The sequence below is a fragment of the Somniosus microcephalus genome, chromosome 24, assembly GCF_052327205.1.
Source record: "Somniosus microcephalus isolate GS21.2 chromosome 24, FLI_Smic_1.0, whole genome shotgun sequence".
In the NCBI taxonomy this organism is placed as follows: domain Eukaryota; kingdom Metazoa; phylum Chordata; class Chondrichthyes; order Squaliformes; family Somniosidae; genus Somniosus; species Somniosus microcephalus.
The window spans coordinates 11970291-12214083 of NC_141010.1; the positions used below are offsets into that span (position 1 = coordinate 11970291).

The 243793-nt window shown below is 46.7% G+C and overlaps 5 protein-coding genes and 1 non-coding gene across 6 annotated transcripts in view; 1 reads left to right on the top strand and 5 right to left on the bottom strand.

Moving 5' to 3' along the window:
* The window catches only part of LOC147101062 (interferon alpha-F-like), a 3250-nt gene extending 1123 nt beyond the window's left edge, over window positions 1–2127 (bottom strand). The window contains exons 1-4 of the mRNA XM_085966704.1: window positions 1996–2127; window positions 1732–1821; window positions 204–443; window positions 1–100 (exon numbers count right to left, since the gene is read on the bottom strand). The exon at window positions 1–100 is cut by the window's left edge and continues 1123 nt beyond it. Coding sequence (XP_085822830.1) covers window positions 1–100; window positions 204–443; window positions 1732–1821; window positions 1996–2127 — 562 coding nt within the window. The remainder of the gene's footprint in view (window positions 101–203; window positions 444–1731; window positions 1822–1995) is intronic.
* A 7716-nt stretch (window positions 2128–9843) lies between these two features.
* On the bottom strand, window positions 9844–12023 carry LOC147101063 (interferon alpha-F-like). The gene is made up of 4 exons (XM_085966706.1): window positions 11892–12023; window positions 11628–11717; window positions 10100–10339; window positions 9844–9996 (listed from the first exon to the last, which is right to left on the bottom strand). Exons 1-4 carry the CDS (start codon window positions 12021–12023, stop codon window positions 9895–9897), a joined length of 564 nt encoding a protein of 187 aa, XP_085822832.1. The 3' UTR covers window positions 9844–9894.
* Window positions 12024–19394: 7371 nt separating this feature from the next.
* LOC147101064 (interferon alpha-F-like) lies at window positions 19395–21885 on the bottom strand. The gene is made up of 4 exons (XM_085966707.1): window positions 21754–21885; window positions 21490–21579; window positions 19998–20237; window positions 19395–19894 (listed from the first exon to the last, which is right to left on the bottom strand). Exons 1-4 carry the CDS (start codon window positions 21883–21885, stop codon window positions 19793–19795), a joined length of 564 nt encoding a protein of 187 aa, XP_085822833.1. The 3' UTR covers window positions 19395–19792.
* A 45408-nt stretch (window positions 21886–67293) lies between these two features.
* On the bottom strand, window positions 67294–209525 carry LOC147101065 (leucine-rich repeat-containing protein 37A3-like). Its single transcript, XM_085966218.1, has 14 exons — window positions 208787–209525; window positions 188462–188533; window positions 184148–184219; window positions 183017–183088; window positions 181199–181279; window positions 180101–180172; window positions 153362–153436; window positions 153152–153267; window positions 134645–136353; window positions 86277–86381; window positions 75314–75387; window positions 75128–75188; window positions 71146–71303; window positions 67294–68196 (listed from the first exon to the last, which is right to left on the bottom strand). Exons 1-14 carry the CDS (start codon window positions 209071–209073, stop codon window positions 68169–68171), a joined length of 2982 nt encoding a protein of 993 aa, XP_085822344.1. The 5' UTR covers window positions 209074–209525; the 3' UTR covers window positions 67294–68168.
* trnac-gca (transfer RNA cysteine (anticodon GCA)) lies at window positions 141233–141304 on the top strand. The gene has a single exon. It is a non-coding gene; the product is annotated as a tRNA-Cys (tRNA).
* Window positions 209526–219147: 9622 nt separating the features above from the next.
* Window positions 219148–242967, bottom strand: rdm1 (RAD52 motif containing 1). The gene is given in 10 exon segments (XM_085966219.1): window positions 219148–220628; window positions 220890–220975; window positions 222521–222619; window positions 229050–229218; window positions 232137–232268; window positions 237928–237984; window positions 237987–238058; window positions 238061–238111; window positions 242798–242868; window positions 242871–242967. Coding segments are annotated over 10 exon segments (888 nt in total). The 5' UTR covers window positions 242920–242967; the 3' UTR covers window positions 219148–220526.
* Between the last annotated feature and the right edge of the window lie 826 nt (window positions 242968–243793).

Sequence of the window (243793 nt, forward strand, 5' to 3'; positions counted from 1 at the left end):
AGTTTTTTCTTCTTCTGATTTGTGCCGTTATGAAAAGGATCTGTTGTAATCGGGCCCTAGTTTCAGCGCGGATTATTTCCCAGGCGCAGTCACTGAATCTCTGAGAAAGAGAAATATTCAGGAAAATCCATTAGAAAATGAACAGGTTTGAATTGGGTAAACGAAAACGGTCAGTAATCTCAGTAAAATATCAATTTTCCCACCTTCTGTTTGAGAAACTTTCTCAGTTTCCTAAAGTATTTGTGAATTGAGGCGTTTCTCCTCGGCCTGGACTCTGAGCCTGGTTTCCTGACACATTCTTCCAGCTCCTCGAGCTGCCGATCCAGGAGAAGACGGAAGTTTTCCACCTTGTCCCGGGGCCATGTGACTGAGCCCAGGTTCATGCTGTCGATCTTGGTGAGGTGACGCAGTGTTTGATGGACAATCTGGATCCTGTCCTGGGTCTGTGCACAATACACACAAGGACGTTAGAGGGGACCTGTTCCTTTTTAGGTTTCGAGTAGTTATGGAAAAGGACAAGCATCAATCACAAGTGAATATAGTCAACTGGTGTATTGGAATCTAAGATTTGCAGGTGAAACAGTAAATTTGCAATGGAAAGCCTTCAAAGAGGAAATCGTTTGGTGCAGTCTAGACACATCCGCACCAGGGGGAAAGGAAGGGCATGCAAAGCTATCTCTCCCCGGATCACTGAAGATGGAGATTTCAATGAAACAGCAAAAGGAGGCTTATGATAAACGTTAAGCTTATAATACAGTAGAGAACCAAGCTGAATGCAGAAGGTGCGAACTGAAAAAGGAAATGAGACGCAAAGAGAATGTATGAGAATAGATTAGTGGGTGATATTAAAGGGCTCCCAAATGTGTTTTAGAAGCATTAAAAAATTGTGGCTTTCCAAAGGGAATTGGTTAAGTACCTGAAAAAAAATGGCATGGCTCCGGGGAAAGGGCGGGGAGTGGGACTGGCTGAAGTGCTCTTGCAGAGAGCCGGCACGGGCTCGACGGGCCGAATGGCCTCCTTATGTGCTGTAACCATTCTATGATTCTATGAAATAGTAAAAGGATATTCAAAGGATGGGTGGGATCATCTAGGAACCAGAATGGAAGATTAGAGGGGCTTCAATGAATAGAGGGTGCGAGATGATTAGAGGGAGTTAGATAGTTAAAGGGAGTGAGATAATAGGTGAGATAGAGAGAGAGAGCTAGTTAGAGAGAGTGAGCTAGTTACAGAGAGTGAGCTAGTTAGAGAGAGTGAGCTAGTTAGAGAGTGAGCTAGTTACAGAGAGTGAGCTAGTTGGAGAGAGTGAGCTAGTTACAGAGAGTGAGCTAGTTAGAGAGAGTGAGCTAGTTAGAGAGTGAGCTAGTTACAGAGAGTGAGCTAGTTACAGAGAGTGAGCTAGTTGGAGAGAGTGAGCTAGTTACAGAGAGTGAGCTAGTTAGAGAGAGTGAGCTAGTTAGAGAGTGAGCTAGTTACAGAGAGTGAGCTAGTTAGAGAGAGTGAGCTAGTTAGAGAGTGAGCTAGTTAGAGAGAGTGAGCTAGTTAGAGAGAGTGAGCTAGTTAGAGAGAGTGACATGGAGTGAGTGAATGGCTCTTCTGGCACTTTCACCTCAATGGGCGGCTAACACTGGATTTAAATTTCCTGATTAAAATTCTGATCCGTGTGTTTATCTTACTCATGCTTTCTATAAAACTTTTGCTTGAATAAAGTGAAATAAAATAGAGTTCACTCACCTGTAATCCCTCTGAAAGTTTCACCAGATTCAAGGACTTGGTTTTCAGCGAGAGCCTCTCTCTTACACACTGTCGGGGAAAGGGGCCGCCCTGAGAGGAGAAGGCAATCAGTGTTACAATCAGTTCCCTTGAAATACTGGAGAATCGCTGCCTATTAATTGCGTAAAATTACAAACACATCAAACATTTTCTCCTGATATAACTTTCCACAACAAGCACAGAGTATATGGTTCGGATCCGGCTCTGAATGCAGGTTAAACTCACCATTTCATTCAGTTTGCTCAGAGTCTCTGTGTTGAGAACTTGCTGTAACTGCAGCTTCTCACAGCCCAGACTCAGGGTCCCGGGCAACAAGACCAACACAATCCAACATCTCCAAACACTCGCCAAAGCCATGCTGGACCGAGCCAAGGCAAAGCACCGATCTGAAGGATAAGAAACCGAGCGGATTCGAGTTCAGCTCAGAAAACGGTTCTTGTTCACTGAATGAAACTCTGGAAGTCGAAATGCAGCCGCTTGTGATCCCGGAGCGACCAGTTGTGTTGTCGAGTGTGGGTGTGCGGCTGGACACTGTGGGAGCTGTCACTTTAGGAGGAGGGACTGGCGATGTGGGCCATTACAATCCAAAAGTGAAATCGGGCTGCAGGAGTGTTGGAAGAGCTGCAGGAGAGCAATAGTTTGTGCGGTTCCTTTCTGAGGTAAGGAATTCAAAAGCTGGAGATTCCTGAACCAGCGACTGGAAAATCCCCGAGAGAAGGTCCTAACCATAGATTCATTGAAACAGAGAATGGTTACAGCGCAGAAACAGGCCACTCGGCCCGTCGAGCCCGCGTCAGCTCAATGTCCCGTACATTTGTATCAATACTATCAATATGGATTTTGAAAATCTTTATTGGTTTCTCCAACATGTATGGACTCGCATCACGGGGGCACTAAGGGGGCAGATGGGTAGATTGATTGATGGTGGACTCTAATACCCCTTTCCCCTCTCAGCTCACATTCCCCCACTTTCCTTGGTGTCTCCTTGTCCTTCTTCCCTCAGTTTCTGATCCCCACCCTTCAGTTTATAATTTCCCCTCTCCACAGTGTCTGGTTCGCATTCTCCCCTCACACACTATTCGCGGATTCAGAGTCTGATCCCACCTCCCACCAGGGTCTGGTTCCCTCTCTCCCCTCAGTAGCTCATATGTTCTCCGCTCGCTGTTTGATTTCTGTCTACCCTCAAGATCTGATTCCGCACTTCCCTCACCATCACATTCTGCCTTTTCCCACAGTATTGCTTCCCCTCTGCCCTCAGACTCTCATTTCCCCTTTAATATCAGGGCACATCTCTCCTCAGGGGCTGATACCCCTCTCCCCTGTACCTGATTCCCCCTCTCTCCACAAGGTCTCATCTCCCCCTCCACTCAAAGTCTGATTCCCCCTCCACTCAAAGTCTGATTCCTCGACCCCTCACTCGTCGATATCTGGTTCCCTCTCTTTCCTCAGTTTCCAGGGTCTTGTTCTCATTCTCTCTCAGTCCTGATTCTCTCCTCAATATTAGAGCACCCCTTCTCCAAGGTGTCTGGTTTCAATTCTTCCCCAGGGTCTGATCCCACATCCCCCCAGGGACAGACCCCACCTGCCCCCAGGGTCTGACCCCACCAACCCCAGGGTTTGATCTCACCTCCCCCCAGGGTCTGATCCCACCTCCCCAGGGTCTAATCCCACCTCCCCAGGGCCTGATCCCACCTCCCCCAGGGTCTGATCCCACCAACCCCAGGGTCTGATCCCACCTCCCCAGGGCCTGATCCCACCTCCCCTCAGGGTCTGATCCCACCAACCCCAGGGTCTGATCCCACCTCCCCCAAGGTCTGACCCCACATCCCCCCAGGGTCTGACCCCACATTCCCACAGGGTCTGACCCCACATCCCTCCAGGGTCTGATCCCACCTCCCCCCAGGGTCTGATCCCACCTGCCCCCAGGGTCTGATCCCACCTTCCCCCAGGGACAGACCCCACCTCCCCCAGGGTCTGATCCCACCTCCCCCAGGGTCTGATCCCACCTCCCCCAGGGTCTGTGTCACCTCCCCTCAATTTCATATTATCCTTCTCCCCAGTTTTTCATTTCCTCTCCCCCTCAGTGTCTGAATTCCCCTCTTCACTCAGTTTTATGATTCCTCTTGCCCCTCCGTGTCTCATTCCCCATCCCCTCAGTATCTGATTCCAGTTCGTCCTCAAATTTGATTCCCCCTCGCCTTAGGGTCTGAATCCCTCTCTCCCTGAGGCTTTGATTCCTTTCTCTCCCTCGGAGTCTGATACCCGCTCGCCTCAGTATAAGATTACCCCTTTCTTCAGTCTCTCATTTCCTTTCTCCGCTTAGAGCCAGATTCTCCTCTCGCTCAGAATAGTTTCTTTCGCCACGCACTGCCTGATCCCAGCTCTCCCCTCAGCATCAGATTCTTCTTCTCCCCTCAGTATTGATTTCCCACTCTAGTCAGCCCCTGATTCCGCCTATCCCCTGTACCTGATTCTCTCTGTCCCATCAGGGATGAATTACCCCTCTAGGGTTCAGAGAACTTTTGCTGTTACACAGTCTCAGGGAATGATACCAAGAGTTACAGAAGAGAGTCACGCTAACAATTAATACCGTCAAATCAATACTGATCGACCAGTGACTATTAATTGCACAAGTAATATACAACTTCAAACTATTTCTCCAGACATGAGTTATCACAACAAACAGACCATGCGCATTTCGAACCGACTCGGGATGCAGGTTAAACTCACCATTTCATTCAGTTTGCTGAGAGTCTCTGTGTTGAGAGCTTGCTGTAACTGCAGCCTCTCACAGCCCAGACTCAGGGTCCCGGGCAACAAGACCAAAACAATCCAACATCTCCAAACACTCGCCAAAGCCATGCTGGACCGAGCCGGGGTAAAGCACCGATCTGAAAATTGGGAAACCGATCGGATCCGAGTTCAGCCCAGAAAACGGTTCTTGTTCACCGAATGAAACTCTGGAAGTGGAAATGCAGCCGCTTGTGATCCGGGAGCGACCGCCTGTGTTGCCGAGTGATGTGGGTGTGCGGCTCGACACTGTGGGAGCTCTCACTGCCATGGTGCCGGCTTTAAAGTGGGGCATTACATTCGAAAAGTGAAATCGGGCCGCAGGAGTTTTGGCACAGCCGCTGGAGACCAATGATTTGTGCGGTTTCTTTCTGGGGTAAGGAATGGAAAAGCTGGAGATTCCTGAACCAGCGAGTGGGAAATCTCCGACAGAAGATCCCAACCAGCGCCCGGTTCCAGCTCCGTGTTGTGTGGACTCGGATCACCGGGGCACTGAGCTGGTGTAGAGGGAGGCTCTGTATTGGGGGAGTGTGGACATTGCAGAGACCCCGCCTCACAGCCCAGGGGCACCGCTTCATGCCGACTGACTCCGCTCGGATTCACCTGTCGGAGACTCTGCTTCTTAAGGTTGTCGTTTCCGGGTTATTTTCTGGAGTCATTTTCAGACATTGTTTTTAAAGAATATTTAATCCGTTTCGACTCTGAGTCCGAAGGGGATCCCGCTGCCTTTTCTTTCATCGTTTCTTTCTCGACCCTCTCCCGGGAAAGTGTCCGTGTCAGTTTCTCTGTGGAAATGAACCTTGTGTCAATTTCACCGAAAGCGAAAGTGTCTCAGGGAAAGTGACGAGTTTTGTCATTTCCGAAAGTGCGGAGTGATTGTAAACAGAACGGGTCAGACTGAGAGGGCTGAGGGGGAGCTGGGAAAAGGTTTGGGATCTCCGGGATAGCCCCGGTTACACAGGGAATGTCGCAAAATCACTCTCAGCTGCAACTGATCACCTCTCATTTTTCTAAACTCCAGAGAGTATAGGCCCATTCTACACAATCTCTCATCATAGGACAACCCTCTCATCCCAGGAATCAATCTAGTGAACCTTCATTGCACCGCCTCCAAGGCAAGTATATCCTTCCTTAGATAAGGAGACCAAAACTGTGCCCAGTACTCCAGGTGTGGTCTCACCAAGGCCCTGTACAATTGTAGCAAGACTTCCTTACTCTTATACTCTGACCCCCTTACAATAAAGGCCAACATGCCATTTCCCTTCCTTATTGCTTGCTGTACCTGCATGCGAGCTTTCTGTGTTTCTTCCCCAAGGACACCCAAATCTCTCTGAACACCAACACTTGAAAGTTTCTCACCATTTAAAAAATATTCTGTTTTTCTATTCTTTATACCAAAGTGAATAACCTCACATTTCCGTACATTATACTCTGTCTGCCACCTTACTTCCCACTCACTTAGTCTATCTATATCCCTTTGAAGATTCTTTGTGTTCTCCTCACAGCTTACTGTCCCACCTAGCTTTGTATCATCAGCAAACTTGGATGCATTACACTTGGTCCCTTCATCTGGGTCATTAATATAGATTGTAAATAGCTGAGGCCCCAACACTGACACTTGCGGCACACCAATATTTACAGCCTGCCAACCTGAAAAAGATTTGTTTATCCCTACTCTCTGTTTTCTGTCCGTTAACCAATCCTCTATCCATGCTACTATATTACCCCAGCAGTTAGACAACATAAAGGGAAATAGCAAGGAATCTTATCAGCACATTAATCTACAATATATAATAATCTTACATTCGTGCACAAATCCTTCTGCATAACTTGACTTCCCGATTTCACCTTTTTGTCACACATTTGTTGTAGCGCTTCCGTGTTGTAGGACTTCATGAGGAGGGCAAATTGGTCAATTTATCCCCATTTTTGCCTCCTTTGCCTCCGCTACCATCCCACTACCAAAACTGTGGCAGTTTTAAGAAGCATTTTTTTCTCGAGTTTCGGCTCAAACTCATTTGCAAATCGTCCAAAGCAGAACCTGCCATGAACCAACGCAATCGGGCAACGTTTGAAAATGTATTTTTTTTAAAACTGCCTTAAAACTATTCATTGATATGTTGAAGAGCGGTAACTGGGCGCAGTTTGATTAATACAGCTGAAAATGGGGTTATCACGATAAATAAACATTTTGAATCACAGTGTCAATCCAGCACCTGTGAGGAACATGGTTTTAAATAATTGAAAATTACTTTTATATAATATACAGAAACATTCGTTCGTTATATAGGGGTACAGTAGTCAGCTCCTTATTAAATTAAAACAAAATTATATTGAAAAGTTTTTAATATGTGCTGATTAGTGTCCTTGTGCCAAAAAGAATCAGTTCAATTTTTGGAGCCTCCTTGAAAGTCAGCAAACGAGTGCAATAAGCAGAAAATCCCGATGGTGATTAATTCGACCTGGGGACCAGGCCAGTTTTGTGGGCGGGGCCAGCTACCACCGCGATGTTTTTTTAAGTGGCGCAAAAAATAGCAGCAACTCGATTTGCGCTGGGCGTAATTTCCACTTAAAATTCCGTGACTTTTTCTGCAGGTTTCGTCGATTTAAGGTGAATTGCACTGAAAAAACCAGCACAACCGAGCGGCAACTCCAGTTTACTGTTGCCAATTATAAATTCCTATGTCGATATTTATTATGGGTCTTGTTTACGTGAACTTGACAGTCTGGTTGCAGAAACTAGCCACGTAGTTCAAATGAAAAGAGGTAGGGATTGTGATGCGAGTAAGTGGGTGGGACAAAGAGGAATGAATAGTGGGAAGATGAAATAGTAGGGAATGCAAAGGGGGCAAATGTGGGGATAAACTGACCCATGTGCCCTCCCCGTGAAAGATCATGGGAAGATGGAATCATATTTTAGGCCACAAACCTTCCTTCCTGAGAGTGTACTTGAGTTTGAATAAGTGGTAAAGATCCTTAATCTGTGACATGCCTCAGTTAGAAAGAGAGACTTGCATTTATATATCGCCTTTCACAACCACCGGACATCCCGAAGTGTTTACAGCCAATGAAGTACTTTTAAAGTGTAGCCACTGGTGTACTGTAGGAAACTCGGCACACAAATTGCGCAGAGCAAGCTCCCACAAACAGCAATGTGATAATGACCAGATAATCCGCTTTTGAGTGATGTTGATTGAGGGATAATTATTGGTCAGGACACCGGGGATAACTCCCGTGCGCTTCTTCGAAATAGCACCATGGGATCTTTTACATCCACCTGAGAAAGCAAATAGGCCCTTGGTTTAACATTTCATCAGAAAGACTGCACCTCTGACAGTGCAGCACTCCTTCATTCAGCCTGGATGTTGTGCTCGAGTCATTGGAGTGGGACTTGAACCACACAATCTCCTGACTCACAGGCAAGAGTGTTTACCACTGAGACACAGTTACTGAAGAAGGTGAAAATGGAAACTCAGGGGAATGTAGAATAAAACTATGGAGATAAATATACAGAAGCAAGGATGAAGGGAGTAACAAGGGAGCAAAGGGGAAGGGAGGATAAAAAAAGAAAGTGCGACTGAATGTAGGAAGTAGAAAATTCACCAGGTCCAGTTCATATGCAGTGCAAGGAAGTGAGAAATAGGGTAAATGAGAGAAAGAAGAAACCATCACATTCCACTCAACTTTGAAAACAAGTATCATGGCAAAGGATTGAAGGGTGGGAAAAATTATAACCCTTTTAGTCTTACCTCAGCTGTGGGTAAACATATGGACTCCATAGTATGGGATGAAATTAGTGAACAGTTGGAAAAATATGGGCTCATTAGGGGCAGTCACCATGAATCTGTAAAGAACACATTGTGCTTGAATAATTCTACTGAATTTTTCAGGAAGCTCACATACATAGCTAAAGGAATGCAGTCAGTGTTAAGTATACAGCTTTTCAGAAGGTGCAGGATAAAATGCCATATAAGAGATTTTCAGTCCCACTCTCCACTCATTCCGCTCCCCTAGAATATCGAGCCAATTGGGTTCAAAATGAATTCACAGTTTTGACAGGCGAGGAAATATCAGACAGTGGAGAATCGAGCGGTGAGGGTGTACCAGTCACAGGCAGCAGATAGAGGAATCCAGAGCATTTACAGTGAGTATGGAAAACTGACAGATGTAAATGAGAAATAAATATTACTCCAATAAAAATGTAATATTGCAAACAATTTATTTACACCAACATGTTCTCAATCAGTACAAAAAGTGTAGACAAACAATGTCTATTCCCCAAATCTTAGTAAATATCAATAAATTAACAGTGCTTTCTGAACTTATTTACACATTGCATAAAACTGTAACTTTTCATTACATGAAGACGTCACAATGATAAATATCAATACATTAGGAATACACGGGACGAGTTGGAGTGTTGGCCGCTGGGAGAGCAGAAATGTAAAGGTCAGTGCAGGTCAGGGATCAGGTCATGGGTCATTGTTCCGCAACCCTACCATTGAGAGCCAATCAGTGCCATGAAAGCTAGTGACAGAGCCGAGTATTGGCCGGGCATTCCCAGTGCAGGGAGTTGTCACTGGAAGTTCAGCAACTGGAATAAGGAGCCTCATAAAGTTAATTAAATGGAAATAAAAGAGTTAATTTGGGAATGGGGTTTGGACCCACAACCTACTGACTTAGAGTATTACCTCTGAGCCAAGCTGACAACAGTGTAAAATTAGCAATACGTTACATTTACTTATAAAATATATATATTTTTAATTCGGGGTCTTTAAAATAGCTCATCGTTCGCAGTCTGTATTAAACATGTCATTGAGAAATCTTCTGTTCCTTCTCATTTTTGACTTTACACGTTGTGAAAAATCTGCAACATTTTATTGTGTCAAGCAATAAACTTGACTCAATCCTGATGAGATGAGGAGGAAATGGTAGCGCCAGCCGGGTGGGGCAGCCCAGAGAGCTGACACTGGGAAAGCAGCGAGTGGAATAAGGTGTCCCACTGAGAGAACCTGAGATGAAACTTTTCATTGTCGCAGCTGCCAGTCCCTGAAGGAAGGGACAGAGGCAGGATTTTCCTCAGACTCGCCCCAGTCAAAGCTCTAACATTTCATCACAGGCAACTGTCACAGCAATAACTATCAATAAATTAAAATAAATGATCAAACACGGATCAATATCAAAACATTCCTTGTTCTCCATCAGTCACCTTGCACCCAATCGCGATATTACAATACAATATAATATATTAAAATATAATTAAAAAAAAAATGCGGTCTTTTAAATAAATATTCTTTGATCCCAGTCTGTACGAAATATGCCTTTGGAAAGTCTTCAGTTTTTTCTTCTTCTGATTTGTGCCGTTATGAAAAGGATCTGTTGTAATCGGGCCCTAGTTTCAGCGCGGATTATTTCCCAGGCGCAGTCACTGAATCTCTGAGAAAGAGAAATATTCAGGAAAATCCATTAGAAAATGAACAGGTTTGAATTGGGTAAACGAAAACGGTCAGTAATCTCAGTAAAATATCAATTTTCCCACCTTCTGTTTGAGAAACTTTCTCAGTTTCCTAAAGTATTTGTGAATTGAGGCGTTTCTCCTCGGCCTGGACTCTGAGCCTGGTTTCCTGACACATTCTTCCAGCTCCTCGAGCTGCCGATCCAGGAGAAGACGGAAGTTTTCCACCTTGTCCCGGGGCCATGTGACTGAGCCCAGGTTCATGCTGTAGATCTTGGTGAGGTGACGCAGTGTTTGATGGACAATCTGGATCCTGTCCTGGGTCTGTGCACAATACACACAAGGACGTTAGAGGGGACCTGTTCCTTTTTAGGTTTCGAGTAGTTATGGAAAAGGACAAGCATCAATCACAAGTGAATATAGTCAACTGGTGTATTGGAATCTAAGATTTGCAGGTGAAACAGTAAATTTGCAATGGAAAGCCTTCAAAGAGGAAATCGTTTGGTGCAGTCTAGACACATCCGCACCAGGGGGAAAGGAAGGGCATGCAAAGCTATCTCTCCCCGGATCACTGAAGATGGAGATTTCAATGAAACAGCAAAAGGAGGCTTATGATAAACGTTAAGCTTATAATACAGTAGAGAACCAAGCTGAATGCAGAAGGTGCGAACTGAAAAAGGAAATGAGACGCAAAGAGAATGTATGAGAATAGATTAGTGGGTGATATTAAAGGGCTCCCAAATGTGTTTTAGAAGCATTAAAAAATTGTGGCTTTCCAAAGGGAATTGGTTAAGTACCTGAAAAAAAATGGCATGGCTCCGGGGAAAGGGCGGGGAGTGGGACTGGCTGAAGTGCTCTTGCAGAGAGCCGGCACGGGCTCGACGGGCCGAATGGCCTCCTTATGTGCTGTAACCATTCTATGATTCTATGAAATAGTAAAAGGATATTCAAAGGATGGGTGGGATCATCTAGGAACCAGAATGGAAGATTAGAGGGGCTTCAATGAATAGAGGGTGCGAGATGATTAGAGGGAGTTAGATAGTTAAAGGGAGTGAGATAATAGGTGAGATAGAGAGAGAGAGCTAGTTAGAGAGAGTGAGCTAGTTACAGAGAGTGAGCTAGTTAGAGAGAGTGAGCTAGTTAGAGAGTGAGCTAGTTACAGAGAGTGAGCTAGTTGGAGAGAGTGAGCTAGTTACAGAGAGTGAGCTAGTTAGAGAGAGTGAGCTAGTTAGAGAGTGAGCTAGTTACAGAGAGTGAGCTAGTTACAGAGAGTGAGCTAGTTGGAGAGAGTGAGCTAGTTACAGAGAGTGAGCTAGTTAGAGAGAGTGAGCTAGTTAGAGAGTGAGCTAGTTACAGAGAGTGAGCTAGTTAGAGAGAGTGAGCTAGTTAGAGAGTGAGCTAGTTAGAGAGAGTGAGCTAGTTAGAGAGAGTGAGCTAGTTAGAGAGAGTGACATGGAGTGAGTGAATGGCTCTTCTGGCACTTTCACCTCAATGGGCGGCTAACACTGGATTTAAATTTCCTGATTAAAATTCTGATCCGTGTGTTTATCTTACTCATGCTTTCTATAAAACTTTTGCTTGAATAAAGTGAAATAAAATAGAGTTCACTCACCTGTAATCCCTCTGAAAGTTTCACCAGATTCAAGGACTTGGTTTTCAGCGAGAGCCTCTCTCTTACACACTGTCGGGGAAAGGGGCCGCCCTGAGAGGAGAAGGCAATCAGTGTTACAATCAGTTCCCTTGAAATACTGGAGAATCGCTGCCTATTAATTGCGTAAAATTACAAACACATCAAACATTTTCTCCTGATATAACTTTCCACAACAAGCACAGAGTATATGGTTCGGATCCGGCTCTGAATGCAGGTTAAACTCACCATTTCATTCAGTTTGCTCAGAGTCTCTGTGTTGAGAACTTGCTGTAACTGCAGCTTCTCACAGCCCAGACTCAGGGTCCCGGGCAACAAGACCAACACAATCCAACATCTCCAAACACTCGCCAAAGCCATGCTGGACCGAGCCAAGGCAAAGCACCGATCTGAAGGATAAGAAACCGAGCGGATTCGAGTTCAGCTCAGAAAACGGTTCTTGTTCACTGAATGAAACTCTGGAAGTCGAAATGCAGCCGCTTGTGATCCCGGAGCGACCAGTTGTGTTGTCGAGTGTGGGTGTGCGGCTGGACACTGTGGGAGCTGTCACTTTAGGAGGAGGGACTGGCGATGTGGGCCATTACAATCCAAAAGTGAAATCGGGCTGCAGGAGTGTTGGAAGAGCTGCAGGAGAGCAATAGTTTGTGCGGTTCCTTTCTGAGGTAAGGAATTCAAAAGCTGGAGATTCCTGAACCAGCGACTGGAAAATCCCCGAGAGAAGGTCCTAACCATAGATTCATTGAAACAGAGAATGGTTACAGCGCAGAAACAGGCCACTCGGCCCGTCGAGCCCGCGTCAGCTCAATGTCCCGTACATTTGTATCAATACTATCAATATGGATTTTGAAAATCTTTATTGGTTTCTCCAACATGTATGGACTCGCATCACGGGGGCACTAAGGGGGCAGACGGGTAGATTGATTGATGGTGGACTCTAATACCCCTTTCCCCTCTCAGCTCACATTCCCCCACTTTCCTCGGTGTCTCCTTGTCCTTCTTCCCTCAGTTTCTGATCCCCACCCTTCAGTTTATAATTTCCCCTCTCCACAGTGTCTGGTTCGCATTCTCCCCTCACACACTATTCGCGGATTCAGAGTCTGATCCCACCTCCCACCAGGGTCTGGTTCCCTCTCTCCCCTCAGTAGCTCATATGTTCTCCGCTCGCTGTTTGATTTCTGTCTACCCTCAAGATCTGATTCCGCACTTCCCTCACCATCACATTCTGCCTTTTCCCACAGTATTGCTTCCCCTCTGCCCTCAGACTCTCATTTCCCCTTTAATATCAGGGCACATCTCTCCTCAGGGGCTGATACCCCTCTCCCCTGTACCTGATTCCCCCTCTCTCCACAAGGTCTCATCTCCCCCTCCACTCAAAGTCTGATTCCCCCTCCACTCAAAGTCTGATTCCTCGACCCCTCACTCGTCGATATCTGGTTCCCTCTCTTTCCTCAGTTTCCAGGGTCTTGTTCTCATTCTCTCTCAGTCCTGATTCTCTCCTCAATATTAGAGCACCCCTTCTCCAAGGTGTCTGGTTTCAATTCTTCCCCAGGGTCTGATCCCATATCCCCCCAGGGACAGACCCCACCTGCCCCCAGGGTCTGACCCCACCAACCCCAGGGTTTGATCTCACCTCCCCCCAGGGTCTGATCCCACCTCCCCAGGGTCTAATCCCACCTCCCCAGGGCCTGATCCCACCTCCCCCAGGGTCTGATCCCACCAACCCCAGGGTCTGATCCCACCTCCCCAGGGCCTGATCCCACCTCCCCTCAGGGTCTGATCCCACCAACCCCAGGGTCTGATCCCACCTCCCCCAAGGTCTGACCCCACATCCCCCCAGGGTCTGACCCCACATTCCCACAGGGTCTGACCCCACATCCCTCCAGGGTCTGATCCCACCTCCCCCCAGGGTCTGATCCCACCTGCCCCCAGGGTCTGATCCCACCTTCCCCCAGGGACAGACCCCACCTCCCCCAGGGTCTGATCCCACCTCCCCCAGGGTCTGATCCCACCTCCCCCAGGGTCTGTGTCACCTCCCCTCAATTTCATATTATCCTTCTCCCCAGTTTTTCATTTCCTCTCCCCCTCAGTGTCTGAATTCCCCTCTTCACTCAGTTTTATGATTCCTCTTGCCCCTCCGTGTCTCATTCCCCATCCCCTCAGTATCTGATTCCAGTTCGTCCTCAAATTTGATTCCCCCTCGCCTTAGGGTCTGAATCCCTCTCTCCCTGAGGCTTTGATTCCTTTCTCTCCCTCGGAGTCTGATACCCGCTCGCCTCAGTATAAGATTACCCCTTTCTTCAGTCTCTCATTTCCTTTCTCCGCTTAGAGCCAGATTCTCCTCTCGCTCAGAATAGTTTCTTTCGCCACGCACTGCCTGATCCCAGCTCTCCCCTCAGCATCAGATTCTTCTTCTCCCCTCAGTATTGATTTCCCACTCTAGTCAGCCCCTGATTCCGCCTATCCCCTGTACCTGATTCTCTCTGTCCCATCAGGGATGAATTACCCCTCTAGGGTTCAGAGAACTTTTGCTGTTACACAGTCTCAGGGAATGATACCAAGAGTTACAGAAGAGAGTCACGCTAACAATTAATACCGTCAAATCAATACTGATCGACCAGTGACTATTAATTGCACAAGTAATATACAACTTCAAACTATTTCTCCAGACATGAGTTATCACAACAAACAGACCATGCGCATTTCGAACCGACTCGGGATGCAGGTTAAACTCACCATTTCATTCAGTTTGCTGAGAGTCTCTGTGTTGAGAGCTTGCTGTAACTGCAGCCTCTCACAGCCCAGACTCAGGGTCCCGGGCAACAAGACCAAAACAATCCAACATCTCCAAACACTCGCCAAAGCCATGCTGGACCGAGCCGGGGTAAAGCACCGATCTGAAAATTGGGAAACCGATCGGATCCGAGTTCAGCCCAGAAAACGGTTCTTGTTCACCGAATGAAACTCTGGAAGTGGAAATGCAGCCGCTTGTGATCCGGGAGCGACCGCCTGTGTTGCCGAGTGATGTGGGTGTGCGGCTCGACACTGTGGGAGCTCTCACTGCCATGGTGCCGGCTTTAAAGTGGGGCATTACATTCGAAAAGTGAAATCGGGCCGCAGGAGTTTTGGCACAGCCGCTGGAGACCAATGATTTGTGCGGTTTCTTTCTGGGGTAAGGAATGGAAAAGCTGGAGATTCCTGAACCAGCGAGTGGGAAATCTCCGACAGAAGATCCCAACCAGCGCCCGGTTCCAGCTCCGTGTTGTGTGGACTCGGATCACCGGGGCACTGAGCTGGTGTAGAGGGAGGCTCTGTATTGGGGGAGTGTGGACATTGCAGAGACCCCGCCTCACAGCCCAGGGGCACCGCTTCATGCCGACTGACTCCGCTCGGATTCACCTGTCGGAGACTCTGCTTCTTAAGGTTGTCGTTTCCGGGTTATTTTCTGGAGTCATTTTCAGACATTGTTTTTAAAGAATATTTAATCCGTTTCGACTCTGAGTCCGAAGGGGATCCCGCTGCCTTTTCTTTCATCGTTTCTTTCTCGACCCTCTCCCGGGAAAGTGTCCGTGTCAGTTTCTCTGTGGAAATGAACCTTGTGTCAATTTCACCGAAAGCGAAAGTGTCTCAGGGAAAGTGACGAGTTTTGTCATTTCCGAAAGTGCGGAGTGATTGTAAACAGAACGGGTCAGACTGAGAGGGCTGAGGGGGAGCTGGGAAAAGGTTTGGGATCTCCGGGATAGCCCCGGTTACACAGGGAATGTCGCAAAATCACTCTCAGCTGCAACTGATCACCTCTCATTTTTCTAAACTCCAGAGAGTATAGGCCCATTCTACACAATCTCTCATCATAGGACAACCCTCTCATCCCAGGAATCAATCTAGTGAACCTTCATTGCACCGCCTCCAAGGCAAGTATATCCTTCCTTAGATAAGGAGACCAAAACTGTGCCCAGTACTCCAGGTGTGGTCTCACCAAGGCCCTGTACAATTGTAGCAAGACTTCCTTACTCTTATACTCTGACCCCCTTACAATAAAGGCCAACATGCCATTTCCCTTCCTTATTGCTTGCTGTACCTGCATGCGAGCTTTCTGTGTTTCTTCCCCAAGGACACCCAAATCTCTCTGAACACCAACACTTGAAAGTTTCTCACCATTTAAAAAATATTCTGTTTTTCTATTCTTTATACCAAAGTGAATAACCTCACATTTCCGTACATTATACTCTGTCTGCCACCTTACTTCCCACTCACTTAGTCTATCTATATCCCTTTGAAGATTCTTTGTGTTCTCCTCACAGCTTACTGTCCCACCTAGCTTTGTATCATCAGCAAACTTGGATGCATTACACTTGGTCCCTTCATCTGGGTCATTAATATAGATTGTAAATAGCTGAGGCCCCAACACTGACACTTGCGGCACACCAATATTTACAGCCTGCCAACCTGAAAAAGATTTGTTTATCCCTACTCTCTGTTTTCTGTCCGTTAACCAATCCTCTATCCATGCTACTATATTACCCCAGCAGTTAGACAACATAAAGGGAAATAGCAAGGAATCTTATCAGCACATTAATCTACAATATATAATAATCTTACATTCGTGCACAAATCCTTCTGCATAACTTGACTTCCCGATTTCACCTTTTTGTCACACATTTGTTGTAGCGCTTCCGTGTTGTAGGACTTCATGAGGAGGGCAAATTGGTCAATTTATCCCCATTTTTGCCTCCTTTGCCTCCGCTACCATCCCACTACCAAAACTGTGGCAGTTTTAAGAAGCATTTTTTTCTCGAGTTTCGGCTCAAACTCATTTGCAAATCGTCCAAAGCAGAACCTGCCATGAACCAACGCAATCGGGCAACGTTTGAAAATGTATTTTTTTTTAAACTGCCTTAAAACTATTCATTGATATGTTGAAGAGCGGTAACTGGGCGCAGTTTGATTAATACAGCTGAAAATGGGGTTATCACGATAAATAAACATTTTGAATCACAGTGTCAATCCAGCACCTGTGAGGAACATGGTTTTAAATAATTGAAAATTACTTTTATATAATATACAGAAACATTCGTTCGTTATATAGGGGTACAGTAGTCAGCTCCTTATTAAATTAAAACAAAATTATATTGAAAAGTTTTTAATATGTGCTGATTAGTGTCCTTGTGCCAAAAAGAATCAGTTCAATTTTTGGAGCCTCCTTGAAAGTCAGCAAACGAGTGCAATAAGCAGAAAATCCCGATGGTGATTAATTCGACCTGGGGACCAGGCCAGTTTTGTGGGCGGGGCCAGCTACCACCGCGATGTTTTTTTAAGTGGCGCAAAAAATAGCAGCAACTCGATTTGCGCTGGGCGTAATTTCCACTTAAAATTCCGTGACTTTTTCTGCAGGTTTCGTCGATTTAAGGTGAATTGCACTGAAAAAACCAGCACAACCGAGCGGCAACTCCAGTTTACTGTTGCCAATTATAAATTCCTATGTCGATATTTATTATGGGTCTTGTTTACGTGAACTTGACAGTCTGGTTGCAGAAACTAGCCACGTAGTTCAAATGAAAAGAGGTAGGGATTGTGATGCGAGTAAGTGGGTGGGACAAAGAGGAATGAATAGTGGGAAGATGAAATAGTAGGGAATGCAAAGGGGGCAAATGTGGGGATAAACTGACCCATGTGCCCTCCCCGTGAAAGATCATGGGAAGATGGAATCATATTTTAGGCCACAAACCTTCCTTCCTGAGAGTGTACTTGAGTTTGAATAAGTGGTAAAGATCCTTAATCTGTGACATGCCTCAGTTAGAAAGAGAGACTTGCATTTATATATCGCCTTTCACAACCACCGGACATCCCGAAGTGTTTACAGCCAATGAAGTACTTTTAAAGTGTAGCCACTGGTGTACTGTAGGAAACTCGGCACACAAATTGCGCAGAGCAAGCTCCCACAAACAGCAATGTGATAATGACCAGATAATCCGCTTTTGAGTGATGTTGATTGAGGGATAATTATTGGTCAGGACACCGGGGATAACTCCCGTGCGCTTCTTCGAAATAGCACCATGGGATCTTTTACATCCACCTGAGAAAGCAAATAGGCCCTTGGTTTAACATTTCATCAGAAAGACTGCACCTCTGACAGTGCAGCACTCCTTCATTCAGCCTGGATGTTGTGCTCGAGTCATTGGAGTGGGACTTGAACCACACAATCTCCTGACTCACAGGCAAGAGTGTTTACCACTGAGACACAGTTACTGAAGAAGGTGAAAATGGAAACTCAGGGGAATGTAGAATAAAACTATGGAGATAAATATACAGAAGCAAGGATGAAGGGAGTAACAAGGGAGCAAAGGGGAAGGGAGGATAAAAAAAGAAAGTGCGACTGAATGTAGGAAGTAGAAAATTCACCAGGTCCAGTTCATATGCAGTGCAAGGAAGTGAGAAATAGGGTAAATGAGAGAAAGAAGAAACCATCACATTCCACTCAACTTTGAAAACAAGTATCATGGCAAAGGATTGAAGGGTGGGAAAAATTATAACCCTTTTAGTCTTACCTCAGCTGTGGGTAAACATATGGACTCCATAGTATGGGATGAAATTAGTGAACAGTTGGAAAAATATGGGCTCATTAGGGGCAGTCACCATGAATCTGTAAAGAACACATTGTGCTTGAATAATTCTACTGAATTTTTCAGGAAGCTCACATACATAGCTAAAGGAATGCAGTCAGTGTTAAGTATACAGCTTTTCAGAAGGTGCAGGATAAAATGCCATATAAGAGATTTTCAGTCCCACTCTCCACTCATTCCGCTCCCCTAGAATATCGAGCCAATTGGGTTCAAAATGAATTCACAGTTTTGACAGGCGAGGAAATATCAGACAGTGGAGAATCGAGCGGTGAGGGTGTACCAGTCACAGGCAGCAGATAGAGGAATCCAGAGCATTTACAGTGAGTATGGAAAACTGACAGATGTAAATGAGAAATAAATATTACTCCAATAAAAATGTAATATTGCAAACAATTTATTTACACCAACATGTTCTCAATCAGTACAAAAAGTGTAGACAAACAATGTCTATTCCCCAAATCTTAGTAAATATCAATAAATTAACAGTGCTTTCTGAACTTATTTACACATTGCATAAAACTGTAACTTTTCATTACATGAAGACGTCACAATTATAAATATCAATACATTAGGAATACACGGGACGAGTTGGAGTGTTGGCCGCTGGGAGAGCAGAAATGTAAAGGTCAGTGCAGGTCAGGGATCAGGTCATGGGTCATTGTTCCGCAACCCTACCATTGAGAGCCAATCAGTGCCATGAAAGCTAGTGACAGAGCCGAGTATTGGCCGGGCATTCCCAGTGCAGGGAGTTGTCACTGGAAGTTCAGCAACTGGAATAAGGAGCCTCATAAAGTTAATTAAATGGAAATAAAAGAGTTAATTTGGGAATGGGGTTTGGACCCACAACCTACTGACTTAGAGTATTACCTCTGAGCCAAGCTGACAACAGTGTAAAATTAGCAATACGTTACATTTACTTATAAAATATATATATTTTTAATTCGGGGTCTTTAAAATAGCTCATCGTTCGCAGTCTGTATTAAACATGTCATTGAGAAATCTTCTGTTCCTTCTCATTTTTGATTTTACACGTTGTGAAAAATCTGCAATATTTTATTGTGTCAAGCAATAAACTTGACTCAATCCTGATGAGATGAGGAGGAAATGGTAGCGCCAGCCGGGTGGGGCAGCCCAGAGAGCTGACACTGGGAAAGCAGCGAGTGGAATAAGGTGTCCCACTGAGAGAACCTGAGATGAAACTTTTCATTGTCGCAGCTGCCAGTCCCTGAAGGAAGGGACAGAGGCAGGATTTTCCTCAGACTCGCCCCAGTCAAAGCTCTAACATTTCATCACAGGCAACTGTCACAGCAATAACTATCAATAAATTAAAATAAATGATCAAACACGGATCAATATCAAAACATTCCTTGTTCTCCATCAGTCACCTTGCACCCAATCGCGATATTACAATACAATATAATATATTAAAATATAATTTAAAAAAAAAAATGCGGTCTTTTAAATAAATATTCTTTGATCCCAGTCTGTACGAAATATGCCTTTGGAAAGTCTTCAGTTTTTTCTTCTTCTGATTTGTGCCGTTATGAAAAGGATCTGTTGTAATCGGGCCCTAGTTTCAGCGCGGATTATTTCCCAGGCGCAGTCACTGAATCTCTGAGAAAGAGAAATATTCAGGAAAATCCATTAGAAAATGAACAGGTTTGAATTGGGTAAACGAAAACGGTCAGTAATCTCAGTAAAATATCAATTTTCCCACCTTCTGTTTGAGAAACTTTCTCAGTTTCCTAAAGTATTTGTGAATTGAGGCGTTTCTCCTCGGCCTGGACTCTGAGCCTGGTTTCCTGACACATTCTTCCAGCTCCTCGAGCTGCCGATCCAGGAGAAGACGGAAGTTTTCCACCTTGTCCCGGGGCCATGTGACTGAGCCCAGGTTCATGCTGTAGATCTTGGTGAGGTGACGCAGTGTTTGATGGACAATCTGGATCCTGTCCTGGGTCTGTGCACAATACACACAAGGACGTTAGAGGGGACCTGTTCCTTTTTAGGTTTCGAGTAGTTATGGAAAAGGACAAGCATCAATCACAAGTGAATATAGTCAACTGGTGTATTGGAATCTAAGATTTGCAGGTGAAACAGTAAATTTGCAATGGAAAGCCTTCAAAGAGGAAATCGTTTGGTGCAGTCTAGACACATCCGCACCAGGGGGAAAGGAAGGGCATGCAAAGCTATCTCTCCCCGGATCACTGAAGATGGAGATTTCAATGAAACAGCAAAAGGAGGCTTATGATAAACGTTAAGCTTATAATACAGTAGAGAACCAAGCTGAATGCAGAAGGTGCGAACTGAAAAAGGAAATGAGACGCAAAGAGAATGTATGAGAATAGATTAGTGGGTGATATTAAAGGGCTCCCAAATGTGTTTTAGAAGCATTAAAAAATTGTGGCTTTCCAAAGGGAATTGGTTAAGTACCTGAAAAAAAATGGCATGGCTCCGGGGAAAGGGCGGGGAGTGGGACTGGCTGAAGTGCTCTTGCAGAGAGCCGGCACGGGCTCGACGGGCCGAATGGCCTCCTTATGTGCTGTAACCATTCTATGATTCTATGAAATAGTAAAAGGATATTCAAAGGATGGGTGGGATCATCTAGGAACCAGAATGGAAGATTAGAGGGGCTTCAATGAATAGAGGGTGCGAGATGATTAGAGGGAGTTAGATAGTTAAAGGGAGTGAGATAATAGGTGAGATAGAGAGAGAGAGCTAGTTAGAGAGAGTGAGCTAGTTACAGAGAGTGAGCTAGTTAGAGAGTGAGCTAGTTACAGAGAGTGAGCTAGTTGGAGAGAGTGAGCTAGTTACAGAGAGTGAGCTAGTTAGAGAGAGTGAGCTAGTTAGAGAGTGAGCTAGTTACAGAGAGTGAGCTAGTTACAGAGAGTGAGCTAGTTGGAGAGAGTGAGCTAGTTACAGAGAGTGAGCTAGTTAGAGAGAGTGAGCTAGTTAGAGAGTGAGCTAGTTACAGAGAGTGAGCTAGTTAGAGAGAGTGAGCTAGTTAGAGAGTGAGCTAGTTAGAGAGAGTGAGCTAGTTAGAGAGAGTGACATGGAGTGAGTGAATGGCTCTCCTGGCACTTTCACCTCAATGGGCGGCTAACACTGGATTTAAATTTCCTGATTAAAATTCTGATCCGCGTGTTTATCTTACTCATGCTTTCTATAAAACTTTTGCTTGAATAAAGTGAAATAAAATAGAGTTCACTCACCTGTAATCCCTCTGAAAGTTTCACCAGATTCAAGGACTTGGTTTTCAGCGAGAGCCTCTCTCTTACACACTGTCGGGGAAAGGGGCCGCCCTGAGAGGAGAAGGCAATCGGTGTTACAATCAGTTCCCTTGAAATACTGGAGAATCGCTGCCTATTAATTGCGTAAAATTACAAACACATCAAACATTTTCTCCTGATATAACTTTCCACAACAAGCACAGAGTATATGGTTCGGATCCGGCTCTGAATGCAGGTTAAACTCACCATTTCATTCAGTTTGCTCAGAGTCTCTGTGTTGAGAACTTGCTGTAACTGCAGCTTCTCACAGCCCAGACTCAGGGTCCCGGGCAACAAGACCAACACAATCCAACATCTCCAAACACTCGCCAAAGCCATGCTGGACCGAGCCAGGGCAAAGCACCGATCTGAAGGATCAGAAACCGAGCGGATTCGAGTTCAGCTCAGAAAACGGTTCTTGTTCACTGAATGAAACTCTGGAAGTCGAAATGCAGCCGCTTGTGATCCCGGAGCGACCAGTTGTGTTGTCGAGTGTGGGTGTGCGGCTGGACACTGTGGGAGCTGTCACTTTAGGAGGAGGGACTGGCGATGTGGGCCATTACAATCCAAAAGTGAAATCGGGCTGCAGGAGTGTTGGAAGAGCTGCAGGAGAGCAATAGTTTGTGCGGTTCCTTTCTGAGGTAAGGAATTCAAAAGCTGGAGATTCCTGAACCAGCGACTGGAAAATCCCCGAGAGAAGGTCCTAACCATAGATTCATTGAAACAGAGAATGGTTACAGCGCAGAAACAGGCCACTCGGCCCGTCGAGCCCGCGTCAGCTCAATGTCCCGTACATTTGTATCAATATTATCAATATGGATTTTGAAAATCTTTATTGGTTTCTCCAACATGTATGGACTCGCATCACGGGGGCACTAAGGGGGCAGACGGGTAGATTGATTGATGGTGGACTCTAATACCCCTTTCCCCTCTCAGCTCACATTCCCCCACTTTCCTCGGTGTCTCCTTGTCCTTCTTCCCTCAGTTTCTGATCCCCACCCTTCAGTTTATAATTTCCCCTCTCCACAGTGTCTGGTTCGCATTCTCCCCTCACACACTATTCGCGGATTCAGAGTCTGATCCCACCTCCCACCAGGGTCTGGTTCCCTCTCTCCCCTCAGTAGCTCATATGTTCTCCGCTCGCTGTTTGATTTCTGTCTACCCTCAAGATCTGATTCCGCACTTCCCTCACCATCACATTCTGCCTTTTCCCACAGTATTGCTTCCCCTCTGCCCTCAGACTCTCATTTCCCCTTTAATATCAGGGCACATCTCTCCTCAGGGGCTGATACCCCTCTCCCCTGTACCTGATTCCCCCTCTCTCCACAAGGTCTCATCTCCCCCTCCACTCAAAGTCTGATTCCCCCTCCACTCAAAGTCTGATTCCTCGACCCCTCACTCGTCGATATCTGGTTCCCTCTCTTTCCTCAGTTTCCAGGGTCTTGTTCTCATTCTCTCTCAGTCCTGATTCTCTCCTCAATATTAGAGCACCCCTTCTCCAAGGTGTCTGGTTTCAATTCTTTCCCAGGGTCTGATCCCACATCCCCCCAGGGACAGACCCCACCTGCCCCCAGGGTCTGACCCCACCAACCCCAGGGTTTGATCTCACCTCCCCCCAGGGTCTGATCCCACCTCCCCAGGGTCTAATCCCACCTCCCCAGGGCCTGATCCCACCTCCCCCAGGGTCTGATCCCACCAACCCCAGGGTCTGATCCCACCTCCCCAGGGCCTGATCCCACCTCCCCTCAGGGTCTGATCCCACCAACCCCAGGGTCTGATCCCACCTCCCCCAAGGTCTGACCCCACATCCCCCCAGGGTCTGACCCCACATTCCCACAGGGTCTGATCCCACCTCCCCCCAGGGTCTGATCCCACCTTCCCCCAGGGTCTGATCCCACCTCCCCCAAGGTCTGACCCCACATCCCTCCAGGGTCTGATCCCACCTCCCCCCAGGGTCTGATCCCACCTGCCCCCAGGGTCTGATCCCACCTTCCCCCAGGGACAGACCCCACCTGCCCCCAGGGTCTGATCCCACCAACCCCAGGGACAGACCCCACCTCCCCCAGGGTCTGATCCCACCTCCCCCAGGGTCTGATCCCACCTCCCCCAGGGTCTGTGTCACCTCCCCTCAATTTCATATTATCCTTCTCCCCAGTTTTTCATTTCCTCTCCCCCCCAGTGTCTGAATTCCCCTCTTCACTCAGTTTTATGATTCCTCTTGCCCCTCCGTGTCTCATTCCCCATCCCCTCAGTATCTGATTCCAGTTCGTCCTCAAATTTGATTCCCCCTCGCCTTAGGGTCTGAATCCCTCTCTCCCTGAGGCCTTGATTCCTTTCTCTCCCTCGGAGTCTGATACCCGCTCCCCTCAGTATAAGATTACCCCTTTCTTCAGTGTCTCATTTCCTTTCTCCGCTTAGAACCAGATTCTCCTCTCGCTCAGAATAGTTTCTTTCGCCACGCACTGCCTGATCCCAGCTCTCCCCTCAGCATCAGATTCTTCTTCTCCCCTCAGTATTGATTTCCCACTCTAGTCAGCCCCTGATTCCGCCTATCCCCTGTACCTGATTCTCTCTGTCCCATCAGGGATGAATTACCCCTCTAGGGTTCAGAGAACTTTTGCTGTTACACAGTCTCAGGGAATGATACCAAGAGTTACAGAAGAGAGTCACGCTAACAATTAATACCGTCAAATCAATACTGATCGACCAGTGACTATTAATTGCACAAGTAATATACAACTTCAAACTATTTCTCCAGACATGAGTTATCACAACAAACAGACCATGCGCATTTCGAACCGACTCGGGATGCAGGTTAAACTCACCATTTCATTCAGTTTGCTGAGAGTCTCTGTGTTGAGAGCTTGCTGTAACTGCAGCCTCTCACAGCCCAGACTCAGGGTCCCGGGCAACAAGACCAAAACAATCCAACATCTCCAAACACTCGCCAAAGCCATGCTGGACCGAGCCGGGGTAAAGCACCGATCTGAAAATTGGGAAACCGATCGGATCCGAGTTCAGCCCAGAAAACGGTTCTTGTTCACCGAATGAAACTCTGGAAGTGGAAATGCAGCCGCTTGTGATCCGGGAGCGACCGCCTGTGTTGCCGAGTGATGTGGGTGTGCGGCTCGACACTGTGGGAGCTCTCACTGCCATGGTGCCGGCTTTAAGGTGGGGCATTACATTCGAAAAGTGAAATCGGGCCGCAGGAGTTTTGGAAGAGCTGTAGGAGAGCAATAGTTTGTCCGGTTTCTTTCTGAGGTAAGGAATCGAAAAGCGGGAGATTCCTGAACCAGCGGCTGGATAATCCCCGTTAGAAGATCCCAACCAGCGCCCGGTTTCAGCTTCGTGTTGTGTGGGCTCGGATCACCGGGGCACTGAGCTGGTGTAGAGGGAGGCTCTGTATTGGGGGAGTGTGGACATTGCAGAGACCCCGCCTCACAGCCCAGGGGCACCGCTTGATGCCGACTGACTCCGCTCGGATTCTCCTGCTCTTTCAGCAGAAGCAGTTTGCCATTTCTCGCTTGATTTCCCTGGCACGTCATGACACGTGGATCGAGGATGATTTTAGTAAAGAATACTGCCCGACTCTGAGCCCATTTTTGCTTAGTTATATCTTCTTCATTATCTGTCATTGATGCTGCTTTTCCGGGTCGGCCGTATCACTGTCAGGGCTGTCTCGCCCACCCCCAGGGAAAGTGTCCCTGTCAGTCTCAGAGTGAATGTGATCATTTGTGTCAAAGTGAAAATGACTCTGGTTCCTGTGACCACGGAGGGAAAGTGACGCGACATTCCTTTCCCTGTTCAGAGTAAAGTGAACAGAACGGCTGTCGCTGCTCAGCGAGTGAAGGTGAGCTGGGAAAAAAAGACGGGATAATTGGGTTCTCCCTCGGGATGTCACTCAGAGCATGTCCCCCAAATTACCCTTAGATATAAGAGTTCTTGCTCAGGCCAACATCCCCAGCATCGAAGCTTTGACCAGCTCGATCAGCTCTGATGGACGGGACACATCGTCCGCATGCCCGATACAGACTCCCAAAACAAGCGTTCTACTCGGAGCTCCCGCACGGCAAGAGAGCCCCAGGTGAGCAGAGGAAAGCTTCAAGGACACCCTCAAAGCCTCCTTGAAAAAGTGCAACATCCCCACCGACACCTGGGAATCCCTGGTCCAAGACCGCACAAAGTGGAGGAGAAGCATCCAAAGGCGCCGAACACCTCGAGTCTCTTTGTTGGGAGCAAGCAGAAGCCAAGCGCAGGCAGCGCAAGGAGCGCACGTCAACCCAAGCACCCCACCCTCCCGCCCCTTCAACCACCGTCTGCCCCACCTGTGACAGAGTCACCTGAGAACTCATTTTTAATGTGGAAGTAAGTCATCCTCAGTTCCGAGGGACTGCCTAAGAAGAAGATATAACTAAGCAAAGAGGGTGGGCATCAACATTCAGCGGTCCAACAACATCAACTTATATTTATATTGAGTCTTTAACATAATAAAACGTCTTAAGGCGCTTCACAGGAGTGGTCACTGGAGTTTAGAAGATTGAGAGGGGATCTCATCGAAACCTATAAAATTCTGTCAGGCCTGGACAGACTAGATGCAGAAAGGATGTTTCTGATGGCCGGGGAGTCCAGAACCAGGGGTCATAGTCTAAGGATAAGGAGTAAGCCATTTAGGACTGAAATGAGGAGGAATTTCTTCACCCAGAGAGTGGTGAACCTGTGGAATTCTCTGCCACAGAGGGCGGTGGAGGCCAGTTCATTAAATATATTCAAGAAAGAGTTGGATATATTTCTTGAGGCTAAAGGGATCAAGGGATATGGGGAGAAGGCAGGGACAGGGTACTGAATTTGGATGATCAGCCATGATCTCATTGAATGGCAGAGCAGGCTCGAAGGGCCGAATGGCCTACTCCTGCTCCTATCTTCTATGTTTCTATGTTTCTATGTTATATGTATAAAAAAAATTGACACCGCTCCATATAAGGAGATGTTTGGACAGATGACTAAAAGCTTGGTCAAAGAGGTAGGTTTTAAGGAGCGCCTTAAAGGAAGAAAGAGAGATAGAGAGGCAGAGAGGTTTAGAGAAGGTATTCCAGAGCTTAGGGCCCAGGCAACTGAAGGCCACCAATGGTGGAGCGATTATAATCAGGGCTGTTCAAAAGGCCAGAATAGGCAGAGAGTAGAGGTCTAGAGGGGTTATAGGGCTAGAGGAGATTACAGAGTCAAGGAGGGGCGAGGCCATGGAGGGATTTGAAATCAAGGATGAGAATTTTAAAATCGAGATGTTGTTTAGCTGGGAGCCAATGTAGGTCAGCGAGCACAGGGGTGATGGGTGAACAGGACTTGTTTTGGATGACCTCAAGATTATGGAGGGTAGAGCTAGGGAGGCCGGCCAGGAGTGCGTTTGAACAGTTAAGTCTAGAGGTGATAAAGGCATGGCTGAGGGTTTTGGCAGCAGATAAATTGAGGTAAGGGCCTTATTATTCAATGGATAATACAGCAACAATGAAGTTTGGAAAGAAACAGAGGGGCCATAAAAGAGAAGAAAACAATGAGAATGGCGATCAACATAAAGGAAATGTTATGATATGGTGTGAGCTGCCTATAGTTACTGAGACAGTGAAGTCCTGATATGTGTAAAGGATTGGGGAGGGGGAGTTTCAGTCACTCATTTCCACACAGGGAAAAGCTGGAGGGAAAGCCTGGAAAATACAAGTGAGAGAGATTCATACTGGGCCATTTTGACACATCTTCCAGTGCTCAATCACACTGTAGTCAGAGAGGTAGGCCTGGAATTAGGTTATTATTATTTTCGGTCCCTGCCACAAACTCCGTTCCCTAGCCAGTGACTCCATCCCTCTCCCTAACACCTGTCTGAGGCTGAACCACACCGTTCACAACCTTGGTGTCATATTTGACCCTGAAATGAGCTTCCGACCATATATCCACAGCATAACATAGACCGCCTACTTCCACCTCCGTAACATCGCCCATCTCCGCCCTTGCCTCAGCTCATCCGCTGCTGAAACCCTCATCCATACCTTTGTTACCTCTAGACTTGATTATTCCAATGCACTCCTGCCTGGCCTCCCACATTTCACCCTACGTAAACTTGAGGTCATCCAAAACTCGGCTGCCTGTGTCCTAACTCGCACCAAGTCCCGTTCGCCCATCACCCCTGTGCACATTGACCTACATTGGCTCCCGGTTAAGCAGCATCTCAATTTCAAAATTCTCATCCTTGTTTTCAAATCCCTCCCTGGCCTCGCCCCTCCCTATCTCTGTAATCTTCTCCAGCCCCACAACCCCCCCCGAGATATCTGCACTCCTCTAATTCTGCCCTCTTGTGGATCCCTGATTATAATCGCTCAACCTTTGGTGGCCGTGCCTTCTGTTGCCTCGGCCCTAAGCTCTGGAATTTCCTGCCTAAACCTCTCCGCCTCGCTACCTCTCTCTCCTCCTTTAAGACGCTGCTTAAAACCTACCTCTTTGACCAAGCTTTTGGTCACCTGCCCAAATTTCTCCTTATGTGGATCGGTGTCAAATCTTTTGTTTTATAATACTCCTGTGAAGTGATTTGGGGCGTTTTACTAGGTTTAAGGCGCTATATAAATACAAGTTGTTGTTGTTGTTATTTGGGAATTCTTTGAGTCAGAAGTATGTGACTTGAGGGAAACCAAGTGGACAGCAGAAAAAATAAATAACTTTAAAATATTGAAATGATTTTTAAAAAACCTTCAAAAATTTAATTCATCCTGTCCAAATGGTAGCAACAATGGGCTTGTATTGTAAAGCAGAACGTTTCAGTGGTTCTCTACAGAGCTAAATTATAAACGTCAAACAGCTATTCTAAATATATATATAATATAAATTTACAATAAATGAAAAAAGACTTGCAAAAGCACCTTTCACAAACACTGGACGTCCCAAAGTGCTTTACAGCTAATGAGATACTTTTGTAGTGGAGTCACTGTTGTAATGTAGGAAACGCGGCAGTCAATTTGCGCACAGCAAGCTCCCACAAACAGCAATGTGATAATGACCAGATAATGGCTCGGATTTTATGGGGCATATGACCGCATACGGTCATAAGTGTCCCGCAAGGTCCGGGTTTCCACATGCACTGCGCATACGCGAAAACCCGGAACTTGCGATCTGTTAAGTTTCAGCTCGAAAGATTAGCCGCATGTGCAGGAAATGGACATTCGCTGGCGGTGAGTTGGGCTATTTGCCCCACTACTGCCCAGCAAATGTCCATGAAACTCTTATGCCTGGCAAAAGCAGGCATAAGGCCTTCTTTTACCAGCATAAGGGTTTCAATAAATATTAAATAAAAATTTAAAAAAATAATTTAAACATTCAAAAACGTTTAAAATTAGTTTAGGTTATTTTTGGCTCCTTTAAACATGTTTAAATTTATTTTTCAAAAAATGAAATTTTAATTTTAATTGTTTAACTAAATTTGTACTTTAATTAATTTTAAACATGTGATGATTTATTTTTATTTAGGTTGTGTGAAAGTGTTTTTTATGTCATTTCTATTATGCTTATGGGGATTCTGTACATAAATGGAATCCCCATAAGCATAAAGGGGAATCCCCCTTTTTGATCGGTTGGGCCTGCCCACGTGAACCCAGGGACGCTTGCGAACCGCCTGCTCCCCTGGGATAGGTGAGCCTTTACACAGGCAGACGCCTGCAGGCCTAGGGCTGCAAGAGCCCGAAGATTCAGAGGCACCAGTTAGGTGCAATCTTTTCTTGCGGATTCGGGGCGTTCGCCTGCAGGAAGCCCCTGACCGCAATTTCAGGTCCAATATATTTTAGTGATATAGATTGAGGGATAAATATTGACAAGGATACCAGGGATAACTTCCCTGCTCTTCTCAAAACTGTGTTATAGGATCTTTTACACGCAGACGGGCCGGGCCCTTGGTTTAATGTTTCATCCAAAAGATGGCACCTCTGACAGTGCAGCACTCCCTCAGCACTACACTGGAGAGGCAGCCTAGATTTTGTGCTCAAGTCTCTGGAGTGGGACTTAGAACCCACAACCTTTTGAGTCAGAGGCAAGGGTGCTACCAACTGAGCCACAGCTGACGCATGACACTAGCTGTCTGATGTTTACGATAAAATGGTAGATTAGTGTTTCTATATTGTAACAAGTTGAAACAGGCCTAGGACCCAGTGATCAGTTAGGCATGCAGACTAGAGCTTAAAACAAGTGAGGTTTATTCCCCCATGGTAGTTGTGTCTTTAAGTGCAGCGATGAATAAGACAGTAACAGGGATCACGTTCCAGCCTACATTTTTCTCACTCTCAATTCCTTCCTCTCCAAACTCCTCCCCTCAACCGAACTATTTCCCTGTCTTTTATCCTTCCAGGCCGGGAGTCATTTCTGGTTAAAGGCAATTAAGGTTAACAATTTCTTAAAGCTGTACTGCCTTGCCTTGGTCATTCTGACATTTTATATAACTTCTTAAAATTGTACAGCTATCACGATTGCAGAGCTCTCAAAAGTCCATGGCTCACATATTGTCCCTCTCTCACTCTGTTGCATGTACCCCGCTACCAGCAAAGAGCCAGGGTCTCGAGTGATTTCTGTTGTAAGGCCTGGCATTTGGGAAAAGGCATCCACAATCCCATTGGCTGACATGGTTCCATGCTCAACTGTAAAGGAGAGACAAAAACCAGCGGATAATCTGGGCATTTATTTTCTTTATTCATCTGCATCACTTAAGGGAGTCATGATGCTTTACCAGGCGAAAGGTTCTCCTTAATAAATAGTACTTTAGTGTCTCCACCACCCATTTGATCGCTAAACACTCCTTCTCAACTATAGCATAGTTGGTGTTCTCGAGGTAGCAGCTTTCTACTCAGGTACAGTACGGGGTGCTCGGCCCCTTCAATTACCTGGGATGGTTCTGCCCCTAACCCCACATCCGACTCATCCGTCTAGAGGATGAATCATAGAAATGTACGGCACAGGAGAGACCATTCGGCCCATCGTGTCTGCGCCGGCCAAAAAAGAGCTATCCAGCCTAATCCCACCTTCCAGCTCGTGGTCCGTAGCCTTGTAGGTTACGGCACTTCAAGTGCATATCCAAGTACTTTTTAAATGCGATGAGAGTTTTTGCCTCTACCACCCTTTCAGACAATGAGTTCCAGATCTCCACCACCCTCTGGGTGAAAAATGTTATCCTCAACTCCCCTCTAATCCTTCTTTCAATTACTTTAAATCTATACCCTCTGGTTATTACCTTTCTGCTAAGGGAAATAGGTCCTTTCTATCCACCCTATCGAGCCCCCTCATAATTTTTTACATTTCAATTAAGTCTCCCCTCAACCTCCTCTGTTCCAAAGAAAACAACCCCAGCCTATCCAATCTTTCCTCATAGCTAAAATTCTCCAGTCCTGGCAACATCCTCGTAAATCTCCTCTGTACCCTCTCTAGTGCAATCACATCCTTCCTGTAACGTGGTGACCAGTACTCTAGCTGTGGCCTAACTAGTGTTTTATACAGTTCAAGCATAACCTCCCTGCTCTTATATTCTATGCCTTGGCTAATAAAGGCAAGTATCCCGTATGCCTTCTTAACCACCTGTCCTGCTACTTTCAGGGATCTGTGAACTCCCAGGAGAAAACCAGAATGATCAGTACTGAGCATAAGGCATCCTGGAGGTCCCCAAATACTGTTTTCCCTCCAGGGGTCCATTGTACCATGTTTAGCTCCTGAGATTTGACTGGATCGATCAAAGGGGCCACCCTGGTGGCAAAGTCTGGGATAAATGGTTGCTCATATTCGAAAAGGCCCAGAAAAGTTTTTACTTGTTTTTATGTCACGGGTCTGGGCCATTTCCTAAAGCTTCTACTTTGTCAAGTTGGGGCTTAACTAGTCCGCCCCCAACTACACACCCCAAGTACCGCGCCTCCGACAACCCCAAATGGTCATTCCCTGGGGTTGGCCGTCAAACCTGCCTTTCTTAAGCTATCCAGCACTGCTTCTAATTTTTGTTGACGGGCCTCCCAGTCGCTGCTGTAGATTACAGTATCATCTAGCTATGCAGTGGTGTACTGTGCATGAGGCCGCAAAATCCAATCCATTAACCGCTGAAAGGTGGCAGGAGCCCCGTGCAGCCCATCGCTCGGTACTGGTATAGATTCCAGGTGTTACAAAGTCTGGTCTTTCTTTGTCAGAATCCGTTAACGGTATCTGCCAATACGCTTTGGTAAGGTCCAAGGTTGTCAAGAAGTTGGCATTTCCCAGAGGTTCAATTAGCTTGTCCACCTTAGGCATGGGGTAAGCATCCAACATTGGCTGTGGTGTTTAATTTTCTAAAATCGTTACAGTATCTCCATGGCCCATCGGGTTTTGGTACTATCGAGTTTGACCATTCACTGTGAGACTATTCTATTACCCCAGCTCTAGAATTGTCCTGACCTCTTGGGAGACATCCTGGCCTAGAAATTGGGTTTTGGCTTAGCCAGGGCTTTAGCGCCGGAAGTTAGTGCCGGCGCTAAGTCCCCCTGCGCGCGCCAAAAATTCAGTAGCGCCGCGCCCAAACGGCTGCCGGCGCTACTGAAGGGTCTTAGCGCCTGGAAAAGGGCGCTAACTGCCGTTTAGCGCCGCAATTCCGGCGCTGCGGCACCCGATGCGGTGCGGCAGGCTGGGGAAGTGCAGGCCTCCTCCTTCCGTTAAGGAGGAGCTGCCTGCACCCGGCCGCGGCCCGCGCAAATCTGTTTAAAAATGAGCCCGGCACCTCGGACAAGTGCCGGGCTTGCATCTGTTCCGGGGGGGGGGGGAGAAGTCCGGGGAGGGAGCTGCGGGCAGGCGGCTGGCGGGAAAGCGGCCGGCCGCCACGGGGCCTTTAATGCGCCGGCGCAAACACATGTTGGACTCTGTTGCCAGAGTCTTAGTTGCGGCTGCCACGGGCGAGGCGGCCGCAACTGAATTTCGGCGCTGGGGCCCGTCGGCATGGCAACCGGGACGCTGCGCACACCGATGACGTCATCGGTGCCGGCGCAGCGCTACCGGTGCAACGCCGCTTTAGGGCCCCAGGGAATTTTTCAACTGGCCATAACTCTGGTGCTAGTCCCTCTAGCGCCTCAAAAGCGGCGCTAAGGCTAGTGAATTTCTAGGCCCCTGTCTCTTTGCCTCGGGGATCCGGTACAATTCCATCGCGACTGTTATAAGAACATAAGAATATAAGAATTAGGAGCAGGAGTCGGCCATACAGCCCCTCGAGCCTGCTCCACCATTAAATAAGATCATGGCTGATCTTTGACCTCAACTCCACTTTCCCGTCCAATCCCCATATTCCTTAGGGGAAAAATTCGGTGTTGCACCTTTTGGGGCGCTAAAGTCGCCCGGGCACTAAAATTAGTGCCCCTTCACCTGAAATTCAGTTGTAGCACCCCAAGCAGGAGGCAGGGCATTACTGGAAGTGCTCCACCTCCTTCTTGGAGTGCTACAACTGAATATCGTGGCACTACGTGCAACAGCACCAAGCGCATCGGCACATAGTGGCGCATCATTGCAGGTCTCCTCCCCTAGCGCTGCGCGCACCGGGGCCCTGCTAGACCACCGGGGAGCGGGATGCCGTGAAAACAGCCCGGCACTCAAGGTGCTAGCAGTTGGCCAAAAAAATGGGCACCTGTCCTTTAACTTGCGCTGCCGCGGCTGCAAAAATGCCACCCTGACCCTGTCGCACATATCATCTGGCGATAGGTCAGGGGGCGCAACCCAATTTTACAGCCAGGACGCGAGCAGGGCGCTGCGCACGGCAATGACATCATCGCCTGCGGCGCAGTGCCATGGGGCGCTACCGGCTACCACCGCCACTAACCTTCCGCTGAATTTCACGGGAGGCATTAGAGGCACCGCGCCCGGGCGCTAGGAAATTTGCGCCCCATTAGCGCCCCTAGGGCCTTGAATATACTCTACAATTCAACATCCACTGCCGTTTGGGGTAGAGAATTCCAAAGATTCACAACCCTTAGAGTGAAGAAATTCCTCCTCCTCTCAGTCTTAAATGGCCGGCCCCTTATCCTGAGACAAGCCCCCTAGTTCTAGACTCTCCAGCCAGGGGAAACAACCTCTCCGCATCTACCCTGTTATCACCAGAGGCGTTACGATATCAGGTTTAATAACATGAGTTTTCCTGGGTCATGGGGTAAAAACATCCCTGTGACTTTTGACTAATGTTAGCAGTTTTAGACACTGCTGTGCCGTCAGTTCCTCGGCCAGGTGAATTTCCCTGATTTCTCGGACCTTGGTTTCCAAAGGAGGCTCCGGCTCAAATATAATGGTCTCCTGATCTCTCCTTGGCTTTAGCAGATTAATATGATAGATCTGCTCCTTCCGTCTTCTCCCAGGCTGACTAACATTGTAGTTTACGGGCCCTGCTTGCTCCACAATCCCATATGGGCCCTGCCATTGAGCCACTAGCTTGCTCCTGGGTGTGGGAACCAGAAGCAAAACTCGGTCACCCTGACAGAACTGCCTCACCCTGGCCTGCTTATTGTAGTAGACCCATTGCTGTAATAAAGAATCTTGTTCGTCTGCTCTTGTGCCAACGTGGCTTGCATGAATGCTCTCAGCACTCCCTCAATGATGCTGGGTCTTGGCCTTCTTCAGAGAGCCAAAATCCCAGTTCTGACACCATGGGCTCGATTTTCAATGGGCCATGGATGTGGGATTGGAGGCGTGCGGAGGGGTTAAAATCCCCAAATCAGGGGTCCTGACCCCATCCCGTACCCAACCCGCCTCCATGCCAGTTTCAAAGGAGGCAGGTACCCGCCCCACACTGGGACCCGCCTCCCCGAGGCGGCAAGGGATTAGTGCCAATTTAGTTTTTAGTCTAATCCCTATTTTTGATGCTAAAGTGTGGGATTCCCGACGGCTCCAAACCACGGCAAGTTTGCGAGGCGGGCCATCGGGTTGAAGGACTTGGAGGGGTCGAGATGCCGGTGTTCAGGTGACTGATGTGTATATGAGTGCAAAGGTAAGTATGTTTGGTGTGTCTAAAGTGTTTAAAGAAGTTTAAATTACCTTTTCTTACCTTTTCAGCCTTCCTTCCTTTAGGTCCCGGGAGTCCGTCATCTCACCGGCTCAGAAAACAGAATGGCTGCGAACTGTCAAAAGTGACAGCCTTCAGCTTTCTGTGCAGGAGAGATTTCTAACTGAGTCTGTGGAGAAGGACTCATGTTAGAAATAAGACTGTCAGTGTTTGACAGCTTCAAACAGCTGTGAAACGCTGATATTTCATCTGTCAAAACCTCTTGACAGATGAAATTTCAGTCTGTGACGTCACCTGTTGCCAGGTGGCCCTTAATTGGCCTGCTAAGCCCGCTGGGCGGGCTCAACAAGGTCAATCAAGTTAAAATCGCGTGGATTGGCCGCATCTCGGTGGAGGTGGGACTACAACCCCGAAAGTTGTAGTCCCGCCTCCTACCTGACTCCTGAATGAAAATCCAGCCCCACATGTAACAAGCTGAAGCAGGCCCAGAACCCAGTGGTCAATTAGAAACGCAGCTTAAAATATTCTGTGCCATCTAGAGAACCTGGCTATTACCACAAAGATCTTAAAATAAGTGACGTTTATTCACCCACAGCAGTTGTGTCTTTAAGAGCAGCGATGAGCTGGGAGTGCAGGATTAGTAAACTTATCCTTTATTTTATGAAGCCATTCTACCATTTGGAACTATGCTTCCCATATCGTATCCCATACCAATTCCTGGTCACCCATCACTCCTGTCCTTGCTGACCTACATTGGCTCCCTGTTCTCCAACACATACAATTTAAGATTTGCTTCCAGATGTTGAAATCCCTTCCTGGCCTAACTCCTCTGTACCCTCCCCTTTGCCCCGGCACCACCCCCCCCACCACCCCCTGCCCCGAGCTCTCCATTCCTCTTGTCACTGGCCTCTTACGCATATCCCTCCCTTCACCCCACTACTGCCAGTCGTTTCATCAGGCATCTTGATCCCATGTTCATGAATTCCACCCCCACCCCCATAAACCCTTCTGCGTCTCCACCTACCTCTCCTCCTGATATCCTTCTTAAAACCCACTTCGTCACCCCGATTTTTCTTTGGCTTGCCATCCTTTTTTGTTTGATTACACCTCTGTGAAACACCTTGGGAAATTTCCCTACCTTCTCTAAAGGTGCTACATCAATATAATTTGTTGTTGTTTATTGGTCTTCTTTATACAGGAAACTCTCGATTTATCAGCACCTAAATAACCGGAAATCTCTGTTAACCAGCAAAATTCAGGAGTAGGTTCAGATAAGCTTTACTTCATATTAGTGGCAGTTCCTGGATCTGTGGCTGTGTAACATGGGGCTCCTACACTTGTTGCTAAGCAACAGGGATGCTTGGTCTGTGGCCGGAGTTCCTGCACATGTACAGGAAGCCTGGATTTGTTGCTGTGTACGGAGCTCTCGTACCTTTTAACTATACCTCTCTGTAATCCGGACTTTTTGATAAACCGGCACCATGCCGGTCCCGTCGGTGCCGGATAATAAAGAGTTTCCTGTACTCCCAATCGTCTACTGTGCTTCGTGGTGATAGCCAGGTTCCCCAGATGGTACAGAATATTTTTATGGGATACGGAATAAAAAGGTTACGGGCTAGAAATTGCGATACGCGCACAGCAGCCCCAAGCACTCTAAGAGCGTGCAGGGCTGATCAATCGCGGGCTGGAAAAAAATCAAAATACAGCATGATTAAATTCTGGCCTACCTGACCACCGCTGCCTTTAATTAACGCTCCCCAAGCGGCCGGCCGAGGTGACAATGTCTCCTGCAGCTGTCGTTGTTGACGCCCGGTGATGCTGCAGGGGGGCGGAAGCGAATTCTACTTCCAGGGCGATAACGGGGACGCTGCGCACCAGATGACGTCGCGATTTCCGGGGCGCAGGAGATCAAGGCGGTAATTTTAGTGCCAGCGCTAACCTGCCATGGAAGTTCGCGGACGTCGGTAATTTCACCGCGTCCAGTCGGTAAGCCCTTGGCGCCCCATTATCACCCCCCGGAAGCGCTAACGGGAGGTGCAAAGGAGGCCAATTTCTCCCCCCACATATTTAGTACCTTTTATACAGAATTTGACTTCATTCTACTAGAATGCAGATTAAGAATAGCTTTCACTGACTGATGTGTCTGCCTTCAGTTCTGATTGCTCTCACTATATTGCGCTTTTGCACGCACTCAGAGCCTCTGGTGGTGGATTGATTGATATGATACAGGATAGGAGGAGGCCATTTGGCCCATCGTGCCTGTGCCGGCCCTTTGAAACAGCTATCCAATTACTCCCACTCACCTGCTCTTTGCCCATAGCCCTGCATTTTTTCCTTTTCAAGCAGGGGTAGAGTAGCATAGTGGCTATGTTACTGGGCTAGTAATTCAGGGGCCTTGACTAATAATCTGACAGATGTGTAGTTCATAATCCCACCAGAGCAGTTTGGGAATTTAAATTCAGTTAATTGAGTAAATCCGGAATAAAAAGCTAGTATCAGTAATAGTGACCACGAAACTACCGGATTGTTGTAAAATCCCAACTAGTTCACTAATGTCCTTTAGGGAAGGGAATCTGCCGTCCATACCCGGTCTGACCTATATGTGACTCCAGACCCACAGCAATGTGGTTGACTCTTAACTGCCCCTCTGAAATGGCCTTGCAAGCAAAAAAGAAGTGCTAAGATGAACTGCAGTGGTTGAAGAAGGTGACTCATTTTCTCAAGGTTAATTAAGGATGGGCAATAAATCACACATCCTGCAAATGAATAAATTAAAACAAAATATATCTAATTCCCTTTTAAAAATAACTATTGAATCTGCTTCCATTCGGGCAGCGCACTGCAGATCATAACAGCTCACTCATCTGGTTCTTTTGCCAATTATTTTAAGTCTGTGTCCGCCGGTTACAGAAAAATTCACTTTGTATATCTAGCTGCGCACTGTCATATCTAATGCTGCATTCACACTGTCGGAGTAGGACTGAGAACAAATCACTCTGGGTTTGAAGAGTCATGTTGTACTGGCTCCACCAGAACCAGATGCCTGGGTGTAAACGGCAGTGAAGACTATGGGCATTATTCCATCATGACACATGCATGACGATGTCACAATGCTTGTGAAATGTCCCCGCAATTAAAATTTTTCTATTAAATCCAGCAGCGAAAAAGATTTTTGATTGAAGTGCTATTTTTTAAAAAAAACCTTGCCGTGTTGACAAAACTCCGACCAAGCCCTTGCTCCACTTAGAGCTTTGGATTCTAAACCACAGAGGACCACATTTACACGGCAGTCTGGGATCTGCAGTTCAGGTGTGAACCACCTAATCTGCTGCCCCGTCCCCCCTCCCCCTCACCTCCCCCCAGCTCCAGTGCAACTTGCTCGGAGGTTCTTGACCACAGTCTCTGCTAATACACCAACTGCAACATCAGGCTAATCACTGTTAAGGTTTAAAGTGTATTGTAAAAAGAAAAGAAAGACTTGCATTTCTATTGCGTCTTTCACGCCCACCGGACGTCTCAAAGCGCTTTACAGCCAATGAAGTACTTTTTGAAGTGTAGTGACTGTTGTAATGTAGGAAACACAGCAGCCAATTTGTGCATAGCAAGGTCCCACAAACAGCAATGTGATGATGACCAGATAATCTGTTTTTGTTATGTTGGTTGAGGAATAAATATTGGCCAGGACACCGGGGCTAACTCCCCGCTTTTCTTCAAAATAGTGCCATGGGATCTTTTACATCCACCTGAGAGAACAGACAGGGTTTAACATCTCATCCACAAGAGGGCACCTCCAACAGTGCAGCACTCCCTCAGTGCTGTACTGGAGTGTCAGTCTAGCTTCATGTGCTCAAATCCCTGGAGCAGGACTTGAACCCCCAACCTTTGGACTATCAGAAGGCAAGTGTGCGACCCGCTGAGCCACAGCTGACACTTGACACTGAAAGTTGTGTCCTTGCAACTATTTACTGGTGTTTAATTTTGCTCCTGCTTCTGAAAATATATTTCAATAAAAAGATAATAGATTTCCTCAAATATAAATTTGTATTAAAGAACCATTCCATGTATATATACTAAATTTGTCATTCATTGTATAAAGCACTTTGAAGCATTTTCATAATGTGAGGAAGTGGTATACAAAAGCAAATATTTATTTTTGATCTGATCACTTTTCTAAGCTGCAAGTATGAAATAATTCTCGTGCTTGATATGCTTTTATTCAGTGATAAGTTCCACAATCTTGCAGAAATCCTTACATGTTATCACTTATTGTACATTATAGTATAAAATTGGTAAAAGTATAAGATAATAAAGGCTCTTGTTAATCTTTGAATTGTGATATCAAAATCCAGCAATCAGTTCAATGTCTGACTCCTCTGGGAGCTGGGCATTCTCAATCAGCTCTGCTCTGTCACTTTTACTGCCAGAGGTGGGTTTTCCCTTAGTGACTGCAATAAATCGAGGGCTAGATTTTCAGTGTAGACAGTTTTGGGGCGCTAACCTTAGCGCCCGCCCGAAGTTAGCGCCCGCCCCAAAGTAGCGCCCCGTTGCCGAAAATTCAGTGGCTTCGCCCTAAGAGGTTGGTGGAGCGCTAAAAGAGGTGTTCCACTACTATCTTTAGGCGCTAAGCCGGCGGTGCAGAGCGCTGCGCCCGAGCTCGGGCGCAGCGCACGGCAGACACTCTGGTGCCAGTGAGCTCTTAAAGGGGAAGGGTGCATGTGTTTTTTTCAAAGGCAGAGTCTGGGGGGGAAAAGACGAGGAGGAGGAGGAGGAGGAGGAGGAGGAGGAGGAGGAAAACATAAATACACCGTTCACAACAACACACTGGATCCTTCCACACAACACATGCAGACTGCCTTTTATAGTGAAGGAGGACTGCCCTTTAATTTGCGCTCCCCAGGGTGTGTTGCGTTCCATTTTACAAACGCTCTGGACGCCAGCCGCACAATGGGGCGGTCCGACTGAAGTTTGGATTCGGGGCGGCCAAAGGGCGTTGCACGAGGATGTGACGTCATTTTCTGCGCGCGCATCCGGGCGGCCGCTAAACTTTGCGCCGGCGCTAACGGGCAACTTAATTTGGGGCGGGGCGCAAACTGCGCTGCGCCCGGGCGCTACACGCATAGCGCCCGAAAATCACTTCTCTTAAGGCGCTAACTGCTGGCGCAAGCAACTGAAAATCTAGCCCTTAAAATCTCCCCCTCCCTGACCATAAAGAAAGTCCAATTGATAGAATTTGAGCAGAATTTGATTGGCATCAGTCTGTGCTGTGTTGTTCAAACCCTGAAGTGCCATACAGAATCATAGAATCATACAGCACAAAAGCAGGCCATTCTGCCCATTGTGCCTGTGCCAGCCCTTGAATAGAGCTCTCCAATTAATCCTACTCCCCACTCCCCAGCTCTTTCCCCATAGCCCTGCAAATTCTTTCCCCTTCGAGTGTGTATCCAATTCCCTTTCGAAAGTTAGCATTGAATCTACTTCCAGTGCATTCCAGATCATAGCAACTCGCTGTGTCAAAACAATTCTCCTCATATCCCCTCTTGTTCTTTTGCCAATTACCTTAATTCTGTGTACTGTGGTCACTGACCCTCCTGCCAGTGTTTCTCCATATTTACTGTATCAAACCCCTCATCATTTTGAACACCTCTATTAAATCTTCCCTTAACCTTCTCTGCTGTAAGGAGAACAATCCCAGTTTCTCTCGTCTCTCCACATAAGCGAAGTTCCTCAACCCTCGTACCACTCTAGTGAATCTTCTCTGCACCCTCTCTGAGCCCTTGAAGTCCTTCCTAAAGTGCGGTGCCTAGAACTGGACACAACACTCCAGCTGCGGCCTAACCAGTGATTTATAAAGGTTTGGCAGAACTTTTTTGCTTTTGTACTCGATGCCTTTATTTACAAAGCCAAGGATCCCGCATACCTTTTTTTTTAACACATTATCAACTTGTCCTGCCACCTTCAAAGATTTGTGTACGTACACCCCCAGGTCTCGCTCTTCCTACATCCCCTTTAAAATTGCATCACTTAATTTATACTGCCTCTCCCCATTCTTCCTTCCAAAATGCATCACTTCACATGTCTCTCATTAAATTTCATCTGCCATGTGTCTGCCTACCTTATCAGTCTGTCTCTGTCCTCTGGAAGTCTGCTGCTATCCTCCTCACTGTTTACTACGTTTTGGAGTTTTGTGTCATCTGCAAACTTTGAAATTCTGCCCTGTATACCCAAGTCCAGGTCATTAATATATATCAAAAAGAGCAGTGGTCCCTGATATACCTACCAATTCATCCAATGAAAAGCGACGAGTTAAGAAAGTAACTATAGGTTTTTATTGGCTAAATAACAGAGCCCAGCCTCGTGGGTGATCGGATCCAACAAGGAGGAATACCAGCCAGTCGACCACCTTTATACCTGGGCAGGTAGGTGGAGCCATGGGCGGAGTCAGCAGTGTTCAGCACAGGTATAACAGCGTGACAAGAGGCGACCTCGTATAGTGATACAACAGTGTGAACAGTGATAACGATATAACAGTGATAACTATAGTGTAACGATAGTGAACGACAAAAGTGGTTTACCACATTCACCCCTTGTTTAGATTTGAGTCCGGCGGGGTGAAGTGTACTACCAGTTCTGGTAAGTCAGTCTGTCTGGAGGCCTCGTAAGCCTTTCTGATCGTCGCAGCGGCGGTGTTGCATTCTCCGGTGTTGATGCTGGTGTCTGCGTGGTCGGCGAAGGCTCGTGGGGTTCCGGCGTGCCGTCTACCTGAGCTGGAATTGGGGGGGGGTGGGGGGGGGTAAAGGTGGTGTCTCCGGAATGCCCGAGGGTGCGAGGTCCCGTAAGGAGACTGTGTCCTCCCGCCCGTCTGGGTAAGCCACATAGGCGTACTGGGGGTTGGCGTGCAGGAGGTTCACCTTCTCGACCAGGGGGTCCGTTTTATGGGCCCTCACGTGCTTTCGCAGCAGGACGGGCCCCGGGGAGGTCAGCCAGGTTGGTAGTGTGGATCCCGTAGTCGACTTCCTGGGGAAAACAAACATTCGTTCATGGGGGGTGGCGTTAATGGCGGTGCAGAGTAGTGACCGGATGGAATGCAGCGCTGCCGGGAGGACTTCCTGCCAGCGGGAGGTTGGGAGGCCCTTAGACTTTAAGGCTAAGAGGACGGCCTTCCATACCGTCGCGTTCTCTCTTTCCACCTGGCCGTTCCCTCGGGGGTTGTAGCTGGTGGTCCTGCTTGCAGCAATACCTCTCGCTAGTAGGAACTGACAGAGTTCCTCGCTCATGAAGGAGGAGCCCCGGTCACTATGTATATAGTTTGGGAACCCGAACAAGGCGAAGAGGTCGTTCAGGCATTTAATGACCGTGGTACTGGTCATGTCTGGGCAGGGGAAGGCAAAGGGGAAACGGGAGTACTCATCAACGATGTTGAGGAAGTACACATTACGGTCAGAGGACGGGAGGGGCCCCTTAAAGTCGATGCTCAGGCGCTCGAAGGGGCGGGTGGCCTTGATCAGGCTTGCTCTGTCCGGCCTAAAGAAGTGCGGTTTGCACTCGGCACAGGTCTGGCAGTTCCTGGTCATGGTCCTGACCTCCTCGGTGGAGTATGGCAGGTTGCGGGCCTTAATGAAGTGGTAAAGTCTGGTGACCCCGGGGTGGCAGAGGTCGTTGTGGAGGGTCTGAAGTCTATCACTTTGCGCGCTGGCGCATGTAATTCGTGACAGAGCATCAGGGGGATCGTTCAGCTTACCTGGCCGGTACAAGATATCATAATCATAGGTGGATAGTTCGATTCTCCACCTCAAAATCTTGTCATTCTTGATTTTGCCCCTCAGCTTGCTATTAAACATAAAAGCGACCGAACGCTGGTCGGTGAGGAGGGTAAATCGTTTGCCTGCCAGGTAATGCCTCCAGTGTCGTACCGCCTCCACAATCGCTTGGGCCTCCTTCTCGACCGACGAGTGTCGGATCTCAGGGCCCTGTAGGGTCCTTGAGAAGAAGGCCACTGGTCTCCCCTCCTGGTTAAGGGTAGCGGCTAGGGCGAAGTCGGATGCATCGCTCTCCACTTGGAAGGGGATGGACTCGTCCACTGCGTGCATTGTGGCCTTGGCGATGTCTCCCTTAATGAGGGAGAAGGCTGCGCACGCTTCCTCCGTAAGGGGGAAGGATGTGGACTTCATGAGGGGTCTGGCTTTGTCTGCATAATTGGGCACCCATTGGGCATAGTAGGCGAAGAGCCCCAGGGTTCTCTTTAGAGGCTTTGAACAGTGGGGGAGGGGTAGCTCCATGAGGGGACGCATTCTTTCGGGGTCGGGGCCGATGACTCCGTTCTCTACTACACAGCCGAGGATGGCAAGGCGCGAGGTGTTAAACACACATTTCTCCTTATTGTAGGTGAGGTTCAGCCGTTGGGCTGTACGGAGGAATCTCTCCAGATTAACGTCATGGTCCTGCCGGTCGCGGCCGCAGATGGTGACGTTATCTAGGTAGGGGAACATGGCGTGCAGCCCGTTCTGGTCAACCATCCGGTCCATCTCCCTTTGGAAGACCGAAACCCCGTTGGTGACGCCGAAGGGAACCCTAAGGAAGTGGTAGAGGCGGCCATTCGCCTCGAGGGCGGTATACTGGCGGTCCTCAGGGCGGATAGGGAGTTGGTGGTAGGCCGACTTAAGGTCGATGGTAGAGAACACTCGGTATTGTGCGATCTGATTGACCATATCAGATATGCGGGGAAGGGGGTATGCATCCAGCTGGGTGTACCTGTTTATGGTCTGGCTGTAGTCGATGACCAGGCGGTTCTTATTGCCCGTCTTAACTACCACGACCTGGGCATGCCAGGGGCTGGTGCTCCCTTCGATGATGCCCTCCTTCAGGAGACGCTGCACCTCAGAGCTAATGAAAGCTCTGTCCCCGGCGCTGTACCGCCTGCTCTTGGTTGCGACGGGTTTGCAGTCGTGGGTGAGGTTAGCGAACAGGGAAGGTGGCGGGACCTTGAGGGTGGATAGGCCGCAGGTGTTACGCGGTGGGTGGTTTAAAATCTGTTGGTTGTCGACTGTGAGTGGGGGGAGGGGTCCGCCGTATGCTAGCGTGACGCTTTGGAGGTGGGATTGGAAGTCTAGCCCTAGTAGGACGGCGGCGCATAGCTGGGGGAGGACGAGGAGTTTAAAATTTTTATACTCCGTACCCTTAACCGATAGGGTCACAACACAGTAGCCGCTGATGTCTGTGGCGTGGGATCTCGATGCCATCGAGATCCGGTTGCACGTTGGCAGGACAGGGAGGGAGTAGTGGCTCACCGTGTCTGGGTGGATGAAACTCTCTGTGCTTCCGCTGTCGAACAGGCAGGTCGTGGCGTGGCCGTTTACTTTGATGTCCATCATTGACTTGGACAGGTGATGCGGGCGGGTTTGGTCCAGTGAGACGGAGGCTAGTGTATAGCTGAGCGAGTTGCTGTAGTCTGCGGGTGAGGCGGTAGTCGGGTCTAGAGGCACGGTAGCGGTCGAGCGTGGTGGGTAAAATGGCGTCTCCCACGAGGTTGGACAAAATGGCGGAGAAGATGGCTGCCCCTGTAACTCACATGAGGCACTGCTGGTGTTGGTTGCCTGTATCAAAGATGGCCGCCCCCATGACTCACATGTGGGGATGCTGGCCTCTGTTGCCTTGAAGGAAGATGGCCGCCCTCACAGCTCGCATGAGGCACTGCTGGCCTCTGATGATCCACCTCTGCAGGCCTTAGCGAAGTGACCTTTCTTCATGCAGTTTGAGCAGGTAGAGTTCCTGGCTGGGCAGCGCGACCTCGGGTGTTTCGCCTGGCCGCAGAAGAAGCAGCTGGCGGCCCGATCGCGGGGGTCCGATGTCGGAGCCGGTACCGGGGGTGGCGGTCTCGATCGGGTCCGGGACGCTGACGCTGAGGTAGGTCCCAGGGGGGTTGCTGTGGGGGGTATCGCGGTCGGGGTCGGTCCCAAGTCCCAGGGTCGCGAGTTACAGTACCTTGAGTATGCCTCGAGGTCCCGATGGGCCACCTCTAGAGAGAGAGCGAGGGCTGCAGCTTTGTCCAGGTCGAGGTCCCTTGCTTCCAGTAGTCTTTGCCGTGAGTAGTCGGACCGCAGGCCTTTCACGAAGGCATCGCGGACATTGTCTTCAGTATTTTCTGCCGCCGTTACCGCTTTAAAGTTACAGTCTCTGCCGAGTGCTTGTAGCACCCGTAAAAATTCCTCCACGGGCTCTCCTGGCTGTTGCGGGCGGGATCTTAGGAGGTGTCTGGCATACATGGAATTTACCGGGGTTTGGTACTGTCTTTTCAGCCGGTTGATGGCGTCCTCGTATGTTTTAAGGTCCCGGATGAGTGCGAATACTTTAGGGCTCACTTGGGCATTCAGAACTCTTAGCATGGATTTCTGAGGCACGCCGGATTCTCCCAGGTAGGCTTTGAAGCAGCTCAGCCAGTGTTCGAAGTCGAGGGCTGAGTTTGCTGCCTGTGGGTTTAGGTCCAGGTACGGTGGTCTGAGGGCTCGCAGCCAGGCCGGCTGCTGTGGCTGTTGTAGCTGGGCGTCTGGCTGGTCGCTTGGCTGGTCGTTTGGCTGGTCGTTTGACTGCTCAAGTGTCGACATTTTAAAATTTAGCCAATAAAATTGATATACCTATCAATTCATCCAATGAAAAGCGACGAGTTAAGAAAGTAACTATAGGTTTTTATTGGCTAAATAACAGAGCCCACCCTCGTGGGTGATCGGATCCAACAAGGAGGAATACCAGCCAGTTGACCACCTTTATACCTGGGCAGGTAGGTGGAGCCATGGGCGGAGTCAGCAGTGTTCAGCCCAGGTATAACAGCGTGACAAGAGGCGACCTCGTATAGTGATACAACAGTGTGAACAGTGATAACGATATAACAGTGATAACTATAGTGTAACGATAGTGAACGACAAAAGTGGTTTACCACAGTCCCAACACTGACCCCTGAGGAACACCACTGTATATCCCTCCAGTCTGAAAAACAACCATTCACCAGTGCTCTCTGCTTTCTGTCCCTTAGCTAATTTTGTATCTACACTGCCACTGCCTCTTTTATCCCATGGGCTTCAATTTTGCGATTATGCGGTATTTTATCAACACCTTTTGAAAATCCATATACACATGAACCGCATAACCCTCATCAACCCTCTTCATCAAAGAATTCAATTGAGTTTGTCAGACACAAATTGCCTTTAAATAATCCGTGCTGGCTGTCATGTTTTTCCAAGTGACAATAAATGTTGTACTGGATTATTGTCTCTAAAAGCTTCCTCACCATAGATGTTAGGCTAACTATACAGTGTCTAAACAGCATGCAGTATCTTGTGCTTCACAACACCCACACACTCCTGAAATCTGACTTCAGTGATTTCAGGGACACTCAAATAGGGGAGTTGGTTCAGTGATGGATGCAGTTAGTAATTTAATACATGCTGTCTTTGGTTCACCCAGTATTTCAATACATTCTAATAGCTGTAGTCTGGTTCAAATAATTAACGGTACTGATTTGATTGTGAGAGCACTCTACTTCAGAGTTCTAACAGTACTTCTTTGGAGCATGGCTGATAAATACCTGTAGCAAAGTTGTAATTAAAGCGCAAAATATTTTTGTACAGAGTATTGCAATGGTTTGCCACAGCCTCAGTGTTCAAGGTTGCTATCCAATGTCTCTCATCAGGTTTAGGGTTTCAGGGTATGATCACTGCATTCTCTCATTTAAGAAGCTGTTAAAACTGTCATATGCCTTTATCACTTTCATTTGCAAAATGTAATAAACAGACCATTTCATTGATTTTTTTTTTACACTTCAGGATCATGAGAACAGCCAAGTGATATGTTTGATATCATGGTTAATCAATATGATGCGCTATGCAATTTATTTTTGTTTACTAATGGATCTCCGAGGCTCACACATTTATATTGAGCCAGTATCAGCTTGGCTCAGTTGGTAGTACTCTTGCCTCTGAGTCAGAAGCTTATGCATTCAAGTCCCACTGCAGGATATGACTACACTCTAGACTGAAACTTCAGTGCAGCACTGAGGGAATGCTGCGACTGCGACCATGTGCATTACACTTCCTTGTCCTCCTCAACCTATCTGCAATATATGGTTAACCACCCTGTCCTTCTTCAGTGGCTCTCTCCTGTCAACCAGGTTTGTGGGGCTGCCCTTGCAAGGTTCTATTTCTGCCTATCTGAACCTCTCCGGTAATGGCTTCCCTTTTTGGCACAGTCACCTCTAGAGTCCTCCCAGAGTCAGCTTTCACATGTATGCAAACGACAGCCGGTTTTATCTCTATCCACCACTCCTCTCTACATCCCTGCCACCCCCCCCCACCGCCAACCGCCACCCCGCCACCCCTCGCCACTCCCCATACCCCTGTGCTGCTGGAACGCTTGGCTGACATCAAGTCTTGGGGGTGAGTCACAAATTCCACCAGCTCAACGTCACAAAAACCAAAGTAATAGTTTTCGGCTCCCATTACAAACTCTATTCCCTTTCCATTGGCCCCATCACCCTTCCTGGCTGAGCCAGAGCATTTATAACCTCAGGTTCATGTTCAATCTTGAACTGAGCTTTAAACAGTATGTCCTACCCATCACCAAGAACAATGACTTCCACCTTTGTAATATTACCTGTCTCTGATTCTATCTCATCCCCTTTGCCACTGAAACTATTATAACTCCAGACGCAACTACTCTTTGCTCTCCTTACTGGCCGTCCATAAACTCCACCTTCCATAAACTTCAACTTGTCCAAAACTCTGCTGCCCGTATCCTGTCTTGCATAATGTCCTGTGAAGGAATGAGCCATAAAACTGATTCAGAGAAATACATAATTCTATGAAATAATTTTGGCCTTATTAAAACATGACAAACTGGGATTGGAAATCTAGAAACCGAATGATGGAAAAGCTGTGATAGCATTCGGGCTGTAGAGATAAGATAAGTTGTTGACACTGAATCAATAACCTGATTGAAACAGAAGGTTACAGGCTCCTGACAGACTGACCTTTGGGAACAAGACAATAGTTCACCCTGGTTAAAGTGTTCTAATTTACACTTTGTATTTCTTAAGGCTAAAGGGATCGAGGGATATGGGGAGAAAGCAGGGACAGGGTACTGAATTTGGATGATCAGCCATGACCGCATTAAATGGCGGAGCAGGCTCGAGGGGCCGAATGGCCTACTCCTGCTCCTATCTTCTATGTTTCTATGTTTCTATGTAAAGAAGCACATAAAAGTAACAAACATCTGCCTTCATAAAAATGACATCAAGTAAAAAACACACCTGCTGTTACACCGTTTTTTATGGTAAACTTAGAACACCTAGAGATGAGACATGATTCTGTAATGCTACCAGCTGAGGTGACTGTAAGAATTGCAGGGGTCAGCAGAAAAATGACTAGAGATAATTAGCTTACATCAGCAGAAAACCATAAAGGCAATACCACTGGAAAAGGGTATAAATATTGAAATCTCAAATGGGATAGTAGACTCGCTGTAAAGGGGCAAAGCGATTCTCGGCTTCAGAGGCAGGATCTGTAAGTCTACAACTCTTTGTACCTTGGGGATCAAAGGTACTGTATTTGATTTTGGTGGATATCCTGAATAAAACTAAGAACTGTAAAACTGTAGCGAAGTTAAAATTTGAGAGTAAGGATCTCTGATAATAGAATTGTAAGCTTTCTCTTTTTGGAACTGTTAATGCTGCGATTGACTCACCAACTGTAAATTACATGTCGGTTCTTTAATAAATCTATATATTTTTAGAAATGTCTCACATAATACTTCTGTATCAAATTCGCAAACTCAATTTCTGTACACTCTTTGGTGAGTAGTTGCAGAATTCTGGGGGAGTTTTCCAGACCCTCATAATATCTGGAATGTTACAGTCTAGCTAAACTTATTAAAAGTGCTATCTGGAGGACGGTAACATTTTCAGGTTGTTCCTTTCCTTTAGGGAGAGATAGTCTGGACCTTTAGACCCAATTAAGCATCTTTAGGATTCGGCTACCTCAAACTTTAGTTGAAAGTGAATGTCTGAGAAATACGCCTGATCTGGGGTAGCCCTAAAGGGGCTAGGACTAGTAATTATCCCTTCAGTCCCACTTGCCCATCACATCCATTTTAACTTGCCTACACTGTCTTCCAGTTCTGCTGTACAGAAGGGTCATGGGACTGAAGTGGCTGTCACCTCATGTCAGCTTGCTGCTGGGAATCTTGGTGTTGCCTCTCATGTTCCATTGGCGTGGTGCTCTGAGGGGGATGGCTGGAGGCCTGGCATGTGCTGCTGTCCTGAGAGAGGGTAGCATCAGGCAGATGGACACCAGCTTTCCTGCATCTGTGGCCCCAATGTCCAGCAGTATGGCTGGTCTAATGACAGCTATCAGATCCTGAAAGCCCTGAGATACAGTGTTCACCATTATTTGGAAGCCATGATTCAAGCTACACTCCATTCTGTCCCATATTACCTTCAGCGCTGCAGTCTGTGCTTCCATGGGGGTGGAGGCACAAACTGCTCTCTGGCCACTTCTTAGCTGGGGATCTGCGGCAGATTCCAATAAACCTGCCAGTCGCTCCATTGTTGCCTGCAAGGAAGGTAAAATTTCTGGGTTGTTGCCGCAAATGATTGTTGTAGACTCAAGAGGTGCTGCACACCCTTGGAGATTGGCCTCAGAGCCTGCATGTAGGTATACTCTTCCTCAAACATCCTCTTTTCAGGCACGCACCCATGAGTTCTGGGTCCCATGACTCTGAAACCCTTGGCAGTTTCTTCTCAGCCTCCACTGGGTTGATGGCACTTCTTCACCCACACCCAATTCTTCCGGGTACCTTGTGCTCTGTGAAGCACCTAATGCAACATAAAGGAAAGAAAGTCTTACATTTATATAGCACCTTTCACAACCTCAGCACGTCCCAAAGCACTTTACAGCCAGTAGTGTAGTCACTGTTGTAGGAAACATGACAGCCAATTTGCGCACAGCAAGGTCCCATAAACAGAAATGTGATAATGACTAGATAGTCTGTTTTAGTGATGTTGATTGAGGGATAAATATTGGCCAGGACATGAGGATAATTCCCCTGCTCTTCAAAATGGTGCCATGAGATCTTTCACATCCACCTAAGGGAGCAGGTGGAGCCTCAGTTTAATATCTCAACCAAAAGATGGCACCTACCAACAGTGCAGCTGGAGTGTCAACCTAGATTTTTGTGCTCAAATCTCTGGAGTGGGACTTGAACCTACAACCTTCTGACGCAGAGGCAAGAGTGCTACCAAGTGGGACACATACCCTCACCAACACGATCTAATTCCCCAGTGAAAGAACCTGAGCCATTGCTGAGGTGGATCTGCAGGAAAGGAGGTTAGAAGCTATGACTGGGTGACCATTACACCCTTAGGATTAAGGATGCAGAGAAAAGGGGCAGAAGGTTTTGTCTGTATTGTGCTTCACCAAGATGCCAGTGTGAGAGTGTAGGTGCTCAGTCAATAATCTGGTGCTTGCCTGATGCTGCCGACCTTACCATCTCCCACAGCAAGAGCCCAATGAGTTCCCTCTTGAAGGGGATGAGGGGATTAAAGGTGCAGATGCCCCCTCCAGTCGCCTTGCATTGTATGCCAAGTTTGCCCTGCTAGAAGATTGAGTAAATGAGGGCAAGGCCAGCATTTGAGGAGTGTATGCCAAGTGGCTTGGAAGAGGTGAAGTAGGAGATGTGGGGCTAACTGTTAAAGTGGTAGAGGGGGTTTTAGGGTTGTGCATGCAAGTGATTCATCCTTTTCCAAGTGGGAACTCACTCGGTTCTTGCCATGGAAGATGGAGTGGTTGGTGGCATCTAGCAAGCGCCAGGTCATTGACTGTGTCACTGTGTGGCCATATTGCAGGATACCAAGTTAGAGCGGCCATAAAGTGCATTGTGAAGGGCTTGTTGTGCAATTGTTGCTTTAAGAGGGTGAAGGGTATTCTCATGCCCAAAATGGGAAAGGAAGAACAGGACAGAGATTCCAGTATGTTACCTTGCAAGCCATAGTGACGTTTTTGACATTGTTGCAGCACTGCTCTGAAGTCCTGGGGTTGAGAAAGTTGGCATTCAGTGTGAGTGCCACCTCTCTCCTGGTGGCATGAGTTACATTCTAGTAGGCTAGGTGCAAGTTTGTGTGTTCCTCTTCTGTGTGTTCCTCTCCTGCCCTCTGGACCCAGATAGTGCTTCAGTAGTAATTATTCTGTACAAGTATATAAACAATTGCTAAGACATGCAGTGAACTTATTTGAGAGTGAATTGAAAGGGCCAAAGCAATGCTCCTCTCTTACCCGGTTGCCCCTCAGTCTGCTGCTGAAGGGTTAAAAGAAAGAAAGACTCGCATTTCTATAGCGCCTTTCACGACCACTGGCCATCTCAAAGCACTTTACAGCCAATGAAGTACTTTTGAAGTGGAGTCACTGTTGTAATGTGGGAAACGTGGCAGCCAACTTGTGCACAGCAAGCTCCCACAAACAGCAATGTGATAATGACCAGATCATCTGTTTTTTTTAATGTTGGTTGAGGGATAAATATCGGCCCAGGACACCGGGGGTAACTCCCTCGCTCTTCTTCGAAATAGTGCCACGGGATCTTTTACGTCCACCTGAGAGAGCAGTTCTGGCTGAACAGTGTCACTTTAAAGATGGCGGAGCAGTTTCCATGTAGTTCAACTGCTTAAAGCCATTTTACGCAGGTTTTAGGCTAATAGCTGCATCAACAGATTGTGTTCAATAAATGAACAGATCCAGGAAGCCCATGTGCAACTCCCTCTACTGGTGGGTGCAAACATTTTAATCTGGAGTCATGTCAGGATTCTGCCTGTTTGGAACCTGATTTGCAACTAGCAACCTGAGGCCCGTAGCTCCAGTGTAAATGCTGCCTTAGCAGATATAAAACCAGCAATACTGAATTATGCTGCAGACTCCATATTGTTCTCTGCTCAGCTGCATTCACTGGCACCCAAATAATGGTTAACTTTAATGCCAGCAGACAGCAGCGGAGGAGTATTTTAAAAATTCATTCACGGGATGCGGGCAAGGCCAGCATTTATTGCCCTTCCCTAGTTGCCCTTGAGAAGATGGTGGTGAGCTGCCTTCTTGAACCGCTGCAGTCCATGTGGTGAAGGTACTCCCACAGTGCTGTTAGGGAGGGAGTTCCAGGATTTTGACCCAGCGACGATGAAGGAACGGCCGATATATTTCCAAGTCAGGATGGTGTGTGACTTGGAGGGGAACTTGGAGGTGGTGGTGTCCCCATGTGCCTGCTGCCCTTGTCCTTCTAGTTGGTAGAGGTCGTGGGTTTGGGAGGTGCTGCCGAAGAAGCTTTGGCGAGTTGCTGCAGTGCATCTTGTAGATGGTACACACTGCAGCCACGGTACGCCGATGGTGCAGGGAGTGAATGTTTAAGGTGGTTGATGGGGTGCCAATCAAGCGGGCTGCTTTGTCCTGGATGATGGCGAGCATCTTGAGTGTTGTTGGAGCTGCTCTGTGGAGAGTTTTCCATCACGCTCCTGACTTGTGCCTGTAGCTGGTGGAAAGGCTTTGGGGAGTCAGGAAGTGAGACACTCGCCCCGAATACCTAGCCTCTGACCTGCTCTTACAGCCACAGCATTTATGTGGCTGGTTCAGTTAAATTTCTGGTAAATGGTAACCCCCCCCCCAGAATGTTGATGGTGGAGGATTCAGCAATGATGATGCCATTGAATGTCAAGGGGAGGTGGTTAGACTCTCTCTTGTTGGAGATGGTCATTGCCTGGCACTTGTGTGGCGCAAACTTTACTAGCCACTTATCAGCCTGAGCTTGAATGTTAGAATATAAGAACATAAGAAATAGGAGCAGGAGTAGGCCAGTCAGCCCTTCGAGCCTGCTCCACCATTCAATAAGCTCATGGCTGATCTTCTACCTCAACTCCACCTTCCTGCACTATCCCCATATCCCTTGATTCCCTTGATATCCCAAAATCTATCGATCTCTGACTTGAATATAGTCAATGACTCAGCATCCACAGCTCTCTGGGGTAGAGAATTCCAAAGCTTCACAACCCCTTGAATGAAGAAATTTCCCACTCCAGAGACTTGAGCACAAAATCTAGGCTGACACTCCAGAAAGCGCTGCACTGTCCGAGGTGCCATCTTACTGATGTGATGTTAACCCGAGACCCTGTCAGCCCTCTCAGGTGGATGCAAAAGCCCTCAGCGGAAAAACTCCTCTGCACTCCTTTGAAATAGGGAGCACTCTTTCAAAGGAGTGCAGGGGAATTTTTCCGGTGTCCTGACCAAAAATGATCCCTCAACAGGTGAACACAAAAGATCCTATGACACTATTTTGAAGAGCAGGGGAGTAATCCTGGGTGTCCTGAGGCCAATATTTATCCCTCAATCCACGTCACTAAAACAGATTATCTGGTCATTATCACATCACTGCTTGTGGGAGTTTGCTGTGTGCAAATTGGCAGCAGCATTTCTTACATTACAACAGTGATTACATTTCAAAAAGTACTTCATTGGCTGTAAAGTGCCTTGGGACGTCCTGACGTTGTGAATGATGCTATATAAAGGAAAGTCTTTCTTTCCTTTTATTGGGTTGATGCAGGGTGATACTGGCAAGGCTACATTTATTGTGCTTCTTCGTTACACTGTGAAGCTGATGGTTTGCCGTCTTCTTGAACTGCTGCATTCCTTGTGATGATGATGTTGTTCCTGCAATGGCGTTAGGTTGAGAATTCCAGGATGCTCGCCCAGCGATGAATGTTTGGGGGCAGGTGGAAGTCCAGCCCCTGCTGGAACTCTGCCTAGAAGAGGAGAATTCCCCCCATGGTGTCAAAACATCGATACCACCTCAATTACATGGGCTCAGTCAAAATTGAGCAGGAACTGCTGCCGTCCACAAGAAAGGACGCCAGAAATCAGGCAGCCACAGGAATGGGTGGGGACCCAGCAGAAAACTTCCCTGTCCCATTTCCCACTCCACCTCACCCAAAAATCCAGGGTCTTGAGAAAATGTGTGCAGAAAATCCCAGCTTTTGTATTTGCCGTGTATCTTGTATCGACCTTCCATATGATGACTGTCATGTACATCTGGTCATTTTTCTTCATCCCCGTTTGGTAGGTCGCCTTGTCTCCTCTGCAATTGGTCATTTGCTAATTTTGTTATTTACCAATCATATTCTGCAAGCATTTCCCAATTTTAGCTTTCTCCCCCATTACATTTCACCTAAAAACTATACATAATCACATCTTACTCTAAAAATTACCCAGTCATGTGCCAGCAAAAAAAATTCTCTGAGTTTTCCAGCCACCCCACTACATACTCTAAAGTAAAGTTTATTATACAATGTAACATGCAAAGATCACAAACTTACTTATACATTTGGCACCAATTTCCTTCCACAAACTGATGTACTTTTCTGGGTCTCTGCTTATCCTGGACTCGGGTAAATCCTCATCTCCATATTTCGTGATCCCTATCCCGCCAGCTAACTTGCCATCTTCAGAGGCCTGAGGTAATAACCCAGTGTAAAATTCCATGCACAGGAGTCCATTTCCAAATTCTACAGCCCTGACATTCCAACGGTTTGGTAGGGTCCTTAAACCCCTCTCTCCTGCCCCCTCCATCCTCACTTTTAAAGCCAAGTGTGCAGACCTTATAGATTTCTTAGTCACCAAATTAGAGAACATCTGTCTGGTTGCCTCAGCTGCTTTTCCACCTTCACATTGCCTACCATCCCAAAACTCACCCCAGACCCCTCAACCTCCATCTCTCTTTAATTTCTTTCCCATTTCCCACTATGTCCTCTCCAAGCTCTCCTCATGAGATCCACCTCTCACTTCCTTGACCTCATTCCCACTAAACTGCTGACAATTCAAGTTTCTTTTTGTGGCTCCCATGCTAGTGGTCACTGTAAATGGCTCCCTCTCCTCAGGCACTGTACCCTCTCTTACAAAACCACTGTCATAACCCTCCTAGAAAAACTCCCACAGCTCCTTTGCCCTTGCAAATTATGACCCTATCTCCAATTTCCTTTTCCCCTCCAAAGTTCTTGAACATATTCTCTCCCTCCATCTCTGTGCATGTCTCTCCTGAAACTTCCTGTTAGAATTCCTCCAATCAGGTTTCCACTCCTCTCATGGCACCAAAACAGCCCCAACCAGTATCATGAATGGCATTCTTTGTGTCTGTGACCATGGTGCATTATCCCTCTTTGATCTCTCTGCGGCCTTTGAGAAACCATCCTCCTCCAACCTCAATACAGCTTGGTGGGACTGCCTTCACTTCGTTCTACTTTTACTTAACTGATCATTCCAAACGCATCCTTACCAATGGTTTCTCTTCCCACCACTACTTCGTCACCTTAGGAGTCTCCCAAGATTCCATCTTCATAAACCTCTGCTGCTTGTGTATTATCCTATAGCAAGTCCTGCTTCCTCCTCACCCTGTCTTTGCTGACCTACATTGGCTCCCAGTCTGTCAGTGCCTCAGGTTTAAAATTCTCAGCCTTGTGTTTAAATTCCTCCATGGCCCCTCCCTCTCTCTTTAATCTATTCCAACACAACTCAACTTCAGTCTTTCATTATCCTCTTGCCTCACGTTTGCTTGGTTTCTTATCTCGTGAGAATGGCCTTGCAATTAAATCCAAGTAGACCTCCTCTTATTCCCACCTGAGACCTCAATTTGGTCTGACATCAATTAGTGAGCCCAGTGAACCCTTTCGCTGAACCTCTTGGTACCTGAGACATGAAACCTCTCTGAAAAGTGCACCGATGACAGCTTTCGGGTATGGGTTGTTAACCTCCCTCCCTGATTTGGCATTCTGAATATGTCCAAGCTTCGTGCCCTAGGCGCCTTCCCATTTTTACTTAGGCCAGGAAATTGTCATTCCTCACAGTGACTTTGCCTCACAATTCCGAGAAATGTGATCTAAATGAAGTGTTTAAGATGATCAAAAGGAGTTTATCAGGTAGAGAGAAACTGTTTCCTCTGGTTGGGGGTATTATGCCCGTGTATAATTGAGACACGGACAGCAGGAGTTGATTATAACAAGTCTTTACTGAATGGAGACAATTGGGAAACTGAAACTACAGAAGGTTGCTAGTGCCTTTTATACAGGGGTGGTCACTGCCGGTACTGCAGTCTGAGACCAGTTATTCCCTTAAAGGTACATACACAACAATTCCTCCCCTTTTAGATAAACAGTACATAACATTCATTTAACAACTAAATAATAACTAATTACAATTACAATTACGGTTGCTAGATACATTGGTTGAGGTTAAGCAATTATAAGTTCAGTCTTTGAGGAGGCTTCCTGGTTCTGTCTGGATAATGCCTATTTGGGGTATCAGGTTCTTCTGGTGAGGTTGAGTCGGGATCAATGTCGCTGTTTGGTTCGTCTGCTTCCAATATTATCGATTCTGCGGTAGATGCAATTGGTACTTCGGTTTCATCGCCAGGTGTATCAGATCGTGGTGTGGAGTTGACGTTTTCCAGTGACTCTAGAATCTGGTCAGCATGGCGTCTTACAATGCTCTCTCCAATGTCCACGGTATACATGAGAGGTCCTTGCCGTGTACAGATCGTTCCTGGCTGCCATTTCTCTGTGCGGTAGTCCCGGGCCAAAACTGGTGGACCTATCTTAAAACTCCTGGTCGGCCTTTCATTCATATTCTGAAACTGCCTGTTCTCCACATCTCTTCGGACGTTTGGCTTAACCAAATCCAAGCGGCATCGTAGTCTTCGATTGAAGAACATCATGGCTGGAGTTTGGTTGGTAACCACATGTGTCGCATTCCGGTAGGCAAACAAGAAGTTATCCACCTTATGTTGTAGGGGTATATCTTCATTACTCATTGCCTTGATAGCCTTCTTGAATGTTTGAACAAACCTCTCGGCCAATCCATTAGTGGCTGGATGATATGGGGCGGATGTGTAATGCTTAACACCATTGTTCTTTAAGAACCTCCGGAACTCTTCAGACACAAACTGTGGTCCATTGTCAGAGCAAATCTGTTCAGGCAGCCCATTCCTGGCGAATATGGTTCGTAAGACCGTGATAGTTTTTCCTGTGGTGGTTGAGGACATTTTTATTACCTCTGGCCACTTTGAATGTGCATCCACCGCAATTAAAAACATCGAGTCCATAAAGGGACCAGCAAAATCAATGTGCACCCTTTGCCATGGAGATGAGGGCCACTCCCATGGATGTAGAGGAGCTTGTCGTGGGGCGTTTTGGACCTTCTGGCATCCTGTACAGCTCTTGGTCATCTCTTCGATTTCTCTATCGATTCCCGGCCACCACACAAACGCTCTGGCTAAGTTCTTCATTTTTACCCCACCCAGATGACCCTCATGAAGCTCATTGAGCACTCTATCCATCAATTTGGGTGGAATTACTACTCTGGATCCACACATCAAGGTCCCTCTGCACACTGACAGCTGTTCTCTTCTCGGTGAGAATGCTGGCAGCAGTGGTTCGCCATGTACTGGCCATCCCTTCACCGTCAAATCATAGACCCAGGAGAGTGTCGGGTCATTTCGTGTTTCCTTTTCTATGTTTGCATTCGTCACAGGGAGACATTCGACTATAGTTGAGTGGGCTAACTCCACTGGATCCACTGCCAGTTCTTCTTCCACCGTCGGTAACGGTAGGTGCGACAATCCATCAGCATTCCCATGCTGTTTAGTTCCCTTGTACTCGATGTCATATTGGTGTGCCCCTAGGAAAAGGGACCACCTCTGCAGCCGTTGTGCCGTCATTATCGGTACGCCCTTCTGAGGGTTGAAAATGGAGACGAGAGATTGATGATCAGTTAGTAGAGTAAATTTCTGACCATGCAGGTAGTGATTGAACTTCTTCACCCCCCACACCAGGCTGAAGGCCTCTCTGTCAATCGGAGCATAGTTACGCTCGGCTGAAGTTAACGAGCGTGACGCAAAAGCTATCGGCCTCTCTGAACCATCAAGGAATTTATGTGACAGTACCGCCCCAATGCCGTAGGGAGACGCATCACACGCCAGTCTTATCGGTAGTGATGGGTTGTAGTGAGCCAATACTTCTCTTGAAGTGATTAGGTCCTTACTCTTCTGAAAGGCCCGCTTACATTCATCACTCCATTTCCATGCTACTCCCGTTCGTAGTAGGGCATTCAGTGGATGCAGAATTGTGGACAAATTCGGCAAAAACTTATGGTAGTAATTCACCAATCCGAGGAATGACCTCAGTTGCGACACATTTTCAGGCGCCGGAGCCATAACTACCGCTTCAATTTTGTCAGGGGACTTATGCAACCCCTCTTCATCAATCACGTGGCCACAATACGATATCTGTTTCTTAAAAAACTCGCACTTGGGGCGATTGGCTCGTAGCCCATGTTCACGTAGTCTAGTGAGCACCTGCTCTAGGTTGGCAAGGTGTTCACTGTCATCTTCACCTGTCACTAGGATGTCGTCTAAGTAACACTGAGTCCCCGGAATCCCTTGCAGGACTTGTTCCATCACTCTTTGCCATATCGCCGGAGCTGATGCTACTCCGAAGACCAGTCGATTATACTGGTAAAGACCTTTGTGAGTGTTTATCGTGAGATACTTCCTAGAGGATTCTTCAACCTCCATCTACAAATATGCTTGTGCTAGGTCAATTTTTGTAAAACGCTTCCCTCCAGATAGTGAGGCGAAGATATCTTCTATCCTTGGAAGAGGATATTGTACTGTGTGAAGGATTGGGTTCACCGTCACCTTGAAGTCCCCACAGATGCGAACCTTCCTTGGCTCCTCAGACTTATTGTTTAACGTTTTCTTCATAACAGGAACGATGGGTGTCGCCCACTCGCTCCAGTCTACCTTAGATAACACGCCTGCATTCTCCAGATTCTGCAGCTCTGCCTCGACGGCTGGGCGAATTGCATATGGTACCGGTCTTGCTTTGAAAAACTTGGGAATTGCATTCTCCTTTATTTTTATGGAGGCGGTTACGCCTTTAAGAGTGCCCAGTTCTTGTTGAAATACCTCTTTGGCGTCAGCTAAGATTGTTGACAATCGTCCAGGAGTGACGTCGTCATCCTTTTTACCAGCCACCGTCAGTGTCTGAATGGAGTGCCAGTCTAAACTTATCTTTCTGATCCATTCACGTCCCAATAACGGTGGTCCACCATCTTGCAGAATGTAGAGATACAATTTCCGTATTTTCTTGCCGTTGTATTCGACAGGCACCCTTATTTTTCCTCTGGGGTATACTTTTTGCCCCGTATATGTCCTCAAGACAATGGATGTCTCCCTCAAGGGTATGTGTGAGAATAGCTGCTCGTAGTCTCGTCGATTCATGAAGGTTAGAGCTGATCCTGTATCCAATTCCATTTTGACTTGGGACCCTGCTATCATGAGGGTGACCCAAATGGTTCGGTGATCCTCTTTTGCGATTACGTTGTGAAGTTTGAGACAGCTTAGTCTCTTGTTCCCGGATTCACTATCGCTCATCTGGTCTTCGGAACTACTGTCCGTCATCTTTTGTACTTTCCTGTACGGTTCCTTAGTAGCCTTTTTGTTGTCGTTGGTCTTCTTCCCAGACCTGCAAACTCATGCAATGTGTCCCATCTTTCTGCATTGCCTGCATATTTTGTCCTTGGACCAGCAGTCCTTCTGGTCATGGTTTATTCTGCCGCAGCGATAACATTTTGCAAATCCCCATGTCATTTCGTGGGTGCCGTATTCCTGTGGCTTTTGTTGTATTTCCGCAGCTCCTCTGGCTGCTGCTTCGTACGATACTGCCACGCTGAAAGCCTTATCTAGCATCAGCTCTTTCTCGGAGAGTAACTTCTTCTGGGTTCCTTCACTCAGGAGTTCACAGACAAATTTGTCCTGTAGGGTATCTGCCAGTCCTGCTCCGAACTGGCAGTGCTTTGATAGCTTGCGTAGTTCCATAAGGTACTCAGCATTGCTCTCATGTTTATGCTGAGTTCTCCTGTGGAATTTAAATCTTTCTGCTATCAGCAGCGGTGCAGGGTTTAGGTGTTCCTGTAGGATAGCAACAATTTCATTAAAACTCTTCGCCTTCGGTTTGGCTGGAGTAATCAGGTCCCGCAATAGGCCGTACGTTCTTGCGCCCATTAAGTTTAGCAGTACCGATGCCTTTTTTTCATCGGCTATTTCGTTTGCCTCGCAATATACCTCGACTCTTTCCACATACGTGGTCCAGTCTTCTATTGCATTATCAAAGGCAGTGATATAGCCAGTCTTCGGCATCTTGGAAATCTAAAATGGTGCCTCCCGCGTTTTGCCTTCTTCCCCGATTTAACAAAATGGCGCCTCCCGCGCTTTGCCTTCTTCCCCGTTGGATTAAGATGGCGCCTCCCGCGCTTTGCCTTCTTCCCCGCTGTTGCTAGCATTGCTTTCTGCAGTTTCTGTAGTAACCTGCAGCTCCTCGCGGCTTTCTGTGCGTTTAATATTTTTTATTTTTTTATTTTATTGTTTTACCGTCGTGGAACAACCCTGTGGGACTCTTGCCTCCCTCTCCTCGGGTCTGTACGCTGCCCGGCTTCGTAGCAGTGTGCTCCACCCTCTCTCTCTCTCCTCTTCCCGACAACGCTGCTCGGCCCCGTTGCAAGCCACCCGCTCGAGTTCTAGACCGCCGCAGCCCAGGAAGGATCAGTGTACTACCTGCCACCAGCCCGATTAGCTGAAGCACCATCGACAGGAACCAAGCCCCGCTCTCGACAGCCTCTCCTGCAAATCTTCAACTCCGCTGACTCAAAGGCGGATGCCCACGGTCGACGCCCGTTTCTACTGTTTCTTTCTTCTTTCTGGCCTTGACCTCTGCTCACTTCGCTTCAGGGATGGATCCCATGAGGTGGTGCAGACTGTAGGTAAGTTCGTATCTGCTCGTCGCCAATATTATGTCCGTGTATAATTGAGACACGGACAGCAGGAGTTGATTATAACAAGTCTTTACTGAATGGAGACAATTGGGAAACTGAAACTACAGAAGGTTGCTAGTGCCTTTTATACAGGGGCGGTCACTGCCGGTACTGCAGTCTGAGACCAGTTATTCCCTTAAAGGTACATACACAACAGGGGGAGTCCAGAACAAGGGTGAATTAAAATTAAAATTAGAGCTAGGCTGTTCAGGGGTGATATCAGCAAGCATTTCTTCAACTTTCTCTCCCAAAAAGCTGTTGAGGCTGGGGGTCAATTGAAAATTTCAAAATTGAGATCGATAGGTTTTTGTTCGGCAAGGGCATTAAGGGTTACGGAACCAAGGCAGGTAGATGGAGTTAAGATTCAGATCAGCTATGATCTAATTGAATGGCAGAATAAGTTCGAGGGGCTGAATGGCCTCCTCCTGTCCCTATGTTCTGACTGCTTATAGAGCTTAGCAATTTTACATTGATCACACTTAACTTTTTATCTTGTCTCTACATGTTTCAACATGTTGTGTAGGCTGACCACTAAGTTGTGGATAGCTTTGTGGCCAAGCACCACACTCCCATCCACCTGTTGCTTCAGGCCCCGCAGCCATCTAGTTAACTTACGAACATCCAAATTAGGAGCAGGAGTAGGCCACTCGGCCCTTCAAGCCTGCTCCGCCATTCAATAAGATCATGGCTGATCCGATTACTCCACATTCCCACCTACCCCCTGATAACTTTTCACCCCCTTGCTTACCAAGAACCTATCCACCTCAGTCTTAAAAATATTCAAAGACTCTGCTTCCACCGCCCTCTGAGGAAGAGAATTGCAAAGACTCACGACCCTCTGTGAGAAAAAAATTCTCCTCATCTCTGTCTTAAATGGGCGACCCCTTATTTTTAAACAGTGACCCCTAGTTTTAGATTCTCCCACTGTTTACAGAAAATGAGCTTTCTGGGTAAAACCAAACTGAGTATGTCACTTGTATATTGAACGAGATCGAGGGAGTCACATGGGGAAGTGTCCAACATCGTAAAATTATAAAACATCTAAATGGAGGGTGTGTGTTCCTAATGTGATTTCACAGCAAAAGAACCATGACCTCCAGGATCTGGGAAGAATACTTCCGTAGAAGAAAGATGAATGCGATATTATTCATGATTGCGTTGGTGTGGAATTCTTTTGTCTGATATTGTAAAAAGGCATCATCTGTGGGTTAACACCTTTGTGGACTTTATTACTAATATCGGTTTCAACATGGTTTCAACCCCAAAGACTCTTTGTACTAATATCTAAGGACTATCTGAGCATAACATGACTGCATATAGTATAAATAAAACAAAGGCCCTGAAAATCTGCAGGGTCTGATGGCGCACCCCATGTGTAAATTGGCTGGGTGTACAGTGAAGCAGGCTCAGGCTGCCAGTGTCTTCCCTCTGTCCAACCTAACCATGCCCCCAGTTGTTGCAGGGGAGGATGGCCTGGGAATGAAGGCATCCCTTTGCCAGGAATTTCCTCAGCTCTGGCCTCCCTTCCATCAAGCATCTTGTTCCACCTGCACTCAAGAGTGGTGTATGTGGGGCTCACTTGAGGGTCCCGGCCTTGGTCCTGACCTCGACCCCTCAAAATAATCGGCAGGATGTAGAACGAGTCCCCCTGAAGAGGGGGCGGCAATTAGCCCTTAAAAATTATTTAATATGCCGGTGGTGCTGGCAGCTGGACTCGTGGCTGTTCAGCGTCGCTTTCCTGTACCCCCTTTACTGACGAATGTCCATAGCGACACAGGAGCTTGCTAGTGATAGTCTAATTAGGTAACCTCCTGCCCCCCACTGTAGCACTTAAGCTAGTGCCTCTGAGTCAGAAGATTGTGGGTGCAAGTCCCACTCCAGAGACTTGAGCACAAAAGTCTAGACTGACACTCCAGTGCAGTACTGAGGGAGTGCTACACTGTCAGAGGTGCTGGGCTAGATTTTCAGTCGCTTGCGCCAGCAGTTAGCGCCTTAAGAGAAGTGATTTTCGGGCGCTATGCGTGTAGCGCCTGGGCGCAGCGCAGTTTGCGCCCCGCCCCAAATTAAGTTGCCCGTTAGCACCGGCGCAAAGTTTAGTGCCCGCCCGGATGCGCGCGCAGAAAATGACGTCACATCCTCGTGCAACGCCCTTTGTGCGCCCCGATTCCAAACTTCAGTCGGACCGCCCCATTGTGCGGCTGGCGGCCGGAGCATTTGGAAAAAGGAACGCAACACAACCAGCGCGGGCCCCGGGGGGCGCAAATTAAAGGGGACGTACTCTCCAGTATAAAGGCCAGCCTTTTTTCAGAAAACACTCTTGTGCAACGCATTTCTGGAGACACAAGGAGGATAGCTAACTGGTTTCAAGCAGCAAGAGCCAGGTATTTTTGGACTCAGGCCAGAGCGCTGCAAGTGGCCTCTGGAAATTAGCGTGTTTGCCAGGATTTGATGGGGGTTGCATGGGGTGCCAACGCGGAGCTGCAGCTCCATGTCCGTAGGGCTCGCAGACGCATTGTGAGAGGGGCAGCCCTGGCTAGAGGCAGAGGGGGCTACAGGCGTCGGCCACGTAGGCCTTACCCAGTCAGGCTATACCGCCAGCAGCGCTCCTACCTAAACATGAGTGCCGCGCGATGTGTTAAAAGGCTCCGATTCCGAAAGGAGGTGGTTGCAGAGATCCGCCACCTGCTTCGCCGAGATCTGCGGCCAAAGCTCAGGTGCAGGACGTCTCTGTCGGTGGAAGTGAAGGTGACGGTGGCATTGAACTTCTATGCCACCGGCTCCTTCCAATACGCTGCTGGGGACATAGCAAACATCTCCCAGTACAGCGCGCATCGCTGCATCCGCCAGGTGACCGAAGCACTGTTCAGAAGGAGAAGCCAATTCATCTCCTTCCCCATGGCCCTGGAGAGCCAGCATCAGCGCGCATTGGGATTTTCCAGACTCGGGGAATTCCCCTTGGTGCAGGGCGCCATTGACTGTACGCATGTGGCTTTGCGGGCCCCTCTGGAGCATGGCGAGCAGTATCGCAACAGGAAGGGCTACCATTCTCTGAATGTGCAGCTGGTCTGTGACCACAAGCAGCGCATCATGGCAGTCAATGCCAGCTTCCCAGGCAGCAGCCACGATGCCTTTATCCTGCGGCAGAGTACTGTGCATGACATGTTCCAGGCACAGCCTCCCCCAAGAGGATGGCTACTCGGGGACAAAGGCTATCCTTTGTGCACCTGGCTCATGACCCCGCTCTGCGCGCCCAGGACCGCTGCTGAAGAGGCCTACAACGAGAGCCATCAAATCACCCACAACATCATCGAGCTAACTATTGGGGTCCTCAAGCAGCGGTTCCGCTGCCTTGATCGCTCCGGAGGAGCTCTCCAGTATTCGCCGGACCGGGTCTCCCAATTTGTGGTGGTTTGCTGCATGCTACACAACCTGGCTATCCGCAGGACTCAGGCACTGCCACCTGACGTTGGACCAGCACCTCAGGAGGAGCAGGAGGTGCATGAGGAGGAGGAGGAGGAGGAGCAGGAGTACGTTCCCAGGAGGGAGCGACCAGGGCCAAGGGCCGCACGACGCCACCTTATTACACGGTACTTCTAAGCCCCCTGTCAGGGAATGGCCAGGGGCCATGAGGGAAGGTGAATGCAGCCGCTCCGCAAGCCCTCAGCCGGCGAAGCCAACAAACACTAAGAAGAACAACCATGGAGACTGCATGAATAAAGATAATTTTTTATTAGACAAAAATGAAAAGCCCTTCCCACATGAATCCCCAAAAACAATAAACGGGCCCCACAAAAAGCCCAACAAACGACTCACTCCCACAAACTGGGGAGGAGTCACTCCACCTTTCTTCAAACCGGGCCTCAACGTCGGCCTAACGCAAAAAATAAGCCCTCCAACAACACAACCATGGGCAAAATAAAGATGGCCACCGCCATATAAAAGGAAAGCTGCCCACACCCTCTACTGAGTGGCCCGCGAGGGTGAGACCTTGCCCAGCCTTTTGCCTCCCCTGCCCGGCCTGCTGCTCCTTCGCAAGCTCTGCCCAGTGGCTGCTGCGAGGCTGGGGGAAGGTGCCTGAGGCTCAGATGCCCTTCCGCCAGATGCCGCTGGGGGGCGGCCTACACGGCGTTTGGGCCTCGAGGGGCCGTCTGCTGAGTGGCGCACCTGAGCCTGGCCACCATCAGCTGCAGCCGCTTGCCCTTGACGCCCCAGTGGGGGAATGGCGGCGACGGATGGCGCAATGTGGGCCAGCTGGCGTCTGGGATGCGCTGGCTGGTGCTGTGGCGCGGTGGCACTCGGCCGGGCCCGCACTGCAGGATCCGCAACAATCAGCCGAGGGGCGGCTTGCTGGGATGGTCCAGCGCGGCGGCTGCCCTGGCGATGCCTGCCTGAGACAGCGCGTGTGGCAGCAGTGAGTGCCCCTGTGGTCCTGGTGTGCGCGCGCATCACAGCCGCCAGGGTCTTGACGGCATCAGTCAGCATGCGGCCACTCGCGGCAGTTGCTGCCCCGAACTCGCGCACACTGGTCGCCAGCGACTCGATGGCCTCAGGCATGCGCCCCACCATGCTCATGAGCTCCGTGTGGCGCCGGTCCGAATCCTCGGCCATCTTATCCAGCTTCCGCACCTCCTCTGAGGTGAAGGTGTCCGGACTGGAGTCGCGACTCTCCCGCTGGGGAGGTGGGGGCCGAACTAGGGGACCCTTGCCGCGTTGGTGGCGGTGAGTGTGCCGAACAGCAGCACTCCCCTCTGATCCTTCCCCCCTTTGGGGGGAAGGCCGCGGGCCATGCGCACGGCTCCTGGGTGGCTGGACGCCACTGGTCCCAGAAGCTGCATTGCCCTGCGACAGTTCCTCCAGGCACTCGTCCAGTGAGGAGGTGTCAAGCATTTCCTCCTCTCCTGCGGGACGTGACTGTTCCCCCGAAGGTCCGGCTTGCTCCTCCTCCTCCTCCTCGTCGGAGGTGCTGTCACTGGCAGCTTCAGGGTCCTGGTCGTCACCAGCTGAAAGCAGGAATGCACAAGAGTAGCTTCAGAGTGAGGAGACGGCGTCAGCGAGGGAGTTAGGACTGGTGGCATTCAGCGCATTGGTGGGACAGTGGCAAAGGAGGTAGCTCGGATGGGCCAGTGCGACGCGAGAGGGCCAAAAGGCGAGGTCCTTACCATTGCCGGGCAGTGGAGGGTCGGATACTCCGCACGCTGTGGGGACAATCACATGGGCTCCCATGAGCACACACATGCGCTCCTCCAGCCGAGTGAGCTTCTGCAGCTTGGCGCGGCCACCCCTGGCACGCGCCTGGCGATTAAACGCTACTTTAGCCTGCAAGAGAAAGGACGGGCTGTAAGTGCGCAGTGAAGCCCTGATGTAATGTGCACTGCCTCCCATGGTGGAATAGCGTGGACAGAGTGAAGCCCTGATGTAGTGTGCACTGCCTCCCATGGTGGAATAGCGTGGACAGAGTGAAGCCCTGATGTAGTGTGCACTGCCTCCCATGGTGGAATAGCGTGGACAGAGTGAAGCCCTGATGTACTGTGCACTGCCTCCCATGGTGGAATAGCTTGGACAAAGTGTAGAGTGCCGAATGGCCATGTGATGCTCATGACTGTCCTAATGCTGCTGGCTGAGGGCTGGCCAATAGGACTTTCAGCTCCCTTTGCCCATCATGTCAGGTGTACATGCAAGAATGAGGAGGAGACTGGAAAGGCTACTCACCTTCACAATCCTGGTCAGATCGTTGTATTTTTTACGACATTGTTTGTGGGTCCTGGGGGCATCGCCGGTGAACGTCACCCTCTGGGCGATCTACTTCCAGGCTTTGGTGTAGTCGTGGTGGGTTGGCTTCCTCCCACTCTCTGGGAACAAGATCTTGCACCTCACCTCCAGAGCTGTGACCATTATGTCCAGATCACCCTCTGAGAAGCGCAGGGCACGCTGACGGGCCTTCTCTGGCGTTGCCATGACTCCCTGGGGCTGAGCAGCAGTGTTGAGGCCTCTTTGCAAGGCTGCAGTGTGCAGGGCGTGGCAGCAGACCAATTCGTCCCTTCCCCCTTTAAGAGCTGGTCGGCGCCACGGGGTCTGCTGTCAGTCCAAAAATGACCGCACCCGCGCTGCGCCCCGCCTGGGCGCTATCCCTCTGGACCGCCGGCTTAGCGCCTAAAGATTGGAGTGGAACGCCTCTTTTAGCGCTCCACCAATCTCTTAGGGCGAAGCCACTGAATTTCCGGCAACGGGGCGCTACTTTGGGGCGGGCGCTAACTTCGGATGGGCGCTAAGGTTAGCGCCCCAAAACTGTCTATACTGAAAATCTAGCCCGCTGTCTTTCAGATGAGATGTTAAATTGAGGCCCTGTCTGCTCTCTCAGGTGAACATAAAAGGTCCCATGGGACTATTTTGAAGAAGAGCAGGGGAGTTCTCCCCAGTGTCCTGCGGCCAATATTTATCCCTCAATCAACATAACAAAAACAGACTATCTGGTCATTATCACATTGCTGTTTGTGGGAGCTTGCAAATTGGCTGCCACGTTTCCTACAACAGTGACTACACTACTGGCTGTAAAGTGCTTTGGGACGTGCTGAGGTTGTGAAAGGTGCTATATAAATGTAAGTCTTTCTTTCCTTTATGTTGCATCAGGTGATTGACAGAGCACAAAGTACCCGGAAGAATTGGGTGTGGGTGAAGAAGTGCCATCAACCCAGTGGAGGCTGAGAAGAAACTGCCAAGGGTTTCAGAGTCATAAGCTGTCGGAACAGTTCAGAGGGTTTCCAGGGCCAACATTTAGCAACAATCTAAGAAATTAGCCAACTACTGCACTGTAATTTGGACCCAGTGCATGTTTATTATACTCTTTAATTGAAATAATACACATAACTGGTTACAGAGTCATCTTGTGGAAGAAAATAGATTCACCTTTGTCTAATTGATGACATTGAGTAATAGTCTTCAGTAACTGATGTTTTGTGGCCAATAGACCAGAATATATGACTGGTGGCATAGACAGGCTACTGCCTTCAAAAAATGAATGAGAATAGCTCCATTTTTGAAATAAATTCAGCTCAAGGATATAACACAACATACATTGACCACAGTTTGAGCTGTACATAGCAATCTATTACTCCTACACTTGTAGATGTGCAGTGGCCTCAACCTTTGGGTGTGGTACACTGTAACTCACTCTTTCAGGTCAGAAGTTTACTACTGCAACACTTAACTGCAGTCAATATTTACATACATTTTTACACAAATTATTAAATAATGGTGAAGTTATATTTGAGAGATTTTTTTCATGAAACATACTGTCTTAAAGGCTGTAATAGACAACGTTTAGCAGTGGCTGTATAAAGTGAATGCAGCTGTGCGTGGCTTGTTATTTTACTGTGTATTATCAGGCAGTAGTATTTTTATATTTCATACATATTTTAAGTCTTTTATTTTTTTAAAGCTGAAACTGTAAGAACTGTTATTCACCAGTGATATACAGTAGACATTTCTGCAGGTTGGTTACATCGCAATAACAGTTTCAATTCTTGCATATAAAGTACAAAGTATATTTGTATTATAAAACTATTAATTGACAAGTGTTAGCACATTATTTTATTAAAAAAAAGGAATTCTTCTCAAACAAAGTATCTGGCTCTTTGAAAGATGCTCCCTGTGAAGCGAATGTGTTGCTTTTTCTAAAGGGGTCCTTACGGAGTCCTGGTGCCAGAGGGTCCACTACAATAAAGCAAACTTCTAGTTAAACGAAGGACTCCTGCATCAACAAAAGCACTTTAATATCACCTCCTAGTAAATAGAGAACTAATAGAGAAATATAAAATACAAGTATTTTCAGTCCCATTTATCCCCTATTCTTCCTTCTTTTTTTTTCTTGCCAGCTTGGCTCTCAGCTAGGAGTCCAAGGCCTAGAAATTGGCCTGAGGCGCCCAAGCGGTGCAAAGTTCGCCTGGGCGCTTGAATTTGCGCCGCGATCGCCGCAGTAGCGATCGCCGCAAATTCAGTTGAAGTGCCCCTAGAGGGAGACGGGGCGCGGCTCGAGGCGCTCCGCGTCCCTCTTAGGGTGCTGAAAGTGAACTTCGCAGCACGCTGCGGCACGGCACGCTGCGGTACTGCAGGCCTTCCTCCCAATGTTAAGGGGCAGGGGCCTGCAACAGCGCGAGCCCCGATTGCGAGTGCCGGCAAAAGAGTCCGGCACCAAGGAGAAGTGCCGGGCTCTCGGGAAACAGCTGGCACTGCCGCAGGGGGGGGGACCAAGAGGCCGGGGACAGAGGTGCTGGCAGGCGGCCGCCGAAAAAGCGGCCGCCCCGCACCTCCACCTTAACTTGTGCCTCTGCCGGCACAGTAAGGCCCCGTGAACCGGGCGCGGGTAGCGAACAGCGCAACTGCGGCGTTCGCTACCAAATATCGCGAACGGGGCGTGAATGGGGCGCTGCGCACACCGATGACGTCATCGGTGGCGGCGCAGCGCAAATGTCTAACGCCACCATTAGCACCCCTGCTGAATATCGCGGGAGGCGCAGCCAGTGGCGCTACAGCCACTGACTGCCTCTTTAGGCGCTAAGAGGTGGCGCTACTCACCCAATTTTTCCCCCCAAGGGTTGTAGGTTCAAGCCCCACTATGGACTCGAGCATGTGACCTGCGTAGGTTGCTACTTTACTGCAGTTTGTGTTCAGTTGTGGCTCAGTTGGTAGCACACTTGCCTTTGAGTCAGAAGGTTGTCAGTTCAAAGTCCCACTCTAGGAACTTGAGTACATAAAACTAGGGTGACACTCCAGTGCAGTACTGAGGGAATGCTGCACTGGAGGTGCAGTCTTTTGGATGAGATGTTAAACCAAGGCCCCGTCTGCTCTCTCAGGTGGATGTAAAAGATCCCATGGCGCTATTTCGAAGAAGAGTAGGGGAGTTATCCCTGGTGTCCTGGCCAATGTTTATCCCTCAACCAACATAACCAAAAACACCAGATTATCTGGTCATTATCACATTGCTGTTCGTGGGAGGTTGCTGTGCGCAAATTGGCTGCCGCGTTTCCCACATTACAACAGTGACTACACTTCAATAGTACTTCATTGGCTGTAAAGCACTTTGAGATGTCTGGTGGCCGTGAAAGACGCTATATAAATGCAAGTCTTTTGTTCCTTCTTTTTGAAGGAATGTAGCATTTTTGGAAGTACTGCATTTTGGATATGACATCAAACCAAGGCCAGGTCTGCCTTCTCATTCTCAGGTGGGTGTAAAATTCCATGGCACTACTTGGAGAGCAAGGAGTTCCTCGTGTGCCCTGGCCAACATTTCCCCCTTGACCAGCGCTACAGATTAAGCGCTTGTTGTAGGTGGGATTTTGCTTAATGAAAATTGCTGGCATGTTTGTCTATGTAACAACAATGGCTATTCAGAAGTAATAACATTGCCTGCAAAGCACTTTGGATTGTTCTGAGGCTATCACAAAGCCAATTGGTCCAGAGGGGTAGTTCTGTGATCAAAGGGAGCACGCTCCCAGTTAACAGCAAGGAATTGTGGAATTACTCCTGAGGTATTTTCTTACCAAGGGGCCCAATACTGCAGATATGAAAAAATGCAAAATGTACTCTATTCCTTAGATGGATCAATGGCACGCGAGAGAAAAAGGCCTTTTTTGACTAACGTAAAAAATAAAGATTTATTTTTAGGATGGAGGCGGGACTTCATTTTACCTGCATGTAAACAATGGACACTTTTTTGAATCTGTGTCATGTACAGAATCAAAGAAATTTACGGCACAGAAGGAGGCCATTCGGCCCATCATGTCTGTGCTGACCGTAAAAGAGCTCTCCAGCCTAATCCCACTTTCCAGCTCTTGGTCCGTAGCTCTGTAGGTTACGACACTTCAAGTGCATACCCGAGTACTTTTTAAATGTGACGAGGGTTTCTGCTTCCACCACCCTTTCAGGCAGTGAGTTCCAGACCCCCACCACCCTCTGGGTGAAAACATTTCTCCTCAACTCCCCTCTAATCCTCCTACCTATTGCTTTAAATCTGTGCCCCCGGGTTATTGACCTCACTGCTATGGGAAATAGATCCTTCCTCATCCACTCTATCTAGGCCCCTATTGTTTTACGATTCTGCTCTACTGTGTATTTCTCCCACTCTCTGCTCAAGTATTGGTGATAAAGTCTTCAGTCGTAATGGGGTCGATTCTGAATTTGCCGTCTAAGCATGAAACTGGCGTTGCGGATCTCAACTGTCCACTCTGGCATTTGCCTGCATTTCATTTCCATTAAAAGGAATGGAAATGATAATTAGGTGGTTTCTATAAGAGGCAGCTGATCCGTATCACCAGTATGCCAAGGTGGCAAGGTGAAAATCTACACCAATATCCCTGCACTCCAGAATTCCCTCCATAAACCCACGTGCCTTTTAACCTCAGTAGCCACATCTTCGTTCACCTCCCATAAAATGTCTCTCAACTCCTGCTTGGTGTCTGGATTCTCCCCTTGTATTGTACAAACTTCTGCTGTTCCCCTTGGTTTATTACATCGTTTGAGCCCTTTGATTACATTTCAGTCTTATAATCATTCCCTGGTAGTAAGTACACTAAACATAATGTTAGAAATAGTAATGTAGGGTTAAATTAACATTTTTGACATCAGCTGTTGACAGATTTACGCTGTCTGCAAGATTTAGTTTACCTCATATTAGCTCTGCTAAATACTTCTTCCTCATCTGAGGATTCTTTGTAATGTGACCCATGACCCATTGATTTCTTACGAACTGAATCCAGTGGCTGGTACAAATCTTGAAGCCAAAGCGGCTTTGGAAGGTCCACGTCATCTTCTAACAGGGGTGTCTGATAACAAATGTAGTAATTTCAGTTCAGTTAGATAAAAGTGAATAACTGACAAAAAATTTAAATAGTATCTTTCTCGGGCAATATTTTGCTCTGTTTACTAATTTTATTGAAAAAGTTGATGCAAAGTTCATTTTTATTCATTCACGGAATGTGGCTGTCGCTGGCAAGGCCGGCATTTTCTGCCCATCCCTAATTGCCCCTCAGACGGTGGTGGTGAGCCGCCTTCTTGAACCGCTGCAGTCCGTGTGGTGAAGGTACTCCCACAGTGCTGTTAGGGAGGGAGTTCCAGGATTTTGACCCAGCAATTATGAAGGAATGACGATATATTTCCAAGTCAGGATGGTGTGTGACTTGGAGGGGAACTTGCAGGTGGTGGTGTTCCCATGCACCTGCTGCCCTTGTCCTTCTAGGTGGTAGAGGTCACGGGTTTGGGAGGTGCTGCCGAAGAAGCCTTGGCGAGTTGCTGCAGTGCATCTTGTAGATGGTACACACTGCAGCCATGGTGCACTGGCGGTGGAGGGAGCGAATGTTTAAGGTGATGGATGGGGTGCCAATCAAGCGGGTTGCTTTGTCCTGGATGGTGTTGAGCTTCTTGAGTGTTGTTGGAGCTGCACTCATCCAGGCAAGTGGCGAGTATTCCATCACATTCCTGACTTGTGCTTTCACAGAATCACAGAATCTACAGTGCAGATAGAGGCTATTTCAGCCCATCGAGCCTGCACCGACACATATCCCACCCTATTCCCGTAACCCCACGTATTTAATCCCCTAACACTAAGGGTCAATTTATCATAGCCAAATCAACCTAACCTGCACATCTTTGGACTGTGGGAGGAAACCGGAGCACCCGGAGGAAACCCACGCAGACACAGGGAGAATGTGCAAACTCCACACAGTCGCCCGAGGCCAGATTTGAACCCGGGTCCCTGGCGCTGTGAGGCAACAGTGCTAACCACTATGCCACCGTGCCACCGTGCTTTGTAGATGGTGGAAAGGCTTTGGGGAGTCAGGAGGCAAGACACTCGCCGCAGAATACCTAGCCTCTGACCTGCTCTTGTAGTCAAAGTATTTATGTGGCTGATTCAATTAAGTTTCTGGTCAATGGTGACCCCTAGGATGTTGATGGAGGGGATTTGATGAGGGTAATGCCATTGAATGTCAAGGGGAGGTGGTTAGATGAGATCTTGTTGGAGATGGTGATTGCCTGGCATTTGTGTGGCGCAAATGTTGCTTGCCACTTATCAGCCCAAGCCTGAATGTTGTCTAGGTCTTGCTGAATGTGTGCACGGATTACTTCATTTTCTGAGGAATTGCGAATGGAACTGAACACTGTGCAATCATCAGTGAACATCCTCACTTCTGATCTTATGATTGAGGGAAGGTCATTGATGAAACAGCTGAATATGATTGGGCCGAGGACACTGCCCTGAGGAACTCCTGCATCGATGCCATGGGGCTGAGATGATGACCTCCAATAACCACAACCATCTTTCTTTGTGCTCGGTATGACTCCAGCCAGTGGAGAGTTTCCCCCTGATTCCCATTGTCTTCTATTTTACTAGGGCTCCTTGATGCCACACTTGCACAAATGCTGCCTTGATGCCAAGGGCAGTCACTCTCACCTCACCTCTGGAATTCAGCAATTTTGACCATTTTTGTTCCAAGGCTGTAATGAGGTCTGGAGCCAAGTGGTCCTGGAGGAATCCAAACAGTATCGTTGAGCAGGTTTTTGGTGAGTAAGTGCCACTTGATAGCACTGTCGATGACACCTTCCATCGCTTTGCTGATGATTGAGAGTAGACTGATGGGGCAATAATTGGCCAGATTGGATATGGCCTGCTTTTTGTGGACAGGGCATACCTGGGCAATTTTCCATTTTGTCGGGTTGATGCCAGTGCTGTCGCTGTACTGGAACATCTTGGCTAGATACGTGGTTAGTTCTGGAGCACAAGTCTTCAGCACGATAGCCGGGATATTGTCGTGGCCCATATCCTTTGCTGTATCCAGTGAGCTCAGCCGTTTCTTGATATCACATGGAGTGAATCGAATTGGCTGACGACTGGCTTCTGTGATGGTGGGGACCTCAGGAGGAGGCCGAGATGGATCATCCACTTGGCACTTCTGGCTAAAAATGGTTGCAAACGCTTGTCTTTTGCACTCGCATGCTGGGCTTCGCCATCCTTGAGGATGGGGATGTTCATGGAGCCTCCTCCTCCTGTTAGGTGTTTAACTGTCCACCACCATTTACGACTGGATGTGGCAGAACTGCAGAGCTTTGATCTGATCCGTTGGTTGTGGCATCGGTTAGTTCTGTCTATAATATGCTGATTCCGTTGTTTAGCATGCATGTAGTCCTGTGTTGCAGCTTCCCCATGATGGCACCTCATTTTTAGGTACGCCTGGTGCTGCTCCTGGCATGCTTTTCTACACTCATCATTGAACTAGGGTTGGTCCCCTGGCTTGATGGTAATGGTAGAGTGAGGGATATGCCGGGCCATGAGGTTACAGATTGTGGTGGAATACAATTCTGCTGCTGCTGCTGATGGCCCACAGCGCCTCATGGATGCCCAGTTTTGAGCTGCTAGATCTGTTCTGAATCTATCCCATTTAGCACAGTTGTAGATGCATTGATGTCATGGGGCTGAGATGATGGCCTCCAATAACCACAACTGATGGAGGGTGTCCTCAGTGTGAAAACGGGACTTCGTCTCCACAATGACTGTGCGGTGATCACTGCTACCAATGCTGTCATGGACAGATGCATCTGTGACAGGTGTATTGGTGAGGACGAGGTCAAGTAGGTTTTTCCACTCGTGTTGGTTCTCTCAACACCTGCCGCAGGCCCAGTCTGGCAGCTATGCCCTTCAGGGCTCTGCCAGCATTGGTGCTACCGAGCCCACTCTTGGTGATGGACATTGAAGTCCCCCACCCAGAGTACATTCTGTGCCCTTGCTACCCTCAATGCTTCTTCCAAGTGGTGTTCAACATGGAGGAGTACTGATTCATCAGCTGATGGGAGGGCGGGAGGTGGTAATCAGCAGGAGGTTTCCTTGCCCATGTTTGACCTCAAGCCATGAGACTTCGCGTGATTCGGAGTTAACATTGAGGACTCCCAGGGCCACTGCCTTCCGACTGTGTACCACTGTGCTGCCACCTCTGGTGGGTCTGTTCTGCCAATGGGACAGTCTGGCAGACAGTTGGCTGAAAGGTCTGTGAGTATATGTCAGGTTGTTGCTTGACCAGTCTGTGGGATACCCCTCCTAATTTTGGCGCAAGTCCCTAGATGTTAGACTTTGTAGGGTCGACTGGGCTGACTTTGCCTTTGTCGTGTCCAAATCCGTTGCCTTGGTTGAAGCCGGGAGGTCCATCTGGTTTTATTCTTTTCATAGCAGTTTGATACAACTGGGTGGCTTGCTAGGCCATTTCAGAGGGGCAGTTAAGAGTCAACCACATGGCTGTGGGTCTGGAGTCACATATAGGCCGGAGCGGGTAAGGACGGCAGCTCTCCTTCCCTAAAGGACATTAGTGAACCCGATGGGTTTTTACAACAATCCATGGTCACCGTTACTGATACTAGCTTTTTATTCCAGATTTAATTAATTAACTGAATTTAAATACCCCCAGCTGCCGTGGTGGGATTTAGAACTGACGTCTCCGGATCATTAGTCAAGGCCTCTGGATTACTAGTCCAGCAACATAGCCACTATGCTACCGTACCCCGTAAGTTAAAGCAAGGAGCACTGCTTCATGCATGTATTTTCCCACTAAGGTTAGTGAATGGAAGAAAAAAATAAGTGCCTTTCTTTCAATTGAGATGTTACCTTTTGTGCATCTTTTGATGAACTCTTCCCAGTTATTCGATCTGTAACTTTCTTCAGAGGGCTGTGTGCACAAAACACACAGAACTGTTGACATTTCTATGGGTTTGTTTTACATAAAAAGACATGGGTTGTAAGAGCTAGAATGGAACATTACATTTCAAAGCTTATTGCAAACGGAATGTTTACCTCTTAGATTGCTTTTTAAAACCAGCATCTCCCGCAGCATAAGGCGTCTTTGATTCCGACCTTTGAGAGCAAATCTATTATCAAAAATGAAAAAGTTAAAAGAGATTTTTTTCCCACAAATCAATGAACTGTTCTTAATATGCTCAGGATATATGATCAAAAAAACAGCATACAGCAGCGGTTTTAAAACAAAATGATATAAAAAGCAGTAATCTAATGCAGAACTGAAAAAGAATGATCCACTTTTGCATTCCATCACATGCCGGGATTGCATATTGGAATATTAGGAGTGGGGGATTAACTTAACTGAAGATGGGCGGCCTACATAATAGGCACAACACCCTTTGTGCCCAGTATTATGATGTGTGCTCCCGCCATGCGCTGCGCAGCACCAGTAGTGCAAAAATGTAAAACTTGCCCATTTGTATTTGTCTACGTTGCAGGATAACAATCGTTCATTTTTGCTACTGTGTATTTTCTCATTTTTAGTCTGATTTATATTATACCAATCACTTTCCTCTAAAGTTAGTTTAAAATCACACAAATGAGTGTGGTGTTTTTATTTTTTTTTATTGACATTTTTCAGTCGTGATAAATGACGATTCAGCTTCCAGCTGCGCCATTGGTTGCTGGGAAACCAGGTGCCAAGTCTTACTCCGACTTGTCTGGCTCAATCACTTGTTGATTCCACCTGTCTACCCTCCATTCCTGCTCCCTGGCCCGTCCTCCAATGTTGGGCATATCTTTTGCTTCCAGGTCTGGCACGAGGGTTGCCAACTCTGGCTGGATGCATTCCTGGAAGTTTCATTACCATGGCATCCCGCTTCCCACTGCCCAGCCACCATGCTCCCGCGATTGGTCGCCCAACATGTCCACCCTCATGGGACACTATCTTCCCACACCAATTGGAAAGTGAACAGACTCTTCATGACTCAATTGTATGATTCTTGCCTGTCAAACAGCATTTTTTTCCCCCCCAACTCCTACATTTTTATAACCAATAAAAAGTGTTCAAAGAAAATGAGAAAAAAACACCATTTTTTTTAATGCTCCTATGATTTTTCTCCCGGGTGTTGCTCACAGCAGTGTCCTGGAGATTAATCCTCAATTCCTGGAGACTCCAGGACAATCCTGGAGGGTTGGCAAACCTATCTGGCAAACAGCTCTGCTCCTGGGCCTAACCTTCAACAAATTATCCTGGTCTTGCATATTGGCCCACTGCCCTAATCTTTTTTCTTGCTCTCTGTTATAAATCTCATCATTCATCAAGAAACTACTCGTGAAATAACGCTGGACGGCCAGCTGGCGGCGCCGTCCAAGGAGTATAAATACTCGGGCGTCGGCCCCAGCTTGCCTGGGACATTTTGTAAGACAAGGAGCTAGTGAAATACAACTAGACCTCCATGTTCTGAAACAAGTTGATTAAAGCCTTGCTTTATACTCAAACCAAGTGCGTAGTGAGTTTTATTACATCACTCTCCTTGCCCTGTGTTCCACTCCCAGCCACTTCTAAGGAATTGGCCTGTACTTCACTGCTGGGTGGGTGTACTCTGCTTCCTCGGGCCAGGCGTTTGCTCACGGCTACTGTTGTGCTCTCACTCTTTACAGGGCTAGGGCTTGCCCTGTGCCCATGAATGCAGCCAGACACTAGCCGCCCCAAATGTTTTCTTTTTATTAGTTCATGGGATGTGGGCATCGCTGGCAAGGCCAACATTTATTGCCCATCCCCAGTTGCCCTTGAGAAGGTGGCGGTGAGCTGCTTTCTTGAACCGCTGCAGTCCGTGTGGTGAAGGTACTCCCACAGTGCTGTTAGGGAGGGAGTTCCAGGATTTTGACCCAGCGACGATGAAGGAACGGTGATATACTTCCAAGTCAGGATGGTGTGTGACTTGGAGGGGAACTTGGAGGTGGTGGTGTTCCCCTGCACCTGCTGCCTTTGTCCTTCTAGGTGATAGAGGTCACAGGTTTGGGAGGTGCTGCCAAAGAAGCCTTGGCGAATTGCTGCAGTGCATCTTGTAGATGGTACACACTGCAGCCACGGTGCACCGGTGGTGGAGGGAGTGAATGTTTAAGGTGGTGGATGGGGTGCCAATCAAGTGGGCTGCTTGATCTTGGATGGTGTCGAGCTTCTTGAGTGTTGTTGGAGCTGCACTCATCCAGGCAAGTGGAGAGTATTCCATCACACTCCTGACTTGTGCCTTGTAGATGGCGGAAAGGCTTTGGGGAGTCAGGAGGTGAGACACTCGCCACAGAATACCTAGCCTCTGACCTGCTCTTGTTGCTACCGTATTAATGTGGCTGGTCCAGTTAAGTTCCTGGTCAATGGTGACCCCCCAGGATGTTGATGATGGGGGATTCAGTGATGGTAATGCCGTTGAATGTCAAGGGGCGATAGTTAGCTTGGCTAGAGGCGCGGCCCATCACAGCCATATCCTCACGATATTCTACCGCTGAACTTGCCTTCCACTTCTGCTCCTGGGCCTGTTCTTGGTTCCTTGGCCTAGACCTATCTAAACCTCACAGCACTGTAAGCCCCTCCCCCGGGTCTGCGGCCTGCCCTATGATCTTTATCGCTTCACTCTTGTGCTTTGTTGCCCCATCACCATTTCCTCAAAGCTATTATGTGCACTATTTATCTTATTGCCAAAAATGTTTGCAAACATTTAGGACCACAGTGATTCAGCAACCATGCAAAATATAATGGCCTAGAAATGTGGACGTGCCTATTTTTGGGCCTGAGATTGGGCCTGGGGCCTTGTTTTCATGAAGTGGGTGAGCTGTAGAGAGTAAGAGGCGCATCGCTTGCCGAAGTGTTGGTGAAGAGCATGCTGTTGTGACGCTAGCAGGTAAGTGAGGAAGCGATCGCTGGCTGGGTGGAGCCCGAATTTCTAGGCCAATATATTGTGACAGTGTTAAAGCATTATAGATAACCTAAGCCCAATAGTAACAATGTTCCATTGCTCTCGTGATGAGAACCCACGGTAGAAGACATCAGTACATCACACAAAGAAGTTTGTGCGTCACAAGGAGCACACCAGCCCATCACACAGGAAGGCCAAATGCATAGGATTGCCAACTCTGGATGTTTTCCGGGAGGTTTCATTACATAACTTCCTGCCTCCAACCTCCTCGCCCCAAGTCTTGGAGATTTCAAGACAACCCTGGAGTGTTGGTGGCAACCCTCCCAGTACATGATATGAAGAGACTGGTTCCTTCCAACCAGACAAAATTGGGTTCAGAGCAGTTTGCTCAACACCTACAGAGGAAACAAGCACAAGCCCAGAAATATGGATCATCGAAGCTTACAATGAGTTTGAGGGGAGAGCACAGATGAGACACAGAGCACAGGTGCAGGAGGAAGCGTTGGTCAGCAGCATGGGTCGACTAGGCCTGTATTCACGAGAGTTTAGAAGAATGAGAGGGGATCTCATTGAAACGTATAAAATTCTGACAGGGCTAAACAGACTGGATACAGGGAGGATGTTTCCCCTGGTTGGGGGGTCTAGAACGAGGGGTCACAGTCTCAGGATACGGGGTAGGACATTTAGGACTGAGATGAGGAGAAATTTCTTCACTCAGAGGGTGGTGAACCTGTGGAATTCTCTACCACAGAAGGCCGTGGAGGCCAAGTCACTGAATATATTTAAGAAGGAGATAGATAGATTTCTAGACACAAAAGACATCAAGGGGTATGGGGAGAGAGCGGGAATATGGTATTGAGATAGAGGATCAGCCATGATCATATTGAATGGCGGAGCAGGCTCGAAGGGCCGAATGGCCTACTCCTACTCCTATTTTTCTATGTTTCTAAAATGGTTGGGCTGGTACTAGGGAGAAGGTCATCGTGGCCTCTGGTCTGGCTGAGTTGCTTTCAAATGGAGGATATTATATAAGCATGAAAGCATTGGCCAGTCACTGCAATCATGCACTGTAAGCTGGTGTAGATAAATTGGGTCGTGCACGATCCAGGTTTCTGCAGTCATGAGCAACGTGGTCCACATAGCATGCTGCGACTGACCACTTGGCAATTGCTATGGAGATCTGAGTAGTGCAAATAGAAGGCACAGTAGATCATCCCTGATAAATGCTCCCATTGATCCTGTTGAGGCATATATCTAGAGACTTGAGCACATAATCTAGGTTGACATTCCCAGTGCAGTACTGAGGGAGTGCTGCACTATCGGAGGTGCCGTCTTTTGGATGAGAAGTTAAACTGAGGCCCCATCTGCCCTCTCAGGTGGACATAAGAGACCTCGTGGCACTATTTCGAAGAAGAGCAGGGGTGTTTTCCCAGATGTCCTGGACAATATTTATCCCTCAACCAACACCTAACAAAGCAGATTATCTTGCTGTTTGTGGGAGCTTGCTGTGTGCAAATTGGCTGCCACATTTCCTACATGACAACAGTGACTACACGTCAAAAGTGCTCCATTGGTTGTAGTGCGCTTTGGGATGTCCTGAGATTGTGAGAGGCGCGATATAAGTGTAAGTCTTTTTTTTTCATTTTACATTCTATAATGTGATAATGGCAACTTCAGTGTGCTTGGAGCCAGAACCCAGACAAACTTGACTGAGAATTCTTGGGCTCCCATTTCAATACAAAGATCTGTGCTCATCCAGATCAGTGGCCTATGTGTGGACTCATCCTCCAGCAAGATTACATGTGGAGTAGCGCAGGAACAGGTGGCTGGCTCTGAAATCAATGCTGGTTTCTGCATACGTGACAAGAAACTTCCAGTAGGTACATTGCAGGGCAGTCTTGGCACAGGTGAAGGGTCTCTGGACCACTAGCACAAGGAGTTAAATAGGCAGTCACAATCTCAAGGCCATCTCAGGCCATTCAGTGTAGCCTTCAATTACGGGTTCACTTAGAAGCTAATGATTAAAAGAACAGTACAGTAGTACATGAAGCACTAGGGGTCAGTGTGACAGCACAGCACACGTTGATCATGCTTACATGCCGTTGCACAAGTAAATACAGAACACTTCAGATGTACATTGAAATCCGGCCTTTTAATTGCCTCATCTGAAATGCATGCACCAGTGTTAGGTACACAACCAAAGCATATGCAAGTGAAAGGGGTAAACTACCGAGACACAGCAAGCAGTAGATCCAAGATATCAATCAGTTCTGCTAATCAGTTCCTGCTTCATGTGTGGTGCTCATTATGTAACAAAATCTTCGATGAACTCTCAATTGCCAGTCTCCCTTTCTTCAATAACTACTGTTACTGGGGTTCTTGCACCTCCTCTTCTTCCAAGATTTCTGGCTACTCTTCAGCCATTTCCATAATAAGGGTTCTGTCCAGCGCAATATTCTGCAGCTTGCAGCATTCCACAATAATGTTCAAAACCCTCCTTGAGGTAAATTGCAAACCTCTCTTAGTGGTTTGAAGTGTTGCTTCAGTAAACCAGATGTTTGGAATATGAGACTTCTGCCATGTGCATGTGCCTTGCTCTGTTATATTATTGGGCATATAGCTTTCATGAGTCATGGTTGCAGCATCTAGCTATACTCTCTAAGCAGTCAACCTTCCAACTTTCTTTCCTCTTGGAAAACTTGAAGCCTACATGAATGCCTGAGGATGTCAGAGCCCTGTGCACTCCCAGGGAATGGCGCATTTGTGCGCTTGGTTTTTGTGTGACAGTTGCAGACTATTTGTGCAAAGAGCTGAAGCACTTCCTGTAAATGTTGGGCTGAGCTTTGTGTGCAGGTGCTTAAAGAGCTACATGCATACCATCGATGATGCCCTGTATCATCCTGGACATGCCTCCTGGATCTCCTGCTGTAGAAGTTGAGGGCTAGGGTGGCTTGCAATGCTACAGATATTGCAGTGCAGATTTGATTAAATTAGATTGCATACCTTGTTGTTAATTGCCTCCCTATTCAGCAAAAGTCTCCTCAGGTAAAGCTTCTTTGTAACATGCAGCTATCCCACTCTTGTACTACACAGATTCTCTGGGATACCAGCCGATACTGTGAGTGAGCATCTTATGTCGTCTGATCTGTGTGGCTGCTTTCTTCTGCTCCTGTTACTCCTCCTCCTGCTCATCTATCAATATGGCACTGCTTGTTGCAACCATTCTGTCGATCAGAGAGAACAAGGCCTCTTTGTGCAGTTTTGTGACTGCAATTCTTTTTGCCTTGCCTTGCACTCTGTAGACTCTCTCCATGACTTTAACACCAGTCTTTATCAGGTGTGATATTTACAGTTATCAGAAGTCACAAGCTATGCAGTTTTACACAAGGTACCCTCAGAAGTCTTTTAGTCAAGGTTTAACAAACTAAAATCAGCTATACATGTTGCATTAACGTTCATAACAACTGGTAATGCAAGGGAAGCGGTTTTTTGAGGAGAGATGGAAACCATTAGCTCAAACATCAAAAAATACTCAGCAATAACCCTCGGTTTGTGCGGACAACAACTATAATGCATGGAAGACTTTTTAATCCCTTAGTCCAAAGTATTGTTTCATGCTGAGATCAAAAGCTGTAAATTTGCACGGGACCTCATATTTCATGGAATTATCTCATTTATATCACTGATTTATATTCATGAATGAAGAAGCCCTAACAAAATGGCTACTCGCCCCCCTCTTGCCATTGCTGCACTTCCTTGTGAACCAGTTTTTAGTTTGTCCAGCTACTCTGCACTTTTTGTTTGAGGTGTATTGAAAATCAAAATAAGGAACACAGCCAATTAAAAAAAAACATTTTGTGCACTTTTTTGATTATAAATTGGATATTGAAACGTATAAGATTCTGAGGGGGCTTGACAGGGTAGATGCAGGGAGGATGTTTCCCCTCGTGGGGGAATCTAGAACTAGGGGGCATAGTTTCAGAATAAGGGGTCACACATTTAAAACGGAAATGAGGAGGAATTTCTTCTCTCAGGGGGTCGTGAATCTTTGGAATTCTCTCCCCCAGAGAGCTGTGGAGGCTGGGTCATTGAATATATTCAAGGTGGAGATAGACAGGTTTTTGAAATATAGGGGAGTCAAGGGTTATGGGGAGCGGGCAGGGAAATGGAGTTGAGGCCAAGATCAGATCAGCCATGATCTTATTGAATGGCGGAGCAAGTTCGAGGGGCTGAATGGCTGACGCCTGCTCCTATTTCTTATGTTAGCAGCGGCTGCAGTACTACTGGTAGGTTAAGAAGGAACTGCTGTATGTGAGGATGACGAGTATGGGTGGGCAAGTTTTTGGTATGATGGGGATTCAGCAGGGCAGTTAGTTGGCAATTAATACTGTTTGGACTCTGCATACCTTTCAACTGGCCCATGGACAAGGTCGCCACTTGCTAATGGTTATGGAGCAAGAACAGCCATTTTCTGTGGGAGCAAAGTGTTCAAAGGAGAGGGCCATTGCTCAGTGAGAAGCAGGATCTGTGTGTACTAGCAGAACTGGAGCAGGACCAGTATTTTCTGTATAATGGGAGTAGCAGGCAATGAGGTTAGCGCCCAGTGCTGCAGAGGGCAGTTCAATCATCATTCGACATCGGATTTTACAGAAATGGGTGCAAACAGATGGAATGCCTTTATTTATAAAGGGGGAAAAAGTCTTACCCAAAAATGTCATTAGCAGCAAGTAAAGTGCTGATTGAAACCTGGTGACTATTTTGGATAAAGTGAAGCTAACTTTAGTTGTTGCTGATAATGGTCAGGTTTGATAATGCTAAAACTTTTTGAGATGTCAAGAGCTGTTTAACGAGATTCTTTTGTGTGGCGTTAAGTGAAACCTGTTGCATATGTTTTAATTTAAAAAGTTTTCAAGATTTGAACTGCTGTCCTCCTGTCTCAAATTGATGTAATTCGAGTTCTCCTCGGAAAAGAGACAACTAGGGTGAACTTCCACAGGGCGTGCCACTCAAGTATTTTACGCTTACGATGATGGGGCTTGTTTAGCCTGCCCTGCGAGGTTCCCGGCCAATTAAAAGGAAGTGGGTCTGATGATGTCATTTGATGACGCGTCATCAGCCGGTTTCCTTAAAGGGGCCATGTCCAAATTGACTTTGACAGTTCTGCTGTCAGTGTTCTGCAGCATTGAGGTGCTGCAAACACTGACGAGCACTGCACAAAGGTGCACGGCTGCACCCAGGCTCTCCCATGCTTATGGAGAGAGTCACAGCACGCAGGGAGGTTCTCTTCCCTTCCAATGGGCGGAACACATCTCCCCAGGACACCAACGCAGCCTGGTTGCACATTGCACAGGAGGGATTCTGGGAACCAAGGTGAGATTTTTTTCAAGGGTACCGATGCTGATGGAATAGATGGCAGGTGTTGTCAATGTTGAGATAGGTTGTTCCAAGGAGGTGACAGTGGATAGAGAGATTACTCCAAACACTTCAAAAGTGCATAAAGCTCAAAGGTGGGTTCCAAATACTGAAGGCTGAAGCTTCTGAGATTGGAAAGTGACCAGCTGTAAAATGGTTGCTTTTATACCACTTTTGCAGCTGTCACCTAATGAAAGAAATGGAGAGTTGTTCAGAACCTGACCTACTTACCTGACATGATCCCCAAGCGACGGGAACCTCGTGGAAAACTTGGGAAAATGCTTTGTACCTGGTAAAATGGTGATTAAATTGCTTTAAACACCCTCTTAACTAGCACAATTGCATGACCTGCCGCTTGGTGCCGTGTCTGCCAAGCGCAGGCAGAACCGGCACTAGGGAAACTCACAAGGAGGCGTGTTTAGAGCAGGACACCGCCCTGCTGTCAATCGTTTGGCTTTTGGCAGCGGACCCGTCTCCGAACCCGACCTCTGAGCGCCAGCAAAATTCAGCCCGCCGTGTGGGATTGGAGTCACGTGTCAGCCCTTCACTGATGTACGAACATCTGTGAACCAGTTGCATTCTTACAATAGTCCAACAGCTTCCATGGTCATTGCTTTCCTGGTGCCAGCCCACAGATAACCATATTTATTGAATTTAATCTCACAATTTGCCATAGTGGGATCTGAACTCACCCCTGGCTTTTTAGTACTAAAACCACTGCTGTACAGTACCTTATGATTTCTGTGTTCAGCTCAACTTAGGTGTGTAAATCTGTGTATTACTACCCTCCAACATGTGAAATCAAATGATATGTTGTGAATTCAGAGTTATTATATTTGTGCACAAATAGAAATCAGAGGGGTGATTTCATAATCAAGCGCTCCCAGTGGGGAGTGTCATTCACAGGAAGTATAGCCCGGGAAGTAGTGGTGGTGACGGTCCTCACAAAATTGACTTTTATCAGGTCTACAGCAGTCATGCTAAGACTTTATACTGTACTGATCAGATCACACCTGAGAGTATAATTTGTGAATTCATACTCCCAGCCAGGAAGTCACACTGCAGCTCTGATTCTCTGGCTCATGCTCCCTGCGAGTGTTTGGCTCCCAGCTGTGAGTGCAGGGTCATCAAATTACCCCTCTGAAGTATTGAGTTCAGTTTTGTTTACTACATTATATATTGGAGGTATATGTACTGGTGGGTGCAAATATGAGCAACCAGGATGATCCCATGCGTAAAGGGATAAGCTTTGAGGAAAGATTACAAAACTCAAGCTCTGAATGAAGAAAGTTATGATGGGGGGTGGGTGTCTATCAAGATGTTTAAAATATTAAATGGTATAGAGAAGGTAAACCCAGATATTATTTCCTGGATCTGAAGACTTGAGCTTTAAGTTAGTGAAAAGTAAATTTAAAATAGATATTAGGATTTTTGGAATAATCGGCCAGGCAAGGAATAAAAATAAGGATTTTAGGGGTGTTCAAAATGCAGCTGGCTACTAGGTTAGGTGAGTTAGGATACTAGAGGAGGAGCTTGATGGGCTTTAAGGGCTTCTGTCATCCTTAACTGGAGCGCTTCAGCTATGAAGAGGGACTGGACAGGCTGGGGTTGTTTTCCTTGGAGCAGAGAAGGCTGAGGGGGGACCTGATTGAGGTATACAAAATTATGAGGGGCATAGATAGGGTGGATAGAAAGGAACTTTTCCCCTTAGTAGAGGGGTCAATAACAAGGGGGCATAGATTCAAGGTAAGGGGCAGGAGGTTTAGAGGGGATTTGAGGAAAAACTTTTTCACCCAGAGGGTGGTTGGAATCTGGAACTCACTGCCTGAAAGGGTGGTAGAGGCAGGAACCCTCACAACATTCAAGAAGCATTTGGATGAGCACTTGAAGTGCCATAGCATACAAGGCTACAGACCAAGTGCTGGAAAATGGGATTAGATTAGACAGGGCCTGATGGCCGGCGCGGGCGCGATGGGCCGAAGGGCCTCTTTCTGTGCTGTATAACTCTATGACTCTATGACTATGGTCTTGTGTTCTTGATCTTGTTGAGGTTGCCTTTAGTTATTTGAGACTGCAGATGCCTTTTTTTAAGGATTGTGAGGAATTTGCCTTCTGTTTGTCTCATAAAATGGGATATAAATTCAGTCTCATTAACCTGCTCCTCAAAATTCTCATTGACACCTACCTGAGGTGAACAACAGATTATTGTTTTCTGGTGCGCAATTTGTCACTTAAAACAAAAACACATAATGAACAGTCACCCAGCTGCTGCCATGTCTAAATTGGCTTATGCTTACTAGGTTTTTATTAATTTTTACCAGATGGCTAATGTTTACCAATGCCACTCAAAATAATCCCTCCAAATAGTGATACTGGAAATGCCAACCAACTCTGTGTAGGCAGGGACAAGCATTTGACAATTTAAGGGTAAACATACTGAGACTCCACTCCCCTTGCAGAATCTTGCTTGGATCAGGCACAGGGGGCAGTGCACCCAATTTGCGGTGCTACCCATTTTCTGGTCATTAATTTTAATGACTAGAAAATTGGGAGCACTATGAATTGGGTTGCTGATCACCGTGCCCGATTCTTCGATCTGCATTCCCGTTCAGTGAGGCTCTGCACCAGCATTATAGGTATTCCTTTCAAACACAAATGAGGATGTCAAAATAGTAAGGAGCAGAACCTACCTCTATTAGACAAACCACTGCAATAATAATCATCACTACAACAGTAACTGCGATAGCCAGCAGAAGCTTGTGCCCATACTCCACTGCAGATAAACTCACCACCTTCTACAACAGAAACAGAATTTAGTTATGGCATGAATAAAAAAAGTTTAGCTTGCAAAAGAGACATCATGACATTATGGAAAAGGATAAAGGTATTTGAGAGTGTTAGTATGTAGACAAAGGCACAAACAAATTAGAGTTTACAGCATTGCAATAATCATCATCATTTGCTTCAATGAGCCTTCGTTGGTTCCTCTCAAAAGCGGAAGCCTCGAGTAAAATGCAGTTCTGCTCTCCTCCCCTTTGAGGTTCCTCCGGCGACCATTTTAACCCAAATTGACAGCCAGAGCTTTTCTTCTCCACATGGATGACCCTCAGTAGCTCAAAAACGGGCTAATAGCCTCCGAATGTTGATAGAAAAAATAATGGTCTTACCAGCAATTTCTTACCTTCCCCTTTAAATATTCATTGTTACAAAAAGAAAATAAACTTTTCAGGTTGAAAAAGTTAATTGTGTAATTACTCATTCATGCTTTTTTAAAAAAAAAACTATTTTACATTGATTGACGTTTTCTACAACAATCTTACACAGTAGCTAGCAGTAAGGGCAGCAACAGGTTTAAAGTAAACTTTTCTGCACTCCCCGAACTTGGTTGCTTCGATCAGTCTGGGTCACAAATAGTAAATTACTCATCTTTAGGTGGGGTAATCATTATTTTCAAATGAAGGATTAATTTTTGCAAGGCCGTGGAGCTCCAGCAGAACTTGCAGACAGCAGGCCAGGTTTGGAAAATCGGGGTCTCGGACCTCACAAACCTGATTTGTGGAGTTCCTGATTTTTGCACAAATGGACTTACCTGTATAACAATAGTGACTATACTTCAAAAGTAATCTATTGGTGAAGAGCTCTAGGAGGACCTGATAAGGTGCTATATAAATGCAAGATCTTGCTTCTTTCCGCAGATTATATAGAAATTGCTACCATGGAGTCTCCCCTTGTTATCCACATTCCTGATGGATAAGAACTATGGGACGCGACAGCTTGGCTCAGTTCAAAGCACTCTGAACTCTGAGGGTTTGAGTTTGGCATCACAGCTTGTGAGCATGATATTGGCTGTCATTCCAATGCAGTACTGAAGGATGGCGCATTATTAATGGTCTGCCCTTTGGATAAGACATTAAACCAAAGTCCAATCTGCCCGGTAAAAATCCCATAACATTATCCGAAGAATTCTCCCAGTGTCCTGGCCTACAACGCTCCCTCAACCAGTAGCACCTGAACAGACTGATTTGCCATTTTTAATCATTTATAGTAGATGTATGTGGGATATCAGCCAGATAGAATGGTTGCCAAACTTGTCTACTAACAACAATTAATACACAGATTTCAAGGCAATTCACTGTGTAAAGTGCTTTGAAATGTTTCAATGTGGGCGAATCTATATTAATATAAGTATTATTTATTTAATCACAGAATCACAGAAATCACAGAAACCCCACAGTGCAGATAGAGGCCATTTCGGCCCATCGAGCCTACACCAACACATATCCCACCCTATCCCCGTAACCCCACGTATTTAATCCCCCTAACACTAAGGGTCAATTTATCATAGCCAATCAACCTAACCCGCACATCTTTGGACTGTGGGAGGAAACCGGAGCACCCGGAGGAAACCCACGAAAACACGGGGAGAATATCCATGACTTCTCAAAATAATCAAGTGAAATTCTAAAACAATCTAACGTAACAAACTACACCACTCAATCATGACGAACTGCATTCCACAGATGCCACTTTCATTGACATGACAGAATTAAAATGTCCCAGAGAGTATTTGACAATTTATGCCCATACTTGTTCTGTAAACTTTAATCTTATTCTTAATCATATGTCAATCCAGCTCTTTTTGAAAGGAGTCCAGCTCTGAGGTTAGGTGGTTTTTATACTACATTTGCATGAATCAATTTTTTTTATCTTGGGTTTGTTGGCAGTTGGGTTCCTTTTCAATTTCTCAGGCAAATGTTACTGCAGAACATTCCTTCGGCACTGTCCTAGAGCAGAGCTGAAGAACTGTCTGAGGATATCAGATGGGACTGCTGCATTTTTAGGTTTTTACTCAGATATTTTCCTTGTGCTTTGTGCCAAATAACACTCTTGTAAGCGAGTCGAAGTGAAACTTTAGTTGCATAATATCTGGTAATGTAGATAAGAATCAAACTGAAACCCTGTTGCTGTCTTCAGCTTATTACATCCCATATGATCTTTTGGCCTTCAGAAAGCAATCATTCAATCAGGCCATGGCTTAGGCTATTAATGACAGAAGAGAGCTTTAACAATAAGTAGATAAATCAGTGGTAGCAAAGACAAACAGCAAATTTACATTAATATCCAGAGCATAACTATTCTTTCCTGAATATGAAACAAAATAATAAACATATGTGACCCTGTGCTAAAACTCATAATAATGCTGGACCTGAGATAGACCTGGAGCTGAACTTTGACAATAAGTTTACATGGGGCTTGCGGCCTAACCTCCTGTGGAAGATTTTTGTATCTGAAATGGGTCCCATCAAAGGACAATGGCAACAATCTATTCACGCATATCAAAGCCTTTTTGAATTCTGCCTTGTCCTGAGGTGTGTATATCAGCCAACCTGGGATGCGTTTTATCTGCGGCCTGTAGAAATAGCGACAGTAACCAATTTTAACCCTGTGTGTGCTGTGACCAGTAAGAAAAAAAATGCAATAAATATTCCATCATAGGCAAAAATGCTTCACTTTTGCCACACTTTGATATTTAACCAGGAACAAAGAACATCAACATATAAAATTCTTCTAACTGTATTACACATATTTGCAGGATAAAATTAACCATTTCTGGCACTTCCGAAGGATGCAGAGATGCCCTCTTATCTGTAGAACAATCATTTTACTGGACTACTTTTTAGAATAATGTCAGCAAAGTAAATAAGTTTGCAATTAATACATTAGCAAATTGATACCTTCCTGACTCATACAACAAACTTCAGCTCTTTTCCTGGGCTGTTATTTATCAACCAGACTGGATTATTTAAGTGAACATCATTTTAACCATGAAAGTACTGGAGTGAAAAGACATAGGCTGGGAAATGCCTCGGAGCGGATCTCTCGCTTTGCCGCTGTAACTTTGCCGGAGATGTGGCTCGAAATTTGCGTAAATGCGTTTTCCGCCGCAGTTCCGGTGGCAGAGTGGGAGTAGCAATGAGGAACTTACCGACCATAATAAAAAAGAATGCACCATGGGCCTGTATTTTGTCACAGGGACCTCTCTGTATTCATCAGATATCAATTCTTAGGCAATTAACACAATTAAACTCCATCCACTACTGTATTGTGCCAATATGAGCTGATTGACAAAATTCTCTCAGTGATAAAGTGTGCATCTGGGACATATGTATTAAGCAAGGTGATTATTTCACCTACAGATGGAAACTATTACAATGACTGTGATTGTCTTCTACTTTGTTATCAAAACATCGAAGGAAAATATTACAATGTAAGAACATAAGAACATAAGAAATAGGAGCAGGAGTAGGCCATTCGGCCCATCCAGCCTGCTCCTGGACATAGCTAACCCCCTGTATTTGGGGGAGGAATAGGAGGATAAAGGAGCTAATCCAATTGATGGTACAGCTTTTATCATTCTTCCTCATCTATGAGGTGCATCTCCTTACAGAACTGACTAAGCACTTTCTCTTTCCATTTGATTGGGTAGTTCAGCCCCTCACATTAACAGATGTGGTTAGGTTTCTGATTTTTGGATTTAACCAGTAAAACATCATTGTTTAAAAAAAAAATCTAAACTAGTCTATTTTTCTATGCCTCCTCCATGGGCACACCATTCGTTTTTGAGCTGGGTCTCACTTCTTTAAAATTTGATCCCCAATTAATTGAAAACCAGTTCTAATGACCAGTTTTTCCACCCAACTGAGAATCAGAATATCTATTTTTTTTATTTAATCATGGTGACAACATCAGAGCTTCCAAGCACTTCACAGAGAGCAGATAGTGATGAAATGATGGGTGAAACTAGAACTAGGGGGCATAATCTTAAAATAAGGGGCTGCTCATTCAAAACTGAGATGAGGAGAAACTTCTTCACTCAGAGGGTGGTAGGTTTGTGGAATTTGCTGCCCCAGAAAGCTGTGGAAGCTACATCATTAAATAAATTTAAAACAGAAATAGATAGTTTCCTAGAAGTAAAGGGAATAAAGGGTTACGGGGAGCGGGCAGGAAATTGGACATGAGTCTGGGTTCGGAATGGTCATGGCCCTGTGGGTAGTGGAGCGGGCCCAGGGGCCGTGTAGCCTTGTTCTGCTCCTACTGTGTTCTAATTCTGTTAGATTTCAGGAGATGGTTTTATTCCTGTTCCTGGCTGGGGTGGAGATCGCCTTTACAGAAGGTAAGTACTGTAGAAAATATAGGGACAGAGTGATCTCCTGGAAGAATTTCGATCGCCGAGATGGGTCGGAGAGGAATTTCCCAGATTTTTTTCTCCCAAATTGGCCATTGGGTCTTTATCTGGTTTTTCGCCTCTCCCGGGAGATCACATGGGTTCGGGTGGATGCAGAGTGATAGAAGATTTGAGGTTAGGATCAGATCAGCCATGATCTTATTGAATGGTGGAGCAGGCTCGAGGGGCCGATTGGCCTACTCCTGCTCCTATTTCTTATGTTCTTATGTTCTTATGAAATGAGTGACCTAGTCAGTGGTGGTACAGTAACCAAATGCTTCAAAACTACAAAAAAAAATTAAATAACTTACCCATTATATAAACAGAACATCCATAAGTCCATAGTGTGACGCTACATTTAAGCAATGATTGGATGTAACTAGACATAACATAGAACAACGAGAGTCTCACGTCATATCCGTTTAACCATAGCCTGAGATGTTGTAAAGATTTATGGAAAAAGAACTGTCCAATATTCAAACAGAAAACAATCAACAGTGACTATTTGAACATGCAAATCATATGGGGGGTAGCACAAAAGCAGTAAGTGCTAAGAGGTAGACTTCTTTGCAGGAGAGCCCACTGAATACTCCAGCTCCTAGGCTGCAAAGTAAAAACAAATTATGTTATTAAAACTGGTTGAGTCTGTCCATCAGCTGTTTTTCCATGATCTGATTGGTTCTTGAACCGAAACCAACCAAGAAGCCCCATTTTCACAGAATCACAGAAACCCCACAGTGCAGATAGAGGCCATTTCGGCCCATCGAGCCTGCACCGACACATATCCCACCCGATCCCCGTAACCCCTACATATCCCACCCTATCCCCGTAACCCCACGTATTTAATCCCCCTAACACTAAGGATCAATTTTATCATAGCCAATCAACCTAACCCGCACATCTTTGGACTGTGGGAGGAAACCGGAGCACCCGGAGGAAACCCACGCAAACAAGGGGAGAATGTGCAAACTCCACACAGACAGTCGCCCGAGGCCGGATTCGAACCCGGGTCCCTGGCGCTGTGAGGCAACAGTGCTAACCACTATGCCACCGTGCTTTGACTAATTTACGAATGCTTCCTTGAATCTTAACCTTCTTTGAAAACCTCCCATATGGACCTGCATCCAGTACCTTCTAAAAGTACAGGTATATTATTTTAACTGTTTAGTTTTCAACTGCTAAATTTGGTTATCTCGTCAAAGAATTCTGAGGGTATGTTTTCTGCTGCAATGGAGATAAAAGGGTCAGAATGCCAAGAAAACAATGCTAGTCGTAAATAGCTGACCATGTTCTGATAGACTGCCACCTGCATCAGAGATCTAAAACAGAAATGTAAATTCCTGAAATGCACAGGATTGCAAAATCACCCAATAACTAGGTGTGGTTGAGGCCAACAGACACTATTGGAGATTTTTATTACACTGAAGGGAAAATAGCACCAATTAGAATTAAGAACCCAAAATGAACTCTTAAATGACATTATTAAGCTGTTTAGGTTAAAATGACAGAGGACTAATAAATTATTTTTTCCACAGGCCAGAAAACTTGGGATAGTGCCAAAACAACTAGCTGATACGGCTAGCATTGTTTTCTTGGCATTCTGACCCTTTTATCTCCAAAATCCCATTGCAGCAGAAAACATACCCTCAGAATTCTTTGACGAGATAACCGAATTTAGCAGTTGAAAACTAAACAGTTAAAATAATATACCTGTACTTTTAAGAGGTACTGGATGCAGGTACATATGGGAGGTTTTCAAAGAAGGTTAAGATTCAAGGAAGCATTCGTAAATTAGTCAAATCAGAGAAAATGGGGCTTCTTTGTTGGTTTCGGTTCAAGAACCAATCAGATCATGGAAAAACAGCCGATGGACAGACTCAACCAGTTTTAATAACATAGACAGATAAACGGTGCCCTCATCCCGATTCCCACCCAGAGTTAAAATCGGGACTAAAATGTCAGTTGTTCAAAAATGAAAGAAAATAGTTGATTCCTTTGCAGGCTGGAATTTCCTTGTGGCGTAAAAGTTAAGGGCAGTGGTGATCTTTATTGCCACTAATTGTGCATGGCAAGTGGTTGACTGTCCCTGTAGATGTTCGTGGACTATATGGCACAGGTCAGCCATAGATTCCTTGATGGGCCTGAGCATCCTCGCGCATTGCTCCTCGATATGTAAATAGCTGACCATGTTCTGATAGACTGCCACCTGAAATAGTGTCTGCTGCTAGTTTTGCACCACCTACATCCTTTATGCTTCACCTCTCGTCCTGCTCTATTGCAAAATACCTACCTATGGCCAATACACCTTTATTGTCTGGAAGAAAACACCTGTCCTAAGCCCTCCCTTTGTTAAACTCATTAACTCCATATTGACCTGGAGTAAAATATTCACTTTTCAATTTGACTGTTTTGCTACAGAATGTTCTTTGAGTTTTTCATTAATGGCTTTTAAAAAGGCTTTAATAAGCAAAAAATCTGATTTATTTCCTCACTTTTTGCTTGCACATTATATGGTAAGAATTCTGAGAGTAACACGAAACATGGACACTTTTTGCTGATATTTAGTTTCTTTGCTAAAATTAATGAAGACACCATTTTGGGCACCTTTTCTTCCAAAGCATGTAGAGATTGTTGTCAGGCTATTTGGCCTTGGGGTGTATTACAGTCCTTACCATATGTCCAGCACACTAGCACTGAAGTCAATTACAGGCACCTACTAGTATCCTGGCTGATATACCTGATATGTTGTAAAACATATGAGCAATACCTTTGAACTGTCAGACAAGAATCCACAAAATTGGTAATGCTAATAAGGTGGGAGCTGTTTAGAAATAACCTTGGAGAAAAAAGCAATTAACACTGACAAAACTGAGAAGGCTAACAAGGAAGGAAGATAAAACACTCCCGAATGTCTGGGTTTAAACTGAGCCCCATTGTTGGAATTGTGATGGTAAGATTGTAAATATCTTTTCTAAGGAAGAACAGATAGTGGCAGTCAAGTTTGACAGAACTTTATCAACAAACGGGACATAGAGGCAAACAAGTGTGCAGGTGTTTGTTTAACTTAATCGAGTTAAGGAGACGAGTGACTTAGAAAAAGAATGACGTTTTGGACTGTAGCAGGACTTACATTCTGTCCTTGACAGGGAATCCTCCAACGCTGCTAGCAGCTGGATCATCAAAGGGAACTTGCATCCTGATCAGCCAGGGAGTTCTCGAATGCAGTTAGCAGAAGGGATACTGATAGAAAATATTGTCCCGGGTTGAAACTGGTGACTGTGAGTGCCGATTATGTAAAATTATGATATTCATGCTAACCAAGCTTTGATAAATAAATCTATTGAGACAAAATACGTAAGTGTTTGTTTACGAGATACTGTGGTCTGATGTGGCTGTCTCTGGGTCCAAGCTAGGATTATGGTTGAGAGCTGAACTCTCAAGATCTGATATTATAAATTTACTCAGTTCATATCCATAACAGCCTTTAAGGGATAAATTGGATGACAGATTAGAGACAATCAGGAAACAGAACATGCGTTAAAAATGTTCTTCATATGTCTTTATAACGAATACTACAAACAAATTCCAGACCCAACGCATCTATAACACAAGTAGCCATCAGTAAAGTACATTTTAAACAGTTACTCTGAGGATTAATAAAGAAGTTGGATAAATATGTGGTTCGGCACAGAATTAACACTGAACACGAGTACGATAGCAAAATACTGCAGATGTTGGAAATCCGAAATAACAACAGAAAATGCTGGAAAAACTCAGCAGGTCAGGCAACATCCGTGGAGAGAAATTTGAGTTGACGTTTCGGGTCGAACCCTTCTTCAAAACTGGAAAGAAAAGAAACTAGATCGAAGGCAGGGCTGCGATCGAACAAAAGAATAAAATAAACAAAAGAAGTAAAAGAGATTAGAAGCTAGACGAGATGGTAATAGGCTGAGATTAGGTGTAAAGTGTACTGGCAGGGCAAGAGATAGCTGCCAGGTGTGAGAGAGAAACAAAAGGAGAAACACCTGGCAGCTATCTCTTGCCCTGCCAGTACACTTTACACCTAATCTCAGCCTATTACCATCTCATCTAGCTTCTAATCTCTTTTACTTCTTTTGTTTCTTTTATTCTTTTGTCCGATCGCAGCCCTGCCTTCGATCTAGTTTCTTTTCTTTCCAGTTTTGAAGAAGGGTTCGACCCAAAACGTCAACTCAAATTTCTCTCCACGGATGTTGCCTGACCTGCTGAGTTTTTCTAGCATTTTCTGTTGTTTTTAACACTGAACACGTTGGGTCCCGTGTTCCTGGGCCTGGGACAATGTGGGCTATGGAGGGCACCGAGATAAGAGTTGAATAGCAGACATGTAAGGATGGATACATATTCTGGAATTTGGCTTGGTTACATGTTAGCACTTATAATAAACTTTTCTTCAGAAGATTACATAGAGGGGGTGAAGTCCAAGAAAGAGCAGATTATACAGCTTGTGGAAGGAACAGGCTTAATGTGTCAAATAGTCTTTTCTTGTTCCATGCTAAATAAAAATGAAAATTGTCTGCTGATCATCTTTCCTTACTTTCTACCCAGTTTCCCAAGGGTATTTGTACTGATACCCTAAGAACATAAAAGGCCATTTGATCCTTGAAGCCCATCCCTTCCAATTAAGGGAATTTGCTCAGTTTTCGACTCTGGCCAATTCACTTCTTAACCCAGGAAAGGTTCCACAAAGCTTCTCTCTAACCCTGCCCTCAAGATACATTGCTGATTAAGACTTAGTGAAAAATCGCTGAGGTCCAAATCTAGACCAAAATAACTTTTTGTAAAAAAATTATTTCTCAGAATCTAGGCAACTCTCTGTGGCTCATTCTACTGGCTATGTGGGAGCAGATCTATTGGGGGAGAAATTCAGTATAGCCCTGTTTGAGGCGCTAACTTCGCCGGGGCGCTAAAACGGAAAAATTAGCGCCACCATGCCGGAAATTGGTCGGTTGCACCCCCAAGGGAAGCGGGGCGCTACTGGAGGCGCCCCACCTCCCTCTTGGGGTGCTGCAAGTGAATATCGTGGCGCAACGTGCCGCAGCACCACACGCTGCGGCACGTCGCGCTGCGGTATTGCAGGCCTTCCTCCCCTTCTTAAAGGGGAGGGGCCTTGTGTAGCGTGATCTGGGGCCTAGCTGGGCCCCCGGGGATTGGGAGTGCAGGCAAAAGAGCCCGGCACCCAAGAGAAGTTCCGGGCTCTTGGAGCGCAGCCGGCACTCCGCGGGGGGGGGGGGGGTTCCAGAGGCCGGGGACGGGAGCGCAGGCAGGTGCTGGCAGGCGGCCAACAACAAAAATGGCCGCCCCGCACCTCACCTTTAATTTGCGCCTCCACGGCCGCAGGTACGTCACCCTGACCCTGTCGGACATAGCGTCCGGCGGTAAATCAGGGGGCGCTCCCAAAGTTCGCGGCTGGGGCGTGAGCAGGGCGCTGCACACACCGACGACGTCAACGCCAGCAGCACAGTGCTAACGGTTAGCACCACCACTAACCTCCCGCTGAATTTGGCGGGAGGCATGGGCAGTGCCGCGCCTGGGCGCTAGTTGGTTTGCGCCCCACTTAGCGCCCTCTTAAAGCGCTAACGGGTGGCGCAACCAACTGAATTTTTCCCCCAATCTTTTAGTGAGATCTCTGGCCACACGGCCTAAATGATCACGATTCATACAGTCTAGAGTTTGGCCCCGAAATTCCTCGGGTGCTACTGCACCACAGGAAGTGCAACGGAACCGGTTTCTGTCCATTGGCTGGCCCCAACACTGACCCTGCCACATATCCTGAGGTCAGCACTTTTGTATATTGTTAGCCGAGCAGGGAGTGTGAATCCCACCTGCCATGTCTGCATTATGTGGGGAGGAAAGGGAACTCGTGCGATGATGGGTAGGGAGTGCAACATTCATCTGTCAATAAGGAGTTGTATGCCAGGAGAGGAGGAAAACTCATTGGGAGGCAGAAAAATCACACAGCAGAAGGATATAAATCCAGCTACTACTTAAACGGGCAATGACAGCAATTGAACAGGACATTCCAGTTGGACTGAAAGCCTGGAAACTAAGGCAGCCAATTTTTTGGAAACGGATCTGTAAGTACTCCTGAGCAAGATGGAGTGGAGAAGAAATGGCTTGTTTGGAGTTGGTGGCAAGAGGCCTCTGAAGTCTGCTGGAGGTAGCAGTGGCCATCAATGCAACTTATTTGACTTCAAGGACTGCATTGCATGAAGATGTTCAATGACCTGACCAGGGCAGCCAAGGTAAGATAACCCCCTCCCCTTTTCCAATAAATATGTCTGGTAGTACCTCACTCCTTGCTCAAGGGCTGATCCAGAGGGCTGTAGAATACACCAGCGATCCCTGAACCCATCATGCTCCTAGATGCAACCCACAACTGAACCTTCCCTCGCAGTGTCCCATTCATGCAGATTCTCCCATTTCTCACCTCACCTGTCACTGTTTGTTTGTCATCCCCTTCTGGTACTGAGATTTCTGACAGCATGCCTAGCCTTACTTGCAACACATATGTCATTTGGTCTGTTTTCTTTCTTCTGGCAGGAGAAGGTGGCCCATAATGTCCAGGCCACTGAGAAGGCCCCTGAACTTTAACCTCTCACCTGCCAAGAACACGAAACACATGGAGGATGCTGTTAGGGACAAAGAAGTAGGAGTGCCTATGCCAGCTGTAGGTCTGTTGCATCTCCATTTCATGGCGTCAGAGCACAAACACCCTTGAAAGCAAACCGTTCTTGCTCCTTCAAGAGCAACTCAGCACAGCTTAGTTTGTCTCATAAGCATTCTAACCTCTACTCTTCCTTATGACGAACAACAGCAAGAATCTGCAGGAGGAGGAAGAAAATGTGCCAGACCCCAGTGCTTCTGGCCCCACCACCACATTCTCAACCATGTTGTCATTCACTCTTTTTCTTGCACCCACCAACCCAGGCAGATCTACTCGGGGGATACGAGTATGCAGATGAGGTTTTATCACTGCTTGAAGTACCAAGCACAAGGGAGCTGGAGCAGTCAGAAAAAGACCCGGATCTGCCAACGGGGAACAATCTTAAAATTAGAGCTAGTCCATTCAGGAGTGAACTCAGGAAGCACTTTTTCACACAAAGTGTAGTGGGAATGTGTTATTCTCTCACCCAAAAGACTGTGGATGTTGGATCAATTGAAATTTTCAAAACTGAGATCGACAGGTTATTTATTAGATAGGGATATGGATTAAAGGCGGGTAAATGAAGTTGAAGTACAGATCAACCATGATCTAATTGAATGGCGGAACAGGCTTAAGGGGCTGAATGGACTGATCTTGTTCTTATGTTCCTACTGGTGGTGGTGGGTTGTAAGTCTAGCTGAAGTCTGAGACACAGCTCATTCCGAGTTTCTTTAGTAAAGCACAGCTCCTCATCCATATCGCCTGACGTACATATTGGAAAGAGTACCAAGGTCCGTAAACTATTGTTGCTGGGTACTGGCAAGTGGGTCTCATCGTCCTATAACGTCTTAATAGTTGTGCTTCGCTATGTTTGTCCTTCTCCTGCTCTTCCTCCATTTAAACGGTAAACAGAATGGTAACCCACGTTGAAGTTTGCATGAGAGCACAAAAAAAAATTCAAAACTGGCACCAGAAACTGCACTCAGGCAGTTGAAGATCCCTCGAGAGCTGCAGAACAAAAAAAATGTCTAAGTTGATGGTACAATTTCTATGTTATGGGCGGTTGTTTGGCCTCAAAGTTGTATCAATAAAATCACTTCCAACTTGATCTGCTGCTCAATCCAGTAACACTTGCTTTATACTGGCAAGAGTTACGATGGGCAAGTGAGGATTTTAGATTGGTGACATCATCCTACCATTTCCTCATGCCTGTCCCCACTTCCGGTGGAATTTTCGGCAGGCATAAAAAAGGGCGGAGCTCGGCAGATCCGGGTCTTACCCCTTACTCCTCGCCCCTGGCCCAGACTCCACGACTTTGAGCTACAGAAAACAGAGGAATTTCAAGGGCTACAATTACTGGCAAATCTCCTGCTGTTTGTGCTAATGACAAGCTGAAGGGTTGAATGGCCAAACGTATGATAGGAAGTAAGGATACACAAGATGTTTTTTGGGACATGGGTGACACTAGCAAGGCAATATTTATTGCCCATCTTTGGATGTCTTGAGGGCATTAGGAGTCAACTACATAGTGTAGGACTGTAGTCGCATGTAGGCCAGACTGGGTAGAGGTGGTAGGTTCCCTTCCTTAAAGGGCATTAGCGAACCAGTTTGGTTTTCAGGGCAACCCAGCAGTTTTTCATGACCGTATTCTGCTGCTGCCAGCCCACAAATTACCAAAATTCAATTTACAACTTGCCATTATAGTATCTGACCTTTGAGTTGCATCTACAGTACCACAAAAACTGAGCTTCCATAGCCCTTTACTAGATAAATGTAATACTACAATAATACGAGTGTAGCACCTGCAGTGTAACTACTTTGGCCATATATTAGCGGCAGCTTATCTGAGGTTCATGAGACTTTCTGTAACATGTTTAACAGCACAACTCTTGGTTTGACTCCATTCTACCAATAAATTTAACTTTGTCCATGGGAATGCCCATTTCCTCGGATGCAAAAGTCAGGAAAAAGGGCTGGAGTTCCATTTTAATGGGTCAGTGCCCTTCTTACACAGCACCGAGATTCCCGGGGCGTCCTTAGGCATATGTAGCTGCAACTACTACAAGTGCAGACCCATATGTCAATGAGGAGGGGGAGAGCCTAGCACCCCGCCTCATTTTCCTGGGGGGAGGCTGGAGACAGTAAGATAACATGCTACTTTAATTCTCTCTATGCCCCTCTAAGATGTTCAGATACAATTGGGAACTTCTAACTACTGACCCCACTAACAGAGAGAAAGCCCTGATTTCCACGGAAACCCAGCGTAAGCTCGAGGAACAGTACCTCATCTTCCGATTAGCCACTTTACAGCCTTTCGGACTCAATATCGAGTTCAACAATTTCAGATCATAACCTCGGCCCCTATTACATTTTTATATATTTTTTATCCACACTTTTGTTTTGTGCCCTTCCCCCTTTTTTTCTCTCCCACATGGCAGCTGTCTCTCATTCTGCCAGAACATTTCACACCTCATCTAGAGCCGTCTTTTGTCTCCACTAGTCCTATCACCATCTGGTCTGGTTTTGAATACCTCTTAATGTCTCTTCACTTCTCTTTTGTTCTCTCATCCCCATTTCCCAGCCCCCAAACTGGCCTTTTAATCTGTTTCATTTCCTGTGTTTTTTCAGTCCTGACGAAGGGTTTCGACCTGAAACGTTGACTCTATTTCTCTCTCCACGGATGTTGCCTGGCCTGCTAAGTTTTTCCAGTATTTTCTGTTGTTATCCCTGATTTGTAGGCCTGACATGTAGCTGCAAGCCAAAGCGGTCTGCAGCTGCACTCAAATTTTCTTCCCCTTCTGCTGGTGCTAGGCCTTCCTAGGGGGCCACGTGAGCTGGGCGTGCCCCTGGAGAATGTTAATGATCCCAGGCAGGAAATATTGGCTTTCTTTGGCTTGGACACGAGCAGTGTAGTTTTTGGGGCGAGGGCGGCCAGGAATTTCTGCCACCATATCTTCTCTTGCACTCTCTTCATGGCGAAGGACTCTGAAAAAGTTCTGATGCTAACAGGAAGAGATGCTGGCAAAAATATGGTCTGGTCAAAAAAACATAATGAAAATTCTTAGGTAGGGACTGAGTGGCCAATTGTGTCAACTGGCATGATTAACTATTGACCTTGCAAGAGAAGTTGTGGCAAAAATTAGCCCCAGGCTTGAGTTAGAAGGAACCAGTTTCCTTCTGGTTTGAAAAGAGGGCACTATGAAACTTTGAGTGTAAATGAAAGGCTGGCATTTTAACCTTGCAGAAAAGATGGTTTATATAGTCATAAAAAGGACCCCTACTTTGGTTTATACTTGTGCCTTATCACTTTAGATGAGGACAGTTCGCAGAACAAGGCCTATACATTAATATTTTCCCCATGGGAGAGCACTGCAGCCTGCTTGGAAGGAGGCACAAGAAAGTGTCAGGAGGTACCTCATCATGCAGAGTAATCAACACCGGGAATGGCCTCAAATCCTTAGTTTCCAGAGAAGGATGAGCTAGATGGGCTGAATGGCCTCTCTCACCTGTACTTTACCTTTGTGAAAAGATCACCTTATAATCCAGGAGGGTACATTTTCTGACTGAGTGTTTGATTGCGCATTAGTCGAGCAGTGCTTTTTTTAACCTGCACCCAACTGTTAGTTAACCTCACCTGATTTTGCAGAATCACCTCTATTTACCTGGTGTGGGTGAGCTCCTGGCTTACATTAGGCCTGGTGTTGGGAGCTCACCAGAAGTCGGGTAGAAGAACAATACTTAAGGGTTTGGTTACTAGGAGCAATGGGAAAATTTGAAGGGGATGCAGCCATTTAAAAGTAGTGTCTGCATATGGGTATAAAAATGTTGTAGCAGTTACAAAGGTTACTAATGTTTTTAGTGTATATTTCATGCTTTGCCATCGTTGTTTGGATAACAAAGATACCAGAGTCAGGAAACTAAGTCTGAGCACAATACGCTTGCTTGCGGGGTGCTAGTAGCTGACATGGTGCTAGGTGCAGGGTGAGTGCTTGATATAAATTGCAGTGCTTTGTGAGAGACGGTGGTGTCATTCTATCCTGGGTCCTCATCTTGGGAAAAGTCTACAGGAAGAAAAATGGACAGTCAGTTGCAAAGCATCGCCAAGATAATGCCTTCAAATACTAGTAAGAAAATAAAGGGGGATGTTGTGTATGTGCCTTTAAGAGAAGAACTGATTCTATACTGCAGTACCGGCAGTGACCACCCCTGTATATAAAGCCATAGCAGGCTTCTGTATTTCAGTCTTGAGTTCCACTCTGTTCAGTAAATACCTGTTTTATTGTTCTCCTGCAGTCCGAGTATTATTGATACCCGGACACTACACTGGCGACGGGCAGGGTTGAACTCACCTGCAGTACTGCATCACCTCACGGGGATCTTTTCCCTGAAGAGAAGCTTCTTGGAGGTAGAAGTCGACCGCGGGCAACCGCCCAGGGATCCATCGGAGAGTTGCAGGGGAGGCTGTGGAGAGCTGGGCCTGGCTCCCCAGTCGAGGTGTTCCAGCAAGTCGTACTGGTAGCAGGTAGTGCGCTGACCCTTCCGGACTGCGGCGGGCTCGGGCTCGATCGAGTGGCTTTGCAAAGGGGCCGTGCAGCGTCGTCGGGAGGAAGAGAGAGAGAGAGAGAGAGGGTGGAGTGCACAGGGCGCGGTCGGTGCTCAAGAACCGGGCAGCGCGGAGAGGATAGAATGAGGGGAAGGAAAAGTAATACGCGCCGAAGCCGCGGGTCGCCGCCATTACCCTGTAGAACGCTAGGAGCAGCGTGGCAGCAAGGGGAAGAAGGAAAAGCGCGGGAGGCGCCATTTTATTCCATTGGGGAAGAAGGAAAAGCGCGGGAGGCGCCATTTTATTCCATTGGGGAAGAAGAAAAAGCACGGGAGGCGCCATTTTAAATCACTCAAGATGCCGAAGAGTGGCAGTATCACTGCTTTCGACTACGAGGTAGAAGACTGGACCACGTATGTGGAAAGAATTGAAGTGTACTGCGAGGCAAATGAGGTGGCCGATGGAAAGAAGGCGTCGGTATTATTAAATTTGATGGGCGTGAGAACGTACGGCCTATTGCGGAACTTAATTACCCCAGCTAAACCAATGGAGAAAAGTTTTGAAGAGATTGTTAATACCTTACAGGAACACCTAAACCCTACACCGCTGCTGATAGCAGAAAGATTCAAGTTCCATAAAAGAAACCAGCACAAAGATGAGAGCATTGCTGACTATCTTACGGAACTACGCAAGTTATCGAAGCACTGCCAGTTCGGAGCAGGACTGGCAGACACCTTATGGGATAAGTTTGTCTGCGGGCTCCAGAGTGAAGGAACCCAGAAACGACTACTTTCGGAAAAGGACCTGACGCTAGAACAGGCTTTCAGCGTGGCAGTATCCTACAAAGCAGCAGCACGGGGAGCTGCGGAAATACAACAGAAACCACAAGAATACAGCGCTAACGAAATGGCGTATGGAGCAGAAAAGTGCTATCGCTGCGGCAGAACAACTCATGATCAGGAGGACTGCTGGTTTAAGGACAAAGTATGCAGGCAATTTGGGAAAATGGGACACATAGCAAGAGTCTGCAGGTCAGGAAAGAAAACCAACACTACAAGAACTACTAAGGAAAAGTACAAGAAAGTAAAGAAATTGACAGACAGTAGTTCGGAAGATCAGGAGAGTGATAAGGACTCCGGGAGCAGGAGACAAAGTTGTCTAAAGTTACACAACGTGATCGCAAAGGAGGATCACCGAACCATTTGGGTCACCCTCATGATAGCAGGGTCCCCAGTAAAGATGGAATTGGACACAGGATCAGCCCTAACTGTCATGAATCGACGAGACTGAGTGGCTATTCCCACACATACCCTTGAAGGACACGTCCATTGTATTGAAGACATACACGGGGCAAAAAGTCTACCTCAGAGGAAAAATAAGGGTGCCAGTTGAATACAACGGCAAGGAAACACAGAAACTGTATCTATATATACTACCAGATGGAGGACCACCATTATTGGGACGTGAACGGATCCAAAAAATACAATTGGATTGGCATTCCATTCAGGCGCTAACTGTGACTGATAAAAAGGATGATGAAGTCACACCTGGACGACTGTCAAAGATTCTAACTGACGCGAAAGAGGTGTTCCAACAAGGACTTGGGACTCTAAAAGGAGAAACGGCAACGATAAAAATCAAAGATAACGCAAACCCAAAATTTTTTAAGGCCAGAGCTGGAGAGTCTGGAGCATTCGGGTGTGCTGTCCAAGGTGGACTGGAGCGAGTGGGCCACACCCATCGTTCCTGTAATGAAGAAATCATTGAGCAGCACGCCTGGGGAACCGAAGAAGGTTCGCATCTGTGGGGACTTCAAGGTAACTGTGAACCCAGTCCTGCACACAGTACAATATCCACTTCCACGGATAGAAGATATTTTCGCCTCACTATCTGGAGGGAAACGCTTTACAAAGATTGATCTGGCCCAAGCGTATCTACAAATGGAGTTGGAAGAAGCGTCTAGGAAATACCTCACGATAAACACTCACAAAGGCCTTTACCAGTACAATTGACTGGTATTCGGGGTAGCATCAGCCCCGGCTATTTGGCAGAGGGCGATGGACCAAGTCCTGCAAGGGGTCCCGGGGACCCAGTGTTATATGGACGACATCCTGGTTACGGGCGAAAATGACAGTGAACACCTTGCCAACCTGGAGCAGGTGCTCACGAGATTACAGGAATATGGGCTACGAGCCAACCGCCCCAAATGCGAGTTCTTCAGGAGACAAATCTCGTATTGTGGCCACATGATTGATGAGGAAGGGTTGCATAAGTCGCCGGACAAGATTGAGGCTGTGGTCAAGGCTCCAGCACCGGAAAATGTGTCGCAACTGAGGTCGTTCCTCGGGTTGGTGAACTACTACCATAAGTTCTTGCCGAATTTATCTACAATTCTGCACCCACTGAACGCCCTACTGCAAACTGGAGTAACATGGAAATGATGTGATGAGTGTAAGCATGCCTTTCAGAAATGTAAATGCCTAATCACTTCAAAAGAAGTATTGGCCCACTACAATCCAACACTACTGATTCGGTTAGCATGTGATGCGTCTCCCTACGGCATCGGAGCGGTGCTGTCACACAAATTCCCTGACGGTTCAGAGAGGCCAATAGCCTTTGCATCGCGCTCGTTAACCTCAGCCGAGTGTAACTACGCCCAGATTGACAGGGAGGCCCTCAGCCTGGTGTGGGGGGTGAAGAAGTTCAATCACTATCTGCACGGGCAGAAATTCACCCTACTGACTGATCATCAGCCCCGGGTCTCCATTTTTAACCCAAAGAAGGGCGTTCCGGTGATGACGGCGCAACGGCTGCAAAGATGGTCACTTTTTCTAGGGGCACATCAGTATGACATGGAGTACAAGGGTATGAAACAGCATGGAAATGCTGATGGGCTGTCGCGCCTACCGTTGCCTACGGTGGAGGAAGCACCTGCAGTGGACCCTGTTGAGATATTCCATGCGACCATAGTCGAATGTCTACCTGTTACAAACTCAAGTGTAGAGAAGGAAACCCGAAATGACCCGACACTCTCTCGGGTCTATGATTTGATGGTGAAGGGATGGCCAGCACATGGAGATTCACTGTTGCCAGCATTCTCGCCAAGGAGAGAACAGCTGTCAGTGTGCCGGGGGACCTTGATGTGTGGATCCTGAGTGGTAATTCCACCCAAGTTGAGAGATAGAGTGCTCAATGAGCTTCATGGCAGTCATCTGGGAGGGGTAAAAATGAAGAGCCTAGCCAGGGCGTTTGTGTGGTGGCCGGGAATCGATAAAGAAATCGAGGATATGACCAAGAGATGCACAGGATGCCAGAAGGTCTAAAACGCTCCACCACAGGCCCCGCTACAGCCATGGGAGTGGCCCTCATCTCCATGGCAACGGGTACATATTGATTTTGCTGGTCCCTTTATGGACTCAATGTTCCTAATCGCTGTGGACGCCCATTCGAAATGGCCAGAGGTCATCAAAATGTCCTCCACCACCACGGAGAAAACTATTGCAGTCCTACGGACCATCTTCGCCAGGAATGGCTTGCTAGAACAGATTTGCTCCGACAATGGGCCACAGTTTGTGTCCGAGGATTTCCGGAGGTTTCTGAGGAATAATGGGGTGAAACATTACACATCTGCCCCATATCATCCAGCCACAAATGGATTGGCTGAGAGGTTTGTTCAGACCTTTAAAAAGGCAATAAAGGCAATGTATAATGACGACATACCACTACAACACAAGGTGGATAATTTCTTGTTTGCTTACCGGAATGCAACACATGCAGTCACCAACCAAGCTCCAGCCATAATGTTCTTCAACCGAAGGCTAAGATGTCGCCTGGATTTGCTCAAACCAAACATAAGACGAGATGTTGAGGATAAGCAATTCCAGCACATAAATGAGAAGCCAACCAGGAGCTTCAAGATAGGGCAACCAGTCTTGGCCCGCGACTACCAAACAGAAAAATGGCAGCCAGGAACGATATGCACACAGCAGGGACCACTAATGTACACAGTGGACGTTGGAGAGAGCATCGTGAGACGCCATGCTGACCAGATTCTAGAGTCACAGGAACAAGCCAAACCCATACCACGAGCAGGTGCACCTGGTAATCAACCCGAAGTACAGATTGCGTCTACCTCAGAAGCAGTGGTATTAGAAACTGACGAACCAACCAATGACAATGAGCCAGAATCAACTCCGCCGCAAGAACAGAATACTCGAGAAAGGCGCTATCCAGTCAGGATCAGGAAGCCTCCTCAAAGACTGAACTTATAAATGATTATTTCAGTTGATGTATATAGTACAGAGAAAATTGTAATTGTAATTAGTTATTATTTAGTTGTTAAATGAATGTTATGTACTGTTTATCTAAAAGGGGAGGAATTGTTGTGTATGTGCCTTTAAGAGAAGAACTGATTCTATACTGCAGTACTGGCAGTGACCACCCCTGTATATAAAGCCATAGCAGGCTTCTGTATTTCAGTCTTGAGTTCCACTCTGTTCAGTAAATACCTGTTTTATTGTTCTCCTGCAGTCCGAGTATTATTGATACTCGGACACTACAGGGGAGAAATTTGGTGGAGCCGCAAACGGGGCGCCCAGCTCGCCTGGGCGCCGGAATTACCGCTGCGATCGGAGCAGTTGCGACCGCCGGAAATTATTCTTGAACGCCCCAAGAGGGACGCAGGGCGCTGCTCGAGGCGCCCCGCGTCCCTCTTAGGGCGCTGAAACTGAATACCGCAGTGCAAAGTGCCACAGCGCCACACGCCGCGGCACGGCGCGCTGCGGTACTGCAGGCCTTCCTCCGCTTCTTAAGGGGGAGGGGCCTGCAGCAGCGCGATGAGTGATCGCGAGTGCCGGCAAAAGAGCCCGGCACCGAGGAGAAGTGCGGGGCTCTCGGGACACAGCCGGCACTGCCCGGGGTGGGGGGATCAGGAGGCCGGGGACGGAGGTGCTGGCAGGCGGCCACCGGAAAAAATGGCCATCCCGCGACTCCACCTTAATTTGCGCCACTGCCGCCACAGGTAGGCCCCGTGAACCGGGCGCGATTTGCGAGCGGCGCTACAGAGGCGGGCGCTACCAAATATCGTGATCGGGGTGGTAGCGGGGCGCTGCGCACACTGATTACGTCATCGGTGGCGGTGCAGCGCAACAGGCTAACGCCGCCATTAGCGCCCCGCTAAATATCGCGGGAGGCATGGCCAGTGGCACTAAAGCCACTGAGTGCCCTCTTTAGGCGCTAACTGGTGGCGCAGCCCACCGAATTTCTAGGCCAAAGACTTTGGGGGTGATGTTAACTTTTAAGGCCGCCAGAACACAGGTGATAGAAAATTGGCCACCTGTGTTACACCAATCCCGATTTTCTTTTCCATGAAGTCAATGGACAAAAAAATCAGGTGGGGTATAAAACGAGCAGCCGATTTGCCTGCCTATAAAGTTAAAATTACCCCTCTTTTGTGGGTGATACAGCAACGTAGTAAATGTAAGCACAGGGAAAGAAGAAGATGAGGAATGTAGGAAATTGGCTGGCTGGCGGCACCACACCTCCAAACTTGGCACCTCCAACGCCTTTCACAGTTTCTCTTAGGAATTGAGGGCCAGCAACTCATGGGAAGTGAGGGTCTTGGTATTGCAGGTCCCCTGTCTGAGTTCACTTGTGCTGGGTATGTGCGGCCTTGGCCTGTAAGCGGAACACAGTGAAGAACATTAGAGGAACTCATCCAACACCCCAAACGGCAGCCCTGTACCACAACACCTCCCTCCTGCGACCATCTCATTGCCAAAGGGCTAGCGTGGTCTTTGTGGTGGCAGTACTGAGTTGCAGGAAAACTTGCCGATACTAAGGGAAAGTTATTAAGCTGGCCCACTGCAAATGAGCGCTATACTTTGTGTTGCATGCAAGAGTGTTGAGGAAAGGCAACATAATGTTCTCATCCTGTATCCCTGAGGGAATAGCAGCCCCAAATCTTATGTGGCACATATTCCAGGGGAAAAAGGCAGAATGTGTGCAAAAAGGAGTCCACTTACCTTGGCACTTCTTGTGGATGCCTGAAAAATTCTTTATCATTTGCTCCCTGGTCTACCGGTTCACCTGCTCTGCCACCTCCTTCCATGGCTCAAAAAGAGGTATCTTCCTTTGCTGCATCTCCCACAGCACGACTTCCAGGGCTTCATCACTGAATGGGGTCGTTTTTCCCATGTTACTCCTTCCAGCCATGACTCAGACTTCAGACATCTGAAAAATGATTCCCCTTTAAGGGTGAGCAGTGGAGCACCCTCCCTGTAAATGCAAAGGACTGGCTCAATTTTCCGATTGGCAGCCAGTTAGTTTGCAGGCCTGCATATGTTTCCACCTGCGAGTTGGTTTGCACCACGGACATACGCACACTCAAAATGTTCCAATTTCCTGAAATTGGGGCTTACATAGAAATAAGAAGGGAAATTAAAAGAACGTGTTAAACTAGTATATTAAGATACAAGGTAGTTACTGTGTTTAGTTAACTGGGGTAATCTCCTAAATTCACACTGCCAGCAGGAAATCTCGCTCACCAATTGAGCATATTGAACAATTCAAGGATGCACTGCCTTTGATTTTCTGTCCATAATAGATGGAAAATTAGGGAAGCATGATTGAGATTGGTAGGCTGGTGTGGCTGGTAGGCGCACAAACTTGAAAAATTAGCTCCAATAGGAGCACAAAGCAGACAGGAGCTCAATTCTGCAATTTCTCGGGAGCACTTGTGTCTGCAGGACAGGCGGCGGGTTATGGCAAATATTGCGGTTCAATGCCTGCCCCCTAATTTTAATGGACGACAGGAACAGGAAAAGCTTTCCCAGAGCTCTTGACCTGTAGCACACTTAGCCACGGAACACACAGGCTCTTACAGGGCTGCAACTTGCAATATAAAGGGGAGAAAAGTAGACTAATTGTGCACAACGTCACAGTGGAGCTAAGTGGGCAACACTAGGGAAACATTACGAACAACGAGCACCCACTGCACTCTTTGGGCCTGTAACAGTGGTCCTTTGCACCACCAGTATAGGTACACTGCAGAGGGAGTGGAAAATCTGCAATTTGATTCCTGCACGAGGTCCATGCTGCCAATGCTGGCTTTTGCGCTGGGTCTACGTTAGAGGAACAAGAGGCTTGCCCATGGCACAAACCTCGTTAACGTGAGTGTTGAGGCATACCGAGGGAGTGTCCAGGCTTCTCCAGAAATTGTGCTACTTTGTGCCACAGGAGCAGTGCCATCCTGGTACACCAAAACAAGATGGAGCAGAGGAACATAGGAACAGCAGCAGGCCATTCAGCCCATCGAGCCTGTTCCGCTATTCAATGAGATCATGGCTGATCTGAGGATTGTGTAGCCAGTGCAGCAGCTCCGAGAACTTCTTAAAAGGTGAACTCGCTGTCTTTGTATCCAAAATTGGTTGGCTTCTTTCCTGTTCTTTATTGCGGCAAATTCTTTTTGTTTTATGTTGGATTTGTGAGGGTCTTGGAATTTCTGTGTCTTTTTAAATGTGGAGTGCAGTAGCCTTTTGAGGACTTTGTTTGTAAATTTGAGTTCGTCATGGAAAAACATCCAGCCACCTTTTCTGGCCAAGGCAACATGCGTCACGCAGTGGGCATTCTTTTAGGGTTTCTGCCAGCTCTGCTCAAGATGGAAGGTGAGGAGGAAATGCGCCAGCAGCAGAATGGGGCCACAGGTGAATCAGAATATGTGGACTCGACAGAATCCCTTGAGTAGCAAGACAAAGATTAATCCAAATTAATTGAATCACTTCAAAGGTCACTGCCCCCGGTAAAAACATGTCTGGATCACATTGCCCCTTGCAAAAGGAGCCTTTAATAAGCCTACCTACCAACAGTGAAAGGGTTCCAGGCTAAGGTGTGAAAAGACAATAAAGAATTCCAGGTGAGTATGAGGCTGATAAAGGTCAAAGTGTAAGTATGTGTTACAGGTAAGGCATTGCAGACCAATGTAAGCAGATTTGTAGAGCACTGATGTAGCGTGGCAGGCTCGAAGGTCTTTTTTCCCCTTGTGGAAGGCTTTCCCCTTACCTTCAGAGACGTCACTCACCTGCTCCACCACCTCTTCCAAAGCAGTCCTCCCTGCATTTTGTTGAGGAGGGTGCCTCATACCCAAAGATAGGTATATGCAAGGTGAGTAAAGATAATTCTGAGGGTTTGGTATAGACCGTTGTGCCAAAAAGGGCAGGGTACTATATGAAAAAATAAGGGAAGTATGTGGGGAAAGGCCATACTAATGGGGGAACTTAACCAACCTAATATAAACTGGGAATGCCTAAGCAGACTAGAATCTGAGCTAATGTTTCGACTCTGGCCCAGTGCACTGGGGCTGCATGAAGTCAATGGTAAAGAAAAGCGGGGTGTAAAACAGGTTGCCAACTCATTATGAGCACGTTTCATCCTATTGGTGAACACCAATTTGACCCCCATTACCATGCCCCCCCTCCTCCATTGTCATTTGTATATAGGGCAAGGACACAGAAGGCAAAAAGTCGACCCCTAACGGGGAAGAAGAAAGGCAATCTACAAGGCAACTTTTGGGGCAGGGAATCAGCATTATGCCTCTGTGCCCCATTTTACTTCTTCTAACGCTTGAGAGGCACCTGAAATCCATCTCTATCTGTCTCTCTCAGCTTAATAATGTTTTCTAAAATTTATAGAACACAAAACAAAAGCTACAACAGATGTGTAATCAGTACAGTCCCTTATTTTATTTCTCGCTCTCTCTCCCACACACACACAAAAGCCTATCTGGCTATTTAAAACATTAATAGCAATATAAACTTTACCCAACTAAAGCTTTCAAAATTTCTTCTCTAGCTTTTCTTCAAATAAATCTGTTAAATGAACTGAGCGGAAGGTTCTAGAAGTTAAGGAAAAATATTCAGCAGTGCGGCTGACTAAATAGTACTGATGCAAAATATCCATTAAGTAAACAGAATCACAACTCTGGGCAAAAATATCAAGTCCTAGCCCAGGCTTTTGAGAAAGACTGAGCCCTTGAGGTGGATAAAAATTGTATTGGCCCGGATTTTGCGGTCAGCGGCAAAGGGACCGACCTCGGAGAAAGCTGCCCTCAAATATTTAGCGGGCTCTGTGGCGTCAATTTCCCCTATTATGATGTCAATTTCATTCTGGCACCATCTATAGTGGATCTTTGGCGTCCAGGAACAGTGAAGTCATCAAGCAGGCTGAGCAGCCAATCAGGCTGAAGAATTGTCACAGACAGCAAACCAGGAAGTACAAAGCACTGATTGTCATTCACTTTTAAATAATTTTACAGAGAGTGAAATAAAGATTGGGACATACACATGAGATTAAGGTATCATTAAAAAAAAACTTTTAAAAATAAAATAAAAATTTGTTTTTATTATTTTAAAAATCAATGGAATTTTTATCATGCAATGGAGGGAATGACACACCACTCTTTTACAATTAGTTTTTCAGACCGAGAGAGGTTGTTCAGCAGCTATTATGACTTAGTACGCTGTTAGAAACTCAGTTACACCTCATTCAGCAAGATTTAACTTTTTAAATGGTTTTTACAGCGAGAATAGTGCGTAAAAGGTTGAAGTTCATGTCAAAACACTGATTTTGTGCTGACTGCATCTGTGACGACTGTAACAGCGCACCCCGTGGAGGAGCAGGGTATCACTGACAGCAACTTCTGGATTTCCGCATTTAAATGCGCATGTGCGGATCCAGAAGTTGCTGTCAGTTTTACAGAGTAATGACACTTTCACTGTCATTACAACCACAAATTCCTGACCAATAATCTGCTGGGTTCCTGCAGCACCACAAAATCTAACTGTTGTTTAAGTAGACACAGGCTTAAGTCAATCTGACTTTAATTGTTGTTTCGTTAGGGAATTTTGAAGACTGGATTGTGCTCGTTAGTTTCAGACTAATGGTGAGAGACACCCAGAAATTTAAAATAGTTTTGCATCTGTAACAAAGTGTGATGTCTGAATTGCGACTTCTGAAAAATGACATCTACATTTAGCATTTTTAATTATTACTAGTATGTCTCTAGTGGCATTGCTCATAGGAAATCAGATGACGCACTGTTTTATAAGGTAATAAGAATGTTATACTAGGTAATGCATATATATACAGTATATATCAGTTCTGACGAAGGGTCATCAACCTGAAACATTAACTCTGTTTCTCTCTCTACAGATGCTGCCTGACCTTCTGAGTATTTCCAGCATTTTCTGTTTTAATGCATATCCGGAAATCTCTCTTAACCGGCAAAATTCAGGAGTAGGTTCAGGTAAGTTTTACTATACATTAGTGGCCGTGTAACCGGGGTTCCTGGATCTGTGGCCATATAACCGGGGTTCCTGCACCTGTGGCCATGCAACAGGGACTCCTGGATCTGTGGCCGTGTAACCGGGACTCCTGCACAAGTGCCGTGTAACTGGGGCTCCTGCACCTGTGGCCGTGTACGTGGCTCTTGTACCTTGGTAAGTATACCTCTCTGTAATCCGGACTTTTTGATCAACCGGCACCACGCCGGTCCCGTCGGTGCCGGATAAAAAAGAGTTTCCTGTATATTGTTCTATTGTTAGCTGTAACTTTTAAGATCACTAAATTTATTTGTTTAGTAAACAGTGAGTGAGTTCAATCAGAGTTTAATTACTTTCCAGGAAGAAAGGCCTGACTTTCTATTTTTGACTACTAAAGATAAGTTAGAGGCTGCAGACATTCTTGCCTGGAATTTCTGCAGGGGTTCTCCTAATCTCCGGCCATAACTTTGGCGGAAACCCTTGTTTCTGCCGTTTCACAAGGGGTTCCATTTATCTTCTGCTAAAGTTATGGCAGGGGGATCGGGAGAACCTCTGTGGAAATTTTACCCCTCTGATTTTTATGTCAACAAATTATTTTCAACTACCGGAGGAATTTCCTTGTACATTTCTAATAACTGGCTTTCCTTCTTCATATCTTTAAAAAAAGGATTATGCAGAATTTTGCAGGTCTCACACCTGAAGCATGATGAAGATAGACACATTTTAGATGTACAATTTTTAATATATTTTTCAAATTAATATATTAAAAATACACATACATACACACATATATGTGGTTGGATAGATGTACAGAAAGAGAGACACTGAGAGTTTGATCATGTCATGTCAAGTCCCAGTATTACGGTCCCAAATTCGTGTTACTAAAAATCAGAGTTAAATGTTCTCTATAAAACAGTCATCTGTGTATTCTGGATTACAGACACTGGATTTGTTCTTTTTCTGTCTACTGTATGCGCAGGATGATCGGTAAAAGTGGCATGTTTTTCCTGTGTAGTGTTCCTCAAACTTTGCTTTAATGGGAGTGTCTTGCAAGGGTCAATGGGGTAGGTTTTCAACTTGACAACCTGGGCATAAAACTGGCAATTGCTGATTGGCTGTCCATTATAGAAACTACCCAAGGGAAATGAAACTCAGGCAGTTTCTATCATGGATGGCTGATCCGCTACAGCAGTTTTACACTTGGATCTACCCCACTGGTTCCGCAAAATCTTTGTAGTCAGCAGATTCTCAGTATTCACTGTGGTTCTGTGAGAAATCTATCTGAACCTGTTGATACTGGATTTTTTTTAAGACAAGTTTATAGAATAATTTGATACAGTGTAATGCTTAAAAACAAGAAACTAAAGCATTTTCTCTAGTGAAAAAAAACGTGGGGTTTTACTTATTCCTTCAAAATTGAAAATGCAACAAACGCCAGGTATGGACTGGCTATGTTGAAGTCCTGTTTGAACACAAATAAAGTTGTTCTTGTTGGAACTCAAAGTGGCTATTGCCTTCATTACCCTGAGATATCTTGCAATTCAGTATGTGAACTTTTTAAGGTTCTTTCAGTTCATACATTGGATGACAGAGGCTGTGCCGTCAATGATAGTGAAAGGTTTAATTTTACTTACAATCTGTAACTAAAATTTTCTTCAACATGTAGCAGTTCAGAAACTTTAGGTCCACTGTCAAAATTGTGTATAATTGTGTTACAAACTAGCAGTAGAACACCGAGTATCCCTGGTTTCTATGGCTGGCAAATACAGTATTTACTGTACCACTTTGTTCTAAAACTCGCTGGTCTGCACAACACTAACTACCCTGAGAAAATTACAGATTACTTACTGTAGGTCGCATGTTCCTCACTCTTTCAAAAAACTTCAATCTCCACTTGCAAAGAAAAACTGCAGTAATCCCAGAAGGTAATATCCCTTTAATAAATTGAAACTTTGGGCAAAAGAGAACCTTCCTTCACTCTGCTGTAGTCTTAATTTGAGCTAGGCTTTTCCTTCCTGTCTGATTGTAGGGGCCAGCAAGAATATCAAAACGTTACAGGAACAATAGAATTGGTTCAAAAAATACCTGTAGTGAAACTAAGCTAGGTTAAATGATAAGAGTAGGTTGGGTGAAAGTTTTGCATGTGGAACATAAGAAATAGGAGCAGGAGTAGGCCATTCGGCCCTTCGAGCCTGCTCCGCCATTCAATGAGATCATGGCTGATCTTCTGCCTCAACTCCATTCACCGGCCTTATCGCCATATCCCTTGATGCCCTTACTGGTCAGAAATCTATCGACTTCTGTTTTGAATATACCCAATGACTGAGCCTCCACAGCCCTCTGGGGTAGAGAATTCCAAAGATTCACCACCTAGGAAGTTATGCTCCTTTCAAAGGAAGAAGACTGCCTATGCTGAATGATTTAGGAACCTTCCTCATTCATTCAATGCCCAATCACAAACAGGAAGTCGACAAAATCTGTCCCAAAACCCCTCAGAAATTATGGCCCTGAAATTCCACGTGGTGTGTCACGTCGATTTTACGCCAATGAGACATGAATTCTACCAGCTGATGGTCTGAAGAGTTGTTTGCACCTGAATTTCATTGGGTCAATCCATTTGCACATCCATTGGAGGCGTCATTGACGGAAATCCCATATAAAATGGCAGTAATGTGTTGGGGTGCTCGGACATTAGAGTGTAGCCTTTAAATCGCCAGTTCTGGTTGAAGATTGCAGTAACAGGCTGGGGAGAGCAGCAGGTAAGTAGCAAAGTGCTTGGCTCACTCAGTTCATTGTCTGAGAGTTTGACTGGATGCCTCAATGGTATGTGTGGGCCACTTTTGAAGAATTGTTATTACAGGAGCAGCTGGCAGTGGCAGCCAGGTATGGGATAAGGGCATGGCTGAGGCACAAAAGAGCCCACAACTTTAATGAGGTGGACATGCAAAACCTCCTCAATGAAATAAGACAGACTACTACAGGAGGAAGCATCCAAAAATATTTCTTGTGGAGGGCAGTGGCATTGCCACTGAGTGTTAACTGTCTCCTCCCCAGGACTACAGACAAGTGCCACAAGAAGTTCAATGACCTGAACAGGGCTGGCAAGGTCTCACAGGCCCCAGACACGGGCCACTCTGCCTTTTGCTCCTTGAGCACCAGTACAATTTCCACCCTCTGAAATTAAAAGCTGCACAACTAACCCTTCACAATGCACTCTGGCTAAAGGAGGCACTAACTTGGGATCCTACTGTATGGGTACCTATCTCCTCTAACAGCAATAACTTATATGCCCAACTTAAACCCCTTCCTCTGTTTTAACAAGATGATACCAATACATCTCTAAGTTCAGCTCTGCCATGCTATATAACAGACATTCCACAATTGACAGTCTTCACCTAACCCATTCAATCTTGTTGCACTGGGACACAATGCCTACAAGAGGCAGGGCACCTTAGGAGACATCCCTGACTTTAACAAGTACATCCCCTACGAGGAGCAGGCCATGGAGATCATGGGGAGGCACCTGGCTCTTTCTTTGGGCGATGACGAGGTGAGGGACATAGTCCCGGCCCCAGATTAGTGACTGAACAATGCACAGTCACTGCAGCATCCTTGTGAAGAACCGCACAATGACAAGCTTCCTTCACTTCACTGTCTCTTTAATTCCACGGAGATAAGGTTCACACATTCTTAGCTTGTACCCTTGTTTTCTGCAGATCCACCACAGCAATGGAGAGCAGAGGATGAGGAACAGAAGAAGGATGATGATGATGATAAGCACCAGAGATGGAAACTTCTTTCTTGTGAATGATGAGGATGACAAAGGTGAGGAGAATGATGGTGAAGAGGGAGCATTCAGGGTTAATCCCAACCAGGAGTTTCTGTAATAGTCTTCTGCCCCATGTTCCTCTGCCACAACGCCCACCATCCCCGATCTTACCCCCATGTCACTTGCTTTTTCTCTACCACACATTATCTCAGATACTTTCAACCTGGGGGTAAATAAATAGTGTCAGTGAGGATGTGGCACCAGGTGATTCAGAGCACCAGGCTGCCACTTTCCCAGCAGAGGTCAAGGAAGAGGATGCCCATGGTTTCAGAGCCACAGGACCCAGAACCCATGGGTACTCACCTAAAAAGGATGTTGGAGGAACAGCACAGCTGTGTGCAGACTCTGAGGTCAATCTTCGAAGATGTGTGACACCTGCCAACTATGACTCTGGATCTCACTGCCATAGCATGCAACAACAATAGGGATGATTTTTCTTCATTGCAGTCATCAATGGAGCATGTGGCAGACTCACTGGAATCTGCAGCAGACTCACACCTAAAACGTGGCCAAGGACCAGTCGGTCCCTCCATGGAAGTCCTGGTGGCAGTTGGGGGCAAAATGGACAAAACCAGTTTCCAGACCTTGGCATCCGGGAAGCATGCTGTTGTTTCTCAGGGCTTCCCGGATATGTTGGCTGCTATCAGATCCAGGGCCCAGTGCAATGGTAACGGCTGGAGTCGACCAGCCTGAACCTGGCATCTCTCGGGACAACCTATCAATTCGTCCAATAAAAGCGACGAGTTAGGAACGTAACTAAAGGTTTTTATTGACTAAATAACAGAGCCCACCCTCGTGGGTGATCGGGTCCAACAAGGAGGAATACCAGCCAGTCGACTACCTTTATACCTGGGCAGGTAGGTGGAGCCATGGGCGGAGTCGGAGGTGGTCAGCCCAGGTATAACAGCGCGACAAGAGGCGACCTCGTATAGTGATACAACAGTGAGAACGGTGATAACAATACAACAGTGATAACTATAGTGTAACGATAGTGAACGATAAAAGTGGTTTACCACATTCACCCCTTGTTTAGATTTGAGTCCGGCGGGGTGAAGTGTACTACCAGTTCTGGTATGTCAGTCTGTCCGGAGGCCTCGTAAGCCTCTCCGATCGTCGCAGCGGCGGTGCTGCATTATCCGGTGTTAGTGCTGGTGTCTGCGTGGTCGGCGAAGGCTCGTGGGGTTCCAGCATGCCGTCTACCTGGGCTGGAATTGGTGGGGTGGTGGGGGGGGGTAAAGGTGGTGTCTCCGGAGTGCCCGAGGGTGCGAGGTCTCGTAAGGAGACAGTGTCCTCCCGCCCGTCTGGGTAAGCCACGTAGGCGTACTGGGGGTTGGCGTGCAGGAGGTTCACCCTCTCGACCAGGGGGTCTGTTTTATGGGCCCTCACGTGCTTTCGCAGCAAGACGGGCCCCAGAGAGGTCAGCCAGGTTGGTAGAGTGGTTCCCGTAGTCGACTTCCTGGGGAAAACAAACATTCGTTCATGGGGGGTGGCGTTAACGGCAGTGCAAAGTAGTGACCGGATGGAGTGCAGCGCTGTCGGGAGGACTTCCTGCCAGCGGGAGGTTGGGAGGCCCTTAGACTTTAAGGCTAAGAGGACGGCCTTCCATACCGTCGCGTTCTCTCTTTCCACCTGGCCGTTCCCTCGGGGGTTGTAGCTGGTGGTCCTACTTGCTGCAATACCTCTCGCTAGTAGGAACTGACGGAGTTCCTCACTCATGAAGGAGGAGCCCCGGTCACTATGTATATAGTTCGGGAACCCGAACAAGGCGAAGAGGTCATTCAGGCACTTGATGACCGTGGTACTGGCCATGTCTGGGCAGGGGAAGGCAAAAGGGAAACGGGAGTACTCATCAACGATGTTGAGGAAGTACACATTGCGGTCAGATGACGGTAGAGGCCCCTTAAAGTCGATGCTCAGGCGCTCGAAGGGGCGGGTGGCCTTGATCAGGCTTGCTCTGTCCGGCCTATAGAAGTGCGGTTTGCACTCGGCGCAGGTCTGGCAGTCCCTGGTCATGGTCCTGACCTCCTCGATGGAGTAGGTCAGGTTGCGGGCCTTAATGAAATGGTAAAGTCTGGTGACCCCGGGGTGGCAGAGGTCGTTGTGGAGGGTCTGAAGTCTATCAATATGCGCGCTGGCGCATGTAATTCGTGAAAGAGCATCAGGGGGTTCGTTCAGCTTACCTGGCCGGTACAAGATATCATAATTGTAGGTGGATAGCTCGATTCTCCACCTCAAGATCTTGTCATTCTTGATTTTGCCCCTCAGCTTGTTATTAAACATGAAAGCAACCGAACGTTGGTCGGTGAGGAGGGTAAATCGTTTGCCTGCCAGGTAATGCCTCCAGCGCCGTACCGCCTCCACAATTGCCTGGGCTTCCTTCTCGACCGACGAGTGTCGGATCTCGGGGCCCTGTAGGGTCCTCGAGAAGAAGGCCACCGGCCTCCCCTCCTGGTTAAGGGTAGCGGCTAGGGCGAAGTCGGATGCATCGCTCTCCACTTGGAAGGGGATGGACTCATCCACTGCGTGCATTGTGGCCTTGGCTATGTCTCCCTTGATGAGGGAGAAGGCCGCGCACGCTTCCTCCGTGAGGGGGAAGGATGTGGACTTCATGAGGGGTCTGGCTTTGTCCGCATAATTGGGCACCCATTGGGCATAGTAGGCGAAGAGCCCCAGGGTTCTCTTAAGTGCCTTAGGGCAGTGGGGGAGGGGTAGCTCCATGAGGGGACGCATTCTTTCGGGGTCGGGGCCGATGAGTCCATTCTCTACTACACAGCCAAGGATGGCAAGGCGCGAGGTGTTAAACACACATTTCTCCTTATTGTAGGTGAGGTTCAGCTGTTGGGCTGTACGGAGGAATTTCTCCAGATTCACGTCGTGGTCCTGCCGGTCGCGGCCGCAGATGGTGACGTTATCTAGATAGGGGAATGTGGCCTGCAGTCCGTTTTGGTCAACCATCCGGTCCATCTCCCTTTGGAAGACCGAGACCCCGTTGGTGACACCGAAGGGGACCCTAAGGAAGTGGTATAGGCGTCCATTCGCCTCAAAGGCGGTGTACTGGCGGTCCTCGGGGTGGATAGGGAGCTGGTGGTAGGCCGACTTAAGGTCGATGGTCGAGAATACGCGGTATTGTGCAATCTGATTGACCATGTCAGATATGCGGGGAAGGGGGTATGCGTCCAGCTGGGTGTATCTGTTTATGGTCTGGCTGTAGTCGATGACCAGGCGATTTTTATCGCCGGTCTTAACGACCACGACCTGGGCACGCCAGGGGCTGTTGCTCCCCTCGATGATGCCCTCCTTCAGGAGACGCTGCACCTCAGAGCTAATGAAAGCTCTGTCCCCAGCGCTGTACCGCCTGCTCTTGGTAGCGACGGGTTTGCAGTCGGGGGTGAGGTTAGCGAACAGGGAAGGTGGCGGCACCTTGAGGGTGGATAGGCTGCAGGTGTTACGCGGTGGGCGGTTTAACATTCGCTGGTTGTCGACTGTGAGAGGGGGGAGGGGTCCACCGTATGCTAGGGTTACACTTTGGAGGTGGGATTGGAAGTCCAGCCCTAGTAGGATGGCAGCGCAGAGCTGGGGGAGGACGAGGAGTTTAAAATTTTTATACTCTGTGCCCTTAACCGACAAGGTCACAGCACAGTAGCCGCTAATGTCCGTGGCGTGGGACCTCGATGCCATCGAGATTCGGTTGCACGTTGGCAGGACAGGGAGGGAGTAGTGGCTCACCGTGTCTGGGTGGATGAAGCTCTCCGTGCTTCCGCTGTCGAACAGGCAGGTCGTGGCGTGGCCGTTTACTTTGATGTCCATCATCGACTTGGACAGGTGGTGTGGGCGGGCTTGATCCAGAGTGACGGAGGCTAGTGTGTAGGTAAGCGAGTCGTTGTCGTCTGCGGGCGAGGCGGTCGTCAGGTCCGGGGGCTCGGTGGCAGTCGGGCGTGGTGGGTAAAATGGCGTCTCCCACGAGGTAGGACAAAATGGCGGAGAAGATGGCTGCCCCCATAACTCACATGAGGCACTATTGGGGTCGGTTGCCTTGATCAAAGATGGCCGCCCCCATGACTCACGTGTGGGGATGCTGGCCTCAGTTGCCGTGAAAGAAGATGGCCGCCCCCACAGTTCGCATGAGGCACTGCTGGCCTCTGAAGATCCGCTCCTGCAGGCCTTAGAGAAGTGGCCTTTCTTCCTGCAGGTTGAGCAGGTAGAGTTCCTGGCTGGGCAGCGCGGCCTCGGGTGCTTCTCCTGGCCGCAAAAGAAGCAGCCGGCGGCCCGATCGCGGGTGCCCGATGTCGGAGCCGGTACCGGGGGTGGCGGGCCCGGTCGGGTCCGGGACGCCGACGCTGAGGTAGGTCCCGGGGGCGGCGCTGCGAAGGGTATTGCGGTAGGGGTCGGGCCCAAGTCCCAGGGTCGCGAGCAGTACCTGGAAAACGCCTCCTGGTCCTGATGGGCCACCTCTAGGGAGAGAGCGAGGGCTTCAGCTTTGTCCAGGTCGAGGTCTTTAGCTTCAAGCAGTCTTTGCCGTGAGTAGTCGGACCGTAGGCCTTTCACAAAGGCATCGCGGATATTATCTTCCGTATTTTCAACAGCCGTCACCGCTTTAAAGTCACAGTTCCTGCCGAGTGCTCTTAGCGCCCGTAAAAATTCAGCTACAGACTCTCCTGGCTGTTGCGGGCGGGATCTTAGGAGGTGCCTGGTGTACATGTAATTTACCGGGCTCCGGTACTGCTGCTTCAGTAGGTTGATAGCGGCCTCGTATGTAGTCGTGTCCTGGATGAGTGCGTATACTCTCGGGCTCGCTTGGGCGTTCAGAAGTCTTAGTTTGGATCTCTGCGGGACGCCGGATTCTTCCAGGTAGGATTCGAAGCAGTCCAGCCAGTGTTTGAAGTTGAGGGCTGAGTTTGCTGCCTGTGGGTTTAGATCCAGGTACGGTGGTTTGAGGGCTTGCAGCCAAGCCGGCTGGCGTGGCTGGTGTAGCCCGGTGTCTGAAGGCTGCTGTGGCTGTGCTTCTGGGAGGGCTTCTGGCTGGTCAGTAGCAAACATCTTTAAAATTTAGTCAATAAAATTGATATACCTATCAATTCGTCCAATAAAAGCGACGAGTTAGGAACGTAACTAAAGGTTTTTATTGACTAAATAACAGAGCCCACCCTCGTGGGTGATCGGGTCCAACAAGGAGGAATACCAGCCAGTCGACTACCTTTATACCTGGGCAGGTAGGTGGAGCCATGGGCGGAGTCGGAGGTGGTCAGCCCAGGTATAACAGCGCGACAAGAGGCGACCTCGTATAGTGATACAACAGTGAGAACGGTGATAACAATACAACAGTGATAACTATAGTGTAACGATAGTGAACGATAAAAGTGGTTTACCACAATGGACAAAACCAGTTTCCAGACCTTGGCATCCGGGAAGCATGCTGTTGTTTCTCAGGGCTTCCCGGATATGTTGGCTGCTATCAGATCCAGGGCCCAGTGCAATGGTAACGGCTGGAGTCGACCAGCCTGAACCTGGCATCTCTCGGGACAGCAGCACAAGCCAAGCCTCTGGCCTAACTCCTCCTTCCCTCATGAACAGCACAACAGTGGCATGCGAGAGACAACACCAGGCTGCCCAGGAATGAGCTCCGGGCATGCGGCAGAAACAACTCCCATCGCAGGAGTAAGCTGCCACGAGTGGAAGGCCACCTCAGTCCCCTGAGACTTTTGTAGAACATGAGCAGCCAATCACCTCTCATGATACTGGACCTCAGGTTGTACCTAGCACAAGCACTAGAAAGAAAGGCATGGCTAGCCACCTGGGGAAGCACAGTGATAGAAAAGAAAAGTTTGGCATATGTTCACTTTGGACTTAGTTGCAATAAAAAGAATGTTCATGCATGCTTAGATATTCATGGAAGTTACAGTCATACAGGAAAGGGTGCACTTATTAACATAGAAACATAGAAACATAGAAGATAGGAGCAGGAGTAGGCCATTCGGCCCCTCGAGCCTGCTCCGCCATTTAATGAGATCATGGCTGATCATCCAAATTCAGTACCCTGTCCCTGCTTTCTCCCCATATCCCTTGATCCCTTTAGCCTTAAGAAATATATCCAACTCCTTCTTGAATATATTTAATGAATTGGCCTCAACTGTCTTCTGTGGTAGAGAATTCCACAGGTTCACTACTCTCTGGGTGAAGAAATTCCCAGATGATTAGTATTGACATTGTCATGTAGGGGCAAAGAGACCTGGTGTGTTGGCACGCTTACTGGATTGAAGGATTGGTCCTTTATTTCAAGGTAGGGGATGTAGTGTATGTAACTGTTCTACCTTTAAGAGAACTATTGTATGTAACCGTTCACCTTTAAGAGAACTATTTTAGGTGTGGCACTACTTTATCTTGGCTGCTGTATACTGTAATACCGACGGTGACCACACCGGTATATAAGTGCTGTGTCAGGATTTATTGGGCAGATTCGCCCTGACCTTCGAATAGTAAAGTCCTGTTAAAGTTACTCTTGTAGTCTGTGTATTAATTCGCCATAATACCTACAGACTTTACAGTGGCGACGAGTTCGATCTTACCCTGCGGCAACAATACTTCCGAAGCAGTTAACGAGTGTCAAGAAGAGGCACCCGCCCTCGTCGTTCTGCTGAGAGAAAACTCGAGTCTGCAGAGCAAGGAAGAAGGAAGAATTCAGACACGAAGCCTTCCATCAGCAACAGGCACTGATTGTCCCTTCTGCCACGGTGGTGAGTGAGCCGATCGGCACGAGAAGCAAGCCGGCCACGGTGACTGTGAGTAAAGGGAAAATAAAAAAATAACCGGAGGATAAGGGCGGTGAACTCGACCACGGTCGGGGGAAAGGAGCCGGACAGAAGTCGGGCCCAGAGGCGCTGAGACTGGGGCAGCGTGGAGCATGGAAGCCGCGGTACAAGCGGGCTGGGAGACGCAACGGCGTCGTGAGACAGCTAGACCGCGACCGGCAAAAAAGGCCGGGCAGCTACCGAGGCCACGAGGCGCTGCGACCGGGATCGTAAGGCGCGGGAAGATATAAAAATAAATAAACCGCGAGGAACTCAGCCGCAGCCGGGGAGGAAAGCACCGGACTGTGAGAGGGCTGGGAGGCGCGATTGGAAGCTGCTGAGGGAGAGACAGAGCCCGAGCGAGCGGGAGAGACAGAGCCCGAGCGAGGGAGACTGAGCGAGATCCAGCCAGCGGCTGAAACTGTTCGCCGTCAACGGGTTGTACCCAGCGCCGGTTGCCCTGCCGAGAAAAGGGAACAAGGAACGCACTGAAGCTGACGCGCAGGCTGCGAACCCCGAAAGCCGGCGGTCGTCGCCCGAGGGAAAAGCTTACCCCTCCCGCCAGGGGAAGAAACGCGGGAAGCCGCCAGTAGGCGGGGAAGACGACAGAAGCGGGAAACCGCCATTTTGAAAGTGGGCGGGGGAAGAAGACAAGCGCGGGAAACCGCCATTTTGAAAAAAAAAAAGTTAAAGAAAAATTTCGTGTTTTTTTCGCAGAAAGATAGTGAGAGATAGTGAAGATGCCTAAGCATGGTAACATCAACAACTTCGATTCCGAGGTGGAAGATTGGGCCACGTACATAGAACGTATCGAGATATATTGTGAGGCCAATAAGATAGCAGGTGATGATAAAGCTCTCACCTTATTAAACGCAATGGGGGCAAAGACATACGGGCTATTGAAGCATCTTCTATCACCAGCTAAACCGGCGGATCAGACTTTCGCTAATATTGTTGCTGTCCTGAAGGATCATTTGAACCCCACACCACTGATGTTGGCGGAACGATTCAAATTCTATGCGAGAACGCAACGGAAAGAGGAAAGCAACGCGGAATACTTGGTCGAACTGCGTAGACTAGCGAAATACTGCCAGTTTGGGGAAAATCTGACAGAGGCATTGAGAGACAAGTTCGTGTGCGGGTTGTCGAAGGAAGGAACACAAAAGCGTCTGCTAGAAGAGAACGATCTCACACTTGATAAGGCTGTCCTTATTGCAGCATCGCACGAAGCCACAGCGAGAGGCACAGCGGAAATGCAGCTGAAGGCAGCGGTACTCAGTGTGGATCAAATTACTTCGGGTACATCGAAATGTTATCGTTGTGGGAAGACAACACACGACCAGAACCAATGCTGGTTTAAAAACCAGGAATGTAGAAAATGTGGCAAACTTGGTCACATAGCTAAGGTATGCCGGTCAGGAAAGAAGACCAACAACAACAAAAAAAAGTCACCGCAGGAAAAGTACAATAAGGTACACAAGGTGGCTGAGAAGAGTTCAGATGAGCAGAATTCGGATTCAGACCCAACCGTTCAGGAACTGGGTAGTCTGAGAATTCACAATGTGAGTAAGGAAGCTGACCTGCAAACTATCTGGGTCATGCTAAAAATAGCCGGAGTCCAAGTGAAAATGGAATTGGACACAGGATCAGCCCTATCAGTCATAAATCGAAGGGATTACAACCGGCTATTCTCACACATACCCTTGAGAGATACCAAGATCGTATTGCAGACATATACGGGGCAGAAAGTATACCCCATGGGAAAGATAAAAGTCAAGGTGAGAGACAGGGGCAAAGAACACCAAGGAATGTATTTATATGTACTATCTGAGGGAGGTCCACCACTTCTGGGACGGGAGTGGATCTGGGAAATAAACATGGAATGGCACTATTTAAAAGCAATAATGAGTGAGAACTTGGTGAAGACAATCAGCTCAGACTCTGAAACGGATGACGATAAGACCAGCCCAGGTGCGAAAGACAAGTTTAAAATGGACTTGCTGACTAAGGTTGGAAAAACGAAGGAGTGCATAAATGCTTATGCTTCAGAGGAGAACAAAGTTTCAGAACAGAATTCCACTGAACAACAACAACATAGTTTGACAGAGAATTCTGAGTCTGTCCAGTTTACAGATATGCACAATTCTGAGGAACACCGGGCTCGAACTCAACTCCATTTCAAATTACAACAGCAATTAGAACAATTGAGTTGCCGTCTCGAACAAGAGATGAAAGCAATGAAAAAGTTCTGTGACACAGAGTGGGAGAACCTGGAAAGACAACAGAAACAGCTGATGGAGAAAAAGGAGCAGGAGCACACAAACCGTCGGGGCAAGGAGGCCAAACGAATCAAAGCTGATTCGGTTTCAGAAGGTGCGTGCTTTAATCTGGTGGAGCAAGAGGTTCAGCAACTGAAAGCGCTTGTTAGCGGATTGCAGGCAGAAAAGACTGATTTGGTCGCCATGAACTCCGAGCTCCTACTGAAGTTGGGTGCAGCATCACCGGACGATTCAAGTGGGGAAATTCGAATGGTGGAGGCTGCGGATGATGGCGAAGTAGAAACAGCAAAGGAGCCCCAGGGCAAGGTTATAAACAGCCCTGCAGCTACTGGGAAACGTATGAGGTCAGAAGAGTTAACGGTCAGCCAACTCTTTCATATGCTGAAGGACAAGACTCTGAAATGGGAACAAATTGAACAGGAGTTTAAATCTTCAAAGGAGAGGGGTTTGGAGCTCCCAAAAGTTATTGAAATAGCTGAGGTTGCAACACAGACTGAGAAGATGGCAGCAGAGCAACCCTTGGATGCCAAAAGTACGCTGACTCACGTCAATGTTGAACAACAGAAGGTTGAAACAGCTGCTGCAGTAGAGGGATTGAATAGTCCGATCAACCAATCTCCGAATGAAGTTGAAGTATTGAAATCACAAATGACGTCATTAGTAAAAGACTTGCAGGAAGCCCAGAAAAAGCTGGATGAAGCTGAACGCCTGAAGAAGTCTCTTCAAGAAAGATGTCTGGATTTGGAACAAAAGCTGGCTAATGTCCAGCTGGGTATGGAGGAAATAGAAGACCCTCTCACTGGCCTAGCTCAAGATGACACCGAATATTACCATGACCTGTTGGACGACATCGAATATTACGATGACCTGTTCTGCCCAGCTTGTGATGAAAACTCCCAAAGTGCAGAAACCATGAAGAATCACAAAAAGTCTAAGGAACATCGGGAGATGGTGGCGCTACTACGGAAAAAGGAGGACGAGAAGGAGGAACTGTGCATGCAGCTGGCAGCTGACAGTGGAGCCCAGAGAGTCTCCAAGAAGCAGAAAAGGAAAAGACGAAGCAGAAGATGATGATCATCTGGACCATCATCATCACTACTAGATCACGCACGGGGTCCCTTCGAACGGAGCCAAATCAGTTTGGAAGTAGAAAAACTTCCCAAGGTACTCAGGTTTTTACAAGCCAACAATGCTGGTTCAGAAGGACGGAAGTTCAAGCTGTTAAGTCCAGTGAAGGACTATTGGATGAGTCACTCCAGCAACGTGAACCGACTACACCACAGGGAACTGCTACACCACTGAGGTGTTGTCAGGACCGAGTCAAGAAGCACGGAAGGCGCATCCACCGAGATTGAATCTGTGAACTGTTTTCCGCAGAGACTGAATCTATGAACTGTTTCCCGCAGAGACTGAATCTGTGAACTGTTTCCGCAGAGACTACATCTGTGAACTGTTTTAACATGAAGTTGGATATATGTTATGATGTTATGTTTAATGGGGAATAAGTATGTTGTAAGCTAAAAAGGGAGGATTGTAGTGTATGTAACTGTTCTACCTTTAAGAGAACTATTGTATGTAACCGTTCACCTTTAAGAGAACTATTTTAGGTGTGGCACTACTTTATCTTGGCTGCTGTATACTGTAATACCGACGGTGACCACACCGGTATATAAGTGCTGTGTCAAGATTTATTGGGCAGATTCGCCCTGACCTTCGAATAGTAAAGTCCTGTTAAAGTTACTCTTGTAGTCTGTGTATTAATTCGCCATAATACCTACAGACTTTACAGGGGAGAAGGAGTTAAGGCGCGGATAAAGGTTGATTGTGTTAAACAGAAGGGAAGACTTCAGTGATCAGTTGTGCTCTGATGCCCCGTACAGCAGTAACTGAGGATTGCTCTCAGTGAGAGTCACTGTGATGCTCTGCTCCGCTGTACTTCTGTCTGCAAAGCAGCTAGGGCAGCCTCGTCAATTCCTGGTCCAGGCCTTTTTGTATGGCAAATCTGTGCAGGGCGCAGCAGGCTACATTGTACAGGAAACTCTTTTTTATCCGGCACCGACGGGACCGGCGTGGTGCCGGTTTATCAAAAAGTCTGGATTACAGAGAGGTATAGTTAAAAGGTACGAGAGCTCCGTACACAGCAACAAATCCAGGCTTCCCTGTTGCTTAGCAACAGCTGCAGGAACCCCGGCCACAGACCAAGCGTACCTGTTGCTTAGCAACAAGTGCAGAAACCCCAGTTACACAGCCACAGATCCAGGAACGGCCACTAATATGAAGTAAAACTTACCTGAACCTACTCCTGAATTTTGCCGGTTAACAGAGATTTCCGGTTATTTAGGTGCCGGTAAATTGAGAGTTTCCTGTACGAGCTGTAGTACATTGCAGAACTCCATCCGACTTGTCAAGCAAAAGTGTCCCTTTATAACGCTCCTTTCGATGACCACTCTGGCAGAGGTATGTACTTTGTTGTAATGTTCCTCTGCTGCAGTTTAGGCAACTCTTTGTGGGATCATTAGCCACGGCAGCAGCCTTGTCACCTACAAGCTACCCGTTAACTTGATTTTCTTCCCTGGAAAGGTCATGCCAGGCCAAATTTCAACGGATAGAAGGATCGTGATAACTTTCAGCATATCGAGCATTGACATGCAGGGTCCGCTGCATTCTGTCACACACGATCGGTGCATTCAGGGAGTGGAAGCACTACCTGTTGAGGAGGTTGAGGGGTGTCGGGAGGGAGCCCAGGCTGTCGAGCACTCACTCCCCTCTGAACTTGTAAAGAGGAAAGCGCAGGGGAGCCGTCATCTGTTCAGAACGGCTTCACTTCTCTTTATTAAATGTCCCGTCTGCTCTCTCGGGTGGATGTAGAAGATCCCACGGCCACTATTGGAAGAAGAGCAGGGGAGTTCTCCCCGGTATCCTGGGGCCAATATTTATTAGGCTTATATTCGCTAGAGTTTAGAAGAATGAGAGGGGATCTCATTGAAACTTATAAAATTCTAACAGGACTAGACAGACTAGATGCAGGGAGGGTGTTCCCGATGGCGGGGGAGTCCAGAACCAGGGGTCACAGTCTAAGGATAAGGGGGAAGCCATTTAGGACTGAGATGAGGAGGAATTTCTTCACCCAGAGAGTGGTGAACCTGTGGAATTCTCTGCCACAGAAGGCAGTTGAGGCCAATTCATTAAATATATTCAAGAAGAAGTTGGATATATTTCTTAAGGCTAAAGGGATCAAGGGATATGAGGAGAAAGCAGGGACAGGGTACTGAATTTGGATGATCAGCCATGATCGCATTGAATAGCAGAGCAGGCTCGAGGGGCTGAATGGCCTACTCCTGCTCCTATCTTCTATGTTTCTATGTTTCTATGTGTCATCTGCAGAAGCTCGCAAAGCAACATGGGGGCCATCTATTGTGCCCCGTTCCTTGGAAAATCCAGCAACCCTGTAAAACTGGAAGGCCCTAGCTCACTGCTGTCTTGTGATGCGAAATCTGACAAATTGCCCAGCTCGCCAATAAAGTGTATCAGTCGTCTGACGAATGTATGCCTGTAATGCACTCTGACTGATCTTACAGAGATCCCCTGTGGCTGCCAAGAATCTGCAGATTACAGGAAGGGCCAAATTAAATTTGGAAACTTAGGGGGTGCGGAGGGTAAATCAATTTTGGTACGCAAAACAGGCAGAAACAGCTTCTGCCCCAATCTGCTGCCCAAGAAAAAAGGATGCCTCAATTTTACATTGAAACAACATCTAAAACAGCGTGAAATTTGAGGGCCTACAACTTTACACCAGTAAAGCCAGATGCTCATTGCCCTGAGTTCTCAAATTCAGCTAACATTGCGAGGAAAGCCTGTAATTTGTTCCAGGTAGTTGTCCTATAGATGATCTCAAGAGGAGCCTTGCAAATGGCCAGTCTAGGAGTGAGCTCTAACTTTTCCTCATGGGTTTACCAAGAACTAATAGCAGGAGATCCATTCCACTACCCAAAGGCTGTTTACTGAGTCAGAAGGTTGTGGGTTCCAGTCCCACTCCAGGGACTTGAGCACATAAAGCTAAAGCTAGGCTGACACTCCAGTGCAGTGCTGAGGGGGTGCTGCACTGTCAGAGGTGCCATCTTTCGGATGAGATGTTAAACCGAGGCCCCGTCTGCTCTCTCAGGTGGACGTAAAAGATCCCATGGCACTATTTTGAAGAAGAGCAGGGGAGTTATCCCCGGTGTCCTGCCCAATAGTTATCCCTCAACCAACATAACAAAAACAGTTTATCTGGTCATTATTATATTGCTGTTTGTGGGACCTTGCTGTGCGCAAATTGGCTGCCGCGTTTCCTACATTACAACAGTGACTACACTTTAAAAGTACTTCATTGGCTGTAAAGCGCTTTGAGACGTCCAATGGTCATGAAAGGCGCTATATAAATGCAAGTCTTTCTTTTTTACTAATAGCTCTTCCTTGAGACTTGTTTCCAAAATAATTAAATAATTGTCTGAATTGCCAAAGGTTCCATCTACATAACAGATTACTTACTGCACTGCACACATTTCATTCAGAGAGAAATGTGAGGTGATGAATACAATTTCGACACTGGGATTTCCTGAAATAGTTGAAACTCAGGAGCAATTTTAGACAAAGAAAAGAAGAGCTTAAGACTTCCCTTATCTACATTCCAAACAAGATAAGATGGCTCAACCATTGCTTCATGGTACAAGGGTATTGAAGTAGTACACAAAAATAAATTCATGATCACAGGAATCCATGAGCTCAAATTGTTCTGACATCAGCTTACTCAGAACTAAATTCATGTAAGGATCACCCAAAGGAAAAAAAGGCACACCTTCAAGGTAGTCTTCATAAATTAGGACACTGTGATGTTCTCCTACTGTCATGCATACTAAAAACTGTTGTGGTCCATGGGAATAAGGTCTTCTGTCTTATTGTGTTTCAGGTACACCTGGCAGGCACCTAGGAGGGGTGCACAAAGAAGCTAATGGTATCTTTGCACCTGGCCCCCGTCAGAGAGGATGATCTGACAGTAGCAGTCAGCAAGGGCAGGGAGGCTTTAAAAGGTAAGTAAAACCTTTTTTCAGGTCTCCATTAGATCCTCGGGCCTGGAGGTCATCTGGCTGCTGTTTTTGGACAGCAGCAAAAAGATCCCACAGCCAGCAGCGATTACCACTGCTGGTAGTTTCTCAGTTAAGCCTGGACTTGTCTTTAGGCACCAGATCACAGGCACAGAGTCTAGAGACAGCTCAACACTGCAGCTGAGGGAGTATGAGGAGGCTAGGGCCTAACATTACTCCCCAAGGGACACTCAGGAAGGAGCTGGAAGAGGGAGAGAGTGAAGCCAGCAGCCAGAAGTTTGGAGCCTGGATCCAGAGTTGGCACAAAAATGGCCGCTTTCATTGTTGACTTTGCTGTCTATTTGGCTTGTGCTTACCACATAACTGATAATACAGGAGACTTTGGTTTATCCGGAGGTTGTATGTCCAGAAACCTCGATCTACCGGCAGAAATCAGGAGCCGTTTTGTTAGTTTTTTTTTCTTCTCATGGCTTTTTTTCCCCAACAGTCAGGCTCTGGAAAGTCTCTCTGAAGCTGTTGCTAAGCTACAGAGACACTTCCAAGGTACGGGCCGACTGTTTGAAGCTGTTGCTAAGCAACAGTGTTTGTTGTCAGATACGGAGATGAAAACCTCCGTATGCTTCAACATTAACGCTGGTATGTCCGGCAGTTTTGATAGATCGGTAACAGCTCGGTCCTGTCGGTGCCGGATATAACAAAGTTTCCTGTACCACGTGGGTTCAACTGATCAATCAGCTCACTAAAAGACACATTCATGACAAGGGCATCGGCAGGATATGCTATGGACACCATGGCATACAGTTTTGTTGTGCTAGCCATGGGCTTCAAGGTACATAAAATGAGTGTGATCAACTTGAATTCCAGCGATCCCACAGCAGGTCAGCTCATGCTGTGCCGCTGATCAGTTGTTTTTCTTCACTCACAGTTCATGCAGCTGTTTCTGACCACCCCAATGCTACTTGCTGCAGGGCCATATTTTATCGGTATTTATCTTGGTTCACTCCCCTTTGAAATGGGGAGTGATTTTGTTGTTGGTCTGTGAAATTGTTAACAATGGAATCTGGGATTATTGATTCCTTAAGTAGCTGTTAACAGATAATTAATGAGCTGCAGTTTAACAAACTTCACAAATAGGGTACATGTTAAAATCAGATCAGAAAATTATTTAGAGCTATTTAGGGCTGGGAACACCTCTCCTATTTAGTAATTGAGAGTTAATATTAACACACAGCCGATATGGAAATATGAAACTCAATTCCCCAACACAGATGGTAGCAATGGTGGAGTTGAGAATGAAAGGGCAACTGGTGTACAAGATTTATTTTTCTAGCTTCACTGTTGACTCAAGGCACTCAATGGGCCAGAAATTGCTGCAACAGCAAGTTTGGCGGCGAACAATACTAATTAGACTTTTACGCTCACCATTGACATTGCACTATATTTGCACCGCAAATTGCAGTAACGTCGATCCGATAACGGGGCAGCAATGTCTCTTCTGGGACCTCGTGAATGCCAGTCCAATGGTCTATCTCAGTCCACTGGCCTATCTCCTTAACCAATGAAAGAAAAGGATAGAGAAACAGACCAGATGACTGAGAAGGAATTAGGGTGAATCAGAGTCAAACAAAATATACAGAGACAGAAAGAGGAATAAAGAGAGGGAAAGAAAGTGGATTAAGAGAGAAAAAACAGACAGAAAGGAAAAGTAAGAACAAAGTTAAAAAGAACAAGCAGAAGAAGAGAACATTGTAACCCAATTGTATTTGGGAATTGCTGATTGGTCCTTGAGGAGTTAATGCGTGTAGGTGTGTGAAATGTTTAAACATTCTTGACTCATGAAGCAGAGATCCAGCACACCCACCCATCATGATCAGGAACAGTGGAACAACCAGTGGATATGCCATTGCACTGCTTTCATAGGAACATAGGAATTGCTAGATGAGAAAAGGCCAAGGTCCATCTAGTTTGCCATCTGGATCCATGATATACTATGATAATGGAGTTGTTGACTTAGCATAGCAATCAATCTCTATCAATCAATCTACAACAGACTTAGAAATTACACAAGAAAAACCCAGTGGTGGCGAACCTTAGGTCCAAAGTCACCTTTTACCTCCCAAGCATGCTATACTTACGACATCTTGTCTCAAATTACTGTATCCCAAAATGATATTTTCTGAAAGAAATCCATCTAATTTTCATTTCTAACTGTCGAAACAGCTTTGCATCCTGAAAATTATTGCCTTTCCGACACTAACAGGAATGTGGATGGCAACCTGGCACAAAAAGACGGCCAAGACAGATAAAAAGAATTTAAAAAACCTCTAGAAACAATTCATTACCTGTTGGAGTGAGACTCCAAAGCTTCATTAAAGACTAACTACCCATTGTTGTTGGGAGTTTCTCTATATTGACAGCTACTTCGATCCTCTCATTATCTCCACAAAATTTCCAGGTTACCTCAAGGTCAGAAAAACAGCAGGAAATAACTGTGCTTTTTATTTTTGTACACTTTTTCACATTTTTCTATTGCGGTGTGTTGATGTTTTACACAAATGAGTATGACGAATGCACGGTAACTGCAACTATTTTTATATTAGTGGACCTTCTGTGGCATTGTACATACAAAGAGGATAAGGTTTCTCTCTTGTTTATGTTTCTATTTCTCTCCCATGTTCTGCTTCAGTGTCTCCCTTTTTGTTTTTCTCATACCTTTGTTTTTCTTTTCTGCTTATATCTCTGTGGTCTTCTGATTGTCTCTTTTTCTTTCTTTTTGGATAGAAGGGAGTGGGTAGTGTGGCAGGGAAGGGAGATAACATGGCATGCAAGTTGTATTTTGAGATGAGTGTGGGGAAAATGCCAGTTTATAAGACCTGTCCCTATTGCTTTATGCAAACCCCATGCTCCAATTTTGTCCCCATCTGCTTAAATCGGAAGCACCACCTCCCTACTATCTGTTCTGTACTATATTGCTCCATTACCCATTCCTTTCTACTACCATCTGTCGATTACACATCCTGTTTACCACAACTCACACATTGCCATTATATCACTGAACCATTGTGCTTTGCAGTATTACCATAGTTTCCCTGTCCCTCACCATGCATTAATGACACCTACAGTCCCCCTCCTTCGCGATTATGTGCCATCTTCTTCTACTTCATCCATTTCCCCTTCACACCCCCATTTTCTTTCCTTCCATATCACTTGACTCCTGAGCTTTATCCTGTGCCCTTGTGGCTCTCAGCACCTTAGCTTGTATCTGCTGCCAGCCACCTCCCTCCTATCTCCTACCTGCCACAAGCCTGATCAGAAACCAAAGAAAAATATAGGGAGGATACATTCTTGTCATGCCATTGCGGCCATCAGTTCACATCCCTCGCGCCCTTTCCCTTGCCCTCGACCCCATTGCTGACTAACAAATGTTTGTTAACAGTGTAAAGAAACATATAGGGAGAGTCTGAGCCAGGGTGGAGGCTGAAAGCGGTGGGGAGGCCTGCAGCAGAACAACTAAATTGATGCTGGGAAGAGGTGGGGCTGGAGCAGCAACACTGTTTGACCTGGGCTGGGGTGATAGCTTGAGGAAAAGCAGGCACTATGCTCGGGTCTGGAGCCAAAAAGATTAGGGAAGCCCACCAATAAAAACTGAATCAGAGCCAAGAGAGTTGGGACTGAGGGTAGCAACCTGTAGAGAGTGGGGGAAGGCTGGCCAAGACAGCAAAGCTGGGAACCTGTGAGGGATGTGAGATGGACCGGCCAGGGTGATGGACACAGCCAAAGGGGGATGGGAAGAATCAGGTTAAGTGTGCGCCAGAGACTGGGCAGTGGCTAAAGAAACTCGCTGGAGGCTGAGGCCAATGGGAGAGGGGATTGGGGAGCTGCTACATTGCCACAGTAACATTTGAACATTCCCATGATAAAATGCTGAAAAAGCTGGTTTCTGTTAGAAATGTAGACCTGAAAGAATTATTAAAAAAATCATGACAACAGAAAGTAAAGTTGGTGGACAGGAATGGTATACCATATGCACAATTCTAAATAATATATAGATATGAAAACATTTTCACACAAATGTTTGTGAGAATGTGGAATGCACTGGTCAAGAAGCAAAGTCAATGAGGTGTTTAAAATGGAGACAGATCCTTACATGGAAAATAAGAATATTAAAGGATATGGAGACAAGGCATGGAATTGGAATTAAAAATAAAGCCGCCACTGGCCAACACAAAGAGCAGAGCAAGATCAAAAGACCAAATGTATACATACACATACAAGATAAATACCGACGTTTTTTGAAAGAATATAATAAAATTACCTTGGGCTGTTCTGTATGTGTTTCAGCATAATTCGGTACATATTTTCCCAATTCATGTCCTTTGTGTGGTCGCGGCCGTTCTCGTGGTCGCGTTATTGGTGGAGGGAACACCTCTGTCTCTTTGCCCTGTGCTTCTTCTTTTTCGTCTGGACGCAAAAGAGAAGGATTCCAAGACCCTAGTTCAGGTAAATACTCTTTTCCTTCATACTGCTTCATTAGGTGTCCTATTTTGGTAAGAAGGTCTGTACAAGCCGCCTTTAATTTAGGCTTCAGACAATCTATCTTAATTATTCTTATTACGTGAGCAAACAGAGTTTGTATATCCTTGTTGGGTTCTACTGCTCGTACTTCTTCATTAACTTTAGTTTCAAACATATCATCAACATTTGTTTTGATTTTAGTATTATTGGATGAAGAACTTTTAACTGATTCCTTTATTATTTTCTTGGGATGTACTGGGGGAATTAAATCTTTATTACCTTCCTTTATCACTATTTCTGGAAACTTGGTTGTCCGTTGATCAGAAACCATGTTCACATTGGGCTGTTGACTGTAATTGCCATCTTTTGGAGAGTTCTTATATGCATCTTCGAGTAGTTTAATAATATCAAGTTGAGTAAGCTTAGAGTTGGGTTGTGTTACAGGATTTGCATTGAAACCTGTCTGGCCGTTTTTCTGCACAGCGTTATCCAGGAACTGACCTAATGGTTTGTGCCAAGATCCATCTGAAACATTAAGTTGAATCGTTTCATTATCACCAAGATCAAGAATCTCAGCCTCTTGAATAGTCCTACTGAAATGTCCAGGATCAAGTGCTTTACTTAGCAGTGGCTTTTGCTCAGCTTTAAGAGAGTCAACATTGAGGCTTCTAGCAACATTATTTTTTGACTTATTATTTCCCACCTCAATGATTTGTTCAGGTAGCTCTTCAATTATTGAAGGAGTATCGTCTGTTTCAAATACAGGAATTTCCTCTTGTGGGACTTCCACTACGGCTTCAGTGTGTTGCTTTTCTGTCTCTGGAGTAGGAAGATCCATTTCCACAACATCTGGGTAATCCACTTCAAATCCGTACATTTCTTCTGGTGTTTCTGTAGTTGTTTCTTCGAATGTAAAAACTGTAGTCCCCTTCACTTCCTGCTTGATATTTGTTATATGATCTGATAGGTCCCTCTTAACTCTCTTTATAATTTTGTGCTTTTTGAGATTTAGTATTTTACCCCTGTTATCTAACTTAGGAGAACCTATGCCTAGAGGAGGCCCGCGGTTATGATGATCACGTGGATCATGGCTTGACTGATGTAATGGAATTTTATCAGAACCAAATATGTTGAGAGGACTATGTCTGCCACTTTTCCTTCCATTAATGTTCAACTGAAGATGGTTTGCTCTGCCAAGGTGTGAACTAAATCTATTATCTCTGTCAAAGGATGGCCTTTGTCTAATTCTACTTAAATGAGGCATTTTTGCTGCCTTTGAAGAAGCCGCGCGTGGATCTAAATGATTTCCAACATAGATGTTCTTTTCACTTTCTTCTATTTGATGAAGCAGACCTAATTTGGAAGATCTCGCTAACTTGCTAACATGGTTCAAGCTCTCACTGGTATCAACATTTTGATTAAAGAATGATTCCAATATTCTGTGGTTCTTTAGGGACATCTGCGATCTTAGCACAGTTCCATTGATCATCAGAAAAGTTTCACTTACATCTGTAATACAAATAAAAGTGAAATCAGAAATATCATACATTTCTGTATTTCCTGTTCTATTTTTAAAAGTAACTTTATTCAGTACACTTTATTTATGATTGTTTCTCCAGATTTAGAAGATACAAATCAATTTATACTGTTAAATTAAGAAACAAATAAGCAGAACAGTAGTCCTTGTTTAATTTTATGCTAAAATATTAGCTTGAAATACTCATTAATTTTTAGTTTGTAAATTCTTTGTAGTTAAAGTTTCAGACCATAGCCTAGAAATAATTGGTACCTTGAAAGATGCATAACCAGAAACAACTTTGCAGTCCATTGGGCTGGTCCCAAAATCTAAAACCTCTCAATATTCCTTTAAATATGAGTTGAATTCTCCTTTAATTTTTTTTTCCACACTATTTGCCTCCACTGCCTCCCAGGACAGGCTATGCCTCAAGTTCACCACTTTCTGTGAAAAGTAATTGAATTATACTGTGTGTGCACCTTCCTTCTCTAAACTTGAGCCCGTGCCATCTGATTCTAGACGTTTGTGACACTCGGAGACTTAACAGCAGGATTAAATCTTTCTATTCACAAAAGAATTTAGAATCTTCCCAGATTCTTCACCCTATCTTCATAGCTCAGCTGCCTTAAGCTGGGTATCAGTTTGCTTTCCTTTCAATGCCCGTATATTGCTGCAGTCGTGGGGTGACAAGATACTCAGGTGTGGCCGTTCCAGGGTCTTGCACAGACTCATCAGGGTATTTTTTGAGTTTGCGCTTCCAGTGGGGGGCCTCATCAACCCGTCATGCATATTAGAAAACCACCATATTGCCCATGATTTTCTGACCTTTAAAATTAATGGAGAGAAAATTGTGGGCAGTGCGCATGCAATTTCTCAACAACAACAGAAAACGCTGGAAAAACTCAACAGGTCAGGGCAGCATCCGTGGAGAGAGAAACAGAGTCAACGTTTCAGGTCGAAGACCCTTCGTCAGAACTGGAAAAAAGCAGGAAAAGGAACAGATTTTAAAGCAAGTTTAGGGGCTGGGAAATGGGGGAGGGGATGAAAGAACAAAAGGGAAGGTCTGTGATAGGATGGAAGGCAGGAGAATTAAAGCGACATTAAGAGATATTGACAAAAGGAGATGGTAATGGGACAGGTTCAGAAACAAAGGATGGCTCGAGATGAAGTGTGAATTGCGCTGGCAGAGTGAAGGACTGCTGCCATGTGGGAGGGAAGAAAAAAAGGCGCAAACAAAAAGTGTGGATAAAAAATATAAATATGATAGGGGCCGAGGTTATGATCGGAAATTGTTGAACTCTATGTTGAGTCCAGAGGGCTGTAAAGTGCCTAATCGAAAGATGAGGTGCTGTTCCTCGACCTGAAACGTTAACTCTGTTTCTCTCTCCACGGATGCTGCCTGGCCTGCTGAGTTTTTCCAGCATTTTCTGTTGTTATTTCTCAATATGTGCAACGAGGCTCTTTGTTGTCAGCACAGCTCAGAAAATTATCCCCATCATCATCTCCTGGGATTTGTGCTGTATCCCTCTAGCTATACATCCCAAATTCAAAAAGATTAATGCTTATGTTAAAATAGTTGACAGAGGAATGTTACAAAAATGCAGTGTTCATTTGCTAGGATCACCCATTATCAGGTACGGAAGTCGGAAATAAAAGGCAAACTATGAGTTTTTGGCAAATTTCTAGCTTTCTGATAGTAATTTCTAAGATTATTTCTTTAAAAACGTCAATTAAATTTGCCTGTTAATACTGTTGTACATTCTTAATTAATAGGAGTAACGTCAGTGGTGGTAAGTGTATGATATATATTTAAATCTAACCTAAATATAGAGTTGGATTTTACATAAGGACGTTAGAATAGGAGCAGGAGTAGACCATACGGCCCCTCGAGACTGCTCCGCCATTCAATAAGATTACGGCTAATCTTTTATCTCAACTCCACTTTCCCGCCCTATCCCCATATCCCTTGATTTCCTTAGTGTCCAAAAATCTATCGATCTCTGTCTTGAATAGACTCAATAACTGAGCATCCACAGCCCTCTGGGGTAGAGAATTCCAAAGAGTCACAACCCTCTGAGTGAATAAATTTCTCCGCATCTTAGTCGTAAATGGCTGACCTCTTATCCTGACACTATGACCCCTAGTTCTAGAATCTCCAGCCGGGGATATAGCCTCTCAGCATCTACCCTATCAAGCCCTCTAAGAATTTTCAATGCAATCACCTGTCATTCTTCTAAACGCCAGAGAATGTAGAATAATTCCACTCAATATCTTCTCATAGGACAACCCTCTCAGCCCAGAAATCAATCTCGTGAACCTTCGTTGCACCCACTCTAAGGCAAGTATATCATTCCTTAGGTAAGGAGAGCAAAACTGTACCCAGTACTCCAGCTGTGGTCTCACCAAAGCCTTATATAATTGCAGCAAGATTTCTTTACTCTTATACTCCAACCCCTTGCAATAAAGGTTAACATATCATTTGCCTTCCTAATTGCTTCTGTAGCTGCATGTTAATTTTCTGTGATTCATGCATAGCACACCCAAATCCCTCTGCATACCAACATTTACTAGTTTCTGACCTTTTAAAAAATATTCTGCTTTTTTATTCTTCCTACTAAAGTGGATAATTTCACATTTCCCCAGATGTATGTATATAGTGCACAAATGATATATACATATATAAAATACAATGAAAACTAGTTTTAATGACCAATGTCAAGGCCACTATCTGGTGGTTCTAAAGTCAAATATTTTATGAGAACAGTTTCAGAACTATGTTAAAAATATATTTCTGGACCTACATAAAGTGATCAGTAAGTACAATCATGTGCTCTGAATGGTGTGTGTTCATTTGTATTTGTTCCTTCTGGTGAGTGGTCTCATGCACACTTTTGTGTTTTTGTCACGGTGTGTTTAATGCAGTTTTACATGCCTTGATTGTAATGTATTCACAGACATTTTTTCTCTCTACAGCAGTCAGATTTTACTTTAAATGTTGGGAGTTACACTTGCAGTTTGGTGTCTCAATCTGCAAACCAGTTACTCAACATTAATTACAATAAAGAAACACATTGGTGAACTGCAGAGTACAGAATTTATGGATATACAGGAAATTCTTTTTATCCGGCACCGACGGGACTGGCGTGGTGCCAGTTTATCAAAAAGTCCGGATTACAGAGAGGTATAGTAAAAGGTACGAGAGCCCTGTACACGGCCACAGATCCAGGCGTCCCTGTTGCATAGCAACAGGTGCAGGAACCCTAGCCACAGACCAAGCATCCCTGTTGCATAGCAACAGGCGCAGAAACCCCAGTTACATGGCCACAGATCCAGGAACGGCCACTAATATGAAGTAAAACTTACCTGAACCTACTCCTGAATTTTGCCGGTTAACAGAGATTTCCGGTTATTTAGGTGCCGGTAAATTGAGAGTTTCCTGTAATGTAAATGAAGGATCCACAGTACCAGAAACAAAATTGAGAGGTATAGGTCAACCTTATTCACATCTCTCTTACTCTCTCCTCAGCCTTGCACCATCTGTAGCCTCAGCACTCACAAGCCTTCCCTTCCCCGCTTCCCATCACTCTCCTCTAATCACATTTCACTGATCTTTCTTCTGTTGCTGCTGGCATACTCTGCAGCAACTACTGTCCTCAAAATTACTTCCCTCACTTCCTAATATCTGTAGCATCCATCACGCACCATCACACTGTTCTACACTGACATGCACATCTTTACAATTTTCAGCAGGCCACACACTAACACATTCCTTTGCTTCTTGCAGGACAATCTGACACACAATGCCAGGGAGAAGACAGGGACAGGCGGAGGGCCGCCATCCCTGCTAGTCCTGTGCCCATTAGAAGAGGCTGCACTGGGACTTGTGGGCAGAGGACGTGTCAGGACTGTTGTAACTGGCGGGGCTGGAGGATATGCTCAGCAGGTGTTTGGCCATCTTACCTCCTTTTCTCTTCTCACTGAACTCTCTCCCTCAACACACTCTGCATGACAAAGTGGCGCTGCTTTGAACTGGTGCTCATAAGAACATAAGAAATAGGAGCAGGAGTCGGCCATTCGGCCCTTCGAGCCTGCTCCGCCATTCAATAAGAACATGGCTGAACTTCTACTTCAACTCCACTTTCCTGCCCTATTGCCATATTTCTTGGTTCCCTTAGTGCCCAAGAATCTATCGATCTCAGTCTTGATCTCATTCCAGGAATCATCTATCTCTGCTAATCCTCGCCACTAACCCTTATCCCGCTCTTCTCTTTCCAGGTCCATCAGAAGTAACGTGTCAAGTTGCAGGACAGGAAGAAGAGGACAGCTGTCCTGAATATACATCGTCTTTCAACCTTATCCTTGCGGGCACCAGCTCAGAAATCAACACCCCACATAGTTTAGAGGGTCAGTTAGAGGAGTCTGCATTGGAAGATTCACCAGCACAAGGGCACAGGAGTAAGGACAGAGGGTAAGGACAGCCCAGGAATCAGCTTGCTGGAGGGCAAACCCACACCCAAGCCTTGTTGCAGAGATCACAGATGTTGACTTCAAAGGCCAAGCCTATGGAAGCAGATGGCTGTGCACCACCAAGTTCTCAGTGCACTAGGCTGCCTGTCAGCAAGCCTGTTGACAATGTCGGACAGTGTTGAGGAGTCCACCTCCAACTTGTATAGGGGCGGGGGAGGTCATTGTGAAAGGCATGGAAACAATGCAGTCAATCATGGGGTGCATAATCACCTCTAAGCACACTGTACCAAGGCCCTGGGAAATGGAGCCTTTGGTGACAGCTCCAATGGAAGCTCAGACTGCTGCCATTCTGGCTCTGGGTTCCAACATCTCCTCCAGCTTGCAAGACAGGATGGGAGAGGAGATGGGAGTATAGCTCAGTGGTAGAGCATTTGACTGCAGATCAAGAGGTCCCTGGTTCAAATCCAGGTGCTCCCTCAATGCCATTTATGATCAGCCATGATCTCATTGAATGGCAGAGCAAGCTCAAGGGGCTGAATGGCCTACTCCTGCTCCTATTTTCTTTGTAAACCTGGCAACTACAGGCCAGTCAGCCTAATGTCGGTGGTGAGGAAACTTTTAGAGACGATAATACAGTGCAAAATGTATTGGTATTTTGAAAATTATGGGCTAATAAATGAAAGTCAGCATGGATTATTTATAGGCAAGTCATGTTTGACTAACTTGATCAAGTTCCTGATGAAGTAACGTAGAGAGTTGTTGAGGGTAGTGTGGTTGACGGTGTGTATATGGACTTTCAAAAGGTGTTTGACAAAGTACCACATAATAGACTTGTTAGCAAAATGAAAGCCTATGGGATTAAAGGGACAGTGGCAGCATAGATACAAAATTGGCTAAGGGACAGAAAGCAGAGAGTGGTGGTGAATGGTTGTTTTTCAAACTGGAGGGAAGTGTACAGTGGTGTTCCCCAGGGGTCGGTATTATGGCCAGTACTCTTTTTGATATATATTAATGAGCTAGATTTGGGTACACGGGGCATAATTTCAAAGTTTGCAGATGATACAAAACTCAGAAATGCAGTAAACAATGAGGAGGATCGTAACAGACTTCAGGAGGACAGAGACAGACTGGTGGAATGGCAGATGAAATTTAATGCAGAGAAGTGTGAAGTGATACATTTTGGTAGAAAGAATGAGAAGCAATATGAACTAAATGGTACAATTTTAAAGGGGGTGCAGGAACAGAGAGACCTGGGGGTGTATGTACACAAATCCTTGAAGGTGGCAGGACAAGTTGAGAAGGTTGTTAAAAAAGCACATGGGATCCTTGGCTTTATTAATAAAGGACTAGAGAACAAAAGCAAGGAAGTTATGCTAAACCTTTATAAAACACTGGTTAGGCCTCAGCTGGAGTATTGAGTTCAATTCTGGGCACCACACTGTAGGAAGGATATCAAGACCTTGGAGTGGGTGCAGAAAAGATTTACCAGAATGATACCAGGGATGAGGGACTTCAGTTACGTGGAGAGAATGGAGAAGCTGGGGTTGTTCTCCTTAGAGCAGAGAAGCCTAAGAGAAGATTCAGTAGCGGTGTTCAAATTCATGAATGGTTCTGATAGAGTAAATAAAGAGAAACTGTTTCCAGTGGCAGAAGGTTAGGTAACCAGAGGACACAGATTTAAGGTGATTGGCAAACAAACCAGAGGTGACATGAAGAAACATTTTTTTACACAGCGAGTTGTTGTGATCTGGATTGCATCGCCTGAAAGGGTGGTGGAAGCAGATTCAATAGTAACATTCAAAAGCGAACTGGATAAATACTTGAAGGAGATTTTTTTTTACAGAGCTATGATGTGAGAGCAGGGGAGTGGGACTAATTGGATAGCTCTACCAAAGAGTCAGCATAGGCTCAATGGGCCGAATGGTCTCCTTCTGTGCTGCATCATTCTATGATTCTATGCCAATTGTTTGCTCAATCAGAGCTCTGTTAGAGGCGTGGCTCTGTGTCTATGGTCGAGTTCCTCACAGGTGTTTTCAGCCACATGCTCAGGGGATACTTCTTATCCCTCAAGCTGCCAGCCTGACACCTGATGGTCTGGGAGGAAGAGAGGGCAGATTGGGGACTGGCGCAGTATACAGGCATCATGACAACTGCCAGGAAACCAGGCACAGACCTGCATGATGCACTGCCTGTCGTCGTTGGCTTGTTCTCTCTACACAGATGCGGCCGGACCTGCTGTGATTTCCAGCAAAGAAAATGTTTTTTGTCTGTTTTTTGTTTTTCATACAGACCCCAGCATCTGCAACATTTTACCCCTTGTGACCCCACCTCATTGTTCTTTGATGTAATGTTTTCCTGACTGACCTGTTTGGACACCATTCACACCTTTGATTGCTGTGATTATCTCTCTGCCGAGGTGTGATAAATGGCAGTTAGAAAGATTACCTGTAATCATCTGGCATTATTCTCTGACTATATAATCTGTGTCTATAGGCATCTCTCCACTTCACCTGACGAAGGAGCAGCGCTCCGAAAGCTTGTGATTTCAAATAAAACTGTTGGACTATAACCTGGTGTTGTGTGACTTCTTACATTTGTCCACCCCAGCTAGTATTAAATAAGTGGAAGCCCTTCCTGTTCACAATAGCAAACACCTCATCTTCCGATTAGGCACTTTACAGCCTTCCAGACTCAATATCGAGTTCAACAACTTCAGATCATAACCTCGGTCCCTATTATATTTTTATATTTTTTATCCACACTTTTGGTTTGTGACTTTTCCTTTTTTTTCTCTCCCCCACATGGCAGCTGTCTCTCACTCTGCCAGCGCATTTCACACTTCATCTAGAGCCATTGTTTGTTTCTTTACCTGTCCTATTACCATCTCATCTCACCTTGAATATCTCTTAATGTCTCTTCTTTCATCCCCTCCCCCATTTCCCAGCCCCCAAACTGCCCTTTGTTTCATTTCCTGCCTTTTCTCTCAATTCTGATGAAGGGTTTCGACCCGAAACATTGACTCTATTTCTCTCTCCACGGATGTTGCCTGGCCTGCTGAGTTTTTCCACCATTTTCTGTTGTTATTTCCCTTCCTGTTGATGTGTATTCCAGATTCTTGATATGGAGCACGCAAGGCTATGTGGGTGAAATCAATTATGCTCGGCACCTAGGGGAAGCCTGCTATCCTGCTGAAGCCCAGAGCTCTGTCTACCAGCTTTGCTGCCTCTATTTGTTTATCTTAGCGAGGAGCGCATCCGTCTGCTTCTTGCAGCAATGAACTGCAAATGGGCTGATATTTGTAATGTCACCTATTGCAGCCTAGAATGACTCTGAGATGTAGAAAGTCATGGCCACAGTAACCTCAAAGCACTGGAGAGGTACCACCAACGCTGCCTCCGCAAGATCTTGCAAATCCATTGGCAGGATAGGCGCACCAATGTCAGTGTTCTTGCTCAGGCCAACATCCCCAGTATCGAAGCTTTGACCACACTCGATCAGCTCCGATGGACGGGTCACATTGTCCGCATGCCCGATACGAGACTCCCAAAACAAGCGCTCTACTCGGAGCTCCGACACAGCAAGAGAGCCCCAGGTGGGCAGATAAAACACTTCAAGGACACCCTCAAAGCCTCCTTGAAAAAGTGTAACATCCCCATCGACACCTGTGAATCCCTGGCCCAAGACTGCACAAAGTGGAGGAGAAGCATCCGGGAAGGCGCCGAAAACCTTGAGTCTCTTCGCCGGGAGCAAGCGGAAGCCAAGCGCAAGCAGCGCACGTCAAGCCAAGCACCCCACCCACCCGCCCCCTTCAACCACCGTCTGCCCCACCTGTGACAGAGACTGTAGGTCCCGCATTGGACTAATCAGTCACCCGAGAACTCATTTTTAATGTGTAAGCAAGTCATCCTCAGCTCCGAGGGGCTGCCTAAGAACCTTTAGAACCACAGGCAATAAAGTCTGTGACCAGGTTCAGGGCTGCAGTTGGTGCTGCAACAGGTGACACAGCTCTGTCTCAGCATCCCTGCTGAGGTGAAGCCGGCGTACACACTGCTCCTCCATTAACTGAAGGTAAGATGTTCTGTTCCAGTGCACTCCCATGGTGCAAGGCCTCCTGCACCCTCCCCTGCTTCACCCAGCAGCTGCAGGTCTCTGCACTCCGACCCGCTGCTCTTCTTCCTCATCATCCTCCAGCCCCAATGGCAGCACACCCATATTGGCAGAGTAACTTTGTGCACAAGCCTCTGGGTAGAGGCTGTCCTCCAGCTCCAACAAATGACTCTCCACAATTTTTGAACTCGGCTGCAGCAGCCAACACAGCCAAAAATAGGCTTAGAAGTCCACAGTCAGTCTAAACAGTCTACCCCAATCGTTCAACCCTTTTAAAAAAAAATCTTTTTACATCCTTCGGGAGAAATTGTTGATTTTCCTCAGGGATGGAGATTTTCCTATTTGGTTTGCACAGAAACAATCACTGACACTCTACTACAGGCTGCAGCAGTCTGGTTTCAAGGAGTTAATGGCTATTTTGGTCGTGGACAACAGAGAAGAAAGCTGAAATTCTGTAAGTGCCTGAATTGAGGTTTGGAATGCTGCTGTTTCTGGTGCTTGTCTATTCTTGGTCATGAAGACTCAACTGTGAGCCTAGGCAGCAGTTGCCATCATCGGAAGAAATGTAACTGGATTTCTGAGTGTTTCTGCACAAATTCATTTAAAAGGTATGTCCAGGACTCTGCTCACTGGTCTCCAACTGCCACCCAGAGTTCTAATGTTACAAAACAGTTGATGGAACAATCAACTCTTTTCTAAACATAGAGGGCAGGATTTTTCATTGGGCCGTGGAGTCGGGATTGGAGGCGTGGGGAGGGGGGGGGGGGTTAAAATCCTGAAATCAGGGGTCCCGACCCCATCCTGCACCCAAACCCGCCTCCATGCCAGTTTCAAAGGAGGCGGGTACCCGCCCCACACTGGGACCCGCCTGCCCGAGGCGGGAAGGGATTAGTGCCAATTAACTGCCTGTTAACAGGTAGTTAACAGGCAGTTTTTAGCCTAATCCCTATTTTTAAGCTTGAACTGTGGGATTCCCGACGGCTCCAAACCACGCTAAGTTAGAGGAGGCGGGCCGTCGGGTTGAAGGACTTGGAGGGGTCAAGATGTCAGTGTTCAGGTGAGTGATGTGTGCATGAGTGCAAAGGTAAATGTGCTTGGTGAGTCTAAAGTGATTAAATAAGTTTTACATACCATTTCTTACCTTTTCAGCCTTCCTTCCTTTAGATCTCGGGAGTCCCTCATCTCACCGGCACAGAAAGCAGAATGGCTGCGAACTGTCAAAAGTGACAGCCTGCAGCTTTCTGTGCAGGAGAGATTTCTAACTGAGTCTGTGGAGAAAGAATCATGTTAGAAGTAAGACTGTCAGTGTTTGACAGCTTCAAACAGCTGTGAAACGCTGATATTTCATCTGTCAAAACCTCTTGACAGATGAAATTTCAGTCTGTGACATCATCTGTTGCCGGGTGGCCCTTAATTGGCCTGCTGAGCCCACTGGGCGGGCTCAACAAAGTCAATCAAGTTAAAATCGCGTGGATTGGCCGCATCTCGATGGAGGTGGGACTACAACCCCGAAAGTTGTAGTCTCGCCTCCAACCCGACTCCATAATGAAAATCCAGCCCAGAAACTTAAATGAAGCCCTAGGTTCTTTTAAAACCTTTGTCGTGAAGTTCAATATAAGGCTTTGCAAAGCTGAAGTAATGTAAGGCTACTTCCTTGAATTGGGCTCAAACCTTAGATGAAAAAGAGAAACTACTTATTCCCTCCATTCCAACATCACTTTTGGCAGTGTGCATTGTAGGACCCTGGGCTTTTCCAGTAATCCTGCCTCTTATACAACCAAAGGTAAGCAGGCATACTTGCCGTACAGGGCGACATGCAGGGCCCATAAAGCCATTTTTGAACTGCAACCGATCCCAGAGAGATTGCTACATGAATTGAGGACTTACCAGTGAGGGTACAGCAAAAGGCTACAGCCTTGGAATCTTTGGGTAGACTGGCCTGTTTGTCCCTCCCGCTGCGCCCCCACCCCCCACACCCAACAAAGCGGCACGGTGCCACTCCGAAATCCCATTAGTTCCACGAGTTGGGCAGCCCAGTAGCCTGATACTGACACAACAGGTATCCAGCTCTAAGACATCAGTGTTGGCTGTGGCTCAGTGGGTAGTATAGTTGCTTCTGAGTCATGAAGGTTGTGGGTTCAAGTCCCACTCCAGGGACCTGTGTACATAAAACTAGGCTGACACTCCAGTGCAGTGCCGCACTGTCGGAGGTGCCGTCTTTCAGATGAGACATTAAACCAAGGCCCCGTCTGCTCTCTCAGGTGGACGTAAAAGATCCCAAGGCACTATTTCGAAGAAGAACAGGGGAGTTAATCCTGGTGTCCTGGCCAATATTAATCCCTCAATCCACACAACAACAACAACAGATTATCTGGCCATTATCACATTGTTGTTTGTGGGAGCTTGCTGTGTGCAAATTGGCTGCTGTGTTTCCCACATTACAACAGTAGGTGTCGCTAGCAAGGCCCATCCCTAATTGCCCTCGAGAAGGTGGTGGTGAGCTGCCTTCTTGAACCGCTGCAGTCCGTGTGGTGAAGGTGCTCCCACAGTGCTGTTAGGGAGAGAATTCCAGGACTTTGACCCAGCGACGATGAAGGATCGGCGATATACCTCGAAGTCAGGATGGTGTGTGACTTGGAAGGGAACCTGGAGGTGGTGGAGTTCCTCTGTAAGTAAGATTGTCAATTAGCTCTGAAGTTGGGAGAATTTTGTGCTATGGACCCCTGCCCATTAGATACTGCATTAAGACTGCTAGAACCTATTTTATACAAGGATCCTTAAAGCCAGCAGATTGATGAGATGTTTATCCCATACTCTGGGCTGAATTCAAACTCAGTCCCAAAAGGCTAGTATCTATCTCACACACAGCCTGCTGCTTCCCTTTTTAATAATTTAGCATACAGTATCCCACTGATTACTGGAACTTAAAGTATTTAGGAGCAATTCATCCCCATATACTAATTTTGTAGCAAGTACATTCCTAATAATATGGTATTTTTGTTTAATTTTCTTGAGACCAAAGTTATGGCCCAATGTCCATTGCGCAGGACACAAAATTGAAAACAGTAAAAAACAGGTGGCAAATCTGGACATAGCGATTAGGTAATGCCAAGTGTGAGTTTTAAAAACCTGAAATTGGCATGAGGGAGGTAAGAAGTTCATAGTTTTGAGGTCCTAGGAAAGAATTGGAGCAGGAGGCTGCAATGCGTCTCGATTTGAACACAACACAGGGATAGGTAGAAGGAAGAATGTTTAGGATGGCATCTTTCCAACTTTAAGAAAGCTTGGGCTCCATGCGCCTCCTGTTAGTGCCCCCCGGAGGCGTTAACGGGACGTAAGTGGGTTTGCGACCGGGCGCGGCGATATCAAGGCCTCCCGCTAAATTCGGCGGGAGTTTTGCGGCGGCGGTAAGACATTGCGCCACGATCTCCTGCGCCCGGAGATCGTGACGTCACTGCCGTGCGTAGCGCTCCGGATGAAAAATTCCCTCTCGCCCCCGTTTGTGCGCCTGCCGTTAACAGCGACAGGTAGAGGAGGCGGCTTTCAGTCGGATGTCCCCTGGAGGAGGCGGCGCTATTTAAAGGCGTCTACATCCGGTGTTAGATTTCGTTGGCCAACAATGTTGCATTGTTAATTTCACATCGGCAAAGAGGCCTTTTGACCGATTTGCGCATTTTGCATTTCAATGAGTGTTCTGGCACATAAAGATTATTGAGTTTCATTGAGGGGAGATTTGTATCCTTTCATGAGGGCTGTACTGGCACTGGGCCTCGCCCTCCAGCGTCAACGTCGGAGGCAACTGAGGCACAGAGAAAGAGTGCAAAATATGGCCAGAGGTAGGAGGGCCAACAGGGTCTCAACAGGACGCCTTACCCACCCAGGCTATTCTGGCAGTTCTTTCATCCCCTCCCCCTTTTCCCAGCCCCTAACTTGCTTCACAATCTATTCCTTTTCCTGCTTTTTTCCAGTTCTGACGAAAGGCCATCGACCTGAAACGTTAACTCTGTTTCTCTCTCCACGGATGTTGCCTGGCCTGCTGAGTTTTTCCAGCATTTTCTATTGTTATTTTGGATTTCCAGCATCCGCAGTATTTTGCTATTGTATTCTGGCAGCAGTTCGCCTACATGAATTTCACTGAGGAGCAGTGTGCTAGAAGGCTCCGCTTCAGCAAGGACATGGTCACAGAGCTCTGGCACCTCCTGCAGCCAGACCTCGAGCCTGAGATCAGGACCACCACGGCTCTCTCAGTGGCAGTCAAGGTCACCGTTGCCCTCAATTTCTACGTCAGCGCATCATTCCAGCGTGCGACAGGTGACATCTCCAACATCTCCCAGTTTGCCGTCCATTGCTCCATCCGCCAGATCACGGATGCTCTGTACAGAAGGAGAAGGGACTACATTTCCTTCCCCATGACCAGACAGAAGCAGTGCGAGCATGCACGTGGCTTTGCCAGGATAGCGGGCTTCCCCATAATGCAGGGCGCCACTGACTGCACCCACGTCACTTTGCGGGTGCCTCATAACAATCCTGAGGTATTCCGTAACCGCAAAGGCTACCACTCACTTAATGTGCAGTTGGTGTGCGACCACACACGGTGAATCCTGACAGTCAATACCCGCTATCCTGGCAGCAGCCACGATACATTCATCCCGCGCCAGACCAGTATGCCAGATCAGTTCCAGCCACCGCATGAAGGGAGCAGACCATCGGAGTGCTCAAGCAACGGTTCTGCTGCCTTGACCGCTCAGGAGGAACCCTCCGGTACTCACTTTTCAGCGTCGTCTGCTGCATGCTGCACAACTTGGCCATTATGAGGGCACAGCCATTGCCACCAGGCATAGCCGCACCACCTCAGGAGGAGGAGGACAAGGATGAGGAGAAGGAGGAGGAAGAAGAGCAGGAGGAATAGGAGGACAAACGAGAGGCAGCCACTCCGTGACCGCCTTATCAGACTTCGTTTCCAGTGACTTCGAGTCCTCGTTCCGGTTGCTGAGCACGTTGGCATCATTGCATCACTTTGTGATTCCATATTACACCCCAGAACTGAAATGAGACACAGCACCAAATCTGCAACATTCCAGTAATTAATTTTATCAAAAACCATTAACCACATCTATACAACAATATTGACTAATCACCCTTGTGCAAACCCTTGCCTCCCCTCTTTACAGTCCCCTTTCCTAATCTACTGCTCCTACGTAGTCTCTCCCCAGTGGCAGCAGCAGGGCTGGTGGAAGGCTGCTGAGTGTCAGTGCCAGAGACTACAGATGGCCTTGCAGGACGCCTTCGACCAGCTCTGGGCCTGGAAGGCCCGGCTGTACACTGCGCCACCTCAGGATGGGCGGCGGCAGTCTGGGCTGACTGGATGACAGGCAGCGACAAGTGCAATGGTGGAGTGGCAGTGGTGGGATCAGGAATGCTGTCATCCTGAGAGAGGACAGCAGGTTCCTGCTCCACTGACCCACTCCCACTCCCCTGGGACAGCACCTCAGCATCCCTACCAATCTGTTGGAGCACAGATTGCTGGCCTGCTGCGACACTGTGAGATCCTCGGTAGACTGTGGTGGACACAGTGACGATGGCATCCAGCTGAGACTGCATGAGAGCAGTCTGAGACTCGATGGCAGCAACCATTGACTACATTACAGCACTAAGACATTGCGTCACTTCCTTCCGCCTGTGCTGCAATGGAAGCTGCCACATCGTCCATGGCACACGTCATGAGGTCTGGATCCGCACGATCTCTCTGGGAGTCCACTATCTTTGCAGAGTGGAAATGATGGGCTCCATGGTGTGCGCAGAGCTCTATGCAATATTGGAGGTGGACTCCTCCTCGTTCCTTACCATTGCTGAGAGGCTCTCGAGCACCCTTGCCAATGCATCTATCATCTCGGTGTGCATGGCCATCACTCTTCTTTTGAACGCTTCCTCATCAAGATTCATCTGAGTCCTGTGCAGCAGAACTCGCATGCAAACTCGTCCTCCGGGGAGCTGGTTCCCGAGCTACCCTTTCCCCCTGGCCTTGCTGCAGCCCGCTCGTCCTCGTTGCATTACCCAGTGCAGACCCCTCTACTAAACTTGCCTCTAAAGATCGCGTCGTGCCAGTATCTGAGGTGGTGCCTGCAGGTGAGAGATGCAGTGACGCGGTGCTTTGCTCCTCCTCCTCTTCTCCTTCCTCACTCTCAGTGGGGGGCTCAGGGACAGGCTGGGCATCTGGTTACTGATTCTCTGAAAGCATAAAGTCACAACACTCGCGTTAAAGTGAGAGCGGGGGGTGCAGGAATGGAGCAAGGAATGCAGACATTCTCAGGAGGTGGAAAGTGAGAAAGGTTTGTGGTGTGAAGGGGAAGTGGGATGAGAGGAGGGGCTGAAGATACCGTTTTTGCCCCCAACGGGGTCGACGTCACCGACGGCCACGGCGCCCAACACCTGCTGCCCAATGACTCTCAGCACTCGCTCCTCAAGGTCTGAGAGCTGCTGGAGCTGCGCATCACCCCCGCCTGTTCTCTGCTGCTCCCTCCTATTGTGGGCCACCTTGGTTTGTAAGAGAAACAAATGTGTTTGAGTCATGGTCCAGCTATGTGTTTAGGAGATATGCCTGCTGTCGTTGAATAGCTGTGATTGTAGGCAAGGCGTGAGATTTGAATGTGAGTTTGAGTAGGTGAAGATGTTTAGTGGGTGAGTGGTGGGGGTGTGGTTGTTTGCACAGGTATGTAGGGGCTGCTGAAGCAAGTACTCACCTTGACCACCCGACTGAGGTTGTTGATTTCTTGCGGCGCTGTGTCAGGCTGCGTTCCACCACACTACTGGCTGAGACCACCTGGGCCACTTCCCTCCACATTGCCCTGAACACTTGAGGCGATGGCCTCCTTCCAGTGGCCGGGAACAGCATTGCCCTCCTGCGCTCCACTCCAGCCACCAGTGCCTCTGTGAACCGACGAGCTCTCTCCCTGGGAGTGGGAACAGCCACAGCCATCAGGGGGTTCACTGGCTCGCAGGTCACCTCAAAGCCAGCAATGCTGAAAATGAGCATCTGCACAATGATGCAACCTCCCCTTTAAGAGCTGGAAGGAACCAGTGTGAAGGATCATTGCTGCATGCATTGCACCTGAAATTCATTAGCGCTCTGCTGGTAGCGCCCCACTGAGGTCATTAGCGCTTGACTTAGCACCCCACTTCCTTCCCGGGGCACTGATACCCAATTTAGTAGAAGTTCAGAATCCTTAGCGCCTGGCGCTAAATTTTCAGAATTTCAAAAGTTAGCGCCCCAAACAGGGCGATACCCAATTTTACCCCCTAAGAGTAAAGGTCAAATGAGCACTGACCATAATATGTCAATAAAATACAGGAAGGCAAAAATGGTGTGAGAGAGAAGGATCACTTCTCCAATGACAATCTTATTTGTTTATCCTGTCCAGGAGGTACTAGGGGAGCCTTCTGATGAGTGTGGATATACATATACCTGGACTATCATTGAGTTAAGAGCTGCTGAGTAGAAAGGATGAACAAAGGGTACAAAAGAAGAACCTGAGCCAGCTTTAGCAATGGAGATGCAAGAGTTCCATCTGAGGTCAAAAGGAATAGTGAGGCCTTGAATACTGTCAGATTTTTAAAAAAGACTGAGGCTGGAAGAACAGAAATTATTTTTATTACCCCACTGAAGAGAATGGAAGATGTCAAGGTGCAGTGATTCATCCCTGCGCTGTAAGAGATTAACAGCACACACGGTGCAATTTGAAGGAATCTGAAGGTACATGAGGTCGGTTGATAAGTAGATGCCATTGACATAAAGAGGAAACTGAAGGGAAGTGAAACAAAACCCTTTGGAACCCTGAGTTAATGAAAAGAGAGTTATATTCAGATTATTTGCTCGGTGCAAAGTAACTTTTTTAAAATTTTTGCTTTTAAGAACCATCCCTTTAAAATAAGTAATTTAAAACACCAACTGTGACTTCAGCACAGGTTTCAACTAACAAATCAATTTTATGTATTAAAAAATGGGCTTCATTGTCGGTTTAGTTAACTGAGCTGGCAGGAAACAGCTTCACTGTTGGCTTCAGACAGCTGGAGGAGTTAAAGTTTTTTTTAAATAGATACACTGACTGCAGTAGTAACAAATGCTCACTGGATGGCATGATTGCATTACGATTCAAATGGTGCTCGTACATATAAACACGTTACAGTTGCAATTTATGTATATATGCAGACATGACCTACCACATGAGGTGTCATTAGCACACGGATCTGAACACTGTATCTTCACAGTATTGAAGAGAATTTCAACAGTTCGAGCAACATAGCAAAGGCAGCACCTCACTGCATCAGGCACATCACTGTAAAAGTAATGAAGTAACACAAGGTAGTAATCAAATAATAAGCAAAGTAATGTAAATAAAGTACCTTTGTATAGAATGGAAAAACACTCACAGCTGTACAATATTTGGAACTGCCATAAAAGCTGGGTACATCATTTGAACAGAGAGCTTTGTTCCACGCAAGTCTCTGAAAATGAAGTTAGTTAAGCAGAAAAGGTTACACGACTGTTAAGAATACAGCAACAAGTAAATTAAAAATATTGTCTTTAGATTACCTGCATAAATTCCATTCTGTATCTAAGGCTGAACCCCTTTAATGCCACTCTAAAATTAGCTACATAAAGATGCTTGAGGGTTGGTCAGGTAACTGGATAAATGCCTACCCACTATTCAGTATCTCCCTCTGAAAATGCAGTACAGATTGTGAATTCAAGCATAGGTATAGACCTATAGGCCTATTAATTCTACAGTGCCACATTGATAGTTCATAATCAAGCTATGTATAGTATAAAGATTTACTGCATTATGAAAAATAGATTAAAGGAATGCGTGCCCTTTCTTCATATATTTTTGCTATTTCCTACAGTATTAGGATTACAAATAGTTACAATAGTTCAGATATGAATACTAATTTTGAAAATGTTTATTTCCAATTTCTATTATCTTGCAAACTAGAAATTAATGCCACTAATTATCCTAAACAAAAGCAGAAATCACCAGTCATCCACCAAAAATAAGCTTTCTTTCACAACCATAAAGCTCTCCATGATCCTAAGTGTAACCTACACCATAAAAAAACTAGTCATTCATCACATTGCTGGTTGTGAAATCTTGCTGCGTGCAAAAATGGCAGCCATTTTGTACAGTGAACAGCATTTCACTGTATGCGAAGTACTTTGACACATTTCTTCTTTTCTAAGTATAAACCGATCTATTGAGACCACTATTCTGGCTGCTTGAAGTGGTTTATACAGGAATGACTGCTCCAGTACAGCAGCTGTTGTTTAATGCAACTGAGCAGAGCACTAAATCATAACATTTATTGCATTGTCATTTGTGACTTCTCCAAGTAATCCCAGTCCAACCGTGTGTACATGATGTGACTGTTACAATTTCCACGCTCTCATCAGCTATGCCCCTCACGTCCATAAAGGACCATTCCCATGAGTAAGGCCCGTTCCCTATGATCTGAAATGACCTTATACGCACAGGATTTGGTAAGGTAGCATTGCCCAGGGTCAAACTTTGCTACTTATAATGTACTCAATGGAAATGACTGTTGATCCCATCCTCCCCAGTGTGTCCTGAGTCGCACTGCTTAGCATTTACCAGCTGCTCAGCCTATCCTATGCTAGAACTGTATAAAACACTAGTTAGGCTGCAGCTAGGGTACTGTGTACAGTTCTGGTCACCACATTACAGGAAGGATGTGATTGCACTAGAGAGGGTACAGAGGAGATTTACGAGGATGTTGCCAGGACTGGAGAATTTTAGCTTTGAGGAAAGATTGGATAGGCTGGGGTTGTTTTCTTTGGAACAGAGGAGGCTGAGGGGGGACCTAATTGAGATGTATAAAATTATGAGGGGATTAGACAGAGTGGAGAGGAAGGACCTATTTCCTTTAGCAGAGAGGTCAATAACCAGGGGGCAGAGATTTAAAGTAATTGGTGGATCAGAGGGGAGTTGAGGAGAACTTTTTGCACCCAGAGGGTGGTGGGGGTCTGGAACTCACTGCCTGAAAGGGTGGTAGAGGCAGAAACCCTCATCACATTTAAAAAGTACTTGGATATGCACTTGAAGTGCTGTAACCTACAGGGCTACGGACCAAGAGCTGGAAAGTGGGATTAGGCTGGTTAGCTCTTTTTCAGCCGGCACAGACATGATGGGCCGAATGGCCTCCTTCTGTGCCATAAATTTCTATGATTCTTTGATCCCTCACTGATTAGGGTTGCCAACTCTGGTTGGGCCTATTCCTGGAGGTTTCATCATGTGAGATTTGACTGCAGTTTGTTACAGTGTAAGAGGCCGAGAACAGAGAGGTCAGAGTGGGAGTGATGCGGAGAATTAAAGTGACAGGCAACCGGAAGCTCAGGGTCACCCTTACGGACTGAATTTCATAGTCGGACTGAATTTCATAGTCGGACTGCTGACATTTGGCTGTAGGAGTACCAGAAAAGATGGGAACGTTGCTGGGATTACCATTGAGGCTGCCAGAGTGGTGCCAACAACAGCAATTTCGACAGCAAAGACCTGTGGGGTGGGGGGGGGGGGGGTGGCCAAAGAAGTCGGCCAAGGAGGCGTTACAGCAGGTGGGTCTTCCACAACAGGATGTTGCACCTCAACATGTCGGAGGAGCAGTGTGTGACGAGGCTACGCTTCAGCAGGCAGTCACTGACCTATGTCACCTGTTGCAGCAAGAATTGGAGCCAAACACCAGAGTACACACAGCACTGCCTGCTGCTGGAACGGTAACGGTGGCTCTCAACGTCTATGGCACAGGCTCATTCCAGGCTGCAACAGGCGACACCAGCAACATCAGTCAGTTTGCTGTCCATATGGCCATCAGGCAGGTGACGGATGCCCCCTTCGCAAGGAGAGAGCGATACATCATCTTTCCAACACAGGCTGCTGATCAGGAAGAGGGAGCTCTCGGATTTGCCCGCATTGTAGGATTTCCTCAGATGTAAGGTCTTATTGACTGCACACACAGAGCCCTGCATTCTCCCCATCCATCACAAACCAGCCATCTTTTATAATAGGAATGGGTTCCACTCTTTGAATGTTCAGCTGGTGTGTGACCACAGGAAGTGAATACTGCAGGTCTGTGCCCGATATCCTAGCAGCAGTCATGGCACTTCATACTGTGCCAGTCCTCGATCCCCCTTGCCTTGCAACCAGACCAACAGGTGTCAGGCCGGCTCCTTGGAGACAGGGGTATCCTCTCCACACCTACCTCATGACTTATGTCAGGAACCCGGGCACAGGCGCTGAGCACCGATACAATGGCAGCCACACAAATACAAGGGCTTACACTTAGCAAACCATAGACGTCCTCAAAGGTTCCAGTGCCTGGATTGATCTGGTGGATTCCTGCAGTGTAGACTGGAGCGAGTCTCCAGATCTGTAGTGGTTTGGTGCATTCTACACAACTAGGCTATTTGGAGGGGCCAAGTCTTGCAGCCGCCACAGGAGGAAGAAGTGCAGGAGTAAGATGAAGGAGGGGATGAGAAAGAAGATAATGCAGAAGACTAAGGCCGAGCAGTGCTGCCAGAGCTGTTAGGCAACAAATTATTGAGGAGAGATTCTCCTAAGCAAAGCCTCCACTCAGAACATATTTATTTTGAAATTAAATCGCCCTAATGCAATCCCTTTGTGTCTGGCCTCTGTGCTGATTGACCTATTCTAGTGCTCCTACAAAGTGTTTCCCCTGTTGCAGGAGCCTGGGAGGTCGGAGGCTGCTGATCATCCACTGAGGGCACTAGAGATGGCCGTGGTGGGCGACCGCGAGCAGGGCTGGGGCTTGAGGGCCTAGCTGCAGACTGCTGAGTCTCGGCATCGGCCTGCCCAATCTGGGCCAGCTGGCTGTGGGGACCAATAAAAGCACTGGGCCAGAGACTGGCAGGGAAACACGCTGTCATCCTGAGAAAGGACAGCATTAGCCTCTCCCATGGAGCCAATGCCACTGTTATGGAGCAGCGTCTCTACACTGCCTCTGTTCTGTGTGCTAACAGAGTGAAGGAATGTAGTGATGCTCTGGAAGCCCATATCCATCCTCTCCTTCATGGATTGAAAAGCTGAGGAGATGCTGTACCCCAGAGCCACCATGGTAACAGTGTGAGTTGCTAGTGAAGCTGTCAGAGCTGTCACTAGAGGCTCCTTCATTGTGGGTTCCACTGCAGTGTTCATACAGCTGACTGTTTGCTCCTACTGTACTCCTCCCTCCTTCCCGCAGGTCCTCTCTGCCTGGGTAGGAGAGAGGGAAACGGGGAGGGAGAGGGAGACGGGAAGAGAGAGGGAGAGGGAGGGAGTGAGGGAGAGGGAGGGAGTGAGGGAGACGGGGAGGGAGAGAGCGCGAGAGGGAGAGAGAGAGACAGGGAGAGAGAGACAGGGAGAGAGGGAGGGAGAGGGAGAGAGGGAAATGGAGAGAGAGGGCGAGAGGAAGAGGGAGGGATGCGCTACCCTCGACTCTCCTTGTTACCTCCCCAAAAAATTCAATCAAGTTTCTTCTTGGATCCCCTTGCCATTGGACCAAGACCTTGCTCTGTCAAGCCCGTGTGGTAGCTGGTGTGCAACGGCCACCCCACATTAAAAGAATTCACACACAGGTATCTTCCACCCTTTAAAATGTAGTTCGGGACCTGGAACGTCAGGACCTTCATGGACAACCCCAACAGCGACAGAGACTGTAGGTCCCGCATTGGACTCATCAGTCACCTGAGAACTCGTTCTTAGTGTGGAAGTGAGTCATCCTCGGTTCCGAGGGACTGCCTAAGAAGAAGACTGTTTGCTCCATGGTTAACTGCATGATCTGAATGCCTTGCTGGACGACCCCACACAAGCTAGAGTTGGACTCCTCTATGCTCTGTGCCGTTGTGTGCAAGCTCTCTGGCAGACTGCCCAGTGCACTTAAACGGTCCTGTGTATAGGGATCTGGCTTTGAGTGCCCTCTGCAGCAGAGCTAGGATGCAAGATCTCCCTCCAGCTAGCTTCCAGGACCATCCATCTGCACATGCTCCTAGGCACTAGAGCTTGGTGAGTCTCCCGGTGCAGACCGCTCTAGCCTATCCTCTAATGTATGCATAGTGCTAGTCTCTGAGCTGGTGCTTTCTAAAGTAAGGTCAAGTGACTCAGTGCTATCTTCTGTGATGCTTTCTGTCAGTTCCTCATCTTTTGGACGCTCGACATTTTGCTGAACTGAAAGGGAAGAGAGGAACAAGAATTAGGTTTTAGTGCGAAGGATAACAGAGATGGATGAGCGGCTAGTGGAAGCAGCTGCACTTTGTCATGCTTATTGTGTAAGGATGAGATTTCAGTGAGAAGGAATGGAGTGAAAGATAGTCAAGAACTCTGCAAGATCCGTCCTCCAGCCTCACTACTCGCAATACCCCTGACGTGAGCCATCCCCACGATCTCCATGACTTGCTGCTCGAGTGGGGTGAGGACCTGAATCGATGCTCTGCCTCTTCCTGTCCTCAACTCCTCTCTACTACCGTTTGCCAGATTTGCCTGCAGGAAATAAGGGAGTGTGTTAGGGTCACCTGGTGAGATGGTTTGTAAATGTGCATGTCAAAGTCAAAGAGTGGTGCTGGTGTGTGAAGGGTGGCAGAGGTGTGAGGAGGTGAAGGCTGTACTCGGAGGTGCAGAGCGTGGCATTAGGAGCAGAAGGAGGTGGAGTGACCTGTGCTGCAGTGAGTGGAGGAGAGTGCTGTTATTTGGGGGCGAGCAGGGCGGCGAGTGCTGGGACTTCAGGTAGTGCAGGGTTATGCAGGGAGTGATGTGAGATCAGAGTTAGGAGTCTTACCTTAGCAACCCTGGCCAGGTCATTAAAGGTCTTCCTACAGTGGAGCTAGGTGCATGGGACGATGCTCTGGGCGATGAAATGCGCCACCTGTGCCCATTGCTGCTGAGCAACTTGGCGGGCTACCTTCCTGCCACTTGGTGGGAAGAGCACACCCCTTCTCCCACTGAACTCCTATACCAGAATCTCCACTGAAGTTTGGGAAAAGCAAGGTGCCCTTTAAGTGCCTGTATCTCGTGAACTACCATCAGGTTGCCTGCAGCCAAAGTGCACCTCCTCTTTAAGAGGTGCAGGTTGCCTTTAAATATCGGCACGAATGTCAGAAATTAAAGGCCCCAATCAGGTGAGGTGCCAATCAACAGCAGGACTAACGCTGGCAGCTTGCCTATTTAATTATAATGAGGGTTCACGACCCATCGCGTTCATGTGATTAGGTGCGCATTGTCGCCATTGTGACGATTCTTGGCCCAAAAATGGGCCTACACAAATCTCTATCCCATAGTTTGAAGTTAATTCTGCTTTTAAAATTTGCTTAACATAGGCGATAGGAGCAGGAGTAGGCCATTCGGCCCCTCGAGCCTGCGCCGCCATTCAATGAGATCATGGCTGATCATTCAAATTCAGTACCCTGTCACTGCCTTCTCCCCATATCCCTTGATCCCTTTAGCCTTAAGAAATATATCCAACTCCTTCTTGAATATATTTAATAAATTGGCCTCCACTGCCTTCTGTGGTAGAGAATTCCACAGGTTCACCACTCTCTGGGTGAAGAAATTCCTCCTCATCTCTGTCCTAAATGGCCTACCCCTTATCCTTAGACTGTGACCCTTGGTTCTGGACTCCCCCGTCATCGGGAACAGCCTTCCTGCATCTAGTCTGCCTAGTCCTGTTAGAATTTTATAAGTCCTTTATTCATGACTCAACATTATTTGTGAATCTATCTCACCTCTAGTCCGGTTTTGGAGTTGATCCCATTTTTTGCCACCCCACTTGTGCCAGCCATGCCGCTTCTCTGGTGTCGACCGCTCCACACCGCCGACTGCGGCCTTTCGCGAGTGCTCCTTCACGGCACTTCACGGGGGCGGGGGGCAGGTAGGGTTTGGTGCCGAGAACTTGAAACTGTCGCATGAGAAATTCTGTGCACGCAAAACCGTGAACTCTACTTCTGCATTTTCCCCTGGGTTGCCAACAGTAGTGCCCGGGAGATAAGTCGTCAATTCCGGGAGACTACCAGACAGTCTAGGAGGGTTGGCAACTCACTGTTGGCGCTTTAATCTTGTTCCATTCATTGCTCACAACCCAAGGCTGGTATTCGGCATGAAACACTGTTCAGATGTTTAAAGTGCTGGTAACCGCTCAGCGTAGCAGTTACTGACAAAGGGTCCAGCCCGAAGCATTGGCCCAGATTTTGAGGAAGAAATAATGGTTAGGCTATCAGCGCTCACCATTATTGTGGAGTAAATTGGACAGCAACTTCCAGTGTCTGCACATGCGGTTAAACGTGGAAATCAGGAAGCTGCTGTCCAAGTTGCCCTGCTCCTCCACAAGCTTCGCTACACCGGTACCTTGCTGAGAGATTCAGTATTAAAACACATAAAGGAGTAAAGTAGCGGTACTTACCCACTAGATACCCACTAAACATGCCAGAAAAGGTTGGGGCTTGTCTATTCAAGTGTAAGTGAATTTTTAATGGCATGCTAAGTCTTAATTATGACCAAATAAATTCTCTGGCACTGAAAATTTTTACAAATGTGGAGTCTCATTCCTTCAGACTTTAATTATTGCTGATGATGTTAAAAAAAATTAAAAATTAATTTTACAAAACTTTTTCTTTCTCTTTTATCTCTCTCTTAATCCAATCTTTTCTTCCCTCTCTTTATTTTGCTTTCTCTACATTCTAACTTACACATCCTGGTTTAGAGTCAGCTCGTGCTAAATTCGATTAACCCGCACCCGTTGCTTCCGAAGCAGGCAGCACGCCAACTTCATGCTGCCTGCTAATTTAAATGATTGCAGCTTGCAGTCAGTGCTAAACATGCTATTGAGAGGATGCACGCATCAGCAAGGGGCCCAAATTCGTGCGAGGCTAGCACCAATTAAAGCTAGCCTGCACCTCTTAAAGCCTGCCTGCACCTCTTAAAAGGGAGGTGCATTCTGGCTGCAGCAGGTACTGGAAGTCGTTGTAGAGGAGTGTGTGACCTACAGGAAGAGTGAAGACGGTGCAACATGGCAGAGAAAGAGGGCTCCCAGATTTTATGATGCAGCACTTGAAGCCCTGGTGCAGGAGGTGGACAGGAGGAGAGGTGTCCTCTATCTACAGGGGGGCAGGAGGCCCTCCAGACACATGCTGAGAAGGGAATGGGAGCTGATAGCCATGGTGGTCAATGCCAGGAGTCAAGCCCCGAGGACATGGACACAGTGCTGCAAGAAGTTCAATGATCTCACACGAGTGGTCAAAGTTAGTGAATTCATCTTCAAATACCATATCCCACCAACTGCACCACTAGCCTCACACACTGCTCAATGAACCACACCCCCATCACTCACCTATCAACAATCTCTATCAAACAGGACTCCTACCTCACATTCAGAGGTTCACCTCACCCTCACACACTTAGCACTACTGCAAGCACAAAGGGAACGATAGCATAGTGGTTATGTCATTGGGCTAGTAATCCAAACGCCTGAACTAATGCTCTAAAAACGTGAGTTCAAATCCCACTATGGCAGCTGGGGAATTTAAATTCAGTTAATTAAATAAATCTGGAATAAATTAAAAAAAACTAGTATCAGTAATGGTAATAATAAAACTATGGGATTGTTGTAAAAACCCATCTGGTTCACTAATGTCCTTTAGAGAAGGAAATATGAAATGGCCTAGCAAGCCACTCAGTTGTAACAAAATAAAAAAGAAGCTGGATAGACATCGGCACTGCCTACAGACATGGCAACGACACACCCAGCCCAATCAACCCTGCAAAGTCCTCCTCACCAACATCTGGGGTCTTGTGCCAAAATTGGGAGAGCTGTCCCACAGACTCGTCAAGCAACAGCCTGACATTGTCATACTCACAGAATCATACTTTTCAGCCAATGTCCCAAACTCCTCCATCACCATCCTGGGGTATGCCCTGTCCCACCAGGGGTGGTGGGACAGTTGGGAAGAAGGAGCGGCCCTGGGAATCCTCAACCTTGACTCTGGACCCCATGAAGTCTCATGGCTTCAGGTCAAGCCCTCCCTCAGCTGATGAATTAGTACTCTACCATGTTGAACACCACTTGGAAGAAGCACTCTAGCAAGGGCACAGAATTTACTCTGGGTGGGGGACTTCAATGTCCATTACCAATGGTAGCACCACTACTGGCTGAGACCTGAAGGACATAACTGCCAGTCTGGGCCGGTGAGAGAACCAACACGAGGGGAAAAACCTACTTGCCCTCGTCCTCACCAATCTACCTGTTGCAGATGCATGTGCCCAAGACAGTATTGGTAGCAGTGACCACCGCACAGCCATTGCAGAGACGAAGTCGCGTCTTCACACTGAGGACACATTCCATCGTGTTGTGTGGCACTACCACCATACTCATAATGGGATAGATTCAAAACAGATCTGGCAGCTCAAACCTGGGCATCCATGAGGCATTGTGGGGCAGCAGCAGAATTGTATTCCACCACAATCTGGCATATCCCTGACTCTACCATTAACATCAGGCCAGGGGACCAACCCTGGTTCAATAAGGAGTGTAGAAGAGCATGTCAGGAGTAGCACTAGGTGTACCTAAAAATGAAGTGCCAACTTGGGGAAGCTGCAACAAAGGACTACATGCATGCTAAACAGCAGAAGCAACATGCTTTAGACAGGGCTAAGCAATCCCACCATCAATGGATCAGATCAAAGCTCTGCAGTTGTGAATGGTGGTGGACAATTAGACAACTAACAGGAGGAGGAGGCTCCATGAATATCCCCATCCTCAATGATGGTGGAGCCCAGCATGTGAGTACAAAAGACAAGGCTGAAGCTTTTGCAACCTTCACCACACGGACTGCAGCAGTTCAAGGAGGCGGCTCACCACCACCTTCTCAAGGGCAATTAGGGATGGGCAATAAATGCTGGCCTTGCCAGTGATGCCCACATCCCATAAACGAATTTTTAAAAAGCCTCACACCCACATCTCACAGTTTGCTATTCAACCATGACGGGCAAATTACCCAAACACATTGCACCACACACTGACACATTCTCTCTCTCTTACAGGACAAGTTGGCGCATAACCGGAGGCAGCAGGAGCTAACCGGCGGGGGCCAGGCATGGCTGCATGACCTTACCCCGATGGAGGAGATGGTGGTCGTCATCACTGCAGCGGCCATCACTGAGGCCGTGTCCAGCGGCGGAGCTGAAACCATCGAAGATGACGATATCCTCATACCTAATGCTCCTTCTCACATCCCACTTCCCCCTCATCCCACAATGCCTTTTGATTTAAAAGCTACAGATGGTGTAAGCATGCACCTCTTATTTTCCCCCCTCCCCACAACGCAGCCCTTCTTTTGTGCCGTTCTCCTTTCAGATACACGAGGACTGCAACCTGGCTTGGCAGTGTTGGAAGAGCAACAGGGGGATAAGGGACAAGGCAGTGATGATGAACACACAGCACCATCACTCAATTTCACACTCACAGCCACCAGCTTAGACACTGACACTGCACATAATTTAGAGGATAGCTTAGAGGCGGTGTAAAGTCTGTAAGTTGTGCAGTAAATAACTTCAGAGACTTTAGGAGTACAAACAAAACAGGTCTTTACTATTCAGAGGTCTGGGCGATTTCTGCCCTAGTTAACGTATTCCAACCCTTATATACTGGTGTGGTCACTATCGGTATTACAGTATACATGAGCCAATAAATAGTGCCACCCTGAGTCGTGCTCTTAAAGGCGAACGGTTACATTCTATAGTTCCCTTAAAGGTAAACGGTTACATACACAACACTCCTCCCTTTCTAGCTTATTACTTACAGAATCCCATTAAACATACAATCTTCAACTTATATAGACAGTTTGCAGATATACTCTCGATGGAGTCAACGTCATATAACTTCATGTTTAACATAACATAATAACATATATAACTTCATGTCAAAACAGATCACAGATTCAGTCTCCGTAGGAACAGTTGCAACATACTCTTAGTGGAAACAGTTTACAGGTTCAGTCTCTGTGGAGGTTTCCGGATTCTGTCCGGATAACGCCGCAGTGGTGTCGTCATTCCCAGCGGTCCAGTAGGTGTCTCTGGTAAAGTCGATTCAGCTGGAACAACAGTGTCAGGTTTATCTGATTCTAGTATTACTAGATCAGAAGTAGGTGTTCTGGGTACTTCAGTTTCAACATTACTCGGGTAAGGTGGTGAAGTCGACTGTTCATTTGTGGCGGACCCTATGATCTGGTCAACGTGGCGCCTTATTACCTTGTCCCCAATGTCCACCGTGTACATCAACGGTCCTAGCCTTTTTTTAATAGTTCCAGGCTGCCATTTCTCCGTACGGTAGTCCCGGGCCAAAACTTGTTGCCCCATCTGGAAAGATCTGGTGGCCCTTTCATTCATGCCCTGGAATTGCCGGTTCTCTACGTCCCTTCTTACGTTTGGTTTGAGCAAATCCAGCCGGCATCTTAGGCGTCTATTGTAAAACATCATTGCGGGAGTTTGATTCGTGACCGCATGTGTTGCATTTCGATAGGCCAACAAAAAGCTATCCACCTTATGCTGTAAACTTATGTCTTCATTACTCATGGCCTTTATGGCCTTCTTGAAGGTCTGGACAAATCTTTCAGCCAGTCCATTGGAGGCGGGATGGTATGGGGCTGATGTGTAATGTTTAACCCCATTGCTTTTTAGAAATTTCTTAAATTCCTCAGACACAAATTGCGGCCCATTATCGGAACAGACCTGTTCTGGCAGACCATTCCGCGCAAACATTGTCCTTAGCACCGTAATGGTTTTTTCCGTCGTGGTGGTGGTCATCTTAATTACTTCCGGCCACTTGGAGTGGGCATCTACCGCTATTAAGAACATCGACTCCATGAAAGGCCCCGCAAAGTCGATGTGTACTCTTTGCCAGGGAGATGAGGGCCACTCCCATGGGTGCAGAGGAGCCTGTGGTGGCGCGTTCTGAACCCTCTGACATCCTAGGCAATTCTTCGTTATCTCCTCTATGTCCCCATCGATGCCTGGCCACCACACAAACGCCCTAGCTAGGTTCTTCATCTTTACGCCCCCCAGGTGTCCTTCGTGCAGCTCCTTGAGTATTTTCTTTTGGAGTTTGGGTGGAATCACCACTCTAGACCCACACATCAGGGTTCCTCGACACACAGACAGTTGTGCTTTCCTCTGTGCGAATGCTTGCAGTGTTGGTTCGCACTGCGCTGGCCATCCCTCCACCGTTAAGTCATAGACTCGTGAAAGAGTCGGGTCATTCCTTGTCTCATTTTCGATCATTGAGTTCGTGATCGGCAAACACTCCACTATTGATGAGTGGAACAACTCTACTGGGTCTACTGTCCTCGCTTCTTCTACCATTGGCAATGGTAAGCGTGATAGCCCATCAGCGTTTCCATGTTGCTTGGACCGTTTGTATTCAATATCATACTGGTGTGCCCCAAGTAAGACTGACCATCTTTGTAGCCTTTGTGCTGTCATGTTGGACACGGCCTTGTTCGGGTTAAATATGGACACCAACGGCTGGTGGTCTGTCAGCAATGTGAACCTCTTACATTGCAAGTAATGGTTGAATTTCTTCACGCCCCACACAAGACTGAGGGCCTCCCTGTCTATCTGGGCGTAATTTCGCTCCGCGGGTGTCAAAGATCGGGACGCAAAAGCCACTGGCCTTTCCGAGCCATTTGGTAGCCTGTGCGAAAGTACTGCTCCAATTCCGTACGGTGAAGCATCACACGCCAGCCGAAGGGGTAATGCTGGGTTGAAATGAGCCAACACTTCTTCAGAGGTAATCAACTCCTTGCTTCTGCGAAAAGCCTTTTTGCACTCCTCACTCCACTTCCATGGTGTCTCCTTTCGCAACAGCTCATTCAGTGGATGCAGCACCGTGGACAAATTTGGTAGGAACTTGTGGTAGTAATTGATTAACCCCAAGAATGATCGTAACTGTGACACGTTCCCTGGAGCGGGAGCCTTCACGACTGCTTCTATCTTCTCCGGTGATTTATGTAGTCCCTCGCGGTCAATGATATGACCGCAGTATGAGATTCGTTTTTGGAAAAACTCACACTTATTGCGGTTAACCCTAAGGCCATACTCCTTTAACCTGGTGAGTACCAGTTTCAAATTCGTGAGGTGTTCCTCTTCATCCATTCCCGTGATTAGGATATCATCCAAATAGCACTGCGTGCTTGGAATTCCTTGTAACACCTGTTCCATGGCCCTCTGCCAAATTGCTGGTGCCGAAGCCACTCCAAAGACCAGTCTGTTATAACGGTACAACCCTCTGTGGGTATTGATAGTTAGGTATTGGCGTGACTCTTCCTCAACCTCCATCTGTAAATATGCCTGAGCTAGGTCTATCTTCGTGAAGTGTTTTCCTCCAGCCAACGAAGCGAAAATATCTTCAATCCTTGGCAGCGGGTATTGTACCGACTGAAGCACCGGGTTCACTGTGATCTTGAAATCCCCGCAGATACGGACCTTCCCCGGTCCCCCTGGCTTACTACTTGGTGAGGGTTTCATGACGGGTACAATGGCCGTGGCCCACTCACTGTGGTCTACTTTTGACAGAACCCCTGATCGTTCAAGTTCTTCTAGTTCTGCCTCCACTGCTGGTCGTATTGCATACGGTACCGACCTGGCCTTACAAAACTTTGGGCTTGCATGTTCTGCAATCTTGACCTTTGCTTTAATACCTCGTAGCTTTCCCAGTCCTTGCTGGAATACCTCTTTAGCTTCGTCTAATATTCTGGCCAACCGTTCAGGTTTGACGTCCTCTTTTTCGGGCTCCACCGTCATGGTGTTTAGTGCATGCCAATCCATCTTTATTTTCCGGATCCACTCCCGTCCCAGAAGTGGTGGGCCTCCCTCAGACAACACATACAGCTCCAACCGGTGGTGAACTTTATCTTTGTATTTCACCTTGACCTCTATCTTCCCGATGGGGAATACTTTTTGCCCCGTGTATGTCTTCAGTATCAGATCCGCATCCCGTAGTGGAATATGCTTGAAAAACTTTTGATAATCATGCTTATTCATGACCGTCAACGCCGATCCGGTGTCCACTTCCATTTTTACTGGGACCTTTTCAATCGGTAGCGTTATCCAAATAGTTTGACGGTCGGCTTCATTGCTCACGTTGTGAATTCTTAGACCGTCCAGTCCTCTGCCTTTGGCGTGTGTGTCCGACTTCTGTTCCTTCAGACTCTTCCTATTTGCGTCATGTACCTTTCTGTCCCATTTTTGTGAGGACTCATTATTGTTGCACGTCGTTCCTGACCGGCACACTTTAGCTATGTGCCCGATCTTGCCACATTTCCAGCATTCCTGGTTTTTACCCCAGCATTGCTTTTGGTCGTGTGTTGACTTCCCACAATGATAGCATTTGGTGATATTACCTCGTTTAGGCATCTTCTCTTCTCGAGAACAACACAAGTATTTCTTTACTTATTACTTTTCTGAAATTCTTAATAATTTCCAAGATGGCGGTTTCCCGCTTCTTCCTTCTTCTTCAGCGGTTTTTCCCGAAAAATGGCGGCTTTCCCGCGCTTCTCGCTCTCCCCGCCCACTTCAATGGCGGTTTTCCCGCGCTTCTCGGCTCTCCCCGCCCACTTTAATGGCGGTTTTCCCCGCGCTTTTCTGTTCTCCCCGCCCACGGCAATGGCGGTTTCCCGCTTCTTCCCCTGGCGGGAGGGGTACACTTTCCCCCGCGGGCGACGGCCGCTGGCTACCGGTCCCCAGCCTGTGCGTCGGCTTCAGCGCTCTCCGCTGGCTTTCAGACCCCCAGCCCGCGCGTCGGCTTCAGCGCTCTCCGCTGGTTTTCAGATCCCCAGCCCGCACGTCGGCTTCAGCGCTCTCCGCTGGCTTTCAGATCCCCAGCCCGCGCGTCGGCTTCAGCGCTCTCCTTCCCGCGGCAGGCAACCGGCTCCGGGTACCCCCGATGACGGCGGACAGTTACAGCCTCTGAACTGGCTCTCGGCCAATTCCCGATTTCTCGGCTCTGTCTCACCCGGCCTGCTCCCGGTCTCAGCGCCTCTGGACCCGACTTTGTCTGGCTCCTTTCCCCCTCGACCGTGGTCGAGTGTACCGCCCTTATCCTCTGGTTTTACTCCTTCCTTATTTTCTTTTACTGTTCCCTTACTCACAGTCCGTGGCAGCCTTGCCTCTCTTGTCGATCGGCTCGCTCCTCACTGTGGCAGAAGGGACCGTCAGTGCCTGTTGCAGATGGAAGTTTTCAATGCCAAAATCTTCCTCTTTGCTATCGCTGCAGCCTCGAGTTTTCACCCAGCAGAACGACGAGGGCGGGTGCCTCACTTCGACGCTCCTTAGTTGCTTAGGAACTACTGTTGCCGCAGGGTACGATCGGCCTCGTCGCCATTGTAAAGTCTGTAAGTTGTGCAGTAAATAACTTCAGAGACTTTAGGAGTACAAACAAAACAGGTCTTTACTATTCAGAGGTCTGGGCGATTTCTGCCCTAGTTAACGTATTCCAACCCTTATATACTGGTGTGGTCACTATCGGTATTACAGTATACATGAGCCAATAAATAGTGCCACCCTGAGTCGTGCTCTTAAAGGCGAACGGTTACATTCTATAGTTCCCTTAAAGGTAAACGGTTACATACACAACAGGCGGGATATGCACATGGTGAGACACCGGGCACGAATGGCCTGCAGCCAAGGCAGGGGACAATGGTTGCACAGGTGCCAGCTCGCCGGAAGGTGAGGTTACACACGGGTTCAGCTGCAGAGGACTCAGATGAGCACTTCGATGGGGCGGGCTACAGAAGAAGGCTGATGGATAGGCACAATTAAATGTTTGGTGCATTGGCAGGCCTGCCAGAAAGCCTGTGTGCAATGCCAAGTTGCATGGAGGAATCCGGCTCCAACTTGGCACAGGGCTTTGCTCAGAGCTTGGAGCCCATCTATTCCAGCATGGAAGTGGTGGCCAGCTCCATTAGCGCACTTGTGGACCCAACCATGATGCAGCCTCTGATGGCCGATGTCTCAGCTTCCATTGCAGCACAAGCAGAAGCCACTCAATGTCTGGATGCTTAGTGGAAGCTCAGACATCTATCATGCAAGGTCAACTTGCTGCCACGCAAGCTCAGGCCGTAGCCATCACGGCTGCAGATACCAGTGTTGAAACGGTTTTGCAGGGTGTCACTGCATTCCATCAATCTGTCCTCTAACAGATTACCAGGATTGCTGAGGCACCGCCCCAAGGGAGTGGCAGCGGCTCTCTGCAACACAAACCTGCTGTCCTCTCTCAGGATGGCAGCAATCGTCCTCCCACCACTGCCACTCCGCCAGTGCCCTTGCTGTTGCCTGTCAGCCAGCCAGCCCAGACAGCTGCCACCCATGCCGAGACGGTGCAGTCCGAAGCTGGGCCTTCTAGGCCCAGAGCTGCTCGAGGTCATCTTCGAAGGCCATCTGCAGTCTGTCCCACTGAAAGTCAGCAGCCTTCCACCAGCCATGCTGCAGCCATTGGAGCAGCACTGCCTGCATAGGAGCTCTAGGACAGGCAAAGCCACACAGTAGACAGGCACTAAGGGCATGCACAAGGGTGATTAGTTGACATTTGTATGCAATATGGCATGGTTTGATTTATAAATTTGGTTTGAATTATTTTGTGTTGGCTTTTATTTTTGCATTGTGGCCAAGCGAACGCTGTGATGGTCAGTGACCGAGGAAAGGTAAAATTTGAGACTGTTGGTGAATGTGGAATTGAGGTTGCGTTTACTGGTATAGCAGCTGGATGAGTCGGTCACAGACAGCCCGGCCAGAAAGGGACTTTCTAGGTTGCCTCCTCCCTTCCTCTTACTTTTCCTCTTCCTCTTGCTCCTCAGCTGGTCGCCATATAGCTGGTGGCAAAGGCTGGGCCCTCACGATGGTGAAGTTGTGCAGCATGCAGCAGACCACCACGAATCTCAATACCTGCTCCATCGAGCACTGCAGGGCTCCTCCAGTGCAGTCCAGGCAGCGGAAGCATTGTTTTAGCACGCCAATGCTCTGCTCGATGATATTTTGTGTGGCAGCATTGCTTTTGTTGTATGAATGCTGCCCACGTGTGCGTGGGTTGCGCACTGTAGTCATGAGCCATGTTGTTAATGGCTAGCCCGTGTCGTCCAGTAGCCACCCTCTGGTTTGTCATGGTGGCTGAAATACAGATGGCACAGCGGACTGCCGCAGAATGAAAGTATCATGACTGCTGCCAGGATACCATGATTCGTTGAATATGGTCGCACACCAGCTGGACATTGAGGGAGTGGAATCCCTTTCGGTTGTGGTACATCTCAGAGTTTTCATGCAACACCTGCAAAATGACGTGCGTGCAGTCAATGGCGCCCTGCACCAAGGGGAAGCCTGCAATACTCACGAAGCTGCGAGCGAGCTCCACCTGCTGCTATCAGGCCAGAGAAAATGAAATGCATTCATCTCTCTTGGAATATAGAGCTTCATTTACTCCCATATGCGACAGTGGATGGCAAACTGGGAGATGTTGCAAATATTTGCTGCTCCAGCCAAAAGTTCATGGCCACGGTCACCTTCACAGCCATTGACAATGCGGTCCTCGCCCTGTGACAAGGTTGCAGTTGTGGCTGCAGCAGTTGGCAGATTTCAGTGAGGACGTCCTTACTGAAGCGCAGATGTCTCACACATTGTTCCTCGCTGAGGTTCAGATAGGAGTTGCTCCCTGAACACCCTGGGCAAATACGGCCTCCTGCTGAGACCCCTTTCTCCCCCTTCCAGCAGCTTGCCCTGCACTGTGTCGCCTCTGCTCATTCTCCCTGTCATGCTGTAGGCCCTTAAATTTGGCAGGACCTGAAGGAAACCCGCCCTTCCGGGTTTTGCGACCTCAAAACAGCTCCCCTGCTCCCTCCCCACCTCTGAACTAATATCCAGCCCATAGTATCAGATGGGTTGTGGTTTGTAAAAGAAGTGTTGATCATTATGAGCAACTGATTACATAGAAACATAGGAGCAGGAGTAGGCCATTCGGCCCTTCGAGCCTGCTCGCTGTTCAATATGATCATGGCTGATCCTCTATCTCAATACCATATTCCCGCTCTCTCCCCATACCCTTGGTGCCTTTTGTGTCTAGAAATCTATCTATCTCCTTCTTAAATATATTCAGTGACTTGGCCTCCACAGCCTTCTGTGGTAGAGAATTCCACAGGTTCACCACCCTCTGAGTGAAGAAATTTCTCCTCATCTCAGTCCTAAATGTCCTACCCCGTATCCTGAGACTGTGACCCCTTGTTTTAGACCCCCAGCCAGGGGAAACATCCTCCCTGCATCCAGTCAGTCTAGCCCTATCAGAATTTTATACATTTCAATGAGATCCCCTCTCATTCTTCTAAACTCTAGTGAATACAGGCCTAGCCGACCCAATCTCTCCTCATACGACAGTCCTGCCATTCCAGGAATCAGTCTGGTGAGCCTTCGCTGCACTCCCTCTATGGCAAGTATGTCCTTTCTTAGGTAAAGAGACCAAAACTGCACACAGTACTCACTGTGTGGTCTCACCAAGGCCCTGTATAACTGTAGGAAGACATCCTTGCTCCTGTATTCAAATCCTCTAAACTCAAATTACTACAATTGGTGAGCAGAACAGGATATTACTTTGCTTGGTGGATTATTCCAAAAATGTAATGCTCTTTGAGTAAAGATTTTTCCTGGTATCTGTTCCAAGTTTTTATGTATGTTCTTGGTACTTTCTCGCAGTACTCTGAATTAATAATATTTCACCTTATCTGTAGCATTTAGAATTTTATATATTTTAATAAGGAACCCTCTTAACTGCCTACTATCCAGACTGTAATCCTTTTCTAATGATTATTTTAATTATCTCCCGTAATTCATCATTAAATTACAATTTCCTACACTCAACACTATTAAATGAGGTTTAAGTAGCATCTGTGAAGTTAAAATAGCGCTTTTTAATTGTGGTAGTGAACATTTCATAGAATTACTTAGAATTTTACAACACAGAATCTCCCTGTGGGAGCAAGTTCCACATTCTCACCTCTCTCTGGGTAAAGAAGTTTCTTCTGAATTCCCTATTGGATTTCTTGATGACTATCTTATATTGGTGGCCTCTAGTTATGCTCTTCCCCACAACTGGAAACTGGTCTCTCTGTATCTACTTTATCAAAACCTTTCAGAATTTTAAATCCTCTATTAGGTCACCCCTCAGCCTTCTCTGTTCATCCTTTCCTGATAGTTACAATGTCGCAGTTCTGGTATCACCCTTGTAAAACTTCTCTGCTCCCTCTCCAGTGTCTCTATATCCTTTTTATAATATGGCGACCAGAACTGTACGCAGTACTCCAAGTGTGGTCTAACCAAGGTCTGATACAAGTCTAGCATAACTTCTCTACTTTTCAATTAAATCCCTCTAGAAATAAACCCTAGTGCTTGGTTTGCCTTTTTATGATCATATTAACCTGCGTCGCTACTTTTAGTGATTTGTATATTTTTACTCCCAGATCCCTTTGCTCCTCAACCCCATTTAAATTCTTACTTTCCAAGTAATATGTGGCCTCATTTTTCTTACCAAAATGTACTACCTCACACTTATCTGTGCTGAAATTCATTTGCCAATTATATGCCCATTCTACAAGTTTACACAATTGGCATACTTGATTAAAATAAGGTAAGAAAATATGATTCTGAAATATTTATTTGAATGCCTGTTCTATGCTGAGTTAGTTTATTTCAGTTCAGGGGTGACATCAGCTGGATCATCCTTGGAACCGCCAGGGGAAAGAATCAATCTTAATTACTCATTAATGGCTCCATCTAGAAAGTGTACACTGGTCAATATCAGGTGAGGGCATCAACAGACTGGCCTGCAATGCCCACCATGGTCAACAGTCTGCTGGCACTTACTGCCCAGGTTCATTCACAAAGGAAGAATGGTTTCTTTGACAACATACCAGATGACTGCCATAGACCATGGAACTGTACCCCAGCAAAGATCCAATGTTTTCGGAAGAACATGGGAGAAAGGTTTTGAGGGTGGAGAAAGATTCCTTTTGCACTTACCTTCTGTGTAAGCCTTGAGTTTTTAAGATATCTGAATATAATTTTACAACAAATTAATCCAGAGGGGATCTGGTTTTGTTACCATATTTCAGCAGAAATTGAATTAAAAAGAGTATTTATGATACTCCAACTTCCAGCTGGGTGTGCACTGTGTTATCGGGTTTGTCACATCATCCTAAAAGCAAAACTCTTGTGGGTTCCTTTACCCACAATATAGGATGCAATTCATACAGCACTGTCTTGAAACCCAACAATATAAATCACACAAAAAGGAAAATACCACAGAGCATTTTCTGTTTTTAATAAAAATCACACATTGCATTCCATCAAATTCTCCCTAATTCTCCTTTCCAGTTTATTTTTCATCTTAAAGTCACAGATATTACAGCACAGAAGGAGGCCATTTGGCCCATTGGGCCTATGCTGGTCCTAGCTCTTCAAGTAGTGCTATCAACTCGAATTACACTTTCCAATCATTTCCCCAAATCCTTTTATGTCTGATAACGCTCCTGTAAAGTGCCTTGGGACGTTTTACTATGTTAAAGGCACTAGATAAATGTACGTTGTTGTTTATATACTTGCTTTTCAAATACTTATCCAATTCCCTTTTAAATGATTTGATATTTTCTGCCCAATAGCCACCTGATAAAGTATTCCGTAGTCTAAAAACACCGCATGAGAAATTTCTTCTAACCCTTTCCTTCGTTATTTTAGTGACAATTCTGAGTCTATGTCCCCCTATTACTGATTCATCAACTCGTGGCAGCAGTCTTTCAATATTTAAATATTAAAAAAGCAGCAACTTTTCGAACTTAACTTCATAACGGTAATCTTTTATTCTTGATATCATTCGAGTGAGTCTTTGCTGCATGCTTCTCATGTCTTTAATGTCCTTCATATAATGGGGCTCCCAGAACAGCCCACACCAACTACTTCTGTTGCCTAACCAATGTCTTGTATAAAGTCTAGATTAATTCTTTGTTTTTACATTCAATGCTTTGTGTTAAAAAAAGCATCCCATTAGTCTTTTTTCGACCTGCAAATCCACCTTTAAAGATCCATGCACCTGTACCCTAGATCGCCGTTTAAAAAAAAAACTTCGCTCCTGGGATGTGGGCGTTGCTGGCAAGGCCGGCCTTGATCGCTCATCCCTTTAAAGAACCTAATCATTCGGTATATGAAGGCCGGAATTTTATTTACCAGGGCGGCAGGGGGAAAGAGAGAGGCCACGATCGGCAGTGGGGAGGACGAAGGCTTCCTTAAGGGGTCGGGGGGGTGGGGTGGGGTGAATTCCTGCTCCTCCTGGCCCACAAGGAGTTCTGTAAAAGTCACTTACCTTGGGGAGCAAGCAGCTCCTGCCTCCCTTTCACTGCCGGGTTTCCCGACCCCTGGGAAACACGCGCGGCAATTATAAAATTTAAATCAGGCTCACAACTGCACTGTAGGAGCCCAATTTAAATATGTTAGTGAGATGTAACATCTCTCCACGACAGGAGACTTGGACATCACGAAACACATCATCCTAAAAATGGCAATGGGCACTTACGCAGCGTGTTGGGTACGAGTTCCCTGTTTTTTCATTTTTAACCCCCCCCCTGGTCTGCTCCCGCCTGCCATGGGGGGGGGGGGGGTTAATATTGAGACTTTTAGAACACAGAAGGAGGCCATTTGGCCCACTGCACCATGTGCCAGTTCCTTGGAAGAGTTACAGAATTCCCCTGTCCCCCATGCCCATCAGTTCACCATACACTTCTAATTTTTTCATTTTGAAATATTTATCCATTTCCTTTCTAAAATCTATTACAGATTCTGTTTCCACCATCCTTTCTGGTACAGCATTCCCTGTCACAATAAAAATTCTCCCAGCCTCTCCCTTTATTCTTTTGGTGATGATAAATTTATGTCCTCTAGTTTCTGACTCACTGACCAGTGGAAATTTTTATAAATCTTTTTACCTTATCAAAACCCTTCATAATTTAGAATTTTAACTCTGAGTTATTCCTTTTTTTCCTTTCTTGAGCAGGGGTAATGATTTGCCACCCTCCAGCCCTTTGGCACGACTTCCACTTTCAAATATCTTCCAGAGGTTTATGGTTAGTGACTCCACTATGTTTTCCACAACCTCCTCTAACAATCTGAGATGCATACCATTTGGGTCTGTTGATTTTTCTCATATTAATCCCATTAACTTTATTAATACAATTTAATTTATATTTATAAATGCTATCTGCAACATTCCTGGTGCCCAAAATAATAATAGAAACTGATATGCCTATCAATTAGTCCAATAAAAGGCGACGAGTTAAGAACGTAACTGAAGGTTTTTATTGGCTAAATAACAGAGCCCACCCTCGTGGGTGATCCGATCCAACAGGGAGGAATACTAGCCAGTCAGCTACCTTTATACCTGGGCAGGTAATGGGCGGAGTCGGAGGTGGTCAGCCCAGGTATAACAGTGCGACAAGAGGCGACCTCGTGTAGTGATGTGACAGTGAGAACAATATACAGTGATAACTATAACAGTGGTTTACCACATTCACCCCTTGTTTAGATTAGAGTCCGGCGGGGTGAAGTGTATTACCAGCTCTGGTATGTCAGTCTGTCCGGAGGCTTCGTTAGCCTCTCCGATCGTCGCAGCGGCGGTGTTACATTATCCGGTGTTAAAGCTGGTGTCTGCGTAGTCGGCAAAGGCTCGTGGGGTTCCGGCATGCCGTCTACCTCGGCTGGACTCGGGGGGTTGGGAGGGGGGGGTGAGGGTGCGAGGTCTCGTAAGGAGACAGTGTCCTCCCGTCCGTCTGGGTAAGCCACATAGGCGTACTGGGGGTTGGCGTGCAGGAGGTTCACCTTCTCGACCAGGGGGTCCGTTTTATGGGCCCTCACGTGCTTTCGCAGCAAGACGGGTCCCGGAGAGGTCAGCCAGGTTGGTAGGGTGGTTCCCGTAGTCGACTTCCTGGGGAAGACAAACATTCGAGCATGGGGGGTGGTGTTAATGGCAGTGCAAAGTAGTGACCGGATGGAGTGCAGCGCAATCGGGAGGACCTCTTGCCAGCGGGAGGTTGGGAGGCCCTTAGACTTTAAGGCTAAGAGGGTGGCCTTCCATACCGTCGCGTTCTCTATTTCCACCTGGCCGTTCCCTCGGGGGTTGTAGCTGGTGGTCCTGCTTGCTGCAATACCCCTCTCCAATAGGAACTGACGGAGTTCCTCGCTCATGAAGGAGGCGCCCCGGTCACTATGTATATAGTTCGGGAACCCGAACAAGGCGAAGAGTTTGTTCAGGCATTTAATGACCGTGTTACTGGTCATGTCTGGGCAGGGGAAGGCAAAGGGGAAACGGGAGTACTCATCAACGATGTTGAGGAAGTACACATTACGGTCGGATGACGGTAGGGGCCCCTTGAAGTCGATGCTCAGACGCTCGAAGGGGCGGGTGGCCTTGATCAGGCTTGCTCTGTCCGGCTTATAGAAGTGCGGTTTGCACTCAGCACAGATCTGGCAGTTCCTGGTCATGGTCCTGACCTCCTCGATGGAGTATGGCAGGTTGCGGGCCTTAATGAAATGGTAGAGTCTGGTGACTCCGGGGTGGCAGAGGTCATTGTGGAGGGTCTGAAGTCTATCACTTTGCGCGCTGGCGCATGTAATGCGTGAAAGAGCATCAGGGGGGTCGTTCAGTTTACCGGGCCGGTACAAGATATCATAATCATAGGTGGAAAGCTCGATTCTCCACCTCAAGATTTTGTCGTTCTTGATCTTGCCCCTCAGCTTGTTATTAAACATGAAGGCAACCGAGCGTTGGTCGGTGAGGAGGGTAAATCGTTTGCCTGCCAAGTAGTGCCTCCAGCGCCGTACTGCCTCCACAATTGCCTGGGCTTCCTTCTCGACCGACGAGTGTCGGGTCTCGGGGCCCTGTAGGGTCCTTGAGAAGAAGGCTACCGGCCTACCCTCCTGGTTAAGGGTAGCGGCTAGGGCGAAGTCGGATGCATCGCTCTCCACTTGGAAGGGGATTGACTCATCCACTGCGTGCATTGTGGCCTTGGCTATGTCTCCCTTAATGAGGGAGAAGGCCGCGCACGCCTCTTCCGTGAGGGGGAAGGATGTGGTTTTCAGGAGGGGTCTGGCTTTGTCCGCATAATTGGGTACCCATTGGGCATAGTAGGCGAAAAGCCCCAGGGTTCTCCTAAGTGCTTTTGGACAGTGGGGGAGGGGTAGCTCCATGAGGGGGCGCATTCTTTCGGGGTCGGGGCCGATGACTCCGTTCTCTACTACACAGCCAAGGATGGCAAGGCGCGCTGTGTTAAACACGCATTTCTCCTTATTGTAGGTGAGGTTCAGCCGTTGGGCCGTACGGAGGAATTTCTCCAGATTCACGTCATGGTCCTGCCGGTTGCGGCCGCAGATGGTGACGTTATCGAGATAGGGGAAAGTGGCCTGTAGTCCGTTCTGGTCAACCATCCGGTCCATCTCCCGTTGGAAAACCGAGACCCCGTTGGTGACACCAAAGGGGACCCTAAGGAATTGGTAGAGGCGGCCATTCGCCTCGAAGGCGGTGTACTGGCTGTCCTCCGGGCTGATGGGGAGTTGGTGGTAGGCCGACTTGAGGTCGATGGTCGAGAATACGCGGTATTGTGCAATCTCATTGACCATGTCCGATATGCGGGGGAGGGGGTATGCGTCCAGCTGGGTGTATCTGTTTATGGTCTGGCTGTAGTCGATAACCAGGCGATTTTTGTCGCCGGTCTTGACTACCACCACCTGGGCACGCCAGGGGCTGCTGCTCCCCTCAATAATGCCCTCTTTCAGGAGTCGCTGCACCTCAGAGCTAATGAAGGCTCTGTCCCCAGCGCTGTACCGCCTGCTCTTAGTAGCGACAGGTTTGCAGTCGGGGGTGAGGTTAGCGAACAGGGAAGGTGGCGGTACCTTGAGGGTGGATAGGCTGCAGGTGTTACGCGGTGGGCGGTTTAACTTTCGCTGGTTGTCGACTGTGAGTGGGGGGAGGGGTCCACCGTATGCTAGGGTTACACTTTGGAGGTGGGATTGGAAGTCCAGCCCTAGTATGACGGCAGCGCACAGCTGGGGGAGTACGAGGAGTTTAAAATTTTTATACTCTGTCCCTTTAACCGACAATGTCACGACACAGTAGCCGCTGATGTCTGTGGCGTGCGACCTCGATGCCATCGAGATGCGGCTGCGCGTTGGCAGGACGGGGAGTGAGTAGTGGCTCACCATGTCTGGGTGGATGAAGCTCTCCGTGCTTCCGCTGTCGAACAGGCAGGTCGTGGCGTGGCCGTTGACTTTGATGTCCATCATTGAGCTGGCCAGGTGGTGCGGGCGGGCTTGATCCAGGGTCACGGAAGCTAGGGTGTAGATGAGCGCGTCGTTGTCATGACAAGATGGCGGCGAAGATGGCGGCCCCCGTAGTTCACATGAGGCTCTGTTTAAATCGTTTGCCCCGCACAAAGATGGCCGCCCCTGCTGTTCCCATGAGGCTCTGCAGGCTTCGGCTGCCCCGCACAAAGATGGCCGCCCCTGGTTTTCCCATGAGGCTCTGCAGGCTTCGGCTGCCCCGCACAAAGATGGCCGCCCCTGGTTTTCCCATGAGGCTCTGCAGGCTTCGGCTGCCCCGCACAAAGATGGCCGCCCCCAGGGTTCGCATGAGGCACTGCTGGCTTCTGAGGATTTGCTTCTGCAGGCCTTGGAGAAGTGGCCTTTCTTGAGGCAGGTTTTGCAGGTCGAGTTTTTGGCTGGGCAGTGCGACCTCGGATGCTTCTCCTGGCCGCAAAAGAAGCAGCCAGCGGCCCGATCGGGGTTGCCTGATGTCGGGGCCGGTACCGGGGCTAGCGGGCCCGGTCGGATCCGTGATGCAGACGCTGAGGTAGGTCCCGGGGGCAGCGCTGTGAAGGGTGGTGGGGTGGGGGTCGGGCCCGAGTCCCAGGGTCGCGAATAGTACCTGGCAAACGCTTCCTGGTCTTGCTGGGTGGCCTCTAGGGTGAGGGCGAGGGCTTCGGCCTTGTCCAGGTCTATGTCCTTAGCTTCAAGCAGTCTTTGCCGTGTGTAGTCGGAACGTAGGCCTCTCACCAAGGCGTCGCGGACATTGTCTTCCATGTTCGCAGTAGCCGTCACCGCTTTAAAGTCACAGTTCCTGCCGAGTTGTCTCAGCGCTCGTGAAAATTCAGCTATCGATTCTCCTGGCTGTTGCTGGCGAGATCTTAAGAGATGCCTAGTGTACATGTAGTTTACCTGTTTCAGTAGGTTGATGGCGTCGTCGTACGTAGTCATGTCCTGGATGAGTGTATATACTCTCGGGCTCGCTTGGGCTTTCAGGACTCTTAGTTTGGATCTCTGAGGGACGACGGCTTCCTCCAGGTACGATTCGAAGCAGTCCAGCCAGTGTTTGAAGTCGTTGGCTGAGTTTGGTGCCTGTGGGTTTAGATCCAGGTATGGTGGTTTCAAGGCTTGCAGCCAAGCCGGCTGGTGTGGCCCGTTGTCTGGAGGCTGCTGTTGCTGTGCTGCTGGGTGAGCTCCTTGCTGTTGCTGTTCATTATCAGACATCTTTAAAATTTAGTCAATAAAATTGATATGCCTATCAATTAGTCCAATAAAAGGCGACGAGTTAAGAACGTAACTGAAGGTTTTTATTGGCTAAATAACAGAGCCCACCCTCGTGGGTGATCCGATCCAACAGGGAGGAATACTAGCCAGTCAGCTACCTTTATACCTGGGCAGGTAATGGGCGGAGTCGGAGGTGGTCAGCCCAGGTATAACAGTGCGACAAGAGGCGACCTCGTGTAGTGATGTGACAGTGAGAACAATATACAGTGATAACTATAACAGTGGTTTACCACAGAAACCTCTTCAAAAAGTTTCCAAAAATCCAGTTTGTTTAAAAAGAAGTGGATTCGAGACATGCCATTTGCAAATTCCATTGCAAACCTACCCCACAACAGCTTTAAGGTAAACACAGAGTTGGGTGAAAGGTGTAAATTACATTTTCCAGGAAAATCCTTCTGCCGAAGCCACGGAGATTGTGTTAGGTGTCTTGCTACTCACGGCTAATTCAATTCTGGATACTCACAGGTACTGCATTGAGGGCAATTTATCAAATGCTTCATTCTCTATTACTTCCAATGGGTTGGACTTCAAGTTCCTGTTAAACAAAAGGAAAGATGCAAGAAATAGTGTCACAAATAATTTAAATACAGAAAAAGTTCTAGAAAAATATTCAGGATATTTGCCACTATCTAATACAGTAAATTATTTGGCAGCAGGCGGTTAAGAAAGCAAATGGTATGTTGGCCTTCATAGCGAGAGGATTCGAGTACAGGAACAAGGATGTCTTGCTGCAGGGCCTTGGTGAGACCACACCTTGAGTATTGTGTGCAGTTTTGGTCGCTTTATCTGAGGAACGATGTTCTTGCCATGGAGGGAGTGCAGTGAAGATTCACCAGACTGATACCTGGGATGGCAGGAATGACGTATGATATGGGGAGAAAGCAGGGACAGGGTACTGAATTTGGATGATCAGCCATGATCTCATTAAATGGCGGAGCAGGCTTGAGGGGCCGAATGGCCTACTCCTGCTCCTATCTTCTATGTTTCTATGTTTCTATGAAGAGAGATTGGGTCGATTAGGCTTATATTCGCTAGAGTTTAGAAGAATGAGAGGGGATCTCATTGAAACTTATAAAATTCTAACAGGACTAGACAGACTAGATGCAGGAAGGATGTTCCCGATGGCGGGGGAGTCCAGAACCAGGGGTCACAGTCTAAGGATAAGGGGTAAGCCATTTAGGACTGAGATGAGGAGGAATTTCTTCACCCAGAGAGTGGTGAATCTGTGGAATTCTCTACCACACAAGGCAGTTGAGGCCAATTCATTAAATATATTCAAGAAGGAGTTAGATATATATCTTAAGGCTAAAGGGATCAAGGGATATGGGGAGAAGGCAGGGACAGGGTACTGAATTTGAATGATCAGCCATGATCTCATTAAATGGCGGAACAGGCTCGAGGGGCCGAATGGCCTACTCCTGCTCCTATCTTCTATGAAAAAAAAATGTTAATGATTGCATTCAGGACTGTGACTACTGCGATACAATGCACACATTTTTTTTTTTTAAACAGAATGCCTTATTGTTGGAGAACCGATTGGAATCTCTGATATTACACTTACAATTGCCTAAAGAAACGTAATCCATGCCAGGATTTGAAGGTTCCATCGAGTAGCACTGCCACCTTATTGCCAGAAAGATCGCTGTGCAATAAACCGCAAAAAAAATGAAAACAACTTTAATTCCTTGAGTATTACAAAATTTTCATCGATATAGTTTGCTTATATCTTTGTGAATTTTTATAATAAAGTAAGGTAAAAGTACAACACTACTAAATGCATTCTCAAAGGAGAAGCACGCTTTCTTTTCACTCTGCGATTGGGTTCAAATCCAGTCCACGCAGATTAATTTGCTGAACGTTTCTTCTTTCTTCTAGCCATTATGGTCCTATATGAAATTAATTTGTGTAGTCTCAACTTAGTTCCTCGCGGCTGTGAATAAATATCCATCTTAACGTGCTGAAATCGTCATTTAATCGGGTGGTAACGGCCTCAAAATGGAGTCAGTGGACTTAGCACTGGCACTAAAAACAGAAAATGATGGAAATACTCAGCCGGTCAGACAGCATTTGTGGAGAGAGAAACAGAGTTAACGTTTCAGGTCAGTGGCCCTTCGTCAGAACTGGAAAAAATTGGAGATGTGAAAGGTTTATTTAAGCAAGTGCAGGGGCTGGGAAAGGGGGGAGGAGAGGAAAGAACAAAAGGGAAGGTCTGTGATAGGATGGAAGGCAGGAGAGATTAAGAGACAAAGGGGATGATGGTGCAAGGCAAAAGGAGATAGTAATGGGACAAGTTAGGAAACAAAAGATGAGTCTAGATGAAGTGTAAATGGCAATGGCAGAATGATCAACAGCTGTCCCCCCTTTCCCAGCCCCTACACTTGCTTAAAAACCTGTTCCATCTCCAACTTTTTCCAGTTCTGACGAAGGGTCATCGACCTGAAACATTAACTCTGTTTCTCTCTCTCTACAGATGCTGCCTGACCTGCTGAGTATTTCCAGCATTTTCTGTTTTTATTTCAGGTTTCCAGCATCTGCAGTATTTTGCTTTTGTAATAACACTGGCAATATCTGTTTCAGGCGGTGGGCCCCATTTAATTATACAAATCGAGGTCCCACGACATACATAGGACCCCGGTTGCCATTTCAGGAGAGAACTGGTCGGACAGTGTGCCTTGCACGCTACGACCTGTTTCACTGACGATTGAGCCAATGAGGCCCTGAAAAGGTAGGTTTTTAATTATTTTTGTGGGACTAGGAGCACTCCTTCCCTCCTCACCGGACTTCCCGGCTGGGCTGCTTCCTGGCTGCCTGATACGGCCTATTGCCTGCAGCGCACCGATTGCATTTTGATGAGGCCTGGGCCTCAAAATGACTCCAGCATCTTTGTGGCAAGAACGGGTGGGTTGCCGGCGCTCTCCACTGGTCGGCCGCCCAGAAGTTAAAATCGACCCCAGAGAGACTACAAGGTATCAAAAATGGAAAGAGCTTGTGGGGGAGTAGGCTCTTCAAATTGATGTTGGCTCGTACTGTTGAGGCAGAATAAAGGGGGGATTATTCTGCATCTAAACTGTAGTATGCCTGACCTGGATGGCAATAGTATGCCAGTGCAGACCGCACTGCTATCTCTCATTTTAATGAGTGCAAGAATTCACCCAAATACATTCAACGAAAATATAGACCCAATGATTCATAATGAAGACTCAATGAACCCTTGTCAGAGTCAAAGGCAAATAAACGTAACTATTTCAAGAACAAAGTAGCATAGATTAGGATATAGAACTGTGTTGGACTATTGTATTCCTGGAATCACAATGACTACATTATAATTTCAATACTGTGCTAGATTATTAGATATTTCCAACTTAATACTTGAACTCACAGAGTCTCCAGGAAGGGTAGCGCTTGAAACGTATACCCTGCAATTTTCGTGATGACATTTCTAGAAAGATTCCTAAGTTGAAATAACAACAAACTGTTCAATAATGCTGCCCCTGAAAGTCCAAAAGTGCTCCAAAACAGTCGGTGTACAATCATTATATAATTCTGTGATTAAAGTTCCTGTGGGTCATTAGTTTTATACACAGCTACAGCCGTAGCAAGGGTACATACTTACCAACCTTTGATCTGGCTCAAGACACTCTGAAAAGTTGTAGATTGAAGAGGTATATTGTCCCATTGGAATGGACCAGCGAGCCTGATAATGGTAACTACATACTTACGCCATCACACACAATGGTATTGCAAATGATGTCGTACATTGCATCTTGTGGAGCTACTTGTACCCAATAAAATGAATGATGGCTGCCACAGCAATTTATAAGTCTGTTTTGTATTAAGTACTCTCCAAGGGAAATGTTGCCTCACATTTCTGCTGTAGGGTAGAGGGAGGAGAGGGTACAAGCTAAAAGTAACAACCAGTCACTGGAAAAAGACCAACAAAATCTATGAAGCTGAACAGCAGAGCACCACAGAAGACAGCTGAATGAATGTATGGAAATAGGGTAAATGTTGGGTGAGAATGCAGCTCATTCACCACCGAGATTTTGGTATAAATCCAGCACAGACTGGATGAGAGCCTCCTCTTTCTCACATAAATCTGAATAGTTCCGTTCCAGCTTAAAAAACACATTTTTAGTAGACTATTTCCGAACATAAATCTGCCCAAATTCAACAGTAATGGCACAATATCCCCTCAGGAGCTCGAGTGGATAGCAAGTGTAGGATATGGTGTGTAGGATATTCTACAGTGAAGAATGAGATCATGTACTGAGGCTGGAATTGAAAGCATATTGTTTCGAAAGTAGCACCCAATCTCTGGCATAGGAATTCTTAAAGCAGTCACTGAGTATGTAAGAGAAAATGTTTAATTCCTTTCGAAAAATTACACATTTATTTTACAAAGGCATTTGGTCTCTTTAACTGTTGAATATCATTCACAATTAACAAAATAGGAAGTTTGAACTAGGCAATTGAAACCAATTTGTTTAAAAGAACTAACTGCTGTACTTACAATTTCTTTACTAAGATGAGCCCTTCAAATGAATCCTTTTGTAGTGTGTCAAGTTGATTTCCATGCAGGTCTCTAAAACAGTGTGTTCAATAATTAGAATATCAATCTATCTATTAAAAATCTAACTGTTCAATTTCTGAGAGGATTGATTTAATATAAACTGAAAGGGATGGTGATTCCTGTGGTTGCTATGTGCAGATCTGCATTTCATGAAGATCTCCTCTACTCTGCAATTTTAGCAAAATCATAACCACAATTTTTCTAAACATACCAAACAGAGGAAATCTTCAAGTACATACTTATGGCATTGCTACACATGGTGACAACTCTGTCCGATTAAGAATAAATTTAGGCGCTCATAATGAAGTTTGATGAAAACACTCAAAGTAAACCCAGGCTCTGTCTAAGGCAAGTTAAAACACCTGCACGGATCTTTCAAAATCTACTCAGCAAACAATAGTGAGCAACTTTCAGACTCCGTGCTTCCAGGGCAGCCTTAGCTACCTAGAGTACATATCAAGAATTAAGGAGCGCGCTGTGATAATAATAATAACTTCCGGGAAGTTATGTCATCACTTCCTGTCAACTGTGAACTATGAACTATGAACTGTGTACATACCTCACTTCCTGTCATATGTCACTTCCTGTTGGACTGGTATAAATACTGGACTGTTCAGTATTGTAAGAGGCTTCTACCAGAGGCATGGTAAAGACCTCTCTTGTATATAGTGTGTTTGTAAGTTGCTTAAAGCTTACCTTAAAGTTACTTGATGTGTAAGACTCCTTTTCTTACATCATGCGCTGCATATGCTTTTCCGTTTTAATTTTAAATGGTTGGGAAATCACATGTCACGTGTGCTCGTGTTTCAGATATACACTCACTGCAGGCAGGGCTTCCTCCAGGAGAGCTTCAAGTCAGACAACTATCTGCTAAATATTCTCATTACAAACAATATCCTTGCATTATATAACTGACTTTAGTATCGTACAATATCTAGAAATGGCGTCAGACCTGGTTATCATCCAACTTGCAACAGTCCAAGTTTTTAAAAATTCTTCCACTGATTTTCTCCTTCTGAATCATAGAAATTTACAGCACAGAAGGAGGTCATTCGGCCCATCATGTCTGTGCCGGCCAAAAAAGAGCTATCCAGCCTCATCCCACTTTCCGGCTCTCGGCCCATAGCCCTGTAGGTTACGACACTTCAAGTGCATATCCAAGTACTTTTGAAATGCAATGCCACTACCATCCTACTACAGGTTTCTTCTGAAGGCAATGAATCTTTGCTGGCATATGGTTCAGTGGATGTTGGGCATCCTCTGGTACCTCACTCATAGTAGATTGGCGGTTAGGATCAGATCAGCCATGATCTTATTGAATGGCGGAGCAGGCTCGAGGGGCCGATTGGCCTACTCCTGCTCCTATTTCTTATGTTCTTATGTTATGTTCAAGTGACCATTAATCATGAGAGCCTTGACAGTGGTTGATGGCAGGTTATTCTACCATGAGGTGCATGCATAACAGACATGCTTGATCCTATTTTAATCCGTTGTCCACACATGCACTGTCACTACAATTTCCCCATCCTAACCCAGGTGTTCATATTCCACAAAGTATCCTGATTGCTCAGATTTCTGATTTACTAAAAAACACTAACTGCAGAACTGTTTTCTCACTATCTCTATTTCTGCCCTCACTAGAACTCAGCCAATGAACAACCTGCAACCACTAGAAAAGCAACCAATGAAATCATTCAAAATGTTCATAATTAAGAGACTTGCGTAAAATATATCTGTAACATTAAAATCTTACGCCTGTGTGCATTTCCGTTATAAATTCCTGCATCCATATTTACAATGCAATCCACTTATGTAAACGTGTCCCGGCAGTGGTAACGCTGTTCACGCCTCAGTTTTGAATTTCCCGGCTCCTCAGCCTGTATTGCAGAGAAACTTCTCCAAACATCTCTACTTCTGTGCTTCCCAAATTACCATAGGCTTTGCTATTTAACTATAAATAATATCAAATCGAAGAATTATATAATAATAACGACGGAATGTCTGACTTTAAAATGAGGAACGAATTATGCCTGCACACCCTGGCTGAATTATACTCCACCCTCTGAACCTGCTTCACTTGAAGGCCACACTTAGTCCTCACTCCCTGTGTACAATTCCACTGGAGATCGACTAGTCACATATTAAAGCTGTTGGTGGCACATTAATCCTGTTCATATATAGTAGAAAAAAACACAGGCATCACCTTTTTCTCATCGGCTCAAATAACAACTTAAACACACTGGTTTGCTAAATTATACATCAGCAAAGATCCCACCAAAATCCATGAAAAGCAATCACTTCAGATGTGTCAATTTCAATCGATTTGTAAGATTATAAACTGACAAAGTTACAGGTCTCAAAAAACCAAAGTCAGAAAATCAGCAAGTTTAAAAAAGATCCATTCAAAGGACTTACATTGTTTCCTCACACCGATTCCATTACACACTGCTAACCATTACATTTATAATAATGAACATTAAAAAAAAATCTGAAAAGGTAACAACATTCCCATAAAGTTAGCCACTGTGCATTAGAAATGCCTCCAAGAAGTTTCATTGGACAGTATGCCTCTCTCTCTGGGGGCTGGAAGCTTGAGCTCAGCTCTGTTCCCAACATATTTTACACTTTGGAATGGAGAATAAACACCAGATTTTTTTAAATGATTGACAGCGAGACTGACCGTTCACCAAGTATGCTGCGGCTTTCTGTTGGTGAGCCTACACTCAAACCAAGTTTAAATTTAGCCTAAAGTTGCAGCTTTAGGGCTGAAATGTGACCTGAGATCAGAGGAGCCACACCTCAGGAACATAATGCTCACAAACAATGCATTAAATAATAATGCAAATTAAATTATGTTAACAATATACAATATATTATCACACCTATAAATGCCTGCCTTCACAACACCAAGGGGGAAAAATTCGGAGGCGACCATTTTGGGGCACCAACATCGTCTGGGTGCTAACATTAGCATCGGCGACAGCGAAATTCAGTTTTAGTGCCCCAAGAGGGAGGTGGAGCTAATTCAAGTGCTCCGCTTCCTTCTTAGAGCGCTAACCCCGAATATCGGGGCGGAGTGTTCTGCAGCGCTACGCACTGGGCCACGTAATGCTGCCGCATGGAAGGGCTCTTCCCCTCATTAAAGGGGAGGGCCCAAGCCCACAACTCTGCGAGGCCCTACCTGGACCACCGGCAGGCAGAGTGCCGTGCCAGCAGCACACAAGAGGATTGCCAGGCTGCCAGATCGTGGCACGGGACCCTGCGTTCAAAGACGCAACAGGCCGCGACAAGTAAGCCGGACGATTTTTTTCCCCCCGCCCGCCACCTCCCCTTTACTTAGCGCCCCGCAAGCCTCCTGCCGCTCCGTTCCCACCCCCTGAATCGGTCGCTGTCATCGCCCGGCACAGATTCAGGGGGCGTGGGCCAATTTTGAAGGCGGGGTGAAAACGGGGCGATGCGCACGGTGATGACATCGTCATTGCCTGTGCAACGGAGTGGGGTGCTACCGGTTACCGCCCCCACTAAACTCCCGCTGAATTTAGTGGGAGTCGTTAGCAGTGCAGCGCCAAGGCAAAAAGTCATTTGTGCCCCGTTAGCACCTCCTGGAGGCACTAACGGGAGGCGCTAGGGTACCCAATTTCTAGCCCCAACTCTCCAGTTTCTCACAGAGCTGCACCCACTACTTGCTCCAGTGCCAGGCTCTGTCCACTTGTCTCTTCCAGAACTAGGTCCTAGGTTTCATTCTCCTCAGACCCCAGCCCTGGCCTTTTTGTTCCCTCCCTAGGTTCTAAGCTCCACATCCCATGTACTTCAAGTTTGAACCTCTCATTCCCTCCCAGCCTACAGTTACTTTCAAGCGTGATATTGGAACTCCCAGATGGTTTATCCCACCTTGTCCCACTATTCACCTTCAACCTAATAAATGTTGGCTGCTATCTTGTCAGTTGAAGCAGAACTGCTGTGCTCCCAAGGGAGGCAATTATCTGTCTAGGTAGTATGTTTATAAATCCCTTCCTCAGCTGCATTATTTGAGGTTAAGCATTAAACTGACAAAATGCCTAGCATAAGACCATGAGAAGGAGCCACTGCACCAGTTGGTTGCAAATGGGCAACATCTTTGACCACACATTGTTTCCTCCAACTCCTTCATCAATTCAGTGCTTGTTACTGCAAATGCTGTAATTGCTTTATACAACTTGCTTATACAACTGTTCAAAAGAGGATGCATGGATATAAAAACAACAAAAGACTTACAAGGTTTCTGTCCATCTGTAGGGTAACCAATTGCTTTCTTGGACACTAGTGATATCATTTTCACCTAATTCCCTTTGGAAAAAAAAATCATAAATATGTTAAACATTCACTGAAACATATATCAGAACTACCATTAGTTACATACTAATGTTACTACTGCTGATTCTGGCAGTTGTGCTTGCTCTAAGAATGTCTGAGTAGTGGCCAATACATTCACCAATAATTTGTCCAGTATAACTTGTAATTTAGCATTGCCTCTATCTAGACCCCTCATAATTTTATACACCTCAATTAAATCTCCCCTCAGCCTCCTCTGTTCCAAAGAAAACAACCCCGGCCTATCCAATCTTTCTTCATAGCTAAAATTCTCCAGTCCTGGCAACATCCTTGTAAATCTCCTCTGCACCCTCTCTAGTGCAATCACATCTTTCCTGTAATGTGGTGACCAGAACTGTGCGCAGTATTCTAGCTGTGGCCTAACTAGTGTTTTATACAGTTCTAGTATAACCTCCCTGCTCTTATATTCTATGCCTCGGCTAATAAAGGAAAGTATCCTGTTTGCCTTCTTAACCACCTTATCTACCTGTCCTGCTACCGTCAGGGATCTGTGGACGTGCACTCCAAGGTCCCTCTGTTCCTCGACACTGCTCAGTGTCTTACCAGTTATTGTGTATTCCTTGACTTGTTAGCCCGCCCCAAATGCATTACCTCACACTGCTCCGGATTGAACTCCATTTGCCACTTTTCTGCCCACCTGACCACTTCATTGATATCTTCCTGCAGTCTACAGCTTTCTTCCTCACTATCAATCAACCACACAGCCAATTTTTGTATTATCTGCAAACTTCTTAATCATGCCCCCTACATTGAAGTCTAAATTATTGATGTATACCACAAAAAGCAAGGGACCCAGTACTGAGCCCTGCGGAACCCCACTAGAAAGAGCCTTCCAGTCACGAAAACACCCTTTGACCTTTACCGTTTGCTTCCTGCCACTGAGCCAATTTTGGATCCAACTTGTCACTTTCACTTGGATTCCATGGGCTATTACTTTTCTGACCAGTCTGCCATATGGGACCTTGTTAAAAGCCTTGCTAAAATCCATGTAGAGTACATCAAACATGCTACCCTCATCAACCCTCCTTGTTACCTCCTCAAAAAATTCAATCAAGTTAGTCAGGCATGACCTTCCTTTAACAAATCCATGCTGACTGTCCTTGATTAATCTGTGCCTTTTTAAATAACGATTAAATAACTGTCCCTCAATTTTTTGCAATAATTTGTCTAGCACCGAGGTTTGGCTGACTTGCCTGTAATTACTCAATCTATCCCATTCTCCTTTTGTAAACAATGGTACAACATTGGCAGTCCTCCGGCATCACGCCTGTAGCCAGTGAGGATCGGAAAATGATGGTCAGAGCCTCCGCTATTTCCTCCCTTGCTTCTCTTAACAGCTTGGGATACATTTCATTCAGGCCTGGCAATTTATCTACTTTCAAAGATGCTAAACCCCTTAATATTTCCTCTCTCACTATGTTTATCTCATCTATTATTTCACACTCCTCTTCAACTATAACGTCTGCATCGTCCCTCTCTTTTGTGAAGACAGGCGCAAAGTATTCATTTAGAACCATACCCACAGCTTCCGCCTCCACACATAGGTTACCTTTTCGGTCTCTAATAGGCCCTACTTTTTCCTTAGTTATTCTCTTGCTCCTCTTTATGTATTTATAAAACATCTTTGGATTTTCCATGCCAATACTTTATCGTGCCTTCTCTTTGCTTTCCTAATCTCCTTTTTTAGTTTCACCCCTGTACTTTCTATACTCCTCTAGGTTTTCTGCAATATTGAGCTCTCGATATCTGACAAAAGCTTCCCTTGTTTTCCTTATCTGACCCTGTATGTTCCTTGACATCCAAGGGGCTCTAGGTTTGGGAGTCCCACCCTTTTTCTTTGTGGGAACATATTTACATATTGCTCTGAACCCTCACTATCTCCTCCTTGAACGCCTCCCGCTGCTCTGACACTGATTTACCTTCAAGTAGCTGTTTCCACTCCACTTTTGCTAAATCACATCTCAGCTTATTAGTTTAATACGGTTTTCAATGCAAATTATATTATTGCATAGTTAGGTAACAAGAAAGATAACTTGGCCAGTTGAATTTTAGAACCAGTGATGTTTTTAATTACAAAATCTTTGCAGAGAGTAAAGCATTGCTGATATCCAAACCTTCCTAGTAAAGGAGGACAGTACAGAGAAGAATATTCCACACCTCACTGACCCTTGAGATTCTTGGGAGGAAAAATTCGGTATCGCCCATTTTGGGGCGCTAATATCGGCCAGGGGTAAAGTTTAGCGCCCGGTGCTAATTATCGCCTCTATCGCCCCTGGAGGTGATTTGAGCGCTAAATCAGGCGCTACACACCTCTCTTAAGGCGCTAACGTTGGGGAGTGAGGCGCTACCTCAGAATGCTACCGAAGCTCAGGCGATGCCAGTTACCATGGAAGCCAGACAGACTGGCGCCGTCCAGTTCTTAAAGGGGAGGGGCCATCTTGCTGGCCAGCCACACCCTGCTCATTGCAGCCTTGAATCTCGGCCTGCAGAGACCTCAAAAGCAATTGTGTTGGAAGCACTAATGGATAGGCCCAGGGAAAGAGCTCGGCGCTTAGGAACCTCAAAAGTGGTGCTGAGGACCAAAACTCCTTAGGACAGCATTAAAACCAAAAGTTTTGTGGACAATAAGTTCCCCTCTATCTGTCATTGCTAGCAGCAGGCACTAAGACAGGGGGCGCGACTCAATATCCGGTCTGGGGCGCTACCAGGGCGTTGCACGCTTGACTGACGTCACGATCTGCGGGCGCAGGAGATCGTGGTGGTAGTGTTCAGCGCTGCCGCAAAACGACTGGTCAATTTTGTGAGTGGCGCTAAGTTCCTAGCACCACGTTAGCGTCCCCCCGGAGGCGCTAACCAACCGAATTTTTCCCCCTTGCTTTTTTGGGGAGATTTTTATTAAATAAAGGCACATGAAACAGAGACGTGAATAGTCTTTTCATCCTTTGTTCTTACTGTAATATCATGTATAATAGAGCAATCAAACGCAACCACATGGTCACAATTTTAAATAAAGCCTTTGGTTCTGATAATCGTTTAAATTCTAATGTATGTTCTGGAGAATGACCCAGTCTTATGCTTTCATTTCAGTTTCTCCTAGTTAAAGTGTAAGAGCAATCACCATTCTCAGGAATAGATAGTATTTGTTTGTATTCATCCTAACCCAAGAAACGTGATTATGCTTACATTTTAACTACAACAACTACCAGCATATTGCCCTTACATCGGTGCGTTCTGAAGTTGTAGAAGTTATTGTTAACTTTCAAAGTAATTGAAGGTTCTGCCTTACTCCGTGATCATCAGTAATTTTCAGCATGGCCCTTCCACTAGTGATCTGTCCTATATTACACACCTCGGGAACTCAGTTCATAAATACTTTGGTGACAACATTTGTCATAACCTTGACATCTCAAAGGCCTTTGACAAGGTCTGGTACTGTGCACTTCTAAACAACTTACGAAGTAACGATCATCCACCAAAATTATGTTCATGGTTAGCTAGTTTTCTCTTTTCCTATCAACTTATGCATTCTTTATGATGCTCTGTTCTTTCACTCACTTTGTTCCTGCTCTGTATCAGTGCCCACCTCAGCATATCATCCATCCATTTTCATTCTTCTGATGATGGTTTCATTCCTTTAGGTTGCATGTCTTCAATATACACAGCCTGCATTTCTCTTACAATGGAATAATTGAATAACTAAACCTTGAACGACTCTGCACCTTCAATGGGGCAACAAAAGAACTGTACCTATCTACAAGACATAGCGGAAAGGGTTTTCCGCTTTTGTACTGGCCAGGGTGTGATTTTCTGACCATTAAGTTCAATGGACAGAAAACTGCGAGCTGGTGGGCAGAAAAGTGGAAAATCAAGACCAGTTTCTACAGATCTCTCACAAGTCCAACAAACCACTATCAGCTCTTATTTTTGATGGTTGCACTGTTAGGGCTCAATTTTCAGTGTGCCGTGGAGTCGGGTTTGGAGGCGGGCTCAACAAGGTCAATCAAGTTAAAATTGCGTGGATTGGCCACATCTCGATGGAGGCGGGACTACAACCCCGAAAGTTGTAGTCCCGCCTCCTTCCTGACTTCTGAATGAAAATCCAGCCCTTAGTCTTTCTTCATCTAGATCTTCTTGGCCTCATTATCTCCTCTGATCTCAAATATTTAAATGATCTCAAATGAACTCACATCTACTCCATTGTTCAAGCTGTTTTCAAAAATCTGTTTCCTCTTTAAGTCCTAGCATTTCCTTTCCTCTCCAAAACCTTTAGGTCACTATAAAGCCCAAGTCCAACCAAAACTTAAATACTGCTTTCACGTCTAGAGAGGCTAGACCTCTTAGGATCACATCGCTCAGCTCCATAGCATAAGGGAGAGGCTAGAAAATAGGCCCATAACAATGCCTGTTTCACTAAATCCTGGTCAGTTTACCACAGCTGACAGGATTCCTAGGTAAGCGGTCGAAACAATAAGAGAACCAAACACTTAAATATAGCAGCTTGGACTATGAGAACACTCCAAGACACTGAGTCAACAAGCAGACCTGAAAGGAGAAGTGCATTGATTGGCTAAGTAACTAAGACAGTATAATATCAACATCACTGTTCTCAGTGAAATCCGTTTAGCTAAACAGGGTCAGCTGAACAAGACTGATGCAGGATACACCTTCTTCTGCATAGGGTGCTCCAAAGAGGAATGTAGGATAGTTGGGGTTGGCTTTGTTGTGAAATCCAACATAAGAGGTATGCCACCATTATTAGGACCTATGCACGATCACGGCAAACTTTGATGAAACCAAAAATAAATTCTAGAGCGTGTCATCTCACAGTTCCTAGAAAGGATAAGCTCATAATCATAGGTAACTTTAAGGCTGATGTAGGAGCTGGTCACCAGTCTTGGAAGGGAGTCATCAGTAGATGTGGCATAGAGAAGTGCATCAGTAATGGAACACTGCTCCTTAGGATGTATACAGATCATGGAGATCAATGATTAGTTCTGTGAAAAGTATATCTTCTTCTTAGGCAGTCCCTCGGAACCGAGGATGACTTGCTTCCACATTAAAAATGAGTTCTCAGGTGACTGATGAGTCCAATGCGGGACCTACAGTCTCTGTCTGAAGGGGCGGGTGGGTGGGTGGGGTGCTTGGGTTGACGTGCGCTCCTTGCGCTGCCTGCGCTTGGCTTCCGCTTGCTCCCGGCGAAGAGTCTCGAGGTGTTTGGCGCCTTCCCGGATGCTTCTACTTCACTTTGTGCGGTCTTAGGCCAGGGATTCCCAGGTGTCGGTGGGGATGTTACACTTTTTCAAGGAGGCTTTGAGGGTGTCCTTGAAGCGTTTCCTCTGCCCACCTGGGGCTCTCTTGCCGTGCCGGAGCTCCGAGTAGAGCGCTTGTTTTGGGAGTCTCGTATCGGGCATGCGGACAATGTGACCCGTCCATCGGAGCTGATTGAGCGTGGTCAGAGCTTCGATGCTGGGGATGTTGGCCTGAGCAAGAACACTGACGTTGGTGTGCCTATCCTGCCAATGGATTTGCAGGATCTTGTGGAGGCAGCGTTGGTGGTACCTCTCCAGTGCTTTGAGGTGCCTGCTGTACATGGTCCATGTCTCTGAGGCATAGAGCAGGGCGGGTATCACTGCTGCCCTGTAGACCATGAGCTTGGTGCCGGGTTTGAGGTCCTGGTCTTCAAACACTCTCTTCCTCAGGCGACCGAAGGCTGCACTGGCACACTGAAGGCGGTGTTGGACTTTGTCGTCGACGTCTACCCTTGTTGACAGTAGGCTCCCGAGGTATGGAAAGTGGTGAAAAGTATATACTTCAGCAAGCATGGTTGAAAGACCTGTCATCAATGTTAAAGAAAGCTGCAGTGTGGATTCAGAAAAGGACGTGCAGTGTGGATCCAGAAAGATTCAGAATACTACTGATTCAGTCTTTACTGCCAAATAACTTCAGGGCAAGAGTTGAGAACAAAACTTGGACCTTTACTGTGTCTTTGTTGATCTCTTTGATTGAGTTAGCAGAGAGGACGTCTGGAAATTAGTGGCCAAAGTTGGCTGTCCGAAAAATTAATCCGGATGATCCGCTAGTTCCATGATGGTCAGAGTCATGGAAGATGGTGAGGTTTCCAACCCCTTCCCTGTCTCCAATGAAGTCAAACAGTGTTGTGTTCTAGCTCCCACCTTGTTTAGTACCTTGTTTGCTTCGATGCATTCAGGAACTTGGATAAAGGAGTGCATATTTGCTTCAGAATGGATGGCAACTAAACAAGCTCCACCGCCTGCAGATCAAAACTAAGACCTCTGAAGAACTTGTTTGGGAGCTTGTTTGCTGGTGCCATTGCCCTTGTTACCCACATAGAAGAGGACCTCCATGTTAGCATAGACCATTTCTCGGATGCTTGTCAGAAATTTGGCCTCACTGCGTTATGTGCCAACCTGCCCCTGGAAAGCCTTATGTGCCATCCAATATTACGATTGTAGGGCACACACTGTCTGCAGTGGACAGGCTCACCTACCTAGGAATCACCATGTCACATGATGCGCTCCTAGATGATGAAGTGAACCATAGATTGTTTAAAGCCAGTAGTGCTTTTGGGAGGCTCCATGTGAGGTTATAGGATAAAAGGGGCATTAAACTGGCAACAAAGCTTAAGGGGGGCTAAATTGGGTCATGTAGCACCCATACTTTAGGGGCTACATGGCTACATAAGACTCAAAAATGAGGTCCGAGATGCGCGTGCCCACTTCCGATAGGAAGTGTCCAGAACGCCATCTTGGTAAAGGTGTTTGCCTGTGCAGGCCTAACAAAGCATGCAGAGCAGCGAGACCATGACGTAAAGCTGACTTGAAGCAACCGCTGCCATTTTCCAACTCCCCATTCCAGCCAACACCCTCGCACAGCTGAACACGATATTAAACGGAATGAAGGACCCCCCACTATGAAGTACTTGCAGGTTAGTTGCTGGATGATTTATTTTGGCTGCTGCTGCAATCGTGCACAGTTTGGAGGTTTCCTATACTTGGCTATAGTTTGAATACTCTACGGGAAGTGGTCAGGCTGGTCTTGCAGTACCTTTTTTTGTTATTTAAAAGTTTGTGCTGAAAGAAGTTGCTTCCAGACATAGGTGGCCTGGTAGGGCATTTTCTGGGAATTGAACATGACTGGGAGAATGAAGAGGGGCCACGCAGAGCAGGACTAGCTGCCAAAAGGGAGAGGAAGTGGAGAAGGGGGAGGACGTGTAAGAGGAAATAGAGGAAGAGGAAGGGAGGCTACAACGAAGACAGCCCCTTTCTGCCCGGGCTCTACATGATCAGCTTATTCATGAGCGATACCAGTAATCTCAACTACATCTCCCCATTCACCAACAGTCCACCACTCCTTACTCTTAGAATCATAGAATGGTTACAGCACAGAAGGAGGCCATTCGGCCCATCAAGCCCATGCCGGCTCTTTGCAAGAGCACTTCACCTAGTCCCACTCCCCTGCCCTTTCCCCGTAGCACTGCAAATTTTTTTCCTTCAGGTACTTATCCAACTCCCTTTTGAAAGCCACGATTGAGTCTGCCTCCACCACCCTCTCAGGCAGCGCATTCCAGATCCTAACCACTTGCTGTGTAAAAAAGTTTTCCTCATGTCGCCTTTGGTTCTTTTGCCAATCACCTTGAATCTGTGTCCTCTGGTTCTCGACCCTTCCGCCAATGGGAACAGTTTCCCTCTATCTACTCTGTCTAGACCCCTCATGATTTTGAACATCTCTATCAAATCTCCTCTCAACCTTCTCTGCTCTAAGGAGAACAGTCCCAGCTTCTCCAGTCTATCCACATATCTGAAGTCCCTCATCCCTGGAATCATTCTCGTAAAGCTTTTCTGCACCCTCTCTAAGGCCTTCACATCCTTCCTAAAGTTTTCCTCTATCACTGACCATCACATCATTTTCTGACAACACAATAAAAACCACCAGGAAATGCAAATTCAAATCCAATTTTATAAATTCACTCATTAAATAATGCATACAAAATGAAACTAATCACATTTGTGCATTTGCTTAGTGCCTGTCTTCTGTGTGCTTTTAACTTTCCAAGTGCTCCTACAAGTTGCTACCCCAGTGGCTGCAGCATGGGAGATGGAAGGCTGCTGACCTTCAATTGAGGAGACTGCAGATGGCCTTGGAAGATGACCTCAAGCAGTTCTGGGCCTAGAGATCCTGGCGACAGACTACACCATCTCGGCCTGGGCTGCAGCAGTCTGGGCTAGCTGGCAACAGCAAGGGGACTGGCGGAGTGGCAGGGGTGAGAGCAGGAATGCTGTCATCCTGAGAGAGGACAGCAGGTTCGCGCTCCATGGAGCTACTGCCACTCCCCGGGGGTGGCATTTCAGCAATCCTGGTAATCTGCTGGAGGACAGCTTGCTGGACTGCTGTGACACCGTGCAAGCCCCTTTCAATGCTGGTAACGTCAGCTATGATGGCTGCAGTCTGAGCTTGCATGGCAACAAGCTAAGCTTGCATGACTGCAGTCTGAGCTTCCGCTGCAGCACCAGATGTTGAGTGACTTCTGCTTGTGCTGCAATGGAAGCTGAGCCATCAGCCATCAGACGCTGCATCATGGTTGGGTCCACAAGTGCGCTAATGGAGTTGCCCATCACTTCCATGCTGAAAGGATGGGCTCCAAGTTCTGCGCAAAGCCCTGTGCAAGGTTGGTGCTGGACTCCTCCATGCTCCTTGACATTGCTCTCAGGCTTTCTGGCAGGGCTGCCAGTGCACCAAGCATTTCATTGTGCATACCCATCAGCTTTATTCCTTCAGCCGCCCCATCAAAGCCCTCATCCGAGTCCTGTGGAGCAGAACTCGTGTGCGACCTCGCCCTCCGGGGAGCTGGCACCTGCGCTCCCCTTCCCATCTGCCCTGGCTGCAGCCCAGTCGTGCCCGGTGTCTCATCACATGCAGATCCCGCGTCTAACCTATCCTGTAAAGTACGTGGGGTGCCAGTTTCTGAGCTGGTGGCTACGAGTGTGAAATCGAGTGACGGTGCGTCTCCTGCATCACTTCCTTCCTCCTCTTGCACTTCCTGCTCCTCCACCACTGTCTGGCCAGGTTGCAGTTTTTGGCTATCCAAAATGAGAAAGGCACAAGGGTGTGGTTGTGGTGAGGGGAGGGCGGGAAAGCAAGAGGCATGTTTACACCATCTGCAGCTTGTAAATCAGAAGAGGTTGTGGGATGTGGGGGAAGTGCAATGTGAGGAGGAGGGTTAGGTATGAGGATATCGTCATCTTGGATTGTTTCAGCCCCGCCGCTGGCCACGGGCTCAGCAATAGCTGCTCCAATTATCTCCAGCACACTCTCCTCCAAGTGGGTTAGGTATTTCAAGCCCGCATGTCTCCCTGCAGGTAACCCCTGCTGCCTTCAGTTATGAGCCACCTTGTCCTGCAAGAGAAAGGGAAGTGTGTCAGTGAGTGTGGTGTAATGTGTTTGGATGATGTGCCTGTCATAGTTGAACAGCTGGCAGTGTGTGCAAGCTGTGAGATGTGGGTGTGAGGCTTGCAGCAGTAGTAAGTGTGTGAGGCTGAGGTGAAGCTATGAATGTGAGGTATGAGTTGTGTTTGATCGAGATTGTTGGTAGGTGAGTGATGGTGGTCTGGTGCATTGAGCAGTGTGCGAGGCTAGTGGTGCAGATGGTGGGATATGGCATTTGAAGACGGACTTTGACCACTCGTGTGAGGTCATTAAACTTCTTCCTGCACTGCATCGAGGTCCTCGGGGCTACACTGTTTGCATTGACAGCGATGGCTATCTGTTCCCATTCCCTTCTCAGCCTGTGTCTGGAGGGCCTCCTGGCCCCCTGTGGATAGAGGACACCTCTCCTCCTGCAGCAGGGCCTCGAGTGCTGCTTCAAAATATATGGAAGCCCTCCCTCTGCTATGTTGCACCATCTTCACCCTTCTTGTACATCACACACTCCTCTACAATGACTTCCAGTAACTGTTGCAGCGAGAATGCACCTCCCCTTTAAGAGGTGCAGGCTAGCTTTAATGGGTGCTAGCCTCGCACAAACTTGGACACCCTGCTGACGCGTGCAGTCACTCAACAGCGCAGTCGGCGTGCTGCCTGCCTCGGAAGGAACTGGCGCAGGGGGTAGTCGTGCATCGCGATACCCGCACATGTATTCGGGACTTAACCAATTTCGAGGCCAGGATGTCTCTCTTTCTCTCCACATCTTGCACCAAGGCCTCCAGTGCATTATCAGAAAACCTTGGTACACACTCTACTGCAGGTTAAGCCATCTTGACAAAAATCTTCAAAAGTCAATGAACTTCCTGACACCATCTCCAGCATCTACAATGTACCGCCCCTTTAAGAGGGGCAGGCTACATTTAGCGCTAGCCGCTCGCGATAGCGGGACCCCTGCTGATGCATGCAGCCAATGAACAGCACCGGTTGTGCTGGCTGCACACAGCAATCATGGAAATCAGGCAGCACGAATTTAACGTCCTGCCTGCAGCGCAATGGACATGTGCGGGTTAATCGCTCACCGCGATCCCCGCGCCTGTTTTCTGGTCTTATTCAATGTAGCCCCCACTGTCTACAAGGCAATAGTTATAACATCCTCACTGTATATCTGTGTGCCAGCTGCACCACTTACAGTCGTCACACCCGAAAACTCAGTCGCTTTCATCTAGGCTGCTTCAGATAGATCTTGAAAATTTGATGGTGGCAAAAGAGAATCTCCTCAGAGGAGCAAATATGTCAGGCATATTATGATAGTAAAGGCGCAGCTAAGGTGGGCTGGACACAGTCCGACTGCCTGATACTAGACTACCAAAGAAGGTATTCTATGGTGAGCAGATGCTTGGTAAATGCTCTCATGGCAGTCAGTTCAAAATAGAAAAATGAAAGAAAGACTTGCATTTATATAGCGCCTTTCACGACCACCGGACGTCTCAAGGCGCTTTACAGCCATTGAAGTACTTTTGGAGTTTAGTCACTGTTGTAACGTGGGAAACATGGCAGCCAATTTACGCACAGCAAGCTTCCACTAACAACAATGTGATAATGACCAGATAATCTGTTTTAGTGATGTTGATTGCAAGATGAAATATTGGCCAGGACACCGGGGATAACTCCCCTGCTCTTGTTCGAAATAGTGCCTGGGGATCTTTTATGTCCACCTGAGAGAGCAGACTAACGTCTCATCCAAAAGACGGCACCTCCGACAGTGCAGCACTCCCTCAGCACTGCACTGGAGTGTCAGCCTAGATTTATGTGCTTCAAGTCCCTGAAGTGGGACTCTGAACCCACAATCTTCTGACTCAGAGGTGAGTGTGCTACCCACTGAGTAACAGCTGACACAGCTGGAAAACAAGATACTGCGGATGCTGTAAATCTGAAATAAGAACAGAAAATGCTGGAAATACGCAGCAGGTCAGGCAGCATCTGTGGAGAGAGAGAAAAACAGAGTTAACGTTTCAGGTCAATTAGTTTTTGCCAGTTCTGATGAAAGGTCATCAAACTGAAACGTTAACCCTGTTTCTCTCTCCACGGATACTGCCTGACCTGCTGAGTGTTTCCAACATTTTCTGTTTTTATTTCAAAATATATTAGGATTGCCTAAAGACCAATCTAGATAAATGTGCCATCTCAACTGACACATGGGAGCATGATACTTGTGACAATAAAAAGTGGCAGGAGATGATTCACAATGGCACGACAAAGCTTGAAACAAGTTGTATCTAGCTAGCCAAAGAAAAGAGAGCCCAAAGGGAATCAAGAAACGATAAGCCCTTAGGTCAATCTGACATTCGGTGTTCTGTGTGTGGGAAAGTATTGCCTGTGAAAATTGAACTTGATAGTCACATGAGAACTCACAACCTGTATTCATTGGAGATAAATCATAGGTTGTCATCATCGACAATGATGGAAAAACCATCAACATCATCTTCTCACATCGAGCTGCAAACCACTCTGTTGTAACCTCTCTCGTCTATAATAATGCTATTATTGACTGTTCCTCTGAACTTTCCTCTCTCATTCCTCCCAAGGTCCAAATATGCCATCCTATGTGCTGTTCATGCTCCCTGTATCCTCACAATGCAAAAATAATGACCCCTCACACTGTCTCTTACTTTAACTAATTATTGTCCAAGACCTCAGCACTTTACTTCCTATCTTTCTACAAGCTATAGGCTTTAATGCCAAGTCCTAGTGGCAGCTAACCAATCTTTCTTGATTTTTCTCATCTTCTCCCCCACTATTGTCAACCTCAATGCTCTCCTGCAATATGGGCATTGGCCTTTCACCTAGCTTTCATAAAAAACCATATTAATAAAAAATTAATATAGCTAAAAGATGTAACATCAAATTGGAGAAAACAAGTTAACGGCCTGGATTTTGCAGTCAGAGGCGAACAAATGGCGCTGGTCGTTCATTGCACTTTTTATTTACATTTTTTAATTTCTTTAAATCTCCAGCAATAATTAAAATCTGATGGAATGAGACTCCACTTTTGTAAAAGTTAATTTTCAGTGCCGGTGAGGTTGTCAGCAGTAATTAAGACTTAACACACCGTTAAAAATTCACTTACACTTGAATGGACAAGCATTAACTTTTTCTGGCGTATTTCGTGGGTATCTATCACGTTAAGTACCCCAACTTCACGCCATTGCATGTATTTGAATTCCGAGTCTCTCGGCAAGGTACCGGTGCAGCGCAGCTGCTGGAGGAGCAGAGTAACTCAGACAGCAACTTCCTGATTGGTGCGTTTCACTGCGCATGCGCGGACATCGGAGGTTGCAGTCCAATTTACTCCTTAGTAACAGTGCGCACCGTTAGCCTCACCGTTATTTCTACCGAAAAATCCGGGCCTTGTTAAGTAACAACAAAATGTTTTTCAAATACATGTACACTGAAGAAAACTAAAGCATTGGTCCACTTAAAAATGATAGTTGGGGATTGGAAATGTGAATAAGGACATACCATGTTTCAGGAAGGAGCAGTCATGCTTGACTAACTTACTGGAGTTTCCATATCTATGATTTAAAAATCTGACAAGACTACACAGCAAAGATTAATTGTTACAATAAAGAGTAATGGAATAGAGGAAAGTGTTGAATGGAAATTTGACTCAGAAGCAAGAACATAGGAACAGGAGGAGGCCATTCAGTCCCTCGAGCCTGTTCCGCCATTCAACGAGGTCATGCCTGATCTGTACCCTAACTCCATTTACCCACCTTGGCTCCATATCCCTTAATACCCTTGGCTAGCAAAATCTATCGATCTCAGATTTAAAATTATTAAGTGAGCCAGCCTCAACAACTTTTTGAGGTAAGATAGTTCCAGATTTCCACTACGCTTTGTGTGAAGAGGTGCTTTATGACATTGCCCCTGAATGGCCTAGTTAATTTTAAGGTTATGCCCTCTTGTTCTGGATGGTCCCACCAGAGGAAATAGTTTCTAACTAACCTATCAAATCATTTAATAATCTTAAACACCTCAATTAGATCACTCCTTAATATTCTATATTCAAGAGAATACAAGCCTAGTCTATGCAACCTGTCCTCATAATTTAACCCTTTTAGCCCTGATACCGAATTTTGAACACCTCTATCAAATCTCACTGTAACCGTCTCTGCTCTAAGGAGAACAATCCCAACTTCTGATGTTAACTAGGTAAGCATGCAGGTGCAGCAGGCGGTTAAGAAGGCAAATGGTATGTTGGCCTTTGTAGCGAGAGGGTTTGAGTACAGGAACAAGGATGTCTTGCTGCAGTTGTACAGGGCCTTGGTGACACCACATCTTGAGTATTGTGTGCAGTTTTGGTCGCCTTATCTGAGGAAGGATGTTCTTGCCATGGAGGGAGTGCAGCGAAGATTCACCAGACTGATACCTGGGATGGCAGGAATGACGTGTGAGGAGAGATTGGGTCGATTGGGCTTATACTCGCTGGAGTTTAGAAGAATGAGAGGGGATCTCATTGAAACTTATAAAATTCTAACAGGACTAGGCAGACTAGATGCAGGAAGGATGTTCCCGATGGCGGGGGAGTCCAGAACCAGGGGTCACAGTCTAAGGATAAGGGGTAAGCCATTTAGGACAGAAATTAGGAGGAATTTCTTCACCTAGAGAGTGGTGAACCTGTGGAATTCTCTACCACAGAAGGCAGCAGAGACCAATTCATTAAATATATTCAAGAAGGAGTTGGATATATTTCTTAAGGCTAAAGGGATCAAGGGATATGGAGAGAAGGCAGGGACAGGGTACTGAATTTGGATGATCAGTCATGATCACATTGAATGGCGGAGCAGGCTCGAGGGGCCGAATGGCCTACTCCTGCTCCTATCTTCTATGTTTCTATGCCTCTCCACATAACTAAAGTCCCTCATCCCTGGTACCATTCTAGTAAGTCTCCTTTGCACTCTCTCGAAGGCCTAAAGAGTGATGCCCAGAATTGGACAAAATACTCTCGCTGAACGTATCATGTATAATGAAAAAAATAATGCACCTTTCGTATGGAGAAGGAGCTGGTCAGTGAGATAGAGAAAAGCACAATTCAAAGGATTATATCCAGAAGTAGACCCAGTAGTACAGGATATGTTTTTAACCAGCTGAAAATCATGCGAGGGGAAAAAAGACAGCTCTATGGGTTTGCAGTAGACCATCAGTTCAAAATTTTAAAAATGAAGAAATAAAGGAAGTATTTGCAAACAGAAAGGTCTTACTAATAGAGAACTCCAACCAACCTAATGTTAACTAGGAATGCCCAAGCAGGCTAGAATCAGAGCTCACTAATGTAATGTCAGCTGTGGCTCAGAGGGTAGCACACTCGCCATCTAAGTCACAAGGTTGTGGGTTCAAGTCCCACTCCAAGGACTTAAGCACATAAAGCTAGGCTAACACTCCCAGTGCAGTGCTGGGGGAGTGCTGCACTGTTGGAGGTGCTGTCTTTCGGATGAGACATAAAACCGAGGCCCTGTCTGCTCTCTCAGATGGATGTAAAAGATCCCATGGCACTATTTCGAAGAAGAGCAGGGGAGTGCTCCCCAGGGTCCTGGCTGATATTTATCCCTCAATTAACATCGCTAAAAAACAGATTATCTGGCCATTATCACATTGCTGTTTGTGGGAGTTTGCTGTGTGCAAATTGGCTGCTGCGTTTCCCACATTACAACAGTGATTACACTCCAAAAGTACATTGGCTGTAAAGCGCTTTGAGACGTCCAGTGGCCGTGAAAGGCGCTATAGAAATGCAAGTCTTTCTTTTCTTTTTTCTTTAACTCATCACCGCTTTTTGACACAATGCTTTAGGAATGCCATGAGAACTAAATTACATTTAATTGCCAATGGCAAAATGCATATTGGAAACTGAAGTCGTAGCATCCCTAGATGACAGCAATCATAGCATGATTAAATTTGACATGATCAAATGAAAGGACTTATATTTGTGTTGACCAATATGCAAATCAATGCCCTTGTGCACAAATCTGAAAGGGGCCAGTTCAAGGAATAAGGAACGAGCTTAAACAAAGCAACTTGGGGCAGAACTCAAGAAAATCTCAGTTGAGGACATACTACTGAGCATGTACAGTAAATATACATCAAGAGATAGTAAGTGTAGACTAAAAAAAAATGAACCTAAATGTATTAATCAAATAATACAATGTGAAATGAGTAAAAGAAACAAATTATGTAGAAAGGAGGAATTTGCATACATCTAGCACCTTTTGCAAACTCAAGACATCCTAAAGCACTTTATTACCAATTAAATATTTTTGAAGTATAGTCACTGTTGTAAGGTAGGGAAACACGACAGCCAATTTGCACACAGCAAAGGCTCACAAACAGCAATGAGCTAAATGACAAAATAATCTGTTTTAGTGATGTTGGTTGAGGGACAAATATTAGCCAAGACACCTGGAGAGCTCCCCTGCTCTTCTTCAAATAGTTCTATGAGACCTTCTGCGTTCACCTAAGAGCGCAGAGAGGGCCTTAGTTTAATGGCTCATCTGAAAGACGGCACCTCCAGCAGTGCAGCACTCCCTCAGTACTGCACTAAAATGTCAGCCTAGATTATGTGCTCAAGTCTCTGGAGTGGGACTTGAACCTTCCGATTTGAATGCAAGATGCTACCACTATAAGTCAAAGCTGACACCTATGTAGGGGAAAAGATAAAGAAAACCACGGTAAAGAATATAGAAAACTGCAAAAAAAGGTAAAATAAAACGATCAAATGACCAAAAGGGTACTGGAAATAACCATAACAGTAAAACTTAACAACAACGACAACTTGTATTTATATAGCACCTTTAATGTAGTAAAACATCCCAAGGCGCGGCACAGGAGTATTGCAAGACAAAAAATTTGACACCGAGCCACATAAGGGTAAATTAGGGCAAGTGACCAAAAGCTTGGTCAAAGAAGAAGGTTTTAAGGAGCGTCTTAAAGGAGGAAAGAGAGCTAGAGAGGCAGAGAGGTTTAGGGAGGTAATTCCAGAGCTTAGGGCCTTGGCAACAGAAGGCACAGCCACCAAAGGTTGAGCGATTATAATCAGGGATGCTCAAGAGGGCAGAATTAGAGGAGCGCTGGTATCTCGGGGAGGGGGGGGGGAGGTGGCTGTGGGGCTGGAGGAGATTGCAGAGATAGGGAGGGGCGAGGCCATGGAGGGATTTGAAAACAAGGATGAGAATTTTGATATCGAGGCGTTGCTTAACCGGGAGCCAATGTAGGTCAGCGAGCACAGGGGTGATGGGTGAACGGGACTTGGTGCGAGTTAAGACATGGGCAGCCGAGTTTTGGATTATCTCAAGTTTACTTAAACACAATTATAACAAATTCTTCCAGTACAACAGATAAATGATTATCAAAGGAGAATCAAAATCAGTTAAGGATGCAAATGGAGTTGAAAGTATGGAAATAGTTAAAATAATAAATGATTCCTTCCTGGATGTATTCAATGGAGGAAGGTGGCACTATACCCATCATGAGAATTTCTTCTACTTAACTTAATGACTTTGACATCGCTTGCAAGGATGGCAGGCTCAAACCTAGAAAATCTCCAGGACAGAAGTTATGTGCCTTGGGGTGCTAAGTGAGATTAGAATGAAAATCTGTAAAGTGCTGATAATCAACATAAATGAAATGGAAATATGTCAAAATCCTTTAGCTTGGAAAATTGCACATGTCACTCTGCTATTTAAAATAGGTGAGAGAGTGAAACCAGTTAGCCTAACATCTGTTGTCAGGAAATTACTAGAGTCTATGATTAAGGATAGGGTGACTGAACACCTTAAAAATTTTCAGCTGATCAGAGAGAGCCTGCATAGATTTGTAAAGGGTAGGTCAGACCTGACAAACTTGATTGAATTTTTGAAGAGGTGACTAAATTACTGGACAGGGGAATGTCTATGGATGCTATTTATATGGACTTCCAGAAGGCATTCGATAAAGTCCCACACAAGAGACTGTTAACTAAAGTTGAAGCTCATGGAATTGAAGGCAAATTATTGACCTGGTTAGGAAATTGGCTGAGCGGCAGGAGAGAGTAGGGATAATGGGTAGGTACTCTAATTGGCAGGATGTGACTAGTGGCGTCCCACAGGGCTCTGTGTTGGGACCGCAACTATTTATTAACAACTTAGATGACGGGATAGAGAGCCACATAAGTTTGCTGATGACACAAAGATAGGCGGCATTGTAAGCAGTGTAAATGGAAGTATAAAATTATAGAGAGATATTAATAGATTAAGTGAATGGGCAAAACTGTGGCAAATGGATTTCAATATAGGCAAGTATGAGGTCATCCACTTTGGACCTAAAAATGATAGAACAAAGTACTTTCTAAATGGAGAAAAGCTAGAAGCAGTTGAGGTCCAAAGAGACTTAGAGGTCCAGGTACATAGATCATTAAAATGTCATGAACAGGTACAGAAAATAATCAAAAAGATTAATGGAATGCTGGCCTTTATATCTAGAGGACTAGAATATAAGGGGTTAGAAGTTATGCTATTATGCAAAGTCCTGGTTAGACCACACCTGGAGCACTGTGTTCAGTTCTGGGCACCCCACCTTAGGAAGGATATATTGGCCTTGCAGGGAGTGCAGCGTAGGTTTACCAGAATGATACCCGTACTTCAAGGGTTAAATTATGAGGAGAGATTACACAAACTAGGGTTGTATTCCCTGAAATTTAGAAGATTAAGGGGTGATTCGATCGAAGTTTTCAAGATATTATGGGGAACTGTTAGGGTAGATAGAGAGAAACTATTCCCGTTGGTTGGCGAGTTTAGAACTAGGGGGCATAGTCTAAAAATTAGAACCAGACCTCTCAGGAGTGAAATAAGGAAACACCTCTGCAAACAAAGGTGTGGTAGAAGTTTGGAACTCACTTCCGCAAACAGCAATTGATGCTAGATCAATTGTTAATTTTAAATCTGAGATTGATAGATTTTTGTTAACCAAATGTATCAAGGGATATGGGGCAAAGGCGGGGATATGGAGTTAGGTCACAGATCAGCCACTGAATGCTGGAACAGGCTCGAGAGGCTAAATAGCCTACGCCTGTTCCTATGTCCCGAAAATGATACCTATTTTCAAAATGGCAAGTGATAGTCATTACAGTTATGTACAAGGTTTTACGCAATGGGGACATATTTCTTTTACGAATTGTGTTGAACTGACATGGGGAAACGGTAAATAAGATCTGATAATAGACTCAACATTTAGCCTATCTAATCATTAAAGAACAGCAATCAACAAAGCAAATAGAATGCTGAGCTATATTGCCACATCAGCAGAGCACAAGTCTGGGGTCTTCGTGCTGAAGCCGTATAACGCTCTAGTCAGGCATCAATTTAAGTAATGCGTTTAATTCCGGCTACTAAGGCACAAGGAAAACATCAAAGCCCTAGAAATTGTGCAAAGAGTTGCTAGGCTACTGTCAGAGGACTGAGTTGAGGAAAAGATGGAAAAATTCAGATTCTTCAGTCTTGAAGAAAGCAAAAAGAGAGAAGGCCTTAGAAAAATATACAAGTGTAACAGAAAATGCTAATCTAGAACATTGTTAATCTAGAACCTGCAGAACAAGGAGATTTTGGCACAAACTGATAAGAAACAAAGACTTGCATTTCTATAGCACCTTTCACAACCTCAGGATGTCCCAAAGAGCTATACAGCCAATAAAGTACTTTTGAAGTGTAGTCACTGTAGGAAACGCGGCAGCCAATTTGAGTACAGCAGGGTCCCACAGACAGCAATATGATAATAACTAGATAATCTGTTTTTAGAGATGTTGGTTGAAGGATAAATATTGGCCAGGACACCAGGGAGAAATCCTCTGCTCTTCTTCGAAATAGTGCCATGGGATCTTTTATGTCCACCTAAGACAGGGCCTCAGTTTAATGTCACACCCGAAAGATGGCACCTCTGACAGTGCCACACTCCCTCAGTACTGCACGGAAGTGTCAGCCTAGATTACGTGCTCAAGTCACGGAGTGGGACTTTAACCCACAATCGTCTGATTCAGAGTGTGAGTGTTATCACTGAGTCACAGCTGAAACTGTTAGAAGTCTAGGATTGACGTCAGGAACTGGTCATATAGAGTGATCAATGATTGGAACAGACTCCTGGGTAGGTATTAGAGGCAAAACTCAAGATACTGTGATAGGAGGGTGTGGCTGGATGGGCCAAATGTCATATTCTCATCTGCACTTATCTTGGTGAGCAAAAAGGATAGAAAGAAACAAAGATTTTGCAGTGGGAGGGTAAATGAGCTGAGGTTACTTTCAAGCCAGTAATTTTTTTTGTTAGCTCAGGTGGAAATTATTTTTTCCAAACTAATTGACAAGCTGAAACGTAGCCTTAAGTATGATATTTCAGTGTTGTGAGGCACCTCATCAGTTGGGCGGCACTTCATCAGTTGGGCAGCTGCAAGACATACTACTGGTAGATTTGAGTTTTGAACCCCATAATTTTGATCAAAATACAACAATCTTTCAATGGCATTTCTTTCTATACTTTCATTATTTAGATCAAGACCGTTACCAAACTTTGCCCTGGTGGTCAAACCAGTTTTGTTTTCAGCTCAAACTGGTGATCAGCTGCCTCTTGCCACTAAATTAACAGGCGGCTTTTTGAAATCCAAGAAATACTCATTCCTAGGGCACAACAACTGCGCAAAGAATAATTCTCATGAATACTGTCACTGCATAGTTTTCTTGTTCTGATACTTACAGAGTGTTGAATATGTACGATGACCCTCTGATGAATGGCACATTATCCAGCTGATGCCATTTCCCAGCCCCGATGCAGGATAGCAGCCAAGACGTACACGTGCACAAAACGGGGCAGGAAGCATTTGGGGATTTTCTGCTCGCTGTGGTGGCGGCGGTGGCGGCGGCGGTGGTGGCGGTGGTGGTGGTGTTGGTGGTGCTGGTGGTGGTTGTGGTTGTGTTCTGCATTAGACCAACATAAAAATGTCCAAAAAGCAGCAGTACCACTACGACATGGGCTACTGCCATATTTTATACCCTAAAATCGATTGACCCACACCTGGGCTACCGGGCCACTCGGTGCCCGATACCCAGAAATTTGATGTCCAGAATGTAGAAGGAAGAACTCACAATAGGATGCTTGGAATCTGATCTCAAATAACCTGCTGGTTCTGTCACCCAGTGAAGAAAATCCTAAATCTTGGAGCCTGCTGGTGGTTCCTCTGTCTCCAACCAAGGCCACCTGTGGGCCCAATGAGGATGCAACCTGCAACTGCAGGGCCACAAGAGGGAGGCCTCGAAGCCTAGGAGATCGGAGGGCCTGAGTCTCGGTGAGCGAGCCCAGGCCTCCCCCGTCCGTGTCTGGGAAGCTCGGCCCCTCCTTGACACCCGTGTTGGTCGCTCACACCGAGGCCTGGCAGGAGGATTTCAAGCCGGTTGGCCCCGCTGCTACCATTGATGCCATGTGTTCCCACCCCAAGTCAGTGTCAGGCGCTGCTCCGAGTGATTGCTGCCCGGTCCATTGGTTGCCAAGCAGGTCGTTCCTTCCCATTGTGACGCCGCCGCCTTGTACATGCGTCTCGCCCACGATCAACACACGTACTCCGAGGTCCAAGCCCACCCTTTGCAGAAGAGGCTAGCAGCCCAAGGAGCATTCAATCTCTCATGGCACTGGCCCAGTCAGCGGAGGAAGGGTTGGGTGGGGGATGACCACCTTGATCCCCATTCTCAACACCTGGGAGGGGAGCGGGCTTTGGCCGCTGTTATGAGTGTCCTTAACACCCACGCATTCCCTCTCTCAAGAGATACCAAAACCTGCCACTCAAGTGGTCGGTGCGTAACATCTTAACGCATCAAACAGATGACTGGAGAGTCGCAAGCCACCGTGAAGTTGGACATTCAGCCAAATATAGAAACTGTAGGTATACGGAGGGAAGATTTTATTGTACAGGGAGGTTTGATAAATGTTACTCCATAATAGTAATTCACAACATGACTAACAAAACTAAAAAAAGACAATATAGTGATCCCCTTTTTGTATACTTAACATATTAGCTAATTCCACTATTTTGGGGATTTATTTAACTCGAGTTCTTTTCCTTCCGTTCTATTTTGTTCTGTTTTGATTTCTTATACACGGAAGTTCAATTTCCTTTCTTGGCAGGATATTTTCAAAAATCATGTCCTATATAACATCCTATTATCTCTCTACTTGTCCCTATCCTTAAAACTGTCAAGTCCATTCCTAAGCAGATGTTCGTTCATCTCAGTTATGGCTGAAACATGCGCCAAGAGAGCACCAAGGTTCTCGGGTGCTGCTTTGGAGACCCTGGTACAGGCAATGGTCAGGAGGAGGAACGTCCTCTTCCCCCTCCAGTCAGCTACTAAGCTGGCAATGGAAAGATGTCGGAGAGAAAGTAAATGTCAGGAGCCTAACACCCAGGACATGGCTGCAATGCTGGAAGAAGTTCAGTGACCTTACTAGATTAGTCAAGGTTACCTAACTCTCTACTCACACCTCCACCACTTATATTAATCACAAGACTCCCCTTCTTCGCTTCCCTTCATTCTCATTCAATTACTGCACCACACTTCACTAAATCTCTTACTCCTCACACTCGCCACAATTACAACCCTAACTTACCGACAACTCACAGCTCACACACTGCCAGCTATTCCATCATGACGGGCACATTCTCTAAACACCTCACAAGACTCTGACTAACACACTCCCTTTCTTGCAGGACAAAGTCGTACACACCTCAAGGCAGCAAGTCTGCCGGCACATCCTCTCGCTCCCTCAAAGAAAGCGTGTTGGCGATCATAGGCAGGGGCAGAGTCGAGGCCGTGGCAACTAGCAACACTGGGGATGTTGTGCAGGTTTTTCAAAAAAATACCTTATCCTCTTTGGTCCTTCTGACATCTATCTCCCCCCACACACTCTGCATGACAAGATGCAGATGCTTTCATCACCCACTTCTCTCTCTCGCTGCTCTCTCTTTACTCCCCTTGTCCCTCTCTTTCACTGTGGAAGCCCCAGCATCACTGCAGGAAGAGCAGGTCAGCCTTCCTGAAGATGCACCACCCAGGCAGCAGAAGCACTGCTTGAGCATGCCGATTGCTTGCTCGTTGATGTTTGTTGTGACAGCATGGCTGGTGTTGTAGACCTGCTCTGCAGCTGTGTGCCGCTTCCTAACAGAAGTCATGAGCAATGTCTGGAGGGAATAGCCCTTGTTGCCCAATAGCCAGCCTGGTTGGATTAAAGACAGCACAGAGGACTGGCGCAGGATGAAAGAGTCATGACTGCAGCCAGGTTAGCGGGCACACACCTGCATGACGTGCTGCCTGTGGTCGCAAATCAGCTATATGTTGAGAGAGTGGAATTCATTACAATTGACAAAGATGCCAGGCTGGCGATAGGCAGCACGCAAAGTAATATGTTGGCAGTCTATAGCGTCTTGAACTGCGGGCAAAGCCTAGTACTCTCATACTGCTTCACTCTGTCCATAGAGAAGATGTAGGTGTTCCTCCTTGGTCACCTCCTTGATACATCGGTGTACTGCAAACGAGAATATGTCGCTAATGTCACCAGCTACAGCCAGTGGCATCAAAGTTAAAAGCGACAGCAACACTCCTGCTAACCTGCGCAGACATGCAGCTGTCTAGAGGTCCCGCGCAGACCACTTACTGGCTTTTCTATGGGAGATTGTGAATGGGCTATGCAGCCCGTTAAAGGGGCTGTGCACCCCAAAAAAAAATCAGGGGGAACATTGGGCAACGGCAACCTTGACAGCCACAGACAGTGCTGACCATGCCTTGGTTTGAGGCTCAGTGGCATCTTTCTTGATGAAGCTAAGTACAGTGCCCTCCTCCTCCTCCTCTCTGCTGGCAGCTGCTCCTGGTCTCTAGTGTCCTCTAGCCATGAAGGCAACCCTAACGAGATGGGCCATGACTTCAGCCAATGACAGTACAGAACTTTCCACTGTAATAAAACACACCAAAAACCCCCAGCTGATACCAGCAGCGAGTCAGCAGAGAGTGCTGTGAGTTTGGGTAAGTGTGTGAGTTCTTTAATTGTTATTTCTCTTTAAATCATTCTTGATAAGATTACTTAAGCAGTTTAAGTAAAGGGGAAAAGTTAAATATTTGGGATTCTGTTGGTTTAAGAGTAAAACAAGGTTACACTGCAGTAGGAGTAAATTGGCACAGCAGGCAGTGGAAACCAGTTTTCTAACCAATCAGCAGGGGTGACTCATTTGGCTGTAAACAAACAAACAGTATAAAAAGACCAGGCTAGTGCGAGCCAGCACTGAGTGCGAGTCAGCAGAGAGTGCTGTGAGTTTGGGTAAGTGTGTGAGCTAGGGTAAGTGGGGTGTTAGGTGCTCTTTTCAAACTTTAACTCTGTGGGTTGTAGTTAATAAGGCCTTTCTGGTGCAGAGTGACTGTTGGTAAACCATTTAACTGGTGTAATTAGAGGGATTGATTTAAATTAAATCCAATTAATTAAAGGGGATACTAGCATCGAAAATCGGGCAGAGGGTGTCCATAACTAACAATAAAAAATTTAATTAATTACATAGACTGGAGCAGGTGATGTGTTACTGTTGCGAGTTGTGGGAGCCGGTGAACCCCATTGAGGCTCACGGTGATTACGTCTGTGACAAGTGTCTGCTGCTACAGGAACTCCAGCTCCGTGTTGATGAGCTGGAGTCTGAGCTTCAGACACTGCGACACATCAGGGAGGGGGAGAAGTACCTGGACTCTGTGTATCAGGAGGTGATCACACCTATGAAGTTAATTAATTCAGATGTAGCCCATGGTCAGGGACAGGACGGTGTGACTACCAGTGAGGCAGGTACGGGGATCCAGGAGGTAGAGCTGGAGGAGCCGCAGCCCTTGCTCTTGTCCAGCAGGTTCGAGGTTTTTACTCCCTGTGGGGACGGGAGCAGGGACTGCAGAGAGGATGAGCAACCTGGCCACAGCACCGTGGAACGGGGGGCCATTCAAGAGGGGGGAGTAACTAGAAATGTTGTAGTGGTAGGGGATAGTATTATTAGGGGGATAGATAGAGTTCTCTGCAGCCGAGAGCGAGAGTCCCGAAGGCTGTGTTGCCTACCCGGTGCCAGGGTTAAGGACATCTCCTCTGGGCTGGAAAGAAACTTGCAGTGGGAGGGGGTGGATCCAGTTGTTGTGGTCCATGTTGGTACAAACGACGTAGATAGGACTAGGAAGCCGGTTCTGTTAAAGGAGTATGAGCAGCTAGGGGTCAAATTAAAAAACAGAACCTCAAGGGTAATAATCTCTGGATTATTACCTGAGCCACGAGTGAATTTGGCTAGGACAAATAAAATTAGAGAGTTAAATGCGTGGCTCAAAGACTGGTGTGGGAGAAATGGGTTTTGCTTCCTGGGACACTGGCACCAGTACTGGGGCAGGAGGGAGCTGTTCCGTTGGGACGGGCTTCACTTGGCCAGTGCTGGGACTAGAGTCCTGGCGGATCATATAACTAGGGCTGTAGAGAGGGCTTTAAACTAACTCGTGGGGGGGAGGTTCCTAGAGAGCAAATAATAAAAATGACAACAGAGAAGGTCATAGACTTAGGTAGCAGTGGGGAAATTAAAAACCAGAGCATGTCAGGAAGGGGCAGAAGGTATGGAGTAAAAGGTAAAGTAATAAAAAGGGCAAAACCAGGAACTAAGTGTCACAAAACATATTTGAAAGTTCTCTATCTGAATGCACGTAGCATTCGTAACAAAATAGACGAGTTAATGGCACAAATAACTACATATGGGTATGATCTTGTGGCCATTACAGAAACATGGCTGCAGGGTGACAAAGCCTGGGAATTAAACATACCAGGTTATTTAACGATCAGGAAGGACAGGCAGGAAGGAAGGGGAGGTGGGGTGGCTATGTTAATAAAGGAAGGAATCACTGTAATACAGAGAAATGATATTGGGTCAAAAGATCAGGATAATGAAAGAGTTTGGGTGGAGGTAAGGAATAATAAGGGGAAAAAAACACTAGTGGGCGTAGTCTATAGGCCTCCGAACAGTTGCAACTATGTTGGACGGAGTATCAATCAGGAAATAGTTGAGGCTTGTAATAAGGGAACATCTATAATTATGGGGGATTTTAACTATCATATTAATTGGACAAATCAAATTGGGCAGGGCTGCCTTGAGGATGAGTTCATTGAGTGTACTAGGGATGGGTTTCTTGAGCAGTATGTAACTGAACCGACCAGGGGGCAAGCAACCTTAGATCTGGTCCTGTGTAACGAGACAGGATTAATTAAAAATGTCCTAGTAAAGGATCCCCTTGGAATGAGTGACCATAACATGGTTGAATTCCATATTGAATTAGAGGGTGAGAAGGTTGGATCTCAAACAAGCGTGCTAAGCTTGAATAAAGGAGACTATGAAGGTATGAGAGCGGAATTGAGTAGAGTGGATTGGGAAAATAGATTAAAGGGTAAGACGATACATGATCAGTGGTGTACATTTAAGGAGTTATTTTACAACTTCCCAAAAAAATATATTCCACTGAAGAAAAGGGTGTAAAAGAAAAGACAGCCATCCGTGGCTAAGTAAAGAAATTAAGGATAGTATTCGACTAAACAAGGGCATATAAGGTAGCCAAATCTACTGGGAGGATAGAGGATTGGGAAAACTTTAAAAGACAGCAAAAAATAACAGAAAGATTGATTATGAAAGTAAATTAGCAAAAAATATAAAAACAGATAGTAAGAGTTTTTATAGTTATATAAAAAGAAAAAGGGTGGCTAAAGTAAATGTTGGTCCCTTAGAGGATGAGACCGGGAAATTAATGGTGGGAAATATGGAGATGGCAAAAACACTGAATGAATATTTTGTATCAGTCTTTACAGTAGAAGACACTAAGAATATCCCAACACTGGACAAACAGGGGGCTATAGGGGGGGAGGAGCTAAACACGATCAAAATCACTAAGGAAGTGGTACTCGGTAAAATAATGGGACTCAAGGCGGATAAATCCCCTGGACCTGATGGCTTACATCCTAGTGTCTTGAGGGAAGTGGTGGTAGGGATTGTGGATGCATTGGTAATAATTTTCCAAAACTCCCTGGACTCAGCAAAGATCCCGGCAGACTGGAAAACTGCTAATGTAACACCCTTATTTAAAAAGGGCAGTAGACAGAAGGCTGGAAACTATAGACCGGTTAGCCTAACATCTGTGGTAGGCAAAATTTTGGAGTCCATTATTAAGGAGACAGTAACAGGACATTTGGATAATCATCATTTAATAGGACAAAGTCAGCATGGTTTTATGAAGGGGAAGTCATGTTTGACAAATTTGCTGGAGTTCTTTGAGGAAGTAACATATAGGGTGGATAAAGGGGAACCAGTGGACGTAGTGTATTTAGACTTCCAAAAGGCATTTGACAAGGTGCCACACAAAAGATTATTGCTTAAGATAAAAAATCACGGGATTGGGGGTAATATTCTGGCATGGATAGAGGATTGGCTATCTAAAAGAAGGCAGAGAGTTGGGATAAATGGTTCATTCTCAGAATGGCAATCAGTAACTAGTGGTGTTCTGCAGGGGTCGGTGCTGGGTCCCCAACTCTTTACAATCTATATTAACGATTTGGAGGAGGGGACTGAGTGTAACATATCAAAGTTTGCAGATGATACTAAGATGGGAGGGAAAGTAGTGAGTGAGGAGGACATAAAAAACCTGCAAGGGGACATAGACAGGCTAAGTAAGTGGGCAGAGATTTGGCAGATGGAATACAATACTGGAAAGTGTGAGGTTATGCACTTTGGCAGGAAAAATCGTAGAGCAAGCTATTATCTTAATGGCAAGAAACTGAAAGTACTGAAGTACAAAGGGATCTGGGGGTCCTGGTGCACGAAACTCAAAAGGTTAGTATGCAGGTGCAGCAAGTGATTAAGAAGGCCAATGGAATGTTGGCTTTCATTGCTAGGGGGATAGAATATAAAAATAGGGAGGTATTGCTTCAGTTGTACAAGGTATTGGTGAGACCGCACCTGGAATACTGCATACAGTTTTGGTGCCATACTTAAGAAAAGACATACTTGCTCTCGAGTCAGTACAAAGAAGGTTCACTCGGTTAATCCCGGGGATGAGGGGATGGACATATGAGGAGAGGTTGAGTAGATTGGGACTCTACTCATTGGAGTTCAGAAGAATGAGAGGCGATCTTATTGAAACATATAAGATTGTGAAGGGGTTGGATCGGGTGGATGCGGGGAGGATGTTCCCGATGATGGGTGAAACTAGAACTAGGGGGCATAGTCTTAGAATAAGGGGCTGCTCTTTCAAAACTGAGATGAGGAGGAACTACTTCACTCAGACGGTGGTAGGTCCATGGAATATGCTGCCCCAAAAAGCTGTAGAAGCTACATCATTACATAAATTTAAAACAGAAATAGACAGTTTCCTAGAAGTAAAGGGAATAAAGGGTTATGGGGAGCGGGCAGGAATTTGGACATGAGTCTAGGTTCGGATCGGACATGGCCCTGTGGGTAGTGGAGCGGGCCCAGGGGCCGTGTAGCCTGATCCTGCTCCTATTTCGTGTGTCTAATTCTGTTAGATTCAGGAGATGGTTCTGTGATAGTAGATTGGCGGTTAGGATCAGATCAGCCATGATCTTATTAAATGGCGGAGCAGGCTCGAGGGGCCGATTGGCCTACTCCTGCTCCTATTTCTTATGTTCTTAAATGAAAAACCAGCAACTACCCTGTAAGTATTGCATGATCCCTTTAAATAATCGCTGGTGAGTGGCCTTTCCTGCCGGTTAGCGCCACGACTTGCTGTGCGAGTTCAGCAAATGGAGAGTAATACTCTGGGGCATTCCAGTATTAAAAATGGCCCTGCAAGAAGCACAGGATGCTAATTTGAATAACACATTCCTCGCTTTACATGCTCCCAATGTGCGATCCTGCCACCAGCACTTACACCTTCACCAATATAGCAGGCAGCGCACTTCCGGCACTTCTTACCCATCATATTGACACCTTAGAAGGACATTTAGCGCCTGACAAATGGGTGCCGTGCGGCCGAATTTCTCGGGCCAAGTCTTGATTGAGGTTTTATTCTACATTTACAGTCCAAATTAAGTAACCTACTTGCATCTACGTAATCTTGGTTTACGTCGCATCCGAGTTAAGTTCAGCAACTTTCCTTTCATAACTCGAACTCCAAGATCCCAGAATCACCCATATTACTCTTCTCTGCACGCTTTCAAATACCATAACCTTTTGAAGGTACATCAAAACTGCAATTTTCCAAATATTGTAACTTTATAGATAATGTGATGCCATAACTTATTTTGACTGTTCAGATGTATCCCAATAATTACCTATTATAATTCAAAGTGGCTAAAATGTTTAAGTGTAAAAGCAATAAAGAAAATAAACACACCTAATTCAATGGTGTTGGAAGTTCCCTAAATTCTTAGATATTTACACTTTATACCACCAGTCTTGACAAACTAGTTTTCTGTAGCCTGCTAAACTTTAACAAGAACCAGTAAGGCACAGGTTAATAGCTCTATGCTTTAGTTCATCATGTACAGATAGATATTTTGTTTTGTAATGGAGTTGACCTGCCTTGGGGCTGATAGGTTAGCAGTACAACTGATAATTTGGTTCTCCAACTAAAATTGATTAAATTAGAGAATACACATTTACATCTTAAAATTATTGAAAGTGAAGATGAAGTACAAATAGGGTAACACTCTCACTTTCCATTTGGTAAGTACAATTGTAAACGTCACCATCCTCCTAGCCAATTTTTCCAGTCAGTGCATGGTACAGAGACAGCTATACTGTAATCATTTGCCAGCGTGGGGTCCACTAAAGTGGGGGGGACCAGATAGGCTGGCGTTAAAAAGGTTCGGTTTTCAGCTAGGTGAAAGGAAAATAAGTTCTTTTTTTAATAAAAGGTATAGAACTTTTTTAAAACACAATTTAATGCTGAACATATATTGTCGATATAACTATGCTATACGTCTGTATTGTACTGAGAAACTTTAAAATCAGACCTGCACCAAGCACAAAGTTAACATTTTAAACCACTTCCACACCTCCGTTCAGTCCGCAAGTGTGACCCCGAGCTTCCGGTTGCCTGTCACTTTAATTCTCCGCTCCACTCCCACTCTGACCTCTCTGTGTTTGGCCTCTTGCACTGTTCCAACGAAGCTCAACATAAGCTCGGGGAACAGCACCTCATCCTTCGATTAGGCACTTTACAGCGTTCCGGACTTAACATCAAGTTCAACAATTTCAGATCATAACCTCTGCCCCCATTTTTTCCAGACGGCAGCTGTTCGATTCTGCTATTCCCATTTACACCTCTTCTTGAACCATCTTTTGTTTCTTTACTTGTGCCATTACCATCTCCTTTTGCTTTGTACAATCATACCTTTTGTCATTTAATCTCTCCTGCCTTCCACCCTATCACAGACCTTCCCTTTTGTTCTTTCCTCCCCTTCCCCCAGCTGCTGCACTTGCTTAAAACTGGTTATATCGCTAACTTTTTCCAGTTCTGAATAAAGGTCACCAACCTGAAACGTTAACTCTGTTTCTCTCCACAGATGCTGCCTGACCTGCTGAGTATTTCCAGCATTTTCTGTTTCCATTGTAGAGTTGCCTGATCCAAGTACCTCAATATAAAATTATAATCCAAACATAAAGGTTTTCTACATAGCTCATGTACTCCAATTTGAAATTTAAGCGCAGTGCCAAATTGCTGGCCACAACATACTTTTGTGTTTGTACTTTTTTTTCCAAAATGAAAGCCAACGATTTGTAAATGGTCATTTTTAGCTAGGCTTCCTAGAATTAAAATCCAGACATATTTTGTGGCAACAAGATCAGAAATTATATTTAAGCAACAGGTCCACATTATTAAGGCACTAACCAATCCTGTACAGAGCAAAAGTCTGCAAATGAAGCTTTTGACATTTTTTTCATGTATATAATTCTTCTAGGTTTTGGGATGCTCTGTATGAACATGGTAAACATGAGTGAGTAGCTAATGAATTGTAATTAGAAGACACGGAGAATGTAATTGAAGTGAGACGCACAATCTAAAGAGGTTAGCAAATTGTTTATTTAAGCTTGGATGACTGACAGCTATAGAAAAATTCAGAACAATGTTAACTCAAAAAAAAGATGCTTTTTAAAAAAAAGTAACGTACTGAAAATGGAAGTTTCACTGCCTGGTTACTGTAAGACACCAACTGGAACAATAAACTTGAATCAGTTTCATCATAAAATTGTTTGTAAAGTTGCTTTCCAGGAATTTCACAAGATAATTGCCTGTAACAGGTTGCTCTAAAAACTTTGGGGGAGAAATTGGGTAAGTAGCGCCACTTGTTAGCACCTAAAGAGACAGGCAGTGGCTGTAGCGCCACAGGCTGCGCCTCCCGCGATATTGAGTTGGGGCGCTAATGGTGGCGTTAGTCTTTTGCGCTGCGCCGCCACCGATGACGTCATCGGTGTGCGCAGCGCCCCATTTGCGCCCGGTTCGCGATAATTGGTAGCGAACACCGCAGTTGCGCTGTTCGCTACCCGCGCCCGGTTCACGGGGCCTTACTGTGCCGGCAGCGGCGCAAGTTAAGGTGGAGGTGCGGGGCGGCCGCCTGCCAGCACCTCCGTCCCCGGCCTCCTAACCCCCCCCCGCAGCATTGCCGGCTGTTTCCCGAGAGCCCGGCACTTCTCCTTGGTGCCGGGCTCATTTGCCGGCACTCGCGATCGGGGTTCGCACTGTTGCAGGCACCTCCCCCTTAACAGTGAGAGGAAGGCCTGCAGTACCGCAGCATGCTGTGCCACAGCGTGTGGCGCTGCGGCCGTTGCGCTGCGATATTCAGTTTCAGCGCCCTAAGAGGGACGCGGAGCGCCTCGAGCCTCGCCCCGTGTCCCTCGAGGGGCAATGAAACTGAATATCGGACGATCGCTGAAGCCGCGAACGCTGCGCTAAATCCTGCTCTCAGGCCACTTTGGCACCCCAACCCAATTTCTAGGCCTTTGAGCTATGAAACTGGCAGGAAAGTCTGTGAGCTCTAGCAGAGCAGATACTTGCTGCAGTTAGAAGTTCTTCAGTAGGACCACGGTAAATTTTATTTATAATTCTCCAGAGATTAAAAAATGACATCTATACACAATCAACACTTGCAAACACATTGCTATGGCAAAAGCCTTTAAAACCACTAGCATATTCCAGTAACCCTACATCTGTTACCTGGCCATTTATTGCTGTATTCTTTGTAGAATGAATGTATTCGGTACTACAATTCCAAAAGGTAAGTTGCCAGAACCAGTAGAGTGAATCAAGTGCTTCCAATTTTTCAAAAGCAATTTTACATCACTTTCTATTTACACATCAAAGTTAACACGACATTGATTCCAGAGTGTCACGAGAATGCACATCTCCTCCAATGACCTCAGGAGTACATGGAGCATTTTGTTTCTTCATGTTTCAATTCCTTCTATAGTCTCTGTATTTAAACAGAGATCGGAAAGAATTTCTTCCTGTCCCTCATGTTCAAACTGACTCCATGAAATGTCATTTACCTGTGGGGAAAAAAAACAAATCCAAAAAAGTTTTATCCAAGGTTACGGCTAAGCACAAAAATCAGACGTAAACAGAGAAAATTACGCACAGGAATTGAATGTAATGGTTCTATCGGAGCATGAGTAGAGACTCAATAATCAAAGCAAAAGTGACTTTGCATCATATGACAGTCACTTTATTGCACTATATGCATTTGCATAAAAGGAACATATTTTCCAATTCCCATAGCGGCGTTCCCATATTGATCCCAGTGATTGTACCTGCAGTTGTGTTTGAAGTTCCTCCTCTGTGAAACAGTCAGTTTCATCCTGTTCTGAGCTCCATTGCACAGACACCTTCCCATTCCCTATAAGAAAGAGGAGGGGGGTTAAAACAAAAAAAAATCAGTCCTCACCCCTACAGCTGCTGGCAAATAATAAACAGCATCTCAAACATAGGATTCATGGAACTTTAAAATTTAAATTGTCAATAGACTGCATCGTGTCTGATATATGGATATATAAAGAGCAAGAACTTTCCAAGATGAATGCAAGAAAATAAAGGACAGGTAAAGACTAGCTAGTCCATCAAGCCTATCCCACATGGACATGGTGTGTGAAGGTTGCACTTTCACCCCCATTCCTCCCCCAAAGTCATGCAATCACTTACAAGTGGCAAAAAGGAAAAGACTCAAGCATTTATATAGTGCCTTTCGCGACCTCAGGACGTCCCAAAGCACTTTACAGCCAAAGTACTTTTGAAGTGTAGTCACTGTTGTAATGTAGGAAACGCGGCAGCCAATTGCACACAGCAAGCTCCCACAAACAGCAATGTGATAATGACCAGATAATCTGTTTTAGTGATGTTGATAAATGTTGACCAGGACACCAGGGAGAACTCCCCTTTTCTTCGAAATAGTGCCGTGGGATCTTTTACGTCCACCCGAGAGAGCAGATGGGGCCTCAGTTTAACGTCTCATCCGAAAGACGGCACCTCCGACAGTGCAGCACTCCCTCAGCACTGCCCTGGAGTGTCAGCCTAGATTGTGCGCTCACGTCTCTGGAGTGAGACTTGAACCCACAACCTTCTGACTCAGGGGTGAGAGTGCTACCCACTGAGCCACGGCTGACACAATTTAGGAAAAAGAAACTACGTATAGGAAATTCCCCTCCAACCCCCAAAGGCAACTAACCTTGCTCTAGGAAACCACAGTGACTGATGTTACTAGCCCCCAAATTCCCACATAGCTTCTATAGCTCAAGATGCTTTCCATTTATAGGAACTTTTCCATCTCCCTTTTAAATGCTTGCATCGAATCTGCACTAACCACACATGGTGGTGACTTAACGAGAGATTGAAGACACTCTGCAAAAAGTACTTCCTAGTATTTAACGTATGCTTTCATAACTTGTACTGGATATGCCCTCGTCCTCCTCCGCCTTACTAGATCAAGTAATCCATTCATGGGGGAAAAAAAATCAAATCTCATTATTTTAAGGACTCCAACAAAAGGGCAGGTGGAGAAAAGAGGGGGGCAGGGAAATAAAAAGTCCTAGGGTTACATTTCTGCACTCCAAATACACCCACGAGTGTCCGGATATCCATCCTAACCTTTAGGAACGTTTCACAGCAAATTAATTACTTTTAAGTGTAGTCACTTATTTAGGATTAATGCTGATAATTTATAGAAAGCTGCTCTTGAGCAGCCATGTCCAATTCTTGCCCTTACAGAACAGCTATTTCAAAGTCATCCTTTCCTCGGAGTTGCTAGAATTTTCACCATTCAACATTTCTCCTGTTCCGAGGGGACCCAGTCAGTCGGCCTCCTTGACATTTTGAATAAAATCTGTTCTGCATTTGGGCTACTAATGCTTCTCCTAAAAAGCTAAAAATTTGGGAATTACAACTTTACCTCGGACAACAAGGAGGATCTTCTGGAACGCATCCGATAAAGCTTTCTGTGTTGCAGACTTTTGAGCCCTTCCGAGTTTCAAGGCAAAATTCAGTGGATCTACAACAGAATGCGAGATTTTCGTTGACTGTTCGGTTGATCAGAAGTATTTTATCATAGTAATATTTTGCTGCAGACACATTAGAAAGAAGAAAGAACTTGCATTTAAATAACACCTTTCATGTCCTCAAGAAGTCTCAAAGCATTTCACAGCCAATTAATTACTTCTGAAATGTAGTCACTTATTTAGGAAAACAGCAACTATTTGCATACAGTAAGATTCCATCGACAGCAAATGAAAGAAGTAACTTTTTAATCTGTTTATATGGTGTTGGTTGAGGAAGAACTCCCCACTCTTTTTCAAATAGTACTATGCGATCTTTTACACCCAATAGAACAGGCAGGTGGAGCCTCCGTGATAGCCTCATGTGAAAAACGGCACCTCGGACAGCGCAGCACTCCCTCAGTACTGCACTCAAGTGGCAGCCTCAAGCTCTGCAAAGGGGCTTGCACCCGTGATCTTCTGACTCGGAGGTGAGCTTGCTGCTGCTGCTGAGACAAAGGACAGTGCAGGTTGAGCGTCCCAAATCCGGAGTTCCGGAACGATTGGTGGCAGGGGTCCGGAATCCGTAAAATGTTCCAGAGTCCGGACAGCCTGAGAGAGGCTTACCAAAAAAACGGAACCTGGACCCAGGCATTTCCGGACTCGGCACGTGTTTCTAATGTCCGAAGTCCGGAAATATCGCAACCTGGGCTCGGGTATTTCCGGACTTCGGACATCAGAAACATGTTCTGAAGTCCGGAAAAACATAAAAACCAGCTCGGCCTCGGTCCTGAGGTTGCTGGATTCGGGACGTTCTACCTGTATTAGCCTGGCATTGGTAACTTAAACTGCAATCTTGGCCAGTTGCATCTTAAATTTAGAACAATCAGACAAGGCAACAGGCCTATCCAGAATGTATAGATGCACAAGTGATGGTGACAGAGAGCTTCATATTGTGCACCATATTATCCAATTTAGTTATCTGATTTAAGAGCCTTCCAGTAAGATTATGCTTTCTGTTGTTCCCTCATTGATCTCCAGGATGTGGCAAGTTGAATCTATTATACAATGGAACCTCAATTATCTGGCATAATGGAGGGAACCATCCTGCCCACCCCCTTTACAACTACAACAATCTCATTAGCAGTCTCTACAGAGATAGTCCGACAGGATTGCCGCTGGTGAGCAAATCCTGGTTTTAACACGCATGTATATGGTAAGTTGCTGGTTTCCACAGAAACAACTAAGGCTTTACTCCTATTGTGTGCGAATAATGCTTCAGTGAATGGTACAACTTGCCAATACATTCATACTACATTGTACACGTCGATCTTTTCCTGGTCCAAAATAGATGACCTCACACTTACCAGTGTTGAAAACCATCTGCCACAGTTTTGCCCACTCACTTAATCTATCAACGTCTCTTTATAATTTTATGCTGCCCTCTTCACTACTGATATACCTCCAATCTTTGTGTCATTGGCAAACTTGGATCCGGGGCTCTCCAATATGCTATCTAACTCATTAATATATATAGTGAATAGTTGAGGCCCCAGCACAGATTGTGGGACGCCACTAGTCACTTCCTTCCAATTCAAGTACATACCCATTATCCTTACTCTGTCTTCTACCGCCTAACCAATCTCCTAACCAGGTCAATAATTTACCTTCAATCCCAAGAGCTTTAATTTTAGCTAACAGTCTCTTATGTGGAACCTTATCAAATGCCTTCTGGAAGTCCATATAAACTACATAGACATTCCCTATTTACTACTTTAGTTACTTCCTCAAAAAATTCAATTAGGTTCATTAGACATGACCTACCCTTTACAAATCTATGTTGGTTCTCTCCAATCAGCTCAAATTTCTCTAAGTGCTCAGTCACTATCCTTAATTATAGATTCCAATAACTTCCCCACAACAGATATGAGACTAACAGGTCTATAATTTCCTGGTTTCTCTCCCTCACCTTTCTTAAATAATTGAGTTACATTTGAAAATTTTCCAATTAAGAAAAGGGACAATTCCTGAGTCGAGAGCATTTTGGAAGTTTATGGCTAAAGCATCTACAATTTCCTCACCTACTTCCTTTAAAACACTGGGGTGGAAACCATCAAGTTCTGGGGATTTGTCAGTCTTTAGAGCCATTGGCCTAGAAATTCAGTAAGGCGCCGCCAGCTTTGCGGCCAGTTACCGCCTAAAGAGGGCTTCTGCGCCAATACAGGAGTTTGCGCTGATATTCAGTGCAGCGGTAATGGCGGCGGTAGCCGTTAGTGCTGCGCCGGCACCGATGACGTCATCGGTGTGCGCAGTGCCCCGGTTCCGCCCCGATACCGGCCCGATCCCCATATTTAGTTGCGGCCGCCTCTTCCGCAGCGGCCGCAAACAGCGACCAGAAAACGGGGCCGTACTGTAGCCTTAGTGGGGCGCTTTAAGGTGGAGGTGCGGCCAGCCGCTTTTTCGGCGGCCGCCTGCCTGCACCTCCTTCCCCGGCCTCCTCCACCCCTCCCCCCCCCGCAGCATTGCCGGCTGCTTTCCGCGAACCCGGCACTTCTCCGTGGTGCCGGGCTCATTTGCCGGCACTATCCAGCGGCGATCTCCCCGTTGCAGGCACCTCCCCCTTAAGAGAAGGAGGAGGCCTGCAGTACCGCAGCCTGCCGCTCCGCAGCGGGTGGCGCAGCGGCACCTAGAGCGCTGAAATTCAGTTTCAGCGCCCCAAGCGGGGGCGGGCACACCCTGGAATAGCGCCCGGTTCCGACTTGGGGCGCAAAAACTGAATATCTGACGGTCGCAACTGGCTCCGCGCCCAGCGCTAACTTTTGGGCGCTAGCCAGCTGGCGGGGCCATAGTGAATTTCTAGGCCATTATTTTTTCTAATACGGTTTTCTTGCTTACGTTAACTTTAGTGAGTTCCAGTCCTTGATTCATTATTAGTTTCCCTGGAATATCAGGCATATTATCCTTTTCCTCTACCGTGAAGACTGACGCAAAGTAAATATTCAACAAGTCTGCCATTTCCTTATTATCATTTGCAATATTACCCCATCTGTTTTTAAAGGGCCCACATTACCCTTTTTTTCAATATAATTAGAAAAACTTTCTATTAATCTTATATCCCTTGCAATTTTCTTTTCGTATTCCTTTTTGCAGCTCTTACTATCTTTTTTGTCTTCCTTTTCTGTTCTTTATATCTCTCGCAGTCCCCTGGATTTATGCTATTCTTTGCACTTTTATATGCTTTTCCTTTAGTTTCATGTTATCTCTCACCTCTTTTGTCGACCATGGCTGCTTTCTTTGGTAAGTACAGCTCTTTCCCCCTTCGGGGTATATATTGGTCCTGTATTAAGCTAAATTATTTTTTGAACACTTCTCACTGTTCATCTGTAGTTGTCCCTTTTTCTTCAAAAGGTAGTGACTCAGACTGGAGTGCAGTTCCACAGGTAACCGCAGCTCTTTACTACCCTACCAAAAGCGGCCCCTCTCTCTGAATGAGCCTAACAGACAACTGGACTTTTGATGCACTGCATCTGAGCTTAATCAACACTCACCTGATGCTTATGTACATGCACTTCCGACAAGAGGAAAGGAGATCACTATCTAATGGTCAGGACGACAACCCTTTTGATATCCCCCCTTCCCCCCCACCCCACCCAAGCCTAGGAGCACCGAGGCCAATTGTAACACTCCAAGCATGGCGCTGGAGGCCATTCAGCCCATCATGTCCGTGCCGGCTCTGGAAAGAGCCATCCAATTCGTCCCACTCCCTTGCTCTTTCCCACAGTCCTGCAAGTTTTTCCTTTTCAACTATATATCAAATTCCTTCTTGCACTCGTCTGAGTCACTACCTTTTGAAGAAAAAGGGATAACTACAAATGAACAGTGGGAGGTGTTCAACAAATAATTTAGCTTAATACAGGACCAATATATACCCCGATGGAGGAAAGAGCTGTACTTACCAAAGAAATCTGAGGTAGGATGTTCTTGCCATGGAGGGAGTGCAGCAAAGATTCACCAGGCTGATACCTGGGATGGCAGGAATGACGTATGAGGAGAGATTGGGTTGATTGGGCTTATACTCACTGGAGTTTAGAAGAATGAGAGGGGATCTCATTGAAACTTATAAAATTCTAACAGGACTAGACAGACTAGATGCAGGAAGGATATTCCCGATGGTCAGGGAGTCCAGAACCAGGGGTCACAGTCTGAGGATAAGGGGTAGGCCATTTAGGACAGAGATGAGGAGAAATTTCTTCACCCAGAGAGTGGTGAACCTGTGGAATTCTCTACCACAGAAGGCAGTAGAGGCCAATTCATTAAATATATTCAAGAAGGAGTTGGATATATTTCTTAAGGCTAAAGGGATCAAGGGATATGAGGTGAAAGCAGGGACAGGGTACTGAATTTGAATGATCAGCCATGATCTCATTGAATGGCGGAGCAGGCTCGAGGGGCCGAATGGCCTACTCCTGCTCCTATCTTCTATGTTTCTATGAAAGTTACTGCTGAATCTGCTTCCACCATCCTTTCAGGCAGTGCATTCTAGATCACAATAACTCGCTGCATAACAGCATTTTTCCTCCTCTCCCCCTTGGTTCTTTTGCCAATTATCTAAATCTGCGTCCCTCTGGTTAGCAACCCTCCTGCCAGTGGAAACAGTTTCTCCCCATCTGCTCTATCTAAACCCTTCAGAATTTTGAACACCTCTTATTAAACCTTCCAGTCTGCTCTAAAGAGAACAATCCCAGCTTCTCCACGTACTGAAAGTCCCTCATCCTTGGTACCATTTTAGTAAATCTCCTCTGTACCCCCTCCAAGGCCTTCACATCCTTCCTATAGTGTGGTGCTCAGAATTGGCATGTTCTTTGTTTCTCTGATTTCTTTAATGCCTCTTTCTATTGTCTGATGTAAATACCTCAAGCCATCCAACACTCTCCTGTTTTTCCTTTAAACAGATGACAGGTCATTCCACAGATACTTTACTCTTCTGTTTTTTTCCCCTCCCATTTGTTCTGATTCTATTAAAATGCTTGTTCCTTTCTAGTTTTTTTTGTTAAGTTGTGAACAAGGACTGTATGTCTAAAACATTAACCTGTCTGTGTTCTCAACAAATACTGGCTGACTGGTGTGTTGTCACATTTTCTGTGTCTGTATCAAATTGGGTCCATATTGGTTATATACTTTATTTACACACTATAACGGTTATATTTGTAATGATTATATTAAGTGCCCAAGTGTTATATAAAGGATTTGTATCCAATGACTAGTTGCAAACAGTTATGATGTTTTTCTGAATATCAATTGTATCAATGGAGGTGCCCGTTTGCCTCTGTTAGTAGCACTCTTGTCCTATCGTTGTCCCATGAGGATTCAGTAGAATGGGCCTATACTCTCTGGAGTTTAGAAGGACATGTGATCTCATTGAAACATAAGATTCTGAGGGGGATTGACAGGGTAGATGCTGAGAGGTTGTTTCCCCTGGCTGGAGAGGCTAGAACTAGGGGACAGAGTCTCAGGGTAAGGGAATCGGCCATGTAAAACTGAGATGAGGAGGAATTTCTTCACTTGTGAATCTCTGGAATTCTCTACCCCAGAGGGCTGTGGAGGCTCAGTTGTTGAGTATATTCAAGACTGAGATCGATAGATCTTTGGACTCATGGGGAATCAAGGGATATGGGGATTGGGCAGGAAAGTGGAGTTGAGGTCAAAGATCAACCATGATCTTATTGAATGGCGGAGCAGGCTCGAGGGGCTGTATGGCCGACTCCTGCTCCTAATTCTTATGTTCGTGGCTCCAAGTCAGGAAGTTATGAGTTCAGACTCTATTCCAGAGCATGAATTTAAGCCAGACACTCCAATAGGGTACTGAGGCAGTGCTGCATTGCTGAAGTTGTTGTCCCGAGGCAGTGCTGCATTGCTGAAGTTGTTGTCCCGAGGCAGTGCTGCATTGCTGAAGTTGTTGTCCCGAGGCAGTGCTGCATTGCTGAAGTTGTTGTCCCGAGGCAGTGCTGCATTGCTGAAGTTGTTGTCCCGAGGCAGTGCTGCATTGCTGAAGTTGTTGTCCCGAGGCAGTGCTGCATTGCTGAAGTTGTTGTCCCGAGGCAGTGCTGCATTGCTGAAGTTGTTGTCCCGAGGCAGTGCTGCATTGCTGAAGTTGTTGTCCCGAGGCAGTGCTGCATTGCTGAAGTTGTTCCGAGGCAGTGCTGCATTGCTAAAGTTGTTGATGTTACAGATTCATGATACTATAGAAGGGCAGAAAGTTCTCTTGCTGTACTGACCAATATTGCTCCCTCAACCAACACCATCAAAAAACAGATTAATCGCAGTTTGTAGCATCTTAGCTGCAGCATTTGCCTACATTAAAACCAATTAATCTGAAGCATTTTGAGAGATATTATAGGGCACCATATAACAAATCTTTTTCATTCAAAGCTCCAGTTTATTTCTTACCTGTTGCATCTTGGTCAAATTCCTCAGAAACCCCAATACCTCTACAACACATGCTGCAATTTATGAATTTAACTTCCATAATGCAAAGATATTTTATGTTCTTTCTCTCTGGCTGCATCATTTCCTGTGTATTTTCGTCACACCCATCTGCATCGGAAATATTCTGGAGCTGTATATTAAAAACAGGAGCTGCAGTTAAGACAGCAAATTGAGAACTAAAACACAGATGGAACCCTCAGCACATACGACAATTTACACAGGAATTGGTGCTCGATAACATTCACAAATAAAAACAGCACCGGATGCTGATCTTGTACTCCTCAAACGTCGAGTGAATGCACACACTGTACACATTTTGGGACAGTTTGAGCAATCTCCATATTAAAACTACATGGCTTACATTGCTATTTACAGCATCTTTACTCTTTAAAAAATTTTTTGAAAAGCCTGTCCCTAAGGCACTAACTGGAACCATTTTCTTCCATCGATGTTCCAACTTTTGTGCTTCATGTTATGCTGGTGGCTGAGGAAATATAGTAGCTGATTGCTCCCATGGGGGGGGTGCAAGGGTGAAAGTCCCTTTTCTATCTTTCACTCAAAAAACCTTCATTCGGACCTTGTTTACTTCCACTGCTTGCAGCTGCAGCAGCACAAGTAGTTCCTCATTCTGTGACATCAGCTGATGTGGGTAGTGTGTGTCTAATCTGGTGACAGATTACCATTCATGCGATTAGTACTTACATTATTAGCAAACTAAGGTACTGCAAGATGACAAGCTTACAGTTGTATAAAGCACCTCACGTATAGAGGTCCAAGTGTTTTACGCCAATGAATAATGGTTTGGTATTGAGCAGGAGAAAGTGAGGAGTTCGGGCAGGGTGGGAGCATGGTCAAAGAGTGGAGGGGGGGGGGTCTTTGAGGCTCATTAAGGCAGGGATGGGGGGGGGGGTAGAAAAGCAAATGTACCAAAGGAGGAAGTTCCAGAGGGCAAGGCACAGTGACTGAAGGAGAAGCTGATGACGGTGGAGGGAGCAGGAAAATAACCTGGTGTCGGAGGAGCAGAAAGAACACATGGAATAATGGTTGGGGGAAATTGTGAAAATAGGGAGAGGCAAGGCCACAGGGAGATTTAAAGTGAGGATTAGATCTTGAAGTTGATGCTGTGGGCCACAGAGAGCCAGTGGAGCCGAGCAAGGATCGGATAATGGTATACAGCACGGTCCGGGTGAGGACATAAGCTACAGCATTCTAGACAGCTTGTAGCTTATTGAGAATGGAGACAGGAAGAACAGCAAGAGAAATCTAGCCTCGAGGAGATAAAAGGTGTGGATATGGTTTTCAGTAGCAGAGGCAGAGGCAGGCACTCCAAACGTGAAAGAAAGCAATCCTAGCGACTGATGGGAAAGGGGGAGGAGAAGAGGAGAAACGGAGCTCAGGGATGAGCAGTATGCAAAGGTTCCGTACCTCTGGGCTCAACCTGAGGTGGTAACTGGTGAGGTGTAGATGGTCATTGCAGCTGAAAAGGATGGCTTTGGTCTTTTCCCATTTTAAACTGGAGGAAATGACAACTCATTCGGGTTTTACTGCTAAATAGGCAGATGAACTCTGCTGGAACAGCCATGAGGTCACTGAAGGGGGTAGAGTTGAACACTGTCAGCATCCATGTGGAAACGGACCACATTCTTCTGAATGATGTCAGCAAAAAGTAGCATGTAAATAATGAGGCATGAGGGAGCACCAAGACAGAGTTCCTGTGGCACACCACAGGTGACCAGACCAGCATGACATGAAATGCCAATCAAGGCAATGTAGTGTCAATGATGCAATAGGAAAGCATGGAAGCAGGAGCAAGCACTGCCACGGAATGGACTGTGGAGGAGAATTTTGAGAAAAAAGAGTGGTTGGTACTATCAAGTACAGTGAAGAGGTAGTGTAGTGGAGGATAAAAAGAAAGTGAGCCACGATCAGTCACACAGGCTGCCATGGGTGACTTTGATCAGCACGGAGTTGCTGCGCTGCGCAGGACGGAAGCCAGACTGGAGGGCGTTGAATATCAGAAGTGTAGTTGGAAGGCAACAGTGCATTCCAGAACTTGAGAAAGAAAGGGTAGGTGATATTGTGGAGTGGGGTAGAGGGATTGAGGAGAGCAGATAGGAGGGGCTGGACGGAGGATGAGGAACAGGCAGCCAAGCAAATGCCGTCAATTCTGGACACAAAGACACGCAGGAGCTCTTCAGAGTTGTCTAGTTGGAGGATGCTACGTGACAGATGACCCAAGGAGACAGCTTGTTGTAGAAAAGAGAAATTCAAAGTTGGTTTGTTCCCCAGGATGCCTTTACATTGTAAGAGGGCTTGGTCATGGAAAGGAGGGGACAGTCGAGCATAACTCATATTTGGAATATTCACCGGGTATGCTCGATCGCACGGCCTTCGGGTTTTTACAAGGAGAAGCAATGGGTATGGGAGACTGTCCGGGATTGGGAAGGGAGGACACGCGTGTTTTAGGAGGTGAGGCAGTTATGAAAATCAACACAAGGTGTCAATGTCATCCCAAGTAGTGGGCCAGGGATGGATGAGGTTGAAGTGCGAGGAAATCAGAAGATAGCTTTTTCCAGGTGCAAGACGAAAATGTAAGGTTTTGAAGCATGCAGGGCGATAGGTAGGAGAGAAAGAGAGAGAGAGAGAGATTAGGAAGTGATCCGAGACTCCTGCTCAGAGATCTCAAGGCCATGTGTGACGACAAGATCAATGGGATGTGCGGGTGACAGTAACTGATGTGAAGGGTAGGTGGAGGGAGGTGAGGAGGGCAAGGTGCCATGGGGAACAATACGATTTGTAAAGTATTGCAGTAGAAGTTTACTGCACAATATATCAAAAATGGACTACCCAGTTAGTTTCAATATACTTATTCTATACCAGCTAGCCACTTACTAACTCATCTAACAGACTGGACTTTTCCCACTTGGTGGTTGGAATTCCCCAGATCTGGAGTGCATTTTTTTCTATCTACATATTAAGTTATGAACTGTTTTAAATGCAAACTGGTGTGTTATGCGATATTGTTCAGAATTCTTATTTTTTGCTTACTGCAATTATACGACTGGACCATCCGTTGAAACCAAGGTAGTAATTAGCCAATTCCTGGCATTTGATGCTGTTTAGAGAAAACTGGTGCTCTTGGAATACTTTGATCGACCGTTGCTTTGTGCACATTCGAACCTGTACAGAAATTAAACACACTGTAAGTTACAATTCATCTTTATACGCATGTAAATAATTTGCTAAGAAGCATTACATTTGGAAAAGAAATTCTAGAAATAACAAAATATTAATGGAGCAAGAATGGTGCCTTAAGTGGGCCAGGGGCTTCCGAAGGAAAAACAGGGTCTAAAGTCTGAGTGTCTATTGACACCATTGTGTCAGCCAATGGGTTGGAGGTGAGGCAGGACTGGACTTACAGCAAACAAAGCCTATTTTCTCAGCAACCAGTCTATTGCAGAGTGTATTTAAAGAGAGTCTGCAGCAAACAGAACCTATGACTGAAACTGCAGCAACTTCTCCTGGGTTATTTCTCCAACAAAATGCAGTGAGTGGAGAAGAGTTACATACAAATTCTGTGCACAAAATCAATTTCAAGTCACTTACAGCAGTGCAGTCTCCAAGTGAGATTGACCAGGGAATTACATAATCATCTCCATTCTGGCAGGGAATATTGGCATCACTATATGCAGCCATCTGAAGTTGTTCCAGTCTATAGAGCCAAGAGTGGGGCGGTTCAGAATATACTTATAGCCTGTGATACAGAAGTAGATGAGCTGGGGAAACATGGATGGGTAGGCAGAAGAGCACCATGTCTGTATGCCTACAAGGACAGCTATTAAAAGGAAGTGTGACAACCAAATGTTGACATCAGATTTTACCAATAAATGTTCATGTATAAAATGTTACTAAAAAATCATGACACAGGAAATAAGGGTATTGTGTACAGGAAGTGCTTGCTACACACAAGACGTTAGTGGTATTGCACATGGAGAGTCAAGACCAAATGTAGTCCTTTAAGTGAAAGGGGAATAATTGAACCAGGGTGTGAAATGCAATTCAGTCCCAATTTTAAAGTCATACATCCTGCCCTTATCTTTATACTTCCATTATTTAAATTAATACGTCCAAATACCTATGTAAACGTTTACCCTGTAATGACACCCTCCTGCCACTGGTGGCACTGCAGTGCCTCTACTAGGAGGAAGGGGGTGGGGTGGGATGGTGTAATTAATGTTCACGTAGGAAGTTATAATGGAAAAAGTTGACAGGTTTGTGCAAAAGTAAGATTTTTAATATATTAATGGATTACAGATGTACAAATATGACATAAAAGTATCTTTAAAAGACATAGAAACATAGAAGATAGGAGCAGGAGTAGGCCATTCAGCCCCTCGAGCCTACTCCGCCATTCAATGCGATCATGGCTGATCATCCAAATTCAGTACCCAGTCCCTGCTTTCTCCCCATACCCTGTGATCCCTTTAGCCTTAAGAAATATATCCAACTCCTTCTTGAATATATTTAATGAACTGGCCTCCACCGCCTTCTGTGGTAGAGTTCCACAGGTTCACCACTCTCTGGGTGAAGAAATTCCTCCTCATTTCTGTTCTAAATGGCCTACCCTTTATCCTTAGACTGTGTCCCCTGGTTCTGGACTCCCCGACCATCGGGAACATCCTTCCTGCATCTAGTCTGTCCAGTCCTGTCAGAATTTTATAAGTTTCAATGAGATCACCTCTCATTCTTCTAAACTTCAGCGAGTACAAGTCTAATCGACCCAATCTCTCCTCATACGTCATTCCTGCCATCCCAGGTATCAGCCCGGTGAATCTTTGCTGAACTCCTTCCATGGCAAGAACATCCTTCCTCAGATAAGGCGACCAAAACTGCACACAATACTCAAGATGTGGTCTCACCAAGGCCCTGTACAACTGCAGCAAGACATCCTTGTTCCTGTACTCAAACCCTCTCGCTACGAAGGCCAACATACCATTTGCCTTCTTAACCGCCTGCTGCACCTGCATGCTTACCTTCAGCGACTGGTGCACAAGGACACCCAGGTCTCGTTGCACTTCCCCTTCTCCCAATCTATTGCCATTTAGATAATAATCTGCCTTCCTGTTTTTGCCACCAAAGTGGATAACCTCACATTTATCCACGTTATATTGCATCTGCCATGTTTCTGCCCAATCACCCAACATGTCCAAATCATCCTGGAGTTTCTCGACATCCTCCTCACAGCACACACGCCCACCCAGCTTTGTGTCATCTGCAAATTTGGAGATATTACATCTAGTTCCCTTGTCCAGATTATTTATATATATTGTGAATAGCTGGGGTCCAAGGACCGATCCCTGCGGTACCCCACTAGTCACTGCCTCAGAACTATAGTATCTTTAAAATTCACAATTATGAGTAAAAAGGTGTCTTTCATTTTGTTTATACAAAATTGGTATTGCTTTACCTAGCCAATGAAGAAAATAGAAGGTACTTTTCATTCACAGTGTTCTATTTCATATTAAATACATTGTGTTGATTAGAAAAAATATGAAACATTTAGCTCCAGAGTAAAATTGTGTTCTCTTCCCGACCAGGCCACCCGACAACATACCAAAGCAGTTCCATTTGAAACCAATAGCAGCCACAATGACTGTGAGTCAATCAGCAGCCACCCTGCCTTCGAATAGCTTGCCATCAGCTGGGGAATACCCAGAGGATAAATTGGCGGGACTATTTTGAATAATGGGTATTGCCCATAGATTTTTCTGCTCCTTTCACGTAATTAAATCAATTTATTGGAACACTGGTAGAGTAAAGGAGTGGATGAAACTGTGGCAGATGCAATGTGGGTAAGTGTGAGGTCACCCACTTTGGACCTAAGAAAGATAGATCAGAGTATTTTCTGAATGGTGAGAAGCTCGGAACTGTGGAGGAGCAGACAGCTTTAGGGCGCCATGTACATAAATCACAAAGCTATTGGGACAGGTACAAAAAAATTTACAGGAAACTTTTTTTTATCCAGCACGGACGGGACCGACGTGGTGCCGGTTAATCAAAAATTCCGGATAACCGAACGCTATAGTAAAAGTTAGGGAGAGCTGACAGCTCCGTATAAAGCAACAAACCCTGTTGCTTAGCAACAACTGTAGAACAATGGCCTCAAGTTTCAAGTGTCTCTGCAGCTTAGCAACAGCTGCAGCCACACCCTTGCACAGCACAGATGGAAGAAGGCAAAAAAATATGAAGTAAAACCTACTCCTGAATTTTGCCGGTTAACCGAGATTTCCGGTTATTTAGGTGTCGGTAAATCGAAAGTTTCCCGTAAAAGGCAAATGGAATGTTGGCTTTTGTCTCAAGAGGGCTGGAATACAAAGGAGTGGACGTTATGCTACAGCTGTAAAAAGCTAGACCCCATCTGGAGCACTGCCTTGAGTTCTGGGCAATGCACCTCAGGACGGATATACTGTATTGGCCTTGGAGGGGGTGCAGTGCAGATTCACTAAAATGATACCCAGGGCTAAAAAGGTTAAATTATGAGGACAGATTGCTTGGACTAGACTTGTATTCCCTTAAGTATAGAAGATTAAGGGGTAATCCAGTTGAGCTGTTTAAGAAGATTAAAGGATGTGACAGGGTAGATAAAGAGAAACTATTTCCTCTGGTGGGAGAATCCAGAACAAGGGGGCATAACCTTAAAATTGGAGCTAGGCCGTTCAACGGCAATGTCAGAAAGCACTTCTTCCCAAAGGTTAGTGGAAATTAAAAAAATTGTTGCGGCTTGGTCAATTGATAATTTCAAAAATGAGCTAGATTTTTGTTGCGCAAGGGTATTAAGAGATATTGGAGCAAAGGTAGGTAGAGTTGAGGTACAGATCAGCCTTAATCTAACTGAATGGCGGAACGGGCTCGAGGGGCTGAATGGCCTACTCCTGCTCCTATGTTCCATCAACCTCAAGTCAGTCACAGTGTGCAGCACTGTAACACACTAGCCCGTCATCAGCGATCAGCGGCGAAGTGACGGCGGTCGCCGCTGACCTTGAAGAAAGCTGCCCACGCAGATCTCGCGATCTTTATGGCGAAAACTTTAGCTTACTCGACATGAAATTGATTGTAGCGGTGTCAAAAGGGGATTCCTAGCGTAGAGCAGCAGTGATGTCATCAAGCTGTCTAAGCAGCCAATCACATTGAAGAATTCTCAGCCAGCAAACCAGGAAATAATAAAAGCACTGATTATCTGCACTTTTTAAAAATGTTTCAGAGCGAAATAAAGATTGGGACATACACATGGGGACAAAGTGAAAGCTGAAATATCATGAACAAACTTTAACATATTTTTTAAAATCTATTAATTTTTATCATAATTGATTAGTTTGACATTCCACAAATATAAAATTAGTTTTTCAGGGCCAGAATGTTTGTTTAGCTGTTAAAACCTGAGTTACACCTATTCCAACGAGACTTAACATTTAATGCAATATTTAACAGCGATATTAGCACCGGAAAAGCTCAAGTTTTTCAGTTTCACTGATTGCCAGCTATGGGGGAGGGGGATGCACAGTGCAGCCTGTGGCGGAGCAGCGAATGACCGACCGCAACGTCAGGATTTCCACGCTTAGCTGCGGATGCGCCAAATCCTGAAGTTAGTCAATTTCAGGGAGGTAATAACGGCAAATGCTGACAGTCCAAAGATGTGCGGGTTAGGTTGATTGGCTATGATAAATTGACCCTTAGTGTTAGGGGGATTAAATACGTGGGGTTACAGGGATAGGGTGGGATATGTGTTGGTGTAGGGGTTACGGGGATCGGGTGGGATATGTGTCGGTGCAGGCTCGATGGGTCGAAATGGCCTCTATCTGCACTGTGGGGTTTCTGTGATTCTGTGATTACCCACTGCAAATTCTGGGCCAATGGATTTGGCTCCACAGAAGAAACATAAAACTAGTAAAAACATTCAGGACATATTGGAATTTTACAATTCATTACACACATTACTGGACAAGTGAATTGCCATGTATTTGTGGTCCTAAGATTTAATATGAATTGAGGAAAATGTCTTGCTGTAATTCGCGTCAGCTATGGCTCAGTGGGTAGCACCTTCACCTCTGACTCAGAAGGCTGTGGGTTCATAGTCCCACTCCAGAGACTTGAGCACCAGAATTTAGACTGACACTCCAGTGCAGTGCTGAGGGAGTGCTGCACTGTCGGAGGTGCCGTCTTTCAGACGAGACATTAAATCGAGGCCTCATCTGCTCTCTCAGGTGGATGTAAAAGATCCTATGCCACTATTTTGAAGAACAGGGGAGTTCTCCCCGGTGTCCTGGCCAATATTTATCCCTCAATCAACATCACTAAAGCAAATTATCTGGTCATTATCACATTGCTGTTTGCGGGAGCTTGCTGTGCACAAATTGGCTGCTGCGTTTCCTACATTACAACAGTGACTACATTTCAAAAGTACTTCATTGGCTGTAAAGCGTTTGGGACATCCAGTGGGTGTGAAAAGCGCTATATAAATGCAAGTCTTTCTTTTTCCAGGTGAATTTCAAACCTGCCATTGAAAAGTGGGTTGCAAGTAGATAATGCAGAATGGTATTAAAATTAAAAAAGGATAAAACCACTAAGTGAAATAATGGCTGCAAAGTAAGGGAATCAGGCTTAATGGAAGCCTGTGGGAGTCACGAAAAGCCATGGGAACGATGGAGGTAGCCTGCTTTATTCTGGGGAAGGACATGGACACTGGAATCCCAGGCCAGTTGAATCTTGAGACCGGTGGTGTTCAAAGTGAATGAGGGTTTGATTCCCATAAAATCCAGGTCATTCTCAAATGACTGCTCACCTTCAAAGGGACCGCTTGAAACAAACACTGCTTATTTGTACCATTCAGGGCGCTGCCCCGCATCCACCCGCGGAATAGAATTTGACAATGGCGTAATAACCTGGCTCGGCTACGGCAGCATTCCGGCAACAGGCCGCACAAAGTAGAGGAGTCCAAATGTAGAAAACACTTTGAAAATGCAGTCCTAGGAACACAGAAAAGATCATTGGTAATTCATGGACTGTTCTTTCTTTCTCTCAGCAGTGCACTCTCCCCCACTCTCTCTCCCCCCTCCCCCTCCTTCTCTCTCCCCCCCTCTCTCTCTCCCCTTCCCCCTCGCTCTCTCATTCTTCTCTCTCTCTCTCCCCCCACTTTCCTCTCTCTCTCTCCCCCCTCTTTCTCTCATGCTCTCCCCCCCCTCTTTCTCTCTCTCTTCCCCCCTTTCCCTCTCTCTCTCCCCCCTTTCTCTCTCTCTCCCCCCTCTTTCTCTCTCTCTCTCCCCCCTCTTCTCTCTCTCCCCCCTCTTTCTCTCTCTCCCCCTCTTCTCTCTCTCCCCCTCCCCCCTCTTTCTCTCCCCCTCCCCCCTCTTTCTCTCCCCCCTCCCCCCTCTTTCTCTCCCCCCTCCCCCCTCTTTCTCTCATCCCCCCTCTTTCTCTCTCTCTCTCTCCCCCCTCTTTCTCTCTCTCTCCCCCCTCTTTCTCTCTCTCCCCCTCTTTCTCTCTCCCCCCCTCTTTCTCTCTCTCTCTCTCGCCGCCCCTCTTGCTTTCTCTCTCTCTCCCCCCCTCTGCTCTCTCTCTCTCCCCCCCCTCTGCTTCTCTCTCTCCCCCCCTCTTGCTCTCTCTCTTCCCCCCCCTCTTGCTCTCTCTCTCCCCCTTGCTCTCTCTCTCTCCCTCCCTTTCTCTCCCCCCCCCCTCTTTCTCTCCCTCTCTCTCCCCCCTCTTTCTCTCTCTCCCCTCTTTCTCTCTCTCTCCCCCCCCTCTCTCTCTCCCCCTCTTTCTCTCTCTCCCCCCTCTTTCTCTCTTCTCCCCTCTTTCTCTCTCTCCCCTCTTTCTCTCTCTCTCCCCCCTCTTTCTCTCTCTCTCCCCCTCTTCTCTCACCTCTCCCCCTCTTTCTCTCTCCCCCTCTTTCTCTCTCCCCCTCTTTCTCTCTCCCCCTCTTTCTCCTCTCTCCTCCCCTCTTCTCTCTCCCCCCCTCTTTCTCTCTCTCCTCTCCTCTCTCCTCCCTCTCTCACTCTCCCTCCCCCTTTTTCTCTCCCTCCCCCTCTTTCTCTCCCTCCCCCTCTCCCTCTCGCCTCTCCTCTCCCCCTCTCGCTCTCCCTCCCCCTCTCGCTCTCCCCTCCCCCTCTCTCTTTCTCCCTCCCCCCTCTCTCCCCCCCTTTCTTCTTCTCTCCCCCTCTTTCTCTCCCTCCCCCTCTCCCTCCCTCCCCCCTCTCCCTCCCCCCCTCTCTCACCCTCTCTCTCTCCCCTGCCTCCCCCTCTTCCCCTGCCTCTCTCTCCCCTCTCTCTTCCCCTTTCTTTCTCTCTCTCCCTCTCTCCCCCCTCCCTCTCCCTCTCTCCCTCTCTCCCCTCTCCCTCTCCCCCTCCCCCCCCCCAGCCTCTCTCCTCGCCCCCCCCTCTCCCCCCCCGCCCGCCTCTCCCTCCCCCTCTCATCTCTCCCCCCTCTCTCTCTCTCCTCCCCCTCTCTCTCTCTCTCCCCCCCTCTTTCTCTCTCTCCCCCCTCTTTCTCTCTCCCCCCCATCCCCCTCTTTCTCTCTCCCCTCTTTCTCTCTCCCCCTCTCCCCCCTCTTTCTCTCTCCCCTCTCCCATCCCCCCTCTTTCTGTCTCTCTCCACTCTCCCCCCCTCTTTCTCTCTCCCCTCTCCCTCCCCCCTTCTTTCTGTCTCTCTCCCCCCCCTCTTTCTCTCCCCCTTTCCCCTCTTTCTCTCTCCCCCCTTCTCTCCCCCTCCCCCCTCTTTCTCTCTCCCCCCTCTCTCTCCCCCCCCTTTCTCTCTCCCCCTCTCCCCCCTCTATTCTCTCTCCCCTCTCCCTCCCCCCTCTTTCTCTCCCCCTCCCCCCTCTTTCTCTCCCCCCTTTCTCTCCCCCTCCCCCACTCTTTCTCTCTCTCCCCCCCTCTTTCTCTCTCTCCCCCCCTCTTTCTCTCTCTCTCCCCCCTCTTTCTCTCTCTCTCACCCCCCTCTCTCTCTCCCCCCCTTTCTCTCTCCCCCCTCTTTCTCTCTCTTTCCCCCCTCTCTCTCTCCCCCCTCTCTCTCTCCCCCCTCTTTCTCTCTCTCTCCCCCCCTCCTCTCTCTCCCCCCCTCTCTCTCTCCCCCCTCTTTCTCTCTCTCTCCCCCCCCCTTTCTCTCTCTCTCCCCCCCCCCTTTCTCTCTCTCCCACCCCCCTTTCTCTCTCCCCCCCTTTCTCTCTCCCCCCCCTTTCTCTCTCATCTCCCCCCTTTCTCTCTCTCCCCCCCTTTCTCTCTCTCTCCCCCCTCTTTCTGTCTCTCTCCCCCCTCTTTCTCTCTCTCTCCCCCCCCTTTCTCTCTCTCCCCCCCTTTTCTCTCTCTCTCCCCCCTCTTTCTCTCTCTCTCCCCCCTCTTTCTCTCTCTCCCCTCTTTCTCTCTCTCTCCCCCCTCTTTCTCTCTCTCCCCCCTTTCCTCTCTCTCTCCCCCTCTTTCTCTCTCTCTCTCCCCCCCCTCCCTCCCCCCTCTCTCTCCCCCTCTCTCTCCCCCTCCCCCTCCCCCCTCTCTCTCCCCCTCCCTCCCTCTCTCCCCTCCCCTCCTCTCTCTCCCTCTCTCCTCTCTCTCTCTCCCCTCCCTCTCTCCCCCCTCTCTCCCCCTCCCTCGCTCTCTCTCTCTCCCTCCTTTCTCTCCCCCCTTCTCTCTCCCCATCCCTCCCCCCCTCTTTCTCTCTCTTCCCCTCTTTTTCTCTCTCCCTCTTTCCCTCCCTCCCCCTCTCTCTCCCTTTCTCTCTCTCTCATCAGCTCTCCTACCTCCTCCTCCCTCCCTCCCCCCCTCCTCCTCCTCCCCCTCTCTCTCTCCCTCCCCCCCTCTCCCCCTCTCTTTCTCTCCCTCTCCCTCCCCTCCCTTCCACCCCCCTCCCCTTCCTTCCCTTCCACCCCCCTCCCCTTCCTTCCCCTCCCCCTCCTTCCCCCCCCTTTCCCCCCTCCTTCCCCCCCCTTTTCCCCCCTCCCCCTTCCTCCCCTCCCCCTCCCCCTTCCCCCTCTCTCCCCCTTCCCCTTCCCCCCCCTTTCCCTTTCTCTCTCCCTTCCCCTCTTTCTCTCTCCCCTTCCCCTCTTTCTCTCTCCCCTCCACTCCCTTCCCCTCTTTCTTTCTCTCTCTCTCTCCCCCCCTCTCTTTCTCTCTCTCTCCCCCCCCTCTCTCTCCCTTCCCATTTCTTTCTCTCTCTCTCCCTTCCCCTCTCTCTCTCCCTTCCCCTTTCTTTCTCTCTCTCTCTCTCTCTCTCTCCCTTCCCCTCTTCTCTCTCTCTCCCTCTCTCCCTTCCCCTCTCTTTCTCTCTCTCTCCCCCCTTCTCTCTCTCTCCCTTCCCCTTTCTTTCTCTCTCTCTCTCTCCCTTCCCCTCTTTCTTTCTCTCTCTCCCTTCCCCTCCCTCTCTCCTTCCCCCTCCCTCTCTCCCTCCCTCTCTCCCTTCCCCTCTTTCTTTCGCTCTCTCTCTCCCTTCCCCTCTTTTCGCTCTCTCTCTCTCCCTTCCCCTCTTCTTTCGCTCTCTCTCTCTCCCTTCTCCTCTTTCTTTCGCTCTCTCTCTCTCCCTTCCCCTCTTTCTTTCGCTCTCTCTCTCCCTTCCCCTCTTTCTTTCGCTCTCTCTCTCCCTTCCCCTCTTTCTTTCACTCTCTCTCTCCCTTCCCCTCTTTCTTTCGCTCTCTCTCTCTCTCCCTTCCCCTCTTTCTTTCGCTCTCTCTCTCTCCCTTCCCCTCTTCTCTTTCGCTCTCTCTCTCCCTTCCCCTCTTTCTTTCGCTCTCTCTCTCCCTTCCCCTCTTTCTTTCGCTCTCTCTCTCCCTTCCCCTCTTTCTTTCGCTCTCTCTCCCTTCCCCTCTTTCTTTCGCTCTCTCTCTCCCTTCCCCTCTCTTTCTTTCGCTCTCTCTCTCCCTTCCCCTCTTTCTTTCGCTCTCTCTCTCCCTTCCCCTCTTTCTTTCGCTCTCTCTCTCCCTTCTCCTCTTTCTTTCGCTCTCTCTCTCTCCCTTCCCCTCTTTCTTTCGCTCTCTCTCTCCCTTCCCCTCTTTCTTTCGCTCTCTCTCTCCCTTCCCCTCTTTCTTTCGCTCTCTCTCTCCTTCCCCCTCTTTCTTTCGCTCTCTCTCTCCTTCCCCTCTTTCTTTCGCTCTCTCTCTCCCTTCCCCTCTTTCTTTCGCTCTCTCTCTCCCTTCCCCTCTTTCTTTCGCTCTCTCTCTCCCTTCCCCCCTTTCTTTCGCTCTCTCTCTCCCTTCCCCTCTTTCGCTCTCTCTCTCCCTTCCCCCCTTTCTTTCGCTCTCTCTCTCCCTTCCCCTCTTTCTTTCGCTCTCTCTCCCTTCCCCTCTTTCTTCGCTCTCTCTCTCTCCCTTCCCCTCTTTCTTTCGCTCTCTCTCTCTCCCTTCCCCTCTTTCTTTCGCTCTCTCTCTCTCCCTTCCCCTCTTTCTTTCGCTCTCTCTCTCCCTTCCCCTCTTTCTTTCGCTCTCTCTCTCTCTCTCAATTCAATTCAATTCCAATTCAATTCAAATGCTTTATTGGCATGAAAGTTTACAGGGAACCATATTGCCAAAGCTTACATAACAAAAAGTACAGTTTTCCAACATTCTTTCTCTCTCTCTCCTCCTCCACCCCCCCTCTCTCTCTCCCCTCTTTCTCTCTTTCCCCCTCTCTCTCTTCCCCTCTTTCTTTCTCTCTCCTCCTCTCCACTCTCCCTCTCTCTCCCCCCGGGGACTCACGTAAATTTCTGCCTCGGATTCTCTGGGGAGAATATTACAGACAAACAGGGTTTTGTTATTTCCGGAGGGGACTTAAAATCCACAACTTCTGCCTGAGCCGGACTGCTGGCGCTGAGGGCCATCAATCCCCGGGCCCACTCCGCCTGTCACTTCCCGCCCGCAGCGTCACTCAACCCGGTTTCCATGGTGAACGCTTCTCCCGGATTGGGTAGCAGCTTCAGCCCCGCCCTCTGACGGTTCAGCCTCCTGATTGGCCGATCACACTGCAGCGGCTGCAATGAAAAACTTCATTCATTCTCTGGGCTGGAGCAGAGTCATTGTTTCATGCAGATCCAATTAACACTTTATAATCTGCAGAGAATTTATAATCATAAATATAATTATCCCTTTAGGCACATCTGAAGAAATTCAAGGACTTATTTCCCTCAGCAGAGAGGTCAATAACCAGGGGGCATAGATTGAAAGTAATTGTCGGAAGTTTAGAGGGGTGTTGAGGAGAATTTTTTTCACCCAGAGGGTGGCGGGGGTCTGGAACTCACTGTCTGAAAAGGGTGGTAGAGGCAGAAACCCTCATTACATTTAAAAAATACTTCGATATGCACTTTTTTTATTCGTTCCAGGATGTGGACGATGCTGGCAAGGCCAGCATTTATTGTCCATCCCTACTTGCCCTTGAGAAGGTGGTGGTGAGCCACCTTCTTGAATGGCTGCAGTCCTTCTGGTGAAGGTCATCCCACAGTGCTGTTAGGGAGGGAGTTCCAGGATTTTGACCCAGCGATGATGAAGAAACAGCCATATATTTCCAAATCAGGATGGTGTGTGATTTGGAGGGGAGCTTGGAGGTGGTAGTGTTCCCCTGCGCCTGCTGCCCTTCTCCTTCCAGGTGCTAGAGGTCGCGGTTTTGGGAGGTGCTGTCGAAGAAGCCTTGGCGAGTTGCTGCAGTGCATCTTGTAGATGGTACACACTGCAGCCATGGTGCACCAGTGGTGGAAGGAA

Excerpts from the sequence above, each read along its gene's own strand:
- LOC147101063 (XM_085966706.1), bottom strand. The coding sequence starts at position 12,023 with ATGGCTTTGGCGAGTGTTTGGAGATGTTGGATTGTGTTGGTCTTGTTG. Across the intron at positions 10,340-11,627 it reads AACTTTCAGAGGGATTACAG|ACCCAGGACAGGATCCAGAT; the intron begins GTGAGTGAACTC and ends TATTGTGCACAG. Across the intron at positions 9,997-10,099 it reads GAAAGTTTCTCAAACAGAAG|AGATTCAGTGACTGCGCCTG; the intron begins GTGGGAAAATTG and ends TCTCTTTCTCAG.
- LOC147101064 (XM_085966707.1), bottom strand. The coding sequence starts at position 21,885 with ATGGCTTTGGCGAGTGTTTGGAGATGTTGGATTGTGTTGGTCTTGTTG. Across the intron at positions 21,580-21,753 it reads TGAGCAAACTGAATGAAATG|GGCGGCCCCTTTCCCCGACA; the intron begins GTGAGTTTAACC and ends TTCTCCTCTCAG. Across the intron at positions 20,238-21,489 it reads AACTTTCAGAGGGATTACAG|ACCCAGGACAGGATCCAGAT; the intron begins GTGAGTGAACTC and ends TATTGTGCACAG.
- LOC147101065 (XM_085966218.1), bottom strand. The coding sequence starts at position 209,073 with ATGGCAGTAGCCCATGTCGTAGTGGTACTGCTGCTTTTTGGACATTTT. Across the intron at positions 184,220-188,461 it reads TACAGATGGACAGAAACCTT|AGACCTGCATGGAAATCAAC; the intron begins GTAAGTCTTTTG and ends ACACTGTTTTAG. Across the intron at positions 75,388-86,276 it reads CAGTGGTTTGTCTAATAGAG|ATTTGCTCTCAAAGGTCGGA; the intron begins GTAGGTTCTGCT and ends TTTTGATAATAG.